Raw genomic sequence first — 288,358 nt, forward strand, 5'->3', positions numbered from 1 at the left:
ATTCTAGTTTGTGTTGACACTTTCACTAAACTTACACATTTTATGGCTTTGAAGGGCGTACCTACAGCTAAGGAGTTAACACATCAATTTAACCTCTTCGAGGCTCATGACGAGCTAAGCTCGTCATGAGCCACGGCACTCCGGTGCTCATGACGAGCTCGTCATGAGCCGTGGAACACTCGCTTGCGGGGATAATTACCCTGCTGTGCTGAGCGTTCCACGGCAGGTAATGCACCTGTGACGAGCTGAGCTCATCATGAACACAGGAGCGCCGTGCCTCATGACGAGCTCAGCTCATCATGAGCATGCGGGCGCGGTGCGTGCCCCCCTCCCCCCCAGCAAAGCGGGGGAATAACCCCCGCAGCGAAGGGGTTAATCAACATATGATTTGACTTCAAGGTTTACCTAAAATTATTGTCACAGACAGTGGAACCCACTTTTTATCTAAATTCTGGTGGGCTTTTACAAGTGGGTTACATATTGAGTACCAATACAGAAGGGCAAAGGGAGAGAAGTAATCAAGAAGAGCTAGAACAATACCTTAGGCTACTTTTGTTAGATCAGGAAGGAGACTTACCAGAATATCTGTAGACAACAGAAGATGCTCACAATAATGCAAACAATTATTCCACTGGTTGCTCACCTTTCTACATGAACCATAGCCTAATACCTTATTTGAATTTGTAAATATTGAGGTACCAGCAGTGAAAGATTTAGCCTACCATTTAGCCCAAGTTCATCAATCAGCGGTACAAAACTTGACACAAGCAAAAGATAGCTATATATTTTTTGTGGATAAGAAAAGGAAACAAGAACCTACTTGAGAGATTCAACACAAAAAACCTAAAGCTATAAGGTGATCAAAAATGTCAATCAAACTTTGGAGAAAAATATCAATCCAGTGACATACCATTTAACGCTTCCAGAAAAACACTAAAATTCACCCAGATTGTCATGTCTCCTTCCTTATTATCCCTGAACCATTGATGTTAGAAGGTGGTCTGGAATATGAGGTGAAGAGAGTTCTTGATTCTAAGAAAACTAAAGGTGCACTTTACTATTTAGTAGATTGGAAGTGCTTTGGGCCAGATTAAAGAGACAGTGATGTTTGTGCTCTACATTTGGTTAAAGCCTTTCACAACAAGTTTCCAACCAAACCATGATTGGAGGAAACCTCTTTGAGAGGGGTTACTGTCAGGATCCTTAGGAGGATTCCTGCTAGTGTTGCTGTATTTGCCAGTACAGTTGAGCATAAATCAACGGGTCGGCGGTAGAGTAGAGTCGTACTCAAGACTGGAGACTCTCCTCACTGCACACTAGTGGTTTGCTTTTCCAACAGCAATTGGAATGTGAAGCGCGTGCTGAGAATGAAATGTGCACCTCACCTTAGACTCCGGAGAAGAAGGATCCCTGCATATTCCTGCCATCGCGAAAGTCAGTCAGGGTAGAGTCATCGTGGACCGTCGTATAGTTTATCAGCAGCTCAGTTGGAAAAGAGCAGTGTCTTAGTTAAAATACGCCCTTTTGAGGATTAACGTCTCACTTCGTAGGCAGTCAGTTCCCAATAACTCGTGCTGACGAGGAGCATTCATAGACGCTATTGAGAATAACATTTGTGAGTCCGTAATTTTGTTCATAGTTTTGAATTCAACATTAAGCATTTTTTAAAGCAAATATAAGAATAACAATTATAGGAAATAAAAAAAAGAAAGAGAAAATACTTACATGGAGATTTTGTAGAGTTGAGAATTACATGATAGATGACCAGAAATAAAAAGAGAAAACTGCCAACCAAGCGGAAAGAAAGAAAGGAAATATTGTGGTTATCTGCAGAAGTATTCCTCTCCTTCCTCCACACAGACTGGACTCCTGGATCACACAAGTATTTCCTCTGGAAGGAAAAGACATTTTGAAATTAATACCTGTTAAATAAAAGGTCATTGAAATGCAGCATAAGAGCAAACTGTAATCATTGTGCTATGTAGGACAAGGAACAAAGAAGTTAATAGGAGTACAGTCACACATATAGAAGAAGTGCACTAGCTGGAACCGTCTAGGTAGATTTCTCAAATGTTAGTAATAATAGTAATTAAAGTTATTTAAAGTAGGATAATATAGAACTCTGTTGTATTCTCTTACAGTTCGATGACTTCAAGGAAGGACACCAATACTATTGGGTGCTGAAGCACAGAGAGCCTTCCAAGTAGGAACCACTGTAGCTGGCTGTCTCTTCTTTTCTCCTCATCCCCTTTGCCCCCTTGGAGCACCTCTCTACTTATTGTACTTGAGAGCAGTTGGTGTTCTGGGAGGGGCATTGGGAAAGGTCATCATTCTGTGCCTGTGCAAATCTACCATCTGTGGAAAGAAATATTCCTGACAGTTCCTGACAGGTGGTGTGCGGTGGGTTTGGTGATGGAAAAGTGGACGCAGCTGTTGTCGGTCCACTGGAACTCGGTGGTGTGCCTGAAGGAGGTGATGTTGTTGCCGGCATAGAAGATGGGGTCGAGCATGTGTCATACTAAGTGGGTTGGTGAGGTGTCCCGTTGTTTGAGTCCGACAGTGAGGAGGTTCTCCAACAGGGCCGAATGTTTTTGTCGTTGGAGTTGTAAACGTGAAAGTTGAGGTCGCCAAGGACGATGTAGCCTCTGGAGGTGAGAATGTGGGGTGCAATGAAGTGTATAATGGAATCTCTGAAGGGTGGGTGGGATCCTGGGGGTCTTTCAATGAGGGTGCCTCAAAAGGTGGTGTTCAGGATGGTCTGCGCCTGGAAGTGGAGGTGGAGGTGCTCCATGTTGGTTGAGAGGATGTACTCTGGTGAGGCAGAGGGTGTTTTTGTGCATTATGGCCATGCCTCCCCCCGGTTTGTTATTAATTAGAACTGGGAGACCCCTTCTTGTAAATAATTTGAGGCCAGGGAGTAAAGGGGAAGAAACACTACAAGAAACCAGAATGCTCCCTCATGACCTATAAATGCTTTTAACACGGCTGATACCTCAAAAAAACAGGGCATATACAAAGTGCAATTGTATGTAAATTTTGAGTTATTTTATTTCATTTTTTCATATCAAAACTTTTTTATCTCTTTTTTTGTTTTTTTGTGTATAAAAACAGTGATTGTAAAATTCATCATTATTCACAAAAGGATTTCTTTCAATATAATCAATCCGTAGTTGTTTGTCATTAATTGTACAATTTCACACAATATACAGAAATTCAAAAGACCAGGTAGAGAACCAACCACACAACCACTTACGTACACACTCAACATGCATTCCTTTTCACAACAACCATAGACATCCTATAGTACTGTAACTGTTGTCCAAACTCATTAGTTCTAAACAATGAAGGGTATTGATCACAGATTGGTCGACGCGTTTCGGTGGGAAACCGTTGTAGGGACCACCTTCCTCAGGACCACACAGAGACAATTCAATAGAGGATCTCTATACCTGGAGTTCAAATCTGAAAAAATATACATAACAGAAAAAGTTTTTTTACTCAAATTGCCCTGTGACACATTTATTTAAATACATTGCATTTGAAACAACAATTGTGGACCAACACACTCATGTACATTCACACAATTTCACATCCCAAGGTGCTACCTTATATCCCAGAAACAGAGTGTATTGTACCCATTACCACAGAAAGGAGGTAGCATGTGTGCACAGAGTGAAACTCTACTGCACTCTAAAGCTAAATCGCTTTTAAGTACCTTATTAGTGATCTTTGTTTATAAAAATCTTCATGGTATCCCTAAGTTGAGACCTCAGCGTTGTCTACTGTGGAGGAGACATATGCAACTATTTATATCCACTGCATATGGTTTTTACAAAAAAAAGAGAGAGAATTTCTTTCCATTTATAATTACCTGAAGGTTTCTACTCAATATGGCATACATCTACTATTTTTCTCTATACTTCTTCAAAGTGCTACGTGGAATTTTTTTCTCCTGAAAGGAACAACAAGAGCAGAAATGGTTCAGCCCTAGTTGCTTTTAGATGCACATATTCTGCGATATAGCAAGGAGAGATTGTTACCTGTCATAATTTATACAGAACGTAGAGCGGGAACACGTGACCGACTCATCTAGAAGCTCTTTGCTTGGTCTGATTTTCCAAAAAACATGTGGAGGGGACACCACATCTAGAAAGAAGAGTTTTTTGGATGTATGAGTATATACTACTTTTGTACTACTAAAGTAATACTAGATAATCATAAAGCTGTACTTACTTTAAAAATGATCTTTTCTTAGTACGTAAGGAATGTACATCACATCATATTATTCTTGGATCACATTAGAAATGTCGGAATCTGGTGAAAGAAGGAAGGTATATTTATGCCCGATGAGGGAGAACTAGTGGTTTCAAATTACCTGACGCCTCTTGAGCAACCCTGTCTGGACCCGTTAAAAGGACTAGTGTATGAATATATCAATTTCAGAGAATATTGTTACCCTACTGAGGCCGGACATATACCGAAAGGATCAGCCTGCACAAGTTTGTAGGGAAAACAAGCTAACATGCCAAAACCCGGCGCAGTCACTATTAAGCCCTCCCGGTGACTAGAGACTAACTAAGCCCTTTCCTTTTTGTTCCCCCATCCAAAACCGCAGTCGTGGGTGCCCTCCATAGAGGTGTGTCGCCCGTAAGGACAACAATACGTCACAACATGGATTTCTTTTCCCCACTTACGTGTCTCTTAAAGATGATGTTCCTCGTCCCCTTCTCGAGTCGCCTCCGCCTACGCCCGCAGTCGAATCCACGATGACAAGTGGGCGGAATTATCTCTCCTTAAATACATGTTGCAATTAATCCTAACCAGGCACACCTGTATCCGTGAGGTGCCGAGGTTCACACATGACCGGAGCTATCATTACGTCAAGAGAATAAGCATAGACGGCGGACTATTACATCAGCCGCCATCTTGGAATTGTTTTTCCTACATAGCGTACTTGCTACGTAAATTTACGGCAGATAATCGACCACAATACCGAGTCGATGTCAAAAAACTCTGGCATGGGGACACACTATCAACTACAACAATTAATATGCTGTTGATACTTGTACATTGGAGACGATTAAAACCTGATAAAAAATCCGAGCAGGAAGCATAAAGGGCGGACTAAGCCACCCGTCGCCATCTTAGAGTGGTGTTTTAAGTGAAATACATATTACCCGTTTTTTAGCAGTCAGTTTATACAGACGTGATGATGCCCCACAATCGGTTAATATATACCGAAATCAGAGTAACTTAAGGAATATTCACAAAATGTGAAAAATATATAACAACTTTTTTTCGTATTATATAGGCTTAAGCTGTGAGGGGAAAATATATACTCTCCACCAACTCACAGTCTAATGACATTTACAGGCCAGAAAAAGACTTGTATTCTCTTTAATGGTCATAGATCTAAAAGATGGATCATAATAATCCAGCGACCATACTGAGTACCAGGAAACATAAATTATTATGTTTAACCATAAATACAAGTTAAATCATTTCTTAATTGTATACTTGCCTATAACAGAATTGGACCGTTGTCATCAACACCATGCCAATACTGTAACATAGAACCATGTCACAATGTATTACCAAGGAGTAGTGATGAACCATTGTATCTCCTCGTTGAGTCCCTGTCGGACCGAATCAAGGAAGAATATCCAAAAACACTCACGTCGTTTTCGTGAAATGTCCATAGGAGTGCCAACACCACCCTTCACTTTTTCCCCCCGGTTTGTTGACACGTTCCTTGTGGAGGATCTTGTAGCCATCCATGATGGTGGTAGCGATCTCCAGGGTGGAGGTGGAGCTCAGTCCGGTTTCTGTGAGGAAGGCGATGGGGTCACGGTGTCTAGCAGGTCCCAGACCACCATAATATGTTTGTGGAGGGAGCGTGTGTTGAGCAGGATGCAGTTGAGGCAGTCGGGTCTGGTGTTTTTCAGTTGTGCAATGGGTGGGGCTGGTGTGCAGTGGCATGCAAAGATGCAGCTGCAGTTCAGGCAGAAAAAGGGCTTGGGTGTCCATCGATGATGTCTGGTGGCAGGCGGTGTGGTGTCCAGTGTTGGGGGCGTAGAGGGTGCTAGCATTGTAGTGGTGGATGGTCTGAGGACCAGGGTCTGTGGTGCTGGGCATGGTCCAAGCCCAGATGGGCTTTCCTTTGGCTCACGAGTGTCATGGTTGCCATAAGTAGTGTGAGGGGGAGGGCTTGACAGCTGGGAGGTTGGAAAGCTGGAAGCAATGCTGGAGCGGGCCGGGGCTGCGGGGGACAAACAGTAGCAGGGACACAGAGGGAAAAGGCACAAAAAGAGGCAAGAGGGAAAAAAAGAAAAAAGTGAAACAAGCAGAGAAAAGCAAAGTTAAAATGAGGGGAAAAGTCACAGAGCAGAGAGACAGAGAGTAGAGCCGTGACAGAGCAGAGAAACTCTACTACTGGACCACCAGGGATGAGGCGCAGGTTGAGAGCCTGCAGGTGGAGGAGGGACTTGAACCACTGAGTAGAGGGTCCGTAGCAGCTATGAGGGCTGCATCTACCAGGCAGAGCTAAGCAGGAAAGGAAGCAGTCCACTGACAAGATGAGTGGTTTGCACCTTCACCGCGCAGCAGCCGCCATAAGTAGCCCCAAACCCTAACCTTTTTGGGGTTTACAAACCTCAACAAACACCCTTGCATCGCCCGCAGTGCGGGCCCCAGTCTTCAGTACGTGAAGGTTGAGATAGTGTCGTATGCAGACGATACGCAACCGATTGTGACTCTAACGCAACCAGAGGAGAAATGCTTCGCATCTTGCATGCAGAAGGTGGCACTTTGAATGGCGGACAACTGCCTCCGCCTTAATGGAAATAAGACGGAGGTACTGATTGTAGGTAAATCCCCATCAGTGTGGACCTCAGCCTGGTGGCCGGAAGAACTGGGGGAACTACCCACACCGAGCAATCTAGTAAAGAACCTAGGGGTCTGGCTAGACAAGAATCTATCGTTCGACCACCAAACCAAACAAGTGGCAGGCACCTGTTTTGGGATACTGCGGGTCCTTAGGAAAACGCTGGTCCTTATGCCCATACCAGTACGCCAGACCCTGGTCCATACCCTTATAACATCTAGGCTGGACTATGGAAATGTACTGTATCTAGGGGCCAGCGTAAAAAGCCTCTCAAGACTACAACGAATACAAAGTGCAGCGGCCCGCCTGATCCTACAACTACCCAGAAGAGCATCCTCAAAAAAAGCACTGAAAACCCTTCACTGGCTCCCGATTAGGGAACGGGTGACTTTCAAAGCCCTATGTGTAGGACATCGCATCCTTCATGGTAAAGGCCCAAGGTATCTATATGGGCTTTTGAAACGTTACGAGCCCATCCGCCAGCTTAGATCATGCAGCACTGGGCAAGTACAGGTCCCGAAGGTCAAAACAGCCAGAATCGGTGGAAAATCTTTTAGAGTTATGACAGGTAGGATATGGAACCAGCTGCCAGAAAAACTGCCTCTGGAGCCCTCCGAGTCTAATTTTCGAAGAGACCTGAAAACAGTCCTCTTCCCTAAAGACTAAGACCGGTTTAACGACCCTTCACGCAATCATGCCATGACCTCTCGGAAACAACTGTTGCGATCAGCGCGGGGACACACTTGCTAGTGTAACCATGCGCTTTCCAAAATACAAATAAATAAAATAAATAAATAAGGGGGGCTGCCTCAGCTCATCTGTACAGAGCTGTGTGTGTTTTTCTCTAAAGCAGCTGCAGTGTGCAGCCTGCTCTGAGCTCCTCGCGCTGACCCAGCACTGAAGAGAAACAAAGTAACAACTTACACTGTTGCTCTTCAGTCAGAGTCAGGCCGGAAAAAGGATGGGGTGGGGCCCCTCAGAGAGAGCATTCTCCATAGGGCACTGCTCATATGAGAAGGGACGAGGCAGCACAGAGCTGACTGGGGCAGGAGAATGTTTGCAGCTCCACGAACAGGAGAGAGTGGAGGGAAGAGCCTGGGTGGCAGAAGAGCAGAAGAGTTGTGAATCCCAAGGGTCACCGGGGACACTGGAACACGCAGGCTGCGCATTCATCCTTTTGCCTGCTGCAAGGCCGGACCTGCCAGTCTGTCAGAAATGTCCTGCCAAAGGACTGCCTTCCTGCTGCTGCTCTGGGCAGGGGTGGTGCGGGGCCAGAAGCAAAGAGGTAAGAGTGGACAGGAGCAGATGAGATGGGTGCCTGCCAACCCACTCTATTTTTTGTGAGGAATAACGAAGTTTCTACAACTTTGCTTACAATTCATTGTTTTTTGTTGTTATATAATATGACGCAAAACATTAATCAAGGTGTGCGGTCCATGTGTGGGTCACCAGTCAATCATCTGTGTGACCAGTCCATGCATAAGGGAAGCGCCTGGCAGTTGCACTGTGCAGAGCAATGCTTCTCTTAAATACCGTTTTCATTTTAAGGTGTTCCATTTGAAAATGTAATAGATTTGACAAGGTACGTTAATAAGCCGTTCTTTCTGCGTAATTTGGGAATCCACACAGTGCTCTTAGGGGCTGTCCTTGTGCAGTCCAGGACTGTAAATGCACTTTTTACGGTTGCACAAAGTGCAGAAGGTTCAAGCAGTATGAGGGCCCCCTCTACCACAGTTAAAGCGGTGTTTTACCCCATGCCAGATGGTGGGGGCAATCCTTGCTTGCATTAAGGCACATGGAACCCTTGCTGTTCTACTGCAAATGCAAATAGAGTGACTTGAAACTTTTCAACGCATAACATTGTGAATCCATGAACGGTATAGTTATTATTTAAACATTTACATCTTCTGAAGAGTGGTGGTAAGGGGACTATACGGAGCTCTGCCTAGGATCACACCGTGTTTTCCAAGTAGGGGATGGGTGTCTCTAGTGGACAAGGGTCCGCTTTGTTGAACATTTTGCAGATGTTTCTCTGCTGAACAGGGACTACTGCTGTTGGTACATTGTGGTGCAGATGCGCCCTTTCCAATTTCCCCAACCACCCTTGCAGTTTCCTATGAATGAGAAGGACCCAGCTGGTGTGCTGAGGAATGGAATGTGTTCACAGGAATCCGCTACAACTCCACAAGGTGCATGCAGCCTGCATAACGCGTCTCTAGTACTGCTTCTTTTACCCACGTACAGCCGTGTAAAATTCACTTATTTTCACAGACGTTACATGGGAGTTTCACGGACAGAATTTAGGGGCATATTACCAACCAATAGAGATAATTTTTGTCTCTAACTTGTTTAGAGACAAAAATTATCGCCGCACATCGGCGATTTTTATCGCAGATAAACCTTGCTATTAGCAAGGTTTATCGCAAATGCGATAAAAAACGGCCGCAATGCATGAATATCGCTGAAAAGTCAGCGATATTCATGCATTATCGAGCAAATGCTCTTAGCCATGTTATCCACCTCCCATTGGATAACATTGCTAAGAACTGCTCCTGGGCAAGTGTTAGCCTTTGGAGATATTCGCGCTTAGCGCGAATATCTCCAAAAGTTGGTAATAGGAGATAGCGATGTTAGCGACTGTTTTCAGTCGCTAACATCTTGGCACGCCCACTTTGCATGTCATTAGTGATAAATATCACTGACATGCAAAGCGGGGCCCAAGATGGTCACTATCTCCTATTAGCTGTCGCTAACTGGTGTTAGCGACAGCTTGGTAATAGGGAGATAATTTTATCTCTGCTTTCTTGGCTTTTAAAGCCAAAAAAACGGAGATAAAGCCCCTTGATAATATGCCCCTTAATTCTGTTGAATTACGACTAAATTTCAATTTAAAAACACATATCTGCAGAGAATTGCAAAAAAACGAAGTATCCCAAATTGTGTACGCTCGATTGCTATAGTGGCCCTAAAAAGTGCACCCTGAGGATTTGTGTTGTGTAAGGTGAGTGAGCACATTTATACAGCACACCTTACGAGCTGCATCGAGACACAGTTTGAGCTTGAAGAAGTCCCATTGTAGCTTTTTCCGAGTAGTGCACCCCATGAAGAGCCCATACAGATAGCCGTTGAGGTATTCATTCCCCGAGAGTTTTGGTATTAGCTGCCTGTCTGCAAAGAGGCAGAAAAGTCATTCACATTGTGAACCGTAGCAGGGCATGCGTTTCTTTCTCACAGTAGAGTTGCCACAAGGGGGGGCATGATGCTGCCCACCACACATGGTTATCAAAGCGGAATTGCTGGAATTCTCGGGCCAGGCGTGCAGGATTCAATGTGCTTTGGAAGATAAAAGAAGCATGCAGGTAGGAGTTGGAAAATCTGTACCCCAACGCACTTGGAAAAGACACTTTAACGTAAGGTAACTAACCGTCTGTAAATTTCACGGACCGTCTGTAATTTGGATCTCACATCCATTGTCCGTAATGATTCCTGTTACCGATGCCTTTTGTCCGTAATTTTAGGCATTGCAGGGAACAGAGTTGTTCCCTGTGAGAGGCCTCTGCTCCCTGATGGGGTCACCTCGCACTTCTACTCGGAACACAAGAGCAGCCCCACCCTGCCCATTGTCATTCTGTATGTGGCTGATGATTGCCACATACAGAATGACAATGGGCCAGTCTGGGCTGCAAAGTATGTGGTGGCCTCCTCCAGCCTCTGTCTATGGCAGAACATTCTGTCAGATGGAATACGGTGAAACAAGTTAAAAAGAAGGGGCTAGAGTTTTTTCACAGTCTCATAATTTTAGAACTGATGCATTGGCAATATTATATTCAATGAAGCAATGGTTACTGCTTTTTTATTTTATGCAACTAACAAATACTGACTAACAAATAATGGCTTGTTGTAGGTGTACCGTTACTTGTTGTGTCATGTATCTGGAAGGGACCCAGAAATTTACCAAAATACCGCTAAACTTGGGAATTTTTTTGAAATATGGGATAAAAGGGCTACAGATTAAAGTGTCTGTTTTTTCCTCTGTAAATGGTATCCAAAAAGGGGTTGTGGTGCTGAAATCACCATATTCCCAGCTTTCAGGTACAAGCAGACTTTTGTCAGAAAACCAACATTTTTTAAACAGTTTTGGCATTTTTCTGGGACATAGCCTATTTTTGCTATTTTTGTGCTTTCAACCTCTTTCCAGTTAATGGTATAAATGGGTATGAAAGCAATAATGGATCCTGGAAGGCTATACATTTTAGAAATGTAGACAACATTCTGAATTCAGCAATAGGTTGTTTGTGTAGATCCTTCAAGGTTTCTTTATCGAAACTAACCGTTGAATAGAGGAAACATTTTAAAATTAGTTTAAAAAAACAGCAATTCCACCTGTAACTTCTACTAATTATGACAGCTGTTTGAAAGCAATATACCGTTACATCCGCCTGACCTTTCTGGTTGTGGGGATATATAGGACGCGTAGGTTCACCAAGAATCTGACGAACCAAGAGTCAATAACTGAGCAGCGTCTTGCAATATTTTCTTATTATGTACCGGGTATATAGCAATTCATTTGGGAACATATATACATGGAAAAATCGATATGAAAGACACCTATGTATTTCTGAAATTGGAACAAAATATAGAGTTTAGAAATAGTAGATATTTGCACATTTCCCAAATTGTGATATAGGTCATTTTTCAAAATGACTTATTTTTTACACATTGCTTTTCATTTGAAAGGCAGAAATGCTTCAAAAGTCAATAGGTAATAACAGTTGCATTACAATTCTAGGTTACCCTAAATCTCCCGATATAAATGGCACCTCACTTGTATGTGTAGGCCTAGTGCCCGCGACAGGAGAGGGCTCAAAGCCCAACGTGCACACACTTTATTTTTACAGTGAGAACTGACCTTTATTTGTAAAATGCCTAACTGTAGATTTTGAACCCTAGCTCTGCCGGCACCTAGGGAAACCTAGCAAAGCTATACATTTTGTAAAACTAGACACCCAGGGAAATCTAGGATGGGGTGACATGACTGGCTCTCACCAGGTTCTATTACCCAGAATCCCTTACAAACCTAAACATTTGTTTTAAAAAACACATTTTCATCACACTTCTATGGTGGAAAGTTCTAGAAACTACGTGGATCGACAAAATTCCCTTCACCCTGACTTCCCCAAAGTCTTCTGAGAATAATGGCACCCAATTTGTGCTGTTAGGCCTAGTGCCCGCGACAGGTAACGGCCCAAAATACAACGTGGACGTACCACATTTTAACAGTGAAAACTGACCCTTTTTTGCAAAGTGCCCAGCTGTAGATTTTGAACCATAGCTCTGCCCGCAACTTGGGAAATCTAAAAACCTATACATTTCTTAAGACTAGACACCCAGGGGAATCCAGGATGGGGTGACTTGACTGGGTCACACCAGGTTCTGCTACCCATAATCCCTTGCAAACCTAAAAAAGTGTCCATAAAACACATTTTCATCACATTTCTGTAGTGTAAAGTTCTGGAATCTGTGTGAATCCACAAGATTCTACCCACCCCACGTTCCCCAAAGTCGCCTGAGAAAAATGGTACCTCACTGGTGTGGGTAGGCGTAGGGCCCACGTCAGGAAATGGCACAAAACGCAACGTGAACACACCACATTTTCACTGTGAAAACTGACCCTTTTTTAGCAAAGTACCCAACTCTAGATTTTGAACCCTAACTCAGCCAACACCTAGGGAAACCTAGCAAACCTATACATTTTTTTAAACTAGACACCCATGGAAATCCAGGATGGGGTGACTTGACTGGCTCTCACCAGGTTCTGTTACCCAGAATCCCTTGCAAACTTCAAACTTTGTAAAAAAAACAAATTTTCATCACAATTCTGTGGTGGAAAGTTCTGGAATCTGCATTGATCAACAACATTCAACCTACCCCGTGTTCCCAACATCCTTCCGAGAAAAATGGTACTTCACTTGTGTGGGTAGGCATAGTGCCATTGACAGGAATTGGCCTAAAACGCAACATGGACACGCCACATTTTCAAATTGAAAACTGACCCTTTTTTTGCAAAGTGCCTAGCTCTAGATTTTGAACCCTAACTCCACTAGCACCTAGGGAAACCTAGCAAACCTATACATGTTTGAAACTAGACACCCCGGGGTATCCAGGATGGGGTGACTAGACTGAGTTTCACCAGGTTCTGTTACCCAGAATCCCTTGCAAACTGAAAATGTATCCAAAAAAACAAATTTTCCTAACATTTTTGTGGTAGAAAGTTCTGGAATCTGCCTGGATCCACAACATTCTACATAGTCCTCATTGCCCAAAGTCTTCAGAGAAAAATGGTACTTCACTTATGTGGGTAGACCTAGTGCACGCGAAAAGAAATGGCCCAAAACGCAACGTGGATACCACATTTTCACAGTGAAAACTGTCCCTTTATTTGCAAAGTGCCTAGCTGTGGATTTTGAACCCTAGTTCTGCCGGCACCTAGGGAAATCAAGGTTCTGTTACACAAAATCACTTGCAAACCTCACACTTTGTAAAAAATAAAACACATTTTCATCATAATTCTGTGGTGGAAAGTTTTGGAATCTTTGTGGATCCACAAAATTCCACCCACCCCGTGTTTCCAAAAGTCTTCCAAGAAATGTGGTACCTCACTTATGTGAGTAGGCATAGTGCCCGCAACAGGAAACGGCCCAAAACGCAACGTGGACACAGCACATTTTCGCAGTGAAAACTGACCCTTTTTTTGCAAAGTGGCTTGCTGTAGATTTTGAACCCTAGCTCTGCCGGCACCTAGAGAAACCTAGCAAACATATTTACATTGAGGCGACATCAAAATGACCTATCACAAAACAACCTGGTTTTGCAAGGGGTGTCCCATGAGATCTTGGCCAGGGGCTCGGCAGCCAGCTAGGGAATCCTACCAAACCTACACATTACTGAAAACTAAACACCTGGGGGAGTCCAGCAAGGTATGGCTTGCATGGGTCCCCCAACATTTTCCTATCCAGAATCCCCTGCAAACCTCACATTTTGTTGAAAAAATCTATTTTTTCTCATATTTCTGTGTGGGAAAGTTGTAGGATCACTGGGCTGACACAAATTCCCTACCACCCAGCATTCCGCCAGGTCTCCTGATAAAAATGGTACCTCACTTGTGTGGGTAGGCATAGTGGCTGCAACAGGAAATGTGGAAAATATGTGGAAAATGTGTTTTTTGGTTAAATTTGAGGTTTGTAAGGCATTCTGGGGAGGAAAACATTGAGGGATCCACGCAAGCCATACCTCGCTGGACTCCGCCGGGTGTCTAGTGTTCAGAAATGTGTGAGTTTGGTAGTTTTCCAAGATGGCCACCGAGCCCAGGGCCGAATACCCAGGTTACGCCTCTTGCAAAACTAGGTAGTTTTGTTATAGGTAATTTTGATGTCTTTACAGTACGATTTGAGTAATTTCCTGTTGCAGCCACTATGCCTACCCACACAAGTGAGGTATAATTTTTATCGGGAGACCTGGGGGAACGCTGGGTGGTAGGAAATTTGTGTCAGCCCAGTAATCCTACAACTTTCCCACATAGAACTGTGAAAAAAATAGATTTTTTCAACAGAATTTGAGGTTTGCAGAGGATTCTGGGTAGGGAAATGTTGGAGGACCCACACAAGCCATACCTTGCTGGACTTATGCGGGTGTCTAGATTTAGGAAATGTGTGAGTTTGGTAGGTTTCCCTAGGTGGCCGCAGAGCCCGGGGCCAAAAACTAATGGGACCCCCCTTGCAAAACCAGGTTTTTTGTGATAGGTAATTTTGATGTCGCCTCAATAGGTTTGGGGCCCTTGCCTGTCGCGGGTACCTGATCCACCCACGTGAGTGAGGTACCAATTTTATAGGGATGCCTGGGGAATGCGGTGTAGAAGGAAATTTGTGGATCCACATAGATTCCAGACCTTTTCCACACAGAAAATTGAGAAAAATGTGATTTTTTCACCTAAATTTGGGGTTTGCAGGGGATTCTCGGTAAGGAAATTTTGGGGAACCCACGCAAGCCATACCTTGCTGGAATCCCCAGGGTGTCTAGTTTTCAGAAATATGTGGGTTTGGTAGGTCTCCCTAGATGGCCGCCGAGCCTGGGGCTAAAAAATCATGGAACGCCCCTTGAAAAACCTGGTTGCTTTGTGAAAGGTAATTTTGAAGTGGCCTCAATAGGTTTTGGGCCCTTGCCTGTCACTGGTACTTGACCCACCCATGCAAGTGAGGTATCATTTTTCTCTGAAGACTTTGGGGAATGCGGGCTGGGTGGAATTTTGTGGGTCCACGCAGAGTCCAGAACTTTCCAACACAGAATTGTGAGTAAAATGTGTTTTTTTTAAATAAAGTTTGAGGTTTGCAAGGGATTCTGGGTAACAGAACCAGGTGAGAGCCAGACAAGTCACCCCATCCTTAATTCCCCTGGGTGTCTAGTTTTCAAAAACTGTACAGGTTTGCTAAGTTTCCTTATGTGTTGACTGCACTAGGGCCCAAAATCCACAAGTAGGCACATTGCTAAAAACAAGGCAGTGCCAAGTGGGCTTTCTACCACCCTGGGGGGTTGTCCCGATATGCCCCCAAGGAGGGCAGAAAAACTGTGGTTATTAGTTTGGAGGGGGGCATTGGTATGCCCATTCTGGGCCACCACCACCCCATGCATAAAAAAAGCCAGCGTAATCGCTGGCACCTAGTGTGCTCTCTGATGTCCCCTGGGGGCAGATCAGGGGCTACTGCCCAAATCTGTCTCCTGCGGGAGGCAGAAAGACCGTGGCATTTTTTGAGGCATGGTGGGGGCATTGGCATGCCCATTCTGGGCAGCCCACACCCCTGAATAAAGAAAATATATATCCCCTGATTCCTATTGGTCTTTCTTCGCCCCCACCCCCCGGAGGCAGATAAGGAGCTTGTGCCCCTTGCTGCCTCCGGGTAGGCAGAAAGACTGTGGCAATTTTTGGGGAGGTGGGGGCATTGGCCTACCCATTCTGGGCACCCCCCACCCCTACGTACAATTAAAAAAGAAAAAATCCCTGATGCCTTCTGGGCTTTCTGCTAATGCCCCCATCTGCCCCTTGGGGGGGCAGAAAGACTGGCATTTGTTTAGGGGGCGGTGGGGGCATTGGCTTGCCCATTCTAGGAAGCCCCCACCCCGAACTTTGAAAAATAAATCCCTAGTGCCTAGTGTGCTTTCTGCCCCCCTGGGGGCAGATAAGGGGCCATTGCCCCATATGCCTTCCAGGGGGGGGCAGAAAGACTTACCATTTGAGTGGGAGCATAGGCATGCCCATTCTGGGCAGCCCCCACCACAACAAATATTAAAAAAAATCCTTGGGGCCTAGTGGGCTTTCTGCCCTCCCCCCCCCAGGGGCAGATCAGGGGCTTTCCCCCATCTGCCTCCTTGGGGGGGGGGGGCAGAAAGTCATGTGCCTTCTTTGGGGGTTAGGGTGGGGCATTGCCATGCCCATTCTGGGCAGCCCCCACCCTTAGCATATAAAAAGAATATCCCTGGTGCCTAGGGTGCTCTCTGCCCTCCCGGGGGGCGGGGGTGGGAGATTGGGGCTGCTGCCCCCATCTGCTTGAACAGAAAGATTATTTGACATAATTGCATAGGGAGAGCAAAGGCCCTTGCCCAAGGGGCCCCTACCCCATCCGTGGTGGCTAGTGGGTGGATCCCTGCTTGGGAATCGCCCTCCTGGGGTGATCCCCAAGAATGGGTCCTCTAGAAAAGGGTACCATTGGATAGGAGAGATGCTGCCCTTTCCAACGATACCTCTCCCATGTTTTTCGATGCTCGGGGCGGAGATAGCCCCACAAGCACTGAAACTGTAAAACTGAAACTTGTTTCAGTTTCGTTTTCATTGTAATGAAGACAGCGCACCGTGCGCGCAATCATCATTACAATGAAAACCCCTAGTATGCTTTGGGAGGTTGGGGAAGCTCTTCCCCATCTCCCAAAGCAAAAAAAAAAAAGGGAAATCGCTCTGCTGTTTACAACAGAGGATTTTTTTTCATATGTGCTCATGACGGAATGGTTCCGTCATGAGCATAGAAGGGGTTAAAAAGACCTTTAACTTAACAAGGCTTTGATGTCTTTTCACCCCTTCTTAGAGCTCCTGCAGCTCCCCTCTGCCAATTTGGACTCTAGTTGCGCCTCCAGGAGCACTGTAATCTGTGCTGGTGGGGGCTCTGTCTGTGAGGGAGTGCTTGGTGGCAAGAGTGAGAGTCTGGTGGAGCTGGGCCCGTAGATGAAAGAGGTGTCTCTTTTACTAGGAATGTATCCTTATCAGTTGTAGTTCTGAAGAAATGACTAATGTTATTTTATGGTCATGGCAGTTCTAACTTTCATATCCGGTTCCTTAACACATTACGTGGGAACGGCATAATTACACTCCACTTGGAGTTTAATGATGTAAGGGGTATCACTGCATTATATTTGAGAACTACCTTTGCCTCCATTCCTGACCGTGTGTAAACATTTCTTTAGAAATGCTGAAGATTGTACAGATTACTGGAAGCAACAATGCAAAAAAACAACACATCTCCTAGGACTGTTGTACTCATAGCACGGCCCACGTACCGCCAGCGGCCCGGAAGGCCTTTATTAGGTGCCCACGGACCTTGCCTAGCAGTTTACATGGACGGCAGACAGTAAACGCAGAAGATGATGCAAGAGCATACCTAGTGAATATATATTAAATAGGTATTCACTACTATGCTCCTGTAGCCATCTTCTGTGTTTACTGCCAGTCTATGTGATGTCAGGGCACTGTTGGAAAACTTCCCAAAAGGCCCTTTAAAAGTCAGAAGTAGGGGCTTTCACAGCTGACTTTTAAAAGGGCCTTTTGGGAGATAGAGACAGCGATGCATAGAGACAGAGACAGATAGAGACAGGGACGGAGAGAACTAGAGACAGATCGAGACAGAGCCAGATAGAGACAGAGATAGATGGAGACAAAGACAGATATAGATGGAGACATACACAGATAGAGACAGAGATAGAAACAGAGAGAGACAGGGGCATACATAGAGAGACAGGGGCATACAGAAAGAGACTGGGACTGACAGAGACAGAGACAGAGACAAATACAGATAGAGACAGATAGAGACAGAGGTAGAGATAGATGGAGTTAGAGACAGATGGAGATAGAGACAGGTAGATCAGGACAGAGACAGGTAGGACAGATAGAGACCAAGGCAGACACAGGTAGAGATAGCTAGAGACAGATAGAGACAGATAGAGACATAGATAGATGGAGACATAGAGATAGATGGAGACATTGACAGATAGAGACATATAGAGACAGATAGATACACAGACAGATAGAGAGAGAGGAATATAGAGAGAGATAGAGAGAGAGATAGAGATAGATAGAGATGAGTGACTGGGTGGATGAATGAGTAAGTGAAAGGATGGTTGGATGGGTGAAAGGGTAAATTGATGGATGTGTAGAAGAGTGGGTGGATAGGGTAAAAGGGTGGATGGATGGATGAGTGAAAGGGTGGATGGAGGTATGGATAAGTGGAATGATGGATGGAAGGATACATGATAGATAGGTTTGCAAATGCTTGAATATGTTTGGATATGGATGGGCTTACATATATACTATTACGCGACCTCCTCAGATGTGTCTGTAAAACTTACCTTTTGTCCTGAATTTTTACCTACTGTCCTGAATTTCTGTCCTAAATTTTGATGCTTTTTCCTGAATTTTCACTCACCGTCCTGAAGTTTCACCCATACCAGTTGGTCACCCTACTTTAAAGGGGCCATCTGATGTATGATGTCACAAAACATCTTAAAACCCCAGCTGATGTCATCAAACATAGCAACATTCTGAGATGCTTTTAGGTGATGAATGTTATTGATGCTGGATTGGGTAAAGTGAACTGTGTTGGTTACTTAATTGGATGTCCCTTCAAAGAAATCCGTTGAATTGGAAATAAGGAGCAGACCGGCGAGTTAAGTGATGTAGGAAGTTTGTGGTGCATGCAGGGAAGTTAAGCCCCTGAAAAGCAGAACAGGAATTATTTTAGGAATGTGAAATGTAGAGCAGGACTTCTTGTTCAGAGAGGTTTGCCATTCCAGCAGGTTACTCCTTAATTCATGCTCATCTTCTCTAACATAAGCTAGTCGGTGCAGCATTATACTACTGCCACTGAAATTATGAGGCAAAGGAGGACCATGTTATAAGGCAGGGTTAAATCCATTTTGTGCAAGAAGTAGCAAATCATTTGGAAATATGGGGCACAGTCTTTGGCAGGGCTTTCTTGCCAGGAATCCTATCGGTATGCAAAATGCAAAGCTTTGTATCAGACGAAAATGTATACACATTGACTTGATCCTGATAAAGAATGTATTAACCAACACACGCTGATTTAGTCTTAATTGAAGCACTAATCTACATTTTATTAACACTCATAGAGTAAAGTAGTTTGTGTAAAGCTACTAGGGAGAGAATGAGACCTAAAGGCTAGGGCGTCTAACATGGAGAGTAGACCCAAAGGTACTGGGACCTGGGTATTCAATAGTACAGAGAAAAATGGTCCCAGTGCACAATCTTTAAGGAACATAAATGATTCCACACAGTAACACAATAAAATTCTTACACTGAATTACTGAGAGATGTTATTTAATCACATCCTCGTTCCAGCAGAAATATGAAGAAACACTTTTAGTATTGCATAAATATTGTGCCCGGAAAAAAGGAGGGGGGTAGTGGGGAAGGTTAGTGATTTAGTGAAGGATAGAGTGGTGTAAACAGTTCAAAAGATTGGTGCAGTCACACAATTGACAGTTGACGTCCAAAAAGCATATTATTTAGCAACATCGAAAGTTGAAGAGTTGTAAACCTCGCCCATACAATGAAACACAGTAACAATAGTCTGTTGTTTGTGGGCTGGTATAAGTAAAAAAGTCAACGTTTCGACCCCCGTACAGTGTAGGTCGATTTCCACCTTACTATGGGGTCTTCCTCAGGACTCAGACATGGGAGGGGAGTGTGGTGGGGCACCTAAGGTAAATGAAATAAAAATATGTGGGCGAAGTTGCAAAAGGTAAAGCAAAAGCTATGAGCCAAAGCTCCAAATAATTACCAAAAGGGAAGCCCTACACAAAGGGCTGATATATAGGAAGGTCAGGCACATGGGCTCCGGGAAGCAGAGAGCGCGATAACAGCACCTGCAAGAATAAGGTGTTGTATGAGTGACCAATATGTCCAAAAGTGCCACATGGAAAGCCAGCCCTCAACTGTGGCCAGCAGTAGAGCATGGTCTAAACCGTTAAATAAACAAATCAAATTACTTACAACGAAGAGGAACTGGTGGTTCCCTCTAGAGAGGCCGTATAATTTTAAAGCCTGGCCATTGATTTAAGGAATCTAAAAAACGGAGATGAGCGTATACTAATTCGGGCTGAGAGTGTATTAATTATAGCAGATACAGCAGCCAGTGCTAATACAGAACATGAGGTATAATGTCAATCAGCATATGTTGCGGGGCAATATAAGGCCGGGAGACAAGATTGTGCTTTAAGTACCAAGTGTTTATTGTGGTACAAGGTATTTGGGGAGAAAAGCTAGAAAAAAATTATGGAACAAGTAGCGGAAGTCTTTTCCGGTCCCGTAACTTCTCTCTCTAGGGAATCAGCCTCTCGCAGGGTCGGGGTCGCGTTTGTGTCACGGACTCCTCCTCACAGTCGGGCATGAAAAAAAGAAGAAAAACAAACAAAGCCTTACTGGCAGGCCACCATCTTTTAAGTGCCTTGGAGGGGCGTGAGGGATCACCGCTATCAGAGGGTTGTGGGGGCATGGGATACCAAAACTGGGAATGGAATTAGGTGCAGAGCCCGTTGCTCTACGGAGAGAAATCAACCCTGCTCAGTTACCACCCAGCGGGGACCTCTCCACCCTACCCCCGGAGCCCCGGAGCCGGTCATACACCTGTCTGAGCCATGAACCTCCTGGTACGTGGCTGGGCGCTGCATGGGGAAAGCCTCCTGGCTCCTGGGTCGTCCTCCTCAGGTCGAAAGCAGCAGCAGCCTAATGGGAAGAGCCTCCGGGCTCCTGGGTCGTCCTCTTCAAGTCGGGAGTAGCAGCGGCAGCGTGGGAGGTTCTCTCCGGAGTTTCTTCCTGCCAACCTCGGTCACCGGCTTCTTCCTGATCCTTGTCGACTTCCTGGTGGGGTGGCCACCTGCTTAAATTGGACGAATCCTCCGCCCTGACGTCTAAGGGGGTGGGGCTTTGTAGTGGGCCGACCTCAGGGTTAAAGGGCCAGAAGCCGGGGATGTTGCTGGTTCCGGGTTCATCACTGTCTCTCTCCGTGAGCTCTGGACAAGCAGAGGGATTTAACGCAGGCAAGTCTTATGTACATTCCACGGGGCCAGATGGGGTTAAATCCTGACAGCATAGTACCTGATCTGTTGTGAAACACTGTTTAAGCATGAGGGCACACAATCTAAGGAAGAAAGACAAGGAAGCATCACTCTTCCATCCATAAACTCAGCAGGGCAAAGTATGGACACTGGAAGACCCATGCCTGAATCTAAAATAGTACTATTAAAACAAAAAGAGGTGTGTTAACTAAGTGTCATCACGAACGTGGTTACACTATTAAACAGTAAACAAATGCAAAGCCTAACATGCGCTTTAAAAGAGCTTACCGCAGAGAACTGCTGCCAGTCACTGAAAATCAATCATTTGAAACGCCGCTGGCCCCGAAACTCTGCTTATGAGCGCGTGCGTGTGCCGCGCGCGAACTTGCAGCCGCTAGATGCTGGTGAAAAGCTGCATCACGGCGGCCCGGTACTAATAGACAGTGACAATAGACTGGGGTTCATTGTCTACGAACCGCTCCAACTCAAATGGGTCAATGGGCACCTACTGGCACCATGGAAATTGGAAAACATTGTTTTGAAAAGGCAAAAAGAGTATTCCTGAAGTAGTTGAATTACATCATACCATTTATAGTTTCGTACCATGTGCGAGGAAGCAGAGTCATTGGAACTAAACATTGCAGACAAGGGTCATAAGATACGTAGAGTACTAATTATTACTCATATGAATTGCTTTAGCTTTTTAAAAAACGCCGTCCCAATTTATCTTCAGTGAGCACAAAAACCCTCGAAATTGTACTGCTTATGCCATATTGAGTACCTTGACGGATGCACATATAAAGTCATATTAACATTTAAAAGACTGTGTCTGTGAGCTCCATACAAGTTCATGTTTGCGTAGATCAAAAGGAGTCTAATCTAGGAATACACAGATGTACATAACACATGTCATTATCAGAGTAGTACAGTATGTGAGGTGGCAGAGTCAGTGAGGCTGCACATTAGAAAAAAGAATTAACATGTAAAATCCTCAGTGTTATTTCATATGAACGGAGTAAGCGTACTAAAAAGCACAGTGCCGCTTATGCGTCAATAGGCACCAAACACTGGATTTGAACAAGCTTACGTCATTATGTAAATAACAGATGCAAGTATACATTTATATGGACATTTTTAGAAGACCATGTCTGTAGGGCATATAATAGTTCATATTTCCGTTGTAAACCTGCAGGGGACAAAGACATTGGAAAAACACACAAAGACATTGTGCCTAACTCACATATTTGTTCTACAGTACATAGAATAAATAAGGTCATGAAGGAAAATGATCAGTTATAGGATTCTAACTGGGAGATTACATGACAGCCGCCATGTGACCATTATTTTTAGGTAAGACATGCTAACTGGGCATAACTGGTATCTTGTTCGCTTAGCCCATTGCTAATAGAGTCAAGGCGTGTTATCCATTTGCTTTCTCTGAGACTCAAGATAGATCCCATGTTTCCTCCTCTCGGGCCCAGGGTCACCTTCTCCAGGACGATCCATTGAAGATCCTCTGGGCCATGGCTTGCAGCTTTGAAATGTTCAACCAGCGCTGCTCCCTGGACTTCACATCTTGTTCTACTGCAGTGTTGCAAGACTGGTGCCTTAATCTTTTGCTGGGTCTGACCTACAGAGATGAGCCCACAGGGGCATGTAATGCAGTAGATCACGTTATTGGTGTTGCAGTTTGTCAATGACTTAAGATCAATACAGTGTTGTTTGTATACGAATCGCTTGGTCTGTACAGTAATCTTACAGGTTTTGCATTGTCCGCATCTGAAGTGTCCCAGTGAGTCTGGTAAGTTCCACAGAGTTTGTAGAGTAGGTGGTTCAGGACTATCTAGGAAAGAGCGTACTACATGGTCCCTGATGGTCTTTGCCTTCTTGAACAAATGCATCAGAGGAGTGGGTTGTTCAGTGTCGTCCGAAATCAGACCCCAATGTTTGTTTACAATCTTCCTGATGGCATTGCTGTGGGTACAATACGTCGTCACACAAATCATCCTCTGCAGGCTGTCATTGCTCTTATCCTGCATAGTAGTAGTATTTCCTGAGGACTCTACCAGGCCCTTTTCTGCGCTTTCTTAACACCTTGGCTGCTTGAGTTATTTTCCTCCTGTGCTGGGCCATAATGATAATGGGTGTGGTCATGACGAGCTCAGCTCGTCATGAGCACCCTAGAGGTATACGTCATGACGAACTGAGCTCGTCATGAGCATCGAAGGGGTTAATCAAACTTTTCGGGTAGCCCCTCTCCAAAAGTCTGGTACTTAAATCTTCTGATTCCTTCAGGTAATCCTCTTTCCTGGTACAATTCCTGCGGATCCCAAGAATTGACCTACCGGCAGATTGTCTCTTAATCCACGGGGATGATGACTGTTATAGCGTAGGAGGGAATTCCGCTTCACTGGTTTACGATATAGAGTAGTGGATAGTTTCTTGTCTTCGTTGAAGATGGTGATGTCAAGGAAGTCGGCTCGATTATTATTGGACTGCATTGTAAATTGGATATCTCGGCTTTGCTGGTTGAGCCAAACATGACAAGAGTCCAATTCCTCTTTTGTGCCTGTCCAGAGCATCAGCACATCATCGATATAGCGCCTCCACAACGTGACTTGGTTATAGTATGAATTGGTCACATTCAGAACATACTTATGTTCAAAATCATCCATAAAAATGTTGGCTAGGTCCAGCGATAAGGCTGCCCCCATCCCGACGCCCTTGGTCTGAAGGTAAAAGCTGCCTTGAAAACAGAAAAAATTCTTCATAATGGCAATGGAGAGTAGAGCAATGATGAAATTGGTTGGTACGGCCATCGGAGCTGGGCGTTGGTCTAAGGCTTGCTGAATCACATCAAGGGCTGCAACCTGCGGAATGCTAGTTTAATGTGATATGATATCGCATGTCACTATTAGTTGTTTATCAAGATCAAAGGGATGTTGGTCAACCAGGTTAGTGGTCTGGAGTGTGTCTCTCAGGTATGTTTCAGTTGTTTCGGCAATTGGTTTCAAGAAAATGTCAATGTATCTGCAGAGTGGCTCCAACATTGAGCCACATTCAGACACAATCGGTCTCCCTGTCGGGTTGTGCATGTTTTTGTGTATCTTGGGTAGCGTATATATTGTGGGCAGCTGAGGGTCCCTCTGGTTCAGATACTGAAACTCAGGCTCACTCAGGAATCCTTGTTCTTTACCTTCCTTCATCAGGGTCAGGATCTCCAATGCCAGATCTTTGGAGGGATCAGTCTGTAGTTTCTGGTAACTCACTCTGTCTCCCAGTTGGTTAAGGATCTCCAATTTATACTTCTCAGTATCTTGCACCACAATCTCTCAGCCCTTATCTGCGGGCTTAATCAGAATATCTTTGTTGTTTTTCAATGTCGTGAGGGCTTCACTTTCTCTACTGGTTACATTAATCGTAGTGTGTTTATACACCTCAAGTGTTTTGGACACATCTTTGAGCACAGTATGTTCATTTGCCAGAATCTGATTGGTCATTGAATTGGATGGAGGGACGAAGGTAGAGGGTACTCCTAGTCCTGTTTGTGATGTGGTTATGGATGGAGGGCTATTCCTGAAGAAATATCTTAGTTGAATCTTGCGAAAGAACTTCAATAGTTCAGTCTTGATAGCAAAGTTATTAGGTTGTGCTATGGGCACAAAAGACAGGCCCTGCTAAGAACATTAACCTCGTCTTCTTTCAGGACATACGAGAAGATGTTGACCACTGGGTTAGACTGTCTCTTTACCACCTGTAGACGTTCTGGCGCGTGGCTATTTCCCGTGGCTCTCTGGTGGGAAATGTACTTGCTTCTGGGTCTTGCCTCATCCCCTCTCCTAGCTCGTATTGGATGGGTGCTGTCCTTGTGGTGGTGGTCCTCTCGACCAATTGCCCCCTCGGCCTCTCGGTGGTCGCCATTGTCCTTCCATGATTTGTGTGATTTGTACCCAGAGCAATACCATCAGGAAGATTGTAAACAAACATTGGGGTCTGATTTCGGACGACATCGAACAACCCACTCCTCTGATGCATACGTTCAAGAAGGCAAAGAGCATCAGGGACCACGTAGTACACTCTTTCCTAGATAGTCCTGAACCACCTTCTCTACGAACTCTGTGGAACTTATCAGTCACACCGGGACACTTCAGATGCGGACAATGCAAAGCCTGTAAGATGACTGTACAGACCAAGCGATTCATATACAAACAACACAGCATTGATCTTAAGTCACTGACAAATTGCAACACCAATAACGTGATCTACTGCATTACATGCCTTTGTGGCAGCATCTATGTAGGTCAGACCCAGGAAAAAATTAAGGCATAAGTCTTGCAACACTGCAGTAGAATAAGATGTGAAGTCCAGGGAGCACCGCTGGTTGAACATTTGCAAGCCGCAAGGCATGGACCAGAGGATCTTCAATGGATCGTCCTGGAGAATGTGACCATGGGCCCGAGAGGAGGAAACATAGGCTCTAGCTTGAGTCTCAGAGAAAGCAAATGGATGACAGCCTTGACTCCATTAGCAATGGACTAAGCGAACAAGATACAAGTTATGCCCAGTTAACATGTCTCACCTAAAAATAATGGTAACATGGCGGCTGTCATGTAATCCCCGGGTAAGAATCCTATAACTGATCATTTTTCTTCATGACCTTATTTATTCTATGTACCGTTGAACAAATATGTGAGTTAGGCACAATGTCTTTGTGTTTTTTCTAATGTCTTTGTCCCCTGCAGGTTTACAACGGAAATATGAACTATTATGTGGCCTACAGACACAGTCTTCTAAAAATGTCCATATGAATGTATACTTGCGTCTGTTATTTACATAATATGACGTAAGCTTGTTCAACTGCAGTGTTTGGTGCCTATTGACGCAACAGGCACTGCGCTTTCTAGTGCGCTTACTCCGTTCATATGAAATAACACTGAGGATTCTACATGTTTAACGATTCTTTTTTGTAATATGCAGCCTCACTGACTCTGCCATCTCACATACTGTACTACTCTGATAATGACATGTGTTATGTACATCTGTGTGTTCCTAGATTAGACTCCTTTTGTTCTACGCAAACATGAACTTGTATGTGGCTCACAGACACGGTCTTTTAAATGTTAATATGACTTTACATGTGCATCCGTCAAGGTACTCAATATGGCATAAGCAGTACAATTTCGAGGGTTTTTGGGCTCACTGAAGATAAATTGGGACGGCGTTTGTTAAAACGCTAACGCAGTTCATATGAGTAATAATTAGTACTCTACGTATCTTATGACCGTCGTCTGCAATGTTTAGTTCCAATGAATCCGCTTCCTCACACATTGTACAAAACTATAAATGATATGGTGTAATTCAACTAGTTCAGGAATACTCTTTTTTGCCTTTTCAAAACAATGTTTTCTAATTTCCGTGGTGCCAGTAGGTGCCCATTGACCCTTTGAGTTGGAACCCCAGTCTATTGTAACTGTCTATTAGTACCGGGCCGCCGTGATGCGTTTTTTCACCAGTATCTAGCGGCTGCAAGCAAGCGCGTGGCCAACACACGCGCTTATAAGCTGAGTTTCGGGACCGGCAGTGTTTCCCATGATTGATTTTCAGTGAGTGGCAGCATTTACCCGCGGTAAGCTCTTTTGAAGCGCACGGGGCTGCCAGCGTTAACGTAACAGGACCGCCGAGGAGCGGTGAGTCTTGATTAATTTACAATCGTCTATACTTTGCCCTGCGGAGTTTATGGACGGAAGAGTGATGCTTCCTTGTCTTTCTTCCTCCGATCGTGCGCCCTCTTGCGTAAACAGTGTTTCCCATCAGATCAGGTACCATGCTGATTGACATTATATCTCATGCTCTGTATTAGCGCTGGCCACAGTATCTGCTATAATTAACACACTCTCTGTCTGAATTAATATACTCTCATCTCAGGTTTTTAGATTCCTTAAATCAATGGCCAGGCTTTAAAATATATGGCCTCTCTAGAGGGAACCACCAGTTCCTCTTTGTTGTAAGTAATTTGATTTGTTTATTTAATGGTTTAGACCACGCTCTACTGCTGGCCACAGTTGTGTGTAGGACTTCCCTTTTGGTAATTATTTGGAGCTTTGCCCCATAGCTTTTGCGTTACCTTTTGCAACTTTGCCACTTATTTTAATTTCATTTACCCTAGGTGCCCCCACCACACTCCCCTCCCACGTCTGAGTCCTGAGGAAGACCCCATAGAAAGGTGGAAATCGACCTACGCTGTACAGGGGTCGAAACGTCGACTTTTGTTACTGTGTTTCATTGTATAAGCGAGGTTTACAACTGTTTAACTTTTGATGAGGCTAAATAATATGCTTTTTGGACGTCAACTGTAAATTGTGCGACTGCACCAATCTTTTGAACTGTTTACACCACTCTATCCTTCAATAAATCACTTACCTTCCCCACTACCCCCTCCTCTTTTCCGGGCACGATTTTTTATGCAATACTAAAAGTGTTTCTTCACATTTCTGCTGGAACGAGGATGTGATTAAATAACATCTCTCAGTAATTCAGTGTAAAAATTTCTTTGTGTTACTGTGTGGAATCGTTTATGTTCCTTACAGATTGTGCACTGGCACCATGTTTTACTGTGCTAAAGGCTAGGAGCTGGGGAACCTGGTTCGAGTCTCGGCAAGGACGCTCAACATTCCGTGATTCTAGGCAAATCACTTCATCTCCCCGTGGCTAACAAAAAAAAAAATGAATTTGTCAATTGTAACTAACTGGTGCTCATGTAAAGCACTCTGATACCTTCGGGTATAGTTTGCGCTATTGAAACCTTCACAAAAAAAGAACAACAGGATCTGCTGGGATGCATTGGAAAAAATTCAGGGGTTGAGCTATCCGTGGTCCAGCCAGTGCAGTGGTGCTCATCTTGCTTGCCCTTGGAGACTGCATTTATTTTACTCGTTGGCTGCTTAGATCAGTGTTTTTCCTCGTATCTGCCCTGCACTAACCTCTCTGTTTCCATTCACTGGAAGGAAAGGAACTGGGAGGGCAGGTAGAAAAAAAACAGACTGGCAGCATATAGGCATCAGAGATGAGCAGTGGTTTAATTTGCAGATTATTTCTTAGAGGCTGTATCGCGATGGTGCTCTGGCTGCTTGTCAGGAGTTGTGATGCTTTATAAGTGAGTGGCGCAGCATCAGCCATCCAATGACAAAGCAGTTCATAATCAAGACACTTTAGATGAAGTGCTGAGAAGGGAGGGTAAGAACTTTAGGCACATGCACTGGTTTCAGTTTGTCACTCACCACCAGGGCCAGTTCTAGCTCTGGTGGTGCCCAGTGCTACAGTCTTTTGTGGCGCCACTCCTCCAATGACCTTCTCCTTGGATTCCCTAACTAGCCTCTGGCAAAAGTGCTACTCATCTCTCCACAGCCCCTCCCTCACATACATTTTATTTGTTTGAAAGCACTGTTAAAGGCTGGTTTTACTAACCCCCTCACCTAGCCTAATAAAATACAGATCTGTTCATTGCGGCAGGCATGTTAACGCTCTGTGCTAGTCTAAGGCGAGTCAAAACTGCCAATAGACACAACTCTGATCTATTTCTCTAGCAGGAACATTAATTACAAGAGTTATCTTGAAATTTGTATTGCTGCCCGAATTCTGCAGCAGGCGTTTTTAATCATAAGAAGCTGCTATGCATAGCACCCCTCCTGAGTACAGTGCCCCTCTCCAGGTCAGCGCCTAGTGCGGCCGCACCAGTCACACTGCCCCAAAGCCAGCCCTGCTCACCACTCCCAAGCGCAATTGCTATATGCATATTTTCCCTTAAAAGCTAGAAGAACTTAATGAACCACTAGTGGAAAGTTGAAATAAACACATCTAAGGAACACAACGTGATTTTCCAGGGTGAATTACGGTGAGTGCTTCTGTTCTAGTTCAAGAAACGTAGACACTTACTTGGCATTAAACTAAAGTTTGTTGTCTGTACAGACAGACCCTCCTGGGGTGCAAAGTCTTTCCCATTTTTTGGGGGATGCCAGAGCTCATTAACACAATGTTATACATGCGCTTAGTTTCAAAGCAGTCCGTTTTGGGCCAGCACTTGTGCTGGAGAAAGGTTCCTTGACCTGAAACCCAAGGTAAACACTGCAGAGGGCCCAAGAACACGAAGCACCGGCCACTGCATTTTTGAACGCTGGGGCAAAAATGCTGCAATTTGTATTTTTCAGATGGCATTATGTTGTTCAAACCTATATGCAGAGTTATATTAGAATGCTGCCTATCCATGAGGTGATGCCGCCCTTAGAGTTAATTAACATATCACTCCGGTATGGGATTCTAAACGTATTTTACAGTTTCATTCTCAAGTGCCAAGTGAGACGTCTACACCTAAAAAAGTCTGAACTCTCAGAGAGAAATATAAGGGTCAGAGTGGAAGATAAAATTAGAGCTGAGAGTGTGTCCTTCAAAGCAAGAAAATGAGAGAAGGTAAGCATGTGATTGAGAAGTGTAACAAAATGAGGGGAAACAAATGTGAGAAGACAGGGAAAAAATTAGGTGACAGAATAAGCCGAACATAAGGGGTGAAGAACAAGAGAGGGATGAAAAACAGACCATAGCACAGAGGAGGAGCAAGATAATGAGGAGATAAATGGAAAAAAGAGAAAGAGAGAGAGAGCGAAAGAGAGAATTAAGAAGAGAAGAAGACTTTGAGAGAGGTAAAAGTGAGAGACTAGATACAGTGAGATCAAAAGAGAATACATGTTTTGTGATCTGTTGTTCATGAATTTTAATCTCAACTGGGCCAAGTCATAGTTTCATCTTTTTAAGGTTGGTAAATGTATACCTTAATGCCTTTGAGACTGTCGAAATATAGAACACAGAAACACTTTATTATAAGAGGTGCCTTGAGGTGAAGAGGGTTATCAGAGTGTTCTGCAGACCAAAGGAGAGTGAAATACATTTACAGTGTTTGAGAGTAACAGCAAAAATATAAGACCACTAATCTGAGAAACCTTAAAGCACCCTAAGATGTGAATATATAAACAGAGAGAAAAAATGTATCTATAAAGAGCACAAATGTGTGCATGTGAGAAAGAAATCAAGATTAGAGCTATGGAAAATGTATTAATTTGCACTTAGGAAAGAATACAAGCTTAAAAGGTGAAAGAAAGCCCCAAAGAGAAAGTATAAAAGGAGCCTGAGAAACCCAGAGAGCCACATTAAGAATGAAAGAGACCCACAAGAGCAAACAAGGCACCCTCGAGAATGAGGGAAAATGAGGGAGAAGGGCAGCTAAGCCATGAGAGAGAGAGCCTATGAATTTTTAGTTTTGTAAGGATCACTGAAGAACAATACGTTCTCTTTCGGTTGAACATCATCAAAATAGGTTGTGCAGAGAAAATTAAAGAAGCCAGAGATGGTAGATTGTGCTGCGTGGACTGGTGTCAGCGGATAGGGGGGATGGATGAGCAAAGAGAGAAAGGTAATGTTATACAACCTAGGAGAGTGAAAGAAATCCCTTGAAATAGATCGAGTGATAGGGCGAAGATGGATGAAGTAGGGCCTCAGGGAGCAATAGTATGGGCCCCAGGGAGGCAGAAAGGGTGAAAGAAATAAGCCCAGAGAGAGGTGATAAAAAATGTTGAAAAAGAGAAAGAAAGAAAGTAAGAGCTCCATATATGTAGGGTAAAAGGATCCCAAATAGGAAAATAGGTGGAAGAGACCGTAACCCACAAAGAGTGGAAAAGTAAAAGAGAGACCCAATGAATAACAAAGGGAAAAGGGAGAAGGCTTCTGAAAATTATTAAGAGTTTCCAAAAGAGTGAGAAAATATGCAGAAGGAGAAATCCACTGAAACAATGGTTAGAGGAGACACACTGGAAGAAAATTAGATAAAGGAAACACCGGAGGGTGAGGAGAACAGTATTCCCTTCACATGAGTTGGTTGTTCGTGTTCAGTGAATGTGTGTTGTGCTGGATTGTGAGTGCAGAGTTTGAAACTCTCTAGTTAAATGTTAATAGCTCAGACTGGTCTGATCAGCCACTGCCGTATCCCCCAAAGGTGGTTTCTTCTCAGACTGCTCAGTGGGATCGAGATTCATTTATTAAGGCTCATTGACCACTTCTGCATATTTCATAATTAAATTCCAACTTTGTGTCAGGGATTAAACTTCCCAAGATGATAACGCTTAATACATTGATGATTTGACATTTAAAGCTCACATTTACCATCACACTAATCAACGTGAATGTACTTTTTAAAATAATCTTGGTGCAGTTAGAATATGTTTGTTTATAAAATATCTACGTATTTGGATCTACGTATTTGGTGGCATATTCTATTCTGCTTGATATAATGGGGTCTTGGCTTTTTCCCTAAAAAGTTTTAATTTGCTTTATTCTCCTTATAAATAGTGCTTCTTATTGACGTACACCACTTTGAATTTTACTTGTGTTTATGGAATATATATTAACAATGTTAACATTTAAATGTTTTTCAGACCCATTGATCTTTTATGGTTCAGATCTTTTTATCAATTTATCCAGGAAAAAATACTCTTACCTAAATCCAAAGGCCAATTAAGTAGAACAATAGGACATAACAGTGGGAGAACAGAAGAAGGAGATAGACAGCGTGGAAGGGAGGATACCAGGGGGAACTGGGAAAGGCGGGATGGGAGGGATAAAATATAAGGGGTAGTCACCCAGGAGGGAGCATAGCCTCTCTCACCAGAAATAGCTCTATCGCAACGTATTCAATGTCAGCAGGCTGGGCTTTTTAGTGCATCGTACCCACTGCTGTCAATCTTTGTCTTGCTGATCAGGCGTGCCTCCTCGTCCTGTAAGCTGGTGTACTCATTAGTAAAGAGGACTTGTAAATTCCCAAAAGTCCTGTCCCATAGATTGGATGCATGGGCCCCTCATTTTGTCAAAGTGCAGCAACTTGTTCTGCAGGGAACCATCACTGTAAGGTCCCAAAGATTATGTAGCCAGTCAAAGTGAGACGACAATGTATCTGTGCCCCATTTGGCTTTGATTACATGTTTAGCCCTACACAAAGGCAAACGCCATTATTATTGACATCCCTTTTTTAGAGTGTAGAGACTGTGTCCGGCATTGGGGAGTCCCAGTAGGACCTAGCTTGGAAGATCTGTTGAAAACATTTCATTCATATCTTACAGCACGGCCTACCAGTAATGTTTGAGTTTGGGACAGAGCCAGAAGAGATGAGTCAGTGTGTCTGGGTGGCCAAATTTAACCTTCTGGCTGGGGTGTAGTACCAATAGTGTGTTACCGTAAGCATTGCTTCTTTTTCTGGGGCACAGAATGAGGAGGTGTACACTTTGTGGAGGATGTCAGTACATTTCTTTTGGATGAAGTGAAAGTCCAGCTCAGCTTCCGAGCTGCGGGGCTAGAATAGGTACACGATTCCCATGTTTTGAATCGTGTACCCAGACGCGCCTTATCCAGTATTTCCCACAGAAAAAGGCCAGTGCACTCTATCAAATGCCTTGTCTCTTTCAATTGACAAGAGAAGTGCTCAGACTCACTCTACAGTGAACTAGTGTCTCTCTGTCTGTCTCTCAAACACCCTTGAAGAGAAAGCTGCACAGTGTGAAAGGTTATGTTTGTGACTGGTTGTCTTTGTCTTTATCGATTTAGAGTCATTTGGGGAAGACACCTTGGAATGTTTTTGCAGGGCAGTAGGTTGGAGAAAGGTGTTGGTCTTAGTTGTGGGCTGATGATCAATAAGTTAGGAGTTGGGGAATCTAGTGAGTCTTGAGCAGCAGTGTCACATGTTGGTAGGTTGGGTGTTGGCAGGGGATCCTTGAGTTGTTCTCTGAACAGTAGCTGGTTGGATGGGTTGTGATGCACTACAGGAAGTCTGTTTCAAGGGCTGTTATCAAACATTAACTGGATCAGCCCTCTGTGGAGTATTTCAAAGTGAGTTATTGGGAAGATGGTGTGTGCAGTTGGAACACAGCTTATTTTTGGGGTGATTTTGTCCTTGCTCGATAGTGGTGTTTATCAGTAAATGGCTTTGTAAGGTAGTGGCATGAAAGTTGAAAAAGAAGCAAGAGCGGGTTGTTAGCATCCAGGAAATACAACAATGGACTGTTTAAATACATCTGTCCAGGAATGGTAACAGACATTTCTACATGTTAAAACCCTTAGTCCTGCCTCGTCTTTACAATGTATTATCGATGTGTGGACGCCAATGAATTAGCCAAATTAAAAGACAGCAGGGAGAGATTCCAAGACCAGGTTTACTAATGTCACAGCTGATGGAAAATGTTGATAAATTTACTCTGACCACAAGAAAAGTGTACATACTCTTTAGCCAATGTACTGACCTAAATGATGGATCTCATGCATTATACTCTTTTTTGACGTATTCCTATATTGGAATATGCCTGGGTTTCTTGGCAGTTGTGCCAATGTGGATGTCTCTGTATATGAGGTATTGACCTGCTGGGAGCTTTTTTTTGTTTGCAAAAGAGTCCACAACAACATTGCTATGTCCCCATACAGAATACAAGTAGAATTCTGTATGCGTGATAAGGGAAGTGAAGGGGTTTGAACAAGACTATTATACATGGTTCATAGCAAAAAGTTATTGTGGTGGGTCAGCTATAAGGATGTGTTCCCCATTCCAGCAAAATCCTCTTCTCCATCAGTGGCCTTTTTGTATGTGTGTAAGTATGTGTGCGTGTGTGTATAGATGTAGAGGGAGAGAGAGCGAGAGAGATTCAAACATTTTAATCAAACAACACTGATTTGCTACAAAAGGTATTTGGACAATTTAATGTGTGTGGCAAGGTGCAGTCTCTGTTTTTTCTGTGCCGTCACTAAATACATTGAGCAGCTGAGGTGGTGGGCACTACGGGAGCCAGGAAAAATAGCACTATGGAACAGGCACCATCTGGACTCTCTAGAGACACCAGTAAAGACTCTGGAGTAAATAAATATAACCTTTGAGGCTAGGGGTTCTGGGAGAGTATGAGGAAAAAGAATGGCAATAAGAGCTCAATACAAGAGATCCAGAGTACAGGTCTGTACAGGATTGATGAAGAGGATGGTGATAGATAAGAATGCACTGGAAGCGCTAGTCAAGGGACACAGAGAGAAAGTATGCAGAAAGTATGCAGAAAAGAAATCATGAGGTGTTATAAGGGCAAGGATGAGACGGTGGGGTATGAAAGAGGAAAGGAGAAAAGAGAAGTAGGGAATGGAGAGGATGTGAAAATGGTTGAAGGAAATACAAAGAAGATAGCACAAAAAGAGCAGAGAAAGGGAGAGAAATACTGCACAGGAGATAGGAAAAGCATAGTGGCATGATTTCAACCGGATGGAGAGAAAGTTGGAGATAAACGTGACAGAAAATAGAAAGAAAAAGGCTGGGATGAGAATGAAGAAAAGATAGGATGCTCAGAAATGATAGAAAGGAAGAGATAGAAAGCAAGAGGAAGGAGGTGTGAAAGTGAAGGAGCAGTTGATTCACTTTTGTCGAAACTGAACAATGAGTGGGCCAGATGTTGTATATCATGACAGAAGTTTGATCAGGAAACCCATCTAAAATAGGGCAAACTTCCCCGGCTTACTGATGGCAGGGACCCTGTAGTGGACAGACCACCACCTATGACAGACTGCTGACAGACTAAGCCCAACCATTAACTCCACCATCCAGGGTTACTTATAACGGCTGTATTGGTAACAGTGGCGTAACAATAGCCCCGCAGCCCCTGCAGTATGGCAGGTCGCTGACCTGAGAGCTCTTGACTGGCATGGAGAATGGGGGGGCTCTATGTACTTTGCAGGGGAGCCCCCTCAACTTTCGTTATGCCACTGCTAATTGTTATTATCGTTAGTTTGTATGTACAGGTAACGGAAAGCAGCGTGAAACATTGCTCTGCATTACTTTGCATCTAGTGGGTGTAACATTGGTAGTACATGTGTGTTCCCATGCAACCACCCATGTTTTTTTATACCAAACCCTGTTCAATAACATTGGTAGAAAGGGTTTAGCTCTAAAAATTAATGCTGCTGAAAAGCTGGTGTTAAAAGGAGAAATGTTTTAATTATTAGTATTATAACATTTGTTGAGCGCTACGGTTACCCGTAGGTGTCCTGGCACTATGTAAAATCTTGTCTGAGGATCAAACCGGTGACATGCTAATCAGTAAACAGCCAGGTTTTTAAAGCTTTTCGAAAGGCCATAAGGCTCAATATACCTCTAAGATTTAGGGGAAGCTTATTCCAATCTTTGGCTGCATTGGCTACAAAGCTTTTTCCACCCCAGGTGGCCTTTTTAACAAATGGCACACAAACCAATTTAGCATCAGATGAGCGTAGTAATCTGTTTTGCATGTACCAGTACAGTCATTCTTTTAAATAGGCCGACCCTGCTCCATAAAGTGCCTTGTGAACCAGACACATCGTCTTGAACATGGTACGCTTCCTAACTGGTAGGAAATGGAGTTTCCGAATCTCTTTCGCTATTGGAGTGTATTTTAGGATGCCAGACACCAGTCTAGCTGCCGCATTCTGCAAGAGTTGCAACTTCTGCATTAAACCTTCCTGGATATTGAAGCACAGGCTATTACAGTAGTCCAGCCTCGACATAGTGAGGGCTGTGATCACTGTTTTACGACATTCTATAGGTAATATTCATGCTTTTCAAACTTAGCATGCATGCTGCACTGTACAACACACTGCAAAGTAGGAACAGCTTTTAAACTTGTCTAGGCATAGTATTTTGTACGAGAAGGCTACCCTTCCTGTACAAAACCTATGCTAGACTCAGGCACACACACTAGCTCTAAGGTGTGTGCCTGGCGCAAGGCAGCTGAAATCAGTGCCAGGGGAGGAGAGTGCCAGATCGCTGTGAATATTGTGTTCTCCTGCTCTCTCAAGTGTCTTGTAAATGTAAATGTACAGGAATTTATATAGCGCAAATCACTGAGCGGTTTCTAAGCACTTGCTTAGGGAACCCGTCCTGGTATTCCCCTGTGAGATAACCCCGGCAGGGTATCCACAAGGTGAAAGCCAGGCATCCCGCCGCGAGGGGCCGTTGTGGAGATTAAGCAAGCTATTGCCCAGAGTTGCAGAGTGTGAACCCGTGAATCGAGTAGGCACTGGAGCGAGAATTGTCGAGTCCATGGACATTTTAGGACTCAAGACCCCGCCGAGCCGGGAATTGAACCCTGGTCCAGGGCTGACCTCTGCTTCCAGGTCTGCCTCCTCTAACCAGTGAGCCACACTTCTCCACAAGTGTCTTATAAGACTAGATAATGGTTTCCAGGCACGTTAGTCTCTCAACTACTGAAGGAACAGTTTTTAAGCAGGAAATTAGAGACTTTATCTCACTTGCACCAAGAGTAAGACATTTGGAGGTGCAAACCGCATCCTACGGCCAGAGCCACCCATTAAGCTTTCTGTAGAGTACCTTCTTGTTGCACTTCCATCTTCTGCTGTTCTAAGATTCTGAACTAAGATGCTATTATTTGCAAACAGATTTTGAGGTTGGAGTCTGGGTACCTGAACTGAGTGACCATTCTTGGTGTTCCTCATTCCCAAGGCTGACAAAACATTATTTTTTTCTTCTGAATCAAAAATATATTGCATACAGGCCACTTATGTAGCAGACCAGACTCTTGCTTCCTTCTGGAGCAAATCCTGCATCTCTAGTGAAACTAAGGCCAAGATTCATAAAGGTTTATCATCGGGTGAGAATTACTTTTTTAATGCTAAACCTTTTTGGCGATTAACAAACCAATTCAAATTTGTATGTTCTTTTGATATGCATGAAATAGTCATGTAAAGCAGCGCAAAACACTATTTTGTATTACTTTACATCAAGGGACAGTTACATGAGTGGTACATTGGCACTCCCGTGTAACCACCCATGCTTTTTGATGCTAAACCCTATATCAAAAATTAACATCACTGAAAAGCAGGTGTTAAAAGGAGAAATGTTTGAATTTCTTCTTGCTTTTCCAACTTTGCATTGGTGCTGCACTATACAGCGCACATACAAAGTAGAAAAAGATTTTAAACTTGTCTAGCCATAGTATTTTGTACAGGAAGGATGCCCTTCCCATACAAAACCTATGATAGACACGCTAATGTGTGCCTGGCGCAGGAGGAGAGAGGCATATCTCTGTAGAAATTGTGCTCTTCTGCTCCCTCCCTGTCATGCAATGCAGCACATCATTTTTGACTGCTGGGCTGCATTCTGTGATTTGTTTGAAAATCTGAGCCGTAATCTTCTCCCTCCGTAAAAAACACAAGAACGTAGTAGGGCACCTGGTCTGTCCTGGTGTGTCATAAAAATCAATTTGAAACCCTGGACTGGAAGGGCTGTTTAAAAATGAACTCCCATTCTTGGGCCTAAAGGGATAATCGCCCCAACCCTGTCAAAATTGTGAAGGAGACCATTCTTACAATGTACTCCACCCTCCTCTTGTTTAATCTTCTGTCAATGGTACAGTGTCCTTCCCTCCTCCTCTGAGGAAAGAGCATTGGCTGGGAGAAGCTGTAATGCTGGAGGTTGAAGTAAGTTGAGTGGCAAACAAAGTAACCCCTGTTTCTGTCAGCTCTGGCAGAGACCCTGTCAATACAAACTTATCAATGAGAAGCCGGTTTTACCCAGATAAGCAAAGCTTAAACATAATGGCCAATCTCTCCAATAAAGTCTTCGCCATAGATCCATGGCCAATCCAACTTTAGAGACAGCAAGCATCCCAAGTTTTGGGTTTACCCTCAGTAACAGACTTTCATGCCTTTCATATGGTATTCTGTTGTTCGCATTATTCAAAAAGCATATGACCCTTTGAGCCTACCGAATGGTAACGTTGTAAATAAATTGGTGCCAGCGCTCTTGTTAGGAGGCAGCTCACACCAGCCCATTTCACCGGTTAGAGCAGCTTGAAACAGAACCAACCACTTACAATGAAACCCGACAAGTGAGGAGAGGATGTGGCATAATGGCTAGAGCTGTTGATTATGGTGCTGTGGAACCAGGTTCGAGTATCGGCGTGGCTCAACATCCTGTGATTCTGGGAAAGTCACTTAATCTTCCTGTGTGTATCCTTTACTGGTGCTATAAGTGCCGGAGCTGAGCACCTGAAACCACTGGCTCAAATTGAGTTCTGAGCCCACCTAGACACCACCTCTGAATCAAGAGGTTTGCCTGCACTCTTCACCTTATCAGCCAGGCAAAAAAAAAAATTCAGTAGATCGAAGAAGTACAATATCGTGTCCGGCAAGATGCCCAGGGTCTAGCAACAGACCTTCTGAGATCTTTACTTCTTCTACCTAGAAAAGAAAACATTTTTGTACCTACAACTGGGGTTCAAGCAGTTTTTTCCATAATCGTTTGTTTAGTGCAATCTGCCCTCATTTTAGATCTGGTTGATTTGTCAATAAGATTCCTAACCCCGGATTTGATACAATCGCCCCAAAGGTGAAGGGAACAACTTTGCAAAGTTCAGGTGTTGCAACAGACCTGGATCAAACATGGGATTGCCTTCCACATCTAGAATCAGTTTGTTGAGTCTCAGTAGTTTCTAAATTTTCAGAATTATTAGTGGCATTATAGTTATGCAATGCATCATCACAGAAGTCTTCTGATTACTGATGAAATAGCAGGCCTTCTGATTGGGCCACCAACTGTATTCTTATCTATAGGGACCGCATGTCCTTTACAATTGTGGAATTGAACAACCACAACCTCCTGTTTGCTCCTTCCCCTGAGCATTGTCCATGCTTAATGTAGGTTAATTTTCCATTAACTTCTTGCCCCCAATGAGAGCAGATAAAGTATTTGATACTGCTGGCACCACCGAGGTACTGCTGTCGGTAGCCACATTTTTAAAATATGAGGAGGTCTCTTTATAAATCAAAATAGATACAGAAGTATTAAAAAATGGAGATTCCTTTTAATTAATTTGTCATCCTTTGTTTATTATTAGCATTATGGTTATCAGTATTATTCATGACGTAAAACCATACCTGACATGCAACTCAACCCCGCAGACTGTACATTTTAGACGCACATCCTCTTTTGTAAAATAAAACAGTTATTTAAACATAAATAGTAATCCTTGATTGGTACGAAACCTGAATCATGAACCCTTCCCTTTCCTTCCTACTTTTTAAGTCTCTTCTGAGAGAGTGTATGTCATGCCACTTGTGAGACATGTTTTACCTTACAGTGGAGTTGCAATCCTGCCCATTGCTTGTCATTAGCTGACGTCATTACCACTCTCATTTCTTGCTTCCGATTTTTTTATTTTTGACTTTTTTCCCCATGTTGCACCAACATGATTTTCTTGGGGTACTCTGCCAGTGTGTGTGTGTGTGTGTGTGTGTGTGCTCACATGCTTTCTTTGTTAGAGCGAACAGGGAGAATTTGGGTGCTGCGTAAAGTGAACTTACAAACACACAGTACATTTGTAAACCTCGCTTTCCATGTCGGGGGAAATCATTGTTTTTTTGTGTGAATGTGTCGCACATTGCGCTCCTTAATGTGATATCTTCAAGCAAATGCAATGTGTGAAGTCCTGCTGCTTTTCAACTGGTCCAAACATATGTAATAGGTGTCTGTGATTGAGGTTCCATACGTTGTGATGCATCTAACCAAAACACTTAGAGTTGTGGTAATTGTTGTACTTTGTGGAGCCCACCGTGTCAAAGGAGGGAATGCAGATAGGGATTGCATAAGGAAAGGTAAGAGTAAAATGTGTCGGGCCAACTCAACCATTGATCTTCACAAGACTGATAATCTATGTAGCTTGTTGGAAATATCACTTAGTAATGGGAGGCGTTTTTGTTGTTGATGCTAATAAATTGTGTGCTTCAAACTTTACCCAGAGTGCTGTAAACCAGAGATGCCTGGTGGACCCCTTCCCACCAAAGCAGCCCCCAATAAGGAGCGTAGGCCATGACCATTGCATTGCATGCTGGGAGAGAAACTTCTTAGTTCCTCTCCAAAGGAGGGATCTAAGGCCCTGCTATATTGGATGGACCATGTCAATCTGCAGGACACCAACTTTGAGTCCCACTAGGCCTCACAAAACTGCTTAAACTGGGACCTATGAGTTTAGGCTTCCTTTCAACTTATTAAATAACTTTGGACCTGGGCCCTGCTGCTGAGGTTCTGTTAAAATGTAGACTGTGGCTATTTCTTCCTGTCTGTCAACAAGCCTGAAGCTCTCTGCTAGCATGGCCTGCAGGCCTTACTGATGGTACTTGCACCACCTGCATGGAGGCGCCAAGTCAGCCCATGGAGCCCAAAGATGCAAGCACAGCACTGTGAACCTCGAAGTAGAAGCCGGAGGGCGGCTGCTCAGGAAACATACTGTTGTAGGTGCTGGCACGTTAAGTGGTGACTGTCTGGAGAGCACACGCCATCACTTGACAGTCAACAATGCCTGTTGTTGTGGTCCAGTGCATAGTTGGCATACTATCTGGCCAGATCGTGAGAAGCCCTTTGTGCCATTGAGCTTGCAACCACTTCTAATGCTCAGACAGTAGTACCCAACCTCCCCTGCCCAAGTGTGGGAGGACGGACCTGAAACCTCTAAACCCATAGGTCGCGAGATGTTCTCAATGTCACGAAAATACACTATTAACTCATTTGCTATCCTGGGCTCCCTCCTTCAGCTCCCTAGGGAGCCTTTCCCTATGGACCCCTCCAGTTACCTCAGCTCAGGTAACCTTGAAGGTGTCTCTGTAAGTGTCCCCTCCAAGGTGTCTTTACCCTGTGCCCTTAGACCTGGCATTTTATGAGCACCCGTACCCTGTCCAGTACTCGCTCCTCTCAGGGCCTTACACATGTCAAATACTCCTAACACACAGCCTGTGAGAACAGTCATGTTCATTCTCTCTCTCTGCCTCCACTAGTTCTGCTCCATTTATTCCCTCACCCCACCACCCCTGTTATCCATCTTTGGTGCCGCACAGATGCCCCCTTTGAGCAGAGCTAGCAGGTTTCCCAGTTCCATATGCCAGTTGCTGACTTAGTCCCAGTTTTTGTTTGTATTATGCTGCTTGTAGTCCATATTTTATTGAGTCCAAGAATGCAAAGAAAAAATACAAAAAGTAGATGACCTACACATGGCCCCATGACCAGTGAAACTTGAAAGCTCTGCTTCAGTTCTTCTCAGAGACCTCCCAGTGTGCTCCAGTCTCTCTCCCGGTAGTGCTACCATGATAAACTGGTGGTTGGCACCCAAAATGGCACCCCCTATATATGTTGGGCTACAAAAATAGCCCAAGATCCCTGTTCTTTGAACTGCACCCTCCCTATAGTCGGCTGCCCCCCAATGCCCCTTTGTTGCTCCTTGTTTGGCCACACTCAGGGTACAATTTAGAGGTGTATGCGGGTACACAGCATCCACCCACTATTTTCACTGGGTGGACGCCGTCCAGCTTGACGACAAGTTTGGCCCACAGAAATATGCTGATCAGGGTGTAACTTTCCGACACCGGGACATGTTCAGCAGCACCCGCATGTTGTCTGCTTTTTATTCTCAGCAGCAACTTGCAGACAGAGAGGGAGCTATTTTATTTTCACCTTCCGCTTGGCCAAATATAAAGGATGCAGTTAAGAGGCCATCAGGCCTGACTGAACGCAGTGGTATGTATCTGGGGTGGTGGGCAAGTGGGTAAGGGGGTGTAACAAAAAGGCACTTACCTCCCCGCAGCTCTATCTGATGTCATCTCTCCTCTCTGTTAGCCGAACGGGAAGCAGCCAGGCTCCCCTGAGCCAGTCACAATGCTGCAATGCAGCATTATGATTAGTCTGATCTTCATAGTTCGGCCCTCAGACGGGGACCTGGGCATGTTCTCCACCCAGGATATGAAGCAGCCTGGGTGGAGAACATGGTAAAGGCACATGACAGTTTGTCCGGCCCGAGACGGCCAGCCAAAGCATCATGCATGCCTTAGTGTGTCCACCACTCCCCTGCTCTGTGAGCAGAGCAGCCCCACCCCAATGCTGCCACAGCAGGAAAAAGTAAAATGATAATAACATCAAGTTATTAAAATTGTATGTTTCCTTTCTTTCACTGCTGCAAAGTAGTGAGGCGAAGCTCCTACGCCTTAGCGGAGGATCCGCCATTGACTGGAACCTCATACTTAAATGCAAATGTAATGGAGGGGAATCAAAAGCACACTGCTTCTTATAACTTCACAGGTGTTTACGAGCGGCATTCCTTTAACTTAGTCCAGTCCCTGTATGTAAGAGTATGCACTGTAAGAATGTCAGATGTGTTGGTCGGTCCTAGTATTTACATAAATAACAATTTAAATACCACTATTTTATTTCTTTTACAGCGCTACTCATCCCAATGATGGGTGTCAGAGTGCTTTAAGTAACATACACATTATTCATTGACAATACATCATGTGTGTAAATCAATGCAAGATGTGTTACATGAGACAGTGAGGGTTACAAGGAGTCACATGTCCCTATATCACTGTGCTATATTAGAAGAATTACAGTTTTGAATTGCAAGTAATTGAAGGATCGCTGTGTTGAAAGTAGTAAACCACTTACATGTCTACATAAAATAAAAACCTGTCATATGCATGTTACATGGTGTGCTTTGCAGGTGACACAGTAATCTTCAATGCTACTTTGATTTAAATCTTAGATTATACAAAACACAGATCTCTTCAGCAAAAGTATTAATCTCTGCAGAAGGTGCCTTTACCCCAGAACATATTTTAAAATGCAGACTTTGCAACTAATTAAGCATAACAGATCTACTGTTATACTTCTCCTTGTTGCCAATTTCTTTGTGGTAGTGTTTTAAAAAACATATATGTATAAGTTGGGGCCCAGATTTTGAGTTGGGGTAGTGCCTTGATGCAAAATCTAACTTGAAAGATCTCATAATGTGCTTAAATGCACTCATATATACCTGATAAACATATGTGTACGGTCATATTATCTAGTGTCACTTCTTTTGATGTCACTTCCAGTGATGCTGTGTGTGATGTTACATGTCGTGACCTCAGATGCTGTGATGGCCTGCACCATGATGTCACCTGCATACTGTGTCAACAATGGAGGGAACTAAAAGGGCAATTTTTAATGGGGTCCAGTGAATACGCCCATGAACTATAGCAACAAAAAGGAAATACACTGGGCCCGATTCACAGAACTAACTTAAGACAAAATCCTAAACTTACTACTTTTGGTATTCACAGAAGTTAGGATTTTGTCTTAAGTTTGTTTTGAGACAGATTTAAGACAGACTAAAGGCAAAATCCTAACTTAAGTCTGTCTTAAGTCTGTCTTAAGTTTGTCTTAAAACAAACTTAAGACAAAATCCTAACTTCTGTGAATACCAAAAGTAGTAAGTTTAGGATTTTGTCTTAAGTTAGTTCTGTGAATCAGGCCCTAAGTTCCCCAAAAGGAACTGATAAACGGAGTAACCAAGCGGAGAAAGCAGCAAGGAGGGGAAATTCCGGTGACGCCCTTCTTGGTCCTAGTAGGGTGAGATTGTCAAGTAACAGTTTAACATTTTTTAATTGATGTCACCAGTTCTCAGTAATCAGTAGTTAGTCGCACCAAGCTATGCTTACCTTTTAAATTTTAATTAATTTTTCATCATTGATTTTGCACTTTCTATTCTACTGAACAGAGTGGGTACCTCCCTGCCCCCTGCTCATTGTTTTAAACACTGTAACCAAGCTGTGGTGACCTTCTCAAAGCAGACTGAGGGATAACTCTCATCCCTTCATGTCGCCCTCTCTTAGGTCCCACGCAGACAGAGCAGGACCTCCCCGCCTGCGCTCCCACTTCAAGAGGAAGGTAGTATTCGCCCCATCCTCATTGTGTAGCACTATTTCATTTTTAGGTCCTGACGAATTGCTCTCAAAGCATGAAACATGTTGACCTTCGGGTAGAAAACACACTGCTGGATCTTTGCACCAGCGTGTATCTTCACCTCACTGTTTTAGCAAGGTGGTGAACCACACCAATAAAGGTTGCCGTGGATTCACTAACCTTTTTTAATCTTCACCACTTTCACACACATCTACACTTCCCCTGAAGCCCTTATACCCAAATGCACCAACTGGCAGGAACAAAAAATCTCAGATAAAGAGCCCCTCTATGGGTGCCCGTTAGACATTGCAGCGCCAGTCTAACGAGGAGCAAAACCCATATGATGAAGCATGACACCTAGCTTGCTGGGTGTGTGAGGGTTTCAGTTCCGAAAGGGGAATTTCCCCTCCTTGCTGCTTTCTCCGCTTGGTTACTCCGTTTATCACTTCCGTTTGGGGAACAGTGTATTTCCTTTTTGTTGCTATAGTCACTTGCATACTGCCTGACTTGGTTAGTCCCCCCACTTCTCTTTTAGGTCTCGGCTTGGCAGCGCATGCGCTGCATGCGCTGTCTCAGCGAGATATAAAGTGAACTATATGTTGGCTCAAAGTCTGTGGAATTTCTCCTGCCACTTGCGATTTGTCTAAGTCTGGCATTGCTGTTGTTATCTTTGTTTCTGTTGGCTGTTGATCAGATGCGTCACTTCCATTTTTATCGGAAGCAGCACCGTTTTATTATGCTGTCTGGCTTTGTTAGCTTTGTTTAGGGACTACTTGATTTTTAAATTACTTGCTAGGGCGCCCGCTTGACGTACAGCATGCGTTTATTTAAATTACTTGCTGGGACGCCCGCTTCACGTACATCATGTGTTTACACAATGCTTTTTTTTCTTTAGATGTCCCGCGTCCGCTTTACTGAGCCGCGTTTTACGAGCATGTTGTTTTCATGGACTGGATTTTGCACTCGCAGGCTCGTTGCTCGGTAATGTTTACCAGACAATTGGTACGCATTCTGTGTATTTCATCCCGCTTTTATTTTCCCAAAACGGTGCGCTTTGGTTTGTGTTGTAACTCTTCCAAACTTGCGCGAAACAATAAAATAAAGTGAAAAGAGGAGGAAAAGCAGCATGCATTACCAGGAAAACAATGTACAGCTGCACTTTGCATAAATCTTGAGATACTCCAGGATGTTTGTTATATGGTTTGGTTTATGTTTCTGGCTTCTTAATGGCTTCTATAAACGAGTTGCTACTTTGTTATGCCGCATTTACTTTTGCAAACTGCTTCGCTGTGTTACTTATATAGGAGTACTTAATTTAGGGGGTGCTTTTTTATTATTAAGCCGTAGGGCTTCATAGCACAAACCTTGGGATTTATTTTTAAACATGTGTGGCGTTTAAGGAGTAGTATGCGATTTTGCGATAAAGCCGAAAGCTATTATACACCCTTAATGCACCTTCAGAACGTTTGTTATAACAAACCCACCACAGAACGATTTTTTTATGAATAAGATACTTTGTCGCATTTACTTTCCTGGAGAGTGGCGTGTTGGTCTGTGTTTCTGGCTTCTAACTTGAGTTGCTACTTTGATTTGCTGCATTTACTTTTAGCGGACTGCACCGCTGCGTTTCCCATATGGTAGTTCTTAACCTTTTTAAACACTACTGTACTAATGCCCGTGCACAACTATACCTACAATAAAAGCACAATAGATGTTAATGTGCTATTGCTTGTGCCAAATTATTACCGTAAACAGAAAAGAAAACCGTTGCGCACCAATGAAAAAACAAAGTACATCAGCGCCTCCCAAAAACACAGCAATAGTCACCTAAAAAGCGTGAGTCACTCAAAATGCATTATTTATTTTCAGCACACTTGGCATTTTGCTACAATCTAGATATAAAGTGAGGGACAAGAAACAGCAGCGCGCAACCCAAGGCACTTTCATTGCTGTTCAAAATAAAGTGCTGGTTACATGTTACAAAATGCCAAAAATACATCTAGGGGGCGAGGGAGCAGCATGCACACATGTGAGATTTTAACATGGTAGCGTCTACAAACAACACAGCTACCGTCATATACTAAGTCTTTAGAGAGCGGTTTGCAATTTTAAATGTATGCAGGAATTGTAATTCAGTCTTCAGGCACCTCCAGGATGTTTGTTATATCAAACCCACCACAGAACAGTTTTTTATGAATAAGATACTTTGTCGCATTTACTTTCCCGGAGCATGGCGCCTTGGTCTCTGTTTCTGGTTTCTAACGTGAGTTGCTACTTCACGGTCTCGTTGCTCAGTAATGTTTACGAGACAATTGCATCCACCCATTTTGTTTTCTTTTGGGCGTTGAATTTATTTAACAGTGAGCATACACACTGTGCAAATCTAAAGGCTGCATTGTTTGGAAGCCAAAACTGCAAATGCTATTGTTCCAGAGTCCTTTTAGTGCAGTGATAGCTTAATTCTATTTTCCCGGGTCTGGACACTTCGCTAAATTTAGGAACTATTTATAGTTAACAAAAATTGTCTAATTAGCTGTGCACTTTTTTAAAACAGTGAACTTAAACAGTACTCATATGTATAGCACTGCTTTGCCTTGAAAGTTTGACACAAAGCTCTTTTTACAGTACTAAGGGGCCTATTATGATTGCGGTTTTTCCGCATCCTCCGGGCCGGCGGAAGCCACCGCCGGCCCAGAGGATGCGGAAAAACCGCAGCGGACCCACCAAAGACCCACCGCCACATTAGGATGGCTGGTGGGTCCTGGTTTCCGTCCGCAGCTTTTCCGCTGCAGTTGGCTTACAACTGCGGCGGAAAAGCTCTAATATGGTGGCGGTGTCTCTCAGACACCGTCCACCATATTAGGAAGTTCTTGCAAAGATGCTTTTCCGCTGCGGATTTTCCGCCATGGAAAAGCATGTCGAACTTCACTGCGGGGGCCCGTTGCAGGCCCCCTAGGTGAAGGGGGGTGCACATGGGGGGTACCTGTGGTACCCCCCTGCATTTGTATGCAGAGATCGGCAGGCACCGCGCGGTACCTGCCGCTTTCTGCATACAAATGCAATGTATGCATTTTTAACATTGCGGCGGGTGCAGCTTGAAGCTGCACCCGCCGCAATGTTAAGGATAGAGGATGTGACCGCCACCCCGGCGGTCACATCCTAATCTTCACGGGGGGGAACGCCGCTGCCCATGCGGACGTTCCCCCCTACTCTATGGTGGCGGACGGACTCAGGTCCGTCCGCCATCATAATCGGCCCCTTAATTTGTATCTTTACTGCTGCCAGGGCTCTTATTAAAATGTGCATCACAATGTCACTACAGATCATATTAACTCTGCTATATGGATAAGTAAAACAAGCATTGGTATAGTCAATAGGTCTCGCCTTCGGGACCTTATAAGTATTTAGTTATCCAGCACAATATCCTTGGTGCAACAACATTTATTTATTTATTTATTTAGTGTGTTTTAAATAGCGCACAGCTACCCCAACGGGCTGTCCTGGCGCTTCCTGTGCGATCTTAAGCTGAACTAGGTGTTTGAAGGGGGGTATTAACAGAAAAGGAAAGTTTTTAAGGCTTTTCGAAAGGGGAGTTCTTCCTGGAACGTCCGGATGGAAATTGGTAGCTTATTCCAGAGGGCAGAGGCACCTACTTGAAAGGTTTTTCCGCCTGAGCGGGTTTTTTTAAATCTGGGTGTAGTAAGAAGGTTTTTTGAGGAAGAGCGAAGAAGCATGGTGTTACTGTAGGGGGAGAGGCATGTGGAAAGGTAGGCAGAGCCCTTTCCCCTCACTGCACGATGGGCCAGTACTAATGCTTTAAATTCTGCCCTTTTTTGTATGGGCAGCCAGTGTAGTCTGCGGCGATGGGGCGAGATGTGCTCATGTAGGGGTATACCACCCACCAGCCGTATTGCAGCATTCTGGACTGTCTGGAGTCGATGGCAAAGACCTGCAGACAGTCCAATGTAGAGGCCATTGGCGTAGTCCAGATGGGAGGTAATTAGCGCCTGGACTATAATCTTCCTGGTGTTGTTTGGTAAGAAGTTGATGAACTTTTCAACCATCCTAATTTTGGCAAAGCATTCTGCAGAGAAGGTATGTAATTGTTGTTGGCAAGAGAGGTTAGTGTCCCATCTGACCCCTAGATTTTTCACCGACTCTTTAGGCTGGGGAGGGGCACTCAGATCAAGGGGCCACCAGATGTCGGGATCCAATGGAGACGGCTGGTGAAAGAATAGTACCTCCGTTTTCCCGGCGTTAAGGTGAAGGAAATTGTGGTCCATCCATGGCGCAATGGTACGCAGGCAGTTTTTCAGTGGGTCAAAGGTAGATTGAGTGATACTGTTAAAAGTGAATAAAAGGGGGACTTGTTTTTGCAGACTTACCGGGCTGAGGAGGGGAGCAGGCGGACACACCTTCACTCGCCTGCTGCTGGGGCCCTGACGCTGCTTGTTCCCCCTGCCGCCGTTGTTTCCAGCTCACGGCCGCAGTTGGGGGGAACTACAGCTCCCAGCAAGCCCTGGGTCAACATCCGGTTTCCGCCCCGCATCCTGAGGAATAGCGCGCCCGGAGGCGCTTAAAGTGAGGAAGCTCCCTCCGCCGCGCGGACGCGCGCGGACGCCGGGCAAAGCCCGGGCTAAGGGCGGGCCGTCTGTGGCCGTCCGGGGACGACGAGGGACGGGTCGGGCCACCCCCCTTATCAGCGATATTCCAGTCCACAAGGTCTCGGCATCTACTACAAAGGTACTGTTATTTGGAGCACTTTTGCCTCCTAGCTATTGCTCACTGATCCACCGGGATAACACTGGACAGAGAGTACATTATTTGATTTTTGCAGGACTTGCAACTTTATAGCTGTTAGCTGAGCCATCATTCCTTAGCAAAATGAGCACTCTGGGCAGGAAGTCTAGATTACCTGCATCTCGCCCAAACACTAGACTCCAGGCAACATTACCACAGCTCCTGCCCACATTGACGGCTATTGACAAAATGCTACAACAAACTATAGGGGTGGTGGCCGATGCAATTGAACACACAGAAAGAAGATTATCCTTCTCACCCACAGCATATTCCAAAGACCGTGGTGAGGATTGCTCAGTTATTGCGATCGATCCCACGATCTTGGACTCTTATTTAACATCTACTTACGCTGAGCTGCCTTGTGCACAGTTGCCAGCTGAGACTTCAGTAGACGTTGAATTAGCACAGGTCTTAGTAGGGTCCCCTACAAACAACGACGACCAACTCTGCACCCTGACTTCTCCCCCCCCTGCGGTAATTCTAAAATCTGGTAGAGTAGGCCCCAAGACGAAAAAGGATAGTTTCCCTAAAAATATGGGTAAAAAGAAGCAGGCCAATCATAACTTGGTGACCCCGTCTGATAACACCCTGCATCCATCTACAGGGATACCATGTTGGGTCACCAACATGGTGGCCGATCTACAGGCAAGTTTGGAGCAAACTATTGCCTCCCATATTAAACCTCTGGGGTCAAAACTGGACAGACTAACCTCCATCTTAAATAATAGAACTGTAGGGACAACGAAGTTACTAAATCCCCAAGGCAATTTGGCACCCCCTACATCTGCAGGTGCTTCTACAAAAACACCATGTCCTGAAGTAGCAAAGTCCACTGTCCCAGTAATATTGAACCAAAATTTAGGGTTAGCATCAACTACCGCCAAGCCCTCAAACCCTGTACCTCCCCCCACATTAACTACCATCATACCAGGACATACCATTCTCCCCGTAGGGGATCCAACTGGCAAATCTAGACGACATCACAAAGAGGGTAAAAATGTGGTAACAAACAGCACAGCACCATTACCGAGACCTCCTGTGCCTAAGGCAGTCTCCAGCCAATTGCCGTCAATAAACCTGCCCCCGGAAGCACAACCATACGTGGTTGCCTTAGTGGGTGTCCCGGCCCTTAGTGAGGGGAAAAGAGAACACGAGGAAGACTTATTCAATAAGTGTGTTCAGTGGTTGAACCTAAATAGACCTTTGCCTCCAAACATCTCGGGGGAAATACTGGCAGTGAGAAGAATAGATTGGATTGGAAGGGGTCCTAAAACAGTGGCAGGGGATGTCGTTACAATCAATTTCCGGGACCCCTCCGCTTTGGATCACATCTGTAAAGCCCCTTCCCACAGAGATTCCCAAATATTTTCTCTGCACTTATCCTATTTTTATCCTACCCTTACTCACAAATTGACTTCCCATAGGAGGCCTCAACTTATTAGAAATCGCCACTCTCCTCCTAATAGGATTCACCACTGGCAGCCATTTGGGGAGGGTATCTTTCCATCTATTCCTACCTACCCACTGCAAGCCCACTGGAACAGGTTTAGTGTCCTCGAGGAGGTTGATTGACTCACCCCGAAAGGTACCCCCCCACTACAATTTAACAACGGTAACCTATTGGAGGGCCCTGGAACAAAGGAGAAGATTTTACCCACGGTTACTGGTGAGAATTCCTTTCCTAATGCAGTAATAAAGGTGGGGACTAGTGCAGAGCAGAGATTGGGCCAGGGACTCCCTTTAGAACAAGGGGATGTGCAAGGTATAAAAAAGGTCATGGAAGGAAGCATTAAAATCCTTTCATGGAATGTAGCCGGGCTAAAGAGTAAGCTACTTGCACCAGGGTGGTCTTCTTTTATGGCCACACATGATATTTGTCTGATGCAAGAAACTTGGTCCCTAGAGGAGAGTGCTAGCCCCGGTTTTGCCACCTATGACATTTATGCAGTTTCTGGGGGGAAGGGCCGTCCTTCAGGTGGTCTATCAATATGGGTAGGCGCACACTTAGGTGCACAGGCTACCCATGTGGATACAAAATCACCCGATATACAATGTGTCTTACTAAAGACCATTGATAAATCCCGTGTAGCTATTATAAATATCTACTCAAGGCCCACCGCGAATGGAAAGGAATCGAGCACTATTAAAGCGCTCGATCTTTTTCTCCAAACACTTGACCCCACAACTTCGATAATCCTTGGCGGCGATTTTAATTGCCAGTTCGAGCCCCTGGGTGGATCCGAGTTGTGTGATGAGGACGAGGTTGATCTGCTCTGGCATATCCCTGCCCCAAGGATTGCCCTGGTAAGGGCCTGGACCTCGTTAGTACTACAAATCAAGTCCCTGACCCTTGCAATGTCTCTGCGGGCATGTAACGGAAGGGCCAATAACGACAGTTCCGGCCTACCTACATATAATCAGACTAATCGTACTTCCACCATTGACTATCTCATGTTGGAAGCCAAACATTGGGACAGGTTTAAAGATTTTAGGGTCATTCCAAGGCATGACAGCGACCATAACGCGCTGGTCCTGACGCTTAAGCCTGGCTCATTTGGACTAACTAACCCTGACTCTAGCCCTAATTTGGTAGTGCCACCCTATATTATATCTAACAACAGGAGAAGGGTTAAATGGCCTTCTTGTGTGGACTCTCCAAGCTGTCTTGCAGAAATTTACCAGATTGCTACCCCACTAATAAGTGACATGGGGAGCTCTACTTCCCATGGGCAGATTATTGAGACCCACAGAAAGTTAGTTGTGAGTCTAGGGGATGTATTCTACCCAGTTAGTGGGACGAAGTCGCGTAGGATTAAAACACACCCTTGGCATGACCATGCCTGTAAAAAATCAAAGAAAGATCTTCTTACAGCAATTAAATCTAAAGACACCTTAAAAATTCAAGCATCAAGATTGCTGTATAAGAAGGAACTCATCAGGGGCAAGAGTGAGTGGGAGTAATCCAGATGGGTTAAGATGAGACAGGCACTCCTCCTAAAAGATTCTAAGACCTTCTGGGCCATTGCTACCTCCTCGGCGGGAGGTGAACGAGACGCTGGGGTCTCGAACATCGCTCCCATAGTTTGGGAGACGCACTTTAAGTCACTTTACACAAGTCCTGAGCTTGGGGCACTTGTGCACCAAGGTCGGGACAACTTGTCTAGAGTAATTCTGCCCCCTCGGACCTGTATGGCCCGGGACCTCCGGCACGAGCATCGACTGCCGGGGGTCCCGGGGCCCGGGGCTTCCTCCCGTAATAATCAGGATACTATGTTTGCTCCCGGGACTCCGACGGTCCCAGACCCCCGCACGAGCATCAACTGCCGAGTGTCTGGGGCCCGAGGTTTCCTTTTGTAAAAGTCAGGACACCCTGCCAGTCCCTGGGGTTTCCACAGCCCCAGACCCCCCGCACGAGCATAGACTGCCGGGGGTCGGGGGGCCCGGGGTTTCCCTCTGTAAAAGCCAGGACACCCAGCCAGTCCATGGGGTTTCCACGGCCCCAGACCCCCCGCACGAGCATAGACTGCCGGGGGCCTTGGGCCCTGGAAACCGGATAGGGCAATTGGGTGCCCATGAGAGGATTGCCACTATTAATCTTGATTCTATCTCCCTCAAGGAAGTTGAATCGGCAATCGAGAGATTGCTTCCGAAAAAAAGCTCCCGGCCTTGACAGGCTTCCAGGAGATCTTTTTCGTTCTCAACCAAAAATCTGGGCTCCATTCCTGATGGTCTTGTTTAATGCGGTCCTACAGGGTTCCGCATTGCCTGAGACCTGGCTTAGAGCCGAGATTGTTCCGATTTTTAAAAAGGGTTGCCCGCTCGCCCCATCTAACTACAGACCAATCAGCATAATCGACACCACCCAGAAGCTGATGGGCCGAATCCTACTCGATAGATAATTGGGCTGGATGGAGGAGAATAAAACCCTGACCACCCTCCAAGCCGGATTTAGATCAGGGGTCTCGACCATGGACCAGATCTTCCGGCTCCAGGTCCTATACTGGAAAACTGCAAGAGTAGAGGGTGGCAGCCTCTACCTTGTCTTTGTGGACCTGCGGGCTGCATTTGATCTGGTTCCCAGGGAGAGGCTCTGGACGGTCTTGGAGGAGCTTGGTCTCCCTCCCTACTTACTAGATGCCCTTATTAGACTCCACACTGAGAATTATGCACAGGTGAGGTGTGGGAGGAACGGAGAATTATCAGCTCGCTTCCCCGTTACCCGGGGTGTACGCCAGGGCTGCGTACTGGCCCCCACTCTCTTTAGCCTGTATGTCAATGGTCTGATAGATGTACTCAATGCCGTTAGGGATAACGATGCTCCTCGCCTGGCCACTGGTAGGGTGCCCGCTCTGATGTGTTCGCAGACGACACCTTGTTGTTATCGCGAACATCAACGGGCATCCAGCGGGTCATGGACGGGTTTGTGTCATTTTGTGCCTCACGGGGATTGGAGGTCAACTTGTAGAAAACCAAGTTCATGATCTTCAATCCCCCGAGGCACACCCGCCCAAATCCCACACTGAACGGAACTCCCCTGGAGCGAGTCAAGACTTTTGTATACCTGGGGGTCACAATGACTGAGCACTTTACATGGGACCACCAAATCTCTAAATCTTCCCTGAGACTGGCCCAGATCATGGGAGGTATAGGCAGATTTCATAGAGCCTCAACTTTTAAATCTGTTACCCCTGGCCTTGAGATATATAAAACACAGGTCAGGGCAGCAGCCATGTATGCTGCAGAACTCTGGGGACACACGAACGTATACAACTTATTGAAGGTTGAACAGGCCTTCATGCGACACCTGGTTGCCCTTCCCCAAAGCACCCCCCTCATACCACTACGCTTGGACCTGGGCCTGGATCCCATTGACGAATTGGCAGCTGCACGACCTCTGCTCTATTGGAGAAGGCTCTGGTCTGTGCCGGAGCTTGTATCCTTTAGAGCAGAGTTCATTGCAATTTGGGGACAGCTAAAAAATAAGAATATACCCTGGTTGGTTCATGTTAAGGATTTCTTCCACCAAATTGGTATGCCCCAACTTTGGGATGCACCAGAGGACAGCTGCGTGAGGACGCAAAGGTCTCAAATAGTGGCGGCTGTAAGGTCATACAACCTTAAATCATTACATTGCTCGACCTCCCTGGGCAGGCTGTCTACAGAGTTCTTATTGATGAAAGTTGAATCCAGGACGAAGGTGTTCTTGGACTTGGTGCAGCCTCCACTTGCAAGAAAATTATACATCCAACTGAGGCATGGCTCCATACCGATAGGGGCACTAACATCCAGATGGGCAAATTCGACGGAGGCCAACTGCCCTGCTTGTAACTACTGGAGGGAAGACACTGTACATATCTTCTTTTTCTGTCCGGCATACAGTGAAATTCGGAAATGCTGGATCCTTCCACTGTGTAAAAATCTGGGTGTTAGACAATGTGCACAAGCTTCCAGAGTTTTAACCTATGACACTGCCCCTCCCATTGTTTTTGCTGTCTCCCGTTTTTTACACGGCATGTGGCGGAGAAGAACTCTTTTTATCAATATGAAATAATGGCCCATTACTATCCATTTTTCACTCTTTGATAACTCACGTTTAATAACTTTTTAACTTGACTGTATTTATGGTTTTACGGTTGTGCCTGTACATATCTTATTGCACTTTTATGGTCTTTGACCGAAATAAAGTTATCAAATGAAATGAATGAATGAATAAAAGTTGAATAGCATCTGCATAGGAAGTGGCCTTGATTCCAGTTTGGGCGATGATTTCAGCAAGGGGTGAAAAATAAACATTAAATAAGAGGGGATTCAGAGAGAAGCCCTGGGGGACTCCCCACCGAAGCGGACGGCTGTCCGAGGTGTAAGGGGGGTAAATACTGCTTGCGTCCGGTTGGACAGGAAAGATGCAATCCATTTTAAGGTCGTGCCCTGGATGCCTTTTGACTGTAGGCGGTCCAGGAGGAGGGGGTGGGTGACGGTGTCGAATGCTGCCGACAAGTCAAGCAGCACCAACACCGCTCTTGATCCCTCGTCCATCCTCCAGCGTACGGCATTGGCCATCTCTATTAGTGCGGACTCAGTGCTATACCCTGGTCTAAAGCCGTGCTGTGTGTCATGGAAAGCACCAGGTGTTTCTAAAAAAAACTTGCTAGTTGTTGCTGTACAAGTTTTTCGAGCACTTTGGCAGGAGCTGGTAAAAGAGAGATAGGCCTATAGTTGGCGGGTTCACCAGGGTCGGCATTGGCTTTCTTCAATATGGGAACTAACCGAGCATGCTTCCACGAGTCTGGGAAGATACCGGTATGCAGGGAATCATTCCATATCCCATTCAAGATGGGATTAAGAAGGGGTGCCAGGGATTTGTATTGCTTGGCAGGCCAGGGATCAAGAGGGGAGCCAGATTTACATTTTAAGAGTTCTTTTAAAGATTGATCCAGGGTAATCTCTCTAAAATTAGAGAAAGTGCAGTCTAGTCCCAAAGTGACAGTACTGGTTACACGATTGTCTGAATTCGTATTGCTAGGGAAGGAGTCCTATATAGTAGCAATTTTGTTAAAGAAAAAATCAGAGAGACTGTTACATAGTGTCTGAGATACCAAAGGGGGTTGTTTGAGAGCTGAGAGGTCAGTAAAGGTTCTGACTGTATTAAATATTTCCCTGGATGATCCCTGTGCACAGTTAATTTTTTCTTCCAAGAAAATCCTTTTGTGCTCAGTTATTTTTTTCCTATACTCTTTGAGGGCAGATTTGTATAGGAACTTACGGTCGGGAGAATAAGTTAATCTCCAGCGTCTCTCAAGGAGCTTACATGCCTATTTACATTTTCGAAGCGCATCAGAGTACCAGGGGGCAGAGGGGGCAGCACGATAGGTTTTAATGGGTCTGATTGGGGCAAGATGATCAATGGCGGAAGAAATCCAGCCATTGAAATTAGTCAGCCTGGCATCTAAGTCAGAAACTGTATCAGAGGGATGGATGGGGGAAAGATGAGCAGCTAGGCTATCAAGGGAGATCTTACTCCAGTTTCTACCTTGTAGTTTAGCCGGGCGCCTAAGGCGATCTTGGTGGTGCAGAAAAAAAGAGAATGGAATAAAAAAGTGATCAGACCAAATCACCGGGAGGGGTTCATTTATGGATAGTCCATCCAAGTTGGTACAAATCAGGTCAAGAATATGTCCGGCCTTATGTGTAGGACTGCTGATAAGTTGGTTTAGCCCTCCATCTGATAATGTGGAAAGGAAGTTAATAATAATAGAATCCGAAGGATTATCAACATGAAGGTTGAAGTCTCCAAGGAGAGTAAAGTTCGCATAACGCAATGCTGCTTGCAAGACAAAGTCTAAGAAGGCTGGTAGATGCGTTGTTTTAGAGTTAGGGGGACGATAGACCAGAAGGCCAGAAAAGGTCAAATTGGCCGCCATTGTAATACAAAAGGGAGGTGCTTCAATGCGTCCTACTTGTATGTAAGGGAAGGAGGAGATAGTCCACTGGGATTTATATATTATGGCAACTCCTCCTCCAGGACGAGTGCCCTGTATGTTAGCACAAAGTATGCTATAGCCAGAAGGTATGGCTAGGCATATTGCGGGATTAGTTTCGTCCCCTAGCCAGGTCTCGGTTAAAAAGAGGAGATCCCACTTATCATCTTCCAGAGTTTGGGCAATGTCAAGAGAGTGTTTTGCTAAAGAACGGCAGTTGATCATGCCAGATTTTATGGATACAGAGTTTGTAGTTGGAGAGGGAGAAGCCGAGGTTCGTGAAACAGAACATTTATACCTTATATCGTTATTAGGCTGTCCAGGGCTGCAAGATGTAAAAGGCAGATGAGGAGTGAGATCTTGAGGGGAAATTAGTGCCGAGGTACATTGATTGGGCTTAAGGTTCATAAGCATAGCCCTGTCATAAGAGATGATGGATGAAGAGTTGCAAAATGCTACAGTACTTACGTCTGCGGCCGCTTCCTGGTCGCGGACGGGCGCAGACGGGCAGGACTCTGGCACGACTCCGGCGCAGGTCCGGAGTCGTGAAGTGTTGCATGGCTAAACACTTATAATGTCCCAAAGGCGAGACCTATTGGCTATGCCAATTCTTGTTTTTTAATGCATTATTACCAGTGCTTGAAATGGGGAAAAAAAGTGCAGGTACTCATCAAATTGAGCTGGGGACATGGCAAGAAGGCGGGGCTAGAAGGCGGGACAATGGGCAGGGCTGAAACTTTAAAGGGCGTAAGAATTTTTGGGGGAGCGAATAATGACAAATTGCATCAATCTGTAATATATTTTTGATACCCTTGCATGTATTAAAGATACTTTTAAAACATTCTCTTTCAAATGTTGCATATGAAATTGCTGGTGCACAAATGGCACATGAATCACATTTATTATGCACAGATTCAGCGACAATCACCATTGAGTACCCGACTAAAAAGGAGAGGGGGTGGACAAAGGTATTAATTTAAAGGGCATACCATTGAAACCGGGGTGGTGTGGGGCATGGCGAAATGGTTGAAGATGCGAATCCCAAGCCAAGAAACCCCATTCCTTGCACTATAGTAAATGGACCCTTACGTAGTAGCAAAGGAAGTGGAGGAGGTCTGAATTAAAGAAAGGGGTTCCAATACGATCAGTGGCAATTGGCAGTAGAACCACACACACACACAAAAGGAGAAAATGTTGGATCAGAACTAATTAGTAAATTGTACATTTATCCCTCGAGGTATTTTGGTGCTTTCTGAAAGATGTATATAAACTAAGTCAATGTTACTCATTTTATCGACCTCAGAAGGATGAAAGGCTGAGTGAACCTCCTATGATTTAAAGCTGAGACCAAGAGGTCTAACACACATTTTTTAAGCGGATGCATTAGGCCACTGAGTAATCACAACACTAACCCCCACCCTACTTCTTGAACATCTACTAAGTACCCACTAAACCTGGGGCAGGCCTGCTTTCATTGCTCTGCCTTGCTTCTAACAGCGCTGCTCTAATAGCCACAGTTGCCCATTCGGGTGGTGTGGGCGGGTAGTAGAACCTAACTGGTTTGACCCTGATTATCTCTGCCTGCATCAGTGTCTTTCCTGAGTCCCGACACGAGAAGCACCACTGTGAAAAGAGTCTTCTACCTGCACAGCTCTAACAGTGTGAGGAGAGGCAAGGGCCTACGGCACATGACTGACCCACAAAAGAGTTTGCTATAGGCTAAACATTCCATGTTTAGGGCCACCAGTATCACCATCTTTAGTATGCTTTATCTTTCTGGTTATGGACTAACAGAATGCTATACAGCACTGACCTTGACATGCGGCCCCAGATAAACAGGAGCACTAGGCTGCACCCTACTCGACTAAGAACTGACATCAAAAAAGGAGAGGGGGTGGACAAAGGTATTAATTTAAAGGGCATACCATTGAAACCGGGGTGGTGTGGGGCATGGCGAAATGGTTGAAGATGCGAATCCCAAGCCAAGAAACCCCATTCCTTGCACTATAGTAAATGGACCCTTACGTAGTAGCAAAGGAAGTGGAGGAGGTCTGAATTAAAGAAAGGGGTTCCAATACGATCAGTGGCAATTGGCAGTAGAACCACACACACACACAAAAGGAGAAAATGTTGGATCAGAACTAATTAGTAAATTGTACATTTATCCCTCGAGGTATTTTGGTGCTTTCTGAAAGATGTATATTAACTAAGTCAATGTTACTCATTTTATCGACCTCAGAAGGATGAAAGGCTGAGTGAACCTCCTATGATTTAAAGCTGAGACCAAGAGGTCTAACACACATTTTTTAAGCGGATGCATTAGGCCACTGAGTAATCACAACACTAACCCCCACCCTACTTCTTGAACATCTACTAAGTACCCACTAAACCTGGGGCAGGCCTGCTTTCATTGCTCTGCCTTGCTTCTAACAGCGCTGCTCTAATAGCCACAGTTGCCCATTCGGGTGGTGTGGGCGGGTAGTAGAACCTAACTGGTTTGACCCTGATTATCTCTGCCTGCATCAGTGTCTTTCCTGGGTCCCGACACGAGAAGCACCACTGTGATAAGAGTCTTCTACCTGCACAGCTCTAACAGTGTGAGGAGAGGCAAGGGCCTACGGCACATGACTGACCCACAAAAGAGTTTGCTATAGGCTAAACATTCCATGTTTAGGGCCACCAGTATCACCATCTTTAGTATGCTTTATCTTTCTGGTTATGGACTAACAGAATGCTATACAGCACTGACCTTGACATGCGGCCCCAGATCAACAGGAGCACTAAGCTGCACCCTACTCGACTAAGAACTGACATCAAAAAAGGAGAGGGGGTGGACAAAGGTATTAATTTAAAGGGCATACCATTGAAACCGGGGTGGTGTGGGGCATGGCGAAATGGTTGAAGATGCGAATCCCAAGCCAAGAAACCCCATTCCTTGCACTATAGTAAATGGACCCTTACGTAGTAGCAAAGGAAGTGGAGGAGGTCTGAATTAAAGAAAGGGGTTCCAATACGATCAGTGGCAATTGGCAGTAGAACCACACACACACACAAAAGGAGAAAATGTTGGATCAGAACTAATTAGTAAATTGTACATTTATCCCTCGAGGTATTTTGGTGCTTTCTGAAAGATGTATATTAACTAAGTCAATGTTACTCAATTTATCGACCTCAGAAGGATGAAAGGCTGAGTGAACCTCCTATGATTTAAAGCTGAGACCAAGAGGTCTAACACACATTTTTTAAGCGGATGCATTAGGCCACTGAGTAATCACAACACTAACCCCCACCCTACTTCTTGAACATCTACTAAGTACCCACTAAACCTGGGGCAGGCCTGCTTTCATTGCTCTGCCTTGCTTCTAACAGCGCTGCTCTAATAGCCACAGTTGCCCATTCGGGTGGTGTGGGCGGGTAGTAGAACCTAACTGGTTTGACCCTGATTATCTCTGCCTGCATCAGTGTCTTTCCTGAGTCCCGACACGAGAAGCACCACTGTGAAAAGAGTCTTTTACCGGCACAGCTCTAACAGTGTGAGGAGAGGCAAGGGCCTACGGCACATGACTGACCCACAAAAGAGTTTGCTATAGGCTAAACATTCCATGTTTAGGGCCACCAGTATCACCATCTTTAGTATGCTTTATCTTTCTGGTTATGGACTAACAGAATGCTATACAGCACTGACCTTGACATGCGGCCCCAGATCAACAGGAGCACTAGGCTGCACCCTACTCGACTAAGAACTGACATCAAAAAGATGTTAAATAATCATGCAAGCATTTATTTAAAGGTTAAGTGAAGTTAAATAAAGAAAGTAACTAGGGTGTCTTGAACCTCTTAAATTTACCAACACTCATTTTTAAACACATCTTGCAGCAAGAGTGTAAATAATATATAAAGTCTCTCCCCAATGAAAAAATGTTTATTTTATCAACATGCAGAACCAATTATCCTTATAACAACAGATTATACCAGTGCATCAATAAGCATTTTTTGTTTCAAGTGATAGTTTTCAAACGTGAATTTAAAAACATTAATTCTTCCCTCCACCCTGACAACAATGCCAATATTGAACTTATGTCTATCCTCTTGAGAAGCCTGGGTTCCTATTATACATGATCACAATAATTTATCAATCAAACACAGGGGAGGATTTTGTAAAGCACATATCCTAAAGTAATATTGCGAGGTTCTCCTATATGTGATAATGAAGTAAAAGGAGGAAAAGTATAAACAATTGCGTAGGATCACACAATTTGTTAACGTGGGGAAGTCAGGATTAAGCCCAGATTTTCTGATTTATGGTCAACTGCACAATGTGACACCAGAAAACCTGGGTTTCAGCCTGGCTTCCTCACTTTACCAAATTGTGTGATCCTAGGCAAACAAAAATGTTGGTGAGAACCCATGATATTCACTAAACCACTTGTTTGGTACAAATCTAAACACCACTTCTGGTGTAAATTGTAGAGTTGTATAGAGGACAACAGCCATAAAAACGGCAATATACTGAAGACAAAACAGTGTATAGCACTCCAGGGGCCATCAAAAAGGAAAACTCCACGTCTGAGATTTTTTAAAGGCCTGCTAGCCTAGATACTAGTTGCTGCTGTCCAAACATTTTAATTATACCAACTAACTGGCCTAAATAAATGCCGTAGAACCGGACCTAATACAAAGTATAATTGGGTTGGGGGGGGTTCACCACAAACAAACCCACCTGCAGATCTGCCCTTGGAGAGAGGAGCCGGGTCAGCAGCGAGGAATGGAGCGAAACACAGCAGCAGAAGCAGAAACAGCAGGAAAATAATGTATTAGATTCCTTTCGTTTTGTTCCTGCCTCTGCTGCAGGGCACAAGTCCTAAAAAAGAAGTGGGGGGACGCTGACGTCACAACAGGAAGTGACGTCACGAAAGGTGGGTTGCATCGGAGAAGCCAGCGCATGAGCAGCGTTCTGAATGAGAGAGGATGAAGTGGTAAAGCTTCGATTATTGTCAGTTATAATTAACCTGAATAATTTTCCTACTCTGCATAGAGCTCCTGGTAAAATAAGTGGGGGGACGCCGTCTACCAGCGTGGTACCCCGACTCGAGCCCTGCTCTGCTGGAATGCAGGATTTGATGGGCCCCTTGGAGATATGTAATGCAGAGCACCAGTGTGAAGCGCTGCAGCCGCCCCTGCATTACACAAGCACACTTTAGTGCTTGTGTTCTGTGTGTCTCTTGCCACGTTCTTACTTGCTCTAAGTTTACTTGCTCTTCCCATTGTTTTGCATTTGTTTGTGTTCTAGTCCTCTCACACCAGCAGCAATTGGACGAATAAATAAATAAATAGAAAATTGTTATAACCTAACTTTTAAATTGAGCAGTGTAATCAGTCCGCTCTATAATCTGAAATAAACCATTTTCTGTTAAAAGAGGTACTCTTTTCCCTCCCTATCAGCATACCTGAATCTGTTAAGAACAGCCGGCTCCAGGAGATGACCCACTACACCCCCACTGTCTTGAGTTAAACCCGGGAGCAGGATGTTTAGACTAAGTATGGGCGAATTTTGCGGATCTGCGATACGCAAATTCGTGCAAAATCGGCAACAAAAATCCACGAGTTCACGAAAAAATTCGCAAACTCACGAATTTGCCCAAAAAGACTGTTTCGTACTGGGTACGTGGGGCCCGGGGCAGCATGATACTGAGACGGGGGCTCCTGCCTCCTTGCGGCTGACTGCGGCCTCTCCGGCACGATCTGGGCCCCGTGACAGAGGTGCTGCACCGCCCTTGCTTCTCCTCCTCAACTCGCCCCCACTGGGCAGCTGCTCTCACGGCATGCCTGCCAGGCGAGCCTGGGCCCTGAGCATCGGCTGCTGTGGTGGAGGGGTGGCATCCCCTGAAAATATGCAGAGTGAGTGGGGCAGACACTGCAGGAGGCAACCGGTGGCAGAGTTGAGGGTGGGAGTCGTACCGGAGTAGCGCGATACTGTGAAGGGGACTCCTGCCTCCTTGCATCTGGCTGCAGCCTTTCCTGGCACGCTCAGGGCCCCATGCCCCCCTCACTTCTCCACCTCGCCTCACCCCGCTAAACGGCTGCTCTTGCGGCTTAAAATCCAAGGCCTGCCTGTTGGCTTCCAAGCACCGGACGAGAGAAGGGGATTGCGGTGGCACAGCGTGGCTGGCGCAGGAGCGCAGGGCCACGAGGCCTGGGATGGTCATCGATTTTGGGGGAGCAGCGGCAAAAAAAAATCCGCCCGCTCGCGAATTTGCGGATTTTTGGCAATTTCACGAGATTCGCGGATTGCGAAATTGCCGAAAATCCGCAAGTTTCACAAGCGTAACGGATTTTTGGCCCATACTTAATTTAGACCCACCCGACCATCATCCTCCGGCCGAGGCAAGAGTGGGCAGATGAGAGCGCCATTATCAGCATGTGCAGTGTCAAGTCAAAAACAAAGACTTACGCCCTCCGCTCCCTTTCCGGGGGTGGGTCTGAGAGCAGCCATTCACTCCCTGTTAGACCTGGCATCTTTGGCGTGGTTTCCCCAGTCTTTTTGCCTCTGCCTTCTGTATTTTTGACGCTGTGCTGGATTTCATTTTTGCTGGTTTAGATGCTTTGGGCACTTTGCCACTGCTGATCAGTGTCAAAGTGCAAGTGCTCCCTGTGTAAATTGTGATTGTAATTGGTTATCCATGATTGGCATATTTGTATCACCAAGAAGTCCCTAGTAATGTGCACTGAGTATGCCAGGGTTGGTGATCCAAATGCTACTAGTGGACCTGCAGCACTGATTGTGTCTCCCACATGAGTAGCCCTAAAATGGTGTTACAGGCCTGCCACCGCAGTGCCTGGGTGCAGTCTGTGAACTGCCATGTACTCCTGGTCAGTGTCCCCACTGATCAGGCCTAACCCTTCCCTTTCTGTGCACATTAGTCACCCCTATGGAAGGCCCAAGGTATCCCCTTGTGCAGGGTGCAGTGTATGTGAAAGGTAGGGCATGTACTAGTGCAGGTGACATGCTCTGGTAGTCAAAGACAGCCGTTTTCGTTTTTCACTTTTGTATGGCTACCTTGCCCATAGGCTATCATGGTGAATGCTGGCTGCAGTGGCTACCAGCATATCTTCCCATAGGAGCAAGGTAGGAGATAAAGGGCCCGATGTAGGTAATCCCAGATTACCGATTCTTAAATATTTATTTATTTTATTTATTTTATTAAACTTATAATGCGCGCAGCTACCCACAATGGGTTTCCCGGCGCTAGGGACAGACTAGAGAAGAACTAGCAGAGTGAAATTGCAATTAGAGGAACCTCCGACATTACTGCTGAAAGAGCCAGGTTTTAAGACCCTTACGAAAACGGAGAAGATTACATTCCGACTTCAGGGTCACGGGTAGGGCATTCCACATCTTAAGCCCCAAATGGGAGAAAGAGCGACCTCCCATTTTAGCCAGCCTAAATCTGGGAACGGCTAAATCTCCGTTTCCAGAAGATCGTAATTTTCGGCTGGGCTTATAAGCCTGAACTAAGCCCTGTAGATATTTGGGAGCTAAGCCTTGTTTAATTTTAAATAGGTGACACAGGGCTTTAAATTTAATTCGGCTAGGGACTTTAAGCCAATGAAGGTCGTGAAGTGCTGATAAAGCGGAAGCTCTCCTCGGAACATTTCGGAGAAGCCGGGCAGCCGCGTTCTGAACAACTTGGAGTTTTTTCGTTGTCTTCTGGTCGGTTCCAAGATAGAGAACGTTACCGTAGTCCAGGCGTGAGATCACAAGTGCCTGGACCACGGTTCTCTGTGTCGAAGAAGGTAACATCCACAAAATGTTCTGAAACCATTTCAAGATGACAAAACACATTGAGGCCACCTTCACGGCCTGCTGTCTCATAGTAAGATTCTCATCAATGAGAAACCCGAGGTTGCGTGCCACGGGCAGAGGGACGGAACCCATGTCAGTAGGCCAATGATGGGGGGCCCCATAGGTCCTTGCCCTTGCCCAATATCACCACCTCGGTCTTGTCACCGTTAAGCTTCAAAAAATTTCTCTTCATCCATTCAGAGACACGAGTCAGACCCACTCTCAGTGCTGAAATGTCATTGCCCTCCTTGTTGGAGAGAGAGAAAATAATTTGGGTATCGTCGGCGTAGGAATATAAAATGAGACCAGCTTCTTCAATGATGGTTGCTAAAGGTCTGACATAGATATTGAATAATAGGGGACTGAGTATTGACCCCTGAGGAACTCCATACGTCGATGAACAAATTTTAGAGGAGGCAGAGACAGAAAAGACCTGGAAAGCGCGGCCACTTAGGAAGGAGGCTAGCCAGGCAAGAGCAGAGCCCTCCACTCCCAGGGACCATAGAGTTTCAATGAGGATGGAATGCGACACAGTGTCAAACGCCGCACTCAGATCAAGTAAAATGAGGGCAGATGTTTCACCATGGTCGACACTGTGTCGCAAACTCTCGGTCACACCCAGTAGTGTGGTTTCGGTAGAATGATGTGCTCTAAAACCTGACTGGGATGGATGTAAAAATCCTGAGCTCTCCACCAAATGGGTTAGTTGTGTGTTAATATGCCTCTCCAGGATCTTAGAAAGAATAGGAAGCAATGATATGGGCCTGAAATTTGAAAAATTGGCTACATCCGCTCCAGCTTTCTTCAACAAAGGTACAATCATGGCGTGCTTCCATTCCTGCGGAACAGTGGATTCCAGTAGCGACAGGTTAAGAATTTGCATTAACACGCGGCGTGGGCCGAGGTCCAATTGTTTTAGGAGTTTGGCCGGTAACGGGTCGTGTGGAGAGCCAGACTTAATGCTATTAAGGCAGGAAGAGAAGGAGGTGTCTTCAAACAACAGCCAGTCAGTAAGTTTGGTCGAGGAAGAAGGCAGAATCACAGGAGTCAATACAGATCCAGATGACAACGTATCATCAGAATCAAAACAATTAAGTGATTTGTAAATGCGTTCAACTTTCTCTATAAAAAATTCTGCAATAGAATTGCACTGAGCCTTGTCTAGGACGGGAGGAGCAGGTGCCTGGTCCACACCTGTTAGTTTTTTCACCACCGAAAAAAGGGTGCGGGGGCAATACTGGGCACATACCGAAACATACCGATTCGGTATTTAAGAACAGGCAAATGGGATGTAGGTAATTTTTCTTTAAAAATTACCGAATCGGTAAATTTCGGTAATTACCGAATCGTTATTTACCAATTCGGTAATTGACATTCATTCCTATGGGCCTGGAGGCCCATAGGAATGAATGTCAATTACCGAATCGGTAAATACCGATTCGGTAATTGGGGGAAACATTGAAGGGTGGCAGGGTGTCACTTTGACACCCTGTTGCACCCCTCAATTGTGTATAGGTGCACATGTTGCAGACATACATGCCCTAAGGGCATGTATGTCTGCAACATGGCACTGTTGGAAAAGCAAAAAAAATGCTTTTTCAAAGGTTTGAGTGCTCCCTACATTTCATATTCGGTAATTTACCGATTCGGTATTTTTAAGAATCGGTAATTTACCGAATCCTTGAATACAGATTCGGTAAATTACCGAATCTGAAATCTACCACCTACATATGAAAAACCTAATTCCGGTCGGTAACGGCCGAAATTCGGTAATTTCAGCCGTTACCAACCGGAATTAGGCTTCCTCCATCTGGCCCCAAGTCTGGTATCCCTGAACTCAGAATTTAATAACACATCTTTTAGGAAAGGTGGTTTTTAAATCCTGTGTTTGAGAACAACACTTATAGAACGTTGATGTTCTCTTGTCTGACCTTTCTGTGTGCCTTGGCCTGTTTGTGAATTGACTGTCTGGTTTGTGAGTGGCAGGGGATGGGTGGCTCCCAGAGGCTGAGTGGGCCATCCCTGGGCTGAATAGCTCCATCTGCATCTAGAGTGTTGGTACAAATACTTTACACATTGCCTTCGATAAGCCTTGACTGCTCGTGCCAAGCTACCCAGAGGGTGAGCAGAGGTTATCTAAGAGTGTTTCCTCCTTACCCTGACTAGAAGCAAGGGTCCCTATTTGAACAGTGTTACCTACCTCTGCCAACTAGAGCCAACTTGGCCGCTGAAGATGGCCGCTGAAGAGGAGCCCTAACGAGGAGCTCCGGGGCTAGGGATCTCCAAGCCTGGATTATATCCCTGTATAACCCTAATCTCGACCCAGGACCAAGCGGAACCATCACCTGATGGTTTGAGTGATCTGACAATAAAATCGATCACAGAAGACGCAAGACGCTGGAGGGAAGCCGGGACCCGGTCAGCGGATAAGGCTGACCACCCACCAAGACGACGGACGCTGACCATCAGCTGCACCCACCACGGACATTCCCTCGGATACAAGCGGACCTGACCTGACCTGAGATCCCCGAAGAACTATCGGCGGAGGTTCCGGTACCGGGGAACTCAGACGGACCATCGGAAGGCGGAGCCGGGAGACCTCGGAGCCGACCAGGAGAGGTAGGAGCGTCCGAATCCAAGACTCCAAATTCGAGAATCCAAGACTTCTCAGCCGCATCCCCAGCGCGACCCTACCTGCTGGTAACCCCACGAGATCACACCGTCCCGAAGTACAATTACAAGCAGAGGAGGAACGAAACGCGGCCCGCCTGTCTTTAAAATGGCGGCCGCATAGGACTAACAAACTCAACCTACCTAACAGAACCAGGAGTCATAGACACTGAAGTAGGACTAGCGGCGGGAGCCAGGGAAGGAAAAATAGCCCTGACATAAACACTATAAGAGGACTAACGAACTGCCAAGAAAAGGGTCCAAACACACAATAAGTGTATCGGAAATAGAGAAAGGAGCAATTAACAGGAACAGTGAAATTATACAAGAGAAAGAAGACTCCCTAGAACCCTCCCCAATCGGTTAAAGAAAACTGATAAAGGCAAAACAAGGTTAGAAGGGGATCGGAAATAGAGAAAGGAGCAATTAACAGGAACAGTGAAATTATACAAGAGAAAGAAGACTCCCTAGAACCCTCCCCAATCGGTTAAAGAAAACTGATAAAGGCAAAACAAGGTTAGAAGGGGAAAGAGAGAAAAGACCAAGAAAAGTGGAAAGAGAAAAAGGACCTAGGAAAACACAAAGGGGATAACAACTTCAAGAAAAAGTGCACAGGTCACACATCATTATTAATCTATGACTATTGATGGCACCATATTAATCACAAAGTATTGATTAAAACTAAGTAACACAACTGACCGAAGGATTAATTAACCCAATTTATACAGTACTCTGGAAGTCAAAAGCTCAATACAAAGAGCATACTAGTCCACAAGGGAATCTATACCTCCACCTGAAACCATAGTACGGAGGTATCTGATCTCTATTTCCTCCAGGGTTCACTAAGTGGGATCGTAACAGTACAGAACAGATCTTTAATACGAATCAAAATGGATGGAAGACACCAAGGATCGACTGGGTCTAGTGCAAAGAGCATAGAATACCCCTCAACTCTATCCAAAAATGCTGCCAAAAAATTCAAACACAATACTTTGAGAAAAAATCCGAACATACTGTTCTATGACCCATATTTTGACAGAGTCAAAGGCATCAAGTTGAACGATCTTATATTCTACACAGACAAAATAGCGAAATGGCGCAACACCCTTACAAAAATGCTGTTCACTAAAAATATAAAAAACATACCATATGGCACTAAGATAACGACCACTTTAACTAAAAGAAGTAAGACAGAATTATGCATCACTATATATAAAACGGGAATAGTGCTGATTCAAGCAACCAACAGAGAACTCGAGAAATTTGAGTCAACTTTTCAAAACTTAAAGGAATACATAGAAGGACCAATCCTCCAACAAAACTTGACACTACCAGATATCACACCTGAAAACATCGACCCCAGGACTAGAGACACCAATCAATCGGACGGCCAGAATAACCAAACCTCTAACACCGCAGATTTAACCGAAAACGCAATGTTAACCTCAGAGACTGAAGGAGAAAGGATTGAAATGTCCACCAACCTAGGAAACAAAGAGAAGAATCAGGTCCCAAGGAAAGAACCGTGGCCGATAATGCACAACGTCATTGCACCAGAAGAATGTACCCCAGCTCCTATCGAATCCCTCTATGAAGCTAATGAAACGAGCAAGGTAGATCACAACGACCTTCCCTACCCTCCCCCGAACTCGAGACCGGAATCCTACAGATCCCTATCCACAAAAAGACCCCGTACCAAGAAAAGATGGGTGGTAACGAGATCGGTTCAGGCGCAGAGAAGAGCAAACTGCAACACTCAGCCAGCCAGCACTACCTCACACAAGAATTCACCCCGAACACAGAGAGAAGTCAAGGAGCTCCAGAAACTCGTAGGTAATCTGGTGCAAATGTCGATGAAAGCCTCACAGACAATTGGAAAAATCTGGGAGATGACGATAAGCACACACACCAAGGTTTCTCACATCCAGAATCTGGTACTTAGACCCAACAGACCTAATAGGACCAAGCCCTTGTCAAATGAAGAAACTCTAGCCTTACTCAGGTCTTATGAACAACCTGCCCATAATAAAGAGGAGAATATCAAAACAGTACCTATCGACTCTGGTAGAACGTCCAGAAAGAACGATAGGAAAGCAATACACCATAATCTACAACATATTCAGTTAATTGCATCCAAATCGGATAATGGAAAACTTGTTAAATCACAGAAACCCCTGAACTGCCTTCTACTTAACTGTCGTTCGGCAAATAAACATGCAGCAGACATAGCCGCCCTCATCATCAATAAGGAAATTGACCTAGCCATCCTCACGGAAACATGGCTCAATGATTCTTCATCTCCGACCATGGATCTCTTAGTACCTCCACAATATAACATCGTCAGGCTAGACAGACCAAGGAATGCGGGAGGAGGCATAGCTTGCATTCACCGGTCAGATATCGAGGTCTGCCAATTCCAATCTGACCCATTAGAATCCTGTGAATACCTTGGTATTAATGTGAGAACACCAAAGAATCAAAGCTGCAAACTGCATGCATTCTACCACCCACCAGGAGAGAACGCAAAGTTCACAGAACAATTGATGGAGATCATAACGACCAACTCTAACCCGAACGCCAATAATATATTCCTAGGCGATTTTAACCTCCATTGGAATGATGACAGTGATAAACTGGTAAACTCGCTTAAAGACTTCCTCAGTGAGCTAAAACTGGTACAAACTTGCAACCAACCCACTCACTCACAAGGAGCGACCTTAGACTGGATTATCTCAAGAGAGAATGAGACATCTATCCTTGCCATAGACCCATGTGACTGGTCTGACCATCACATCATTACATTCACGATACCGACAATGACAAAGGGCAGGACCGTGCAACCACTCAAGCTCAAGAAGCTGATCCGAGACACAAAAGAGGCTAATACTGAACTACTGGTTGAAAGGTGTGAGAAGGACCTGAAACCACCCAACAATAAGCGAAATGTTAATGAGCTGACTGACCACTACATAACCTCGATCGGCAATATCGTCGATGATACCATGCCCCTAAAACTGAAAAAAGTATCAGAGAAACCAAAAAATCCTTGGTTTAATGAATCATTGAACGATGACAGGCGCAAACTGAGAATGGCCGAAAGGAGGTGGAGACAACATCCCTCCTCACCGGAGCTGAAAACACTCAGGAAAACAAGAAAAGAATACAACAAAAAAATAATCAACACCAAAAAAGAATTTTTCAGAGCTGAATTGGACAGTGCCATAAACAGACCACGAAAACTCTTTGAGATGTTAAAACAGCAGTCAAATAAAATAGCCAAAACGGTTCTAGAGAATACAAAAACCCCCATAAGCTGCGAGGAATTCTCCGCATTTTTCACGGAAAAATCTAAATTGCTTGAAGTTGAACTCACAACTGCAGCAACTAACCTTAGGGCACTGCCTCCACCTAAAAATGAAACCAATATCTCACCAGAGAATCTCCAAACTAAAAACAAGGCAAAATGGGACACATTTGAATTATACGACCAAGAAAAGATCGCCAGAACGCTGGCGGAGATTAGACCGAACAACCACTATCAAGACCCTCTACCAGGAAAGTGGGTAAGAGAAATCAGCCACACTCTAGTGCCAATCTGGACCGAGATAATAAACGCCTCACTTGCACAAGGAACCCTCCCTGACTGCCTAAAAACAGGGCAGGTGATGCCCATCCTCAAAAAACCGACAGCTGATGCATCAGATCCGAACAACTATCGACCAGTGACCAACATCCCTCTACTGGCTAAACTCATTGAGAAATGCGTGCAGGGACAACTAAGTCAACACATCACTAAATTCTCGCTACTGGACGATTGCCAATCAGGATTCAGAGCAGGGCACAGTACTGAAACTGCGATCCTGCATATTGTTGATGACGCCCTACAAGCCCTAGACCGAAATCAAACTTGCCTACTGATCCTACTAGACCTATCATCAGCATTTGACACGGTAAAGCACGAAGTGCTTATGACCAGACTACAAGACAGGATGGGTTTGTCTGGAAACGTGCTGAAATGGTTTAACTCTTTCCTACAAAACAGGACTCAGCGTTTCCTGGTTAACCAAGCAATCTCTTCCTCGAGCCCCAACGCAATCGGGGTCCCACAAGGCTCAACGCTATCGCCAGATCTATTCAACTTATATGTAGAACCTCTCACGGAGATCCTTCAAGAATCTCAGGTATCCTATCATATGTATGCAGACGACACGCAACTATACATAAAGATCGCCTCCCTTGAGGACATTGACTTAATGAACAAGACACTAAGGAGAGCTTTGCAATGGTTAACAATGAACCATCTGAAGCTAAACGCCCAGAAAACAGAATTCCTGCTAATTTCACCGACAAGGAGCCAATCTGAAGTTAAAGAATGGATTAAACTGGTGACAGCGCTAAACTGCACCCCGACTCTAGTTAACTCAGCCAAATCGCTAGGAATTACACTAGATGAAAACCTCGACATGAAAAACCATATTAGCTCAATGGCCAAGAGCGCCCGCTTCCACCTGAATTACTTAAGAAAACTGAAACCCTTTATCTCTGAAACAGATCTAAAACTGGCTATCCAATCACTAGTCATCTCGAGGATCGAATACGGCTGCACCACATTAGCGGGCCTACCGAAAACCTCCACAGCACCACTAAAAGCCTGCCTCAACGCAGCGGCGAGACTCATTACGGGAACGAAGAAATTTGACCACATATCTCCTCACCTGAAAGCACTAAACTGGCTACCTTACGAGGCGAGAATCCAAATGAAGATGGCCTGTATTACGCACAAAGCGGTTCACTACAACACGCCTAGATACCTAGCCAAGAAACTTAAGCTCTCAGGAGGTAACAGAACAACTCGAAGCGCTAAAGATCTACTATTACGACCAGCCTTTTTCCACAAGAGAAAGACCTACAACCGAGCATTCTCCGGAGCTGCCCCCAGAATCTGGAACTCACTACCTCCTAACATCAGGAAGATTCAAAATACAGTAACATTCAAACGAGAACTGAAGAGCCACTTGATGAGTAAATTCCCTACTTAGAGAAACCTTCGGATCACTGGGATGATCACTTTCACTAACTGAGGGCTGTCCTCTCCATGGATAATTGGAGATCTGTATCTGAGAAGGAGCTGATGCCGGGCTCAAACCGAGACCGGACACATTACTGCTACCTCATACACGTGTGAACTTTTAAATATATCTCACGGTCAGACTATATAACTTCTACCTCACTTGATCTATTTATACATATATGTGTGAATTTATAACTATAGTTCTTAGTCACTCTATATAACCTCTATCTACCTCACTTGATTTATTTATACATATTATCTTTTGGTATGCACTGGAACGCCTTATAACCCTACCTCAATGATCATGGTTTGTTAGCACGATACAAGTCAAGCCGTGCTCGCCATATAACGCTAATTGCACAGTCTCTATGAATATATATATCTAATTTCCCCCATGCAGTATACTGCCTCTACCTCATTATTCTTCTGTGATTAATACTGCTACTATAATGTCTATATGCAATTCTATTCTGTTAAGCGCTCTGATACCCACGGGTCTTGTTCGCGCTATACAAAACAATATAAATAAATAAATAAATAAATAAATAAATAAAATCCCCAGATCTAACATTGGAGGCAACGGTGGGATTTGAACTTGTATTTGTACTAGACCCACAGTGACTGGTGTACATCACTAGTGAATGCAGACCACTACGCCACCGCATACTAAGGTTGAGTTTTTTTTGGTTGGTTCTATTTTTGAGTAACCCTTCAAAGCATCATGTCTCTGAATGGAAAGGCACCCAGTATGGAAGCATCAGAATTGGAGTTTGTCATTGAGGAATTGTGTTCCTACAAAGTTGCAGAGCTTCAGCAATTCTGTCACAAGTTTGAGTGCCCCATTAAAAGCAGCTTCTGGAAGGATGAGCTGCAGAGAATCTTGAAGGCCTGGTGGGAGGCCCAAGAAGGAAATAATGCAAATGGAGGGGAGGGGTGTCAGCCCCATGAATTGCCATTGGGCAGTCCAAATTCAAGGGCTGGCAGCAACCACTCCAGCCGGGGTCTGACCCCAGAAGAGTTAGAGAAAAATCAAAAAGTGAGAGACCATGAAATTAAAATCATGAGGATGAAAATGAAGCAATTGGAGGTAGAAAAAGAAAGGGTGGCGAAGGAGAGCAAAAATGCCCGTGCCCTGGAGGAGAAGAAATTGCTTTTGGCTCACGAGTAGAGCATGAGGGAACTGGATATCAAGGCCAAACAGGTAGATTCCAGTTCAAATGGTGGCAGTGCACAGCCAGTGCAGGGGGGTAAAGTATATATTCCCAAGGATCTGATACAGAATTACCACAGGAGTGAGGATATTTATGCCTGGTTTACTTCTTATGAAATTGCATTGAGAATGAATGGTGTGCCTGAACAGCATTGGGGGGCGGGCCTGTGGAAACATTTTGAGGCTTCTGGGAGGAGTGCTCTAGAGCCCTTCGAGTTAGCAGGTACCATGACCTACCCCAATATGAAAGAGGCTCTATGTCTCAGGTGTGGAATTACTCCAGAACAGTACAGACTGCAGTTTAGGAACTCTAAGAAGAGAGAGTCTGAGACTTGGATGGAGTGTGTGAATTTGTACTCGCGTGCACTGGAAGGTTGGATGAAGGGCAGCAAAGTAACTGATTTTAAGGGGTTGTTGCATTTAATTAGTTGGGAGCACTTGAGTAGTCTTTGTGTTATAGAGCTGCGCCAGCATCTTTTAGACAGCAAGCTGACAGACCCTATTGAGCTTGCTAAGGAGGTTGACCACTGGACCAGTACCAGGGTCCACAAAGGAGTTGTGGATACCACAGCCAAAGGTGGGCAGGGTCCCCAGCAGAAGAGTGGGGGGGACAAGGGTAACCAAAAGGAGTTCTCTCAAGGGCCCCAAAATAGTTCCCTGGGAAAGGAGTCCCAACCCCCCAAACCCAAACAGCCATGGCCCCCTGGGGTCCGAAAGGATAACAGAGGTCCCCCAACCTGCTATCACTGCAATGAGGTGGGACATGTTATCAATAGGTGCCCTAAGAAATCCCCAGCACCCAGTTGTGCTCCAGCCCCAGGGTTAGCAAGTGTAGCTTATGACCCTTGTCTCTTTAGGAGTCCAGGAAATGTTCCAGGAAACCTTCCTGCCCCCTAACACTAAGAAATACGGGCAGAAGGTGATCATCAATGGGAGGGAGATAGAGGCTCTGAGAGACACAGGAGCCAGCGTGACATCCGTGAGGTGTCAGTGGGTGTCTGAAGAGCAGGTCATTCCCATTGTACTCCGCCCAGTAGTTGCAGCTGACAGCTCAGTGCGCCTCTGCAAAGTGGTGTGTGTTCCCTTTGAGTGGAGGGGGGGGTCTCAGGTCTCTTGGAAGTTGTTGTAAGTGAAGCCTTGCCTGTAGACTGTCTGCTAGGTAATGACCTGAAGAGTTCTCCATGGAAGGATGTGGAGAACCAAGCTCATCTGGAGATGTTGGGTCTGCCTGCGTGGATCTGCGTGACCACGCGGGCTATGGCAGACAGAAAGGGTGATTCAGCAGTCCTGGAGCCTGAAACAGTGGCCCAGAGACCTGTCAGGAGAGGAAGAGGCAGGGGGCGTGGGAAACCCGCCCCGGCTGTTCCCATGGCCCAGGAAGGAGCAGAACCTGACGGGGATGCCCTGGAGCCTAACGCGGAACAGGTGGCCGAACTGGGGGAGCTACCTGAACTGACCCATTGGCAGCAAGAAGGTGGGCCCTCCAGGGAGGAATTCTGCAAGGCGCAGAAAGAGTGCCCTTCCCTCATGGGTGTGCAGCAGAAGGCTGCAGACCAGGCAGCAGGTGGAGCGTCCAAGGATCATCTCATTTACTGGGAAGATGAGTTGTTGTATAGTGAGCCTAAGTTCGCTGAACCCGGTGCAACCCGTGTGCTGGTGGTACCCGAGTGCTTCAGGAACTTCATAATGGGTCTGGCTCATGACGTGCCTCTCGCAGGACATCTGGGGCAAGACAAGACCTTCCAAAGGCTTGTAACCCACTTCTACTGGCCCCAGATGAAGAAGCACGTTGGTATCTTTTGTAGATCTTGCCAAACATATCAGGCGGGTGGCAAGAGCGGAGGGAAGTGCAAGGCACCCCTCCAACCCTTTCCTGTGGTGAGCACCCCTTTTGAGCGGGTGGGCATCGACATTGTGGGGCCCCTGGACCCCAAGACATCCTTAGGCAACAGGTTCACCCTGGTCTTGGTGGACCATGCCACCCAGTACCCGGAAGCTGTCCCTCTCAGCACAATCACTGCCTCCATGGTGGGCGGTGCATTGATGGGGATCTTTTCCCGTGTGGGGTTCCCCAGAGAGGTGGTCTCTGACCGGGGTACAAACTTCATCTCTAGGTACATGAAGTCTCTGTGGGAGGAGTGTGGGGTAACTTATAAGTTCACCACTCCTTACCACCCTCAAGGAAATGGGTTGGTTGAAAGGTTCAACCGCACCCTGAAAGGTATGATTATGGGCCTAACGGAGCCCATGAGATGAAAGTGGGACGACTTTTTACCATGCCTGATGTTTGCCTACAGGGAGGTGCCTCAGAAGTCCTTAGGGTTCAGTCCCTTTGAACTCCTGTATTGCCACCCTGTTAGAGGACCTCTCACACTGGTGAAGGAGGGGTGGGAAAAATCCCGTGGGAAAACCCCCCAGGATGTGTTCAGCTATGTGCTGACCTTCCGCAACCAGACATAACGCTTTAGGAAGCTCGCACAGGAGAACCTAGAAGCTAGCCAGGAAGAAATGAAAAGATGGTACGACCAGAATACCACTCTGGTCGAATTTCGACCTGGGCAGAAAGTGTGGGTGATGGCGCCAGTGGAGCCTTGTGCGCTCAAAGACAAGTGGACTGGGCCATATGAGGTGGTGGAGCGCAAGAGCGAAGTAACCTACCTGGTTAACTTGAAGACTCCCAGGCAGCCCCTAAGAGTCTTGCATGTGAACCGCCTCAAACCCCACTTTGAGAGGTCTTAAGTGACAATGCTCCTGGCTACAGATGCTGAAATGGAAGAGGAAAGTGACCTCTTCCTGACCTCCTGGCAGCCAAGGAGCAAGACGGGTCAGTGGATGGTGTGGTCCTCTCGCCCACCATGACCCCAGAGCAGCAAAGAGACTGTGACAAGTGTTGGGTCAGTTCGCCTCCCTGTTCTCCCTGACCCCAGGTGTCACCAATGATGTGGACACTGGAGATAGTTTACCTGTGAAACAGAAATTTTACAGGGTAGCTGACAAGGTCAGGGCCAGCATCAAGGAAGAGGTTTCCAAGATGTTGGCGCTAGGGGCGGTTGAGCCCTCCAGCAGCCCCTGGGCTAGCCCAGTTGTCTTAGTGCCAAAAGCTGCTGCGCCCGGTGCCACTCTAGAACTCCGGTTTTGTGTGGACTACCGTGGGCTCAATGCGGTCACGAAGACTGAAGCACACCCCCATCCCCAGAGCTGATGAGCTTGTGGATCAGTTGGGAGCTGCCCAGTACCTCAGTACATTTGTTTAACTTCTGGGTACTGGCAGATTGCCTTAACTGAAAGGGCCAAAGAGAGGTCTGCATTCTCAACGCCAGAGGGGCACTTCCAGTTCCGAGTCATGCCCTTTGGGTTGAAGAATGACTCTGCCACATTCAAGAGACTGGTTAACCTAGTACTGACCGGGCTGGAATAATTCAGCGCCGCATACCTGGATGACATTGCTGTGTAAAGCTCCACCTGGGAGGAACACTTGCAACACCTCTGTGAAGCGTTGAAGGCTCTGCAAAGGGCAGGCCTCACTATCAAGGCCAGCAAGTGTCAGATAGGGCAGGGATCTGTGGTGTATTTGGGACACCAGGTGGGGAGCGAACAGGTGACGCCCCTACAGGCAAAGATTGATGCCATTCTGGTTTGGGAGCTCCCCAAGACACAGACAGCAGTGAGAGCCGTCTTAGGTCTCACCGGGTTTTACAGGCGATTTGTCAAGGGGTATGGCACCATCATTGCCCCCTTGACAGAGCTGACTTCGAAGAAGCAGCCCAAGAGAGTGAATTAGACCGAAGCCTGTCAAACTGCTTTTGATGCCCTGAAAACTGCCATGTGTACAGCACCGGTGCTCAAGGCACCTGACTTCTCCAGTGAATTTATAGTGCAGACAGACGCTTCAGAGCATGATGTGGGAGCAGTACTCTCACAGATCAACGGCGAGGGCTGGGACCAACCTGGGCCTTCATTAGTAGGAGGCTACTACCCAGGGAACAGAGGTGGAGTGCAATTGAAAGGGAAGCTTTTGCTGTGGTCTGGGCTCTGAAGAAGCTGAGGCCCTACCTGTTTGGAACTCACTTCCGGGTTGAGACAGACCACAGGACCCTCAGATGGTTAATGCAGATGAGGGGTGAGAAACCAAAACTGTTGAGGTGGTCCATCTCCCTACAGGGAATGTACTTTACAGTGGAACACCGCCCTGGTACAGAACACACCAATGCTGATGGTCTGTCCAGATTCTTCCACCTTAGTGAAAAGAAATCCCAAGAGGGTGGGCAGTTCTCCCCACTTTCAGCTGGAGGGAACACGTGTTAGACCTGGCTTCTTTGGAGTGGTTTCCCCAGTCTTTTTGCCTCTGCCTCCTGTATTTTTGACGCTGTGCTGGATTTAGTTTTGGTGGTTTAGATGCTTTGGGCACTTTGCCACTGCTGATCAGTGTCAAAGTGCAAGTGCTCCCTGTGTAAATTGTGATTGTAACTGGTTATCCATGATTGGCATATTTGTATCATCAAGAAGTCCCTAGTAAAGTGCACTGAGTATGCCAGGGCTGGTGATCCAAATGCTACTAGTGGACCTGCAGCACTGATTTTGCCACCCACATGAGCAGCCCTAAAATGGTGTTACAGGCCTGCCACTGCAGTGCCTGGGTGCAGTCTGTGAACTGCCATGTCCTCCTGGTCAGTGTCCTCACTGATCAGGCCTAACCCTTCCCTTTCTGTGCACATTAGTCACCCCTATGGTAGGCCCAAGGTATCCCCTTGGGCAGGGTGCAGTGTATGTGAAAGGTAGAGCATGTACTAGTGCAGGTGACATGCTCTGGTAGTGAATGACAGCCATTTTTGTTTTTCACTATTGTAAGGCTACCTTGCCCATAGGCTATCATGGGGAATGCTGGCTGCAGTGGCTACCAGCATATCTTCCCACAGGAGCAAGGTAGGACATAAAAGTCTGGTATCCCTGAACTCAGAATTTACTAACACATCTTTTAGGAAAGGTGTTTTTTAAATCCTGTGTTTAAGAACAGAACTTTTAGAAAGTTGATGTTCTCTTGTCTGACCTTTCTGTGTGCCTTGGCCTGTTTGTGAATTGACTGTTTGGTTTGTGAGTGGCAGGGGCTGGGTGGCTCCCAGAGGCTGAGTGGGCCGTCCCTGGGCTGAATAGCTCCATCTGCATCTAGAGTCGTGGGAGGGGGTAGCAACTGGGCCTGAATAGGGCTGTGCCTGCCTTCCACAATGATGGCTCCACCTCCTGCTGGGCGGCTGACGACCCTGCCCCTCTCTCTGAAAGGAAAGGAGAGGCCAGGAAAACAAAGTGCTCAAGTAACACCCAGAACTTGTTCAGACCGGGCTCAGAGCCCTCCTGCACAAAGTAACAAAGACTTTTAGGGGTATAAGTACAGGACCCCTGACTACAGAAAATTAGATCATCCTGAAATCAAGAAGGAACCTCTGCCAAGGAGAAAGCTGAAACTGAAGAAGGACGCCTGTCCTGCTGTTGTTCTGCTGGACTGACCTGCTGTCGCTTTGCTGCCAAGGAGAGGGGAAGGACTTTGCTTTGTGCTGTGTCCCCTTGCTTGAAGGAATCTCCAAAGGACTGAGAAGAGCTGGTTCCCTGTTAAGAAGTCCCAGGAACAAAAGGACTTTACCCCCAGCTTCCCTGAACTCTACTGAGAGAGTTCTGTCCTTCCTAGAGTGCTTGGGCCAGTTGTGGTGCCTCTGGAAGCTGTACCTGTGTTGGGAAGCTGGAAACCAAGATTTTAAAGACTTTCTGCAAGTTTTATCGCATCGCTCACTTGCGGAGGGCATCCCCGTCAGTGCGAGGAAATTCCCGCTGCTATGAAGGCCGAGATCGTTGCAGCGCCAGAGTCGTCGCATCCGTCGTTTGCGGGCACCAGGCCGGTGCGGAAGATTACCATCGCTGCGAGTATCGTTGCAGAGCCTGTCGTCACTGGGTGAGATCGTCGCACCGCTTGCTTGCGGACCGCATCACGTCACTGCGAGAGTCGTCGCAGAGACATCGCATTGAGGGGCCGCGAGAGGAGAAGATCGCTGCTGAGCCACGCATCGTCGTCGCAATGGAGATCGACGCCGCCCCGAAGATTGTCGCATCGTACCTGTTGCGAGCCGCTTCCACCGAAGCCTGTGCACCAGAATCCACGCAAGGTATTGCATCCCTCCCCATACAGACCGGAGTCATCGCAACACACCCGCTACATCGAGCGGGGTTGTTGCATCGCCTCCCCAGGGTTTCAGGAGTGACACATCTAAAGGTACTGTTGGCTAAAACGTGACGCAACTGTGGATTATTTTAACGCAACCTTAAGAACTTTTTTGAAACCATATTCTTGAACTGTGTATGTTGGATTTTTGTTGTTTTGTTCTTGTGTAGTTTAGATTAAATATCTTTTTTTTCTAAACTGTTGTGGAGTCAGTTTGTGGTGTTTTCACTGTGTTACTGTGAGTGTTGGTACACATATTTTACACATTGCCTTCGATAAGCCTTGACTGCTCATACTAAGCTACCTAGAGGGTGAGCAGAGGTTATTCCTCCTTACCCTGACTAGAAGTAAGGGTCCTTATTTGGACAGTGGTATCTACCTCTGCCAACTAGAGACCCCCAGATTTAACACTCCCCCCAAACAATGCTCCCCACACAATACCCCCAGGCCGACACACGGCCATTTTTAAATAACTTTAAGAAGAAGCAGGTTGGGTTGTGTGCCCCCCGTGGCTGCCCCCTGCCACCCCCATCTGGGACCCTTTTAAATTCACTTCCAAAGCTGCAGGGCCACCACCTGCCGAGTAGCAGAACACAGCCCAGCACACAGGGCGCAGCTGAGGCGAGCCAGTATGACAATGGGCAGATCTGTGCAGCACAATCGGGCCACACGATAGGCTTTCCAGCTCTCAGGAGAGGAGGAGCTCTGACTTTAGTGTGCTTGTGTAATGCAGGGTGTGAAATGGCCAACGTGTGAGCATGTGTCACAGTATAAAAATGTGACGCGTGCTTACTAGACCTAAAATGCTGACCTGCTTGAATGAGTAAAAACAACAAGTGATGGACTGAATGTGGATCAATGTCACACACTCCCCCAGTCAAAAGATCTGGGCCCAAATCCATCGTTTTTTTGCACTCCACACCACCCTGGGTTAGAGAATGGCGATATGCAAATCAGCTCTGACCCTGTTGCCCCATGGGAACAGTCCAGTCCGAACTACAAAAGCCATGTCCTTCCCAGAACGGAATCAAGCATCCGAGGACCGGACCGGTTTCGAGGTAACACCTCTCTTCAGCCCGGCTAGCTTGACTCCAAGTGGTGTGGAGTGCCTGGGACCCACGTCTGGGCATCCCCAGCGCACTTAGGGCGGCAATTGCAAAAACAACAAGTGATGGACTGAATGTGGATCAATGTCACACACTCCCCCAGTCAAAAGATCTGGGCCCAAATCCATCGTTTTTTTGCACTCCACACCACCCTGGGTTAGACAATGGCGATATGCAAATCAGCTCTGACCCTGTTGCCCCATGGGAACAGTCCAGTCCGAACTACAAAAGCCATGTCCTTCCCAGAACGGAATCAAGCATCCGAGGACCGGACCGGTTTCGAGGTAACACCTCTCTTCAGCCCGGCTAGCTTGACTCCAAGTGGTGTGGAGTGCCTGGGACCCACGTCTGGGCATCCCCAGCGCACTTAGGGCGGCAATTGCAAAAATTGCTTGAATGAGTGCCGGTACTCTCCTTTGTAAGGAAATAGTGCTGGTACTCTTGGAGGGAAAAAAAACAAGTGCTGGTACTCAGTACCGGTGAGTACCGGCCCATTTTAAGCACTTATTATTACAATCTCATCTGTGTTATTCTATGACATACTCTTACCGTTTCATAACAGCCCTATATTCATTTGGCACAGAACGCCTACCAAACCCTTGACCTTCAAGCTGAAAGCCCACAAGAGAGGTCTGAGTAAGTCAGCATTTTGTTGGGTCCGTTTTGAGCAGTGCTGGTCTGACATGAAGGAGGGGGTTGCTCCAAGCTTGTGAAAAACTTGTTGCCAGCACGAATGCAACAAGCGTGGGTCAGTGAAAAGGTGGTGTTGTTTCTTACAGGACGCGAGATGGTTAGCTGCCAATATAGGACACAACCTGCCTACGGTGCTTTGATGGAAGGGCCACATGAAATGACCGGAAGGGTTGGGACACTAGGCGTACACTAGTGAATAGCTTGCTCTCTACTCAGTTCATACCATTTGCCCAAGCTTTCCGAGTCCCTGGGATACCTTGGTCTCCTACGAGCAACCAGGACAATCACCTACCAACTTTGTCACCCGGTAGGGTCCCGGTGTCACGATTCGGCTCTCCGTGACAGCGTGGACCCCTGACACTGCGATCCCTGCCCTAGGTCTCAGCGCACCGACCCACGAGTCGCCGCGGTAGCGTCTCCTTCCTGCCAGCGTTGATTTTGTTTGAATGTTCGAACCATGCAGGATGCTCGCCCCTGATTGGAGAAGAGTGTCTAACGTGACTGAAACAGGAGCTTGAACAAGAGAAGACTGTTTATTGTCTCAGCTGGAGGGTTCGGTGGCTGAAACGTTCATAGAACCGAACGTGGTGTACTTTCTTGTCATGCATGCGTATAGAAACAGTATGTCACATAAAACTGACATGGTGTGCCGCTTCTCAGCTGCTTCTCGGATACGAATGACAGGTTTCTGATGCTCACAATACGTTTTTTTTCTAGTGTTTTCTTGGATATATGATATATGAGTTCTCTTGCTCTTTTTCCGTTCTGTTGTTCTTTATGTTACATATATGAAAAAAGCAAATGTATTTATGTAAAATAAACAAGTCAATAACTCTGGCTTTTTGTTAGAGAAATATTCTGATAATATTTGAACAACTTTGTGTTTCTTTCTCCACAGCTGACATAGAAGAAATGTAGGAAAGCCAGATATGGGCTAAGTGCATAGGAAAAAAAACAAGCGCGCACCTCGGCAGCAAGGGAGGGGGCCTGCGCGATTCCCTTGCGGAAGCGTGCGACAATATGGCGACACCATATGGCGCTGCTCGCTCCCGCAAGGAAATCGCCAGACGTGCACGCATTGCCATTGCAAGCAATGCAACGCGTGCACGTTTTTGCCCCCAAAGCTGTGCCGATGGCATTAGGTCTCTCTCCTATGAGGCGCATGCGCGCTGCGTAGGTGAGACCTAAAAACATGGCATTTATAATGCCAATAACTCCAACTCTAACAAATGTGAGACCTATTGCATTTTTGATGCTTGTTTAGGACTTGTGCCCTGGCCAGACTGTACCCCGCTCACAGGCTGCAAGCCAAAAGTAAGTCCATCACAGATTTAGGCGCCTCTCCCTCTGAGCGCCCCTCTGCTGCACTCACAGCCCTCCTTCCACGCTCCTCAGCCCGCCACTTACCAGATGGCTCCGCTGGTTTCGACGGGAAACTCTCCGAACCAGCTGCCTGGGCAGCCGGGCGCTGGTCACGTGACGGCAGCGAAGTCACCTGATTACTGAAGGCGGCTACCTTATAGGAACTGGGCGCTACCCCTGGACCACCAGTGGGGAAAAAACGCTCCAGGGCCATCCGGGAGGAATTGAATAGTGGTGCGACATAGTTTAGTTTAAATGTGGAGTAAATTCGCCTCCGCTAAAAGATAAGACAAGCATTAAAAGAAGCACAGTACTACAAGCTACACATTTATAGAACAAATAAGCAGCCACATCTCCAGCCACCTGAGGAAGCTGCACTGGCTCCCCGTCGACAAGAGGATCACGTTCCGGTTTCTCACCCACGCACACAAGTCTCTCCACGACCTGGGTCCCAAGTACCTCAACGACCGCCTGACCTTCTACACGCCCACCCGCCAGCTACGGTCCACCAGCCTCGCCCTCGCAGCCGTACCACGCATCCGAAGAGCCACCACCGGAGGAAGATCCTTCTCTTACCTGGCTGCCAAGACTTGGAACTCCCTCCCCATCCACCTTCGGCTGACCCAGGACCATCTCGCCTTCAGGAAACAACTCAAGACCTGGCTGTTCGAGCGGTAGCATACCCCTCCCCCTAAGCGCCTTGAGACCCTCCCGGGTGAGTAGTGCGCTATACAAATGGCATGATTGATTGATTGATTGAAGCCAGGGACAGAGTAGGCGACTTCCCTCCTCTCCTTCGAAGGCAATATGTTTTTGAGGTTGGACAGATCCCCTGATGACATGAAATTCACGCGGGGGAAGAAATGTTCTGAAATCCAGATGAAGACGCACTGGACGGAACAGCAACAAGATAGCTGATGGCTTAAAAAAGATGACACCCCGAAATGTAACTGCGTCGTTCGTTGAGAATAAATGTGCCATCGGAATGAGGGAGTTTACTTCTTTGAAGAGCAATATGTTTTAAATATTCATACGGTAGAAACGAGGCCTATAAAAGAGAAACAAAAAAAACATCTGTAACTTGTCAAATGGAATTCGCGCCGGGGCTTAAATCGCAGCGGCAGTAAAATTCTTTGTAATCTATAACTTCCACCACGGACCTAAAATACACCACGATTCCTTTCCTGCGCGTTCCTAAAACAAACAAGAGTATCCTGTAATTTATACGGTCTTGGGAAACACGACATCAAAGCGGTAGAAACTATCCCCTTTGTAAGCCTGTGCCTGACCGCTGGTGACCTGTCAAAAGTTTAGCCGAGCTTCGCGTTTTTGCCAATAATAATATGTATTCCATAACTTGTAGTTTTACTGCCCCGGGCGGCCTCCTTGCCTCGTGTTATCACATACACTGTTTCCTGTTCAGAGCTTTTAATGTACACGTCATTGCTACACGCTGCATTATACGAATTAGATCAGTGATAGCAGATCCACGACTACAGTACCCAGAATGCACGAGGCTGTCAAATGAACGTCCAGGACTGGAAACAGTGTTCATGATAACATGCTTTCAGTGAAGTTGAACTTTTTTTTATTCATGACTACAACTAAAGAAATACATAATATCACAAAGTTCATGCAAAAATACCATTTCAAATTAACTTATTTATTTGAAAAGATTTTAAAAAGGTAAAAACACAGTGACAGTCTGCATTTGGGCGATATGCAACAAAAATTAAAGCGAACACTTAGTAAAAAAGCTTTTCGATAAAAAGCAAGGGCTGTTTGAATATTCAATTCAATATAACTTTATTCGGTCTAAAAAACAATAGGCCATAAAAGTACATGGAAATATTGCACATACCTATAAGCACACATAACATTTTTTAAATGATCGTACATTAAACACAGTTATAAAATAGGTACATGAAGGACTTTAAGGGTTCAAAAACACATCAAATAATATGTTAAATAACCATGCTTGAAATGAGCAGAAAAGTGCAAGCCGAAGTCTGGTTTCAGTGCTCCATTGCAGTATTATAGGCAGTAGATGCAGCTAAAAGAGCACGAGGAGGAGATAGAGAGAAAATAAAACCTCTAGTAGGGTCAGCCATGTGCTTCTACTATCCCCAGGAGTAAACCCAACATCTCTGCCAACTCTATATACTGAACCATACAGCAGGTAAAATTCTGACAGACTAGTCCATCATGGTGTGTCTAACCCCAAATGCTGCTTTCAAAAACGGCACAGGATGTGTAAACAATTTTGGGTGAACTCAGGGATTGTAAGTGAAAGAGAGCTCGCCTATAGCAGCGGAGGCCTAGCCTCCGTAACAAGGGTCGTAGAAAGTGCTTTCGTGCTAGGCTGTGCAATTTACAGAAGAGCATGAAGTGCAATAGCGATTGTGCAGAATAATTATCACGAGGCAGGAGGACACTATGTTACCCTCTGGGTCTAAGAAGTGTTTAAAAAATAAAGACCAATAAATAGTCCCTGCTCTGAAGCAGAAAAGAAGTGACCGCTCACATCTTGGCAGGTCGAGCGAGAGATACAAAGGGGGGACATCTGTGTGTAAAAGACTATAGTAATACAACACAGAGGGTTTGTATAACTTGTGTTTCAGCCGATATTTACAAGGTAGTAGTTAAATAAAGTTTTCACCTCAAACTTGGCATTTTGGGGGATACGACTGGATTCGGTAAACCACCATTCCGAGGATACCGAGGGGGATATGTACAAGGAAGTGGTGGAGAGAGGTGTTAGCCTTCTTGGCTTAACGCCTCTCTCCTCCACTTCTGAAACGCAGGGCGGCACCATATTTACACCATAGTGCGAGGGTGTCTGCGTGCAGGGGAGGATTTTTTATGTGTAGGAAGCTGTCCCTTCCTGCACATAAACGATCCTAAAATGCCAGTCTGTCACTTTCATGTGTGCTGTTTCATGCAGCACACATAAAAGTGACAAAATGGCATTCTTTTTGAAGATTGTTTATGTACAGGAAGGGACACCTTCCTGTACATAAACACACCATGGCATTTTGTTCTTTCCATTTGTGCTGCACAAGTCAGCACATGGAAAAAGCAAAAACGAGGAGAAATAATGCATTTCTCCTCATTTCGCCATCTGAAGACCAGGATTTACCTGGTCTTAATTTTGGCGCTGCCTCCTACGTACACCACCCTTGTACATAGGGGACAGCGTCAAAAACAATGGGTGTTGTGGTGGAACGCCCAACGGAACACCCACTGCCCACCCCTTTCACGCAAACCATAACCTGAAAGGAGGCCTTATGTACAAGGCAGCGTTAAGCCACATAAAGCTGCCTTGTACATAAGGCGCAGCCCCTATCTTCACCACAACAAAGGTAAAAGTGACGTTGTGCTGGCGATAGGGACTTGTACATATGACCCGAGAGTATCTCCTATATAACTCAGCCAGTGTATGGAGTGAGCCTTGTCCAACGTCAAGCAGTCAGATATAATGTTCTTAAAGAGTTTAGGTGCTGGGTTCAACCAAATACTAACCCATAATAAAAGTGGTGCCAACTGAATCTTATCCTCGAAAAACCCCTGGTTTAACACAAAGTGGGAAATGAGACGGAGTGGACGGCAGTGTACATAGCAACCGCCGCAAAAGGCGGTTTTCTTCTGCCTGAAGAGAACAGCATTTACTGAAACCCCATACTCCAGCTCCCTGGGTGGCTACACTGAAGCATTGTGAGTTGTAAACTTTCAGTGGTGGAAACACAGTCCCCCTAATTTGTGGTCTCATGAGGTTGCAGACTGTACCCGCGGTTTTATTTAATTTAACACAGACCTGAGCAAGATGGGGAGTCTGTGATCCCATTGAACTGAAATGTAATACTAGATAACAAAAATTCTGAACAGTCATCAAAACATGCCCCTTAATACTAATTTTATTTAGCCTTAATTTGCCCGGGTCACAGGACATAATGTGCGACTTTGAATAATTAGTATTTATATTCAGGTTCTGCATAAAGGAAGCTAAACAGTCCACCTGATGTCTCAGTGCTTTTGGAGTAAGGGCTAAAAATACTGCTTCATCAGCATACAGGAAAGCGGGGACTAGGGAGCCTGTAATTCTGGGTATATCTGTGTGGGAACAGATCAATGGGATGTTAATCCATTGATATATAAAATAAATAAGAAAGATGCCAATATACAACCCTGCCTCACTCCACTCTTCAGGGGGAATTCAGAAGGGAATGTAAACGAAACCGAGCTGAAAGATTTGAGTGCAGGCAGTACAAGAAATTCACCAGAGGGTGGTCCACGCCTTGATCCAGCAACGTTGACCAGAGTTTGGTTGTGTTCACTGGTTGAATATGTCACTCATGAATGTTAGAAACCTTACGGTAATGCCAGCTGCAGACGTCTGTTTTTAAGGTTATCAGATGGTTCTGTCTGTCTGGAACTTTATATTTTCAGTACTGTTGTTTTATTTAAGCGACACATGCTATTACTGTAGTCTTGTTTTGCTTTAATTTAACTAAATGGACTAACCTTGAATTTTTAAATCAAAGCCCAGAAATGGAAATTTGATGCTGTTTGAGTACGACCAGATGGCACACCTGGTTGCCTTGCCATCCTACATGGAAGGATTAAAGGAAAAATTGCTATTATCTATAGCAGTGATTCTTAGCCTGTAGTTGGGGGACACCTGAGGGTCTGCAAAGCCTATTCAGGGGGTCCACGACTGCTTAGAAAATGCAATAATATTAACAGAGTCATAAAATGTATAGAACTAAAGACTAAAATTGAAAATTGAAATTTTTAAAACGTTCTGTAAATGTGAATGAATTTGAAATTGAAGGCTAAAAATTAAGTTAGAGTCCTCAGATTGATTTGTGGGAGCAGTGCAAGTGAATCACACAGAACATAGTTTGGACGATGAGTGGTCTTAATTGAATTTAGAAAAACTCTAACCTTCCCATTAAAATTAAAATGTAGAGTTTTGTACTTATTTGTGAATTAAATAAAATATTTCATTATTTCTGTATTTGTTTGATGAATGCTTGCTTCTGTATTTTTTGTGTATTGTTTAGCGTTTCAAATCATCATAAATGCTTAGCCTCGGGTCACCGGCTTCCAATAATGACTCAGTGGGGGTTTCCGGATTCCTTTATCGATTCAGTGGAGGTCTCATGGTTCCAGTAATGATTAGGTGGGGGGGTCCACAGAAGTCAAAATGTTAATAATCACAGATCTATAGCAATAACAATTTTAGATGATCCCTAACCCCATTTAAAATATGGATACAGAGAAGGTATCATATATAAGAATTAAAGCTTTGCAAGGATGCTTTTAATTAGAACATACAGATTAATGGAAATGTATTATCACCAGAAGGAACCATTGAATACACTGTTGAACCACCCTTTCTATGCAATCTGTTTGGACCTTGAACAAGAGAATGACTTGTATATGTCCTGAGGAAGGAGGATGTACGTAACCTGTTTCCCACCGAAACACTGCCTCTATATTTCTAAAGTCTACTTCATCATAGTATTGTTGTCATGAGAGATGAAAAATATGTTGTCCAATGGGATTCAGATGTGAGTTGTATATATGGTATGAATAATATGTGAATGGTGTATATGAAGACTAGGACCATGGGTGGATGCTTTTTCCAGAATGTAATTCCAAAAAGTGGAAGGCAATACAAGTGAAAGGTAATAAGAATAGATACAAAACCAGTAATCACACTTTTGGTGATCACGATTTACTGGTTTTACCGTTGGTTACGGATAAGAGGCCTCACCTCAGCCTGGCAACAGTTCAGGGGAGAGGCCGTGCCTCTACCCTGAGCTGTTGCAGCCTGAGGTGAGGCCTCTTATCCTTAACCTATGGGTAAAACAGTAAATTGTGTGCACCAAAAGTGCGATTACTGGTTTTGTATCTATTTTTTTTACCTTTCACTTTCATTACTTTCCACTTTTCACATAGTCCAATGCAGTAGCAGAAGAAGAAGAAGTGTGGAGAAGTGTGGCTCACTGGTTAGAGGAGGCAGACCCTGAAGCAGAGGTCAGACCGGGGACCAGGGTTCAATTCCCGACGCGGGGTCTTGAGCCCAAATGTCCACAGACTCGATAATTCTCGCTTCGGTGCCTACTCGAATCACGGGTTCACACTCTGCAACTCTGGGCAATAGCTTGCTTAATCTCCACTACGGCCCCCTGTGGCGGGATGCCTGGCTTTCACCTAGGGGATGCCCAGTACGGGTTATCTCACAGGGAAAAAGCCAGGACGGGTTCCCAAAGCAAGCACCTTGAGACCTTGCAGTGATAAGGCGCTATATAAGGACATTTGACATGACAGTAGCACATTGTTTGAAGCTCCTGAAGAAGGCAGTGAACCTCTATGAGTCGATTAGGCCGAAACATGTAGACCTGGTTCATCTGTCAAATGCAGTAACTAACTTTCCCATACTGCAGGTGCACTGTTTTTAATCCTGACACTAGGATTGAGCCAATAATGTTTTTTTTGCTCCTAGTTGTTAGTATTAGCATCACTTACCTCACATTTTGAGTTCCTTTTTTCTGCACTGCGCCCACTACCCAACCATTTTAAAGCTTCACATCTCTAGGATTTAGAATATCCTTCGTAGAGTAGGAATCTAAAAACATCCCTGAGCTCCTCCCTCGCAGTGAGGGGCATGTAGCGCTTGGCAGAGCTAGGAGTCTCCGCCAAGAGGAGAATCCCAGATGATGAAGCATGCCACCTTGGTGGGTGATGGGTTTTTGTTGTAAATGGATAGTAATGATAATCACAGGTAGCCAGGAGGTATTTTCCATGTAAGAGTTGTATTGGTAAATTGTTACAGGTTCCATAGAAGTCTTAGTAGGTGTTGAAGTAATCCTATGAAGGTCCCACCAGGAGCTGCATGGTTGCTGGTCAGCCCACTCTCTTCAATTGTCATTCTCCACACACAACCAGGCACACTCACATTCTACTCTCTCTGTCATCAAGCATTCCAACATTCCACGCATACATAACATTCATTCTGGCTGAGCAGCTAAGGGGAAGATGAATCAAGGTACAACATATCCCCTTTCCTTCGACAGCAAAAAAACACAATAATTTACAACATTGCAACTTGAAAATAAAAATGATGATACTTGCAATATTGCACACAGTTCATATAGGAAAAATCATAAAAGTACAGTGATAAGGAAGAAAGAAATGAATAGGTAGTAGAGAGTGACTAGAATGGAGGGAGGAAGAAACAGTGCAAACATTCACAGGATAGCACATACCCTTCCCTCGGAAAAAAAAACTATAGGCAATAATAGAAACATTGCATGAAAAACGATGCTTGTAACACATTCAAGTATAGCATCATGAGAGTGAAGAAAGAAAAGAAATAGGAAATATATGTAAATAAAAAAAAATAGTAGCATGACTAAAGCTGAGATGGTAAAACACCCAACTATATGGGATAGACAACCCAATGTAAGGCAAATCGCCCATCGCACCGGGCACAAAAGCATAATATATAATTGATAATGGCACAAAGGCTCAAAGGTATGAATACATAACTTATAACTCATAGCTCAAGAACAGGAATGAAACGGGATACACACATCCTCATCGCCAAAATGTTGTAAATGGATAGTAATGATAATCACAGGTAGCCAAGAGGTATTTTCCATGTAAGAGGTTTATTGGTAAATTGTTACAGGTTCCATAGAAGTCTTAGTAGGTGTTGAAGTAATCTTGTGAAGGTCCCACCAGGAGCTGCATGGTTGCTACTCAGCCCACTCTCTTCAACTGTCATTCTCCACACACAACCAGGCACACTCACATTCTATTCTCTCTGTCATCAAGCATTCCAACATTCCACGTATACATCACATTCATTCTGGCTGAGCAGCTAAGGGGAAGATGAATCAAGGTACAACAGTTTTCATCCTAATATGAAAGACTCCCCCATTAGCGACAAGATATCTCTGCTGTTGTCTCTTCTCTTCATTTCATGACAGGCGCAAGGTTTTTCTAGCCTCTAAGAATGTTTATAGAAAAAAATGGAAAGTAATGAGTAGACAACATACTGTTGTGAAATCAGAGCTCAATTTGAGCCAGTGTTTTTGGTGCTGGCACCAGCACTTAATTGTCAACACCATTACCATTACAGCACTGTTGGTCTTACTTAGAGATAAGTACAATATCAGTTGTTTATTAATGCAATACACATTTACAATGACTAATATCTACCAACGGCTGAACGCATGCTAGTATGTATTAGGAGTGTAGCTCTCAGTGTCTCCCGATGCACAGGTGGACACGAGTTATATTGAACCTATTCTTAATTGAAGGTAGAGGTGCCCCTTTTACTTTTGCGCTAAGGGGAGGAATTCCTAGCAGGCCCTTTTTTGAGGTTTTTGTTCCCTATTTTTTCTGGCTTGGATTGAATGATTCACGACTGTCAGGGGGCCTTGGACACTTGAATATGTACTGTATCCCTGAATGTCCATTAACCTGGTTATTTACTGACTTAAGTAGTTTTAAAAGTATGCTTGAGCTTTTTATATAATTTCGACATTCATTTATTAGTTGTAACTATTATTCATTATGAATGTGTACTGTCTTTTATGTAATTTTATGGTCCATTTCAAATTTTACCGAATAAAGATGTTGATTTGATTTGAGTAATACCTGCCTCCCAAGCCATTCTTATAGCTTTGAAGGGCCTGGAATTGTATAAATTGTCGTACCTGTAGGAGTTAGATGATTAGTAGTTGAGTTTTTACTGTCATTGGCAAATCTAGCAGGGGCAATGTGTGATGCAAGCTGCAGTAGGGTGACCAACCATCAGTAAATTTCACGGACTGTCTGTAATTTTGACCTCACGTCCGTTGCCCGTGAAGATCCCTTTTACGGACGCCTTTTGTCTGTAATTTTGTGCCTTGCAAGTCTACCTGAGCAGATCTTCCTGACCACTTCTCTTACCAAACATGCCTACCCAGGACCATGAGTTGTAAGCAAAATATCAGACTGGAAAATCCAGTGCAGTAACCATATAAATAGACTATTATCATATGAAATACCACAATAAGACCTGCACAGTTGCTCAAAGCTGCACACATACCGAAAAAGTATTGTCTCAACCTAATATAAAACGTATTTTGACTTGCACTTAAGTGGTTGTCTATTGCTTACTTTTATACTATCTCGCAACTTCCTCTGATGTGTCTGTAAAACGTACCTGTTGTCCCGAAGTTTGTCCTGAATTTTGATCTACTGTCCTGAATTTGTGTCCTGAATTTCGACGCTCTGTCCTGAATTTTTACACTTACCGTCCTGAATTTGCAGCAATGTCAGTTAGTCACGCTAAGCTGCAGTGGCTTCTTGAAGTGTGCCCTGGTACTTAGTTTGATACAAATTAAGCACTGTAAATGCAATCAACAATGGCACATTGAAAATTGAAAAGTAGTGTCAATAGTCGGTACCCTTGTGTCAAACGTTAACCCTAGGTTGACCCCGTGGATTAGCTTGTGGCAGCTAATAACGACCCTGGCTGTTGACTTCGCAGAAGGGTATTGGTTTTGCATACAGTCGCGTGCTTGTGACTTCACTTGCACCACTGCACTAAAGTCCATTTTTCCCCTTAACTGAGAAATTGAATCTCGGACTGTGTTCCGTCAGATTTTTTTCACTGGGGCAATCCAGGACCACAACTCCCAGAAACCATTATGGTGTTAAATTAAAATGCAGGTCTGGAACATAATCAGAACTTCCGAACACGGCTGGATGAAAGTCTCGCGGCTGACCTGGTGCACCACGGGTCACGCGCCGCGGCTACTGGAGACAGTAATCCCTGTTTTTGGCTGAGCGCGCGGTTGTTCCTTCCTTTACTTATCCAGCTGATTTGAGTTTTCCGCTAACTTTGCACGGGTGTTACCAGGGGGGCGCGCCGCGCACGTGCGCGCTGTGGCTGATAAAGGGGCGCGCGAGCAGAGTTAGATGTAGATGTAGCTGTAGGGAGTGGAGTTTGGTCCGGCGAGCGCTCTGTGGTGTCCGGTCCGGGGAGCGCTCTGTGGTGTCCCGGTGATAAGCAGAGGCGGCAGCCCGTCCCCTGCCCGGTGCTCACAGGGGCAGCAGCAACAGTAGCGGCTCCCGAGGCTGCTGGAAAAACACAATAACTCCGAGAAACTTGGCAGATAGTCAAGGACAGGGGGTGGGCAGAGGCGGCTCACGGGCACCCTCTCTGAGCCCAGGCTCGGTGGCGGAGGGGTGGGGCCGCAGGACACGCACAGGGTTACCGCCTGGCCGGGCTGGCGCTATAAAAGCTATTTCTGAGCCACGCGGATTACCGCTAGCACTATTCGTGCGTTACTGTGCCAGTGCAAGTGACCGCTAGTTGACAGGATTCATATTGAGCCTCAAATGGTAAGATCAAAACTCTTCTTACAACCTAGCTATTTCTACCTAATATTTTTTCTCCGTGTATGTTAGATAAGACAAAAAGTTTTACTTTGATTTCTTGCGTTCTATTAAATGAACCCTATTGTATCATATACTTTAAAATGTATTGTAAATTGTGCCTACATATACATACAAGTCATAAGTGTAGCTGTCTGTGTTTAGAGGTGAGGCCGCCCCATCCAAAAACCACATGCATTTTCTTCTGCTGAATGGTTGTACTGCGTGTCTGCAGTTTTGCACGGTTCTGCTTGTTTAGTCCACATCCATCACCCGCCGCCCCCCCCCTGATGGGAGTAGACCCCCATATTGTAGTTTTCTGTATGTGACGCCTGCAGTAACGCGAGGCAGGTGCCACTTTTCACTGTTTACAGTGATGTGGGAAACGGGTCCGCTATGCAGCCTGGCGGGGGAGGTGTCTGACGACCTCAGTGTGGCAGCTCCAGAACTGTGCGCAGTGTCATAAAAAAAGATAAAAGCAGCTTGTTTATCAGCATAAAGCGTGACTCGTGGGTTTTAGCTCAGAAGGCGCCCAGACGCAGGGAAAGCTCCACGTGTCCGCTATCCCTCGCGCTGCGCCCCGAGGCGGAACGCGTTCTTTTTTGCGCGTGGTCTATGTAGGAACGAATTGCGTCCCCATGAACTGTAACACCAGGGTTTCTGCTGTAATCGGCATGGAATGTCGCAGCAGCAGGCGCAATGACCCTGGAGTTATACGGTCTATGGAAACACGCTGCTTTTTTTTAAAGTATTCGGCGCAGTGACAGTCTTGGCTGCTCCAGCACGAGCCTCAGCCCCAGTGTTGTACAGCATCCTGTGGGCAAGGGAAGTCTGTCTGTGACGTGCTGTGAATAAACGGGGCTCACTGGGAAACCGCCTTATAGAAACCGAGTGCATGACATTAAATCGCCTAACAAAGTCTTGCAAGAACCAGCGGCTCAACGAGGCCCCCGCCAAGCGGGGGAAAGCGAGGTTCCTTGTTTTGGAAGGGCCCCTCTCCCACCCCCAGCCATGGCTTGCAGAATGCGTGCGATGGCATGGACTAAGAAATAGATAAACTCTCGGGAAAGTCACTCTGCTTTCCCAATCAGGACACCTGCAGCTTGCCTGAGGGGGTAACACTTCATTCAGTAGGACCCATTGAGCCCAAAACCAATCCATATCGGTGCTACCCGAGAGATGACGGGACCCCTCATCACATTTTCCGGGGTTGTTCCTCTATCACTTTGTGTGATGCCAACAGCAAGAGCCCAGCTGCAGGCGGTATATTTACCAGCAGGCAAGAATGTATTTTTCATAAATAATTTCTCATGTGTGTTTCATTTTAAATGGCAGAGCATCTTTGGTGATGTTGGTGGCAAGGAGGTCTTGTCAGCACAATGAGGGCCAGGGGAGGTGTATAGACCTGCAGGTGCTCCCTCCCAAATATTATCACTAGCACACAGAAAACAGCTGGGTCTTACAGAGGTAAAGAGAGAGTAGCCTACCTGAATGGGGATGTTCCCTTTTAAGGATTGTGAGATTGTCTCAAACTTGAGCACCTCGGGGAAATCCCTTGGCTTCGATATGTCAGAGATACCTTTGATAAGATCGGGTTAGACATTATGTTTAAAAACCCTGATACTTTGAAAAAGGACTCTAAGGCTATCATTAAAAAAGCATATAGCCAAAAATTGGGATCCTTGAGTGGTAATGAACAGGTACTACGTGTACAGGGAAAATTAGTGCGCCCATTTTATCTAACATATATCTTGAAAATGCAAGGACGTTTCTATCTAACTAGGTTTCGTCTTGGAACCTTACACTTCCTTTTTGCTTTTCCAAAGCAGGGGGGTTGGAAGGCGACATTACCCTGTTGTCCCTGTAATAATAAAGTGTCACAAAATACCCTACATCTTATTTTATTCTGTACTTTGTACAAAGATCCAAGAAATTCCTTCATCAGACCACTATTAGTATCCCTTGGAACGCCATATTACAAAGAAGGTTATGAATATTTGTTATCACTGTCAACGGACAAGATTTGTAATGCTGTATTAAGTTTCATTCGATCGGCTCTTGCAATCAGAAATCGTTATTGATTTATCTTGTGTAAATCAGAATTGTGTAATGTATTATGAGGTTTCCTTTTTTTCTTCTTCTTTTATTCATCAGAGAAATCGTTACTGATTTTATTTTTATTTAGTTTTTTATAGAAATGTGCAATAATGCATTATGATGTTGCCTTTTCTCGGATTATTTGGAAATGTATTGTGATTATTGTTGGTATATTTTTAAATAATTGTATACTTTTATGATTTCCTCTGAGAAATCGAAATAAAGTTATTTGAACGAACGAACGGGATGTTCCCTTTTAAGGAAAAAGTTCTCTTCCACCAGAGGTGGCATGCTCTATCATTCGGAAACTCCTCGAACTGTGACCGCTGATCATGGTGTGGGCTACAACTCCCTCACTTAGGAGTTCTTTGGATGTTTTCAGAGAGTTTGTAGAAACCCTGTAATGAACTAAAGGGTGGCGAGGTATGCAGAGTGTGAAGGGGTGATTAAAACGAACTCTAGCACAAGCGTACAACTTTATTTATGCATGCCTGAGTGGAGGGAGGAGGGGGTGAAAAGACATTGCAGAGGTGTCACTGGTGTAGGTCAACATGTTTCTGCCTTTTTTACTCTATTTGAAGTGTGGCATTGGCCTTCGTAAGGACCTGTGAGAATTGCTTCTGCTCTACAAATGTACGTATAGAATGAAATACAAAACTACTCAGTGGTCTGTTGTAAGTTTCAAAGCGGATCTACTGTCAATTTACCTGTGGAAGAATACAATAAACAGCTACGTTACGGTTTAAAACAAAATGTGTTATATATCGCGTTGTGCCACAAAGTACCCGAATTAGTGCTGCGTATTGAATATTTCAATGTGAACAAAGTTGAAAGACCTTGTGATCCTACAAGATTCACCTGGAACAAGGTGAATATTGAACACCATGATAATATGTACATAATACGGTTAAGCATGGCGTTCATGCATGGTACAGCAATCGCCTGGTATTTTGCTTAAGCTCGAGGGACCCTTGTTTGGCGCTCGGGGCACGCTCTGTTCCATAGTCAAAATATAGGGGAGAGGGGGAATGTACGGTGGCTGAGTACGAAAACACTCAAAAGGTACTGTTGCGTAAGACGAAGTAAGAGAACAAATGTGTCCCTGTTGGAGGCAGAGAATATTAACCCTAGTAGGATTCTGTTCATCGTAGTGATAGTGCTCACCAAAGATATGATTGAAAGCCTATGTATGTGGCATGTGAGTACGTGCACCAAAGGCATGGAGCTGGTGTGCGAAAGTGTAACCTGTCAAGGCATTCAGAGTAAATGATCTACTTCTTTTAAGTCTCGAGAACCTGTTGAACTTCTTTGAAAAGGCTCAAGAAGCAGTCTAAGAAACTGAGATCTGCTGAAAAATATACGAAAACTGGTGGGTTTCAGTAACTTGGGTAGAGATTCTACAAAAATGTTCTATGAACAAAAATAGAGCCAGCCTCCTCCTTCCTCTGTGTGCTTTGATATGTGCCCCTCCTTACACACCTGTCCATTCATGCTTGGCTCTCATCGCCCACTCACATGCTGCTTGTCCACCCTCCCTATAGATGCACCCCTGAGAGTGCACATGACAGTTGCATGTTGAGTGGGGGTTGATGGACAGCAAGAGTGACCCAAGGTGGCATTACAACAGGTTAACGTCCCAACATTGTTCCCTATGGCTAAGTGGACAGCTGCTGCCTTGGCCATTCATTCCTTCTCGCTTTCTGACCAATCTGTAGGATTTTACTTGGCCTGGAAACTTTGACCCAGGCATAACAGGAATATTTTTTTGAAAATGTTTATTTTGAATAATCCAGTCCCCATGCTTGGCACCCTTACTTACATGTGACATTTCACCAAATCTAGTTTAGAAGTAGTGACCGGTTTAGAGTAGGAAAAGCCCAAATACCACAGCTAGCCTCATCACAAAAATGGGTTTATTTGCATGGTCAAAAGTTTGACTCCCCATTGTGTTTTAGGACCTATTGTTTCCTGGGGACGGTCCAGCAGTGGTATACCCTTTTTAATGAGAAATGTGGAATAGTAGAATATTTGTTATGATAGACTGAGTTTCTCACTTTTTCGGGCTTCTATATGTAAGTTAGCATGCAAGGAAACACATTTTTGCAAAATAAGTTTCAGAATCAGATGGTATTATGGGTAACCACAAGTTCAGATTTGTACAGATAACCACTTTTCCTACACTCAGTTTCTTGGGCACACTTCAAGAACGCATGTTTCCATCATACTCCTTTTTCATAAATTAGATTTTACCAAATGTATTGTTGCACGGTCAGTATATAATGAAAAATCATTCTAAGCACTTCTTGGCTCTTTATATCGCATGTTTTTGGAGAATATATGACGATATTCCGCAATGCAACATCCCGCATACCATCACCCTGCAATTTTTATAACGCGGGACTATTACTCCGCAAAGCCATCATTCCCTAAACTTTTACAACGCATATGACTTTATCACGCATGCCAATATAACACAAATACATGTGTGGTAAAGTCATATACATTGTAAAAGTACATTATTAAAAAATTATATATATATATGTGTGTGTATGTATGTATGTATGTGTATATATATATATATATATATATATATATATATATATAATACACATACACTATTTTTTTTTATTTAATTAAAACATTTATTCTTTTAAATTGCATTATTTAATTATTTTTTTTTATTACTACCCTTTACACCCTAAAAACTAATCCCACCCTGGTCCCTGTAAATACCCCTGCACCCCATAATCATAACCCACCCTTACTCCTTAAAATACCCCAACACCCTTAAACACTAACCCATCTTAACCCTATAAATATACCCTGCACAGAAAAACCCAAACCTATCCCTGAACCCTAAAAATACCCCTGTACCCCAAAATCCAAACATGCCCCTGAAATACCCCTTTACCCCAAAACTCAAACCTAGCCCTTAACCCTAAAAATACCCCTGCACCCCAAAATCCAAACATACCCCTGACCCTAAAATACCCCTGTACCCCAACCTACCCCTGAACCCTAAAAATACCCCTTTACCCCAAAACTCAAACCTAGCCCTTAACCCTAAAAATACCCCCGTACCCCAAAACCAAACCTAGCCATGAACCCTAAAAATACCCCTAAAAATACCACTGTCCCCTAAAACTCGTACCTAACCATGAACCCTAAAATACCCCTGTACCCCAAAACCCAAACCTACCCCTGAACACTAAAAATACCCCAAAACCCAAACCTAGCCCTGAACCCTAAAAATACCCTGTACCCCAAAACTCAAACCTAGCCCTGAAGCCTAAAAATACCCCTGTACCCCAAAACCCAAACCTAGCCATGAAGCCTAAAAATACCCCTGTACCCCAATACCTAAACCTATCCCTTAAATACCCCTGTACCCCATAACCCAAACCCACCCTTAAAATACCCCTGAACCCCTCAAACATATACCCCAACACCCTCAAACTAAAACCATATACTTACCTTAAACTTACATTTAAAAAACATATCCTTTTACCATTCATGCATTTACAACGAATTTCGTTGTAAAAGCATGCGTGGTAAAAGCATATAAAATGTAATGGTATGTGTTATAATAGTATTGCGGAGTAATGGTACTTGCGTTGTAATGGTATGAGGAGTGAAGGTATGCGGAGTGAAAGTTGTGGAGTGAAGGTGTTTTACTGTTTTTCGACAACCATCAAACACTATATATCTCTGCGACCAGAAGGCTATGACTGACATAATGGTATATTACATTTGTAAATCAGCCATTAGGGCAAAAAAGCAGAGCAAAACAGTATTGATGACATCGGCACATATTTCTACATCTTATTGTATATTGGTTTTACTCTATTTCTGATTTCAACAATTAGTTTCTTTGATAAAACCATGATGGATCTACATAAATGACCTGTTGCTGACTTCAGGATTTAGTGTTCTTTTCAGAAACGTATAGGTTTCAGCCACAAACTGCAATTTGGGAGAAAACACAAAAAATGGAAGAAATCAGCTACTACTTAGAAAAACACAAGATCTGTGCTAAATATTTCTTTTTTTAAACAACTCTGCTTGTTGCTGAATGAATTATTCTCTTAGCCAGCAAACTTTTAATAGATGCTGTTTTTAGAAATAAATGTATGCTTTCTTGTACTGCATCTTATCCCAATAAAAACAGAGAGAATTTCATGTTGCTATATTTTGGTTATTTTCCCGGTTCCCTTCAGGAGGAAATAAAGGACAAATTTGGCCTGGATACCTTTGTGGAAACATGTCATGAAGGCTTAAGCTCCCCAAACAGCAGAAAAGGCTCTGTACTGTGGGTGGGCGAGGGAACTAGCAACTAAAAGATTATGCATTGTCTTACACCCTTCTGGTGCATATATGTATTTTGTTTGTACAATTCATGAACATTTCCCATACATTTACTTCCCTAAAGTCTTGCCTTTCCCTGATCAGTCAACTTGGGAGGAAAAATGTGTTTTGTGCAGCTTCTCCGCTTCATATTTGCATTGGTCATTGAAATGAATTTTGTCTCCAAAAATCTTAAATTGTTAGATTTTGTTAGCATGCAATCGGCCGACGTGTTAATCATGACAAAGGAATGTACTTAGCAACTGTACTATGTACATTTAGACTAATCCCACCTGCAATATTGAGCTCTGGATAGAGCGAAAAATCATGCTTCTTGGTTTCAGTGAGAAGCTGGATTCAGATTTTTATTAGTTTTGGAACTCTAATGAGGTCCACTTATAAAGATACATACCAATTAATACATAAAATACAATAAAACCATATAAGAATACAAAATGATAAGGTGGTCCGAGAACAACATTTTTCAACATAGCAGTATCAAAGCATACCATTTAGAATTTTAGCAGCCAACATTGAAAACGCAGATCATGTCATGAATTGTGGAAGTAACAAATAGGTAGCGGCCAGGACACCATAGAGCTTCTTCATGGATCAAAGTTTACATTTAGCAGCAGAAAATGAGAGAACAGGACACATCCGGAAATATGCAAAAGACATGTGGAAAGCAACCGGTTCATGTGCAAATTTACAAATTAAAAATTATATGAACACAGAGCCTTTAGAGTAAAAGACACAATAGTGTGAAATACCTTCAACATTAGGAGAAGATAAAACATTTACATAGAAGGTCCACGATTCAGAAACTAAATCCCACTTGGGAAATATACAGTTACAAAAAATATACATAAATTCCTTAAAGTTAACCAATTTTTCGCATACTACTTCATTTTTGGGATTAAAAAGAAAATTGCGAGCAGAAACTACATCCTTAACACCATTTTGTAAAAACATTGGCCTAAGCCAGCGACGGTGATGTAAGGTTAGTGCCGGACAAACAAAACATGATCCAAGTTCTGGATACTCAGTTCACAAAAATTACAGAAGCTGGATCTTCTGACCAGCTTGCTATTGGACAGTGGGTTGTTCATGATCGGTATTTCATGGTAAAACAGTTTTGGACATGGAGGGGTTCAGCATGGTTTTTAAGGTGGCGCAATGGCTCACTGATTGCTATGGCGACAGAATTCCATGCGAGCAAATGATGGCAACTGGCCAAATCTGCCACACTGCTACTCCTATCCCCCATGAGCTCTTCACAAGTTCTCTTTGCGTTATGGCTCGTTTTCTGGTAGTGCCCTCCTCATTTACATATATTTTCTGTTGAAAGTATTTGCAATCACTCAGTTTAAAATGTAAATCAATGGAAAGCAATGGCCGCTGGAAGCAATGGAGGAGCCAGAAAGTTAAAATAGCCCCCACTTTGAACTAAAGCCTTGAGTCCAACAAGCAAGTGAAGCTAATGATGAGCTGCACTCTCGCTAGAGCAGCTTCCTTGTCTTTTTTTTTTTTTTTTTTTATCAATGCATGAATTCTTTAAATCTTTTACCCTTCTGTCCACCTTCCACTCATCTTTACATTCATTCTTTGATCCATCATTTAAAGTTTCACCATTCCATTCATCCATCAAATCTGCCATCCATCCACTCTGCAATCCATCCATCTAAACACTCTGCCATCCATCAACTCTGCCATCCATTCATCCACCCTGCAATTCATCAATCCACTCTGCTATTCATCCCTCAACTCTGCCATCCATTCATCCACCCTGCAATTCATCAATCCACTCTTCCATTCGTCCATCCGCTCTGTCATCTCTCCACTCAACTACTCTGCCATCAATCTATCCACTCTTCCATCCATTCACTCTGCCAGCCCCATGTCAATCCATTCTTCCACTCTGGCATCCATCCTTAAATCCATTCATCAACCCCTCTATCCTCTCTGCCATTTATCCACACATCCACTCTCCCACCCACCCATTCTACCATCCATCCTTTCTGCCAACCGTTCATCCACTCAGCCATCCATTCACACAGCTATCCATCAGTTCACTCTGCCATTTATTCATCTACTCTTCAGTCCATCCATTTACCCTGCCATCCACTAATCATCCATTCATCCACCCAACTATCCACTGCCACCCATCCACTCTACCATTCATCCATCCATTCTGCCATTTATCCACCTATCTATCCACTCTGACATCCATTCATCCAACCAGCCATCCTTTCACTCACTTTGCCATCCTGCCATTTATCCACTTTGTCAAGTTGGAAGTTTTTGTTCACTCTGTCATTTATACATTCACTCTGCCATCCATCCTGTCATCCATCTACGCTGCAATTCATCCACTCATTCACCCTGCCTTCCAGCCACCCATCCACTCACTCTGCCATTCATTCGTCAATCTGTCCACTCTGCCATCCATCCACTCTGCCATGCATCAATCTCCCATTCTGCCATCCATTCATCAACTCTGCCTATATCCATCCACTCTGCCATTCATCCACCTATTCATCCACCTACACATTCACTCATCCATCCGTCAGCTGACTCTGCCATCCTTTCACCTGTGTATGGACTCATCAATCCACCCCTTTACTTTCCCATCCTTCAACCTCTTCATCCACCTATCATTCACTCACTCGTTCATCCACCCACTCATTCATCCATACTTCCAATATTCCTTCTTTCTTTCCCTGTTCTATTTACCCATCTTTTGTTTGTCCTTGCTTCTGCTGATCTTCTTCCATTGATGGTGTATTTCAGCTTCAATCATTAACTTCTTTCTGCCGTATTGCAGACTCAAGAGGCCCATAAAGAACCCCACCCTCGCTGTAGCTGCTAAAGCGGGGGCTCCACGACGCCCATAGCTGGACGTGGTAGGAATTAACACCGGCATCCAACTTTGGTGGGCGTGCAAGGTGGCCAAGCAGAACCTCGAGCTGATGGTGTGTTTTACAGTACAAGTCATACTTATTGTTGTTTAAGAAGCCAGTGGTTATTAAGGATCACTTGTTAATGGCCCGGAACTTCTGATTCTCCCCTATATTTTGGCAGGTTTGACTGCAGAAAGAAATTTGAGTACACTCGTTTTCTAAACAATTTCCAAAGCATCACTAAAGCATTGGTATTGCAGTTGTTAAAAAAAAAATGTATTTTCAGAATATCTATCAGTTTTTCGTAGCCTCTATCCACACCTCTACACTTCTTTCATTTTTCCATCCACCCCTTCAATGTAGATTCTTAATGTTGTAACTAAATCCCATGGGAACAGACTGATTGTGAAAGTACAACAAAATGCATGCTAATACATCTCAATCCAGGCAGAGTTTACATACTCCTGCAGCTTTGCTATCACTCGGGTTGAGAGCACCTTTCAGGGTCATGGCAGCAGACAAATTACATTACTTTTGCAAAGCTGGGATAGCAGTGACCATTGCACTAAAGCTGGTCAAAGTATATATTTAAACATGTCCTATTTTTGTTCCAAACACCTGCTTCTACGAAAACTCTCCCATTTTGCTGTCAAGTACAAGCTTTTCATTTCTGAAAAAATAAGCCGAATTGCCATGAAAAGTGTATTTTTATGAAAAGCAGAGCTATAAGCTTTTCACACTATAACTAATGTGTGTTGGACAAACAGTTTTCCAGTTCAAGTAAGTGCCTGTTGCTGCTATACATGGCTGAATTCTACCTTTCATGCTCCCCTCTCACCAGCTCATGCTATGAATATCCAAAACGTGAAAAAAGTGGTACCCTAATTCAAGGGCCAACATTAAGCCAAGGTTAGCCAGTAAAGCCTGGCATGCCAGTTATGTCACTTAAAGGCCAATACGTGTCGCGGATTAGCGCATTCATGACTTGGCTGCCCACAGCATGTCAAGAGTTTGCACATGGATGGAAAAGTTATTGCCTGTACAAATCAATTTGGGAAGCACCAGAGGGTTCTATTCATGAATCATAGGGCAACACCGCAACTGCGGACTAACCACAGGGGATGTCTGCACCTGGCTCAGGGGGTATGGTTCGCAAACTGCGTCTGCAGTCTTTATTTTATTTTTTTACATTTGCACACTTTCCAGAATACCCAGGAAAGTGTAGTTGGCGCCTGCATGTTGGCAAAGTTACCTAGTCAGGCGGAAGGGGCCCTCTTGACCCCACACCACTCCCAAACGATTGACGGAGACCTGGCCAGTCGGTCAACCACCCAGGCCTGTGGTGGATGTGGAGTAGTGTTTGGCCACAAAGCAGGCAGACACCTTGGCATCTGGAACTAGTGCAGGCTAATTCTTAATACATTTGTCATTAAACTGTGGCTCAAAGTCAGGGCAGTGGTACTATGGTCTGTAGGGGAGGACTAGGAGTGTGGCTATTGCCCTCTGGGGTGCTCCAGTTGCACTGCCCTGGGATTTGATGCTTTAACTAAGGTATGTGCCTGGTTGACCAGGCCCATCTCCCGAAGGTTGCCAGAAGTCTGGGGGTTGAACCCTCATCTGCGTTGACTCTGGCATGGTTGCTTAAGGGTTCAGCATACATGTAGGCCCTTGGTCAATTCCCTGTGAGGGAGCGGATGAGTTTTCCTTGTGACTGCTGCATCTGGTGGGCCCAGAAAGTTTCGCTCTGGTGCAAGGCACTGAACTGGTGCTGTAAGGTCCAGCGGGGGTCAAAAATGTTTAAGAGGTTGCAATGTTTAGTTGTTCCTTAATTAGTCGTATTAAATGTAAACACGAATTATTGTACACTATGTAAAAACGTGTGGAATCGCATTACTACTGCACGTAATGAAAATAGGTAATAATACGACCTGAGGTTTGTTTTCTCAAACTCAAAAGTGAGGGGCTCGGGTCAACTCTTGCATGCCTTCAGTTGCTATAGAATGGATGGTCCTTAATTGGCTTCTAATTAGGGTCGGCTAATGTGAACTCATATGGGCATCGGGGCACCCCCATCATTACCTGTGCCAGGGCCAGTATTATAGTCTGAGAGGGCACAAGTATCCAACTAACACATTTAGGCTCAGACTATCCCACAGCATCAGCATCGGGTGTATTTTGTTTAATACGTCACAGGGTGGCTGCACGTGGTCACCATCTGGCTCACGTCTTTCTCTGCCTCTGATGCTCTTGTCCGTCAGTGGTGCATTTCCCATGAAATGGTGGCCACTTTGCGTGAAGTTTGATTGGTCTAATAGGTCCTTCTTGTGACGTGCATGGCCAATCCCAGTATTGATGTGATGCCAGGATTGCCATTGGTTTTGGAGTGCTGACATGCAGTGCTCTGCTGGAGACGAATGGGTCGTGTTTTCAGACCCTCCTCAAGAGTAGCAAGCATCAGCCCTCTAAGCCATACAAATGATGGGCCGAACATGGGCTATCAGCCCATTGGTCCTTCAGTTTGTATTTTTCAATATCGCTGTAGGGTCTTGAACTGTGTGTCTGAGGTAATTCTGCACTCTTCCCCTTTTGAGTGATTTGAGGGGAGTCGAGGAATTTGTTTGCTGTGTAATTACAGCTATTGGCGATTCAACCCTATAAACAGTGCCACTTGAATTATGCAATGGTGGCAACCAAATTAGACCCATAGTTGGTTAAATTATGTGGCAAGGAAAGGCAACTTATGAGATGTACTGTGGAACATTCTGTAATGGTATTACTTAAGTATTGTCATCTTCACACATTTTAACACTGCCCGGGCAAAGGTTTTACCTCATTAGCACCAGTTAAACACCAAAAGACCGCAATAAGCAACTGAAAGGAGAACAGTCATCCTTTCGAAACGCCCTTTCTTGAGTGGCAACACCTGTTGTTTTTAGAAACACTTGTTCTGCTCGAGAGAGAGAGAGAGACGATTTTTAAATCAAAATCTGCAAACTATCCAGTATTTGGCTAATTATGTGGTGAGCGCTGGCACCGCAGCTCACAATTCCAGAGTCCCGGTCTATAAGAAGTGAGCATTGGTTTGCAGATGTGGAGGAAGTTAAAAATGAGGGGTTTTATGTGGGTGTGTTTTTTATTTTATTTTTTACTTTTTGGGGAGGGGTGGGGTTGGGTTGGCACTGGGGTGGTTAGAGTTCAGAATCCGGAGGGAACGCTTTGCGTGCATCTCGAGAACATAAGCAAATAATAATTTAAAAAAAAACAGGAATCTGTAATGAGCCAGCGTTCGTTACACGAACAGTAAACGCGCCTATCACCGTGAGTCTCAGTCGAATGAATAGCCTGTGTTTGAAGCGCGCAGCCAGCCTGCGCGTTCGAAGTATACTTTTTTTTCTTCCTTCTACTGATTCTGCATGTTTTTGCACTTTACACAATCGAGGTTGGAACAAGGATGAATGGATGCGCCCTCAACGAGTCCCTCCTGGCATCCACTTCCCCTCGTGGATGTGAGCGCTCCGAATCCGAGACTAAGGACTCTGGCTCGCCCCTGTCTGATGCCGACGCGCTTCCAGGCGCCCCTCTTTTGGATAAACTGCAATGCCAGGTACGCGGACCCCTCCTGCAGGCTCCGAGCCACGGTGGCTGCCGAGCTGGCATGTCAGATGCGATGTGGGCTCGACGGTTCCTCCCTGTGGTGCAGCTCGCTTTCTGTCTGGTGCGCTGACTGTGGGTCGCCGATGCTTTCTGGCAGCCTTCTGGTGGTTTTTAACGCGCCTTGCATGAACCGTGGCCTTTCGAAGCACAAACCTCCTGGTCTGAAACTTCGCAGCAGTCTCCTGCAGGTTTGTGTCTGTCTGCTTTCTTTCTGCAGTGAAACTGACGAATTCCACCCTTGCTAGCTAGGATCATAAGGTCAGCTGTTGCACCAGTACTGAGTACTTGATGTTGTTTAATTGTGCAAGTTGCAACCCTTGTACCCACCGCCCCCTCCCTTAATTTAACTGATTAGACTGCATATCGAGAAGAAATGGTTTGGCAGTGTACCCGCTGCTGGGGCCCAAGTGCAAGGAAGGAAAGGGGTTTCTGATCTTTGACTTCTCAAATACACGTGGAATCTGTGTTCAGTCACAGTGGGGCCCTTCCGGTTTCTGGCCCTTGGTGCTACTGCACCTGCTGAACCAATGGAAGCTGGGCTACGTTTGTTGAAGGAAAGACTAGAATGAGATCTCTGAAGACATGGACCTCTCTGGTTATCTTCGTTGAGGGCTGAAGTGGATTGAGGCTTTGGGTCTCCTCCATTTGATAACCTACATATATCCCCAGGCAGTCTGTGCATCTTCCTCGAAAACCTTAAAAGATGCACGTGGCCTTGGAACCTACTACAGTTTGCTTGTGGATCTGGGCTAAAGTTAAAGCTGCGTTCACTGGTTGTTTGACAATCATCTGATTTTGTGGCTAATGTAAACCGTGATATGTTTGGCACTTTCTTACACCTTTTTTTTGCATGCAGCACAACCCGAGCGACATCGTGCCCAGTCACGTATACTGTCCTAGAGATCTGTAAATGCTATGTTGAATGTAAGATGAGGCTTTACTGTCCCACTAGTCATCAAATTAACGTAGAGGTTCCAGACCTTTCCTTAGTGGTCTTCTGCCACACAGTAACCATTAGGAATTTGACTTTTTGCAAACCTGTGTAGGATACACCAAGACACCACCTTGGCTTGAGCCACTAAATGGAATGGGCAAATCAATATTTTAGGTCTGCATTGACAGCAAAGCACTATGCAAGACCTATTAACCTGTCAAAAAAAACCTTGTACCAACAGAGTTTTAAAATAAAGATGTGTGGTGGTTTCTGTGGCCCAGTCCTTACCACAAAGTCTGTCAACTCTCACTAAGCTTGGTTCAGTGTGCATATTACAAAAGTTGGATGGACTACAGCGAGCCAAGCTACAGAGCTGTTTAACTGCACTGTATGAATATAATCAAATTACTTGGTAGTTAATGCAGCCAAGTTGGCAATCATGGCTCTAGTCTCTTGATAATTGTAGATGGAACGTGGTAGACCTGGATATATTGATAGCATCCTCGTATAACGATCTGACCTTTCATGTTGTAGAACGAGGGAGCTTTATGACTCCCTTGAATACTTTGAAGGTAAAACTTCATTCACTACTATATGCTATTATATTCTTCTTTTTATTCTCCATCTTTAACCACCATATTGTCCGTGAAGTGTTTCCTTCACTGTTTGGTGACCCAGCTTTTCCCTGCGAGCTGTTCACTTGGATCACCTTGCTCAATGCTTTGTCTAGTTCTTTATTAATTTTACCACAATCTTCTAGCCAAGCTCAACTCGGAGTGGAGTTTTAACTTGTCAAAGAAATTTACATAGTAATGTAGTGGCATTTTATTGGTTTGCTTTCACTCGAGGCTGTCTTCACTCCCTACTTCACCACCCCCCAAATCCTTGATTCATTGAAAAAACTAATTTAGTCGGAAACCGTGGGAGACTGTTTTTAAAACGGAGTTGGTCATCCCCTCAACTGAAAGCATATTGGGCACATGAGAGGTCCCGTGCTTTCGTTTCCCCAAATTTACAATTGGGCTAGGAGATAAATGTTGGTGAAAGTAAAATTAAACATTTCTAAAGATGGGTATGAATGAAGGCATGTTTGCCTCATTATCGAATGAATCCACTTGGCCATAGAATAAGAAAGTTGTGGTGATGGTTTCTGTTTAACTCCAATTCATACAATGAAATCAGACTCTGCCACATGTAGATGTAAGCAGAATATGTATTATGTCAAAATAACACCTATTACGTGTTACCTGTAATTCCCCAAAACATTTCACATAGTGGGAACAGTGGCTAAAAGCAAGTTGGTTCCGTTCAACAGAAGAGCTTGCAATGAAGCCATATTTTTCACTCTGAGTAGTGAAAATCTAATAATAGTAGGCTAGTGGTATAGTTCATGGGCATTGTTTCAAAAGATGTTAATGCTTAATTGATTTTTAACATCAAATGCTTTTTGTATCATTGTATTGACTTTTTCTAAACATTGTAGTTGGCATCAAATGTAACCTGACCATTGTTGGCAATTCTTTTAAAATAGACATGCTGGGCTTTGGTGTCACCCAAAGTTCTTATCACATGCATTGTATAACAAAAGAAGTCCTTGTGTTTTTTTTTCTTTCATTGTAACGACGTTGCACTCTGTAATCCTGTAGGAGTGAAATACACATGTTTATGCACGCATGGACGCAAGGGTAGACAATTCAGAGCCTCAAAACAAACGATGGCAAAGCCAACAGTTCGGAATTTAAAGTGCAGTTTGTAAGAATCAGCACACTAAAGCCAGGCATATTAATTTTGTTAATGTTTGTTGGGTATTGTAGTAATATATGGAAAGTTCTGCAAGCGCTCCTAATCTGCCATGGATGCATAGTTATCGGACCACGTTAAGGTAGTTCATATGACTCTTTTACCAAAGATAACTGCATAGTACGAGTCCCTGAACTGCAAACCTCTTTGCTAACCATAGTGGAGTCTAGATGTGCATCCAAATGTAATCTCAATATTGAAACTCAAAATGTTATTCATATCGTAAATTGGCTAAACGAAACAGGGCATTGGAATAGGGAGGGCAATCAAAACTCCTTTACAATATGGTTCATGGGTATTTACAAATATTTAGACCGTTTCCCACTTTAGGAACTTTTTTGGCTACACAACTACTCTTGGAATGTTCCCATCCCATGAATACTTATGAAGCCTAAGAATGTGATAACCTTGTTTTCTAAAACAACTTTTGCAAAAACCTCCTTTTTAATAACCTTTTCCCAAAAAATCTTCGACCAAATTGCATTCTATAGCACATTAAAACATTTTTTTTGTTACAAACCTGTTATTGTTGATTTGCAAACACACCTCTGTCTCGTCTACTTGCATCCAATGTGATGCTTTTCCTCCCTATTCTTGTTTGTTTCTCTACTTGCATATAACATCTTACCATCCTTTAGTTGGATGGGGTGTGTCCTTTTACAGCCCACACCTGGGAACTACCAGCGGCAGCTCCTTCGTTAAGGCGGAGGAGCCTCTCCCAGCAGTGCAAATAGGAAACAAAATGATAAAATGTTTCATTTTTCAGCACTGAGCTAGTCTAGGGAGGGGTACTTCTATCCTGACAGACAGTAGCAGGGGGGAGGAGTGGTGGGCACCATTAAGTGCGCATGTTGGTTTAACTGGCTGTCTTAGGACGGCCAAACGACATGCGCACTTAGTATTTCTCAGACTTGTGCTGTGTTACACAGCCGGGTGGAGAACAGCCACAGATTCCCAGGCCCTGTCTGAGCACCAAACCAGGCCACTCAGACAAATTCCGGGATTTCTCTCAAGCTGGGTATTCCCAACATGAGAGCAGCAACTGGATTGGAGAAGGGGGAGTTGGGGAGTCTGGGAGCCTGTGCACTGCTAGGTGTCGACAGGAGCAGAAGAGTGCCGCGGCAGTGGGCGATCAGCTGGTAAGTAATGTGTTTTTTGTGGGGTTCCCCTTTTTTTTTTTTTTTTTAAACCGCTTTTTTTCTTCAAACTTTTTTTTTTTCTCCCCCACGTTGCCCACCCCTTTTGTCCAAGCGCACAGCCGCCACTGGAAACTAAATTATTTGTCTTTACACTCCCTGGGAGTGCACATGTTCTTGCTTTCTTTGCAATGTACAGCCTCCCCCTCAAATTCTCACTCTCCCACACAGGCACCAGCTCCTCAATTATTCACCATTTTTCACCCATCACTTTTTAGTTGTTTTTTTTTTAGATCTCTGCAGTTTGCTGCCATACTGTGCTTATATCTATGTGCTTTTGTGCCTCTTTTATTTGCCTCTTGACTGGCATCCCCCATGTCTGAACAGTAAGTTGGGTTAAAAAGAAATACACATGTGCACACATGTTATTAACACAGAGTTGGCTTGTTTTGTTTTTAACAGGCTGTTAATTGACATGCCAGCTGTGGTTTTGTTTCTCAAAATACATATATTTTTTATGCATGGCAAAGAAACATTGACAATCAGAAATTCAGGTAACACTGTTGAAAGGCGACAGCTCTGCTGATTTTGGCGGTGCTTCTTGTATTACAGGAGATGGCCTCAACCAATTTCATTCCCATCTTTAGTCTGTCATCAGTTTCAATGCTATCATTCATTGAATCTTTCCCTTACCTTGATTTTCACCTCATTTCAACCAGTCTTTACTCCCCTCACTTCCACCCCCATTCTTCCTCCCCTCTTAATTGTTTTTTCTTATTCGTACTGATCCACATTTTTCTCTCCTCCCACCTCATCCCTAGTGAACTTTTTGTTCTGACACAGTAACTTGAAGGCCACCATATCCATATTTCAGCTCCTGAAACACTCTTGCTGGTATTTCTTTATAACCTTTTTTTTTTTTAATTCAACTTTTATTTTGACATTGCTCGAATTTAGATTTTCTTATATTGTACAAAGAAAGCAATCCAGGGTCCAGAGTTTTTTTGCCACCGAGTTGGTGCTCAAATACAGCAGTTATGCTAGTACTCAAAAGCACCATTTGAGAAATCATTAGAAGGAAGATGGTGATCCAACTTTCACAGCCTACAATAGGTGTTGCAGATGAATACACATCTCAACTTATATTTTTAAAAAGAAATTGACAAAAGGTCACACCCAAAAAAAACATAAACCACTATACCCTCCTGGTAAGTAGAACTGATACCTCTTGGTACACCATAGGCGTATCTTGTAGGCCTTCTCTAAAATAATAAATGAGCTCTACTTCACCAAAACAGACTAAAGCCCATGTTCCAAGAGCAGTGAGAGTACCCTTGCGGCTTCCAACTCCTGGTAGGGAAATGAGAGTACCCTTGAGCTTTACATCTCCTGTGAATAAGGACTGCACTGGAAATTCCAGGATGTGGCAAATACCATGGTGTTTAGAGTTGCACCCTATGGATGCTATAAGAACTGAGGATTGCTGCCCCATCAGAATCCTGAAGTAATTTAGCATTTTTCTGGTCTTTACCCAAATAGAAATTTCCCCTGCTTCTTTTAGCTAAATAACAAGAACACAGCATTCCTTGTAATTGCCAACTCACTTTGAAAACCTTTTTGGAGTGATCAGGAATTGCACAACTTGGAATGGGGACCAAGTGGTTGATGTGTTGACCTCTTGAGTAGTCCCAGCCACAAACCTAACTTTCTTGACTAAGGACCTGATTCACAAAGGTTCTACATACTCATGGTGGCGAGTGTGAAGGCCCCGGAGTTGTGGGGAAGTCCCTGCTCCTGTGGCAGAATCGTTGCAGAGATTCTGCCCCAAGTGTAGCGACTCTGCCACGAGTGCGGAGGCCCGTTGTGAATCAGGCCCCAAGTTACTTTCTCTTTGTAGATGTGTCATGTTTTGCTAGTATATCCAGAGCATGTGGCATGGGTACCAGCAGAGTAGATGCCCCAGGGTCCGGACGTGTGTGGGTTCCTCTCAACTCTACGTATGGCTGTATTTTACTACCTATCTCAGCTATGGGCAGTTTCCTTGTTTTCATTAGGGTCCGTAGCTCCCAGCGTACCCCACCCAAGGACACAATTGCTGGCTCAACTGCAGTGCCAACTACTTGGTCACTGATGGCTGCTGTATAGATCAGAAGTAGTGCATTACAACCAATTGAAATGTAGATGTACTGTCAAAACTAGCAAAAGCAGTTGTCTCAACATGTGCATATGTAAAGCATTCTGTAGGGTATCTTGGCTGCTGATATAGTTAATACCCAAATCAACATACTGACCTTGGAAGGATGAAAGGCTGAGAGGACCCTCGAGTTTTGAACCTGTAACAATGAGGTCAAACACTAATTCCTGTAGTGGAGACATCTGCCAACTGTGCTACCAGACTCAGCCTTGTGCTTGCATAGCAAAAGGAAGTGTTGATGTACAAAAATTGCGAATCCTTCCACTTGGTTATCAGATTTCTTTTTTAACTTCCTGCTTATTTGGCTATAGGCTATTTCTTTTACCGCCTCCTAACTTGGGGGTTACTGGTGCAGTGTGCGCAAAGGCCTTTTCTTGCTGACTTAATGTGTTGCTAATTTGCCCAATCCCCTAAGACTGGTACCACCGCTTTTTGCTTCTGTTAATGTCGGGTAAGCCGTCATACACTCATGTCAGTGATTGCCACAAGATATAAAACCTGCTCATACAGTATAGTGTGCAAAAATAGGTTTCAAACCATATTTTCCCCTTTGCATGGTGTTTCAAGTAACCTCCTTTATGGGACACTATATAATCACCTTCATGTCTCATGAAAGGAGTGACAATATGAACATTGATACTGTGAATTTGGGGCAATTAAACCCCTACACATGTGATTGATGAAGCCCATGTACCGAGGTGTGAGTGGACCCCTTCAAGAGATCTGTGTAACCTGCAGGTCTTTGGCTAAAACCCTTCCTTACTGGGCCGGCTCCTAGGTTGTGGGTCATCCTCAAGCATGTAATGTTTTTTTAAATTGCTAAATAAACATAACTTTGTTAGTTATCAATGGGTGCTAAACTGTATTAGAATGGTGGAATGTTGAGCGCTCCATTGAAAACAATGGAGTGCTCAGGGCTTCTAAAGGCCAGTGGAAGCCTGGCTCATCAACATTCCAATGTTTATTCACAGCTGTTGCTGTGTACAAAGACCTCATGGAGTCAGAGGGGATTTCAACCCCCTCTGGCTCCGTGAAGCTTTTGTTTACAAATTGGAACATTCTGTCCTCTAGGCGAGTACTGTTCTAAGAGCCTTAGAGCCCTCTGTAGCAGGCTCTACCGTCCATTAAAGGCCCGCTCCCTGGTTAAAGGCCTTCCCCTTTGACCCAAGCCTTAAACAGTGGTGCATGCCTTTAATGCCAGTAGTATAATAGTAAAAGTAATGGGGCGACCCTGTGTGCCATTAATGGCAGTAAAGCCCACTACAGAGGGCTCTAAGGCTATATAATCCATAGCTTAATTGATTCCTGCATCTGGTAAAAGACCTAAAGTGTTTGCTGTGCGGCGTTGCATGAGTGATTTATAGAAGATTTGTATTTATTCGGGTACATGGACCCTTGAATCTGACTTATCTGCTCTTCTCTTCCCCATAAGGAACGGAAGGATATGGAACACCAAGTCACAATGCCTCCGCTCGATGACATGAAGAAGCAGCCCCCTGAGACCGCCGGTACCACTAATGTGTGTGTGAGCGGCATTACTAATGCAATCAACTATATCACTGGAGACATGAGTGCCTTTGGGGACTGGCTGAAAGGTAAGTGAATCCTCACTCTTAATTCAAGTTAGGCAAAAATGTGTAGTAATGCAATTCGAAAGTATTTCTTAAGCACATGGCTAACCGACAAGCTTCCCAGCACCAAAAGGTTAGCCAGACTCCTGGGAAATCATGATTACACAAGTATTTTTTAAGCGGTTTCCTGAAACTGAATAAATTGCCATTCTGCTTGAGCACCAGAGGAAGGAATTCCATAACTTGGGATCCAAGTGTCGAGATGAGTGTCACCCACGCCTGGCCTTATTTGCTGTTTAGGCTCCTGGATCTTAAATCTCTTGTGGGATTAACCAAATGACGTAGATTTGCAGCCTCTTCCTATATAGAGCACGGTGAGCCAGGCACAAAGCTTTAAACTGAATCCTTTATTGCATTGGCAGCCAATGTAGCAAGGCTAATGCAGGCAAAGCTATCTGATGCTTTCGAATTCCTAAGAGAATCAGGGCTGAAGTATTTTGGATCACTTGGAGTTTCTTAATCACTGATTTCGGACAACCTAAATATAGGGAGTTTCCATAGCCCAACCGTGATGGCATTAAGCACTGAACAAACACTCTTCGTACTGGACTTGTCAACCACCTCAGCAGCTTCCTGAGGGTTCTCCGAAGACCAAAATAGGTAGATGACTGCTTTCTAGCCTGGGCTTCCATTGTAAGTTTGCGGTCAGTGATGCTATATAGACTTTTTCCTTCGGATATGGAAGATGTCCTAGGGACTTGGGCCAACTGAGATCACCCCATAAGGAGAGATTATTCCCAACTATTAGTACCTCTCCATCGCCATAAATCTTTAGGCAGCAAACCACCATAGCCACAGACCATTGGAAGTCTCCATAATGTAATGTCCCAGAATGCTTTAGAGCATGGCAGGGACAGTGGTGGAATGATAATGTGCTACTTTAGAGAGCATGAGTGCCTGGCTTCTACAACTTTCCGCCCCCACTTAAAAGCCTTATGTGCAAAGGAGATACTGAGAAGTCACTGGCCCTGGGAGCGACAACAGTAACTGAATGTTCAGCAGGAAGGAAAAGCCACCTATTGCCACTACAAGAATCGGCTGAAGGAGTTTAACCTCCCCATCCCCATGCTGGGTCTCTCCAAGGCCAATGGTGCTGGCCCCCTATGCCCACATAAGGAAGAGTGGGGGGAATGGACCTGCTAGGGGACCCTGGAGAGTTCCCCTGAGACTACTGTAAACTGGTCCTGAAACTGGGTGACTCCCATAATGAAGGTTACCCCAGATTCTACTGACCCGCTGGTGCCATGCAAGATGGCCAAAACCATGGGGCCTGGCGAGGTCCGAATGGAGGATGTTCCGCTTCATAGCTGGGGGTGACTGTGCAAGGTGCCCCTGCACGCAGGAGAGCATTGGGAAGCTGCAAAGGACTTGTATTGGGCAGGAAGCCATCAGACCATGCGTCCCACAGAAACCTCCTTTGAGGCCAAAAGTGTGGCAGAAAGGGCTCCTCTGGGCTAGATCTGATTCCCCAGGATCAAAACTAGCCCAAGAACAACACAATTGCCCATGCATGGTTGGAGCTGAAATGTTTGCCTCCAGGGGAAGCAGGCAATAGTACAAAGTGCCTTAGAAGATATTCCCCAGGTGAGGGCAGAGGAGTCTGGGTGTGCATGAGTCCCTCTCTCCAATGCAACATTGGCCAGGGAATACCATCCCCAGGGTCCAGGCATCCCAGATTTTCCCAGGAGGATCCTATTTTCACCCCCCCATTGGGTCTTAATGAGATGACTGGTTGGTGGGTTGCCTGCCAGTGCCTGTGGGCTGGGGCAGGGCACACTGGAGCATTGCCTTCTCCCACCTGTGGGCGGGAGCTAAAAGGAGTGCGGTGAGGCCAAATAAGGAGAAATAGCCCTTCAGAAAAGATGCTGATATAATATGCCAACCCTTGGGGCCTAAGAGCGCACCCAAAAGCCCCTGGAGCCGGCTTCAGAATTTGCATATTTGCCTATATTATGCCCCAAGCATGTCAGTGGCACCACCATTATTACTGGAAGTGTTGTGGGGGCTGTCAGAGGACCAGTACCTCCCCAGAAATGTTTTAAAAAGTCACCTTTGTCAATGGCACATGACCGGGGTTGGTTGTCCAGTTTCCTAATCTGTAATTTTGCACGCTGGCTTGTGTATGCAAGGAATCCTGATGGCTGGTCTTAAAGCAGCTTAGTAAAAGTAGAAGTAATAAGACTTTACTGATAATGTTGCACGGTTACAAAATGTAATCACTATTGTCATTGGAACTCATTCCTGCCCCCCCGACACCCAATCAACTTCAATGGTGTGTTACAACCTGTATTGCTTATTGACACTGTTCCCATCGATTTTTAAGTGGTGTCTTGGTGAAATATAATCTTTTTCTGATTTTAGTATGTGGTGACACTTTGACAAAGACAGTAGTCCTGTCTTTTTAATACCGTCACCCCCATATATTGTGATTTTGCTTCTTGTATACAAGTTGAGTATTGTGGTTTGTTTGTTTAGGACCCGTTAAGGGTGTAACCTGATAGTATCACTAAATATATTACCATCTACTTGATTGTACACATTTGTAATTTTAATGCATGATATTTAGTGTATGCATGTAGTTCAAGTACTTCCCTTTTCTTAAGAAAATCCCTGACTTTACAATGATTGGAGTGTTGCTGCGGACCAGCAGACTGGGGTTACTGGCCCACACCACCTCACCAGAGCAGGCCCTGGAATGCTCTGCTCCACAACCCTCCGAGTTAAATGCTACAATCAGATACTTGGTTCCCTGTAAAGAGAAACTTGTGGACTTGAGGAGAATTTGCATCTTTCACAGCGAGAAACCCAATTCCAAAAGCAGCCTGAAAAAGGGTGTTACATAGGATGCTTGTTTCCTGACCAGGGAGGACCTGGCTTGGCAGTTTGGGCTGGACTGCTCCCATGAGGCACAGGGTCAGGACTGATTTGCATATGGCTGGGTTCAAACTAAGGCGGTGTGGTGAGCAAAAGAACGATGGATTAAACCCAGATCTTTGTGACTGGGGGTGAATGTTTGCATTGTTCGGCATTCCATCCGTCAATTGTTCCTTTCGCTTTTGAGTAGGAAACTAGTCCAGCTTCTTCTGTCTTGCTGGTGATAATGCATGTTTCTGGGACAGTGAAGGATTCTGACTCTGGTTTGGGCCATTGAACAGTGATATCTTACTTCAATGCAATGCACTGCACCGCTTTTCAAATTCATATTTGGACAAGAGCAGTCTTCTCACGGTCTCCTTAGTGTTTCCTACTGTAGATTTGTTACTGTGGCAATTGTTCTTAGGACCTCTGCTGTGCAGTTATTCACCAGCCTATAATTTTTCACAGCTTCTTTGGTATAGGAAGCCGGCTATCATGCCACCAATGAAGAGTAATATTTCCCCCTCCCCCTGCCACCCAAATTTGGTCAGACATTCATTTGAATTTCATACTCTTTAGAGAGCTCTAGAAGGCATCTCAAAGCCATTTTCTTGTCAGCAGCGCCTAATTTCTAATTTGGCCATCTGGATTTACTTCTTAAAATGATGAAGTGTTAAATTTACAATATGATGATGGGGCTCTGTAGAAGTGTGTGGGGAAGATATTGCTCGCTCTTAATCCTACGGTTTCTCTTGACATCTGCTCTCGAAGGGGGTTCTATAAAATATTGTGAGAAAATAATTTCAAAACTCAAGGGATTTATTTTTAACCAATCTTAAATATTTTAATGGCTCACATTCTAATAGATTGGTATAAATGTACATGTGATGGCTGCATTTCTGTAAAAAAAAAAAAGTTTATTTTGAATATTTAAAGTTTCCCTTTTTCTTCCGGTATGTTTTAAAAAAAAATATATATATTTTTTGTTAATTTCCTTTTAGAAAAACCTTTTATTTTCCAATTCATTGATTGGGTCCTACGTGGGACGTCGCAGGTGATGTTTGTCAGTAACCCCATCAGTGGACTTCTAATCATTATCGGGCTGTTTATCCAGAATCCGTGGTGGGCCATTGCTGGCTGCTTGGGAACGGTGGTCAACACAGTGGCGGCTCTTATCCTGAGCCAAGACCGGTAAGGGACGCAATCTTGTGTGATCTGTGCCCTAGCTCAAGTATTTTGTTTGGAAAACTGAATATCTGGGTAAGAATGCTTAAACTAGTCAAGAACTAACAAGAACATTCCTGGATAATATTTGTGTGCACCTCCGTGTATTATGTACAGGTTTTAACATTTAGTGTATGCTTTAAAACATTCAATGTATTTCGCTCTAGTATCTCGAAGCAGCCTTTCTGTACCATTTTCAGACCACAATCTTATCTGTAGGGAGGGAAAGCAACTTTGTATCGATCAACATAGCCTATTCATACAAAACACAGTTAATACTACGGCTTGCATTGCTGCAGCGCATTTAGGGATGTATGTTCTAATTGGCGAATTTAAGATACTGCTCTTTTATGTACACATTCACACGCCGGGTATACAGTGTGGTGGAGCTCCCTATAAAACCACTTTTTTTTCCTCCTTGGGGGCTCACTTATAGTGCTGAAATAGTTTTTCACTGGCTTCAAAAGTGCTGATTTGAAACATCCTTCTGTGACCTTTAAAATGTCCTTTGCAGAATGCTTAGCAAAAGTGTACTGATTTGTGAAGTGCTAAAGTAAAAAGATCCACACTTCTTACCGAAGTCTGCATTTATGTGAGCGATTACATTACCCACCTCCCCAAGCAATTGATAATTTAAAACTTTGCATTTTTGACCCCATCCATCGAAATTCTTTAAAAAAACAAAAAACTGAATTTTCTGTTAAATCTTTTCTCATCCCATTTTTATTTAACACAAAGTGTTTTTTACTTTATAGAACTATTTAGCTATTGACTCAGTCTTTTTCCATTGTTGAGCCTTGACTATTAAGAGTCACTGATAAACTGTGTAAAACCATGTTGACGGTAATATCGCTCTACCAAAAGCTTTTCCCAAAACAATCTGAAAGCAAACGCATTTAGTGACGTAAGATTTGCCTCTATTTTCTTACAAATATAGTAACGTCTCTCTGCATTATTGACCGCCGTAAATTTGCCACAATTTGTCAAATCCTGATAGGCCTCCATGATTATAGTGACTTTTCTTTCTGCAAAGTTTCTTCCTTGAAGTTCTAATCATGGTGTTCACTGTATGAATCCACGTCAGTAAAGGCTAGAGTGTGGCTCTAACTCTATGTCCTAACGGACAGTCTGGTCTGGTGTCTTAGTGGACTAATGTGTACACTGTAGAGGGCTTTGTTTGACCTATCACGGGTTCAAATCCCAGCGGGGTCCACTCAGCCTTTCAAAATTCTGAGGTCTATAAAATGAGTACCATTGAGTTGAGTAACAATAAACATCTATTCTTCAGCCTCAAGATACCCTTCGGTAAACGTGTGCTTTACAAATACACGCTATGTTATAACAGATGCCTTTCCTTCAACAGATCCGCAATTGCAGCAGGACTCCACGGTTATAACGGAATCCTAGTTGGCTTACTTATGGCAGTGTTCTCTGACAAGGGCAACTGGTACTGGTGGCTTCTACTGCCCGTCACCGTCATGTCTATGATCTGGTATGTTACACATCCTAGCACGTCCACTAGATTCTAAATGATAATGCCAGCTGACAAAACCTTTGATGCTCTAGTTTAGTCTCTAAAAACCATGAATTTGGTGATCAATGATAATTTTGAGGCAACGTTTGCAGTAAGGCACGAGTGTGCCCTTTTTAAACTTTCCTGGAATGAGAACATCGTCTTTGAGTAAGGGGGACATGCTTGAATGTGCCGTTAGTCTGTGAGACTTGCATTTCAGCTTAGACTGTGCCTACAGTGCAAGACAATGGTAGTATTTTCTGAACTGTAATCATCACAAAATGGCGGAGTGAAGAAGCACCCAAACAACTAATCACTTTCGCTTTCAACTAATTCACTATCTTTCAATTTTAAATGACTAAAATGGCATGTCTTCAGAAAATTATTAATGTGTGCTTGCCAACTACATACTTTTCTGGTCCTGCTTCAAAGGACCACATGCAAGTAGCTATCCTAGTGCTTGTATTCTACACTTAAACATCAATATGGTTGGAAAAGATCAGTAATGCATCATATTTGAGATGTGGTAATTACTGGAGTTAGAATATTGTGTCCCTAGTAGATCTCGCACCTCCTCACGGTCCTCATCTAACTGATGCATCTGCCTGGCATCTGCACACCGGCACCATTATTGCAGAGGAGATCCACTTGTACTGTATTATAATTAATTGGGAATTTAAAAAGAAATGCCCCTTTCTTTTTGGTTGAAGTGTAGAATCTTCAATAAGCGGAGAATAACCACAAATGTAGGCAGCATGCTTGGGTCCTCCTATTGCATATTTCCTTTCAGGAAGTAGTTGACCTGACTTGATGGCACTGATTTGGGGCATCCTGGGGTATGGTCAGGAGAAGGCGCTTGAAGGCCCTTGAAATGACTGGTTTATCTCTGTTAAGCCCTCTCTCAACAGAGTGGAGACTCTTCTACAGCTCATAACCTGGTGTAGCCTCTTTATTGTAGACTGCCATTGAATTTTTCCCTGTGTACATTCTGGGTGTTTAGATTTTGCAATAGGTAAAATAAACCACTTTGACTATGGACTAAAGAACACTGACACAGTAACAAATGTTGTAAAAGGAAACCTTCCTGTTTGTGCTTTGTCTGATTTGGAGTCATCTGGTATGCCTATGAGGAAAATAGATGTTTACTATCTGTTTTACATGCAAAAAATTGTATGCACATAAATTAGCATGTTATAAAATGATGTATTTTTTTCTCACCTTTTCAGTCCCATTCTGTCAAGTGCATTGGCGTCCATCTTCAGTAAATGGGACCTCCCTGTGTTCACGCTGCCTTTCAACATTGCAGTGTGCCTGCACATGGCTGCCACTGGGCATTACAATGTGTTCTTCCCAACTGTATTGTTCGAGCCCATCTCAGCTGTGCCAAATATCACTTGGTCTAACGTGGAAGTTCCTCTGGTGAGTGACAAGTTATTTGTTGACTTGGAGCATCGGCTTAAGTTTAGCTGTGCCGATGCCTCACTGGTCATGGATACATAGAGGAACCTAGGGATACCTTCACTTTGTTACTTCTGTCCTGCCTGAGAAAAGGAAGAGCTAAAGGTGTGCCAAAGACTTGCTGTGAGTTTTTTGTTGTTGTTGTTTTTAGGTTTCGCCTGGGCCGGAGCTCCTAGCTCCGCCCAGGAGAAATCTCATGTTCTTACAGCGTGGAGCTTAGTCCCGCCTTGTCTTTCATTGGCTAGCTCCATAAATGGAGGCTAGCCATTGGAAGACATCTGCGTCAATCACTTTCTCCCCGTGAAAACGCGATTCGGGGGCGTTTCCGTGTCTTTTTTTTAAGTCACGCCCTCTCCTCTTCCCATTGGCTGGAATTTTACCTTCCAGCCAATGGGAAGGGGAGAGCACGCCCCCGAATCCCTACAGGACGCTGTGCTTTCTGACCAGCGTCTACCGAGGCTTTTAGGTAAGCCTCTGCCCCCCTTTTGTGCCGTTGTTTCTTGTTTTACTTGCGCTACCCTTCACCAATTACCTACACTGTGTGTACCACTACCAGCGTGCAGTTGCAACACTTCCCGTATGGGCGTGCTTAAGAAGGCACCGCCTGTTCGTCGGCCCCACCTTCATCCAATGAATAACCTGCGTGGTTCGAAATCGCATCCGGCGGCATCCAATGCCGTCAAAGCGCTCCAAAGCATTCCACCAGCCTCACTTCACCTCCTTCCCGAAGCCACGCCCCTATGCGTTCTCGTTCGCCGCCCATTTGTGATTCTGACGTGAAAATGGAACTTGTATAGGTAAATTTCCACTCCTAGGCCTGCTTAGATACAGGTTCATATAGAAGACACGGATTACAGAAAAGCGAAAAAATTGACACACTCAATTTAGTGTGCTTTCATCCCGATGGTTTTAATGCGTGTCAAACCTCGCTTTGGCGGTGGAAAAAAATAGGCGGAGCAAATACAGTTTGGCCCAATTGGTGTCTGAGAGAAGTTTGAAAAAGCCTCCTATCGGTGGGCGTACTCGCGCGCCTAGCTCCCCCTTTGACCTGTGAACGCGGCTCCGAGGGTTGCCGTTGGTCACGCGCGGAGGGGGCGTGCACTATGGGCCCACGGTCCGCCCTCTGGAGACTAGAGCCGCTGTATCTTACCGGTGTCTGGAGGCGGTTGTCCCTGCGAGCGCTAGCCGCCGCGGCCCCTACGGTTCATTGAGCACTACGTTTATTTACCGGTGGAGCCTACTCCAGTACGAGTGACCCCCATCATGAAATCAGGCGGTGAGTCTAGACAGCGCGTGTCCTTTAACTTACTATGTCCATGGCACTGTCACAAAGTTCCAACTTCTTCCCAAAAAAAAACCATTATCCTTTTTACATATTTTATGTAATTGGTATTTTTTTCGTCCATCTACACACACCTACAAATACTTGTTTTGCTTAAATCGGATCGTGTCAAAGTGTAAATCTAAAATTATTGTACACTAATGTGGACTACTGTCGTTTTAACAGAAGCTGTACTTACGTGGTCCCCCGCCGTACACAATGGCTCTCATTTAAATGGCTTATTGAAAAGTTTTCCAACAGCCCTGGTTTTCCACCTGTGAATATTGATCACTTGACTGATCAACTGTAAGGGGTAAACGTCTCCAACTTTACGTCCAATAGAAAAAACTGAACCCGCTGAACATCCCTTTTCTCCCACTACATTCTAAACACCATGTGCTTCATTGGTTTAAATCCCACCGGCTCTTCTGACTACTTCCTGTATGTAGTTTAAAGCGCTCAGCGGTCTTTCTCTCACGCTCCATACTAGTGCTACTGTCCGTCTGCAGCACGCTTTATTCCCGATCTACAGACGTTTCTGATAACTAGGCGGGGAAAATCACAGGCTCTCTTGCGTACAAAGTTGCCAATTGATTAAGTTAATTTCACACCTCCAGCCCCGTGAAACTTGAAAACAGCATATTTTCAATGGATTTTTACAGGCTTGATTTGTGGGATATATGATCGTTTTGAAAGTAAACAGGCAGCTACAATGTTATGTCCCGCCCTGTGAGTACAACATTTGCATGTTATTCGGCATGCCCTTTACTCTAGAAAATATTGCGTTCAGCAGTTAGAGCCACGCCTACTCCCGGATGGGTGTAAGTGGGTATTCAAAAGATAGTGGACCGTTGTGCATGTCTCCCTCACCTTATCTTCAAACTGGTTAATATTTGTATCCATTTAAAGTAAACCTTTTATTAGACTGAAAAATATTCTTGGGTAGTGGTCTACTACCTAGCATTTCCGTAGACTATGCACTGAAACTTTGGAAGCCTAATGCTACAATTTGCTACAATTTGAGAACTCGCTTACTGTCCCCAATCCTTATTTGATCAGTAATATCAACATATTACATCTACATATTACTACAGTTAATTTATCATTAACTTCAAGTACCTGTTCGTAACCAACTCTTTATTCTTTTTGTTGGGTACATTTTTCAATAGGTCTTGATACGATATATAAATATATTTATATATAATTTATTATTATTTATATATGTATGTATATGTGTGTGTGTGTGTGTATATATATATATATATATATATATATATATATATTAACCCTGGGTGTAGTGGAGCTACGCGGAGTGGGCGAGAAGCTACGCCCACTCCCGCACTCCGCGTAGCCCCACTACGCACCTCCCTCCCGCTCTCCCCTACATACATTATTTAAGCAACTACCCTGAATAAAACAATTTTAAAGCACTTACCTTGTCCGGGGCTCCCTCTTTGAATAGCGTCCTTTCCTGGATACCAATGCGCATGCGCGGGCGGCCGCGCATGCGCATTTCTCCTGAGAAATGCGCGGGCGCATGCGCATTTGTTTCCAGGAAAGGACGCTATTCAAAGAGGGAGCCCCGGACGAGCCCCGGACAAGGTAAGTGCTTTAAAATTGTTTTATTCAGGGTAGTTGCTTAAATAATGTATCCAGGGGAGGGCGGGAGGGAGGCGGGTGGCGGCCGACTCGGCTACGCACACGGAGTGGGCGTAGTGTTGCCGGCTACGCTGTCTACGCAAAATGCGTAGAAGGCAACACTTCGCCTACTCCGTGGGCGTAGCCGAATCGGACGCCCAGGGTTTAATAATATATATATATATATATATATATATATATATATATATATATATATATATATATACATATACATACACATACCCGGGGGGTTTGAATATGGATTTAGAACCATGTTATATGTTGGACTCGTAAACCTGACATCTGAACTTTGACAAGATAAGATTCGACTCTTGATAATAGTGTTGTGGTCATTATCGGTTAGTTAGCTGTCACCTTCACTAAACTAAGTTTGGATTTTGGTGAATGTACATTAATTCTTCGGAGCGTGTATGGCTCATGGAGTAAGTGCTATTTTGAGCATAGTGATATCTGAATATATGATGTGCACAAGCTGTTTGTGTCCGTGTTGTCTTAAGTGTGTGTGTTTTTGTGGTTATTGCTGTTGTAAGCCACATGGCAATCCTGAGTTAAAAGCAAGAGTGGAGACTAACCTTTTTTCTGATTTTATTTCTTACTGGAAGTACTATTGGGCTACGTGATAGCCTGTTATACCCAAATCGGTGTAACATATTTGCTCCATAATATGCAGGTCAACTTGAAGTGTTTTCCATCATAATTATGGGTTACAACAATTTGCGTCATCATTTGCAGATTTTAATATAATAGTTTCTGGCACAAACTGATCATTGGCTACAGGTTGTAGCCACATAGTGCCTTTTGCAAATGTTGACTACTCAAATTTCAATTGTTTATTGCTGCATTTTGGTGTTAAACTCGTACTAATGAGCAGAAACCTTTTTCCAGACTGTTACTATCACAAAATGTGCTACTTTATTTGCCTTTTATTGCCACATGTTTTTAGGCAACCTTGGTGCATAATTTGGTCTTCCTCTGCCACATAAATCCAGTGGCCCTAATATTAGAGCGCTCAACAGCTGTATGGCAATTCTTCGAAAGACTTAGTTTAGCTTTCCAAAACAAGCATTTACAATGCAACGGTTTCGCCTTTGGAAAAGTTTGAGCTATTGGCATTGTAAATGACAAAATTTGTGTTGGTTTTGAAAACAGATAAATAAATGGCATTGTCATTTACATTGCCAATAGCTCTAACTTTTCCAAAGGCGAAACCGTTGCATTGTAAATGCTTGTTTTATGTGAAAGTAAATTGTGCTGAGCTCTCCCAAAGAACTGGTCTTATTAGGGACTTAATTCATACATCCTGCAGCTCTAAAACTGCCTTAATATGAGCTAATTAGTAAACCATGTTTGGGGGCGGGGAGGGGTTACAGATAATTTATCCTGGCTCTCAAGTGGTTGAGGATTACTGACTAAGCAAATGGGAACCCTCTGTACAGAAACTTTATGGACAAACATGAACCCATTTGGAATGAATTTGAGGAACCTAACTTTTTATATTGATGCGAGAGGAATGGATTTAGCTTTACTTGGCAAATCACCTTGACTTCATCACCACTACATTGCAATTTGAAGAGCTCCTCCTTTTCCCTCAATTTTTTGTATTCCTGCATTTAGATAGTATGGTTGAACAAGTCACAAAATATGGTTTCTGTCAATGACATTGTGACTAAACATGTTCTCTTTTGTTCAGTCTCATAGAAAGTGTGTATTTGAAGGGAATGTCATTCGCACAGAGGTTATGTCCACTAATTTATCTGTAAAGGTTTTACATGCACACGGTATAATTTAAACTGCATGTATAAAACAGATCTATTGAAGTAGGTGAGATCGTTTTATAATACTGAATTTGGAGTTTTCAATTGAATAGGCCTCTTTGATCCAAGCTGATATGGTTCTTTTAGAGGAAACATTTAAAGATTTATTTTTTTTATTTTTTTTTTTTACTTTTGTTGAATCTTTTTTTTTTGTCTAGTTTTGATTAAGCCAAATCCCACTGCTCTGTCCATTTCATCATGATGTAAAATCTCCCCAATACTTGTTGTTTAACTGTTGAAAATGGATCTTTACTATCTTCATAGAAACTCTGATTAGTTTAACAGTTTCAAGGAGTGAGAGATTACCCCAGCAGCTTAGTGCCTGGAACAAAAGGCGCTAAACCCTTTTTATATTGGCAGGCTAGACTGTTATCCTGTGGCCAATAGTGTTGAAGCTTTTGGAAGGAGGCCCGACCTACAAGGGGAAATTCAGTCAATGTCTCAAAAGCCTACAGAAGAAATAAAATGCATCTTCAACTGCCTGAATGAGTTCCATTGCAAGGGCATGGGGTTTCAAATTCGGAAGTGGTGTTGAGGAAAACCTATTCATCGGTACTGACCACCCAGAATTTGAAACTGCCTCTTTCAAGGTGCTTTAAAAATGATTTCTATGTTGTCCACCAGAGCCAAGGGACCCCAGGTGTGTGGCAACAAGGTTTCTCCTTTATTGTTCAGGGTACCACTGATCCCAAACAAGCTTGCAGTAAACTCAGTCCTGTTTCTTGAATCACTGGCAATTCGAATACTTCCAATCCCAACAATGGCTCCAGTATTGCGGGGGGAGGGAGTAGGGAAAGAGGGTCGATGAGGGCTGGACATTATACACAGACCCTCCATAACACTGCTGCCACACTCATCCTGATGTCCCCAGGAGTGCTTGCATGACTCCCTAACCCACTCATATACACTGGATACCCATCCATATATGTTAACAATTCAAGCTGTTCACTCATGCATACTAAGCCATCCACAACACCAGACCAGCATACCTTAATTACTAACTTCAACTCTATCAACCATCAAGAGAGCTGCAATCTACCTCTCACCCTTGCATGGGTCACCCTCAAAAGCAAGTCAGGAGGGCACACCTTGTCCTTCATCACTGGAATGAACTTCCTCAACACTTCAGGACAGCCCTTTCACTTCTCCACTTCCGCAAGAAACTGAAGACCTGGCTGTTCAACTAGGAGCTTCATCTGACCTACTCCAGTGCTTGGATACCCTCAGGGGTGATAAGTGGAGCCATACAAATCAACGTAACATGTTGCCCAATCCATCACACTTTCGGCATTTTTTTTTAATCCACCTCACTGCTCGCAAGAGGAACGTTTCACTGCCCAAAAGAGCCTAGAGCTTTTACATTGATCAAACTGAGTATATATATATTACCTACTGGCGGTCGCCAGTAGGTGTATATAGTTAGGATTTTTTCTCTATGGGTTTTTTGAAAATTCTATGTCTAATAACTTTGGCGTTTGTGGACGGAATCGGCTGAAATTTTCAGGAAAATGGCACATTTTGTTTCTGAGCAGCCCTTGAAAATTTGGGGGGGGTTCGTCCAGTGGGGGCCGAGAAAAAAGGGGGGTCCCAAAACGTGTTTTTAACATTGAGTTTTCCATAGGGCGGTTGGCCTCACTTTTAGCCCGAACGGCTGAATGGATTTGCACGAAACTTGGCAAAATTGTAGGGACTGGTAGCCCGATGTGCCTTTTGTAGGTCTCAATATATGTGCTCCAGTGGATTTTGAGAAATTAACGTTTAAAAAAAGATATATATATCTGTAACAGCGGACCGGTTAGCGCTCTGGTTCGCGGACTTTTCGCGCAACGGAGCTTTGTGAAGCGAAGCTGATTGGTTCTCCGGCGTCTGTCAACATTCCAAACAGTCCGTAGCGGCCGCCATCTTGTCTCTCGGTAGGATCGAGAGACAAGAGGAGGTCAAAACAAAGGGGGAAATAACTATAAGGGGGCATAGTAGATCCTCGCTGACCCCCTAGGTTTGATGTGGAGGTTTTAAAAGGGCCCCGCGGGGCAAAAAAAAATAATAAAAATAATAATTGAACGGCTGAATGGATTTGCACGAAACTTGGCAAAATATTAGGGACTGGTAGCCCGATGTGCCTTTGCTAGGTCTCAATATATGTGCTCCAGTGGATTTTGAGAAATTAACGTTCAAAAAAAGATATATATCTGTAACAGCGCTCCGCTTCGCGTAACGGAGGTTTGCGAAGCTGATTGGTCATTCTGTCACTGGGCTATAGTTGGGCTACATCTGGCTGATATTTGGGCTACATTTGTTTTTTTGTGTGTCTGGCGGCCATCTTTGGGCTACATTGGGCTACATTGGGCTTCATTGGGCTACATTCGGCTAATTAGCAAATAGCTCATCGCAAACTAGGAATGGTAAAGAATCGCTATTTATTCCTTAAAGTTCGCTATTTAGGAAATGCAAATAACTTTTATGATACATATGGCGGTTCATCTCTAACAAGATAAGAAGCATAGGGATAGATTTATGATGACTGGCGCATCACCAGGGATGTGTTAGTCATTCTGTGCCGCTGTTCCGTCACCTATGGTGTGCTGCATTTACAATGCGGCGCATCATGGGGCAAAAACAGCACAGATGCGTGATGTATCTGTGCCGTAAAGGTGGCGCATTGCTGGAGTTGTATCGCAAGTGTGATGAAGCTCCAGCAAGGGTCGGGGGTGCCCCTGTCGCAGGGTTTCTGTTCTCACACAGAACTGTGGACAGAGGATTGGAACCTCGGCGAATTAGGGTGTCCCAAAACTCACGTTAGTAATCAAAAACTATTTAGCAAGCTAGGTACAGTGTCACATTGGATATAACAAACTCTCAATGTTTAGACAATCCAGAATATGAACTTATAATACCTCAGGATACGTGGAACTCATGAACAGTCGGTCGTTATATATTTCTTAGAAACCAGAACATGGAGTTAAGAAGAACACATGTGTATTTGAAATGTTTATTTACTAATGCCGTCTTCTCAGGCGTAGTACCTTAGATAATAAAAGTACACATTATCAGTAGCAAAATTACCAGCATAGTTACTAGTACATAAAAAGTGAATGGTGATAGTATGTTAACATGCTGTAAATGAATAAGAGTTAGCAACACTTATAAGCAGCCGCGGGCCGTGGAGGGAGTTACGGTGAGGCAGGGAGGCGGGGAGGGGGAGAAGCAGGGTGGAGAATACAAGTACACATATTATCAGTAGCAAAATTACCAGCATAGTTACTAGTACATAAAAAGCGAATGGTGACAGTATGTTAACATGCTGTAAATGAATAAGAGTTAGCAACACTTATAAGCAGCCGCGGGCCGTGGAGGGAGTTACGGTGGGGCAGGGAGGCGGGGAGGGGGAGGGGCAAGGTAGAGAGGGCTCCACCCTGCTTCTCCCCCTCCCCGCCTCCCTGCCCCATCGTAACTCCCTCCACGGCCCGCGGCTGCTTATATCTCACCCTCCCTAATACACATATTATATTATTTGCTAAGAAGGTCTCTTTGTGTTGGTTTAGGGCGTGTCCATACTTTAGTGTCTTAGATTTGAAGGAATCACATCAGCATACACCAGCTCTCTCTTCATGTGAACCGCATCAACTGTTGTGTATGTGTGTTCGGCAAAGCAATATAAAACCCGCCTCATGCCCAGAATTGGCAGAAGTTGCACTTATGTTATGAGTATGAAGTCGTGGAGATCAGACCTCATAACAATTCTGTATCGTGTTGTTCTTGAAACTTTAGCACTCGCTGTACAGATATAGTTTAACAAGTAAAGCAGATAGTAGACCAATAACATATTATTCTCATGTAAACCACGATGAACTACTAGGTGGAAAGCTAAAGCAACAACTAAGTGTCGTGTGCAGAAGTTGCAAAAAAGGAAAAATGGCGTTTAAACCGGTAATGAGCCCATGCTAACTTAACACGGTGTAAAGATATCCAGGACCTAGATGACACCTCCTCATGATCCGGAAACGAACTGAATAAGATAATAGAAGTGCCATCTCATGAGAGCAGATTGCAAGTTTATATGTGGACGGTCCGCAAGGTAAAGCATTAAAAACTAGGAAAATTCAATGCTAAAGAAAAATAAAACAGCCAAGTACTTTATCGAGTCTTAAGCCAATAGGCAAGGTAAATAATAAAAACTTGACAAATAAGTCAATGAATTGTCAATGAAATGCTAGTACTCAGCATATCAAACATGAAAAAGGTCTATGACATAACTGTGTATGCAAAATAAGCTGCAACAGCCTCCAATAGGAAGTCACCGTCTTCATCCGAAAACAGTTCAGCCATCCAATTTAAAAGCGGAAAAGAACATACGTGCTCTCCCAGCACCGGATCCTCTATCACCATCAGAGGACAGCTCGGTGGGTTTTCAAGAAAGCTGTGTTCCAAGAAAGACTGTGCTGCCGCCAGTAAATTCCAGGGACCAAGTAGTCCATGCATCAATGCCACAGCCATAATCCTTTCGCCAGGACAAATCAACTCGTGAGTAATGATAGGAGTCATCAGCTGATTAAAGTCGACGTCAGGAGAAACCGGTCCGCAGAGACACAAATCAATGGCCCAATCGAAATCACAGGTCAGGCAGTGAAATACAGGCTGGACACAGGTGAAGTAGGAGAACCGAAAAGATAATCCATATGCCGTGCTTAATATCGCCAACGGCATTGTGCCATAATATTCTAGCATGCGATTGCGGAACAGTGTCAGCAGCTGCAGGGTCGGAGGTTGCATAGGAGGGACATCCATATTTAAAAATGTAAAAAAGCACAAGAGCGTCCGCTGGTAATGCAAGTAAAAATGCAATCCACGAACCAGAGTGGAGAAAATGGAATGAAAGGGAGCAGGGATGACTCCAAAGATTTTCTCAAATGAAGTCACGAGACCACTGGTAACAACTTTAAAAAAGTGTGCCAGGGATTTTGTGGAGGATGCGTTAAAGATAGTCGGAAACATGTTGCTGAAATTGAAAGGCAAACCTGTGTACGGGTGTTCGCTATGTGAAGTACGAAAGTTTCACGGGCCGAACTCAAGGCCACCTCTCTCTGAGACAAAAGAGCTCTTATTCTTGTCATGCCGTTGAAACGTGTCCCAAGGTTGGTATTTGTGGCCAGATTGAAAACTCCCTATGTTCATGTGTGGGAGGAAATAGAACATTTCTGCAGCAAATAACCCGTTCACTTACTGTTACGATAAAAGGAATACTTTTTAATTAACTCAGAACAATCTTCATTATTGAGCATCAAATAACTACCATTTTCCAACAACTTGAACGTGGGGATGATAGCAGGAACTGGCGTGCCTTGCAACACGCAAGCCATATTTGGTCGGTGTTTGTTGCATGAATCGTGTAACTGTATGTGCCTACACATTAGTGAATGATCTGGCGTCTCAGTGCATTCCTCTCCATTCAGATAAACTTCTTGATCATCTTTGAAACATCTGTATGTGTATGGAAGCGACCAGACCTCATGAACAAAAGCACTACCTAAAGGTTCATAAAGACCTATTGGTATATATTTCATACAATTTGAAAACTTATATAAAGCAAAAGGCAGCGTTATTAAACCGTGGATAAGGCATGTTGCCAAAAAACCCGCAATCCTCTGCTGATGATGTCACTGAGCATGTCATGAATGATGTAATATGTGACATCATCAGTAGTGGATTATGGGTAATAGTATCTCTAGTTTACTCCCCTATAGCTGTCTTTCTTTTAACATAAGTGTGTGTTTCCTTCCCTTATACTTACTGTTTTTGGTTCGCTTCCAGTTCGCGTACCAGCGAGCGAACTAGGAAGCGAACTAAGAGAAATAGAGGTTGGCACAGTTCCAAATATTGTACCAATTTTTTAATAACGGGGAGGTAGTTCTGAAAAGAACTTTTTTTTTATTTTTCTGAACCTTTTTTTACTGTTTTTGAATTTTTCGGAACAGTTTTATATTTTTTTGGGTTTTTCTTGGAGGGGGCAATGAAAACGATTCATTGTAAAGGGCTCAACAGGAGCAACAAAACAAAAAAAAGAAGTATTTATTATTTTGGGCGTTTCGGACAAACTTGCATATGATAGTCAATAGCTCTGTTGATCAGAGTGATGCTTCTTTCTCCGTAGGAAATGAATCCATCGCAAAATACGCAGGTGTGTTTTACTTCACCAAATCTCATTTGTATATTTGGCACCATCTCCCTGCCCTCTGGTCCCGTTACTTCCGGTACAACAGATCTTCTGGCCATAATAGGGAGATTATCTAGGTCGTTCCGAAACTGTGCAGCACTGTAGTTGTTAGGATGCCACCTAGTCATATGGCGATGCATTGTGTAGTTTCCGAAACTGTATTTTTTGTCGGTCCCTCTGGACAGTCTATCTTGACATATAAGGCAAGTTACGTATCTTGCATTTACTTTTTTCTGACCTTTGGGAATTTTAAAAAATTGCCAAATGAAGTTTTCTTTCCGGTGAGACGTCTTGGGCTGCTCAGGCAAAAACTGCCTCTCTTCGTGCTCGTCCTCCTGTTCCTCTTCTTCTTCTTCTTGTTGAATTACAACTTGAGCAGGTGGTCCACTCTTCCTTGGATGTGGTGGAGGTGGTGGGGAAGCACCAGCTGAAGCTACTAAAGAAGCCATTGCTCAGTGATCACAAAGGGTCTTTCTCTCACAATGATGAAAGTCAGAGTGAGGAAAGAAGGAGGGATTTTCATCATTTGGGAAAAACAAGAGTTCTCAACCAATCAAAAGTGTTCATTTTAGATTATATGACCTAGTCTTACATCATTAGGAAACCAAAAGTGAAATGAACCAATGAAAAGTGTTATTACCAAGTCACATGACTTGCTGTGTTTACGTTAAGCGCTTTGCAGGGCCTCCCGGTTTGCTTCCAGAAACCTGCGCTTTGGCACTCGCTTCGCGTACCAGTTTGCTAACGTAGCACGTCATATGACGTATCAAGCGACAACGTGGAACGTCATGCGGACGGGAGGCGTCACGATGTTTTCTAACGCGGCACTTGCGGTAAAGAAACGTTTACCGGCTCGCGGTCTATTTCGCGGCATCAAGGTCAGCTAACGGGAAGCTTCCCGATTCGCGAAGCGGGAACGAAGAAAAAAAAATATTTTAAAAAAAAAATTATTCATAAACATATAAAATATATTTTTGGATTTAAAGAAGAATACATTTTACAGCTACAGATATTAGCTGTTAAAAAACCAATGAAATTCACAGAAAAAACCATAGGTTATAGACCATATATAGTTAGGAATTAGCATTTACAAAACCTTGAAAATTCACTGAAAAAACCATAGGTTATAGACCATATATAGTTAGGAAATAGCATTTAGAAAACCTTATTTTACTCACACAAAACCATTGAAATTCCATATATAGTTAGTTGCACTAACTATATATCGCGCACCTGCAATCCACTGCTGATGATGTCACATATTACATCATTCATGACATGGTCAGTGACATCACTGATGACATCACTGATGACATCTCAAATGACATCACTGATGACATCACTGATGACAACATCCAGTGACTGTATGCTTCTGTAAAGTTAAAATATGTCTTACATATTGAAGAATGAGTGGATGTATAAGTGTCTGGATGAAGGATTTAGTAGGTGCATGACTGACTGTATAAGTGAGTGATTAAATGTGTCTCACTGAGTGCATGGGTTAGTGACTAAACTGTTTTAAATTGTGCATCATTGTGTCTGTTGTTTTGTAATCTGATGCATGTGTTGATCATTAGCTATATGACTAACTATATGGGTTATTGATTAGTTGCCCAAGTATTTGTATGGGAGACTGAGTGTGTGTGTGGGTGTCTGGGAGGTGTATGACTCTGTGCATAGATGTGTGAGCAGTTGATTCACTAGATGTATGGGTTCAAAAGTGCATGTGGAAACATCTGTATGGGCGGTTGACTGTGTGCATGAGTGTATTGGTGAGTGAATGGATATCTCAGTGCTACATGTCAAAGTAAGTACATATGTAAAACACAGTACATGTGATAGTTGACATATATAAATAACTGTGCATAAGAGCCAGTGAATGTGTGAGTGGCTGTATGGATTATTGTGAACTTGTATCAGGGATTGTATAACAGAGTAAATATGTGTTATTATATGTTCCAATAAGTAAGGTGTGTATAACTATATAGTTGAGGAAATCGAGGTGTGATTGATTCTTTGCAAGACTGACTAGGTGTGTGAGTAACTCCATGGATGAGTGACAGTCTGTGAGTGTCTGTTTACACTGAGTGTATCTAAGGTTATATTAGAGTCTGAAGAGGTTCATTGTATCATCACATGAATGATGTCATCAGTGATGTGATCAGTAATGTCAAATGAGATGTCATCAGTGATGTCATCAGTGATGTCATTTGAGATGTCATCAGTGATGTCATCAGTGATGTCACTGACCATGTCATGAATGATGTAATATGTGACATCATCAGCAGTGGATTGCAGGTGCGCGATATATAGTTAGTGCAACTAACTATATATGGAATTTCAATGGTTTTGTGTGAGTAAAATAAGGTTTTCTAAATGCTATTTCCTAACTATATATGGTCTATAACCTATGGTTTTTTCAGTGAATTTTCAAGGTTTTGTAAATGCTAATTCCTAACTATATATGGTCTATAACCTATGGTTTTTTCTGTGAATATATATATATATATATATATATATATATATATATATATATATATATATATATATATATATATAATTTTTTTCTTTGAGCATAAATTACGTTTTTATACATTTAGATTATCTTGCAATTGAGAAATACTATTGCTAGTTGAGGGTATCCTTTTGGGTAATACAGTGTATATAATTAATATTTTTTTCACAAGTTATGTAACTAGTAATTATTCATTGTATTCTTTATTACTAATTCACTTTATTATAATTGTCGTGAACACCTGCCATTGTTGATGCACTTTACTGTTGCGGTCTCTATATTTGAGAAAACAATGTCCTAATGTTGTTGGCAAATAGAGAGATCTGAATGAGCTTGTGGTATACAACTTTTAACATGTTTGTATGTTTTGAAATGTATTATGATGAAGTTTTTATCTCGGAAATAAATGTAAAAAAATTATAATTTATGAAATAAAGCAAGCTCAAATGCCTCTATTTGTTCTTTTAGCTGCTGAAAGCTATTCCGGTCGGAATTGGGCAGGTATATGGGTGTGACAATGCATGGACTGGTGGAATCTTCCTGGTTGCTCTCTTCATATCTTCTCCAATGATCTGTTTGCATGCAGCTATTGGATCAACAGTTGGAATGTTAGCAGGTACAACATTTTAAGGCAATGGTAAAGTGGGCAATTGCCCAGGGCTCCTACCTTCCAAGGGTCAACTTGGGAAAGTGAAACTTCTCTCCATTTGATCTGTCTGTTTGTTTTCTGTTTCTAAACTGCTCTCCCTCTCTGCCAACCTCTAACTCTGTCCATCTACTGCTTTATCATCCTTAAGATTTTTGGAGTCCCAGACATTACCTATTTCAATTGTTTTTGTCGGACTCTATTAAAGTTTAATATATACTTTTGTATGAAATGATTTGGGATGATTTATACCCCGGATCGAGATGGCGCTCACCAGTTAGTCAATATTATATGTATTAATATCGTTCAATTATGGGTGCTTAGGGTAGAGGCAATCGTCCAACACCTCCACATTAAGATCAGCCGATCCTTACAACTTTGTCTCAGGCCCTAGCACACCAACATACAGATTTTGACAAGTTAATGACTTAAAGTTCACAACAAATACATTAACATCATGTATGTTTTAAAGTTTCTTTCTGATTCCAGCCAATACGTGCTTCGTCGTTCGGGACAAGACACCCGCAACTTCCTCAGGGCTTTCAGTTTTCCAATCAGTATTGAACGCCTTCTGGCTGGTTATACTTCCGTCCCAGCCTAAATATGGCTGGGCAAGTTGCTAGTAATTCTCGAGCGAATCTTGTTAGAGAGATAATATATTTACTTAGCAAAGTCCGATACATGTTCGTGCTCCAAACGGACTCGTATCATGTCCGCCTCATGTGCGCTGTATCTAGCAGCAATCCACTGCGAGAGCGTTCGTCGGCACCTCCGTATGGCCTTAGTGTTGGAAAACTAAAAGCCCTGAGCAAGTCGTGGTGTCTTGTCCCGAATGACGAAACACGTGTTGGCAGAGTTGTAAGGATCGGCTATACTTTTGTATTGTTTGGCATTATGTGGGTTTGAATTAGTAGGAATTGGGTAATGAGATTCAAATTTGTTCAGTCCAGGGCCCTCTACATTATGCCCTGGTTCTGCAGAATACTTAAGGTGATATTGGGCAGATACTGAAGCAATATGCTTAACCTAGATGAAGAAATGGTGTAAACATTGCCCGATTTGGAGAATATTTGCTGGTACTTTTATGATTTGTAAAGCTATATGTATGCACGGCTGTTATGACCTATGGACCTTCATATATTTCCTTACTGTAAATGGGACATGGATATTTTAAACACTAATGACTGGGGTCTTAATTAAGGAAAGCTTAATAATTTGGAATGGGCTTAGACCTATGGATTTAGGAGGACAGACTAGGGTGTTCTAGTCTATTCCGCCTTCCGTGGTTGAGTCTGTCCGCAACGATTTCAGGTGTCTGGAAAAATTTATGTAATTCTAGACTGTTCATTATCTGTCATTTAAGAGTAAAGATGAGCAATCCCTTGGGAGCTGAAATATTCAATCCAAATAATCCCTTCTAAGCCACTCCTCAATATTATTTTAACAATGTCGTAAAGCTTGTGGGGAGTATGGTACACTGGCCAGGTAAAGAAATGCTGGAAGTGAGGCTGTATTTGGAGAGGTTTGGAGGGTTCCTTTAGGTGGCTAGTTAGTTTCATGTAACGTAAACTGTTTTGATATTAAACAAACTTTCATTGAACCAAGAGTGACAAATAATGTAAACAATAGAATTAGCAAAATGACGGATGACCTTATTTGTAAAGACCTACTTGTTGTGCATTTACTTTGTAAGCAAAAAAAAAATGGCAAAAATGTATCTGAAATGTTCCCCCTTATTTTTACATGACTAAAGGATTTGTAAAAAAAAAAAGCTTGTAAGCCATTTCGCTCACCACTAATAAATATAGGGACTGTTTTAGAAAAAGCATCTGATACACCTTGTTCGGTGTATACCCAATATATTCTGGGACACGTAGTTTCTATTGGTGCATGAAGTTTTTTAAATAACTACTTTTTCCAATGTTTATATAGTTTAAACTCCCTTACTAAATAACCTGTATGTCATAGTGGTACACAAATAGAACCATCAATATGAGCAGTTCTTGTAGCATATACAAAATAAAGCCTCAATGTGCATACTGATGTATATGATTGTATAAGAGTCTTCTCATTAAGAAATCATATAATGGGAGTTGGGGCTGTAATCACGTAAAATAATTTGATTATCCAATCCAGTGAATACCATTACTAAATCTCATCATTTGAGAGGAGCATAAAAAAAGTTAATCATAAAATGCAGAGCTCGATATCAGTGTCCCATATCTCCTTGCTTAGTGTCCTTGTTAGAAAATGGAAAACTGTTTATCCAGTATTATGGGTGTCTTTCATAGATTCACATGCCTGATTCATTCCCCGTCGTCGAGATGGGAGCCCCCGGTACATAGAAAAGTAATGTCCTATAGACATACATAGAGAAAAGTAGGCCTAAGGGCCTTGCCTTAGTAGCCTATTTATGTCCTTTTGTAGAAAGGACTAAAATCCTGAAGGTAGCCAATCAGCTACCACCTCCCTCTAGAACCTTCCTGCCAGGAGCCTCAGTCTCTCAGATTTTCTACCGCACGTTGTGCTAGGGAGTCTCCACCTGAGCTCTCCTCGGGTTTCTTGGATTTATCTCTTTTTCATAAAACTTGGATTATTTGCTTTATCAAACAACAATGGCTGATCAACAGAAGAAAGGACTGTTTAGAGCCTGTTCATCTTGTGGTAAGAAGAGACTGCACGTCGATGACAAACATTAAACTTGCCTACTGTCTTTACCCTGATCATTCTCCTAAAGAATGTAGGATTTGTAGAACATTCTCTACTAAGACTCTTAAAGACAGAGAAGGAAGACTGCTCCTCTGGTTGAACAGACTTAAAACCAGAGAGGATGATGTCCTTTCCTCGGAGGGCAGTGAAATGGCTTCAGTTTCATCCAAACTGTCCTTGAAGAGGCCAAGGGATGCTTCCCCTGGCCCTACAGACGTCCCTCATAAAAAAACTAACACAAAGTCTTCTGAGGTAAGCTCTGACACGTCTGTGAAGGATGCTACTACCTTCAGAAAGCCGACGCAGTCATCGTCGACGAGTTCGTCGACGTTTTCTTCAAGAAAAACCACCTATGTCTACACGTCGACGACAACAGTATCGACGACGATGGCGTCGTCTGCCTCTTCATCGACGACGACGACCACCCAATCGTCGACGATGGGTAAGCCACTGTCATCGATTGTACTGATAAAAAAGCAGTCGACTTTCATCAAGGCTCCGTCGACAACATTGTCGACGCAGACGACGACGAGACAAAAAACGGCGACGCCTACACCGTCGACGAAGACACCATCGACATCGGTAAGAGCACCGTCGACGCCAAAGTCACCGTCGACGCCAAAGTCACCGTCGACGCCAAAGTCACCGTCGACGCCAAAGTCACCGTCGACGCCAAAGTCACCGTCGACGCCAAAGTCACCGTCGACGACGAAAGCACCGTCGACGACGAAAGCACCGTCGACGACGAAAGCACCGTCGACGACGAAAGCACCGTCGACGGCGAAAGCACCGTCGACGGCGAAAGCACCGTTGACGGCGAAAGCACCGTCGACGACAAAAGCACGTCGTCAACGACAGCACCGTCGACGAAGGAGCCGTCGACGACCTCATCGTCGACGCTTGAGAAACGATCGACGTCAACACCGACGACGACGAGCTATGACTGTCAAAGTGGCCAACGCCATTGCGCTACTAGGCAGATACAATAGACAATTATGGGAAGACATTGTTCCGTATCTAGCGGATGTACCCGAAGATTTGAAGGATGAGGTTCAATCACTCCTCAAAGAAGGACAAATGTCAGCATCGGAAATCATTGATTCCGCTGTAGATGTCGCCATGACTGGCTTCAGACAGTTGGCAGGCGCAGCAGTTTTGCGCAGACAAGGATGGCTCAAAGCAACATCCTTCCGACAAGAGGTCCAAACCAAAGTTTTGGACATGCCCTATGACGGACAACACCTATTTGGGGAAAAAATAGATGAGGCCTTGCAGACAATCAAAAAAGACACTGACACTGCAAGAGCTCTCAGCACTTTACAATTTAAGAACCAGTCCTTTCGAGGGCACAGAGGAAGGGGTCAACCCTCATACAGAGGATCATATCAAGGAAAATCCTCTTATTCCTACAATCAAAATCGCTCACAATATCAGCAGCGACAGCAGCAACAAGGTCGTCAGACCTCCTACGGGAGATCGAACTTTAGGGGAAAATCCCAGAGGAAACCAGCCGGTGGACGACAATGACCATTTCCAGCAGCCAGTCCCGCCACCGTCTTGTCCATTCAAAATTGGAGGAAAATTGACACACTTCCTCCGCAATTGGAGATCGATAACAGATCGGTGGGTACTCCAACTAATCCAGCACGGTCACTCATTGGAATTCAACTCAATCCCACCGTTAACTCCTCCTCGCAAAATTCAACACAGGCACCTTCATTTACTTCTGCAAGAAATCTCTTCAATGTTGAAGAAAGGAGCAATAGAGAGAGTCCCATCAGCTCAAAAAGGGAAGGGATTTTATTCCCGCTTCTTTTTAATTCAACAGAAGAAGAAGAAATGGAGGCCCATTCTAGATCTCAGGGCACTCAATACCTTCTTGAAGAGCCAATCGTTTCGAATGGTGACTATCCAGGAAATCCTAGGATCCCTAGAGGAAGGAGACTTTATGACGTCTTTAGACCTGCAAGACGCATATTACCATATCCCGATACACAAACGCCACAAAAAATTCCTACGATTCGAAGTAGCAGGTCAGCACTACCAATTCTGTGTCCTCCCATTCGGCCTCAAATCAGCGCCATGCATTTTCACAAAGTGCCTGGCTCCTGTGGCAGCTTTCCTGAGACAGCAAAATCACCAGGTCTTCCCCTACCTGGACGACTGGCTGGTGAAGGCACCATCTATGACAGACGCGCAAATGTCTTCCAACGCCTGTCTCGCTATTTTCCGGCGCCTAGGTCTGACTCTCAACTACGAGAAATTGACCATACAGCCCACCAAAGTTATAACTTTCCTGGGGGCAACTCTAAATACAATTTCTTCCAAAGCCTTCCCATCTCAAGAAAGAAAACACAAACTGATGGCTCTGGCTACCGCAGTGTCTTCAAAACACACCATCAAAGTCCGTACTTTCAAATCCCTTCTAGGGATGTCGTCTTCTTGCATACTACTCATCCCTCACTGTCGGCTCAGAATGCGCCCCCTTCAGGAGGCCTTGACCAAGCAGTGGACCCAATGTACAGGTTCTTTCGAGGATCACATCGTCATCACTCGACAAATAACCAAGGCTTTACTTTGGTGGACAACAGACAAGAACTTGTCGAAAGGTCTGACGTTCTTGATACCAGCAACTCCACATGTCATAACGACAGACGCTTCTTTAGAAGGATGGGGTGCAGTCCTTCAAGAATTGCAAATCAGTGGCAAGTGGACGGAACAAGAGAAGACTCTACATATCAACCTCCTAGAACTGAGAGCAGTTCTACACTCTCTACAAGCATTCCTCCCTCGCATCAAAACCTCAGCAGTGCTTGTGAGAACGGACAACACAACCACAATGCACTACTTGAACAAGCAGGGAGGGACACGTTCGCTGACACTGTCTCGCGAATAGGAAAAAATTTGGAACTGGCTACTACACAACAACATCAAATTAACAGCAGAGTATGTCCCAGGAAAAGACAACGTCATAGCGGACGCTCTAAGCAGACAGAGGTCACTGTCCCACGAATGGGAACTGGACCAAAGAGTTCTAAACGACATCTTCTCGGAATGGGGGAGACCGCAAATAGACCTCTTTGCCACCAGGGAGAACACCAAATGCCACAGCTTCGCAAGCTGGCATCCCCAACCGAGGTCACTAGGAAATGCATTTTCCATCGCATGGCGCAACGTGTTTGCGTACGCATTTCCGCCATTTCCCCTAATAACCAGAGTCATTCGGGAAATGAAAATGGAACACTGCACCTTGATTCTCATTGCCCCATACTGGCCGAGACAGCATTGGTTCACGGACCTCCGTCGCCTTTCAGTCCAACCATCAATCCATCTGCATCAACATCCCTCTACTCTCGATGTCCAAAGGCCAAGTAAATGCTAATCAAATGGATGGGGGAGAAGGAAAGTACTGATCCCTCAGTTTCCTTGGGTAATTACAAATAATCAGAAGGGAGGGATCACTTGTCCTGCGTGAACCAGGGTATGCAGGAGATCGAACAACGGTGTCTCCAAATAAAACCCTCATGCACGTGTGGGGTAGCGTGGTAAGCGGTATATCTTGATTCTCCGCTCTTCAGACACGTGTGTGCATAATCATCGGGTTTGTTTTCGGTATGCAGCCTCCACCAGGAGGATCTTACCCTCGGTAAAAACAGTAGTGACCCAGTGATGTGGAGGGAGTGTGGGAAAGTAAAAATCCCCCGGAGACCCAGTTATAGGAATTTTATTAGGTCTGGGTTCGGGTGGATCCCATTAGGGGAATGCTCCAGTGGCGTGCGCTCTATTGAAAATATTAAGTTCTCAGGACGCACTAGCATTCAAAATGATTTAAAATGGCCAACATGTTTCAGCCCTCTATGCCGTGAATCGGACTTTAGGGCTTTCTTCAGGACCCGTGGTGAAAGGTGAAAGTGATACTAGATTACTATATTTATAGCAAGCAGGTGTGTAGAAAAGGGAAATTTTCAACCTGTTTCTTTTTCTCGAGGTCACGATGTACCTATAGTTCAAACATAATAATAAAAGACATACACAAAGGGAAAACAAGGGTAAGGGAGACACATAATGTAGTGAATTCACTACTAGACAATACTGATTGTAGCAACTTAAAATGGCAATACTTCATAACCCCCAGTAATTGGCAGTGTCAACTCTCTCTTTCTGCAACAGGCTATTTCATGCAAAAAGTGGTTCATAGATGAAGAATCATACTTATATGCAAATGTGTAGGGTTCAGATAATACCCCACCACTCAGATGACTATCGTGGTGAGTCAAATATGTGGCAATCGTTTATCACGTGACATGCAAAACTCGTTCATAAATATGTGCAGTTTCTACTGTCTTGAGCATGATAATGGTTGCCCAGCGTAGTGAAAATCTTTCATACCGATGTGCTCTGTGCGTCAAAATCATACCTGAAATGTACATTAGTTACACCTCCTTCGGGTGTGACAAGGGCTTCGAGGGGGCTAGATAGAAGGAATAACTGCGTATTAGCGTGAGGCGGTTCTCTGTATACTTGCGGTTTTGTTGCAGAAGGGTCTCGTGGCGGTACCTAACGCTCCTGTCCTCGCGCTTCGCGTTGCGCTGCTGCTGCCTCTTGCGACCCGGAAGTAACAGGACTGGGCTTCCGGGTCGGTATTTTTAGGTTTCCATTCATGGCAACAGAAAGAGGACTGAGCAGTCCTTCGTGTTTACACTGTTATGAAGTTGAGAATGTGGGGAATCGTATTCCTGAAGAGATAATATTGGTGCTTCATTTAGAAGCGCAGTAGATATTCCAAGAGTAAGGATAATGTTAAAGATGAAAAATAAAAATAAAAAAAAAATAAAAAGGGATCGGATTGAAATTTAGAATTATCCAAATTATGGTAATCAGTTGCGATGTCTTGCAATGTAATTTGTAAGTTCGATGGCAAGCAGTTTATTGACATTAGGCACTAAGTTAATCCCTGGTGCTTCTCACAATGCAACTTGGGGATATCTTTTGTTAGGTCTTTTGGAATTCGCCTCATTCTAAGGTGAAGCCTATAGGGAATCTATGAGTTCTGCTGATGTTTATGGAAAACAGTCTTATTTCAACACGCTCAGCCACGGAATATTGTCATTCAGCCCCCTTATATCGGTCCCCAGACGGTGGACCCAACGTTGCTCTTTTTCAAAGAGGATTCTCTCTGCGTTGCTGTCCTTTATGTCCAGAGTTTCAAGGATGACCCAATTAAGGTCATCCACTGTGTGGTTTTTCTCCAGAAAATGACTGGCCATCTTGGTTGTGATTTTTTTACATTTGACGTTGCTCCTGTGCTCAACGATCCTTTGTTTGGCTTTCCTGCAGGTCATGCCAATGTAGTGCAGTTGGCAGGGGCAGGTGATCATGTAAACTACATGGCTTGTGTTACAGTTGGTATGCTTGAGCATTCTCCATTTGAGATTTGGAAGTAGTTGTAACTCTTTAGTTGGTTGAGTCAATTTACAAACTGAACAAGAGCCACAGGGATAGTGTCCAGTAATGGGGGGATTCCCCCATAAATTGGTTTGTTGTCCTCGTTTAGTTACAGGTCTCGTGTGCACCAGGATGTCTTTTAGGTTCCTACATCGCCTGTTCGCAAATCTCGGTTTGGGCCAAGAAAGTGCGCCAGATGTGAGGATCCTCCAATTCTTATTCACAATTTTTTTGACTTTGTCAGTTACCGGACTGAAGGTGGTGACACAGGTAGTGAGATCTTCAGGTTCTGTTTTTGTAAAGGTTTCCAAAAGGCCTTCTCTGTTTTGGTGTTGGGCTCTTTTTTTACATTTATTTACCACTCGTCTTGGGTAGTCTCGATGTTGGAGTTTGGTGCAAAGGTCTTGTGCTTGTGCCCGGTACTCGGTGTTCTTGCTGCAGTTCCTCCGCAGCCTGAGGAACTGACTGTAGGGAAGATTTTCCCTCAAAGGGCGGGGATGGAAGCTCTTGAAAGAGAGGAGACTGTTCTTAGCTGTTTCTTTGAAGAAAGTGCGTGTTTGTAGATGCCCGTCTTCTGCATATATTGTAATATCCAGGAAGTCTAAGCTTCTTCTATCTGCACTGTAAGTAAACTTCAGGCAGTTGTCTTTTGTGTTCAGCCATGCGTGGAAATCTTTTAGATCTTCCTCGTTGCCCGCCCAGATTAGCAGGATGCCCATCGAGGTCCAATGGCATTGTAAGTAAAGTGTCTCTTTGTATAGAAAATGATTCTCTGTCAAAGCCATGCGGCAACATTCCAAAACAAAGTGTCTAGGGGTTTTGTATGTCCAGTCCTTTTCAAAAAGAATTTGCTCAAGCATATCCAGGGTCTCTTGTTGTGGTAGGCTCGTGTAGAGACTTTCCACATCAAGTCCTACAAGCATCATGGTATTCAACATCTTTGAGTAAGTTCAGAAGGTGTCGCGTGTCTTTTTAAGTAGGTGGGTGTACTCTGAACCAATGGTTTGAGATAATAATCAGCAAACTGAGAGAGAGGCTCTAAGACCGACCCGATGCCTGACACTATCGGTCGTCCTGGAGGTGGTATTCGGGCCTTATGAATTTTAGGCAATGAGTAGAAATATGGAGTTTTGGGGTTCTTTGCTACCAGAAAGTCAGCTTCTTTTTTGGAAAGCCAATTGTGAGCTTCCGCCTCTTCAATCATCATTTGTATTTCTCTCTGTAACCTCGTGGTGGGATCAATGGATAATTTTTTGTAGAACTTGTCATCTGAAAGGAGATCAAGGCACTGCTTGTCATAACCCGCTGCAGACAAGATAACCACCCCCCCTCCTTTGTCGGCTGGTTTTATAATGATTTGGCCGTCGTTCTTCAATTCATCCAACGCTGTCTGTTCAGCTCTCGTTACGTTGTGAAACGGTTTACGTTGGTCAGATGATAGTTCGTCTACTTCTCTCATAATGGCTTGCTCAAAGGTTGCGATTTCAATCGGAACTTGAGAGGGCAATGGGCAAAAAGTGGACTTGTTACTCAATGAGGTGTCTCCCTCTGGGATGTATTTTGGTTGGTCCTTAAAGGCTTTCAATTTGAGGGTTCGGCAGAATTCGGCCAATTCACATTTTATTCTGAAGACGTCTGTTTTGGGGGTAGGGACGAATCCCAGGCCTTTATTAAGGACATCCTCTTGTTCCTTGGTTAGGACCTTATCGGTCAAATTCACGATGAGGGAACAGTGTTGGCTTTTGTCACACTCCTCGTTTGGACCTGTCGGGTTTGGTCTGACCAAGTTACTCCTCGATTCTTTCCTCGTTGTTGAGGTTGGCCCCTCCCTAAAAAAGGAACCCTGGGTGGGAAGTTTTGTCCTTGTTGTTGGGGTCCTTGAGGGTTCATGGGCGGAGGTCCCGAGAAGAAGGGGTTCATCCAGCCTTGAAAATGTGGGTTGAAGGGTTGGAATGGAATTCCTTGGTGGTCTACCTGGAAGAATGGAGGACGCCATGTGCTCCTGCCTCGTCGGTTGTTCCTCCTGTTTTGTGGTCTTCCTCTATTATAATTGGGGAATTCATCTCCACTTTGGTCCGATCCATCAACTGAGGACCCACTGGTTGACCCATAGTTTGATGCATTGTCATTAAATTTGTGGTCCTTATTGCTATAAGGATGTATACGTTCAAGGGAAAACCTCTTCAGTTCTTTTGCCAGTTTTTGTAACTTGGTCTGGGTGAGATATTCTTGAGTGTCGTCCATTTCCTTATTGATTTCTTCAAGCCTTTTCTTATAAATGGTTACATTCACCGTGTTGTTCAGTTTTGTTTCAAGGATTTGGATTTTAACAGTGAGTTCGTCTGTTAGTCTAGATGCTGTCTTTATTATTAGGACTTGAGCAAATTCTTTTTGAAAAGGACTGGACATACAAAACCCCTAGACACTTCGTTATGGAATGTTGCCGCATGGCTTTGACAGAGAATCATTTTCTATACAAAGAGACACTATACTTACAATGCCATGGGACCTCGATGGGCAGTACATTTGCCCCGAGTGTGGCTGGGTTATATGTAAGCACCTTTGAGGGCACTCATATACACACAGAAACCAACCCCTATATTCGTCATATACTGCTTTGGAAGCGGTATATTGACGACATCCTGCTAATCTGGGCGGGCAACGAGGAAGATCTAAAAGATTTCCACGCATGGCTGAACACAAAAGACAACTGCCTGAAGTTTACTTACAGTGCAGATAGAAGAAGCTTAGACTTCCTGGATATTACAATATATGCAGAAGACGGGCATCTACAAACACGCACTTTCTTCAAAGAAACAGCTAAGAACAGTCTCCTCTCTTTCAAGAGCTTCCATCCCCGCCCTTTGAGGGAAAATCTTCCCTACAGTCAGTTCCTCAGGCTGCGGAGGAACTGCAGCAAGAACACCGAGTACCGGGCACAAGCACAAGACCTTTGCACCAAACTCCAACATCGAGACTACCCAAGACGAGTGGTAAATAAATGTAAAAAAAGAGCCCAACACCAAAACAGAGAAGGCCTTTTGGAAACCTTTACAAAAACAGAACCTGAAGATCTCACTACCTGTGTCACCACCTTCAGTCCGGTAACTGACAAAGTCAAAAAAATTGTGAATAAGAATTGGAGGATCCTCACATCTGGCGCACTTTCTTGGCCCAAACCGAGATTTGCGAACAGGCGATGTAGGAACCTAAAAGACATCCTGGTGCACACGAGACCACCTGTAACTAAACTAGGACAACAAACCAATTTATGGGGGAATCCCCCCATTACTGGACACTATCCCTGTGGCTCTTGTTCAGTTTGTAAATTGACTCAACCAACTAAAGAGTTACAACTACTTCCAAATCTCAAATGGAGAATGCTCAAGCATACCAACTGTAACACAAGCCATGTAGTTTACATGATCACCTGCCCCTGCCAACTGCACTACATTGGCATGACCTGCAGGAAAGCCAAACAAAGGATCGTTGAGCACAGGAGCAACGTCAAATGTAAAAAAATCACAACCAAGATGGCCAGTCATTTTCTGGAGAAAAACCACACAGTGGATGACCTTAATTGGGTCATCCTTGAAACTCTGGACATAAAGGACAGCAACGCAGAGAGAATCCTCTTTGAAAAAGAGCAACGTTGGGTCCACCGTCTGGGGACCGATATAAGGGGGCTGAATGACAATATTCCGTGGCTGAGCGTGTTGAAATAAGACTGTTTTCCATAAACATCAGCAGAACTCATAGATTCCCTATAGGCTTCACCTTAGAATGAGGCGAATTCCAAAAGACCTAACAAAAGATATCCCCAAGTTGCATTGTGAGAAGCACCAGGGATTAACTTAGTGCCTAATGTCAATAAACTGCTTGCCATCGAACTTACAAATTACATTGCAAGACATCGCAACTGATTACCATAATTTGGATAATTCTAAATTTCAATCCGATCCCTTTTTATTTTTTTTTTATTTTTATCTTTAACATTATCCTTACTCTTGGAATATCTACTGCGCTTCTAAATGAAGCACCAATATTATCTCTTCAGGAATACGATTCCCCACATTCTCAACTTCATAACAGTGTAAACACGAAGGACTGCTCAGTCCTCTTTCTGTTGCCATGAATGGAAACCTAAAAATACCGACCCGGAAGCCCAGTCCTGTTACTTCCGGGTCGCAAGAGGCAGCAGCAGCGCAACGCGAAGCGCGAGGACAGGAGCGTTAGGTACCGCCACGAGACCCTTCTGCAACAAAACCGCAAGTATACAGAGAACCGCCTCACGCTAATACGCAGTTATTCCTTCTATCTAGCCCCCTCGAAGCCCTTGTCACACCCGAAGGAGGTGTAACTAATGTACATTTCAGGTATGATTTTGACGCACAGAGCACATCGGTATGAAAGATTTTCACTACGCTGGGCAACCATTATCATGCTCAAGACAGTAGAAACTGCACATATTTATGAACGAGTTTTGCATGTCACGTGATAAACGATTGCCACATATTTGACTCACCACGATAGTCATCTGAGTGGTGGGGTATTATCTGAACCCTACACATTTGCATATAAGTATGATTCTTCATCTATGAACCACTTTTTGCATGAAATAGCCTGTTGCAGAAAGAGAGAGTTGACACTGCCAATTACTGGGGGTTATGAAGTATTGCCATTTTAAGTTGCTACAATCAGTATTGTCTAGTAGTGAATTCACTACATTATGTGTCTCCCTTACCCTTGTTTTCCCTTTGTGTATGTCTTTTATTATGTTTGAACTATAGGTACATCGTGACCTCGAGAAAAAGAAACAGGTTGAAAATTTCCCTTTTCTACACACCTGCTTGCTATAAATATAGTAATCTAGTATCACTTTCACCTTTCACCACGGGTCCTGAAGAAAGCCCTAAAGTCCGATTCACGGCATAGAGGGCTGAAACATGTTGGCCATTTTAAATCATTTTGAATGCTAGTGCGTCCTGAGAACTTAATATTTTCAATAGAGCGCACGCCACTGGAGCATTCCCCTAATGGGATCCACCCGAACCCAGACCTAATAAAATTCCTATAACTGGGTCTCCGGGGGATTTTTACTTTCCCACACTCCCTCCACATCACTGGGTCACTACTATTTTTACCGAGGGTAAGATCCTCCTGGTGGAGGCTGCATACCGAAAACAAACCCGATGATTATGCACACACGTGTCTGAAGAGCGGAGAATCAAGATATACCGCTTACCACGCTACCCCACACGTGCATGAGGGTTTTATTTGGAGACACCGTTGTTCGATCTCCTGCATACCCTGGTTCACGCAGGACAAGTGATCCCTCCCTTCTGATTATTTGCAAAGGCCAAGTACTCCACCCGAATCTGAAATCTCTCAGATTATCGACATGGCTCCTGAGTACCGAGAGTTCTGCCACCTGAACATCCCGCAGGAGTGCAAGGAAGTCCTAGCTAAGGCAAGAGCAGTTAGCACAAACAAAACTTATTCCTTGAAATGGAAACGCTTTTGTGTTTGGTGTAAGGACAACAATCTCCATCCTTTCAAGATCACTCCAGAGCAGTTACTGCCATATTTACTACATCTGGCACAATCAGGACTTGCACATGCCTCTATTAGAGTTCATCTGGCAGCAATCTCCCGCTTTACAAGAACTTCAAAAGGACCTTCCCTATGGTCCAACAGATTAATAAAGCAATTCCTTAAAGGGCTCTATAGATCATTTCCAAGGCCAAGACGAGTTCCACCAACATGGCACCTTAATGTGGTACTCAACCAATTAATGAAACACCCATTTGAGCCCATCCATAGGGCTGATATCAAGTGCATTTCATGGAAAACAGCACTTCTTTTGGCTTTAACATCAGCGAGAAGGGTCAGTGAGTTACAAGCTCTTTCAATACAAGATCCTTTCATGCAGTTCAGAGAGGACAGAGTGATTTTAAGAACTAATCCTCGCTTCATTCCTAAAGTCCCCTCGGTCTTCCATTTAAATGAACCACTTGTACTTCGCTCATTCTTCCCAAACCCCAGTACTGTAGCTGAAAGATCCCTTCACTCTTTGGACCTAAAAAGATGTCTAAAATTTTACCAAAACAAAACATTTCAGAAAAACAAATCAGCTTTTCATCACCTTCAGCAGACCTAGAAAAGGCATGCCACTCTCCAAACAAAGCATTTCACAATGGATATCAGTGGCAATTGCCTTTTGCCATGACAAAGCCGGACGTCCATTACATTCCAAAGTCCGAGCGCATTCCACAAGGGCCGTGTCCACATCGGCGGCACTATTCGCTGGAGTACCGATTCTGGACATCTGCAGGGCTGCGACCTGGAAATCGCCGCATACATTTACCAGGCACTACTGCCTGGCTACGGAACTGATGCAGGATGCAGCTGTGGGCTGGGCTGTACTTCGCCATCTATTCCAGTAAGATGAGCCTTCCTCCTTCCCACCTTCCTGCAATGGTATGCACATTTATTTACTTTATTATTTGTATTGCTGATGGTTACTAGTCGCATGATATGTATTATCTCAGACTATTGGTTATGTTCCATCGCCAATGTGCATAATGTATTGCTTGCTACTCTGATTCAGGCATGTGAATCTATGAAAGACACCCATAATACTGGATAAGAAATGCGTTACTTACCTCTAACTGCAGTTATCCAGTATTGGTGTCTTTCATAGATTCACATGCAACCCTCCCGCCTCCCCAGGAAGGTCTCATCTCTCACTCTATACCATATGTTACGTCTACCTAGCTTGGTGCGTACGAAAATCTGAGAGACTGAGGCTCCTGGCAGGAAGGTTCTAGAGGGAGGCGGTAGCTGATTGGCTACCTTCAGGATTTTAGTCCTTTTTACATAAGGACATAGGCTACTAAGGCAAGGCCCTTAGGCCTACTTTTCTCTATGTCTATAGGACATTACTTTTCTATGTACCGGGGGCTCCCATCTCGACGACGGGGAATGATTCAGGCATGTGAATCTATGAAAGACACCAATACTAGATAACTGCAGTTACAGGTAAGTAACGCATTTCTTCTGGACCTTAGGGGAGTGTATTTCTTATGTTATTCATTTGTAACTTGAGACAGTTCTTATGAACAATTGATAAAACCCAATATTCTCCTTTAATTTCCTATATGTCATCAACAGACAAGATAAATAATGCTGGAAACCAATTATGTAAACCCAATTGTGGAATTGAAGAATCTCTTCTGAGAGCAGCATGGATTCACTTATGCTCTTAAACCTAAGAATGAAAACAAAATGAGTGTTTGCTAAATACTCTATAATGAATCTTTAGAGAACTCGGCGATGGAACCAAAGCCTTTGTAAATGCTGTACCCAGGTCTGTTTTTCTTCCATGACGCCGGAATTCAAGAGAAGGCCCTGGCCTGGACTACATCCTTCCTCTCCAGCAGAACCCAGAGCGCCCGCCTCCCACCCTTCCGCTCAAAATCCACAGAGATCATCTGTGGCGTCCCACAGGGATCCTCCCTTAGCCTGACGCTTTGCAACATCTACATGGCACCTCTCGCCCATGTCCCACGACAACACAACCTCAACATCATCTCCTACGCCGATGACACCCAGCTGATCATATCCCTCACCAAAGACCCTTCACCACCAAAGCCAACCTCCACAGAGGAATGAAGGCCGTCGCCCACTGGATGAAGGACAGAAGACTGAAGCGGAATTCAGACAAGACCCACCCCATCAACCTGGGACGACTCCTGGTGGCCCACATCGCAAGGCACAGCCCCGGAACCCACGGACCACGCACGCAACCTGGGGTTCATCCTAGACTCCACCCTCTCCATGACCAAACAAGTCCACGCTGTCTCCACGACCTGCTTCAACACCCTCCTCATGCTCCACAGGATCTTCAAATGGATCCCTCTTGACACGAGGAAAACCGTCACTCAGGCCCTCATCACCAGCAGACTCGACTACGGGAACGCCCTCTACTCAGGAACAACAATCAAGCTCCTGAGACGACTACAACGAATCCAGAACGCCTCGGCACTACTAATCCTCGATGTCCCCCGACTCAGCCACATCACACTCCTCCTGAGAGGCCTGCACTGGCTCCCCGTCAACAAGAGAATCACTTTCAAACTCCTCACCCACGCACACAAAGCGTTACACAACACCAGACCAACATACCTCAACAACCGACTCGGCTTCCACATCCCCACCCCCACCCGCAACCTACGCTCTGCCACACTCGCCCTCGCCACAGTTCCCCGTATCCGGAAAACCACCGCCCGGCAGGAGATTCTTCTCCTACCTCGCCGCCAAGACCTGGAACGCTCTCCCCACCAGCCTACGACAGACCCTCGACCTGCTGGCCTTCAGAAGACTTCTCAAGACCTGGCTCTTCTATCAGCAGCAGCCCCTCCCCCCAGCGCCTTGAGACCCTCACGGGTATGTAGCACGCTCTGCAAATGCTCTGATTGATTGATTTTTCCAATCCAAAGGCGTGGAAACAACTAAACGTGCACCTCCAGACTGATCGTAACCGAAAATTCTGAATCCTTTCAAAAGTCAAATGTTTAATTGCCTTGGACTAATTCCTGGCTTTCATGGCAGTATCAGTTTGCTAGCCACAAAAGATCTATTGGACACTTGTACAGTGCACGCCTTCTCTTAATTTACCAGCATAAAATGTTGCTTTCGAGAATTACTTATATTGGTGTATCAGGCAAGTAACTTTCTGTAAGTGTACCTGCAGAGCTCGACATGTTCTAAGATTTTAATGGGCCAACTATGCACAGTTACTGCTTGGTGCTTTCAGTGACATGAAATTTTGAGGACTTTGTTTGATTTGAGCTACCTTCTTTCTTTTCAGGTTTAAGTCTCGCAGCTCCTTTCAAGAATCTATACTCTGGCTTGTGGGGCTACAATCCTGTCCTGGCATGCATTGCAGTTGGAGGAATGTTTTATGCTCTTACCTGGCAGACTCATTTGCTGGCAGTTCTCTGTGGTATGTGGCATTTTAGTAATAATGTTCTGATTTAGCCTTGAGGCTTTAAAGTCTAGTGCTTGTTGCCCAAAGTTGGAGTGCAGGGATATTTTGAGTAGGGATCTTTAACCAGAGTTGGATGAGTGGAGGACATCAGCAATCTATGTACATTTTATTGGGCCTCATCAGTGAAGTGCAACTTGTATTCTTAGGTGAACAAGCATTGCCTTGAGCATTTTCATACCATAATTCTAGGCTTTGGGCCTGTATTTTTTCCTTTTAGGGTTTGCAGATCTAAATCTGTAAGAAATATCTATCCCAAACAACGGGATAGCTTCCATGATCAGTAACTCCCTAAATTTCTTTTGGTGGTTAACACCACCCACCCCTCCATTATTTTATTTTCCATGCCTTTTCTTATAAATTACAATTCATAAGATGGGAAGTATCATGCTTTTAAACATCAGTTCTGTGTTGGATAAATGTTTCTAGAAAAGGTACTTTTGTATAAAGCACTAGAATTATCATCTCATCTTGGAGATCAACTTCCAGAGATCTATTTGAGTTCAAGTAAGTAGTAATGGTAAAGATTGTGGCAGTGGATTTTGAAATTGGTGGGGTGTAAATTACTGCCTACATTGTTCACAAACAATAGTGCAGTGAGAACTTTTCACCCCTATAAAGAGGGTTCCTAAACCCTGTGACATTTTGTGAAGTAGAAAATATGGCCATTCCAGACATTAGATAGTATATTTGCAAGGGAATTGCCTAAACGGGTCTCTGCCTTACAATACTGAAAAGCAACCTGTGCACAATTCCATTATTATATAAAATTTGTATCGCGTGCAGTTACCCAGGGGCATCCCGGCGCAGTGAACACAGGAAAGGAAGGCTATCATTACACACGTAGATGGGAAACGATAGGCAGCACACAGGGCCAGTTCGGCTCTCCATGTTTCTGGGGGCACGCTCAATGCGCCGCCACCGGTTCACCTTCCTGCTCTGTGTTGGCAGGGGTGCCCTTGACACGGGCTATGCTCTTCCCCCTTATCCAACCACAAGGCGGCAGCACATGCGGGTCCAAAATGCTCATCGCCAATGTAAAGTGTTGGGGCCCTAGGACCCAACACGCTTATAAGAATGACACAGACACAGTTACATTGTCACAAGAACTGGCCTAGGGCATGTGCTCCTGGCCCCTTTATTATCAGGGTCACATGTCCTGTGATGCATGTGTTCGAAGGGTGTGGGGTGGAGTGTAAGCCAGCCCTCGGGCAGTGGCTGGCACAGCTAACACTAGACCAGTGACCAGCCGGTCACTACATCGCTCCCAAACTTTATTAAAACTGGAACAACAAAGTCCAACCTAGGGAGAGAATAAATCTGAAAACTCCACTGAGTACATTCAGCTGCTTTCAGAACAGGACAGTGGTAGAACGGCAGCTAGGATCATTCGTTCTACTTGGCACAGTTCAGTGGTGCTCTTCATATCATGTCCCCCCTGGACTCAGTGTGGAAGTTTACAGCCAAACTCTATATGCACAGTTTACTGTGACTGTACAGGTGGAGTGATCGTGAATCCGGCAGATGTTACGTTTTCACCAATACGTCCTGGCTCCATCAACATCAATCCTCTGATGATGGATGACATCCTGGTTGTTGTTGCAGAGTCTTCTGCAGAGGTAGCAGTGCTTCCAGCTGCAGGATGCTGGAGTAATTAGAGACCTCCTTCCCTCGCCAGGATGCCCCTCTCATGGTTATTCCCCTCTCATGGGATGCAACTGATGTCCTCTTCACCAGGCTTCCACTGGACTGGGTGCACTTCGCCGTGTCACTCCAATGCCACAGAGGAAGCACTAGAGTCCCACCTACAAGTCCCTCATTTTGCCTGGAGGGTAGTTTTTTCCGGATCAGATTACTCCGATCATCCAGACTCTAGTGCATCGGTGTTGACAGGATATTCTTTGAAGACATCGGCTTGCGGCAAGGTCTTTGTGATTCCTGTGACCTGCAGGGGAGCTGCTGTAGACACTTTTCTCTTTTGTTGGGATCCCGCTCTCACCAGTAATCCCTAAGGCCCTTGCCCCTGAATCACCATGGTCTGGTGTGGAGTGGTAAGATCCTCTTCTCAACCCCGCGTCCTAAGTCACTCAGGACGTCCAACGGTTTGCTTGGTGTAACCAGGCACCCACACATGGACAGTTCGCCCTTCCTAGTTTCTGGGGGCACGCTCTATACGCTGCCACCGGCTCACCTTCCACCTCTGTGTTGGCAGGTGTGCAATCGACACAGGCTGTGATTTCCCCCCCCCCCCCCCCCTTATATACCCACAAGGTGGCATCACACATGGGTCCAACCTGCTCGTCACCAATGTAAAGGGTTGGGGCCCTGGACCCCGAAGCACTCATAAGAGATGAGACAGAAAAATTGTCACTAGAACTGGCCTAGACCAGAGTGGCCTAGGGCATGTGCGCCTGGCCCCTTTATTATCAAGGTCACATGTCCAGTGACTCCCGTGTTGGATGGGTGTAGGGTGGAGTGTAAGCTAACCCTTGGGGAGTGGCTGGCCCAGCAAACTCTGGACCAGTGACCAGTCGGTCACTACACAATCAAGTCAGCTGTTGTGCAACCTTCCTCAAACATACAAGCAGCAGGGGTGAAAAGGAAGCAGTAACGCATGCTTCTGCATAATACATAGAACTGTTGCTGCTAGGGCACCAGGACAGCAAGCTGACAATGCCCATAGACAACGTGCCTCATAGGAAGAGCATGCACGTGATACAGCAAATACAATATTATTTTCAAGGGGCACTAACTAATTTTCAGCAAAATATAATCCTAGTGTCCATTTTTTTTTCCCCCCAGAGCCCTTCATTGCTTTTTTGTTAAGTCCCTAGTCCATTGCCTGCGGGCCTCAAACCTTGAGCCCATACTTAGATCAAAAGCACTTAATTTGAGTTGGTGGCTGCAGGTGGGGTCCACTAGCACTTGCTTTTCTTTGATACTTTTTGATTAAGAGCAAGAGAAAACTAAACACAATGGTGGGGAGAAGAAGGAATTACAAATAGAAAAGCGATGACAAAGTGAAAGCAGGGATGACAATCTGCAAGAATTAAATAAAGAGCCAGGGAGTGTATGGTGTGGTAGAAAGAGGTGTTGAGTGTATTGAAGTCACTGCCTTGGCATTCAGCAACCCTGACATCCGGGCCGGACTGGCCATAGAGGGCACGGGGCGTTTCCCCGGTAGGCCGCTAGGGTGGGGCCGGTTTTGGGCCCTCAGGGGGCCATTTTTGTTACTGGGGTGGGCAATTTAGGCCCCCTGTAACAAAATCGGTCAAAACCGGCACTCGCAAACTGCTCAGCTGCACTCCCCCCTCACCCCAGGTTTGTCAAACCTCTTATGAGCTCTGAAAAATACACATTTTTGTCTCAAATACAGACTTTCATAAAATTCTGGTACACACAGGAGAGCTACTTACAGGTTGTTGGAGAACTACCAGTAGCTCACAAGCTGCTAGTTGGTAAAGCCTGGTTTAGAGAGCCTTGCTGCCCCTGCCCCACACTCTATGATATAAGGGCAGGATCAGAAATTAGCAGCCCCTCCTGCTTCTAGTTGTGTAACCCAGTGCCTGAAGCTAGACTGAAATGTGCAGTAGGCCACGGCATCCTCCTTTGGACACAGGGGGCATGTTGAAGCTCTGAACATGCGCAATGCCATCCTTCTGTCATACGTAAAATACAAAATATAAATACATTTTTAAATAGCATTGGCATAGCCAATAGACCCGACTGTTTCTTTTTTTAAGTTGTACGTGAATGTGAAGCATTACAAGTGATTAGCATGGGATTTAATATGTAAGCGTGTGGAATTGAATATGTAATTGTGTGGAAGCAAATAACTGAAGAATACTATTGGTGTAGGTTAAAAGGTCAGGTGACAGTCTCACTGTCAAGACAGATCTAAAAATCCATGTAGGTTGAATGCCCTCCTCCCATCTGTGCTGCTGTCAGAGAAACCCAACATAAGTGTTCTAAGACACTTTAATTGCATTACAGTGTCATTTGGCTGGCCCTGAAAGTTCAAGTTCGGGGACCTGGCTAAACAAAATTATCACTGTTTTGTGGAAGTCAAGCTCTCTTGTAAACTCACTTCTGCCCAATCAAAGCATGTACTCTCCTGACTCTAAACATGTGGGGAGAGCCAAAGTCCCTCTCTAGCAATCTGATTTAATTAAAATTACTCGCATGAGTTTGAAATATTACTATGCAACTTGTGATCTCATAAGGACCACCTTAACGTATGTAAAATGTGGTGCAAATAAGTTGCAGATTTACATGTTGACATAAGCATACTTTTAACATGCGTATTGTATATGCTAGTGCTCCATGTGTGTGGACTGTGCTAGAGTATATGGGCTGCCTTTCGTCTGTATTTTTTTGGTAAAATACATTTTAAGAACATAATGCTTCTATTTTTAACATTCTGTTTGTTGTCATGCTCTTCTTTCATTAGAGGGCAAGTGGCATTGCCATGAACATGTTTATCCACTAAAATGATCAATTGCAAACACACATTAATGACTTGAGTTTATGGTTTGCTATAGCAATATTAAGTTACTAACCTCATTTTCTTATTGGCTTTAACAGCGTTATATTGTGCTTACCTTGGAGCAGCTCTCGCCAATATGATGGCAGTGGTGAGTTTTTTACGGTTATGGTCAAAATGGTTCTGTGAACATCCTCCCGCTTGTAAATTCATTACGTGAATGTTTATACTCTTTCCAGTGATTGAGAGTGGGCTACGATGTTAAAAAAAAGCCTATTTTCAATTGCAATACTTTGGGAGAGTGATGTTTTAGAGGCAGGGTGTCTAACGTTGGTCCTGGAAATCGAAATCCATCATCCTTTCTCCGGAATCAGTCTTAAAAGATCGAGTTTAAAAATCCATTTTAATATTGCTACTGTTAAATCCACCATTCTGCTTAGGCGTGGCATGCTGACAAATCAGCTTTAGGTCTGATGTGCACACTACTTCATTTGAACAGAGGAAATACAGTTTACTAGATCACCTCGGGCTGCCACTAGAGGTTGCTTTATGTTCTACTGGGGACGTAATCGAGTCCATGGTAGCCCATCTCCATGACTATGCAAACAAATTAAAGTTTGGTTAATCATCCAAGAGCTTTGTCTTGTTATAGCAATTTTGTTGTTGTAACTTCTTAAACTTATTTTGCTCCTTCTGCATGAACAAAATATCATTAAAATGGATGATTGACATTATTAGAAAATGGCCCTCCCTGAAGGGTAACCCCAAAGTTGTTTCCTACACCCTACTCTTTTTGCTGTATTGTTTTTGTTGGGCTTAGGACTATGTGCACTTTCCTAGTGCTAAAGTGCATGTTCTTCTTCCCTAAACATGTGTGCAATTGGTGTATATCTGATTGGCCTACTTAATTTACTTGTAAGTCCCTGGTAAGGTGATATACCGTATACCCATGACCTGTAAGTTAAATGCTACTAATGGGCTGCAGCACTGATTCTACCACAAACAGAAGTAGCCTTCTATATCTGTCTCAGTCCTGCCGTTGCAGTGCCTGTGTGTGAAGTTTACTGTCACTTCGACTTGACATTTAGCACTACTTGCCAAACCTTAAACTCCCCTTTGATTACATATGTCACCCCTAAGGTAGGCCCTAGGTAGCCCTAAGGAGAGGGTGCTATGTAAGAAAAAGGTAGAACATGTACTTTTATCTTTGCATGTCGTGGTAGTGGCAAACAGCCTATTTTGTTTTTCCCTACTGTGAAACAACTCCTCGCATTGGTTAACACTGGAAATTCCATAAAGCACTTTAAAGCTGTAATTCCTGATCAAAGCAGAGTAGCTTTTTCATGTTTCATATGTTCGAAAGGGTATTGATAAATCCTCCTAACTTGTAAAGTTGAATTTAACTTTACTGTTTTATAAATGCCACTTTTAGAAAGTGGACTTTTCTCTGTGCTTACTGCTCTGCGTGCCTTGCAGCCTGTCTCCAATACACGTCTGGACTGGTTGACAGCTACATTCTGTACATTTCCTCTAGACCACCAAAACACAGAAGGCTAGGTGTGTCGGAGTACCTATCTGCATTCTGGTGGCCTTGCCTGGGCAGGATGGAAGGGAGGCATTAACACTTTACTTGAATAGGCTGTGTCTTATTTCCACACAAGACAGAATACCCCCACAGACAGCCTGGCAGACGGAACTTAAAAGGGTTCTTTGAGCATTTCAGAATAGCTTTGAAGTATTCTCCGGAATGACCTGCTTGTTTCAATTCCAATTGTCTGATACATAATCAGCCGGTCTGATTTGAAACTGATGATGGGGGTCGGAAATCCTCCGACCAAAGGTCCGAGTCTTGCCGACCTTCATCGTAATCGCCCCTGTGTGTGTGTAATACTTTACATATTGCCTCTTTAGATGAGTCGGACTGCTCTGTGCCAAGCAACCAGAGGGTGAGCACAGGCTATCTTTTAGTATGTACTTGGCTTACCCTGACTAGAGTAGTGATTACTGCCTGGACTGAGTGCATACCTCAGCCAACCAGAAATTCCAGTTCTAACACACATAAATTAGTTTTTTTCTGTAAAGTCGAATTTGTAGGTGGATTTATGTAACATCATTTGTAACTACTCATAGAAGTTACTTCGTAAATAATTGTACTAAATTTTATTTCTTTTAGGTTGGGTTGGCTTCTTGCACCTGGCCATTCTGCCTATCTGCACTTACCTTCCTGTTACTTACTACAAACAACTCTGATATTTACAAGTTGCCCCTCAGCAAGGTCTCTTACCCGGAAGCAAATCGGCATTATTACTTAATGATGAGGAAAAAAGAAAAGAAAGAGAAAGATATGAGCAACTTGTGAAAGTAAAACGTCTTTGCGGTGTCATGGAGCAACTTTTGGATTGTGAATTAATGTGAAATTAACATGATCTATTGAAGCGCCTTATTTATCAGCAATAACCTATTTCATCATTACGCTGGGTGTTCTATATTTCTGCATTTTAAAATGATCAATAGTTATTCTTCCTTCCAATAATCATTGGTTTCTGTGTTGTTCCACAAATTCCACAGCTGTATGAACAGTCAGTCTCTGACTCTGGCACTTAATTGGCTTTTCTGCACTTGACTATAATGTATAATATGCCCTAATTTTGTCTTTTCCAGGCAACTTTTGTTTTAACAGTCTGAAGAGTAATTGATGTTTCTCAAAAAATCCTCTTTCCACTTGTGTATATAATTATTTTAAATAATTTTCCCAAATAACTGCTCTTTGGCCTTGATTGAAGGAGATCAAGGTCTTAAATTTAATGTGATCTCCATCCAGTATTATAGCTCATTAAATTAAAAGGATCTTATAAAGGTCTTAAACCTTCCACAGTATCCTGTGAGCTAACATGTAACTTGTCACGTGGTGCATTTCACATTTCTCTTTTGTTGGTGCTGACTGGCTGAGTTATATTCACTCTGGTTGGTATCCTCCTTTCATTTCTAAATTTTGAAGTTCATACTGTGGCTGTGTGAAGACTACATACATCTCTAAACGAAACATACTGTACTACCACTCGGCCCCTCAGACTCTTTATTGATCATTGTATATCTTCTGTTGCATATTGTCAACGTCTTCCAGAGGCAACACATTCCTAACTCTGGTGTCTCCTCATTCCTGTAGGGAATTACCCATCACATGAACTCGCTCCTAACTGTAGATGTTCATGTCTTCTCAACATGCACCCACAGGATTGCCCATGTTGGGCTGCATTATTGTATCTGACTCCTAAAGTTAAGACTGACTAATAATTCCTGAATGCTCAATTCTTTTCTAAACTTAACCTTTGTGGACAATTGACTTGCACCCCTATTTAGTAATGTACTTTGCTTGCCAATATATTGTTACAGTAGACGTGCGTTATTTAACCTATAAAAGAACATGTCTATGTAAAATGTTACATATGTCTGTGAAACTTATTTATTTACTATGCTTCATTTTTATGTGTTTTTGTAACTATATGTAGTGTTTTATTAGAGGTTAATAATATGATTTTGCAAGATTGTCAAAACGAGTTTGCATTTTACATAAAATAAACCCGAAGTCTTAAATTTGTTTTGTGTATTTGTCTTGTTAACATTACACAGCAGGGCGAGTCTGTGCTCCAGAGTCGGCCAATAGTTGACCCGTTGATTATCTTTTATCGTGTCGAAGCACTTTGTCACTTTGGCTTCCTTCTCTGACTATGCTACATGCCAGGATGCACTTTGACCTGATGTGTGTTGTATCAAACCCAGTGCTTTAAATGGGCCGGTACTCACCGGTACTGAGTACCGGCACTTTCCATATTTATCGAGCTGAGTACCGGCACTTATCCGCTGCTAAGGAGAGTACCGGTACTCATGAAATCTAAGCTCATTGCTGCTGGTGCTGCTGAGCTCGAGGCTGTCAGAGTGGACCCTATCTGTACGGCACTGTGACAGCCAAAGCGCCTCTCTGACCCTTAGCTGAGCCACTACTGAACCATTCAGCAGCAGCTCATTTGCATTATGCAAGGGATGTCCGGGTGTTCGGAATGTCACCGTCCTGCTGTGTGTGACAGCGTGGGTCCCATACAGGCCCTGCTCTGTCAATCACATTTGCACTGTAGCTGCTCAGTAACTCAGGAATAATCCAAAGTGATCCTTTTGTGTGAGTATTTGTCTACTTGTGTGTGCGTGCATGTGTGTATGTTTGGGTTCGAGAGAGAAACCAGATCAGAGAGATAGGGAATCTGAACACTCAGGGGATATTTGAAAAGAAATTTGTGAAATCCTTGTTTCTGTTTGTTTGTGTGTGCACTCTAAAAGATATAGGGATTTCACTTAAGGCAAGCAAGTAAGAAGAGTATGACCTTAAGATGCTGCAAATATTACAAAACAAAGAAACATTAACGTTTCGTGTTTGCCCTTCATTTTATACACGGAGTTAACACGTTTTGTTTATATTGTTTGTTATGTCCAGCAACTGGTGTAAAACTCAGTTCAAAATACTCATTATTAATAATGCTGCGCTAGACTCTCTTTCGTTCTGGGGCACACTGATTTTTAGCCTGCAAGTGCTTAGAGTACTGTAGATGGCTTAGCTGCACTCAGAGTTTAGAAACTCCTTCCATTATGATTTAGGGCTTGCTCCCAGCAAGTCTTACCGCCAACCTTTATTAGCATATGTAGCTGGTAATCTGCACACATGGAATGTTTGAGACCACTATCAAGGGCAGTTCCAGGTCAAAATAAATGCTCAATAGAAGTGTCTTCATATCTTCATGTCTCGCCCCGCCTCTAACCCCGCCCACTAGCCACACCCCTAGCCCAATTTAATGAGTACCAGCACTTATATTTTTCCATTTAAAGCACTGATCAAACCACAACCATTAATCCAATTGTATTCTAGAAAATGACCCTTTGAGCCCTGCCAATCCCTCACTCAACTTGTGCTTCAGGTCTGCTGCTTTGCTGGCTCCTCTCAACCTAGCCACGGAGTCTTTTCCAGGCTGGTCTGGTGCCCCTGTGCATGCTGTTAGAGTTGGGCTGCTATTAAGTTTGGTATGTGTAAGAAATCGGGTTATTGGTGGGGGTGAAAGCCCAACTCTGGCAACCACTATAATGCCCGTCAGGGTGAACCACAAAAGTCACTAAATCTGTGCTTAATCCTCTGGAAGCTTGGCAAAAAGCAGTCCGGCTTTACTTGGAGGCAAAGTTTAAAGGATTTATGTAGCACACCAATAGTGAAAACACAACTAAAGAAAAATCCCAACTCAACTTAAAGAAATTGATATTTTAATAAATAAATACCAGACCATCAAAAATCAATTAAGTAGAACGGAGTTCATTAAAAAAAATGTAAATATAAATTGTTCCAGTCCAGCACAACAAGATACTCTCAGGTGCTTCTTGGCACAAAGTCACAAGTTCAGGCCGACCGCGATGTAGAACAGGCTGGGCACATAACCAAATTTGGTCTGTTGGGAGTTGTGCCTCATGTCCTTGGTGCAAGGCCTGCGTGGTGCTGTTTTGCCGGGCTTCAAGTCACTCTATCTGTTCCAATGAAGCTTACAGCTGTGCAGAGATGCTTCTCAGGGCTTTGCGTCTGATTTGATGGAACCTTCAGTTAGGTAAGTAGGAGTTCTCTCTGATGCCAGCCAAGCGTACTGGACTTGGCTGAGTGAAGGGGATGACCTCTTGGGGATCAGGGTTTCACTCCAGCAAATGCTAGCAGGGCTCAGGCAGGTTCAGTTGAGTAGGTAAGCTGGAAAGTTGCAAGGAGGCCTCTGGCACAGTGTCTCTGTAGGTTAGACAGGAAGTCAGCCAACTGACCTTGAAGTTGCTCAGGGTGAAGAGAGCAGGTCCAGCTTTCCTTCTGAGAAAACAAGGTAGTCCTCTGGTAGTAGTAGTGCTGTCCTTCTCTTGTAATGTCCACAGGTCCAGGAATGGCTTAAGAGGCCCAATACGTGTACCAGCCTCTGTGTGTGGGGTGAGTACTCTGTTATACCACCACATCTGGTTCTGCAAGGTTCTTCCCTCTCCCTGTAAGGGCTCCAAGAAGTCTGCATGACAAATGGCTGGTGTCTGGGTCCTTTGGGTGTGCTGGAGGCCAGCCTTTGAAGTGTAAGTGGGGCAAGGCACAGCTCTGCCCCAGGATGGTCCATCTTGGTCACACCTAAGTCCCATTTGTGTCCTTGTCTGGCAGGAATAAAAAAACCTCTACATCAGAGGCAGTCAGTCATGTGATCCAGGAGACTGTCAGAAGGCACAAATGGTTAAAAGGAGCAAATGCCAACTTTGTAAAAGTGGCTTTTCCAGAATTGTGAATTAAAATCCGACTTTACCATTTAATAGGATTTTAAATTATAATTCATTTGAGTCTGACAGGCATATCTTTCTACTCCCAATCCAAAGGCAGCACACATTAAATATAAGAAAGTAACCCCGTCTTAGTCAATGGGAGAGGAAGGCCTTGCAGCAGGGAAAAACAACTTAAAGTTCCACACGTCCTAGCAGTCAAAAACTCCTAAAGACACATATCCAGCTTTTTAAGTACAATGCACCCTACGAGCCTTTAGAGCCTTCCTTAGGGGTGACATGTGTTTTTATAAAAAAAAAATATTTTTATTAAGCACGATGAATAACAAAACTAAATCTCATAAAGAATCTGTTCCATAATGAACATACAACCATCATCACCAGCATTGCTTAACATTATCAGAATTAAATGAATACTACCTTCCCCGTAAATAATAGCAGCAATACCTAGTATATAAGTGCAGATCAGAACTAAATGAAGTAGATTTGCTAGTTCATGTGTTAAAATCAAGCCACAAAAATGTTCAAGAATTCAAATTGCAATAAACAATAGCAGCAACACCTGGTATTAAAGTGCGAAAGTGTAAATCAGAGCTGAATTAAGTGCATTTCCTAGTTCATATATCAATATCAAGCCCCAATAATGATTTAAAAGTTAACAAAAACTGACCGTGCAAAAGTAGTCTATAACCACACTGAAGAGATTACGCATTAACTCAAAGTTTAAATAGCCACAATTCGCAGTTGAGTAGTAATACCGTTTGAGAAAAGTGAACTATAAGACCTCCTGAAAGTGCATTAGTGATGAGCAGTGCAATGAATAACTTTTATTCTTGGTATATGGAAATAACTGCTGAAAAGCCTAGAAACACGGAAACCATTCTCCTTGACCAGTGCTAAAAAAATTCTTTAAAAAAAATGTGCATTTTATCAAGAATTTACACCAGGCTCTAACTCAGAGCAGTCATGGAAAACCCTGGTCTCACATAGATTAATAAATAATGCAGGCTCGTGGTACAAGCTGATACAAACTAAGATGAAGTTAAATACGCCCAAATTGCCTTAAGTCTCTTAAGAACCCCTACCTGCTTGGCGAAGGCCTCTTCAAAAGGTTGGTTCCTGGTCCTTTTACTAAACCAGTGATGGTACGATGGAACCATAGCTGTTTTCCAACACTGCAAGATCCGCAAACGAGCCATCGCGATACCGATCAAAATAAGGTACTGCTTATATTTACACCGGTGGAGTAATTCATGTAATGAGCCAAACAGGGCCAACATTGGTGTCAGGGAGATCCTAGTTTGGGTGCTACGACTAATTGCATGAAATAACTTGCTCCAAAATATCTGTAGCGTGGGGCAGTCAGTGTGTACCCATTTGCCCCTACTGACTGCATTACATCAAAAGCACTGGTCAAGAAGAGCTGGAAACCTCCTATGCAACCAGTGTGGTGTGTAATATGCTATGCATCATAAGAATGCCATTCTTTTAATATTCATAACCCAAACTCATTAAAACTGCCATTTTTTACTATTAAACCATGCAATTAGTTTCCTGGAAAACTTTTTGCAACAGTTCTAGTAGTAGTTTCTTATTGGTGTGCTTGCATAACAAATGGTACCAGTTCCCCACTCCCGATAGCTTGGTTTCATTTATACTATGGACTAATAAGCAAGTTGCCTCATTCATTGACACATAGATATTTTTAAGAAAACTACAAATTTGATTAAATCTAAAACAAAGTGAAGAATTCTGGCTACCAAACTGTTGACTTATAGAATCCCATGAAATCAGATTTGCACCATTGTACAAATCCCCCAATTTCTTGAACACCAAGTCTTTTCATAACTAGATTCTTTTTAGATGGTGCCAACCCACAAATCTCGCAGTCTTGTACTGGGGTACTGTCATGGGAAACTGAAACACACCATGGCTTACAAAATACCTGAATATGTGATGATGGAGCAAGCACTACCTTGTTTTCTTGATAGTTTTGCAGTTCACAATAGGACCGGTAGTCTAATTTCACTTCATTCGATCCAATAAAACAATATTTTAAACTGGGGATGCTGGTACTAATAGAGCTATAGAATCAACTAAAGCAGCCTGATAGTGTGTCTGCAGGTGTTGTAGACCTTTTACTCTGAGACGTTTATTAGACCATACAAAACATCACTTGATGGTATTTATTTCATCAAAATAAGCACTGGAAATTTTAAGAGGGAAGATTGAAAAAAAGAAATAAAAACAAAGGGAGGATAGACATTATAATTAAAGTAACCCTTCCAATTACAGACTTATTTACTATTCGGGCAGGTGGGTGGATGATGCCGGGTTTCACACGCACTTGAGACAGGACGCAATTCTATGTTTGGGATGTACTTGTCAAGTGGCAGCAGCCAAGAGCCTCTGCATTAAGGGCAATTATTTTAGGCTTGAAACAAGTTTGTGACCAATATATACATATAGTGATAACTGGTGTAAGGTATCCCAAAATTCGATTTACTTTTTAAAGCAAAATATGCTGCATTTATATATGCCAGAGGTAGTGGTATCCAAAGAAGAGCCGACTTGTTTCGCCCATACGGCCAGCAGGCCAAGAGCTTTTTCAAGGCTGGTTTTAAAACGGTGGGCATAAAATTATATGAAACAAAAGGTGTAATCACATAGATTCAGGATCCACATGAGGATCCACACATTAATGTTAATATGAAGGGTAAGGTGAGATATTGGAAAAACAAAAGATCAATGACAGAGCTAACCGTGTGAGAGGAGTGGAAAGACAGCAGGGAAAAACACAAAAGTGAAAAAGAAGCAATAAATTATTACCATAAGTGATGAAGTGGAAGAGAGGGGGAAACACAACGTGTATTTGTAAAGCGCACGTTCACTTGAGACATCTTGGCGCTGAATAACAGATGTTTACTGTTACCCAACTCACTGGTACACATTTTATTGACCTCGGATGGACAAAAGGCTGAGTGGGCCTGCTGGGATTCGAACCTGTGACTGTGAGGTCAAACACAGGCCCCTTGCAGTGGATGCATTAGTCCACAGATCCACCAGACCCGTCAAGAGAAATTGTATCCGAAATATGTAGAAAAAACAATGAGGAAATTCTTTTAGTAATCCAAGCCAAAATGTACCATTCTATGCATCTAATAAATCAAATGAAGCATTAAAGATTCATAATCGTCAGAACGAGATGCATACAGTTCATCAGTCATACTGCACTTGTAATTGGCATGAGAGAAGTTGAAGAGCTCAATAATCCTATGTAGCGGCAATATTTCTATAACTATATCTGAGAAGATACAATTCATCACAATCATGACTCGTTACAAACTAAGCAATACAGGGTCAAATAAATTAACATGGAAATTAAAAGGTTCCTCGTAGTCCATAAACGCACACAGTTCATCATAGTAATAGTGTGCTTAGACCAGGCTTGATCACATACTGATATTATCTGAGCTCACCATCATTCTTGTACTGACTTTATCGGTTGAAAAAGGCATGGAAAAAACCAAAATAGTTTTTTTGCCGTAGAGGAGACTTACCAAAGTGTCTTGTAAGTAGTAATATAGTCTGAAGAAGAAACCAGAGCAAAGTAAAGAGTAAGAAAATTGTTATGGTCTTTGCACAATAATTGCAGTAAATAATTATACAGATATGCTGTGCCCTGTGGCTATCTACCCATAGGTTAAATGACGCAAACAGTCAAGGCGTAGTGAGCTTGAGAGAGTTGTGGAGAGTGCAGACACAAAAATAAACGTCAAATGCGGTTCAAGAAAAAAGGAAGTGGCTGAAGTATCCTGCCCGCGTAAGTGCTTTCATTGGAAAATGCATGTAAATGTCCTGAGACTGGTTACGAACTCCTTAAAGATAATATCATTATCAACTGTGAAAATCTTAATGGGGACAGGAAAAACACTGCTCGGGAGGCTCTGCTGTAAGGGCGGTATTTAGTGCCTGATGATGATTTGATTTAAACGTTTCGTGCCTAATACCATTGACCCAAAGTGGGCCTGAAAAGTGTACCTTCGTGTTCTATATCTGTCCGTGATGCAGCAACATAGTGTCAATATCGGTAACTCACCCAACCCGCAAAACATAGCAGTCTCATAATAAAGAAACACAAAAGCCACAGTAATTGTTGGAGAAAACATTGCTACAGGTTTATTTCATACAAAAAATAGGCCAACATGGGCAATTCAAGGGCAGGCAGCAGTGACTCCCCTAAGCTGCCCTGCCCACCTGATAAACCAGCTGCACTGTGGCCAAACCAATCGGTGTTAACCATTTTGGGGAGTCTCCCCGTCCATCACCTCCACTGACTACATCCTACTCGGAGACCTGAACTTCCATGTCGAACAGCCAGGACCCCGACTCCACCGCTCTCCTCGAGAACCTCGCCAATCTGGGACTGAAACAGCCTGTGAGCACCCCCACTCACAGAGCAGGACACACCCTGGACCCCATCTTAGCTGAAGGATCAAACATCTGCTTTAGCCACACCACCCGGCCCTCCTAGACAGACCACCACTGCGTCCATTTCACTTTCAACTCCAGCACCGCACCCAAACCCGCCTCATGCCCGCCTCAACGGAACTGGAGTAAAGTCACAGAGGAACTCCACCCTCCTCCAAATCCCCCACAAGGCCACCACCGACACCAATCCTGCAGCCAGGGAATTCCACCACTGAGTCACCAGCTGCGCCAACAAGCTGGCACCCCTCCGACAGACCGCCAACCAACGCCCTCCCAAGGCTGCCTGGTTCACAACTGAACTCCAAGAAGCCAGACACACCTGCAGATGTCTAAAAAAAACTGGCGGAACTAGAATAGCACGGAAGCCCACAACAACCACAAGATCGCCATAAAGGACTACCACCAGCTTATAAGGGACACCAAAAGAACCTTCCTCATTGAAAAAGACCAACGTATCCAACACAAGGGAACTGTTCAACATCATTCAGCAGTTCGCTAAACCCTCCTGCAAAGCCACCGACATCGCACCCTCACAGGAACTCTGCAACAAACTCCGCTCCTATTTCCACCTGAAGATCATGGCCCTCTCTGACAATTTCAGCGAGCCAACAGAAAACAGCATCACTCTACCCACAACCGCTGATAAGCCTACTGTTAGATCTGGGGGTCTCTAGTTGGCAGAGGTAGGTACCACTGTCCAAATAGGGACCCTTGCTTCTAGTAAGGGCAAGGAGATAACCTTCTGAGATAACCCCTGCTCACCCTCTAGTTAGCTTGGCACGAGCAGTCTAGGCTAACCAGAGGCAATGCGTAAAGTATTTGTACCAACACTCACAGTAACACAGTGAAAACACCACAAACTGACTCCACAACAGTTTAGAAAAATAAAGGTATTTTAATCTAAACTACACAAGACCAAAACGACAAAAATCCAACATACACAGTTCAAGAATATGGTTTCAAAAAGAGTTCTTATGGTTGCGTTAGAATTCTCTACGTTGCGATAGAATTCTCTACTGATGCGTGAAAAGTTCAGTTGTGTCACGTTTACTCACAGTACCTTTTAGTTGCAACAAAGTTCCAAAAGCAGAAGCTGGTGCGGTGGAAAACAAGCGATGCGTTGCTCCTGAGACCCTGGGGAGGCGATGCGACAGCCCCGCTGCAGCAGCGGGCGTGTTGTGACGAATCCGGTCTGTATGGGGAGGAAGGCCACTTGTATGGATTCCGGTGCGTAGGTTCCGTAGGAAGTCTGTTCTCGCAAAGGCACGATGCGACGATCTCGAAGGGGCTGTGACGATCTCCGGGGCGACGATGCGCGGTCCAGCGGGGATCCTCTCTCTCGCAGCTCCTCGATGCGTTGATTCTGCGACGATGCTCGCAGCGACGTGATGCGGTCCGCAAGCAAGCGGTGCGGCGTTCTCACCCAGCGACGACAGGCTCTGTGACGATACTCGCAGCGATGTTCGATTCTCCCGCACCGGTCTGGTGCGTCCCGCAAACGAAAGATGCGATGTCACTGGCAGCGGCGTCAGGCGCTGCGACGATCTCGACCTCCGTAGCGGCAGGAAACTTCTCGCACTGTCGGATGCGCTCCGCAAGAGAGTGATGCGACACTTTTCAGGTTCAAAAAGTCAATCAAGCTTAGTTTCAAGCTTCCCAGCACAGGTACAACCTCCAGAGGCCCCACAACTGGATCAAGCACTCTAGGAGGGACAGAACTCTCTCAGCAGAGTTCAGGGAAGCTGGGGGGTGAATTCCTTTTGTTCCTGGGACTTCAAAACAGGGAGCCAGCTCTTCTCAGGCCCTTGGAGATTCCTTCAAGACAGGGGACACAGCTCAGCAGCAAAATCCTTCCCCTCTCCTTGGCAGCAAAGCAACAGGTCAGTCCAGCAGAGCAACAGCAGGACAATCTTCCTTCTTCATTTTCTGCTTTCTCCTTGGCAGAGGTTCCTTCTTTATTTCCAGGATGATCTAATTTTCTGTTGTCAGGGGTCCTGTACTTATACCCCTAAAGTCTTTGTTCTACCTGTGCATGTGGGCCCTGAGCCCGGTCTGAACCAGTTCTGGGTGTTTCCTGAGTACTTTGTTTTGCTGGCTTCTGACTTCCTTTCAGAGTGAGGGGCAGGGTCCTCAGCCACCCAGCAGGTGGCTGGAGCCAGCATTGTGGGAGGCAGGCACAGCCCTATTCAGCCCAGGTGCTAACTCCTCCCACTACTCCAGTTGCAAATGTAGTCATTCAGCCTAGTGCTGACTCATCCAGGGGAATTCCCCAGCCCCTGTCACTCTCAAACCAGACAGTCAATACACAAACAGGCCCAGGCACACAGAAGGGTCAGACAAGAGAACAGCAACTTTCTAAAAGTGCTGTTCTCAAATACAGGATTTAAAAACAACCTTTCCCAAAAGATGTTATTAAATTCTGAGTTCAGGATACTTATGTCCTATCTTGTTCCTATGGGAAGAAATGCTGTTAACCACTGTAGCCAGCATCCCCCATGTTAACCTATGGAGCAAGATAGCCTTACAGTAGTGAAAAACGAAAATGGCTGCCATTCACTACCAGAGCATGTCACCTGCACTAGTACATGCTCTACCTTTTACATACACTGCACCCTGCCCAGGGGGGTACCTTGGGCCTTCCATAGGGGTGACTGATGTGCACAAAAAGGGAAGGGTTAGGCCTGGTCAGTGGGGACACTGACCAGGAGGACATGGCAGTTCTAAACTGCCCATAGGCACTGCAGTGGCAGGCCTGAGACACCATTTTAGAGCTACTCCTGTGGGTGGCACAATCAGTGCTGCAGGCCCACTAGTAGCATTTGTCATCACCAGCCCTGGCACACCCAGTGCACTCTACTAGGGACTTCATGGTGATACAAATATGCCAAACATGTATATCCAATCAGAATAACAATTTAAACAGAGAGCATATGCACTTTAGCACTGATCAGCAGTGGTAAAGTGCGCAGAGTCCTATTGCCAACAGCCACGGGTCAGGAAAAATAAGGGAGGAAGAAGCAAAAAGTTTGAGGACGACCCTGCAAGAAGGGCCAGTTCCAACACAACCCCCTTCCAGCCTAAAGCCAGGGTAGACCAAACGATACCTCGATGGGATTCCCTGCTTAAGGCGATAGAACACGGAAACTGGCCCACACAGCAGGGCAGTCCTGTTCTACGCCATCCTAAACCCAGTTGGGTCACTCTATCCATACTCTCAGAGTCCACCATGCCAATCCATGTGGAAACCTTCTCTTCACCTGTGGACACCACCTGCGCAGCACCTAACCTTAATTTACTCACAGGTGTGTCCCAACAGACCGACAGCAAGCCACAGTGACCACCAACAGTGATCAGGGATGAGACCCAGGCCTCATGCCTTTCATGGCTCTCAAACCCCTGTGGCATCAGACGGTGGGGGGCAGTAGCCCCAGGTGCTTGGCACCCTTTGTCCACTCCCTCTCTTGTCAGGTCAGGTCTGACACTCTGGCACTGACCCACCAGTCCTGGACCTGTATCCAGCGGCTGGAGAGGAGGCTGTGGTGGGCTTCCCCACACCCGGTCCTCCTCTTCCTTGGGGCTCTGTACCCTCCCACCTGGAGCGGTACCCCCTTCTAGAATAGCCAGGGCACCTGTGGCAGGTGTCCCGCACCATTCATCCACCAGTTCAGGGGTGCTATCCTGCAACTGGTTTTCCAGGTCAGGGGGGACACCCCAGACCTGGCCCTCAAACCTAGGCTCCAAAGCCTCCAGGTCAGGCAGCACCTGAACCTGGCTTCCCCACCCAGGGACTAACCCCTGCAGTGGAACACTTGCCTGGCGCACCAGGACTTTACTCACTGAGGTGCCTCTACTGGTAGACAGTACCCACCTGGCCAACACAACAGTGTGGCCCAGTCCACCCCCAGGGTGAGACTCCTGCCCTCCTTCCAGGGGCAACCCTGTCCACCAAGACAACCAAGAACGCAACTTTCCTACCAGTTCAGGACCTCCCTCCAGCAACTGGTCTCCCAACCTAGGGTTTAACCCCTCAGGTTGTACCGGGGTCAGGGGCGAGGACCTCTGCACCCCCTTCCAGAGCGCTGCACCCTCCCTACTGGAGGGGTACCCCTGGGAACCATATTGGTCAGGACACTGGTTACAGATGTCCTTCCTTCCAGGTCAGGCAAATCCTGAACCTGGTCTCCCAACCCAGGGACCAATACCTGCGGTTGTGCACTAGCCTGGCACGCCAGGACTTCTGGGGACTCACATAGTACCCCCTTGAGGGTGACACACAACTCATGTGTCCTGTGACAGTCCGCCTGGCGCAGATCTCCCGACCCCTGTCCACCTGACAGTGCGGGAAGATCCCCCAGGACAGAAGTGAGGTCACCATGGTCACTCACTGGGGACTCAGCCCTTCCGACTGGTCCCTGACCCACTGGTTCTCCCACTGGGAACTCCTTCCCCCTCTCACCCCTCAGTCTGGACTTCTGCACCCTCCCAACTGGAGTGGCACTGCCAGACACCAGAACTGATGGAGGCCTGGTTACAGGCACTCCCCGTTCAACAGACACTAGGAGATCATCCTCAAATGGCCTACAAGTACAGTCTAGGTCCCCAACCTGGTGTTCCCTTAAGGAACCCTCCAGGCCCTGAGACTGGGTTTCGGGCACCGTGAGACACACCGTCCCACACTCATTCCTTTTCCACTGAGACCGGACATGAGCCCCTACACCCCTCCCACTACTCTGGGACCTAACTAGGCTACCCTGAACCTCTTCCACCTCACAGGTCTGGAAGACATCTAAGCCACTCCTCTTGGGATCACTCCCCAATGCCTCCTCAGACTCTCTGGAATCCACCAAGAGGTCTGCCTCCAACGCAAGCTCTCTGGGATCAGAGAACTCACACTCCACCGGGTGTTGGCATAGCTCTGGAAAACAGGGACTTAAAATATGCTCTCCAACAAATGAATCACACAGCCCCCCACAGTTGTTAACCAAGCTACCCTTTGCCTCACCCTCCAGTGCCTCACACAAGTACCCCACACCACTCTCCTGAGACTGGCAAGACAGTATCTGACTGTCTCTGTCACACAACCCACACTCTTCTGGCTGGTCTTCACACACACACACACACACACCAAGGTTTCTACCACGGGGAACCCCTCTCCCTGTACCTCTCATCTAGAGTCAGTAGAGTGTCCCTCCCACCACTAGGAATATGGTCCCCTGTGCCAGTCCCCCAATCTACTTCAGGGACACTGCACTCCACTGGAACTACATCATAAACCTGAACCCCCTTGTGTATGTCGACCCCCTCCCTCAAGTCAGGCACCACATCTCTGGGTGCTTGTACCTTTCTCTCAGCACTAGATATCATAAACATGCTGCCACCATCTGAGCTGAACTCCACCTCCAACTCAGCAAAGCTCCTTCCTTGAGCATCCCATTTTTCTTTCTGGGCTAAGGCCCACCGGATCATACCTTCCTTGTTTAGCCGGTCTAATTCTCTGCACCTTTGCTCAGCAGCAAGGAGCCACTCATCTTTCTCTTCCTCACTGTCAGAGAAGTCCTCCTCCTCAGAATCATCTGCTAATGTTGCTTCCCAAATTCTGGCCTCATGGGAATACAGGCATGCCTCAAGATCCCTCCTTGTGGAACCTTTCTCCACGGGCAGCCCCCTCTTCTTGCAAAAGGCTTTTATCTCCTCTTCTGAGTAGATGCACAGGTGGAAAAAGTTGACTTCCATTTTGGCAGGATTTTACAGGTGCAACACTAGCCAGAGTCTCAATATCCAAAAATACTTCCAGGAGGACACCGGAAAACAAACAAACAGTATGTGGTGGCGTAGTGGTCTGCACTCACTAGTGATGTACACCAATTACTGTGGGTCAATTACAAATACAAGTTCAAATCCCACCGCCTGACCACCAATGTTAGATCTGGGGGTCTCTAGTTGGCAGAGGTAGGTACCACTGTCCAAATAGGGACCCTTGCTTCTAGTCAGGGCAAGGAGATAACCTTCTGAGATAACCCCTGCTCACCCTCTAGGTAGCTTGGCACGAGCAGTCTAGGCTAACCAGAGGCAATGCGTAAAGTATTTGTACCAACACTCACAGTAACACAGTGAAAACACCACAAACTGACTCCACAACAGTTTAGAAAAATAAAGGTATTTTAATCTAAACTACACAAGACCAAAACGACAAAAATCCAACATACACAGTTCAAGGATATGGTTTCAAAAAGAGTTCTTAAGGTTGCGTTAGAATTCTCTACGTTGCGATAGAATTCTCTACTGATGCGTGAAAAGTTCACAGTTGCGTCACGTTTACTCACAGTACCTTTTAGTTGCAACAAAGTTCCAAAAGCAGAAGCTGGTGCGGTGGAAAACAAGCGATGCGTTGCTCCTGAGACCCTGGGGAGGCGATGCGACAGCCCCGCTGCAGCAGCGGGCGTGTTGCGACGAATCCGGTCTGTATGGGGAGGAAGGCCACTTGTATGGATTCCGGTGCGTAGGTTCCGTAGGAAGTCTGTTCTCGCAAAGGCACGATGCGACGATCTCGAAGGGGCTGCGACGATCTCCGGGGCGACGATGCGCGGTCCAGCGGGGATCCTCTCTCTCGCAGCTCCTCGATGCGTTGATTCTGCGACGATGCTCGCAGCGACGTGATGCGGTCCGCAAGCAAGCGGTGCGGCGTTCTCACCCAGCGACGACAGGCTCTGCGACGATACTCGCAGCGATGTTCGATTCTCCCGCACCGGTCTGGTGCGTCCCGCAAACGAAGGATGCGATGTCACTGGCAGCGGCGTCAGGCGCTGCGACGATCTCGACCTCCGTAGCGGCAGGAAAATTCTCGCACTGTCGGGGATGCGCTGCGCAAGCGAGCGATGCGACACTTTTCAGGTTCAAAAAGTCAATCAAGCTTAGTTTCAAGCTTCCCAGCACAGGTACAACCTCCAGAGGCCCCACAACTGGATCATGCACTCTAGGAGGGACAGAACTCTCTCAGCAGAGTTCAGGGAAGCTGGGGGGTGAAGTCCTTTTGTTCCTGGGACTTCAAAACAGGGAGCCAGCTCTTCTCAGGCCCTTGGAGATTCCTTCAAGACAGGGGACACAGCTCAGCAGCAAAGTCCTTCCCCTCTCCTTGGCAGCAAAGCAACAGGTCAGTCCAGCAGAGCAACAGCAGGACAATCTTCCTTCTTCAGTTTCAGCTTTCTCCTTGGCAGAGGTTCCTTCTTGATTTCCAGGATGATCTAATTTTCTGTTGTCAGGGGTCCTGTAATTATACCCCTAAAGTCTTTGTTCTACCTGTGCATGTGGGCCCTGAGCCCGGTCTGAACCAGTTCTGGGTGTTTCCTGAGTACTTTGTTTTGCTGGCTTCTGACTTCCTTTCAGAGTGAGGGGCAGGGTCCTCAGCCGCCCAGCAGGGGGGTGGAGCCAGCATTGTGGAAGGCAGGCACAGCCCTATTCAGCCCAGGTGCTAACTCCTCCCACTACTCCAGTTGCAAATGCAGTCATTCAGCCTAGTGCTGACTCATCCAGGGGAATTCCCTCCTGGGGAATTCCCCAGCCCCTGTCACTCTCAAACCAGACAGTCAATACACAAACAGGCCCAGGCACACAGAAGGGTCAGACAAGAGAACAGCAACTTTCTAAAAGTGCTGTTCTCAAATACAGGATTTAAAAACAACCTTTCCCAAAAGATGTTATTAAATTCTGAGTTCAGGATACTTATGTCCTATCTTGTTCCTATGGGAAGAAATACTGTTAACCACTGTAGCCAGCATCCCCCATGTTAACCTATGGAGCAAGATAGCCTTACAATAGTGAAAAACGAAAATGGCTGCCATTCACTACCAGAGCATGTCACCTGCACTAGTACATGCTCTACCTTTTACATACACTGCACCCTGCCCAGGGGGGTACCTTGGGCCTTCCATAGGGGTCACTGATGTGCACAAAAAGGGAAGGGTTAGGCCTGGTCAGTGGGGACACTGACCAGGAGGACATGGCAGTTCTAAACTGCCCATAGGCACTGCAGTGGCAGGCCTGAGACACCATTTTAGAGCTACTCCTGTGGGTGGCACAATCAGTGCTGCAGGCCCACTAGTAGCATTTGTCATCACCAGCCCTGGCACACCCAGTGCACTCTACTAGGGACTTAATGGTGATACAAATATGCCAAACATGTATATCCAATCAGAATAACAATTTAAACAGAGAGCATATGCACTTTAGCACTGATCAGCAGTGGTAAAGTGCGCAGAGTCCTATTGCCAACAGCCACGGGTCAGGAAAAATAAGGGAGGAAGAAGCAAAAAGTTTGAGGATGACCCTGCAAGAAGGGCCAGTTCCAACACCTACCATCACCACCTGGGACACTGCTTCCATCGAGCTCATCTCCTCAACCATTAAGAAAACTCACTCAGAAGCCCCAACGGACCCTTGCCTCCCGCATATCTTCCACAGAGACGCTACTGCCATCGCTCCCAAACTAGCCCATCCCATCAACTCTTCCCTTGCATCCGGCACCTGCCCTATCGACTGGAAACACGCTGAGGTGAAATCCCTCCTCACGAAATCATCAGCCAACCCTACGGTCCTGAAGAACTACCGGCCTATCTCTCTCCTCCCTTTTGCAGCCAAAGTCACCGAAAGGCTCGTAAACGCCCAACTGACCACTCTCATTGAAGAAAACTGCATCCTGGACACCTCCCAGTCCCGCTTCCACAGGAACCACAGCACCAAGACCGCCCTCCTCGCCGCTACCGACAACATCCGCATGTTGCTCGACCAGGGACACATCGCAGCCCTCCTCCTCATCGACCTCTCCGCAGCATTCAACACCGTCTCACACCGCACACTAGCCACCAGGCTCTACAACCCAGGAATACAGGGGGATGCCCTCGACTGGATCCGATCCTTCCTCTCTGCCAGAACCCAGAGGGTCAGGCTCCCCCCTTCCTCTCTGACCCCACTGACATCTGTGGAGTGCCCCAAGGATCTTCACTAACCCGACTCTCTTGAACATCTACATGGCCCCCATCGCAGCCATCGTCAGACAGCACGGACTCAGCATCCTATCCTATGCTGACAGCACCCAGTTCATCTTCTCCCTCACCAAGAGCCCAGAAGACACCAGACTCCGCTTTCAGGAAGGAATGAGAAATGTGGCGACCTGGATGAAGGACAGCTGCCTTAAGCTCAACTCTGAGAAGACCGAGGTCCTCATCCTTGGACCCTGCCCCGATGCCTGGGACAACTCCTGGATCTGGGCCTACTCCCCTCGGGGTCCCACCCTCCCCGACAGACCACACTCGGAACCTCGGCATAATCCTCAACTCCTCCCTCCCCATGAACCGCCAGATCAACGCTATCTCCTCCGCTAGTTTCACTGCTTCCGGATCCTCTGAAAGACATTCAAATGGATCCCCCGGACTGTAGAAAGGCCGTCACCCACGCACTCATCACCAGCAGACTTGACTACGGCAATGCCCTCTACGCCGGAATCTACAAAACCCTCCTACGCAAGCTCCAAATCATTCAAAACGTGACCGCCAGGCTCATTCTAGGGTCACCGCGCCGCGAACATATGACCCAATACCTGTGAGAACTCTACTGGCTCCCCATCAAGAAGAGGGTCACCTACAAACTCCTCACCCCTGCCTACAAATCCCTCAATGACATCGGACCCTAATACCTCAACAACCGAATAGGTTTCCACGCCCAAGAGGAACTTCCGCTCCGCTGACCTCGCACTGGCAGAGGTCCCCTGTATTCACAGAAGCAGAGCGGGCGGGAGGGCCTTTTCCAACACTGCAGCCATAACACGGAACACGCTCCCGGTAAACATCAGACGCTCTCCAACCCTGCACTTCTTCAGGTGGGCCCTCAAAACCTGGCTCTTCGACTGACCAGAGCGGCCTTTCCCTCCCCCCAGCGCCTTGAGACCCTTGCAGGTGAGTAGCGCGTGTTACCAACCACTGATTGATTGATTGATTTACATAATGTGGACCACCAGTCCACCCTTTTACTCACGCCCATTTAGGGGCAGAGCGTGTCCAGGCAAGCCCCCGGTTGCTCAGGTTTACAACCGCCCAAAGGACTAATAGGGCACAGTCTTTCCTCCAGGGTCCTGCAGGAAAGACTCCTGGGGTTCTTTGGCATTTGCACCCTTCTTGTGCTCCTGAAAAGGGTACCCCTATGTCCCATTCAGCCTCTGGATCACCCTGTAACTCCGCCTGCAGCACAAAATAACAAGTCAACAGCCTTATTACCCTAGCTACCCATCCTAGCCGACAAGCCAGGAATGCAGTAGGGAGGGTGACGGCATGGAGAACTTGGCGCAAAAGGAACGCCAGATGGGTGGGGGAAGTATAAATACCTCGCCCTGCCCACTTGGTGCACCGGAAGTGACACAAGCAATGCGCCGGACCTCGGTGACCCCGGAGGTCTGACCTCTAGACCGGCTAGGGCTGTGCCAAATGTGGCACTAAGGGGGCCACTCTCTGAGTGGGGCCCCCTGCATGGGTAGCCTCCTAGTGCCAATAGCTGCAACTCGCCCAACCCACAAAACATAGCAATCTCATAGTAAAGAAACACACAAGACACAGTAATTGTTGGAGAAAACATTGCTGCAGGTTTATTTCCTGCAAGAAATATGCCAACGTGGGGGTCAACTTACGAGCGGCAGGCAGCAGTGACTCCCCTAAGCTGCCCTGCCTACCTGATGAGCCAACTGCACCGTGGCCAAACCAATCGGTGGTAACCATTTTGGAGAATCTCCTCCTTACATACTGTGGACCACCAGTCCACCCTTTTACACACGCCCTTTTAGGGGCAGAGCGTGTCTAGGCAAGCCCTCAGTTACTCAGGTTTACAACCGCCCAAAGGACTAACATGGTGCAGTTGTTCCTCTAGGGTCCTGCCATAAAGACTCCTGGGGTTGTTTGGCATTTTCACCCTTCTTGTGCTCCTGAAGAGGGTACCCCTATGTACCATTCAGCTTCTGGATCGCCCTGTAACTCACTATAGCTCTGTATGTGGCACCCGTCACACCCAGAGCCCCCCACCAAGGCAGGTAGCTTTCTTACTTGTGCCCTGTTGACTCTAGGGCCTCTCCCAGGTCTGACAGGAACAGGTCCATGCCAAATGTAGACAGGTGGACCCCATCCTCATCAAAACACCCTGTGCTCTTGGCATATAAGAGTCCATTTTTTAATCAACAAAAATGGACACTTGTAACACTGCTCAACCTTTGGTTCAGTGTAGATAAGGAAACCCTCAGAGAAGTCAATGTTTAGATGGAATTGCGGTATATTTGTTTCATCCGCCCCACATTGACATTCACGCAGTTATCATAGGGTTATTCCTATTTGTGTGTACTGCTTGCCTCATCCAGAGGCACCTCCAGTCTCGAGTGCAGTGTCCAGAGACAAAAAGGATTTTCCCACAAAAAAAAAGGAGAAGAAAATTGCAAACAGTTGCTTAAAAAACGAAAAAGATGCCAGATAAATTTATTGCAGGGCAAATTTCCATTGGTTAAAAGGTTTATATATACTAGATTATGGCCGAGTTACTGGGCCATGCAGTATTGTAAAGAAAAAGTTGTCGACATGTTTCAGCTCTTTGGGCCAGAAGGTCTGTAGAGCTTTCGTCAGGACTTACAAACAAAAATAGACACCGGGGGCAGAGTCAGCACAAGGCTAGAACGTAGCCTCCACGCGGCTCTGCATTTTTAAGAAGTGGTCCCCCGTTGGAAGCAGGGTACTCTTACACGGCAGATTATGAAGAGCACACTTCTCATATAATTACTATGAGAAAGGGATTACCGCACAAGATGTGTGAGTAGTATCACATGTGTATAAATTTATGTCTATTTTTGTTTGTAAGTCCTGACGAAAGCTCTACAGACCTTCTGGCCCAAAGAGCTGAAACATGTCGACAACTTTTTCTTTACAATACTGCATGGCCCAGTAACTCGGCCATAATCTAGTATATATAAACATTTTAACCAATGGAAATTTGCCCTGCAATAAATTTATCTGGCATCTTTTTCGTTTTTTAAGCAACTGTTTGCAATTTTCTTCTCCTTTTTTTTTTTGTTGGAAAATCCTTTTTGTCTCTGGACACTGCACTCGAGACTGGAGGTGCCTCTGGATGAGGCAAGCAGTACACACAAATAGGAATAACCCTATGATAACTGCGTGAATGTCAATGTGGGGCGGATGAAACAAATATACCGCAATTCCATCTAAACATTGACTTCTCTGAGGGTTTCCTTATCTACACTGAACCAAAGGTTGAGCAGTGTTACAAGTGTCCATTTTTGTTGATTAAAAAATACATTACTTTGGGGAAAGAAACGGACACACAAAATCCTCATCCCTCCCTGTTGATTAACCGTCATATAAGAGTCCATGTCTGATAAAGCTCAAACTCCTCTGATCTGTGAATTTGCGCATGGTGCGGTTTACTCTCCTGACCTGTCCCATGCCAGACTATTTGTGGCGTGTTAACGGACCACCATAACTCACATGGGCCCATCTGATTACTTACCTCACTCATTGTGGCTTTCATAGCCTGTAGCAGAGCCTTTTTACCCATGAAAGACCGCTCATTGCCTCCCAGGTGGATGACCAAATTGTTGGGAGAGGTCCGCCTCCTGCTAGTCTGTGCCACAGCTTCTTCAGCAAGCTGTGCCATTGCATGCCTGGGAACCCCAACCAGACTATCTCCGAGAGGGAAAACCCATTCTTCACTCCTGCTTTATGCCCATTGTGCCACCCTTGGAATTCCTGAATGGCTGATCACCCACACCTTTGATCCTGGCAAAATAAAAACTTTTTGGAATGGCAAAATTACGCAACTCCTTTCTACAAACCCACTCTATTTGCATGTTCCTGGCACTCTACCCATCTGCCCATGAATGGCCCAAATAACGCCTATAGCATCGCGCCTCCCCCCTGTATTCTGCTTCATTACAAAACCATATTGCATGCCAGCCCCTCACCTTCAGACTGCGCTATTTAGCTGCTGTTGCACCATGCTGATGTCCCCTCCCAGCGCAAGTTGTGCACTTCCCCAACTTATGCTGATGAGTACCATGGGGCAGACAAATGGGTGGAAACGGGGGGTACAATAAGTAGATACCTTCCTTTACCTGAATAATGGACATGCCAAATGTTCCTCATACACTGTAGCCTTTTGTGCTTTAACACCTGTCACCCAACATTTTGGAGTGCAGCACACTTGCTAGATGACAGATTCCAAAGCCAGCCTAACTACTATGGATATCAAGGGGGGATTTATTGCTTAACTAAGGGGAACCTGCAACATACCCTCGGTTCCAGAGTGCACATACCTTGCTGAATTTGACCAGACAATAGCACAGAACGTTCTGATTGCTAAAGCATGTGAGCACCTAATGGTGTCAAATTTTGTTTGAGGGGAGGCCAGGAACGGCTTACCTTCTAGTCACCATGTAATTCTTGTTGTAACATTTGTATCCTGCATAGCCAGAGAGTCTTGCTTATATATTACTTCAATGATCATGCCGGAATCTAAGATTCCCAGTTTCATGTTTTGCTGCAACCCACCTATTGTGGATCCGCTGGGACCCCTCAGCCACACTTCAAGTAACTTCGCTACTTAATACCGCTCCCTTAGTGCACTTGCTTGTCACTCAAAGACACCTGGCTACAAGATGCACACTGCAGCTTGGTGAAACAGGTTTTTGAGCCAAACGTACCCCTGTCCATGTTTTCAGTATTTATCTTTTATAGAGGCTCCAGTTTATATGAAGTGTGTGTCAATGTCCCGGCATGGCATTCCCAATAGCCTGTTCCTACTAGGATGTCTAGAGGCTTAACTAGCAGATGAGCAAGAAATATGTGACATTTAAGCAAAGGTGTCCTCATGTACTTGCCATGTATCCCTCGTTTCTTGCAGGAATTTTGCCTGTTCTTCAACTTTGTGGTGTTTGCCCCCAGACTTCCAAGGCTGCTTAACTGCTAGCAATGTGAGCAGTTGCTGATATTAAAGGGAGAATCTCCCAGTTGCAACTTGAAATTTTACACAACCCAATGTGCGCGGTTGCTGGCATTACAGGGAGCATCTCCCAGTTTCAATTTGAACTTTTACACCACCCACCTCTGTGCTACATTGTAAGTGATTAGGTACCTAACTCTTCCCCTACCGATCTCTGATTCTAGTCCCTTGAAGCATAAACTTGTAGCATATGTCTGCAGAAACCTACAGGTTTAAAGCATCAAGCCGTCTGGCACCTTTACAGGAACCTAGAAGAGTAAGACATTGAGGACCTGTGTGCCTCTATTATGCCGGTAGGGACATTTGCATTCTAGGCCAACGTAATACATCCTGATTATGGAGCTCCCCAAAAGAACCATCAGCTGTAGCTCAACAGACCGGTGAAAGTGTATCCCAAGCCTGCTTCATGGAATTTGGGTGATTGTGCTGCGGTCAGGTGATCAATGGGCCCTTGCCCATACCTGTGGGTCTTGAACCCTTGACATGAACAGGGCCCCTGACACCAGGTGCATAAGCCCTTGCCTCTGAGCTGCAGGTCCTAGATGCAGTACAGTTACTACCCATGCTAGAGGCAAACTAGTGGATTGCTGTGGACCTACTGCCAACATATAATCACACATGCTCCCTCTAGGTTACCTAAGCATCAGTTTCACACGCCATTTACTACCCCCATGAATTTAACCAAATTGACCTTTATCCCTATAGCCCCAGCCTCCTTAGTGTTAATGATGATCTTGGTCTCTGCTCCACTCTGGATCTCCTCAAGCAAATTTGTAATCTGGGACATAAATCTCAATGTTTCCAAAATAAAACCAGTGCTTTCCAGTTAACAAGTTCAAACTCCTTTTTTGCATCCATCATTAATACTCCAACCTTCTCCTTGTTAACTGTAAAATAATCAATATCTTGGGTCAAAAAAATAGATATTGTCAGCAATCAATCTGATGGATCATCCGTTAAGCACACTGTGTAACCAGTTCCACCCAAACTTTCATAAATAATGTATAATCAACATTTAGGAAACTTGCAGGGTGGTAAGAATTGGGATCTGTACGGTCCTTTCTTTTTTGAGGAAGCTCACCATCACCAACTCTTTGAAATTCTTTGGAATTGTTACCCCATCCTTGATTTGACTAAAAAGAATGGTTAAGAAAGAAATCAGCTCCACTTCAAAAACATTATAAACTTTAGTGTTAATGCCGTCGCTCACACTGGCTTTGGCATTAGCCATGTTTTTGAGGACAGCAGCTACTTCACAGTGCTCTATTTTCCTAATGTGTTTTTTTGAGTTCTGGAAACTTGTAGTAGCCTCACTGAAGCGAAATACTGCACTAACTCTTGTGCCATGACCATCTTAGTCTCTTCAGAAATCCACCTATAGTGGCGGAGAAATAACTCCGCTAGCCTCCTCACTATCAACCTCTATGAAACCTGTGGCAGGATCTTTAACTTGGGTGATTAATTGCCTACTCTTCTGAATTTGTCAAACATGCCAAGTATTTCTCTACATGCTGGCTCTCCTCATAAAGCTTCTGCTGAAAGGCTTTAATTCATGCACATAAGGTATCCATGTCAAATTTGCGTCCTTTTTTTCCAACACACTGAGGATTCTTTAGGTACCCAGGGTTTGTGGATTGCCCTGGGGGCACCCAGAAACTAGCCAAAATACAGTGATTTTTTAAAAACTTTATTTAAATGGGGAAAAGATGCTGTAGAAGAAAGCATTCAGCTTTTTCCCTGCAAATGGCACCAACAAAAGGTTTGTGTTGCTGAAATCACCATCTTCTCAGCTTTCAGTAACATGCAGACATTTATTAGAAAATCAACATTTTCTACACAGTTTTGGCATTTTACTGGGATAAAGCTTATTTTTGCAATTTTTTGTGTGCTTTTAACCTCCTTACAGTTAGTGGTAGAAATGGGTGTGAAGGCACTAATGGATCCAGGAAACCTGCACATTTCTGTAAAGTAGGCAATATTCTGAATTCAGCAAGGGGTCATTTGTGAAGATCCTTCAAGGTTTTTTTTTATAGATACTAATAGTGAAAACAAATATTGAAATTGAGTTGAAAAAAACAGACATTTGTGCCAACGCTTTTACCTGTAATGTCTTCTAAATATGACAGATTTTTTAAAGCAATATACTGTTACATCCACTAGACCTTTCTGGTTGTGGGATATTTAGGACTTGTAGGTTCACCAAGAACTCGAGGAACTCAGAGCCACAACTGAGCTGTGTCTTGCAATGTTTTTTCATTTTGTACCAAGTATATAGCAATTCACTTGGTAAATTATAGACAGTGAAAAATAGGTACCAAGGAAACCTATATATATCTGAAATAGGAACAAAATATAGAGTTTAGAAGCAGTGGTTATTTGCACATCTCCAAAATACAAGCATCTGAATTAGAGTTCATTTTTTAATATTACTTCTTTTTTTACAAATTGTCTTATATATGGAAGGCAGAAAAGCAAAGAAAGTCAATTGGTAATAACACTTGTCCTACTATTTTGTGTTCCCCTAAGTCTAACAATAAAAATGCTACCTCACTTGTGTGGGTAGGCCTAGTGCCCGCGACAGGAAACGGCCCGCTACGCAACATGGGCACATTACATTTTTCCAGTGAAAATTGACCCTTTTTTTGCAATGTGCCTAGCTGTGGATTTTGAACCCTAGCTCAGCCGGCACCTAGGGAAAACTAACAAACTTATATATTTTTTAAACTAGACACTCAGGTACATCCAGGATGGGGTGACTTGTGTGGCTCTCACCAGGTTCTGTTACCCAGAATCTCTTGCAAACTTTGTAAAAAGAAAACACATTTTATTCACATTTCAGTGATGGAAAGTTCTGGAATCTGCGTGGATCCTCAAACTTCCACCCATCCTGCATTCCCCAAATTCTCCCAATCAAAATGGCACCTCACTTGTGTGGGTAGGTCAAGTGCCCATGACAGGAAACGTCCCAAAATACAATGTGGACGCCTCATATTTTTCCAGTGAAAACTGTCCCTTTTTTTGCAAATTGACTAGCTGTGGATTTTGAACCTTAGCTCAGCCGGCACCTAGAGAAACCTAGCAAACCTATAATTTTTTTTAAACTAGACACCCAGGAGAATACAGGATGTGGTTCTCACGGTGTTCTAATACCTAGAATCCCTTGCAAACCTCAAACGTTGTTAAAAAATCACATTTTCCTCACATTTCTGTGACGGAAAGTTCTGGGATCTGTGTGAATCCAAAAACATCCACCCACCCAGCATCCCCCAAATTTCCTGATAAAAATGGTACCTCACTTGTGTGGGTGGGCCAAGTGCTCGCAGCAGGGAAGGGCCCAAAACATATTGTGGAGGCATCAAAATTATCAATCACTAACAACCTCGCTTTGCAAGGGCTGACACAAATTTCCCACCACCCAGCGTTCTCCAGGTCTCCAAATAAAAATAGTACTTCACTTGTGTGGGTGGGCCTAGTACCTGCGTCTGGGAAGGGCCCAAAATGTATTGTGGAGACATAAAAAGGACCAATCACAAAACGACCTGGTTTTGCAAGGCGGGTGACCTGGCCATCTAGGAAAACCTACCAAACTCGGACATTTTTAAAAACAATACACCACGGAAGTCCAGCGAGGTAGGGCTTGAGTGGATCAATCAAAGTTTTACTACCCAGAATAACCCTGAAAATCTCAAATTTAGCTGAAAAAAATCTAATTTTACTCATGTTTCTGTGTGGGAAAATTGTGGGATCACTGGGCTGACACAAATTTCCCACCACCCAGCATTTCCTCAGGTCTTCCGATAAAAATGGTGCTTCACTTGTGTGGGTGGGCCAAGTACCTGTGGCAGAGAAGGGCCCAAAATGTATTGTGGAGACATAAAATTACCAATCACAAAAGGGCTATGTCTTACAAGGAGGGTCACCTAGGTTTTTGGCCCTGGGCTCGGCGGCTATCTAGTGAAACGTACCAAGCCCAGACATTTTTTAAAACTAGACACTCGGGGTGTCCATGGAGGTAAGGCTTGTGTGGATCTGTGGAAAAGTAAATTTTGCCATGTTGTATGTGCCTACGTGTTCCTCATATTATGCTATATGTGCATGATCGATATGCATGTATTCCCCTCTGATCGATTAAAGACGCAATTACAGTTGTGTCCATCTCTAGTATGCCAGTTTCCAGTTCCCGTGAAAGCAACGAATATTAGGCCTATGTAAACCTACGTTGCTACATTTTACAGTGTGCACGTTAATTCATTGAATTGTCCCCGTTTCTAGGCCTCAAAAGGGCCCGGACCAGATTCAGCTCCTGTCTCCTGAACCCTCTCTGAGGAGCGATACAGCCCCCACCTGCATCCCTGACCCTTCACTTACTTTCTGCCTCACAGTGCCTGGCTCGGCCTGGCTCTGCCTGCCAGTCTGCCAAGAGTATGTTATGATTCTAGTTATCAGTCCAGCCCTCCTTCTCTGCATTCCTGAGCTACTGCATCGCATCAATAGTTTCCGTCATGGTCTAGCCTTTATGTCTCCATGTAAGAGAAATACTGTATTAATATTCATAGAATATTCCTCGCACACGCAATACATGTAGAATTATGCATGCACCAGTCCTAATGTCTAGTAGTCTTTGCCCTGATAACTTTTGGATTCTATCAACATGTACTCCAAACACCAGATACCAGATATGCCTTGGGTACATGTCGCTCTGACACTCCAGACTTTAGTCTCCTCTTCTAGCGCAGAAAGTCATAGCCCCCAGTTCTCCCTGGTAACACGTCATTGCCCGTTTGCGCGCATCACTAGGTTAAAGGTCCCAGCTGCTCAGGTAGCCCCCTCCATGTTTCCGCCCCATTTATGACACTTCTGTTACGTTTACATCACATGTCTATGTATACGCCCTGTACACGCCTTCTTGTTACATCATTTTGCCCTTATCTTTCGCGACTGCCACGAGTCACACCTACTGCTACGCCTACTGTAATGAATGTAATGTATTTGTTTAAGTATATATACTGTGCACCCATATTAAAAGTTGCCAATAGCCGATGCCAATCCCCGATTCCCATTTCCCCGGCAGCTGCCTTCATCCTATTCCCGTACAGGCTGTCCTGTTCCTGTCCTTTATGCCTGATTAAAGAGTGTCGACTCAAGATACCTCGAATCCTGACTCTTATTTATTGAGCTATCTGTTTTATTGATTGTATTAAAAAATAGTACCGGTAATTAATTATTTATTTACCACATAATGGCGCCCGAATAGGGACTTGCCCTTTCCCCACGCGCCGGTGAAGCCACGCAGGCCCCCTGATCCTCTGCAGCCGTGACGGAACCATACCGTGCACGTGCAGATATTTCTGCTTCAAGTATCCCTCAGGCCCACGGAGGAGACGGAGGTTGCGGTCCAGCATCCAGACGAGGCGGTGAGGAACGCGGCGAGTCCCGACCAGAGCCCAAGCCGAGAGTCCAAGGTCCGAGGTATCCGGAGGCCCACCCGTAACTGAAGTCCGAAGTTCGTAGTCCGTCGTCGTAGCAGTCCAGTCCAGTCCGAGGCCTTCTGTTCTTGCTGCCCGGTGAGTACCGTTGCTGGGGTAGTATCTAGACAGGGTCAATTAATTTGTCTCTGGTCTGTGGGTTTGGGTACACAGATCCAACACGAAGTGTTCACCTAGGTGGACGCGGATCCTGACGTGTCTCTTTATGGGACCGGTAAGTTTCGTGCTGTTTTAGCAGTGCATCTAGTAATTCTAGTAAGTTCCGTTCTCGAGAAATTCATGTGTTCTGTTCTCAGTATATCAGGTAATATTCTGTCCGAACTGTTATTTTAAATGTTATTCCATGTGTTCTCAATGTCGTGGTATGAGTGATTTGTTTTCCCAGTTATTATTGTGTTTATCGTGTATTGTATTGTGTCCAGACTCCAGCCTAAACTATGCCTCTATTCTCGAAGTTATGTCAGTTAAAAACCAGAAAAGGGTTATTAGAGGAAGCAGTTCCTGTCCCGCCTAGGGACAGTCCAGGTCATTTTATGTATCATAAGCATGGCTTAAGTGCCATATTATATCTAGACTTATGGGTGGAGTACACCAAGGAATTAGAAGAGAAATATAGATGGCCCACATCAGGTACGTGGGATGCCGAGTGCATCATGCGAGTAGAAGAAGCATTATGGAAAAAGAAATCCAGACTGTCCCAGAAAGATGCCATCGAGTTATGGCGCAAAGAATCTCATAGAAGAACGGAAAAAGAAATCAGAAAAACAGAATTAAGTAGAGAATCCTCGGAAAGAGCCCAAGAAAGGGAATTAATCGAGTTAGGTGAACGAGTTAAAGCAGAACAGTCAGACAGACAGAGAAATGCCCTTATTAAGGGTATGTATCCTCTTCTGGCCGAGGGCTTGCCGAGAGCAACCCCGGAAGCACCATGTAATTTTCCGCCGCCATTAGTTCCGATTAAGCTACGTCACAAACCGACCGCAGCTGATATTTTTCTCTCGTCCTATTTGGACGACACAGTCCCAGCGTATGCAAATCCTGTTCCGCCAGCTCCCGTAAATAATGTAATACCTGTTCCTCCAGCCACCGGGGCACCCGTTACAGCACCTGTTACGGTACCCCCGGTCCAGCCTACAGTACATGTACCCGCTACATCAGTCACTCTACCAGCACGTACAATACCCGTCGACGATTCTAGTCTAGAGGCCACGGGGGGTAGTCCTCCTGGAACCCCGCCTCAACACAGACGTGTAACATTACTCGAGCTACATGCACGAGCGTTACAGCGTTCGCCCAAACTTCAGTTAGTCGCAGATATCAAGCGAGCACTTACCGAATGCCGTTATGATCCGGTCCCAGGCGATGATGATATGGTCCTGTATTCATTGCGTGTAAGACGGGTGACCGAATATTTGGACACCCTACCGAATATGAAAGGTTATCTAGACAGAATATATCGTTTCATCCGTACAGGAGTAGATCCAGGAAGTATTGGCGATGCCATGGTTCAAAGAAAAGTCGAGATTCAGCTCATGCTTTTAAAGTTTCTAATTAATTGTTTAATAAGGGAACAAGATTATCCAGATAAAGATCCGGAAGAAATGAAAGTCCTGACCAGGTGGAGTGACCATATAGCCGAGGGAAGACACAAGACACAGAACTGTATAGAGAGTATGTACAAGAAAATCCGTAAGGAAATAATAAAGATACACGAGAAACGAGAAGCAGCACAAGTAACCGAGAAAGAAGACAACTCTTCTACTGAAGAGGTAGACGATGAGAATCCCTCCAGAATAGCGTATGTAGGTAGAACTAGACTTCCCGACCGACATTCATGCCTAGATCACAAGAAAGTTTTCCCTCCTCCAGCACCAGAACAAGGTTCTCTTGAACAAGTATTTCAAGCTACCGATCATATTCTGAAATCGCGAATCGGTTATAGTGAACTTAGTACCATGCATGAACAAGAACTAGCCCGATCAGCAGTCCGATGGACTACTGATTCTACCACTTTTCCAGACGAAATAGTGGCACAAATGTTTCTGAAACTGCCCCCAGCCGAGCAGCGACTGGTGGGTATGTATATGATCCAGCCCCTCATTACACTGTATGAGGGACAGAATTCTGATCCAGGTCCGTTACATGATGTTCTGAACGAGTTACTCCAGTATAGATGGAGAGGTCTAGGTACCGATTTAATTAGTATCATTCTAGAACAGCGCCACAAATATCGAACGTTTTTAAATCCACATTTTGTTCATGTCTCACCTCCAGAAAGTAAATCATTTTGCATAGATAGACAGCATCCGTTACGAGAAGTACACCCAGTTAGGACAGCGGGTGGTGAACTAGAACGAGTATTTGTCTACACCCCTATCACAAAGATGGAACTCTTAGAGATGAAAAAGTTAATTCCCTGTCACGACAAAGATCCAGCAGGGTTCCATCGAGAATTAAAAGACATGCTCCGTATGGGAGAATACACTTATCCTGATATCATTAAAATGTTAAAGGTCCTGTTGCCCGCAGGGGTATATGAAAAACTCAAGGAAAAAGAATGGGAGGTGGGAGAGAAAAAGATAGATTGGACAGCTCTAGAAGCTGAAGATAATTCACGAGTACCAGGTACCGGTCTAGGGGGTAAAGTTAAAGAATTGCCCGAGTTATTGATACAAGTTTTGCCAAGATTACTAGCCACGAAAAAGGAAGACTGGGATGCAATCTCAGCTTGTAAACAGAAACAGGATGAAGACACTAGTGATTTTTATTCTAGATTTGAAAAATGTTTTATTATTAACAGTGGTCTGAAAACAAGTAGTGAATCGTACCCTCATCTTTTTGTTACCAAACTAGTCGAGAATTCAAGTCCACAAGTTAAAAATCGAGTATTGAAAGTCGAAAGTAGTTGGCAAGCTAATACTCCGTCACAAATGTTACAAATGCTCCAGTATCACCAGAATAGAATCAGGGAAGAGCAAGAACACGAAAGGAGACGTATGAAAGACACGAAAATGAAAGTATTAGTTGCACAATCTGTTCCACAAGACAGTCAGAAGAGGGGTCCGAATCAAGCCAGTCATCCTACAGCTCCCGTTAAAGGGACCTGCAATTATTGTAAACAGCCAGGTCATTTTATAAACGAGTGTGCAGTTCTGAAACACAACATAGCTACTGGTAAGACTAAAGAGAGACCACGTCCGCCTAGACAAGAACAAGTTTCACAGACTTCTCAGCCACCACAGAATGCACAACAGACAGTTCCAGCACCGCAGCCTATAGCTGCAACACAACACGTTACACAGCAGATGTACCAGTATGCTCAGACAGAGTATCCAGATTATCAGCCGTATTCATGAAACAGCCTAGAGAGGGAGGTAGGCTTGCCTCTCATCGAGATACCTGTAGATCAAGAGGGTCCCTATGTTCACAGTCAAGTATTAGGGAAAGACAGAAAGTTTTTGATTGATACAGGGGCAAGTAGGACTACTATCAGTCATGACGAGGTTCCAGGGGCTCCGCTCTCAGGCTCTAAAAATGTTTCCCTTGGATTTTCAGGAAAGCCGATTGTTAATGAAATTTCGAAACCAGTTACTCTAGAAGTTGGTCCATTGTCCCGAACTACTGATTTATTACTCACGAAATCATGTCCAGAAAATTTGTTAGGCATCAAGACATTAAAAGAATTAGGTGCAGTAATTTGCTGTTCCCCAGAAGGAGTCCGATTGTTTCTGAGAGACTTTAAAGGTCATTATGTATTACGTGATTTTGATCCGAGATTATTGAATGTACCACAGCATTTATGGGCGCAAGGTCCAACTGATGTAGGTTGTATGCATATCACACCCCATCGTGTGACTCTCAAACAAGGTGTAGTTTTGCCACGAATCAGACAGTACAGATTGCCACCTGAGGCTGTAGCAGCCTTATCCAGAATTATTGATGAACTTATTGCTCAAGGAGTGGTTGTAGAAACTGACTCCAATGTATGTAATTCTCCTATCATTCCAGTCCTGAAACGTACTGATCCAAATGCACCCCCAGTATATCGATTAGTGATTGACCTTCGAGAGCTTAATAAATGTATCATTCCTCAGTATCCAGTAGTCCCAGATATTTCATCCCTTTTGACAGTCATTGATTCTGAAGCTACATTTTTCACAGTTATCGATCTCAAGAATGCATTTTTCAGTGTCCCCATTCATCCAGACAGCCAGTACCTTTTCGGTTTTTGTTTAAATGGAAGGAGCTATACATTCACACGAGCTCCTCAAGGTTTCACAGAAAGCCCTAGTATTTACAGTCAAGCACTTAAGAGACAACTAGACAATATTCACATGCCAACTGACACTGCCCTGCTCCAGTATGTCGATGATCTACTGATCACAGCCCGTTCTGAACGTGACTGCGAGCGTGTGTCACTTACAGTTCTGTATTTTCTGGCCGAGCAGGGGCACAAGGTGTCCCCTTCCAAATTACAATTCTGCGTCCAGCAAGTGGTCTACTTGGGACACTTACTGTCCAAGTGGGGTAGGCAGTTGACACCAGACCGTATCCAGTTAATAGCGAGTCTTCCACAGCCCAAGACACAGGAGGAGGTACGAGCTTTTATTGGCCTCACTTCTTACTGCAGACAATGGATTCCACAGTATGCATTTCTAGCCAAGCCACTGATACAGTTAACGACACAGGAGGCAGCCGTATCGACTGTCCTCCCTTGGACCCAGGAACATACACTTGTTTTCAATGAATTAAAGAAAGCCTTATGTCAAGCACCTGTTCTAGCGACACCGAACTACAGTAAGCCTTTTACACTTTTTGTCACAGAACGTGATGGTACTGCATTATCTGTTCTCACACAAAATCAAGCAGGACAATACAAGCCCTGTGCTTATTTTTCGAGCACATTAGATCCAGTAGCCCAGGCTCTGCCTGCGTGCCTCAAGTCAGTTGCAGCCACAGCTCTAGCTATCAGACAAAGTGATTCCATAGTGTTAGGACATTCCCTGACAGTACAAGTTCCACACTCCGTGGAAGTTCTTTTAAACCGAACACAGACTCAGCACTTGACAATTGCACGTTTAACAGGTTATGAACTTACACTGTTCCAGCCACACATAGAAATCAGACGCTGCAACATTCTAAATCCTGCTACACTGTTACCGTCAGTTACTTCAAATCCTGCCACACATGACTGTGTGGAAGTTGTTAACACTATGACAAAGCCAAGACAAGACCTGACAGACATTGCATTACCTAATCCCGACCTGACACTTTATGTGGATGGTTCATGTATGAGAACAAGTACAGGAGAACTAGTAGCCGCGTATGCAGTGACTACTGAAACCGAAGTTATAGAAACACATCGTATTGGCACCTTGTCTGCTCAAGCAGCAGAGCTAGTAGCTCTGACCCAAGCCTGCATACGTGCCAAGGACCTGAAAGTAAACATATATACAGATTCACGTTACGCATTCGGAGTCGTACACGACTTTGGAGTGCTCTGGCAGGAGAGAGGTTTCATGACTTCTCATGGAACCAAGATTCAGCATGGTCTCCTCATTCAAGCTCTGTTAGATGCAATACATTTACCGACAGCTATCGCTATCATGAAGTGCAAGGCACATACGAAAGTTACTGACATCATTTCCCAAGGTAACGATCTAGCAGATTGAACAGCCAAGCTTACGGCTCAGACTCCAGACATTCCAGTTAACACAACACAGACACTCACTCCAGATCAGACTACTTGTATGACAGTCAAGGACCCTACACAAGATGTCATAGACATACAGTCACATGCTACTCCTGAAGAAATCAAGAAATGGTCCGAACAAGGAGGGGTCCAGACAGATCAAGGATGGTTGACGAAGGGAAAAGCCACATGGTTTCTCCCCGACTCTATGGTTCAAGTTATTATTAATACCGCACATAGTCCAGCACATCTAGGAGAAAAAGCTATGTTAGACAGTATTCAGAACCTTTGGTTCAACAAGCATTTACGAGCTGCAGCCAAGCAGAAAGTCCGTACCTGTATGATATGTTGTCAGTTCAACCCAGGTAAAAGTGTCCCGGTGGAACAAGGGGGATTCCAACCTCCTGACCACCCTTTTGAAGTCCTCCAGATGGATTATATTCAGATGGAGCGATGTCGAGGTTTCAAGTATGTCCTCGTAGTTGTATGTGCTTTGTCCAGGTGGACAGAAGCATATCCAGTTCCAGATTATACAGCCGCGACCACTGCCAGGCAGTTGGTTCGTGAGTTCTTTCCCCGCTATGGACTCCCTAGGGTCGTGTATTCAGATAACGGCCAGCCATTCTCATCCGAGCTTATGAAACATGTTTCCCTTCTGTTAGGGTACCAGTGGAAGTTCCATTGTGTACGCCATCCTGAAGCAGCCGGTCTCGTAGAGAGACATAATCAGACTCTGAAAATACGCATTGCAAAAGTATGTAAAGAGAAAGGTGTAGACTGGCTAGTAGCTCTGCCAGTTGCTTTGTTCTATATGAGGATGGTTGCACATTCTAGATCAGGTCTGTCCCCGTATGAGGTCGTATTCGGCCGCCCCCCAAACATGTGGGGTACACCTAGACCCCGCAGTATTACAGATGTTTCCAGTAATATGCTGACAGATTACCTAGCTTCCTTGATGTCTGCCCTACACTCTTGTCGTTCACAGGTTGCCGCCGCATTTCCAGACCACACCGAGGTGAAACCGCATGAAGTCGTTCCCGGTGATCTTGTATTCGTTCGAAATTTTGATCGTTCAAGTCCGCTGGAGCCCCGCTGGAAGGAGCCTCGCATGATCCTGTTAGCAACAAGGACCGCCGTGAAGCTCGAGGGCAGGAAGGGGTGGGTCCACCTGAGCCATATTAAAAAGTTCCATGGATTACGAGAAAAGACTTTTGCTAAGGACTGCCTTATTCCTAAGGACTGCCTAAAAACAGACTCTGAACTCAAAGTTCCCCTGTTAGAGAAAACTCCGCAGCAGGAGTATAAAGAGAAACTCCGGTCTAGTAAAATAAGTCAGCCAGTTTAATTGTCTAAGTCCCTCTCGGGTGAAACGGTTAGACAGGTTCCTGACATGTATGAGATAGACCCCCACAGTGAGAAAGTTAGTCAAAACTCTAAAAGATGTATTATTGTTCTATGTTTTCTATTATTTTTGAGTCTTACGGTTACCTGCACAAGTTATGCATTACATTTATGTTTTCCAATTTCACATGTACATATGTTTTCTAATACTACAGTAGAGCACACATTTAGTGATCTGCCTCCTCACGAGCTATCCTATCGTCTTGCTATGCGAAATAACACATTCATTCGAATGTTGCATTATTCACACCAGACCAGCAATGCCACCAATTGTTGGGTGTGTGGTCGACTCCCCCCTTTCCAGACACCGAAGGGAGTTCTGCCGCTCTTTCCTTATCCGTTTTCACATAATGGTTCATGTGGAGCATGGTCCACGTTAACGTCATCCTCAACTGATATGTCCCTTCTGAATAGAACATGTTTTTCAGACAGGCAGGGTCTCTCCCATAGAACAGGGTTAGATCTAGAAAATGAAGTGTATGATTTAGGTAATTATTCCTCAAATTTGATGGTCCTGAATGTTCAGTCAGATACTACTCCAGATTTACCTGCTATTTCAGTACTACTAGTCAAAGGCGAATTATGTGTCAGAAAGAATGGTTCCGCACATGTAGGACATAGTGATTGTACTACTATTGTCGAGTATAGTGACAGTGGGAAATCTATTTTCAAAGCCTCACGTCATTCTTATTTTGTTTGTGGTCAGACCGCATATGTTCGTCTGCCCCTTGATTGGGATGGAACATGTTATATTGCCTTCCTACTGCCACCAGTTTTTCTAGCCCCATCCGATTATCACAGAAACACACATCTAGTGCACACCAGACATAGAAGGGAGATCGAGTCCCCGATTGTCGATCAAACTGAAACTACTCTAGAACAGTATCAAGACTTCAACAAAGGTTTCTTCTTTTTTATAGGACCTATCCAGAATAGTAAGTTAATACGTAGGTTAACCAGAACCCTTGAAGCTGTAGTGAATGAGACTACTTCTGCTCTAGGTAACTTAACTGAAGAGCAATCTGCTATGAGATTTGTCGTGCTCCAAAATCGTCTCGTTCTTGACGTCATACTGGCAGATAGAGGAGGAGCATGTAGAGTCATCGGATCTAGTTGCTGCATTTTCATTCCTAATAACGCGCCGTCTGTTTATTCAGCTATAACCAGACTTCATAAAATTGCCCATCAGTTACACCAGAATCCAGGCACCTGGACATGGTCCGGTTGGCTCTGGAGTATCATATCTGCCTGGGGATGGAAAGTATTGTCATTCCTAGGTATTGCAGTAATGATCATATTCAGTTGCTGCCTCTGTATACAATGTGGCCCTGCGATTTGCGGCATGTGTGCTACCTCTTGTATTCCTAGTCCTAAATCTCGTTCCAAGACAATTCGAGACGAGCAGATGATGCTATATGAAATGATAGATGGTATCATGAATATTGATGTTTCCTGATGGAAACGTAGGGCACAAGGAGGGAATGTGGAATAGTAAATTTTGCCATGTTGTATGTGCCTACGTGTTCCCCATATTATGCTATATGTGCCTGATCGATATGCATGTATTCCCCTCTGACCGATTAAAGACGCAATTACAGTTGTGTCCATCTCTAGTATGCCAGTTTCCAGTTCCCGTGAAAGCAACGAATATTAGGCCTATGTAAACCTACGTTGCTACATTTTACAGTGTGCACGTTAATTCATTAAATTGTCCCCGTTTCTAGGCCTCAAAAGGGCCCGGACCAGATTCAGCTCCTGTCTCCTGAACCCTCTCTGAGGAGCGATACAGCCCCCACCTGCATCCCTGACCCTTCACTTACTTTCTGCCTCACAGTGCCTGGCTCGGCCTGGCTCTGCCTGCCAGTCTGCCAAGAGTATGTTATGATTCTAGTTATCAGTCCAGCCCTCCTTCTCTGCATTCCTGAGCTACTGCATCGCATCAATAGTTTCCGTCATGGTCTAGCCTTTATGTCTCCATGTAAGAGAAATACTGTATTAATATTCATAGAATATTCCTCGCACACGCAATACATGTAGAATTATGCATGCACCAGTCCTAATGTCTAGTAGTCTTTGCCCTGATAACTTTTGGATTCTATCAACATGTACTCCAAACACCAGATACCAGATATGCCTTGGGTACATGTCGCTCTGACACTCCAGACTTTAGTCTCCTCTTCTAGCGCAGAAAGTCATAGCCCCCAGTTCTCCCTGGTAACACGTCATTGCCCGTTTGCGCGCATCACTAGGTTAAAGGTCCCAGCTGCTCAGGTAGCCCCCTCCATGTTTCCTCCCCATTTATGACACTTCTGTTACGTTTACATCACATGTCTATGTATACGCCCTGTACACGCCTTCTTGTTACATCATTTTGCCCTTATCTTTCGCGACTGCCACGAGTCACGCCTACTGCTACGCCTACTGTAATGAATGTAATGTATTTGTTTAAGTATATATACTGTGCACCCATATTAAAAGTTGCCAATAGCCGATGCCAATCCCCGATTCCCATTTCCCCGGCAGCTGCCTTCATCCTATTCCCGTACAGGCTGTCCTGTTCCTGTCCTTTATGCCTGATTAAAGCCTGTCGACTCAAGATACCTCGAATCCTGACTCTTATTTATTGAGCTATCTGTTTTATTGATTGTATTAAAAAATAGTACCGGTAATTAATTATTTATTTACCACAGATCCCTGAAGGTTTCCTACGCAAAATCCCCTGCAAACCACAAACTTAGCTGAAAGAAATCAAAATGTTCTCATGTTTCTTCGTGGGAAGTTGTGGGATCACCGGGCTGACTCAAATTTCCCACCACCCAGCATTTCCCCACGTCTCATGAATGGTACCTCACTTGTGTGGGTGGGCCAAGTACCTCATTTGTGTGGATGGGCCAAGTCCCCGCGGCAGGGAAGGGCTCAAAACGTACAGTGAAGACATCAAAATGGCCTGTTTTGCTTGTGGGGTCACCTGGTGTTTTGGCCCTGGGCTCTGCAGCTATTTAGAAAAACTTCCTAAACTTCGGCATTTCGGAAAATTAGACACCCTGGGAAGTCCAGGGAGATATAGCTTGTGTGGATCCCTCAACGTTTTCCTACCCAGAATCCCCTGCAAACCTCAAATTTAGCAGAAAAAAAATAATGTTCTCATGTTTCTGTGTGGTAACAGGGTGAAATCTAAATATCACACGTGACCCAATCCTTGATGGGTCAGAAGGAGTGGGAGCAATTTTTGCCTTCTGAGGGACAAGGGATCAATGTCTGTACCCTCCCTTTACAATAACGTTTCCACCAAAACACAAAGGACTCTTCAGTCATCAAGTCTACTTCTTGTGGCTTCATCATCAGCCATCCCACATTCACCGAAGAATCCTCTAATGGCAACCAAGCCCGTATTATAGGCTATAGGGCCACTATTAGTAGGAAACTAAGGTGAAAAATCCCTACCATCTGCTGGTTATTTCTACAATCTTTATTCGTTGGTGACGGAAAGATAATAAAAGCACCAGATATAGGACAAATATAGCCCGGTTATGGTGCTCATTGTTTATTGGGTCGACATGTTTCAGCCCAATCACAGCCCCAACTGAGGTCCTGTGCTTTCTTCAGGAATGTACTGACCCCAACAATGCCCCTATTACACTTCCTTCTATGCACTGTACAAGTAACACGCATACGATACCTGATTGACACTTTATCCACATCAGGTTTCTTCTATATCTGTAGGAACCATATCCTCACTGTTTAGTAATAATACCTCATGGAGGGGTAGGGGAGAGAGTCCTATAGTCACACCTACTCACTCTCTGGGAACCTAATGTGTATCCCTGTTCTCCCGAAGTGAGGTACCATTTTTATCAAGAGACCTGTGGGAATGCTGGGTGGTGGGAAATATTTTGTCAGTCTGGTGATCACACAACATTACCACCAGAAATGTGAGAACAATGTGATTTTTTCCAGCTAAGTTTGAGGTTTACAGGAGATTCTGGGTAGGAAAACTTTGGGGGGGTTCACGCAAGCCATACCTCCTTGGACTCTTCCGGGTGTCTAGTTTTCAGAAATGACTGGGTTTGGTAGGTTTCCCTAGATGGCCAGCGAGCCGGGGCCAAAAACTCAGATGACCCTCCTTGCAAAACATAGCCCTTTTGTGATTGGTAATTTTTAAGTCTCCACAATACGTTATGGGCCCTTGCCTGTCGTGGGTACTTGGCCCGCTCACACAAGTGAGGTACCCATTTTTCTCGGGAGACCTAGGGAAGGCTGGGTGGTAGGACATTTCTGTCAGCCCAGTAATCCTTCAACTTTTCTTCACAGAAACGCCAGAAAAATGTATTTATTTTCCAGCTAAATGTGAGGTTTACAGGGGGTTTTGGATAGGAAAACGTTGAGGGGTCCACACAAGCCATACCTCCTTTGACTTGCCCAGGTGACTAGTTTTCAGAAATGTCTGGGTTTGGTAGGTTTCCGTAGATGGCCACCGAGCCCGGGGCCAAAAACCCAAATGACCCCCCCCTTGCAAAATCGGGTAGTTTTATGATAGATAGTTGGACGCCTGTGTTTTTTGTCCTTGGCTTAAAGACATCTGGGGGAACCTAAAAAAAAAAAACATGTCTGAAAACTAGACAGCCGTGGGAGTCCATGGAGGTGTGACTTGAGTTGGTGCCCCAAGATTTTCTTTCCTACAATCCACTGCAAACCTCCAATTTAGAAACAATTCACATTATTCTTTAATATCTGTGTAGGAAAGTTGTGGGATCACTGTATGGAATAAATGTCCAACCACTCAGTGTTCACCTCAGTCTCCAGATAAAAATGATGCTTTACTTGTGTTGATGGGTCAAGTGCAGATAAGGGACTATTGCACTCATCTGCCTCCCGGGGGGCAGAAAGACTGTGTTACATTTTTTTGGGAGGGGGGCATTGGCATGCCCATTCTGTTCAGACCCCACCCCTACGCATAAAAAAAAACATAATCCATGGTGCCTAGTGAGCTTTCTGCGCCGAGGGGGCAGATCAGCGGCTTTCTGCGCCGGGGGAGGCAGAAAGACTTTGGCAATTGTTTTTAGGGGGGTGTGGAGGCATTTGCATGCCAATTTTGGGCAGTTCCCTCCCCTACATATAAAAAAATTCCTGGTGCCTAGTGAGCATTCTGTTCCCTCCGGGGGGGGGGGGGCAGAAAGACTGTGGAATGTTTTGGGGGTTGGGGCCATTGGGATAGCCATTTAGGACAGCCCCCACCCCTAAATACAATTAAAAATATTCCCTGGTATCAAGTGTTCTTTCTGCCCCCGCGGGGGTCAGAATGACTGAACCAAATATCTTTGGGTGAGGGCATTGTTTTGCCCTTTGTGGGCAGCCCCCACCCCACTTTTATAAATAAAAAGAAATACTGGTGTCTAGTGGGCTATCTGCCCCCCAGGGGGCAGATACGGGCTAATATCACTCATTTGCCTCCTATGGGGGCAGAAAGTCTGTGGAGGTTGTTTGGGTGTGGGGGCAGTGGCATGCCACTTTAGGACAGCTACCACCCCTAAATACTATAAAACAAATCCCTGGAATCTAGAGTGCTTTTTGCCCACCCGGGGGGCAGAAAGATTGTTCCCAAATATATTTGGGTGGGTGCATGGTCTTGCCCTTTTTGGGCAGCCCCTGATCCCTCTTTTATATATATAAAAAAAATCATTGGTGTCTAGTGGGCTTTCTGCCCCCGGGCGGCAGATTGGGGGTAATACCCCTCATTTGCCCCCTGGGGGGGCAGAAAGTCTCTTGCGGTTGTTTGGGAGGGGCATTGGCATGCCAATGTAGGACATTCCCCACCCCTAAATACAATTAGAAAAATAATTAACCCTGGGTGGAGTTCGTGGATTACCGCTACGCAAAAATCCGCAAAGTGGAAAAAACACTCCGCCCTGCTACGCAGAGCTCCGCATGCGACGGAGTGCGATTAAAAAATTGTGATTTTCAATGCCGGATGCTTGTCCGCACTGTGCAATCACCGCAAACTTTCCTTTCTGCTGCTCGTGTAGATTTCTACTCGAGCAGTAGCTTTCTCAATGTGAACGGGCAGTTTCTCAACGCGAGCGGTCGCGAGCATACGCGACCACTCGCAATGAGAACCCTGACCCCGCTGCATTGAGAAATCTCACTGGGAGGTTTATTATCCACGCTCGTGCTCGCCAACTTGATGTCTCGCTGGGAGGTGGATTTTCCTCGCGCGCACTTGCCAACTTGAGATTGACTAACGCGAGCGAGGAAAAAAGAAATGAGTTTTTCAGAACTTTGCAAGCTCCACGTAATGTGGAGTGCAGAAAACTCTGCAAACTCTGCAGGCGGAGGGGAGTTCCCCACTCAGGCTTAAAAATAATCCCTGGTATCTGTGGCTACTGCCCCCATCTGCCCCTCCAGCGGGGGGGGGGGGGGCAAAAAGACTGAATTTGCCCAAAATATTTGGGGGGTGCAAACGCCCTTGCCCAAGGGGCTCCTCCCCCCGCCCTGGTGTCTAGTGGTGGATCCCTGCTTGTGAAGATTTTCCCCTTTCCAATGATACCCCACCTGTCTTTGTACGATCTCTTGTGGGGGGCTGAGATAGCCCCATTACCATGTAGAAAGTAAAACTAAAACGAGCCGATCGGCTCATTTCAGTTTTTGTTTCACTGAAATGACATCAGCGCGAAGTGGGAGCTTATCATCATTTAAGTGAAAAAAACTAAACAGCCGCAGGAGGTGAGAAAACTCTTTAGGGAGAACGGAAATCCCTCTGGTGCTCGCACCAAAGGGATTTCTAGTGCCATGGGCTCAAACGGCCGGGAGTGGTCCGACGCACACAAGCACTGTGGCATCAGACGGCTCCTGGCTGTCCGAAGTATGGAAGGGGTTAAGAGGGCAATCTGGGAGAGTACATGAAGTGGTGACATAGTAACATTTTTATTAGCCTTAATTTAGATGAGGTTATCTCGAAAACCTGGCTTATTAGTGACAGATTGGAAGTATTTTAGGATTTAATGAAGTGGTCTATTGCATAGGAGAAAGAAAGATGTTTTTAAAGCTTTTGTGTTTTTTGTGTGGACTGTGACAAGGTAATTGAAGGAGAAGAGTGCAAATGGGTGTTTTGGTGCTGCTGTAGCCTTAAAGGGCCAGTGCACTGTGTTCATTCCATAATAAAGCTTGCATTAAAGCAGTGAGGCTAAGATTCTCAAAAGTTTAGCATCAGGTTACCATTAATTTTTCAACGCAACCTTGACCCTAAACCTGTTTTGGGATTTACAAACCAATGTTAATTGGTATTATCATTGGTTTGTTTGTAAAAGTAACGTTAAGCATTGTGAAACGTTGCTTTGCAATACTTTGCATAAAGGGGGTGCTACGTGGGTTGGACATGGGCATTTTCATGCAACCACCCATGCTTTTTGACTCTAAACTCTGTTCACTAACATTGGTGGAAAGGGTTTCGCACCAAAAATTAACGCCACTGAAAATCAGGCGTTAAAAGGTGAAATTTTTAATTCTTCTTGCTTTGCCAACTTTGCATGTGTGCTAAACTGTACAGCGCACATACAAAGTAGGAAAAAGTTTTAAGCTTGCCTAGTCATAGTATTGTGTAAAGGAAGGATGCCATTCCTGTACAAAACCTATGGTAGATTCAGTCACTATGGTGCTAAGTTGTGTGCCTGGTGCACAGCAGCTAAAAGCACCCCCAGCGCTAGGGAGAGGGGAGGAGAGAGCCATATCTCTGTGGAAATGGTGCTCTTTTGCTCCCGTCCTGTCACGCAATGCAGCACAGCATTTTTGGCTGCTGCGCTGCATTCCGTGATTTGTTTGAGAATCTGAGCCGTAATCTTCTCACTCTGTAAAAAACAAGACCGGAGTAGGAAACCTGGTCCGTCCTGGTGTGGCTTAAAAATCGATCTGAAACCCTGGACTGGAAGGGTTGTTTAAAATTAACTTCCATTCTTGGGCACAAAGGGATAATCTCTCCACCCTCTCAAAAAGGGGAAGAAGACCATTCTTACAGTGTATTCCACCCTCCCCTTGTTTAATCTTCTGTCAATGGCTAAGTGTCCTCCCCTCCTCCTCTTAAGGAAGAGCATTGGCTGGGAGAAGCTGTACTGCTGGAGGTTGAAGTAGATTTAGTAGCCAGCAAAGTAACCCCTGGTTCTGTCAGCTCTGACAGAGACCCCGGCAATACACACTTATGAATGAGGAGTGGGCTTTATCCAGAGAAGCAAAAGCATACACATACGTCCAATTTCTCTAATAAAGTCCTCGCCAAAGATCCCTGACCAATCTAACTATAGAGACAGCAAGCATCCCAAGTTTTGGGTCTATCCTCAGTAACAGACTTTCATGACTTTCATATGGTAGTCTTGTGTTCGCATTCCCCAAAAAGTATACAACCCTTTGAGCCCACACAGTGGTTTTTGCAAATAAATTGGTGCCGGGGCTCTCATCAAGAGGCAGCTAGCACCAGCCCCTTTCTCCTGTAAGAGCAGCTTGAAACAGAACCAACCATAAACCATGAAACCCAACAAGTGGGGAGAGGATGTGGCATGATGGCCAGAGCTGCCGACTTCAGTACTGGGCAACCAGGTTCGAGTCACGGCGTGGACCAACTTCCTGTGATTCTGGGCAAATCACCTAATCTCCCTGTGTGTGTCCTTAAATTGGTTCTATAAGTGGCGGTATTGATGAATAAGTGCGGGTGCTGAGCACCAGAAACCACCATCTCAAATTAAACACTGAGCCAATCTAGACACCAGCTCTGAATCAAGAGGCTCGCCTGCACTCTTCACCTCGTCAGCCAGGCAAAACATTCTTGTCAGTGGATCTAAAGAGTTGTCTGGCAAGATGCCCAGGCTCTAGCAACAAACCTTTAGGGATCTTTACTCCCTCTACTTAGAAAAGTGATATTTTTTCTATCTAGCACTGGGGTTAAAGCTGCTTTTTTCATAATAGTTTAATCGCCCCAAAGGTGAAGGGAAAAACTTTGCAGAGTTCAGGTGTTGCAACAGACCTGGATCAAACATGGGATTGCCTTCCACATCCAGAATCAGTTTGTTGAGTCTCGATAGTTCTGAATTTTTCAGAATTATTAGTGGCATCATCGGTATACAATGCATCATCACAAAAGTCATCTGAATACTGATGAAATAACTCACCTACAGGCCTTTTGATTGGGCTACCAACTGTACTCTTATCCATAGGGACCGCATGTCCTTTTCACATTGTGGAATTGAACAGCCACAACCTCCAGTCTCCTTCCCCTGAGCATTGTCCATGCTTAATGCAGGTTTATTTTCCATTAACTTCTTGCCCCCAATGAGAGCAGATAAAGTATTTGATACTGCTGGCACCACTGAGGTACTGCCGTCGGTAGCCACATTTTTAAAAGATGAGGAGGTCTCTTTATGAATCAAACTAGATACAGAAGCATTTAATAGATGGAGATTCCTTTTAATTATTTTGTCATCCTTTGTTTATTATTAGCATTATGGTTATCAGTATTACTCATGACGTAAAACCATACCTGACATGAAACACAAACCCGCAGGCTGTACATTTTAGACGCACATCGTCTTTTGTAAAATAAAACAGTTATTTAAACATAAATAGTAATCCTTGATTGGTACGAAACCTGAATCATGAACCCTTCCCTTTTCTTCCTACTTTTTAAGTCTCGTCTGAGAGAGTGTATGCCATGTTTTACCTTACAGTGGACTTGGACTCCGCCCATTGCTTGTCATTAGCTGACATCATTATCACTCTTATTTGATTGTTTCTGATTTTTTTTTCTTTCTAAATTTATTTCCCATGTTGCACCCACATGATGTTTTTTGGGGGACTTTGTCAGTGTGTCTGAGGTCACATGCATTCTTTGTAAGGGCGAGCAGAGAGTAATTGGGGGCTGCGTAAAGAGAACTTACAAACACACAGTACATTTGCAAACCTCGCTTTCCATGTCAGGAGAAATCATTGTTTTTCTTTGTGAATTTGACGCAAATTGCACTCCTTAATGTGATATCTTCAAGCAAATGCAATGTGTGAAGTCCTGCTGCTTTTCATCCGGTCCAAACATGTGTAATGGATATCTGTGATTGAGGTTTGCTAAGTTGGGATGCCTCTAACCAAAACACAGAGAGATGTGGAACTTGTTGTACTCTGTGGAGCCCACCGTGTCAAAGGAGGGAATGCAGATAGGGATTGCACGAGGAAGCTAATAGTAAAATGTGTCGGGCCAATTCAGCCATTGATCTTCACAAGGCTGATAATATATTTAGCTTGTTGGAAAAATCACTTAGTACTGGGAGACGTTTTTGTTGTTGAAATACATTTTGTGTTAAAAACTTTATCCATAGTGCTGGAAACCAGAGAAGCTGTGGTGAACCTCTTACCCCGCCAAACAAAAAAAGTTCTATGTCGGGGCCAGCACTTTAAAAAAATAAAAATAAACTTTTGTCTGTTGTTCAGCACAGGTCCTACCGTTGTTGTTGCCTCCTACCCTGCCCTTTCGCCCTGCCAGCAATAGAAACACAATGCTATGACACGACCAGGGTTTGCTATCCCATAGACCTCTCCTTTGTTCCCCTTTTCTGACAACCATGGGTAAAACAACATTGACAAAGCCAATAGCTCTCGCAGGTGTGAATTCTTGGTTTTTCCTATGCTTCTTCCATATTGAGCTTTATCAGCAAAACAGGGTTCAAAACAAGATTTCATGAATATACTAATTCCCATTAGAACATTGGAATGTTGGGAGCTCATTCAAAACAATGGAGTGCTCTGAGCTTATAATGGCTGGTATAAGCCTGGAGCTCCAACATTCCAATGTTTCTTTGTTCACAAGTATGGCTGTGAACAAAGGCTTCAGGGAGCCTGAGGGGATTCCAATCCCCTCACGCTCCCAAAAGGCTTTGTTTTTTTTGTTAGAACATTCTGTCCTCTAGTGACAGAATGTTCTAATAGCCTTATAGCCCTTCGTAGATGGGCTATATCGCTATTAAAGTCCCTCTCCCTTGTTAAAGGCCCTCGCCTTTGGCTTGGGGCCTTTAACGCTGGAGAGGGCCTTTAATAGCTGGTATAGCCCCCTATGCACACTATAGGACACTGTTTTTTCAGTTTGTAAGCTGTCTGCTGTCAAACGCTTTTACTGGATTTTTTACTTAATTGGAAATGCATTCACATGCACACAGCCATAGAAGCTGCCCATGGGAATAAGCAAATGACCTTATAAAATAAACAGGCATTACCCCCACATACACCTTGTCCCCATCCCATTCATTTCAAAGTGAAAAAGTCTATCTCACAGATAGAAAAAAAGAACAGAGGACTACTGGAATATACTACACCACCCTCTTGGCGTACTTAAGCAGTAATACTCAGCATTCAGCCTGTTCTTTTTTTCTGTCTGCGACAGACGATGAGACAAGGATGTGGGTGGTTTCGGTGGGCAGAGGAGTGCTAATTATAGGGACTTCACCGGCAGACATGTCAACGTGTTACAATTCATTCATTATATTTAATGTGTACATGCTAATGTATTGTATTTAGTCCTTTTGCTTTAACAGCATGTGACTTGTGTATTTTCTATGTATGTTCTAAATTCCTTATGGAATTCTCTTAATAGATGGTTCCACTTGGTTGAGTCAGTTGCATCTGATCTTCAACTAGCCTGGATGCCTTCTGTCGTGTTGAGAATAAATCTTACATTTTATAATCTTCTGACACAAGAGCAATATTTGATCTTAATATTGGTGAAGAGCTGGTTTCGTTGAACTCCTGCCTTTTGACAGCACGGGAGCCGAGTGTCATTTAACCCACGGAATTAATCTTGGGTTCAGCGGAAATTTTAAGTAAGTGTGCCTGCACTGCTGATTTGGATTGCGACTTCGCATCTGCGCTGGATGTGTGTGTTTTTCAGCGAGGCAGCGACGGAGATCCATAGTGGAGTATTTTAATTTTGAGGTGAGACTTTTATTGCTTGTTTGTGCATCGTTTAAGTTCAAACTGCAAGCTTCTTACCTCATGTAAGATCTGTACAGCATCATCATTGTTTAAGCCATCGTTCTTTTCCTGGAGCCCCACCAAATAAGGATTCTTTGAACACGCAGTCGGACCAGCGTTTGACATCATCACGCTGATCCCTGCGTGCAACGTAATAGTGGCCATTTTGATTGGTACCTAGCAACCACTACCACGCAATGGAAGAAGTGCAAAACAACCATACTTACACATTAACATGCACGTTTATGGTCATAACGCATTTAGGGCCAGATGTAGGTCACCAAATACTGGTCGGTAACGGCCAAAATTACCGAATTACGGCCGTTACAGACCGGTATTGGGCTTTTTAGATGTAGGTGGCATTTTTTTGGATTCGGTATTTTACCGAATCGGTAATTTAAGGATTTGGGAAAATACCGAATTCTTAACATACCGATTCGGTAAATTACCGAATCCAGGATGTAGAGAGCACTCAAGTTAGTGCATTCCTCAGTTAAGGATTCGTTATTTGGTAAATAATGAAAACCTTTGAAAAAGCATTTTTTTTGCTTTTCCAACTGTGCGATGTGGCAGACATACATGCCCTTAGGGCATGTATCTGTCCACATGTGCACCCTTACACAATTGAGGGGTGCAACAGGGTGTCAAAGTGACACCCTGCCACCCTTCAATGTTTTTTCCCCTTTTATCGAATCGGTATTTACCGATTCGGTAATTGCCATTCATTCCTATGGGCCTCCAGGCCCATAGAAATGAATGGCAATTACCAAATCGGTAAATACCGATTCGGTAATTACCGAAACTTACCGATTCGGTAATTTTTAATGGAAAATTACCTACATCCCATTTACCTATTCTTAAATTATTTAAGAATAGGTAAATGGAGATTACCTACATCTGGCCCCAAGTGTGTTTACCTCAAAACTGTCATATTAATAACATCTGTGGTGCATATTCCAGTCCAAAAGGAGTTTTAATATCGCAATTGGACCTCTACTGAGCTTCCTCTTTCATGTGAGCTTGGATTCTCTTTCAATGTTTATGTAACTTATACATCTATGTACTGCCATATTTTATTGAACATATTAACAACCAACTAGTCTTTTAAATAAAATTCACTCCTACATTTTTCTTCTTTTTTCAAAATTGTATTATACATTGTTATTGACTGTCAGTTTATTATAAAATGCAGTTTGAAGCACCTGCAAAATTTCTGCAAAATGAGGGTGACCCACCTATACCATGACCAAGATGGAAAGAGGAATTTATTACATATATGAAGGCCATTGATGGTGAGCGCATGGGCACAGAAAGGGAAAACAAATATTCTTCACTGTCTTGACTCTCAAGGACAGGTTATTTTTAGAGCGTTACCCCAGATTACACCACAAGGCGGTGAAGGTGACAACATGAATGTATATGTAGAAGCATTAACCAGATTGGAAAAGAGATTAAAACCCACATCCAATATCGCATTAAATAGATTTAAATTCTAAACCAGGACACAAAAGGATGATGAGTCTTCTGATGATTTTTTAACAGCTTTAAGATCTTTAAGTCTACATTGTAATTTTAGCAACATTACAGACGAAATGATATGTGACCAAATTATTGTACATGTCAAAAACAAAAATATTCAAGAAAAGTTATGTGTCAGGGGTATCCTAAGTTAGAAGAAGCAATTGCCACAGCAAAATCTACAGAACTTTCAGAAAAATGGATGGACATTGTCAAACAAAATTCCAATAAATCTACAACTGAGGAAGAAATTTGTGTTGTCAAATCAAAAAGTGAAGTGAAAAATGTTGCTTTACAGGGAATATTTCAGTCTAAATGTAATTACAACAGATTTTCTGGCAAAAGACATGATTACTCAAATAACTTTATCTCGTGTTACAAATGTGGAATCAGGTCCCATGTGGCATCTTTCCAAGGATGTCCTGCAATTAATAAACAGTGCAGAGTTTGTGGCAGAATGGGCCATTTCAGCAATGTTTGCAGAGATAAAGGCTACAACAACCTGTCACGAAGCACTATTTCTAGTAAAGCTGATGAAAACAAAGTCACCAGTATCAGCGAGATTCAGGACCATAACAATGGTTTTGTTGTTTCTATCAGGCACAATGATCCACAGAAGGAAAATTGCATGAAATCTCCCAAATGTGTATTTCAAGTTTTAGGTATTGATTTTGAACTTATGGTGGATTCCGGATCACCATGGACAATCACCACTACACAATATTTTATAGAAAAAGTTACAGAGTTTATGCAATTACAATGATTTACAACAGTCTGATAATAATGCTGAAAGATTTGATGGATCAAAAATTAAAATGGAGGGTTTTTTCCATGTACCATTGTACTTCAAAGGGAGATGTGCTCACATAAAGCTGTACATTGCTATAAAGGAAGTAAATGTTCTAGGCTGGCGTGACCAGTAGGTATTGGGTATAATTCTAAATCCATGAGCGCAGGATCCTGTTTCTCTTTGTGATGAACAAAATATGTATAAAATGTCTTTCTTTGTTGGTAAACACGTATAACAAAGTGTTTTGTGAAAAATTGGAGAGATTGAAAAACTTCTCACATAAAATTATTTTGAAAGAAAATACCAGTCCAATTAAACAGAAATTAAGGGGAGTTTCTATCAACATTACAGATGAGTTAAAGGATTTTGCTTAAAGATTTGTCGGATGAGGGTATCATTGAACCCATTGAGTCATCTGAATGGGTTTCACCCATTGTTTTGGTACGCAAAACTGACCAAAAACTTCAGGTGTGTGTGAATTTGAGAGGGTTAAACTCTAATATTGTGATAGATTGCCACCCACTCCCTAACATCAATGAGGTTGTTCCATTATTTGAAGGTGCGCAAATATTTTCCACACTTGACCTAAGGTCGACGTATTACTAGATTGACCTTACAGACAAGTTAAAGAAATATACTACTTTTATCACGCCACTAGGTCTTTTACAATACACTAGGATGCCATTTGGACTGGCATCAGTGGCGTCAATGTTTCAAAGAGTTTTTCAAAGAGTAATGTTCCACATGTTTAGAGATATTGACACCTATGTCAAATGCTTTCAGTATGATATTTTAATTTTCTCAAAAAATGAAGTAGAACATGAATCACACCTTAATGAAGTATGTAAGAGACCTGAGAATAGTGGTCTTACCCTTAAGGATCACAAGTGTAAACTGTTTGAACACTCTGTTGAATATTTGGGACATACCCTTTCTGGTGAAGGCCTTATTCCAAAAAAATCTAATGTTGAGGCTATCCAAAAAGCCCCGGCTCCCATAAACAAAGAGCAATTATTGTAATTCTCTGGCATGTTGTGAGTATTACAGTAAATTCGTTGAAAATTGTGCCACCAAGATGGAGCCCTTTAGAAAATTGATAAGGCAAAACGTTACGTATGAGTGGAATGAAGAACAACAAAAAGCTTTTGAAGCTATAAAAAGTATATTATTAATGCCCCCACTTTGAAACCATTTAATATGAAAAAAGAATGTATTATAACTGTTGATGCTAGCTTATATAGGCTTAGAAGTGTGGGGTGGTGGAATGGATGGGATGTTCCCTTTTCCTCAAGGACTCTCAATGACACTGAGCGCAAGTTGCTTGCATGTGTATGGGCAGTTGAACATTATAGGATTTACGTGTGGGGTAGCACATTTTTACTCAGGACGGATCACAAACCACTAGTACATATTCTGTCCACGGGAGGAGGATGGAACTCCACTGCTAGAATTGCCCACCTTGCTTCAAGACTTCAGGAGTATAATTTTAAAGTGGAATACATACCGGGTAAGACAAATGTAACTGCTGATTGCTTGTCACGCCTATCTTGCGCTGAGAATGACAATAATGTAAATGTTGTCAAAGAAGTAGATTTTGTGTTGGGAATTACTGATGTTATTCCTTTACAGTATCAGGAAAGCACAGAACAGCACTGGAGAGTGAGTCAAGAGAATGTTGACAGATGGTGTGATCTCAAGAGGTTTGTGATGGAAGGTTGGCCAAGGAAGAATGATATGAGGTCAGACTTATTGTCTTTTTACAATGTTGCAGATGAACTATTTTGTGAGGGTGAGTTAATTTTTAAAGCTGGTAAGTCCATTCCTCCTATAGGTATTCAAGATATTATACTTAAGTTAGCACACAAGACACATCCTGGTATATCTGCAATGAAGCAATTAATTAGATATTACTTCTGGTGGCCTGGTATGGACAGGTTCATCGACCATACAGTTAGAGAATGTCATGAGTATTTTTCCAGTGATAAAATGTTAAAGGTACTCATTCCTCCTCTTAAGACAGTTACAGGGCCAGAGGAGCCATGGCGAAAAGTTGCTTTTGAAATTTCAGGTGTTTTCAGTATGTTACCTGAATGTTCACGCTTCGCTTTGGTCATGATCGATTACCATTCTAAATGGCCCGAAGTAAAGTTTGTGCCAAAGGCAACCGCTAGTGCTGTTATAAAGTTCCTTAAAGAGGTATTTGCACATGAAGGATATCCTTCTACCTTTGTTTCCGACAATGGGGTACAACTTACTTTGGCTGAAATGGAGAATTTTCTCAAACGCTGTAGCATTAAACACATTTTTACTTCACTTTATGAACCACACGAGGATGGTCAAGTTGAGTGTTTTACCCGTGTGCTCAAGAGTTTTGTCATTGAATCTCTAAAACAAGGGCGGAGTTGGTTGCGTGCTCTTAGAAAACATTTGTGGGTGTATCGTATTACCCCACATTCTACTACTGAGATCAGTCCTTTTAAGTTACTCAATGGTAGAGATCCAGCGTCCGTTGTTTGTCCCTGGTGGTTCAGAGAAAAATGTAAAAATGTATGGTAAGATAAAGAGTGTGTACATGATACTGCTAGCAGGGTGTAAAGTAAATAAAACAAACCAAAGTATGGTATAACAATAAATGGAGAACAAAGGAACATGATTTCAATATTGGTGATTGGGTAAAGAATTTTAAAACCTGGATTTCTTAATAAATGTGCAAATAAATATGAAAAACCCATACAAGTCAAGAAAGTTTTTAATAACAACGTAATCACCCAAGATTGTGTGGTATGGAATTCTAGGAAAGTTGCAAAATGTCCTGTTCAAGGTTTTACATGTAATTCTGAACATCAAGATGTTGACAACCAAAATGTTAATCAATGTAATAGGCAAACCTTTGAATCTGTTGCGTCAAGAGTTAACACTAATACTCGCATTAGAAGTGTTCCTAAATTGTTTGATGATTTTGTTAAATCTTCTTGTTTATTTCTCCCTCTCTCATGTTTTGTTTAATGAGGGGGATGTGTTAAATTTCATTCATTATATTTCATGTGTACATGCTAATGTATTGTATTCAGTCCTGTTGCTTTAACAGCATGCGACTTGTGTATTTTCTATGTATGTTCTAAATTCCTTATGGAATTCTCTTAATAGATGATTCCACTTGGTTGAGTCAGTTGCATCTGTTCTTCAACTTAAGCGGATGCCTTTTGCCGTGCTGAGAATAAAGCTTAAATTTTATAATCTATTGACACAAGAGCAATATTTGATCTTAATACAGGGTTGTCGGCCAACCAGAATGTGCGTCTCCCAGCCTGCTGAGATTGCAGGTAAATGTGCTGGATGTTTCGCAATTTTTGTTCTGAAATAGAAGGAAACTTGAATACGTACGGCGGTGGACCACCATGCTCCGGTGTGATTACAAGAATGTCAGACTTCCTGGTTTTCCTGATGTTTCTGCACATGCAAGAGCCGGCATCAGCTTTTCCGAGGCAATTTTTTACGGAAAGAAAAATCCTTAAATGCTAGCTGCAGAGGTGAGTATCGCATAGCGTTTTAAAAAATATTTGCGTTGAATTATTGTTATTGGCGATATTCTGATGCGTATTCTTCGTGTTTGTGGCAAGATGGGGAAGCATGCAAGGAAACTAAGACATGTGGAGCCATCCTCCTCTTTCTCAAACTCTTCCTCCTCTCCCTCCTGGACAAAGAAATGCAGAGAGAGTGATGATGCACACATTACATTTTTTACTAAGGAGATTTTGTGAGGGATGGGTTATGACAAGCCTAAAGAAGCTCTGCCTTTGGAGTCATCTCAGTCCATAGGGCCGGGGGATAAAATCCCAGGATCGAAAGATAATAATGGTAAGTACCTTACTAGGGATATGATGCCTGACTTGATTAGACATGTTAAATCTGACATGGGTTTTCCTGATGAGGAAGTTCCCAGAGACATTGATGTAGTCTCTCCTCCCTCAATTTCAAAGCACTGCTCCCCTTGATGCACCTGTGCATCCGTACATTATTAACATCCTTTAAAGGGAATGGAAGGGCCCGGATAAGATTATACTCCTTAGGTTATCGACCCAATTGTTTCCATTACAAGATATACAGAGGGATTTTTCAGATAGTCTCACTATTGATTCTTTTGTGGTCAGTTTGGTGTGAATATATTTGACTGAGGATGCACTAATTAAAGATTCAGTGGATAAGAAAGCTGATGATTCACTCTGTAAAGTATATTCAGACTCTCATCTGGCTCTGCAGGCTGGCATATATGGTACTTATGTGTCCCAGTCTCTGATCTTTGACATTAAGACATTGTACAGGTTTATATGTCGCAACAACAAATTCCTCTACGTCACCTACCTTTTCAATGCAGTCTCTACGACGACTGGGTCTTAACAAATTGCTTTACCACGTATTCCTTTACCAAACATTTTCGTGGTAAAGGCATGCATGGTAAACCCCTATCCATGGCTAAGGTTATCATCCCCCTCCCTCTCCCTCTCCCCCTCCCCCTGAGCTCTAAATATACCCCAAACCCCTAACAACTACCCCCAACCCCTGAAAACTACCCCAACCCCTCCCACCCCTAAAAACTACCCGAACCCCCACCCCTATAAACTACCCCAAACCCCCACCCCTATAAACTACCCCAAACCCCCACCCCATAAAACGATCCCATCCCCCTCCCGCTATAAACTACCCGAGCCCCCCTAAAAACTACCCCAAACCCCTCTACCCCCTAAAAACTACCCCAAACCCCCACCCCCTTAAAACAACCCCAAACTCCCCATCCCCTAAAAACTACTCCGAACCCCTCTTACCTGTCCTGACTTTCCAACGCTGCTTCCTCCCTGCCCATCCTGAACACTAGACCGACTTGCATGGTTAAGGCAAAGTCATTGTTCGGTTTTCGGGCTTCCGGAACTCGTGGCTCCGGCCTTGTTGTTTCAGAGGTTTCCCATTCTACAGATCTATGGACGATGCATCTGATTGTTCAGGTTTGTTGGAATAAATCAAACATCTGGTGTAATACTTATCTGATGTCTCTTTTGATGTGGTGAGGGCATCGGCCTTGTCTGGAGGGATGTATGTAGCGGGCCGCCCGTACTTGGTAACTAGCATACTTTCTTGCTTCATGGTAATCAGCTGTCTGGGGCAGAGTTGGAAGATAAACTCCACACGTTGTTTAAAGAGAGGAATCATTCCTCCTCTTTAAAACCTGCTTCTTTTGAGAAGTAGCCTGTGAAGCCTAAGTCCCCCTTCTGTCCGCCTTCTTGAAGGCAATATCCATGTTGTTAAAGGAGGTTTCAGGCTGGTAAGGGTCAAGATAATAAAGCCAAGTGTCCTCCAAAACCGCATTCCTGACTGTATGGTAGAGAGTCAGATGTGTGTGGTCAGAGGTTAGATCCAGTGGTTTCTCTAGACCTGGAAGGCATCTACCTCAAACACCTGGGACATCCTGAGAGAGGTTTACAATATTGTTTGTAGAGATAACTGATTCTTCAGGAGTCTGTATGACTCTGTGGCCTTCCCAGAAGGAAAAGTGGTTGGCTCAGGGCATCTCTTCACTTCTTCAGAAGTAAGCAATCCTGGAAATCCCTCCAAAGTAGAGGGGCAAGGGTTTCTATTCAATCATCTTTCTTGTGGAAAAGTCCCTGGGTGGTTTCAGAATTGTGTTGGACTTGAAGGCGCTCAACAAGTTTATTCAGTCCATGCCCTCCAAGATGGAAACTGTAGAGAGAGCGATTCCATCGGTGATCAAGGGTCATCTAATGTGCACCCTGGATCTTCAGGATGCATACTACCATATTCTGATTCACCCTCAGTTCCAGCTGTATTTTGTATGCAGGAGACACATCATCAGTTCAGGTGGCTACCGTTCAGCCAAACATTCAGCTCCATAGGTTTTCACAAAGGTGGTGGCCCCCTTGGTGGCATCAATTCATCAGCTAGGTATCCCCCTATATCCATCCCTGACAATTGACTTCTTCATGCCCTCCAGAGAAGGATCTCCTGCATGAATTTGCATTGATTTGCTCTGTGAACCAGGTTTCTGCTCAATTAAGGGAAATGTCAATTGGTTTAAACCAGGTATCTGATGTTTATAGGGGCCAGGTTCCATACATATCTGAACAGGGTATTTCTTCTTGTTCACAGAGCTACTCACATGAGAACTGTGGCTTTGAGGGCCTATGGTTGCAACTGTTAGGTCTTATGGCAGCTGCTATGTTTACGGTTGCCGTGGGCCCGGTTTACACTTCGAGCTCTATGGGTGCATCTTCATTCTTTTTGGCATCCGAAGTCAGGAGACTTCGACTGTGTGGTTCTAGTGACTGCAGGGTTCATCATGGACTCAAGATGATGAAATGTGCAGGACAATCTCTCCAAAGGCATACCATTGCAGCCAGATCCTCCATTGGTTCTCCCGACAGATGTCAGCGCCTTGGAGTGTGGGGGAGGGCCACCCCAGGGGAGAGGTCTCTGTAGGCACAGTGGTTTCTGCAGGATGGCTGGCGCTCTTCCAATTGACAAGAACTGATGGCTGTGTACAGGTTGGTAATGGGGTTCAGTCACCTCCTCGTGGGTCACAATGTGGTGGTATGGTCAGACAACCAAGTGGTAGTGGCCTATCTGAATCATTAGGAGGCCGTCCTTGATCAACTTGTCTGCATAGACAGTGGTCCAAAAAGAAATAAAATATTTCAATGACAATCGACACAGAGATCATTTATACAACTCGTGGGAGATAACACGCTTGGAGCGATTGACCCGAATTAATTCAGATAACAACAATCAACAAGACTGCTGACTGAAAAGTTTACCAATGGGTCTGTGTTCTTCATATGAATTTCAATGTCCTGAAGATGGTCTTATAAATGGATCACACAAAAGACCAAAACGTTGACACACCCACCCATCGATCAACATACCAAAGAACCTATATGTTCTTGAAAATTATGTCTAATGTATAGGCCGTTTTCATCAGGATTACATTTGAAATGGGGTTTATGACATCAGTGATGAGGATAAATCAGTTCATATGACTTCTGTCTCTATCACTTCTGAATCTATGAGATAATTATGTACCCTTCGATTCTTACTATAAGAATAAGCATTTAAACAAAACAAGAAATACGCTCTACTTTGTTTCTTTTGTTCTGAGTGATTAATTCACTACTAAGTTCCTGTATTTAAGTTGGAAATGTATTTGCTAGGATGCTAATACCAGGGCATTCATAAACATTGTATAAAAAGAAATCTAATTGATGTTAAATAAAACCCCTTGTAGGCACTTTTACTTGATAAAAGCATGAGTAGTCATTGGCATCTGTCATGTCCGATTCAGCTGAGGTCAAATAGATCTCTTTGCTTGTCCAATTTCTGGGATGAACATGGAAGAGAGATTTGACTTCGGCATGATATTAGATTTTATCTGTGGCTTCGCACTCTGCATTTAAGATGGATGGTTGTCGAATTTAAAGTTGGCTCAGGGACTCGCTGACATGAGAAGTGCAGCAAAAGTAAATCCGAAAAGGTCATTCAATATTGAAGTATGCCTATTTAAATGCCCACAAATACCCACACGTCCCCTACCTGCACTCCTCTATGCAGATGATGCAGATTTAATGTCACACACCCAAATAGGCTTACAGAGGGTTTTAAATAGTTTCACTCAGAAAAGATCCTTTGAAGGAGTCACCTTCTTCGCCAGGCCAGACTTTTGCCACATAACGGTGGAGAGAAGATGGAGACTTAGGCAGCTTATCAAACCATTCCAGGCCTTGGGCTCCGAGGCGTTTCTGTTATTTCCAGCAAGACTGAAAGTGGTTACAAGGGGCAGAACAAACATATTCCTGTCCGAGATAAAGGCCCAACAATTCTTGGAGGAGATTAAGTCACAGAAAGGGGGCTGAGCAGTATAAAGAGGAAGATGCTAGACCTTGACCTACCGCTGTTTTGAAGGATGGCTAAAGTTAAGGGACAGCGCACGCAAATAGAGAAATACAAAAGTGGAGTACACAGAGGGGGGTATATACTATTCAGGGTGTTGGGTGTAGGGGGGGGAGAGGAGAGATCCCCACAGGCTACTGCGGCTACACATAGGTCTTATGGACCTATTTGCCTGTAAGGGGGGGAGGGGGGTGGGAACCAGAGGGGGGTAGGGTGGGAGCAGGGGGAGAGGGGGGTAAAGAGAGGGTTAAAAATGCAAAAAAAAGGGTGAAAGTACGCAAGAATCAGCACAAGAAAGCACAATTCAGAGCACAGGGAAGGTACATCTATTGGTATGTAACAGTTAAAAGGATGAGGATACACAATACATATCAGGTTTATTATGAGAGCAAAGTGTTAGATCAGGGATGGCACACAGAGTTGGACAAAACCTATGATACATTTTAATGACTTGTAGGATTGCTACAATTAATATCTGTGGTCTAAATGATTCGGGTAAAAGATTAAGAGTGGCGGCACTGCTTAGGACACTTAAGTTGGACTTGGTTTGCCTCCAAGAAACGCATGTTGAAGCTTCTAAGAGTTATATTATGGACCATCTAGGGTTTTCGGTACTGGCAAATACTAAGCAAGGGACGAAGCATAGAGGAGTGGCGGTACTAGGAAGACCCACTGACGTAGAAGTAATAAGGAAATCAGAGGATAAATGGGGAAGGTGGGTAATAATCGAAATAAAATTTAAGGGAGAAAAATGCACCATAGTTTCTGTGTATGGTTCGACAGAAGATGATCCAGATCTTTTCCAATTTTTAGATACAGAGTTGGCATTATGGCCTGAGCCAATTGTATGCTGTGGAGACCTTAATATTCACGATCCTACTAGCTCATTTGTACAAACGGGGAGTATATATATAGGGAGGAAAAAGAGAACCCACAGGGCACTGTCAGATATGGTAGCAAATAATTCCTTAGTGGACCCATGGATAAAACTGAATCCAGGTACCGATGGTAGTACATTCTATTCGGCCCCACATAAGGTACTTGTTAGACTGGATTATTTCTTGATTTCATCTTCCTTGTTATCAGAGGCACAAATAGATAAACAGCCTCGAATTGTTCCGGATCACAGTCCTCTGATTTTAACTATTAGATTGGGCCAGGCGCAAAGGAAAGATATGCAGTGGACATTCGATAGAGCCCTGTTGAAGGATGAAGGTTATAGGTCTTACATGACAGAATGGATCAGAGCCTACTGGGAAATTAATAGAGGTACGGCCCCAGTGGGAGTGGTGTGGGACGCTTTTAAGGCAGGAGTACGGGGAGAAACAATGAGTTATGTGTTCTCAGCACAGAAAAGGACAAACTTAAAATTAGCGAAGTCTTTCAAAAACTGATAAGGGTGGAGGAGGAATTGGCGCAGGATTTAAGAAACAGGGCATCAATAGAAGAACACCTGTTAAAAATAGTGGCGCTTAGGGTGGAGGCGACGGAAAGTATCTCTAAAAAAGCAGTAGAGAATTATCTAACTAAGAGGGAAGCTGCTTACGAGTTAAGCGAGAAGGTAGGCCACTTATTAGCAGTACGCACCAGACAGAGACTAGCGGCATCAGACATCGTTGAGATTATGAACGAGAATGGAATCTTGGTCACCGAAATAGATAGAGTGAGAGAAGTATTTAGGCAGTTCTATGAAAAATTATATACTAGAGACAGTGTAGGAACAGTGAGTGAGATGGAAAGCTATTTAAGGGACGGTATTTCACCAGGTGTAACAGAAGAAGAAAAAGATAGGTTGGACTTCCCTTTTACTTTAGAGGAATTTATCATGGCATTAAGTGCGCTTCCTTCAGGTAAAGCTGCTGGACCGGACCAGCTACCGGTAGAGTTCTACAAAGTATTTTATCAAACTGTGGGAATCGAAATGTTCAATGTTATGGTGGAGGCACAGAAAGGGGATAAAGTACCTGAGTCATGGGGGGAAGCAGACATTATTGTTATTTTAAAAAAAGGGAAAAACTCGACACTCCCAGGCTCATATAGGCCTATTACATTGATGAATGCAGACACTAAGGTGTATTCCAAGGTTTTAGCAACAAGACTGGCAGTGGTAATAGAGGGATTGGTAAGTCACACCCAGCATGGCTTTATTCCTGGAAAAGGTACCACACAACACATCAGGCAGGTGATTACAACGTTTGACGCAGCGAATGTCCTGGGGGACTCTATTGCGGCACTATTCTTGGATGCCGAAAAGGCGTTCGATAGAGTCTCCTGGGAATATCTATGGCAAACATTAAAATGGAATGGATTAGGGAACAGTTTTATAACAGCAATGCAGACTCTCTATAAAAACCCGACAGGCAGGATTAGAGTAAATAGAGGTAAATCGGCAGCAGTTAGGATCGGGAGAGGGACTAGACAGGGCTGCCCATCATCCCCACTACTATTCGCTCTTTATCTGGACCCATTGATAAGGAAAATTTAAATCAATGCAAGGATTCCTCAAGTAAGGTTGAATGGATGTGAGATAAAGACACTCGCCTACGCCGACGATATTGCTATCTTAACACCTAATCCCAGTATGGCTATAGTGGAAATTGAGGCCAAAGCACAAAGATTTGGGCAAATATCTGGGTACAGCCTAAACAGTTCCAAAACTCAAATAGTATGCAATCAACATATGGTGTTTAATGATCAAAGAGTCGTGGGTTCAGCTGTATATCTGGGGGTTGCAATCACAGCTGACTTAGACGTGCTGGTACAGACTAATCTTGCGCCACTGATGTCAAAGGTTAAGTCCGACCTAGACCGCATGAACAACCTGCATTTGTCGTTAGTAGGCTGCACTAATGTCATAAAAATGTTAATATTGCCGAAATTTCTGTACTTCTATAGGACAATACCGTTATTTTTTGAGATAAAATGGTTTAATGATCTGGAAAAAATCCTGAACAGATTCATTTGGGCCCATGGTAAGACCCGTAGGGCATATCGCTTTATGTCTTTGCCTAGAGAAAAGGGTGGTTGGGGGGTGCCCGACTTTAGATTATACTATTGGGCATCTGCACTCCAATATATGCGGGGATTGATAGGTGGGGGTGGTATAGACGTTAGAACAGCGAATGACTCATCCAGGATATACTCCATTGTGTTGGGACCGGAGGTAGAGAATTCCTTTCTCAAATGTATTGATTTCGCATATTTTAAAAGAACTAGATTCAAGACGGTCCAAGCTGCAATTAAGATTTGGAATGCAGTGATGAAGAGAATTGGTCTGGGCCGATATAACTGGTATACAAGGTTGTATAAAAACATGTCCCTCCCAATGCAGATTTTTGGTGATCGTACAATGGCGGGTTGGTTGGAGAAGGGGATAGTACAGCTTGGGGATGTGAGGAATATGGAGGGGATGCTCCAATTCACAGATCTAATGACCAAATTCGGATTAGATAGGAGGGATCTTTTCAAATTTTTTCAGCTAAGAAGCTTTTTGGGGAATAAGCAGTGTGGAAGTATAGGGTTTGCTAAGGTAGAAATACTCGAGAAAATGAGATTAGGGGGAGATTGTTCTATACGTTGCTTTTATGCAAACTTGTTAGCAGGGAAACCAGACGACATAGACAAGCATAGTGAAAAGTGGGCAGACAAGCTGGAAGGGGAGTCCTGCTGGTTTAAAGAGTCACTGGACTTAGGACGAACTCTCCTGTGCTCAGCACCATTGCAATCGCAGCAGTATAAAACCCTCTACTCGCTATACTTCACCCCTGCAAAAATAGCAAAATGGGGGGGTAGCACAGGCATCACATGCCCAAGATGTAGTTCCCTTGATGCAGACTTAATACACTTATTTGCTGTATGCCCGCAAATACAAACAGTGATAAAGGATATAGAGAAGTTTCTGGATGCCACTCTGAATATCCAGATTACCCTAAATCCCCCAGAAATACTGCTTGGGATAGTTACAGACATTAATGTTATTCAGAGGGAGTTCATCTTTGTCGCAATGGCAGATTTTAGGCTTTGCATAGCCAGGGCTTGGTTGGACAAAAACCCCCCAGCAATGCAAGTCTGGCTGTCTAACCTTTTATCAACCTACAATTTGGAAAAAAATATCTACGCCCGGAAAGGTAGGAAAGGGAGGAGACTGGGTTTAAGGATATGGGATCCCATTATAAGATGGAAAGAGGGTTTGGGTTTGTGGGATTAGGCTAGGACATGTGATATCGGTTGTAATAATTTGAGTAGATATTTATATGTTGCTTTGATGAATTCTTAATTTTCTTTTTGTGTATGATGTAATACGGTATATGAATTCAATGTATTGTTGGAGAATATGCAATGAATTGTGCGAATTGTGCAATGGTGTAAATAAAAATATTTAACAAAAAAAAAAAAAATAGTTTCACTCAGTTTATGGGCCAACTGAATCTCAAGGTCAATACCTCTAAGACATATATTATGAGATGTGGACCAGGGAGCCAAAAATGTAGGGATATGTTCCTGGAGGGCAGAAAATAGAACATACCTCTAACTTTGCATACCTGGGAATACTGTTTGACCGCTGTGATCGCTGGTCTCGCACGATCCTGGCAAAAAAACTCACTCTGGCAAGATCAACAATGGATAGAAAACAAAAATGTGAGGGAGGGTCTAAGGGGAAAGAGATTTTAAAGACCAGCTTGCATCCTGTCCCTCAAACTTACAAATAACAACACACAGGGGATGCTAAGGGTCTAGAAAGAGACTACAATGTGCTAAACACTCGAATGTAGTGTGAAGAAGTAGTAGTCACTCTAAGGAGAGAAAAGGACAGCAATGTGAAAAGATGAGATATAGAATGAAGTGAATACCCATCAGCCCACCCATTGGCGGAGTCTCATCATCTGGGTTTTGGTTGAAAACTGGTATCTACTAGACACCTCACAAGGCCTGTGTCGAGGAATACTAGTATTAGATCCACCAGTGAGAGAGACATCCAGCAGGATATATTGGTAGGCTGAAGGAGAAAGGTGCAGTGCTCAAGAAAGTGTGTGATTGTGAGAGAAAATGTGATATTTAAAATTGCCTGTTATGATGCCAAGGTACAACTTTATTAGGAGGGGTCAGCATAACGGCAAAATTAAAAGCAGAGTGATGATAGTGTGTCAAAAGAATATATATACTACTATCAATTATAGATGATAAATGGTCAACATGTTTCAGCCTGGCAAGGCTTTCGTCAGGACCTATAATTGTACACTACTGCAACGGTGAACAAAGAAAAAATAATGTAGACCTACCGGTAAAGAATTACTATATGGTAGTCTCATATCATTGTGACAAGAACTCTCCTATAAAAGAAAACAAACACAGCAAACCAGATGTAATCATATGAAAGCATCAGTGCATGTGTAAATCAGCATACAACATTCTGGTTGAAGCAACTCACCCATAATTGATATGGAGATGGCCTCACCTCGTCTGGCGCTCGCTCAGGTCAAAGAGGCCCCGCTCTAAAAAAGTGGGGAGGGAAGAATAGATTATATTTGTAAATCTAGCCAACAAACATGTATTAGAATTCCTTTGGTCGTACTATTTCTAAATTTAAAAACCCATTGGGTTAAGTAGGCAGTAACACATGGCAATTATAACAAGCCAAGCATCAATTGTAAATACAGGGCACCTCTAACTTATATGTATGCAAAAGTGGTGCACTAGTTGGTAAAATTGTATCTCTATACCTCTCTCTAGTGATGTTTCAATATAGAGCTGCAGTCATAGAAAAAAGAGAGTGTGAAAAAAATGGCTATTCATCAATCTTTAGTACACATCTCTTTCAGTTTTGAGTAAATAACAAAGAATTCCGTATAGTGAGCCCCAATAATCAAAATGTGAATGTAAATGTGGGTGTCCTGGTTTTCCCTGTGAAATTGGCCCTTTTTTTTTTGGGTATCTCCAAGGTGAAACCAGGCATCCCCGGTGTCTGTGGGGGGCCGTTGTAGAGATGAGGCAACCTTAATGCCCAGAGTTGCCGAGTGTGTTCCCTGGTTAGAGTAGGCACCGAGGCGAGAATTATCGAGTCCGTTTTGACCCTGGTTCACAACCCTGTCGAGTCGGGAATTGACCAGTATTTAAGCAAGATTCTCGGAGAGAAATGGTGCAGTAAAGTCTGCAGCTACGGTCACCCACCTGTCCGTCATTGCCTCGGTCTGCCATCTGAGCCGAGGGGAAGGTGGCGGACATAGCGGCCTAGTCAGGTTAAATGGAAAACTTGCGGACCAGAATGGAACAGCATTATAAAACTTAGCCACTTATACTGTGTGGTGATTGGTTCGTTGTAAAAACCGGAAACCGGAAGATAAATTACACACCGGAAACCGGAAGATATGGTTGAGCAATCGGCTATCCGGACTGTAGAAATGTATTCAACACCCGCCTGTTCAAGTTAAATTCAAAACATGCAGACCAGGGAGGGAACAACTGAGTCACCCAGAGCCTCGTCTTCTATGAGATGATTGGTTCGTTTCTTAGATCGGGAAACCGGAAAAGAACCATGGCCCGGAAACTAAGAATGGCAGAAGTGCAGGTTCTAAAGAGTGCAGTAAACATACAAACAGCTCTATTGTGATCAATAAGGGAGCGCGAGCCCTTATAAAAGGAGCCGCGAAGCTTTTTCTCGCTAAGAGTGGCACAGACAGAAATGTGATACTGTAATCGGAGGCACAAATAGAAAACCGTTATGAAACGCAAAACCACAGCCAATATTAGAAAAAATCGGTTGTCCAAACACTAAGGGTACGCGTCACATGCGTGCACTAGTAGGCTGGTAGCTTAGTTTATACAGATTCACGTTACACCTAGTCTGATGGCAAATGTGTGACAGGAAAAACTACAAGACACATGATGCTTTCATGGATAGATGTTTCCAAAAGCTTCATCCTTGGTACAGAAAATTATCCGACAAAATTGGCGGATATTGAATACCGCTGGCGACAAAATTCCATTACCACTCTTTTCCTTCAAGAGGAGTTCGAACTTGAAAGATGATTTTGTACACAACAGACCTCGGTCCACTTCACACGAATCCATAGCGACATTGTGGAATCTTCCTCCCGTTCAAGGCCACCATCCATGCGGCAACTGTTCAGTATGCCCCCAAACCCGGAAAGTGCTAACAGTAGACATTGGCACGCCACGCCCTTGGGTGTTAAAACGGCATACTAACTGCAATAGTGAAAGGGTCATCTATCAAATCACCTGCCCTTGTGCCCTTCGCTATGTAGGCATGACGACCAGAAGGGTCAAACTAAGAATACAAGAACACAAAAGCACCATCAGGCGCAACAAACAGGCCACTCGTCTCACTAACCATTTTCTAACAATGAAACATTCTGCTGATTACATGGAATGGCTAGTGCTTGAACAGCCATTCATTCCTCTACATGTCAGTGATATTTCTCACTACCTGTTCGTCAAGGAACAGAAATGGATTTTTAAATTAAAATGCGACATTGTAGGGTTGAATGATGAAATACCATGGATCCAGCTCTGATAATATTCTAACCACATGACTTGGCTATCTGTGGAGTACAAGTGTTTACATCTATGAATGTTAATACACACCCTACAATTCATATACACTTGCCATGTAGTCGGTTCATTTTTGTTATGTGTCTTGTAATTTTTCCAGTCACACATTTGCCATCAGACTAGATGTAACGTGGATCTGTATAAACTAAGCTACCAGCCTACTAGTGCACGCATGTGATGCGTACCCTTAGTGTTTGGACAACCGATTTATTCTAATATTGGCTGTGGTTTTGTGTTTCATAACGGTTTTCTATTTGTGCCTCCGATTACAGTGTCGCATTTCTGTCTGTGCCACTCTTAGCGAGACAAAGATTCACGGCTCCTTTTATAAGGGCTCGCGCTCCCTTATTGATCACAATAGAGCTGTTTGCATGTTTACTGCACTCTTTAGGACCTGCACGTCTGCCGTTCTTAGTTTCCAGGCCACGGTTCTTTTCCGGTTTCCCGATCTAAGAAACGAACCAATCATCTCATAGAAGACGAGGCTCTGGGTGACTCAGTTGTTCCCTCCCTGGTCCGCATGTTTTGAATTTAACTTGAACAGGCGGGTGTTGAATACATTTCTACAGTCCGGATCGCCGATTGCTCAACCATATCTTCCGGTTTCCGGTGTGTAATTTATCTTCCGGTTTCCGGTTTTTACAACGAACCAATCACCACATAGTATAAGCGGCTACGTTTTATAATGCTGTCCCATTATGGTCCGCAAGTTTTCCATTTTACTTGACTAGGCCGCTATGTCCGCCACCTTCCCCTCGGCTCAGATGCCAGACCGAGGCAACGACGGACAGGTGGGTGACCGTAGCTGCAGACTTTACTGCACCATTTCTCGCCGAGAATCTTGCTTGAATACTGGTCTCTGTGTAGCCTCCTCAGATAAGGGCTCTATAGCGATGCCTCCTAGTCTTTTTCCGTTTGATTATTGGGGCTCACTATACGGAATTCGTTGTTATTTACTCAAAACTGAAAGAGATGTGTACTAAAGATTGATGAATAGACATTTTTTTTACACTCTCTTTTTTCTATGACTGCAGCTCTATATTGAAACATCACTAGAGAGAGGTATAGAGATAACATTTTACCAACTAGTGCACCAATTATGTATACATATAAGTTAGAGGTTCCCTGTATTTACAATCGATGCTTGGCTTGTTATAATTGCCATGTGTTACTGCCTACTTAACCCAATGTGTTTTTAAGTTTAGAAATAGTACGACCAAAGGAATTCTAATACATGTTTGTTGGCTAGATTTACAAATATAATCTATTCTTCCCTCCCCATTTTTTAGAGCGGGGCCTCTTTGACCTGAGCGAGTGCCAGGCGAGGTGAGGCCATCTCCATATCAAGTATGGATGAGTTGCTTCAACCAGAATGTTGTATGCTGATTTACACATGTACTGATGCTTTCATATGATTACATCTGGTTTGCTGTGTTTGGTTTCTTTTATAGGAGAGTTCTTGTCACAATGATATGACTACCATATAGTAATTCTTTACCGGTAGGTCTACATTATTTTTTCTTTGTTCACCGTTGCAGTAGTGTACAATTATAGGTCCTGACGAAAGCCTTGCCAGGCTGAAACATGTTGACCATTTATCATCTATAATTGATAGTAGTATATATATTCTTTTGACACACTATCATCACTCTGCTTTTAATTTTTCCGTTATGCTGACCCCCCCTAATAAAGTCGTATCTTGGCATCATAACAGGCAATTTTGAAATATCACATTTTCTCTCACAATCACACACTTTCTTGAGCACTGCAACTTTCTCCTTCAGCCTACCAATATATCCTGCTGGCTGTCTCTCTCACTGGTGGATCTAATACTAGTATTCCTAGACACAGGCCTTGTGAGGTGTCTAGTAGATACCAGTTTTCAACCAAAACCCAGATGATGAGACTCCGCCAATGGGTGGGCTGATGGGTATTCACTTCAGTCTATATCTCATCTTTTCACATTGCTGTCCTTTTCTCTCCTTAGAGTGACTACTACTTCTTCACACTACATTCGAGTGTTTAGCACATTGAAGTCTCTTTCTAGACCCTTAGCATCCCCTGTGTGTTGTTAGTTTTAAGATCAACAATGGCTCTTGACAGTTTTGCAAAGAAATTGGGAAGGAGACCACCACGGGAGTAACTGCAGATTTACAAAGCAAAGCGTGTTTCTGCAGCCATGTATGGAGCGGCGGCCGGGGGTTTTGTGGATACGCAGTCACTCCAGACAGTGGAAAATATTTTTCTGAGATATATTTTAGCCGGCCCCAATAGTACATCGGCTTATGTTTGCCACGCAGAGCTGGGTCTCCCTTTTATTTCAGACCTGATAAAAATGGAGCCTATCCTGCTCTGGCACAGAATATAGTCTAAACCGGAGACTAAGCTAAATCAGGATATTTTAATTGACAGTATGAAACTTGAAGGAGCGCGGCTGATACCGTGGCTGAGATATATTAAAAATGTTCTGAACTTGACCACCCGGAGTACTATAAATCCCCGGGTATGATGCAATCGATCCCTAGAAAGGAACTAAAAAAACAGGGATTGATTTATTAGACACTATAAGACTGGTTACTGAGAGTACAAAACCTTCTGTTCAGAACAACCAATGGATTTTATCTTCTTTTAGTATTCAGTCATACTTATTGTTTGTACCTGGTGGCTTTGACAGATTACTACTAACTTGTTTTAGATGTAATATCTATCACATGCTTGTGAGTTTTCCTTGTATGAATGATTGGTCACGAACTCTAGGCCCATGGCCATGTGATAACTGTTCACATCAATCGACCATACATGTCTTTTTATTCTGCAAATTTTATATCAGTTTGAGGAAAGTCTGTCTTGTCCCGATTGTGAGGGAGTTGGGTCTGAGACAATGCCGCCCAGCCTTTCTCGTGCTACAGTTACTGGACGATATCCACAGGGGCTGGAGGATATGTATGTTTTTAAAGAAAGTATTTAGTCTCAGGAAAACAATTGTTCTGTAATCATTGACTGTAATATGCTCTTTTTTGTATGACGATTTTTAATTATGTACATATTTTAATTTTGTATAATCCTCAATGTTTTTATATTATTAATATGTACTTTTATGATTGTCTTGCAAAGCAATCGAATAAAGTCAATTCTGATCTGATGTCCTTTGTTTTGGTGACATGACTAAATGTATTTTGGCACCCTTTCTAGCAGATGTCCTCTGATGATGCAGTTTTACTAGCATATACTTTTCCTGCATAGTGTGCTGGAGTAGGTATTGAACTAATGAGAAATTCTACAATTTTCTGTCCTGCACCCATGATTGTGGCAGGTTTTTTACACACAAATTGTTTCAAGAACTGGATGGGCGTTGGTTAGCAGAATAATTAATCTTTCTCCGTGTTGTTTCTGACACGTGATATTCCCCTACTGCGCGTTCATGGTGATGTCTTTCATTAAGCAATCCCCCCAACATATTCTCTGTCTGTGAAGGCATGCAGGTTGTTAGATTTGCTTTCTATCGTGTGCTGGGTTCAGCAGGATTTTCACGTGGTACATTACATCAGTCAGAAGAAAACTGTTTGCCTTTTTATTGCACTATCCATTTTTTGTGTTTTTTATGCGCTATCTCCTGTTTACACTTAATTGGTGAAGTAGAAATGTTGCTTCAATTCTGATGAAAAGCTTATGGATTATTTATTCGCATTATTTTAGGTGATTCATTCTTATGTCATTACCCCCTTTGTCTTAGGACAGTGGTGATGCGGTGTTATCTCAAAAGATGAAAGTATTCCTGAATTCTGTGTAACTTTGATTTGCATTTCTGCAAGCAGGGCCAGACAGGCCTTTTATCCCACCAGGCTTAGCCCTTCGTGCCTCTGTCACGTTAACCTGCCCCTGAGGATAATTGCAGCAAGCATGTGGGGTCTTGAAGAGAGGGAGAGTAAGGATAGAGAGAAGGGGTGGGTGCATTTTTGCCAGGGCTGCTTATGGTTGTCCACTCCAGCCCTGTCTGCAGGTGAACAAGATTTCTCACTTGCTCTAAATGTATGGCCTTATTCTTTTTGTTCCAGGAATTCCAGTGCCATCTTCCCATTGCATGCTTACTCTTCAGGTCTACACCTGTAATCCCTTATTAGGCTAATGTTCACGCCAAGTTTCATGCCTCACGTATCAACGCCTATGGTAAAACAGTCCATAATCTGGTTTAATTTATTACCAGACAGATGGCTTTCTTTTCTTCAGTTTAGTTGAACTATTACATTTAAAGCACGGTACGTTCCCACAATCATGCACCCTATTTCAGGAAATAACAAAGAAAAATACACCCAACACTGTAATTATAGTCAGTCCATGATTAAGTTCCTCATCTTACCGCTAAAGTTAAGTACTTGTCCAGCCTTGTACTAAAAGGCTGGGATTTGGTGCCCTTTTTGGGCAGCCTACACACTTTGATTTGCCTGTGTTGTTGCTAGTCAACTCCTGTGCAGGCAGGCCGAGTTGCAGGCATTAATGTCCTATTACTTACCAGTAATCTTCCTTACTCCTGGTCCTGTTGTCCGCGTCCCATTCATTACGAAGAGAGAAAGTTTATCTCACAGACAGAAAAAAGAACAGAGGAATATTGGAATGCACTGCCCCACCTGCTCCCACTGGGGGTGCTTAAGCAGTACACACCTAACTTCCTCCTGAACTACCAAGCGCCACAATCTGAAGGCTGGCCATCTGGGAAGGAGGCGTGTAATGAATGGGAAGAGGAGACCAGGAGTAATGAAGATTACCCGTAAGTAATAGGACATTTCCCTTATGTCTCCCTTGTCTTCGTCCCATTCATTACAGAGTCAGAATACCCAAGTTCAGCAGCCCAGCATTCATAAGAGAAAAATATACCACACAAGGATACCAACAAAATATTTAAAGCACTCCAGAGTGATCTATTTTCACAGGCAACTGGGCAAATTATGACACAACAGAATGTAAAACGCCCAAACCAAAATTGTTATCACACAACATATTCTACAGCCTGTAATGCTTCACAAAGGTATTGGAGGATGCTCATTGAGCTGCCCTGCAAATCTCAAAGATGGACACACCCTTCAATTATGACCAGGTAGAACCGACCCCTCTGGTGGACCTCCCCTGAACTCCAGCAGGAGGAGGAAACCCTGACAAAGAGTAAGCAAGAGAAATTAACTGCTTGATCCACATACTGATGGACCAAGATGAAGCTTTCTCTCCATGGGAAGAAGCCCCAAAAGAAACAAACAATCTGTCTGTCTTTCTGAAAGACTTTGTCCATTCAGATAGACCAACAATGCCCATTTCACATTCAGCAGTGACCACTGGTCTCACTCAGAAGAACAGGACACAGGCCCAAAGCAAGAATTACCTCCTAATTTATATGAAACTTAGAGGCCGAGTCTGGCACAAAAGACGAATCCAAACGAAAAATAATCCCATCATCTGAAAGGGACAAAAAGGGTTCCCGGGCACACAATACCCCAATATGCTTAGCAGAGGAAAATGCCACCAGAAGCACCCCTTTGAAAGTGACAAAATTGATATCGACCAGCTCTACAGCCTCAAGGGAGCAAAAATCAGGGCTACTGACCTCAATAACTATCGCCCCATCTCCAATATCCCTACCTTAGCCAAACTGTTAGAGAAATGTGTCCACACCCAACTGACAAAACACATCGATCATTTTGACCTCCTTGACCGACACCTATCCGGCTTCCGTGCAGGCCACAACACTGAATCAGCCATCACACACATAATTGATGACGCACTCCAAATTCTGGACCAAAACGGTACCTGCCTCCTCATCCTACTCGACCTATCATCTGCGTTCGACACGGTCAAACACGAGAACTTACTCGATCTGCTGAAACTCAGAATGGGTATCTCTGGGACAGTACTCAAATGGTTCCCTTCCTTCCTCCACAACCGGACCCAGAAATTCAAAACTAACAACACCATGTCCACACTAAGCATGAGCGCAAAATCCGCTACGCTCGCGGATTTTGCGAATTTTCGGTAAATCCGCGATACCGAAAATTCGCAATCCGCGAGCGGTGGATTCCGAGGCCAAAAGTTCAAGCCTTGCTGGCCTGTTGTAACTCATTTACGATGGCGCCGGCAAGCTGCCAGCGCCATCGTAAAATAGTTACTAAATTAGCTTCAACAGGAAGCACTAATAGATAAAATCAAGCAGGCGCTCGTGCATCTGCTTTATTTTATCTATTCGAGCTTCCTGTTGAAGCTAATTTAGTAACTATTTTAGGATGGCGCTGGCAGCTTGCCGGCGCCATCCTAAAATAGTTAACAGGCCAGGCAGCTGTGCCCTCTTCCCAAATATGCCATTTTTTCACAATAGAGAAGATAATAGAGCTGACGAACCCTCTAACCTATCAAATAAATCCACATTTGTTCCTCCTACATACACAACCCCTAAGGAAATAATAGCCTTTGAACAGGTCATTCTATCCTCCATCACGCAATTAAGCAAACAAAAAATGTTCCTCAAGAGGAACATTAGTAGAGATCAACAAATGGCTCTAAACAACTTATGCAAAGATGATTCCATAGTGTTAAAACCCGCTGACAAAGGGGGTGCACTGGTGGTCTGGGATAGACAAAAATATATTGACGAGGCCAACAGCCAGATTAAAAACACGGAACGGTACAGAGAAGTCAAAGAGGATCCAACTCCACAGATAAAAGCTGAGATTCAGACAAAACTCGCGGAGGGTCGCGACATGGGGATATTAGGAACAAAAGAGTTCCAATATTTAGACAAAAAGAGTCCACGCATCCCAGTGATTTATTTTCTACCGAAAATTCATAAAAGCTTGACTGAACCCCCCGGAAGACCCATAGTCTCCGGGTGTGATTCACTGTTGGAACCACTAGCGAAGTATGTGGACGTGTTCCTAAAACCTTTTCTACCTGAAGTAACATCATACCTCAAAGACACAAGGGATTTTATAAACAAAATCGAAGGAATCCCATTTGATGGAGAACAAGAGTTGATGGTATCCTTTGATGTCACATCTCTATACACCCAAATTCCTCAACAGGAGGGTTTAGAAGCAATGGAATATTACCTCAATACACGACCCAGACCACACAGAGTCCCCACAGACTTTATCATTGACTTGGCGAGAATAGCACTCAAAAGGAACTATTTTCGGTTCATGGACACCTTCTACGTGCAGGTGAAGGGCACCGCCATGGGGTGTCCTTTTGCCCCAGAAATGGCGGTGCTCTTCATGGTCCTGTACGAGGAGCGTTTCATCTACCACAACAATCCATTTTTGCAGAACATTACAAAATGGTATCGTTTCATTGATGATATCTGGTGTCAATGGAAAGGGTCTGAAGAAATGCTTGCCCAATTCCACCAGTGGCTCAACACCAGACATCCAGATATAAAATTCACAATAACATCTAGTAGAATATCTCTCACTTTTCTTGATGTGGTGGTTTTTCCCTATGAAAACAAACTAACAACCACTTTACACCGTAAAGATACAGACAAGAACACGATCTTGCACTACGCAAGTTATCACCCCAAAAGCTTAAAATCTAACTTGCCGTACGGACAAATGCTGAGAATCAGACGGAATTGCTCCAGGAAGGAAGACTTTTTGATCCATTCTCAAATACTAAGTGACCAATTGCAACAGAGAGGAAACCCTCATAAATTACTAAAACACTCTACCATACGGGCATGGCACACCCCAAGAGAGGAACTGTTGGCCTCGATAAAAGAAACTAAACCCCTCGAAAGGCCGGTATGTGTCACCACATTCGGGCCATACACGAATAACTTGAAAGCTATCATTCGAAAGAACTGGCATTTGATTAAGAACTCAGGTGTTTCAATGGAGGAGCCATTGTTTGCCCTTAAGAAAAATAGAAGCATAGCACAGCAGATAGTAAGAGCTGATCTGGGTATCAGCCAAGCAAGAACTGATTTACGCACATTATGGAAATTACCACCCATAACAGGCCATCATAAATGTGGCACGTGTGTTTCCTGTCCAAATACAATAGAAGGTGATGAATTTGTATTCAATACCGTGAGATGGACGCACAAAGGATTCTCAAATTGTAAAACGACTAACGTCATATATGCAATTATGTGCCCTTGTCCCAAGCTGTACATAGGGAAAACCACACAAAGAGCTAATCAACGAATAGCTCAACACAGATCCAGGATCAAAAACAAAGTGCTGTCTGCGCCCATGGTACAGCACTTTGTTGAACACAATCATAATGAGACAGATTTCATGTGGACGATATTACAAGCCATGAAAGTTCCCCCTAGAGGAGGAAACATCGATGCCATGCTACTTCAAAAAGAATCTTATTTAATTCTTAAATTCAATTGCGTGATGGACGGCCTGAACGAAATGTCCGAATTACAAAGATTGAACTATTGAGCCCCCTGTGACCCCCACCACTGTTGCAGAACATACATACTAAGGATATGTGAACCATAGCGCTGCACTTAATACCACAAATTTTTCAGATATGTTTTGGCCAAGCGCGAATTATGCGCCAAACTACAAATCCCACAATGCTGAGCAACATATTTAAATAGGAGATCGTGCTCCGCTGGTGTAGAAACCCGCCCTGAACATTGCCAAACGGAGTGAGAGTCATGCGGCAGACAGACCCCCGAGCACGGCCTCTGAAGTAACAGAGCAAGGTAAGGTTGGGCCCTGGAAATGAACCTAAGCGCCAGGCAAAGAGAGAACATGACCAATCGGTAACGGAATTTTCCGTTGTGATTCTTTCCATACAGAATATTAATTCATCCTTGAATTCCCGTCTGCACAATTGGAAACAATGTGGCAGTTGAAATAATTGTAGCATCACCCGGGTCCCCCGCCGCACCTCGCACAAGTAAGCATTTTATAATCTTTACGCACATAAAACTTGAGCAAGAACACTGCACACGAACTGACATTACGTTTTCAATTGCTTAGAACAACAACCACCGCGGAACACGCTACAGTTTTCTAACCAAGATCGCACTGATGCAGTGGAGAACCAGATGAAAATAACACATAAGTAAGTGTCAGCGCCCCTTAATACACGGAATTTAATAATAAGCACACATCGATGCCGAAATATTTAAACAATCGTTATCCTTCACCCCCATGTAGATAGTGGTGAAAACTCAAGTTTACTCGATGCCCCGCTCTGAAAACAGCGTCCTGCATTAACGAGAAACAAGGTAAAACTTTCTAGAGGTTTAGCCTGCACACCACTTTTAACAAAGTATAGGGAAAAGGAGATACTAAATGTCCCTTAATTTTGCACCATAGGTACACAGCCCAGCCCTGATGAAGAACCCCATTGATTAAGAGAAGGGTTTAGAAACGCGTCGGCTATTTGGCTGTTGGAAAGAGACGCATAATAGCATAGGGCAATGTATTTAAGAACATATGTACCTGAACAAGTTTAGGTGTACATAACTCACAGATGTTTTTTTACATTTGAAAGTCAAAGTATAACTGTTTGTGAATTCTTTCTATTTGTTTTTTCGTTTTAAATGCTTTGAAAACATTGTAATGTATGTAAAAAGCCCTTAAACTGCATCCACAGCTTAAGGAAGGTTTCTTCCTATGAGGATTGAATGAAAATGTAAATATGCTTTGAAATGTTGAAATATGACAAATGCATACCTTCTTGAATCATTGAAAGGAAGGCCTACACCAGCTGAATAAACAAGCTTTGGTGGTTCAAACCCGAGCCCTGGCACCTCATTTTTTCATTAATACAGTTGTCCTGCCAGGACCCGTAGGACAAAACCCCCCCCTATTTACACTCTTCCCAAATATGCCATCGAAAATCGGCTGTGATGCTGGACAGAGGCCTTTGCATCCTTGACTTTCACGAGCGCAATCCTCGTGCTGTTCCTGTGGCCAGGAGCTTTTATAGCTCACTCAAGGGACCCCTGTGCCCTTCGGCGCTATTGCATAGTAACACACACCTGGTCGCTGTAGACAACTCTCTGGCACTTTAGGCAGCTGTAGTGTAGTGTAATGAAAGCACTATACATTTAGCCAACGAGGTATGGCACAAAACGGTGGCGTCTTCTTGAATAAATATGAAGGGCAGGGTTCATTCTGGCACGATGGTCCTGGCACAAAAATTAAACCTCATCCGGAAGCACTTACAGATATCATTTAAGCATGTGCCCTAGTTGAAGCTTAAATTCAGTGACTCATTCATCGGCCCAAAAAACAATCGTGAGCGTTGTCAAGGCTGGGCAGCTGTGCCCTCTTCCCAAATGTACCATCGCTAATCAGCTGTGATGCTGGACAGAGGCCTTTGCATCCTTGACTTTCACGAGCGCAATCCTCGTGCTGTTCCTGTGGCCAGGAGCTTCTGTATCTTCTTCATCCGCTGCTCTGATCTGTCTCTGACCTTTTATACACACAAGAGGCATGTGCACTCGCATAGAAGCCCCGCCCCAAATCCGCAAATCCGCTAATCCGCAAATACGCGGATTTTGCGGATCCACGATCCGTGAATACGCAAATCCGTGAATCGTGGATCCGCAAAATCCGCCCATGCTTAGTCCACACCCGTGCCTGTAACTCTTGGTGTCCCGCAAGGATCCTCCTTATCCCCAACCCTATTCAACCTAGTCATGGAGCCACTCACCACACTGCCTCATGCATCTAATGTGCAATTCCACATGTATGCGGATGATACACAACTCTACCTCCAACTACAATCCCCTGAAGACCTCACTCTACTCAACTCTACACTTAAGGACACACAGACCTGGCTGGCTGAGAACCATCTCAATCTTAATGCTCTAAAAACAGAATTCCTCCTAATTGCACCCCCTCCAAAATCCCATCGCCAAGGATTGGCTGAAACACCTCTCTGCATTCAATGTCAAACCTATCATTGTAGACTCAGCAAAATCCTTAGGTATCACACTCGACTCCAATCTGAATATGCAACGACAGATCAGTAATGCAACCAAGGGAGCTAATTTCCAAATCAATACCCTTAGGAAACTGAAACCCTTCCTCCCAGCCAACGATTTCAGAACTGCTGTCCAAGCGCTAGTAATCCCCCGGATTGACTACGGAAGCGCCGCCCTCTGTGGCCTCCCCCTTTCAACAACTGCACCATTAAGAGCCTCTATCAATGCTGCAGCAAGGCTCATAACTGGCTCAAAAAACGCTCACACATCTATCCTGATTTAAAATCGCTGAACTGGCTACCGTTTGAAGATAGAATACATCTGAAAATCGCCTGCATCACGCACAAGGCCTTACATCCCAGCTCGCCCAGTTACATTGCTCAGAAACTGACAATCTCCGTAGGCTCAAGAGCCACAAGAAGCGCAGAAACTCTCCTTTTGAAACCGCAAAGATTCCACAAGAAAAAAAGATACAAACGCTCCTTCTCAGGGATGGCCCCCAGGATCTGGAACGCCCTCCCCCCAGAAACCAGACTTATCTCATCCACAGCATCCTTCAAAAAAGAAGCCAAAGCGATCCTCCTGGCTAAATTCACTTGAACATAAACTCTGAAAATTCCGTTGGCCTGTTTTTCCCTCCCTTGTTTTACTCTGTTTGTATTGTTCTACTTTGCACAAATTGCCTTATGAAGTTTTCTCTCCTTTGGTCCTCTTTGCTTATGTATGTGAAGCGCTCTGATATCTGTTAAGGATCTTGTTCGCGCTATACAAAACCCTGAAAATAAATAAATAAAATAAATAAAGGCAAATGCCACAAAGAAAACAAAGGCTTCGCCAAAGGGCGAAAAATAGAAAAACTATGCAACAACCGAATCACCAAAATCCTCCACATCAGCCAAATATCCCCAAAAGGAGCTGAACAGCTGCCCACTGGGCTCGCAGAGTAGAAGCAACAACATGCTTCTCAAACCCCTCCATTAAAAATGCAGAACCTCATTGAGATTGCAGTCAAGGGGGGACAACTGGAGAGGGCTACGCCAATGTTGAAAACCACCCCAATTCCTCTTGTATGACTTCAAAGTATAAGGCCCGCAGATTTGCTGTATAGCACAACAAAACTCAAGAATACTCCCTTATTCTGCAATCCCTTCCTCTCAACTTCCAAACAGAGAGATGCAGTCTCGAAAGAGACAGGAACGGAGCTGACAGGAGGGGTGGTGCACAGAATCATCCAAGGACCCTGAAGTGCCAAACATTTAAACCTAGGGAATCAAGAGCACCCAGCCAAAATGGAGCCACCATCACCACAACACGTGATTCCCCAACATTCAAGCCAGAAACTTGGGATGAGAGGAATCTTAAGGATAAGCTAGCAGATTGATATGGGAACACCAAATTAGAAGTGTGCAGCAGACGGAAGGGCTGGTGGCATTTAGAAGGAACTGCTGCGGGACCGAGCAGGGCATGGCAGTCAGTAAATGGGATGATCTAGCAAAGGAATGACAGATATAGGGTGAGCAGAAGCAGTTCAGCTCACACTGTGGGAGGAGTGTGGCAAGCACACATTGGTGGAAGGTTGGCAGAAAGGGAAGGACACAGAAGCAGGCATGAAATTATCCACCATGAGCATAGCGGCGCCACAGGTGGACACTTGATAATGAGTACTAAAGAGAAGATATAGGCTAGCGCAGATGTTCACATTCTACAAATACTTCCCAGGGATACATCATGCGAAGAGCGTTCAAAATTGGAGGAAGGGGATTTGACAAAGTGGCTAAGTGTGCCCACCAAAATAGATTCTTGGAGAGTGGCTATCATTAGCATTTTCAGCAAAAAAATATCCATACAATAGCATAGGTCTATTGAAATACCTATCAAAAACAACAAAATCCTGTCTTATGGGCGTAAATACTGTCAGTATGCCTTGCAACATAACCGTCTCATGTCAGTGATCACTGTTGCACTACCCTTTGTACTATCATTTTTTTAAGGGTATCTTACTGCACTACGTCCAATACTTTAATGATTTTTATAAAAAACCACACAAGGGAAGTGTGGTGTATTGGCCAACAACTCTTGACAGTCACACAGAACAACACAGGATGTCTGAAAACTCAATCTTTACAGTGCATCCACCAAATAACATTGGAATTATGCAAAAGAGGTTTATGCAAAACTTGTATCTGCCAGAAAAATGTGTTTCACAGCAGGCAAGAAAGACAGGGGCCAGCGGCTTTAAAGTGCCCTCCGCATCCTCCTTCCCCACCTGAATTCCTGCACCATGGTCTAGGTTTTCATTGCTCTGACATCAGTGCAGTCAAAAGTAAAACCTATATTTCACTGCTCCAGCATCAGAGCTATGATAAATCAGGTTTCAAAACAGATGTACCCGATAAGAGGCATAAACAACATATATATCTTGGATGGCAGGTGAACCTTACCTTATAATTACCGTGACAAGGAAGAGACACAGTAAGCTCATGGATGTAGGCGGACATGACCCATAAACTGTATTGCTAGTTCCATGTCTTACAAATACACTTTGAAGTGAACCATGTTTACAGCTTAAAATGCAGCTTTGCTCTTCGGGTATACGACCCCCTGCTGCGATACTGAATTTTAATTGGGTGAGGAATCTGTGAAGCTGAAAATGTAATTTAGAGTGAAAGGTTAGGTGCTTTGACCGCTCAGGAATGCACTAGCTGAAACTCTGTGACAAATGGCAAGCAAAACATTGGTCAAGGATTTTACTTTAATGAACCAATATAGTAATATTTTGATCAGTGATATTTTCATCACGGTAAATCGTGCCATATTAACAGGGTGTGATTATTGGTGAGCATATGTTAAACGTATTACTAGCACTGCTTTATGATTATTTGTTTATAGTGCAGCAAAGATTTCGCAAAAATGTGCACCGGAGGACAAAAGAGGCACCTGGCCAGATGTACTACTCTCTGGTTTTAAAATGCACCTTGTATAAATTACGCCACCAAATCTGCAGTCACTGGGGGTGCAGAGTTGGCAGCCCAAAGAATATTAATTAGGGTGCTTGCTACTTGTGAACCCTGTGGTTGGATACCAAGGGAAGGATGGTGGCCTACAAGGCACAGCAGACTATCATCACTGGATCTGCATTTCCAAATGGGAACTTTAACGAGCAAACAAAGCAAATGTATTCGGCGGCAGCCACCTACCTTTTTCTGAATTCTTGTTTTGTCATGATTTTTGCAAACCATTTTTGTGAGGGAAGCTGCCGGGCCCTCATCAATCTAAACGAAAACATTAGCTAAAGGCAAAAATGTTGTTTTGTTCTAAAAAAAAAGCGCACATTTCCATTGTTCTCTCTAGCACTGAATGTAACTACTTTTTGTGTTGATGTGTTCTGTGTGAAGGGGCAGCAAGTGAAATTCACCAGTGGCTGAAGTGGACTGACACATTGCACCTCAATGCATGCTGGCCTGAGTGGTGTGGTGGTGTGGAGTGCAAAAAAACGATGGATTTAGGCCCAGATCTCTGTACTGGGGTGAATGTATGACATTGTTCTGCATTCTGTCCATCAACTGTTGTTTTGCGACTGAGTGGAAGAGCACAGTGAATGACAGAACCACAGATTATTGGATGGAGTCTGGCTGAAATCCCCTATAACTAAGATCAAAAGGTCTTGGCTAACACTGACTTAAAAAGGCAATTGGTCTGGAATTTTTTTTTTTTGGCAGCTTTATATAGCGCAAACTCAACTCAAAGGTATTAGAGAGTTTACATGAGCACCAGGTCGTTACACAAGGACACATTTATTTTTGGTAGGCACAGGCAGATTAAAGAGATTTGCCAGGATCATAGGATGTTGAGCCAATGCCGAGACTTGAAACTGGTTCCCCAGCTCCAAAGTTGGCAACTCTTGCTGTTAGGCCACATCCTCTCATTTGCTGCCAAGAAAAAAAGTAAAGATAGAAGTGATACAACAAGGAAAATATGAAATAAGAAGTAAAGAACATTAGGATGAAGGAAAGAAAGAAAATAACAATGAAAGAAAGAAAAAGAAAGAAAGAAAGGAAGAAAAAAAGAGAAAGAAAGAAGAGGGAAGGAATAAAGTATGGAAGATAAAATAAGGAAAAAAGAAGAAAGAAGGGAACAAAGAAGGAACAAAGAAAGAAGAAACGAAGGAAAAAGAAAGAAAGAACAAGAATGAAGGAAAGGAAAAATAGAGACGGAAGGAAGTAAAGACGGAAAGAAAAGAAGAAAGAAGGAACAATGGAAAGAAGAAAGTGGGAAAAGGAAGGAAAAGAAAAGAAAGAAAGAAAGTGAAAGAAAAAAGAAAGGAAAAGAAAAGAAAAGAAAAAAGGAAAGAGACTGATAGGAGGAAGGAAAAATACATGATGGAAGGAAACCCTGAGTGAACAAAGGAAAGAAAGGAAGAAAGAAAGAAGAAAAGAAAGAATGAGCAACGAAAAGAAAAAAGGAAAGAAGAAAGGAAGAAAAAAGGAAAAAAACAAAGAAAGTAACAAAGAAAGAAAGAAAAAAGAAGGAAAGAAAGAAAAAGTAAAGATCGAAGGAATGACAGGCAGGTTTGCAAATTTGTGGTTCATCATAAGTAGGGCTCCCGGTTTTATGGTATTTTTTGTTGTTGCTATTTCCGTCTGTATGTATCCATATTTATTTTTGGGCATTTTTTCTGTATTTATCCACATTTATTTTTGCCACAAGCAAAAGACGACGCTACAGCTAGTATTTTTCCACATTTATTTAAATTGACAATTTTATTAGTTTCTAGTACAATATAGTATATATTGTACTAGAAAACAAATAACATGCATTGGCATAGCCTATAGGTCTCGCCTTTGGGAACTTATAAGTATTTAGTTATCCAGCACAATATTCTTGGTGCAACAACATCAACTGTTGCATGGATAAACACTTATAAGGTCCCAAAGGCGAGACCTATCGGCTATGCCAATGCTTGTTAAGGATTATGGTTCGATAATGGGGCCACTTTTATGTTGGTGCCAAGATAGGAAGGAAGTGCACGTGAAAGCAGCCCATACATGAATAAATGGGACTGTGCCAGCGCTGGCATCAGGCTACCGTGCTGTGCCAAGCCTCGCTGCCACTTACTAATTGTAACCGCTACAGCCTGTGATGCCCACAATGCTAAAGACCTAGAGTACCAGCAGGATAAGGGTCCCTGCTCTCAGCAGCAGCGGTCCCTCCATTTAGTTAGTGCAGGCTGTGATGCCAACTTAAAAGGGGCTCCCAATCCGAGACAAAAATAAAATTAAAACAAATACAAAGTGGTCGGGTACCTAATGCATGGACTGGGCAGTCAGGTAGGCAGTGTAATCAGGTCCACTATAGACATTCGGGTACTTCAGAGGGAACCAGGGAACCAGGCAGCCAGGGGCTCCTCTGGAGAGTTCAGTTACTGGAATGGTACGGGTGCCTATGAGATGGTAGGGTGGCCAGACCCAGTGCAGTGTAGGACTGTGAGACAGCCAGTAGTGTCAGGTGGCAGTCATGTGGATAGTACATAAAAGCTACAGTGGACGAGACATCGCTTCAGTCCTTGAGATGTCTGTCTTCCTGACAGACTCGAGGTTCTGACGGTGCCCAAAAGGAGCGCCAGGCAGCTCCCACACAGTAAAGAAACCTGCTGCCTCTCCCTGGAGTTTAGTCCCTTCTCTCTGTCTATTCTCATGGGTCCCTGTCTCGCCTATTGAATGTATGAAGGATAATTTCAAATAATAAAGCGCCATTATGCTGGTGTGCCAATTCTCAATGCAGCATGGCAATTGTGTTCATCAAATAGCAATGTTTTCCCCAAAAACCCTGAACGCAGACATGCCCCAGAGCAAACATAAATAAATTGTGTTTTCTATCAAACTGTTTCAAAGATTGAGAGAAAAACTGATTCCGAAGACATTTTTTTGTGTTGCGGGTCTCTCTATTAGAATATCAAAACCACAAAGGCAGTCACTATGGAAATTGCTGAGAAACAATTGATCTAAAGGGCATTTGCAATTTAGCTGTACCTGGCGGGTCTGATATCTGCATATGCGAGAAGGGAGAGTGTCGAGGTGAGATTTAATAGTCCTTAGTCTTGAAAGAAAGCCATCATTGTAGCTGTAGCAATTTTTGTATATTACAAAAAGGTTTTTATAGTTGTCAGTGCGAAGGAACAGCCTTGAAAAGGGAGCAATTTTAGGTTGCTGCAAAACAAAAAATCTTTAAGCTGCTGTTTGCCTATGGAAGGAGAAATTTGGTCTAAAGACGAAAAATTATGGCATTGGACCATCGGAAAGTATGTTCAAATCTCGGCCTTGACCCAACATCATGTGATTCTGGGCAAATCATTTAATCTCCTTGTGACAAAAAAGTGACATAGTCTGGTTCTTTTGTAAAGCTGTCTTATACCTGTGGGCCAGGTTTGCCCTATAAAGAAACTACATGTTAAGAATAGTTGCCAAATGCTTTCTGGTAGATGCAGTTTGGGTTCATCCTAGTGCTCTTGTTGGACTACAGTGGTGCGAGAGTACGGCAGGAGGCAGGGTGTCTTTAAACCCTCCCCCTCCCGCTACCAGTCTAGGGGGCGCAGGTCCTTCAGCAGCTCGGAGGGGCTGCTCTAATTGTTATTCACCAGTCTGTGAAGGTAGCCTGAAAATGTGACCTCTGCTTGGTGCATTTCCAGCCTGCCTTTCACACCTCATTTACGGTGATGGGAGGGGAGGGGCAGGAGCAAATCACAAGCCCTGCAGCCAGCTGCGCAACTACAGCCAAGTTTAGTGGGGGCTGGGAAAACATTTTGGGGGGGAAGTGGTGGGGAGCCGACTCTTCCAGCAATAGTTGGATTGGAGATACAGAGGCTCTAGAAGTGGTGACAAAACAACAAAGCCTCATTAACAAGTTAGAGGTCTTTTAAAGACCTGTGAAGTACTCGGTGCGGCTGTGCCCGGAAAGCTGACTCAGCCCAGGCAACCACACACGAGGCAGCTGAGGCACGTGGCAAGTCACCTCGGCTGAAGCCCGGCAGGACGCACAATTTACTAGTATTTAACCGCATCTACATATAAATACAGACAAAGGAAAAATAGTTTTCCGTCTGTATTTATGTGTAATGTGTAAATATCCGTTTAAACGGAAAACCGGGAGCCCTAATCATAAGATTATATTCAGAGTACACGTGAACTGCTAGAGTAGTGTAAAAAAGCAACAGTCAGATAAACAAAGGAATTTCCAACAGCATTGGCAGTAGACATGAACTGATAAAGCTAGAATGTGCCCAGTGCTCTGATTTGGTGGAAAGCCTCCTGCTATCACATCAGGATCCAAAAAAAAGGCTACACTAAAGTCAAAGTAATAATGTAAAAACAGAAACACTGGCACTGAAGAGCACTACCGTGTGTGCAGATGTGCTCCTTGGGAAAGGGCTAAATGTAGCCCCTCAAATTGAAGTTCATTAGTGGATGAAGTAAACTGACCCATTGCCTCACGCTGTATCCTGTTGTGACCAGAAGCAAAATGTGACTAACATAAGAACCGGCCCATGGATAAATAGAGGTGGCTGAAAGCCTCATTATGTAAGTACTTTTTGGTAAAATAAATAAATCTTGGCTAACACCAGACCTAGAGCGTAGCTGTGGTTCCCTAAAAAATCTGTTACTGCTTTAAAAAATGCTGTTTGTGAACACATCTCGGGGAGCAGGCTCCTCTGGACCACTGTCTACTCACCCAGAGACCACCCAAAACAATTTCCAAAGTAGAACGGGCATCCCTTCCTCTTTCCAACTCTCTTATCACCTCCTTGAAGGAACTGGCACCCATTGAATGGTTTACAGCCACAAATGAAGTAGCAAACCATTGACTCATTGTGAATCGAAAATAGAAGGCAATTCCATGTTCATGTCTCATCCTGTTTACAATGTGGAATGGAGCATTATACCCATTTAACAAGTCAGCTTCACCAAATTGTAAAATGGATTTAAAATATGGTCAAATACCTTTTCGCTGTTGTAAACCACATGATTTTGTGAACCGAAGGGTTTGCCTGTGCAAAATGGTTTTAAACCTCTGACCCGCATTGCCAGTAAAACCAGGAAATTGAATGTATTTACAAAATATATCGGTTGACCATAATCTCACCTTAGGCCATATGTACCAAGCAGTTTAACTGTCAAAAAAGCTTCAATTCGGAATTTGCGAGCCCTAAAACACGTTTTCCTTTTTTACTAATCCCTTTTTAGGAGATGGAGAAGTGTTTCTGACTACTAAAATGGGATTGCAAATGGATATCGATTCTATATCTGAAAGGGGCCTATTGTAAGAATCCCTTCCAAATACCAAATAAGTCTCGAATTAATCTATGTTTTAGAACCAACGTTCTCTGGTCTCAAAATATTAATATCTTCCTCATACCTCAAAGGAGGTGGTAAAGCAAAGGGGTCCCTGGAACCACTTCCAACTCTTAAACAAATATAAGAAAGTAAAAATGTCTCTTTAAACGCAGTTCCATGTCATTATATAAAAATGGGTTGCATTTAAAAACAAAAATGTACGAGGCAATCACAGACATGGTTATCTGCTATCTCCAGCTGGCCACCGTCCCCTAAGTGGCATCTGTCGTGTCGTGACAAGAATAACTACACACAAATGAGATCTTTAAAGGAGCTTTATTATATGCTTCCTTACTTGTTCCTGTCCCTGCTCTAACTGCCCCTTTCCTGTATCCGCTCCTCCTCTTCCTCTGGCCACCTAGCTCCGCCCACTCCCAACTACTAGAATGCATCACAACATGACATCTCCCCCCTTGTTAACGAAATGAAATTAGCGTCCAACATATTTAGAGTTCCTATATCAGCCACAAGAGTCCTCGGGCTGTTCGTTTGAGCTATGGAGACGCATCTCAGCTTGAGTTGTGTGGCTTTCTGTTACCTTGATGAGAGCATCCCTATTATTACAAGAGTGCATCTTTGCACTTGCATGAATTCTCGTGTGATGTGCGTAAGCTCAGATTCATGGTGGTTTTCACTCAACTTCTGGGTGATCCACTCACTTTCAGTGTCTGAGGTGTCTGTGAAGGGCTCAGCTTGATATCCGCAGTCTGTCCTCCTTTGTGACTCTTGTTCAAGTGACGCTCTACCTCTTTTCTGAGGGGATGTTGTTCTGGTTCTCTTCCGAGCGCCCGTATGTATTTTTACTTCTTTTTGTCTTGTCCGGTCGAAAACAACACTGTCTTCCTGTTCCGAGTCCTGGATACCAGACGGTAGGGTAATATCTGAAGAGATCATCTTGGTATGGCTTGGGGACTGATTTGCTGTCTCTGGTTGTCTCATCCACTCCCGCTCGGGACTGGTGAACCCTGGGACCGGCTGGGTATTTGTATGTTTCGTTCTCATCCGATGATGACCTGTCTCTATTGACGCGTCTGGCTTCCCTTGCAGATCAACTGACTGGTCGGTTTCCATCTGGTTGATAATGGCCACTATATCTGTTTTCCTTTTGTAGGACCTTTGAATCAGCCTCGCTGCCCCCATCTGGGGTGACGGTGTAGTATTTATGTCTTGATACACCTGTGACTGACATGACAGGTTGTCTGGTGGAGTGATTGAGTGTTCATGGAGATTGGTGTGAGACGTGTTGCTCTTGACAGGAAGAATGTCCCTTGGTTCTCTGGTGAGTTTGGGTGATTGACGCCATGGCCGTTGTCGGGACCACGACTCTGTCGACTCGAAAGATAAGTCCGACATGCTTTCGGAATCAGAGGACTTCTCTGTCAATTTCCTTTGAGAACGTTCCTTTGAGAATGTCTTAACGGGTGGACTTCTGAAATGGGTAGTTCGTGACGAGTTGCTTTTCACGTCAGAGTTGTCTTTGAGGTGTTTCTCCGGGTATCTTTCTCGAGGTGTCTTCGTTGTCAATTCACTGGAGAGGTTGTTCGATAACCACGTACTTGTGTCTTGAGTTTGATCCCAAGGTATTTCATTTCTGCCTCTTTCGCATGATGATAATGACCTCCTCTCCGTTTCTTCATTATTTTGGATGTCATGAATGTGTTTGTCTTCGCCCTTTTGTTGTCTGGGTGAATCAGTCCATCTTATGCAGTTCACTTCCTCTTCACACTTGTTTGGTGTACTGACATCTGTGTTACCGGTGTGGTGTGTTCTCCTGTTTGATGTCTCCTCGGACTCGTCCAGTGTTGACTTGATTGGTCCAGTCTTCTATATTTTGCCTTTCTTGCGCGTTTGTTGGGCAGACTGTCATCTGGTCCATTGGTGCGATCTGTCCCACTTGACACTTCATCTGCTTCAGAACCGTTTGCTCCATCTGTTGACTGACTCCTTGAGGTTGAATAACTCCTTAAGGTTGTATCAGTGCCGCTATCGCAATCCTGACTCATCCTGGGCTTTTGTGGTGGTCTCTTGTTTTGTCTTGGCTCTGGTCTGCCTTCACCCTCCCTCTTTCTGGTTTTGTTTGTTTCCTGGGCCTTGCCCCCATACATGAGGGATGTCTCTTTCCAGACATCCTTGTGTCTTGCATTCGAGTGCACGTCTTTTGATATGTCTCTTGCTTTGACCCGCACTCCAACCTCGCCTCCTCTGATGATTCTCTTTAGCAACCACTGCCCCTGAAGAATCTTGCGCTTCGTGTCTGCATTTGAACAGCCTTCAATTATCCGGAGCCGAACTGCTTCTTCATTTGTAAATGTATTGAAGTAGCAGCATGGTACCAAACTTTGCAACCGGGCAATGAATTTTGGCAATGGTTCTCCTGGTTCCTGCCGTGCTGTGGTGAAGGCGATGCGAGCATGATCCACGTCTACCTGTGCATGGAAATGGGCACGTAGCTTCTCTTGGAGTCTTTCATAGGTCTCTGTGTCCTTTTCGGGAAATGTTCTGATTAAGCGTCGGCCCTCATGACCTACTAGCTGGAGGAGTAGTATCAGACATTTTCTATCTCTTCGGTTACCGATTGCGTCAAGAAAATCGTCCAGTGATTCCAGCCACCGGTTCCACTTGGGACCCAAACTCTGACTGTCAGTCTGTGTCACTGGGGGTGGTACTTCAATGCAGGGATTGGACCGATGGGTTGCTTTTACCACCGCCATGAGGGAGGAAAGTTTCCGTCTGCTACCGTCGCATGATTGTTCACTTTGCTTCCCGTCTTATTTGCTGACCACCTTCGGCCGAGATCCTGTGTCTAGTCGTCTCCTTTGATTTTGGGAAGGTTCGCCACTTCTGGGTGACTACTGTATTCTGTCCGCCCTTAGCACGACTGTCTCGGTAGGCTTCAATGAGTTAGGGTTGGATTTCCTGATTTCGAAATGGCCACCACTCAGCTGCTCCATACGGGATGCGTGGCTCAGCAACTTCCCGCTTTCTTTGGTGTTGCATGCTAACTGCAGGTGGTCGGTGGCGCTTCCGCAATGATACATGGCAACGTCGACATCTTCTTCTTACGTTTCGTTCCAGACTAGTGCAGGTTGTTCAGCCACTGGGTTGATGAGAGAAGGATTCTTTGATATATGTTTACTCTTACTTCTGGATCATTTGTTTCTTAGCTTCTTCCACTTTTAATTATTTGTCTTCACGTGATGCTGAAGTTTACTTTGGTACTTGCCTTTGCTCGTGCTTGTTACGTTCTAGACCTGCATTTGCTTGTGTTTGTTTACATGTGAAACTTGCATTTACTTGTGCTTATTTAGTTCGGTCTTGTCTTGGCTCTTGCTTGTTGCCTTTCTGATTGTCTTTGTTGGTGTCTATCTTTAATTTCTCATGTGTCGGTATTGGGTGCGTGTTACCGTTGCTTTGGCTCTTGCTTGATGTCAAGATACATTTGATTCACTGCATCTTATGTTACTTGCGCTCATGCTTGTTTGTCTTTAATGCTATCTTTGCTTATTTCTTGTGTTTGCTTGTGCTTGTTTTAGGTTCAGCTCTTGCATTTGTTGTGTTTGCTGTCGATTTGCACTTGTCAGTGTTTGTCAGTCACTTATCTCTTGTGTTTGCCTGTGCTTGGTTACTTATTTCAACTCTCGCATTCGCTTATGCTTATTCTTTCATTCCACTCCTTGCATTTGCTCATGCTTGATTATTTGTTTCACCCTTTGCATTCTTATGCTTGTTAGGCCTCTTACGTTGGCTCGTGCTCGTTTCTTTATCTCCCTTGTGCATATACTTGTGCTTATTTCTTGTGAAGTATTGCACTTGCTTGTGCTTGATGGCACAACTGGGAGTTGCCTGACTTCAAAATGGCCTCTTCAAAATTGCACAGGGATGTCCTTCCCAGCTGCCTGACTCCAAGATGGCCGCCCAATTACCACGAGGCTTGAGTACCTTCAGCTCGTCTCCACATGCAACTCTCCACATGGACTCACCCAGGCCTTCATTCTAGTCCTGCACCTTTCTTCTGGGGTTTTCTTCTCTCCACCACCAGGTAGGCTCGAGGTTTCAGTCCGACTCGATCTACGGATACAGATGTGATAGCTCACGCATCGGGGTGAGGTTTTCCGACGGGGCGGCACAGTTTCTTTCGGCGGGACAGCGTTTCCTTTCACAGCGCTCAGTCAGTCCGGGCATTCATTCATGCAGCATAGCAAGTTCGGGGTTGGGCTCCCGATCCCTCGCTTGCTTTCCTTCGGCCTCACTTCCGCCCGTACTTATGTCGGCGCTGGCAGTCTTTTGCCGCGAACAGCGCTCGATTTGAAAAATCCCTCTCTGACACTCGGGCAGCACTTCACTCAGCTGCGCCAGGGGAGCTCCACGCGGTTTACCAATCACGGAGTGCAGGTCTTGATCGCTGGCCGTTCCGACGGCGATCTTGGTGGGCTCCCGTGTCGCGACAGCGACTTGATCAGCGCGACACCCAGGGACCGGACAGTGCTTGCTTCTGGGGTCTTGGGATAGCGGACTGCTACATCCCACCCTCGTCACCAGTTGTCGTGTCGTGACAAGAATAACTACACACAAATGAGATCTTTAAAGGAGCTTTATTATATGCTTCCTTACTTGTTCCTGTCCCTGCTCTAACTGCCCCTTTCCTGTATCCGCTCCTTCTCTTCCTCTGGCCACCTAGCTCCGCCCACTCCCAACTACTAGAATGCATCACAACATTACAGCATCCAATCACAGTATATCACAATTATTCATCAAGATTCAGTTTCAATCTGTGTACATCTGTTCTGAGGAAACCAAGTTCCTTCATATTCTCAACGTCTGTTACACAATTAATGCCATCGTATGGACAGCCTTTACTAGTATCACACCCCTTACAGTTACCGAACCTACAGTGAGAAATGAAGTGTATAAAACTGGAAAACTGGGTACTGCAAAAGTTTGCTCTATGGAGAAAGTTTGCTTTGTCCCATGCTCTTTGCATACAGTGAAACTATCATGAGAAATACACCACAGAGTAATAAAAAGTATCTACTAACAACAGTGTTCACTCTATGCAAAACAAGCCTTATGAGATACTATTCACATGACTACCCAAGATTTGAAGGTGATAAAGGACATACTCCCTGAAGCCATCATACTGTGGTGACATAAATTACAGATATCCCATTGTCTGAGCCAACCGAGCATAAATGAATAGGTTGTACCTGGTGTACACAGTCTCCTATGGTATGTAGGAATTGTCATGCTGAGTAATTCTGTTTAAAAACAACTCAAGGCTTACAAACTTTGGTCCCTGTTTAAAAACTCAAGGCCGCTTTCAAACTTTGGTCCCTGTCTGTCTCCCAATCCTTTAATCCATGTTCACATTCCTGTAACTTTGCCAGGGCTGGAGTGTCACCAATACACAAAACATCTGATCTGGAGTCTGTGGGTAAAACACCCACAAATTCCGAGTCTCTAGTGGAAAAGAACTAGGTACTCTGAATTTGTGCCATGGGGAGTTGCTTTGTCCCAAGTTATGCCGGCATCTTTATGGGGTGGTGGGAGGCAGTACATGTTTGGACATGTAACAATATTGGTCGGACACAGCATATTGTTTTTGGACACGGTGCATTGATGACCTATATGTCATCTGGAATGGACCACAGCAACACATTGACTCATTTTTAGAATGGATCAATGTTAATGATTTCAATTTAAGGTTCACCTGGAAGGCAAATAGGACACAACTGGAATTCCTGGATAATTTGGTGACAGTGGAGGATGGTGCCATATGCACTAGAACAGAACAGGATGTGTAGTAGGTTTCGGTCAAGGGGGTACACTTTTACAATCATTAAGAGAGTTTGTGAGGGGGTAAAAGAACGGAACAGGGAGAGTCTACTTACTAGTAAACCTAAGCAACAACAGAAGAATGAGGTTAGACTCAACACCACCTTTAGTAAGAATCTCGCTCAGTGAGACGGGTGTTGGTTAGACATTGGAAATTGATCAAATCTGATTTGACGATACGTCATCTGGTAAGTCCACATCCACAGGTCACATATAAAAAAAGCAAGTCCTTGAAGGATGAATTTGTCCACAGATACGCTAAAGGCTATCAGACAAACACTGGAACATGGCTTAGTGAGCAGAAAGGTTTCTTTAAATGTGGTAATTGCACAGCCTGCACATGCAGTAAGAACAGGAGAACATACATATTACCCACAGGCAAGGAAGTCAAAATCAATATGTTCATCAATTGTAATAGTGATTTCACCATTTACGTACTGATTTGTATCTGTGGACTGTGTTACTGTGTTATGTGGGGAGTATCATCTTTCCTGTCAAAAAGCGGGTTCTAGATCACTTGCGTGCAGTCAAAAATAATGATTCAAATTATGCTATTGGGAGACATTGGGATAAACAGCACTCAACGAAACTGATAGAATCTCATATTTTGGCATTGACAGGGTGATATCTAACAAATGAGGTGGAGACAGAGAGCACATTCTAAAAAAGACTAGAATCCAAGAACACACCCACACAATCACTTACATACCCATTTGCACATCCAAAAGGCACTCATACATCTGTTAACTCACCCATACTGCCATTCACACAGATACTCAGTCTCCAATGCAGCCACTCACATACCAACTCACTTTGTCAAACACCCACTCAATAAGCTACTCACTCATCCATACAGTCATTTATACACCCAGTCACTCACTCATAAAGCCACTTACTTACCCATAAGTCACTGCACACAGTTACCCTCTGTAGAGCCACTCACATCCCCACTCACTCACCCGTACAGACACTGACATGACATACCCACTCACTCACCAATACAGCCACTCACACACAATCTCACTCAACCACTTAGCTTCTGACACTGACTTATTCATCCATACAGCAACTCACACACCCATACACACAAGAATACATATAATCACACAGCCACTCACATACTATATCCTAAAATAATATCACTCAGTAGTAGTGCAATTAGAATACTAATTTACCTTTGGTAATAGGTTAGTATAAATGTTAAACACCCATAATCTCTTAAAAACACTTACACTCACTTGATGATGTCATCAGTGATGTAATTTAAGATGTCATCAGTGATGTAACTGACCATGTCATGAGTGATGTAATATGTGAGGTCATAAGCAGTGCATTGTGGGGGTATAAGTTATAGTTAGCTCAGGTGACTTTAACTGATAAATTTCACTAGTTTTGTATGAGTGAAATCTAAGCCTAACTATAATTGTGCCTGGTAACCTTTTTCTTTTCAGTGAATTTCTAAATGTTTTAGATTCTATCTCCTATCTATAATGTCTCTGTAACCTTCAGTTTTTTTCAGTGAATTTCTAAAAAAATGTAATGTTATTTCCTAACTATAACATCCCTGTAATCTTTGTTTTTAAGTGAATTTCTAAGATTTTTTTAAAACTTTATTTCCTAACTTTAGACAGTAACCTTTGACAGTGAGTGTGTGAGTGGGTTCATGGGTCTCAGTAGGTCTGTGAGTGGGTATGAGAGTGTCTGAGTGTGTCTGGGAATGGCTGCATAAGTGTGTCACTGGGTGCGTGAGTGGGTCCATGAGAGTCTGAATGGGTCTGTGAGTAGGTGCGTGATTGTCTGAATGACCGTCACAGTAGGTGTGTAAGGGTCTGAGTGGGTTACCTGATAGGTGGATTAGTGTCTGAATAAGTCCGTGAGTAGGTGTGTGATTTTCTGAGTGGCTGTCAGAGTGGGTGTGTGAGTATCTGAGTAGGTGCATGAGTGTCTGAGTGGGTCAGGAAGTAGGTGTCAGAGTGTCTGCGTTGGTTTGCGTATGCCTCCATAGGTGTGTGAGTCAGTCTGTGAGTGAGTGTATGAGTGTCTGAGTGGATCTGTAAGTGGGTGTGAGAGTCTCAGTTAGTGAGTGGGTATGTGAGTCTGAGAGTGGGTCTGTGAGTGAGTACATACGTCTCTGAGTGAGTCTGTGAGAGCATGAGTCTATGAGTGTGTCTGTGAGTGAATGTGTGAGTCTCTAAGTAGGTCTGTGAATGGATGCATGAGTGTCTGAGTGGGTCTGTGAATGGCAACAAAAAGTTGATTTGTGAGTCTTAGTGTGTTTGTGAATGGGTGCATGTGTTTAGGTGGGTCTCTGAGAGGGTGCATGAGTGCCTCAGTGGGTCTATGATTGGGGCCGTGGGTTTGTGAGTGGGTGCATGACTCTCTCAGTGGTTATGTGAGTGGTGCATGAGTGTCTGAGTGGGTATGTGAGTGGGTGCAGGAGGTTCCAAGTGGTTCTGTGATTGGGTGTGTGAGTCACTAAGGTCTGTGAGTGGGTGTGTGTCTGTGGGTTTACGAGTAGATGGATGGTCTGCTAGATTATCAGCCCTCTGTTTTACCTTCCCTGCTCATTTTTCTGCCCTCTGTTTTGCCCTCTTCTGTTCTGTTTTGCCTTTCCTGCATGGTTTTCTGCCCACTATTGTGCCTTTTCTGTTTATTTTTCTGCCCTCTGTTTTGCCTTTTCTGCTCTTTTGTCTGCTCTCTTTTCTGCTTGTTTTTCTTCCCTCTGTTTTTCACGGGAGAGGTGGGTTGTGCCTCCATTTTGCCCATACTGCTTTTTTTCTGCCGCCTGTTTTGTCTTTTCTGCTTGTTTTCCTGCTCTCTGTTTTGGTTTTCTGCTCATTTTTCTTCCCTCTGTTTTTCACAGGGTAGGAGTCCATGCACCTCCCCTCCCTGGCCTATTTGGCCAAGTGAACCCCTCCCCCAGGGCCTGGCCTTAATTCAGTTGTGGAGAGGGTACTGTGCGGCCTCCTCCTAGGGTCGATTTCAGCCCCGGGAACTCCGTGTCTCCCTGGGTGCCCGGGAGCCTGACCAGGGCACCCAGTGTGCTATTGAACCATGGGTGGAGCCTTAAGGCTCCGGCGGGCCTAGCAGACTCAACGCCTCCTACAGGCACCGGCATTGTTATTGCACACAGGGAGCTGCTGGAAGTGCAAGAGCAAAAGTTTGATCTCTTTTATTGCCCACAAGAGATGAAACCTGCTCTTCCAGCAGCAGGACCACTTTGACAACTCCTGCCCGCTTGAGTCGGAGTATTTGCTTTTGCTTGGTGGGAGCTTTGAGCTCCCGACAAGCAAAAGCAAACACCCATGTCCATGTCCAGGACATAGCAGGAGCAGATCCTGGGGGGTGGCTGACCCCAGGGCCCAAGTTGGCTTCAGGAGGGGGGTTGCACAGCCCCCCTTTTAATGTTAATTTTGGCCCCACAGTGGTAGTGATCCCCAGTGCCGGTGGTCTGCACAGACCCCCTATTTATTGTTAATTGTAGCCCTGGGAAGGTGGTGGTCCCTCGGGCTGGCAGGGGGGTTGCATGGCCTTCTCTGTTCATTTAACTTATAGCCCCAGGGAGGTGGTGGAACCATAGGGGCCCAGGGGGGTCGGCAGCCCCCACAATAGAGTTAACATAAGTCCCAGGGAGGTGGTGGTCCCCGGGGCTCAGGATATCCGTGCAGAAATCCCATTCATTTTATTTCTAGCCTGGGGAGGTGGTGCCTCCTTTACATTAAGAAAGAAAACATGCCCCCGTGACCTGGCCCACCCAGGGGCTTTATTAAACACAAGCGTGAGAGACCAAACATTTTGTTTTAGTTTTGATGGAACTGTGCATATCCACCCACAATTTCACAGCAAAATTGAAAACCCCCATATTTTTAACCACCATCCGGGTCCCTGTGGGATCCCACCACCACATTTGAGGTGTGAGGGTATTCCTACCCTGCCCCCTTTTCTATAATGTTTTGATTTGGTGGGACTCAAGATGGCAGCCAACACTCCCTGGTGTTCGCAGCCAATCAGATTTAAGGCACTTCTCTGGACCAAGATCTATCTTTCTGCCAAATTTGGTGTAATCCGTTTAGTCGTTCGGGTTTTAGTCATGTTAAATAATCCTATGAATTAACATGTGGAGAAAGAGGACATGGCCAACAAAAACCTCTCAACAAACCCACTGTGTGGGACTAATTGGAGGAACAGGAGGCCTAGTTGCCCCCCAAGGACCTTGAATAGCCAAAGGGACTGCATCCACCTACTAGTAGTGCACTATGAGGAGTGTTTGCAGGGTGGTGGAGAAAGGGGGCTTGGCCTCCGACAACCTGTCAGCAATTCTGTGTTTATGAATGTTAAATATGTATATACCAAGGTGTATTGGTGAATCTGTGGGTGTATGAGTGCCTGTATAAATGATTCAATAGGTGTGTGACTGACTGTATAAGTTAGTGATTTGGTGTCTCAGTGAATGTATAGGTGAGTGACTATGTTGTGGGTGTATGAGTGCCTGTATGAATGATTCAGTAGGTGTGTGACTGACTGTATAAGTTAGTGATTTGGTGTCTCAGTGAATGTATGGGTGAGTGACTATGTTGTCTGAATGTCTGTATCAGTCTGGTAGCTGGTGTCCAAGTGGCTGTTTGGGTTGGTGAGTGGGTATGTGAGTTGCTGTATGGGTGATTGGTTGTCTGCGTACCTTCATGAGTGTCTGTGTGGGTGCATGGGTGAGGTAGTGGGTGAGTCAGTGGCTGTATGGGTTAGTGAGTACATCTATGAAGGGCTTTATGTGGGACTGAGTGTGTGTATGGCCTTTGTCAGTGAGTGACTGGATGTGAAAGGCAGTATAAGTGAGTTTTAGAGTATATGAGTGACTGTATGTGTGAGTGAGCAATTGTGAGTGTGGCTGTATGGGTAAGTATGTGCTTGTGTCAGTGACTGTATAAGTGCGTATGTGTTAGTATCTGTATGAATAAGTGAGTGGGTGTGTGTATTGTATAACTGTATGGGTAAGTGAGTGGCTGTGTGCTTTACACTATAGGTGAATCAGTGGGTATTTGAGTAGCTCTATGGGTGGCTGGCAGTGTGTGAGTGGTTGTATGGGTATATGAATGGATATATCAGCTGCTATATTAGTGAGTGAGTTGATGTATGAGTGGCTGTATGAGTGACTGGGTGGATGTATGTATAGATCTTTGAATCAGTGAGACAGTGTGTAGGTACTGGTATGGTGTATCAATGGTTTTGCAAATGATAGTGTGAAAGTTGGAGTGGGTGTATGAAAGGGTATATTGGGGTGTGAGTGGGTACATCAGAGATTCTGTGGATGATTTCATCAGTGAGGCCATCAGTGATGTAATTTTAGATGTCATCAGTGATGTCACAGACCATGTCATGAATGATGTAATATGTGAGGTCATAAGCAAGATAACTATAACTGCTGAATTTCTCTGGTTTTCTGTTAGTGAAACCTGAGCCTGACTATAAAAAACTATTAAAAAAGCTTAGAAATTCACTGAAAAACCCAAAGGTTCCGTAACCTCTGTTTTCTACCGTGAATTTCAAAGGTTTTAAAATAATCCATTTCCTAACTATAATGTCCTTGTGACCTTTGTTTTTTTCAGTGAATTTGTAAGGTTTTGTAAGTGCTAATTCCTAACTAAAATGTCCCTGAAACCTTTGTTTTTTTCTGTGAATTTTCAGTTTTTTAAATTAGTAGTAGCATTTGCAGCAAGCCTGGCCTGTGCAGGTAAGGGGGGTGGGGCGGGGTCAGGAGGAGTCAACAGGTGACAACGAGGGAAACTTTAATAAAAAAAGGAAAACCACTTACCTTGTGCTCGCCCATCGCCGACTCTGCAATACGGCGAGCACAAGGTGAGTTGTTTTCTTTTTCTTTTTTTAAGTTTCTCTCATTGTCGTCTATTGACTCCCCTCACCCTGCTCCCCCACCCCACCACTCTTAGCTTCATAGGCCGTGCCTGGTTTGCAGAGTGGTGGGGGAAGGGGGCTGGGCCTCTGACCAGCTCCCAGGAATAACCATTTGTGAAGGACTTATAGGAGGTATCAGGAGGGTTTTTTGGCCCCCAACGTCCCTCAGGAGTAAAGCAGACTTTATTCCCCAACCAGTAGTGCACCATAAGCTCTGTTTGTAACATGGTGGAGAAAGGGGGATTGGTTTCCGAAGAACTCTTAGCAATCCTGCAGTGTGGAACTGATTGGAGATAACAGGAGGGGTATTTGGCTCCCAAGTAAGTCCTCAGGCGAGTTGCTGCCTTTTTCTTTGTTTTTTTCAAAAAGGGGCCACATGGCCCCCTCCCCAGGCTGATTTTGGCCCAAGGGCCCCCATCCCACTGGGACCGGCCTTTCCATTGGGGACCACAGGGGAGTCTCAAGGCCCCCACGATTCCTGCCAGCTCCCTGCCTGCTGTGGGAGCCGACATTGCTTTGGGACCCAGGGAGCTGCTCCCTGGGTCCCAAAGTAAAGTGATTTTTTTTCCCTGCTCACTTGACAACAGGCAGAGAAACAGACACTTGCTCTGCTTTCAGCAAGCAAGAACATTGAGTGCTCTTACTTTGCTGAAATCAGAGCAGTTGTTTGCTATGGCATAGCAAAGTGCAATGTCCCAGGGTGGGCACCCTAGCATATTGCTGGAGCAACCCCCAGGGCCATCTAGGGCTCCATGAGGGGGGCCATGTGGCCACCCTTCAATGTTAACTAAGCCCCGAAGAGTTAGTGGTCTCGGGGGTCTAAGACTGACCCCCTTCATTATTTCATTGTAGCCCCGTTTGTTTGTTTCCTGGGGAGGTGGCAGTCCCTGGGGCCGTGGGGGGGCCAAGCGGGCCCCCCACATTTGTATGTAACAATGCCCCAGGGAGGCGGCAGTCCCCAGGGCTGCATGAGGGGCTGAAACACCTCCATGCAGTGTTATTTAATTTAGCCCTGGGGACTGCGTGTGAGCTGCGTAGCTTCCCCACATATTCTAACTGCCTGGGGAAGTTGCGACCACTAAAGCTGCTGGGCATTGTTTTTTAAATTAGCTAAGGTTGTGCCCCGGAAGGTGGCCATCCGCAGGGCAGCAGGAGGGCCGAGTGGCCCTCCTGCAATTCTAGTTTTCAATGCCCTGGAGAGGTGGCAATCCCCGAGGCTTAACAAAAACCTGCGAGGGGGCCCCATTAGCCCCCCTCCTTCATTAGATTCATGCCCCGGGACCTGGCCCTCCCTGGGGTTACTCTAAAGCAAGCAGGGGATCCAGCAATTGCTTTTTTTAATACATTTTGCTGCATACTCACCGTCAACATTTTAAATAAATGCTTATTGTCCTTGACAGAGTCCCTGAGGGACCCCCCCACCATATCTGAGGGTTCAGTATTCCTACCATGCCAGCTTTTCTTTATTTTTAACTTTTGCCTGAGACACAGCTTCAAGCCGAGTCCAAGATAGCTGCCAACACTTCCTGGTTGAAGTGATGGAAGCTAATCAACTTTTGGTAGGCTCCGCGAGTCCACTGCAAGGACTCTCATCCCGAGATATCTATGTGTTTTGAAGTTAGATATCCCCAAAACTACTGAATGGATTTATACCAAATCACCAAAAGTGAGCTTTCTGGGCCAACATATAGCTTCCTGCCAAACTTGGTGTCATTTCCTTCAGTAGTTCGGTCTGCAATCATGTTAAAAAATGAAAAATCTTCATAGACTTAACAAGGGGAAAATGCTTGACAGATCACAACAAAACTTTCAACACAGCAGCTTAACCAAAAAGTGGAAGCTTTTTGAAAATTTCATGGAGATTCGTCAAGCGGTGCCAACGTTATTGGCAAAACAAAAAATGCTTCTCTTATGGAAACTTTGGTTCTGACTATAACTCCCTACCGGCAATATATATTATTTGTAAAAACTTTATTTCGGCCGATTAGGCCATAAAAGTTCATAATAAACAGTTCCCACGTATATACACAATTTATACAATAATTAAATTTCATAGTATATGCATGGTTAAAAACACTTACAGATTCAGGGTAGTGGGATGCACACCTTCTCTTAAAAAGTTCCAATGTTCTATATAAATATTGTCCTCTTTGTACTCTTTCAATTAAACGTTGTAGGCGTGCAAGCTTGCTCCGCGCTATGTCTCAATGTGCTGCAATTGAAAACTGAACACGTGGGCACCACATTTCGATCCCCTTGAAGCTGCACAGCCAAAAACGAATCCAAAGAATCAAATTCATGAACCTCTTAATGTTTTCGCAATTTTCCCCAACATATTTCATCTATTTTACTCTTTAATTGTCATCAATTCATTTTACTCATTTTTATTGCCATTCTTTCCTATTCAAAAAAGGCCCAGGAATGTCAGTTGTTTCCACATGTCTCGTTTTATTGGTAACCCAATCCATTTCGGGAAGATTCCCTTCTTCAGGGGTATGCCTATAATACAAAAGAATGAATCAACTGATGTTTGCATATCGTAGTTAAAATGCATAAAACATGCTCTACGCACCACATATACTGCCCTATTATTTGCTTTTTGTACACTCGTATATTACATTCCTGTGCGTGTCCGATGTTATTTTCATGGGTAACCATCCCCCTTGTCTTTATAAATAATGCCCATGTTTACTCAACTAACTCACCCTTTCTTTAATCTAAGCATCAAATGCTAACCAGGAAATTTGTTGTGCTTCTTTAAATAAAACAGCATAATATTCAGTTTTCCATACAAACTCTAAGTTTAGCCAGCTTACCGTGCCAATGAATAAATCTGTCTCTAAATAAACCTCTCATCAACAGCTCCATTTCCATTACATATTGTTAATATCCATTCCACGGTAGACGCCACTGAAATGCTCCTGCTTGTTCTTTCGGAGAATATGGGTTTAACTATTACCGGTTTCTCCTTCCCTATTTCAATTAAACTTCCCTCAGGTGCACGATCACGTGCTATCCAGGCACACGCTGTACTAACACCAATCATCCTATCGAGCTTGTGAGATCATTCTGCTGCTACCAATGTAATAAACTACAATACCCATAACGCATCAACTCTACATTCGCCGAAACGTGCGCTGACACTTCCCTACTATGCTGTTAACCAAGAATAACCAATGTGCATTGAGGAAATTACACACATACGTTATGTTCTTTAAATCTTAATAAAAAAGTTTGTGTTTGGATCAAATTCTTTTGCATCATTGTCTTTAGGCGTGATAGGGAAACAGCACTCCTGCCTAATCATTAGATGGTCATGTCCGTTTATTTCAAGCTTGTTCGTCTAGTCACTTCAATTTTTGGGGTTCAATCTCACAATGGGACAGAAAGTCATTCAAAAACAGATTCAGGTGTGCATCCCACTACCCTGAATCTGGTTTTGAATGCCTTTCTTTACGACGCGGCTGTTACACCGCATGCCGCTACAACGCGGTTTCTTCAACGCAAGTCGTTACCACGACATGAGCTGGAGGGCGCTGCAGGACAAGGAATTTTTTAATTTACTATCCAACACCTTCCCTACTGTACGTAGGCTGGTGTTAGAATAGTAAATAAAAAAATTACTAAGTCCGCACCGCTCCAACGCAAGTCGTGGTAACGACTTGCGTTGAAAAAAACGCGTTGTAACGGCACGCGGTGTAACAGCACGCGTTGTAATGCCGTACATTCGTTCTTGAGACACCCATGCACCCTTGAAAAAATTCCTAATTTGCGATTAGCAAATTGCTAATCGCAAATTGCCCCTTCATTCCTATGGGCCTCCTGGCCCATAGAAATGAATGGGTAATTTGCGATTAGCAATTTGCTAATCGCAAATTAGGAATGGTAAGGAATCGCTATTAAAAAGCGATTTTGTACATGCATACCGTTTTGAGAATTCCAAATAGCGATTCCTTAAAATTCGCTATTTGGAATTCGCAAAACGGAACTATGATACATATGGCCCTATGTCTCAAAAACTAAAAAGACCTATTTCATTTACGGTTATAGATATCTTACTGGGTCCTCAATCATGCGATCAGAATTTTAGAGAGCTTATCAACATTTTAGTGGCATGTGCCAGGCTAACTATAGCTTGAATATGGATCGCACAAGATCCTCCATTGATTGCAGATTGGTGGGCCATAGTTAAGGATACATATAACATGGAATATTCATTAGCCAAAATTCGGGGTGAAAGGGCAATATGCAGATTTGGAAAAATCTGGGGAGAATTTGTATAGGTATTTATATAAACATGGGGGCACGGCCATCTAGACAACGCTACATTTATTATTGGAATGGTTTTTTTTCCCTTTCTTCACTCCTATAATATGTAATAATTAATTTAGCTTGACTTAAGAGTTTGTAAGCTTCCTATGTTATTTTCTCTCAATCTGTATGATGTTTAGGTTCTTATTTAGGTAATGTTGTGCTTCCTTTAATCTTTGTGCTACGCTGACCTCATGTCATGAAATATATATATATATATATTTTTTAAAAAGCATCATGTGCAGAATAGATACATCTATGTTATTTGCATTCTGGGAGTTGTAGTACTTTTAGTCACATTATGAAACCGGAGTAGTGTAGTCACATATAAAAGATAAGAAAATGTTCTGTCCTGTATATGAATTATAAAGTAGTAATACTTGTTAAATATGCATTAGGTAGTGTTTGTCAATGTGGTTTTTAACTTACATGACCCGTTTGCATATTCATAGATGGTGAGAAATGGGTTTTGTGGCTGCAGATAGTGATATGTACGGTAGGGCTCAAATTTATTTACAGATTCAGGGAACTATATCTTTTGGAAAGATCTAACAACAATTGGGATATTTTACAGTTACTCAGAAACTACTTGAGCATTCATCAATCACCCAGCCACTACTCAGGCAGTTATCAAATTACGCGTGCACTATCCATGCACCTATTCAATTACCCAGGTACTACACATGCACTCTCTCAGTCACGCAGGCACTATTTATGTACTCATTGAACTATGAAGGCACTACCCATGCATTCATCCAATCACTCAGACACTAATCATTCACATTTGCAGCAACCAAAGCTATACTTATGCAGTCATCCAAACTCCCAGGCACAACCTGTGCACTGATCCAAACACCCATTTATAACCCATGCATTTATCCAAATACTAGAGCACAGCCCATGCACTCATCTAAACACTCAAGCACTATTCATGTACTCATCCAATTATGCAGGAAGTACTATTGCAGTGTAACTGTCACCCATCTAGCATCTATGCACTCCTCCAATTAATGAGGTAATATTCTTTCACTAATACAATCATCACAGTAGTATACTTGCTTTCATCCAATCACTCAAGCTTTAAGATTGGACTCATGCAATTACTCAGACATTAGTCATGCACTCATGTAATCTGCCAGGCACTACCGATACACTCATTCAGTTATCCTGGCACTACCCATGTAGTTATCTAATCATCCAGGCACTACCTGTTGAATTAACCAAAAACACATGGGCAGCTGTCAGGTACTCATTCAAACACTAAAACACTACTCTTTCACTCATCCAGTTTGCCAGGTGCTATGCACGCACTTAAACAATCACATACACACTTTTCATGCACTCAATAAATCACCTATATACTATGCATGCACTCCTGTTATCAGCCAGGCACCAGGGTTGCATGCATTTAATCATCCAACCACTATATATGCATGTATTGAATCATTGAGGCATTAGTTATGCATTTATCTAATCAATCAGATAGTAGCAATATACTCATTCAAAGACACAGGCAGCAACTATGCAGATGTGAGGCAACCCAAGAAGTTCCCACATACCTAGGAATCATCCAGGCACTACCTGTGTCCTCAGGGAATCAACTAGGAACTACCTATGTACTCATTCAATCATCCAAGGGAGTATTGATGTAGTCAACCACAAACCCATGTATTTACAAGTTTTAGTGAGGAATATGTAGTCTTTTAGAACCATCTGGTGAATTATATATGCAACCTGTCACACACTTTGTGCATGTAGTCATGAAAATAAGTAAGCTATATGCTCTACTGGAGATTAATGTACAGATTTGTATATGCATTATTTCCCAAAATTTGAATCTGATGCATGCAAGTAGAAATGTACTGAGATACTAAATTCACCAGTGACAAAGTGGTAGAAATGCATTTGCTGATCATGGATTCTCCACAGGAAATGCGGCAATATTGTGCAGACATACACGATTAATAAAAATGAAATCAGATATTAATGTACTTTCTTGAATTCCAAATAAACAAGCATTTGAAATGCAATAGGTCTCGCATTAGGAAAGTTTGAGCTATTGGTATTGTAAATGACAAATAATGTATTTGTGTATTGGTTTTGAAAATAGTGAAATTAATAGCTTTGTGATTTACAATGCCAATAGTTATAACTTTTGGAAATGTGACACCTATAGCATTTGTAATGTAATATGTGTTGTATTTACGTGACGAAAATGTATTGATATTACAAATAACAATGGCTTTTATTTTGTTAATAATTAATACTTAAATAAAAGTTATTGTAATTTATAATGGCAATAGCCTAAACTTTTGTAAATAACTGTTGTGAAGATTATGTTCAGTGTATTTTATTGTGACGAAAATCCAAGAACAGAAGTGAAATATTAACATCTTTTTGTGACATTTGTAATAAAGTTTGAAACATTAAGAGAACATATTTGAACCAGTTTTTGTTGAATGGTTGCACAGATTGATACTGTGGTGGCACTGAGTGATGTTGAGGTGGCGACAAGTGATGCTGTGGTGTTCAGTGATGCTGTGGTAGTGCATAGTGATGTTGTGGTGCCCCTGAGTGATGCTGTGGTGGTGCTGAGTAATGCTGTGGTGATGCGATATATAGATAGAGTGAGTGCGATAGATAGATAGAGGGAGGGCGATAGATAGATATAGACAGGGCTATAGTTAGATAGAGGGAGGGCGATCGGTAGAGTGAGGGCGATAGATAGAGTGAGTGCGATAGATCGATAGAGTGAGGGCGATAGATAGATAGATAGATAGATAGATAGATAGATAGATAGATAGATAGATAGATAGATAGATAGATAGATAGATAGATAGATAGATAGATAGATAGATAGATAGATAGATAGATAGATAGATAGATAGATAGATAGATAAAGTGATGGCAATAGATAGATAGATAAATAGATAGAGTGAGGGCCATAAATAGATAGATAGAGGGCGATAGATAGATAGAGTGAGGGAGATAGATAGATAGATAGATAGATAGATAGATAGATAGATAGATAGATAGATAGATAGATAGATAGATAGATAGATAGATAAAGTGATGGCAATAGATAGATAGATAAATAGATAGAGTGAGGGCCATAAATAGATAGATAGAGGGCGATAGATAGATAGAGTGAGGGAGATAGATAGATAGATAGATAGATAGATAGATAGATAGATAGATAGATAGATAGATAGATAGATAGATAGATAGATAGATAGATAGATAGATAGATAGATAGATAGATAGATAGATAGATAGATAGATAGATAGATAGATAGATAGATAGATAGATAGATAGAGTGAGGGCGATAGACCGAGTGTGGGCGATAGATAGAGTGAGGGTGATAGATAGGTAGAGTGAGGGTGATAGATAGAGTGAGGGCGATGGATAGATAGATAGATAGATAGATAGATAGATAGATAGATAGATAGATAGATAGATAGATAGATAGATAGATAGATAGATAGATAGATAGATAGATAGGGTGAGGGCGATAGATAGATAGATTGATAAAGTGAGGGGCGATAGATAGATAGAGTGAGGGTGATAGAGTGAGGGCGATAGATAGATAGATAGATAGATAGATAGATAGATAGATAGATAGATAGATAGATAGATAGATAGATAGATAGATAGATAGATAGATAGATAGATAGATAGATAGAGTGAGGGCGATAGATAGAGTGAGGGCTATAGATAGATAGATTGATAGAGTGAGGGGTGATGGATAGAGTGAGGGCAATAGATAGATAGAGTGAACAATGACACTACACATAAGCTGCAAGGGGCGGGAGATGGTGTGTCGAAACGGTATGGGGAGAATAGATTAACTGGGAGCAGAGCCGTGAGCCAGCAAGGAGAAATCAGAAAGAACAAGCAATGCTCACTCTGTGCTGGGGGAGGGGAGGGCCATTAGCCTGTGAGAACTCACAGCGAGATCAAAGGAAGGGTGGGAGGGACATTGGCGAGCGTGGGGTGAGGGGGGGTGCAGCCTGGTGAGCTGAAGTGGCAGCAGAGGCATAGTATCAATACTTGAATAGCTGAACACAAAGCAATGACTTTGTGTTGAACAGAATAGAGATGGGTGTACTTTTAGAGATTCTGAACTGCACAATATGCTATTCTGGTTGAAAAATCCTGGCTTCCAAACTGTGTGATCCACGGCCCATCACTTTACTTCACTTTAGTTCACTATCATTTTGCTTAGCCATACATATGAGAGCACAATGAAGTAATCCAGTGCAGCACAAAATCCTCACGTACATGGTTAATGTAAACAAAAGTGCTAACATTAAACCCCTTCCGTGCTCCCGTCGGCCGTTGGCACTCCCTTCCCAAGCCAGCCAACGGCCGTCGCAGCCCCACCCACTCAATAGAACGCCCGCACCGCGGCGGAATTGCCGCCACGGTTAAGGCGTTAATAGCAATATAGCCTATAGAAATAAATAACATGACAAACTGACATTTTGAATAACGTGTTAATGTTGTCAGGTCATGGGAATTTTTGTCAACGTTTCAATAAAAAAAAATATATATACTTTCAGTAAATGTCATTTAATTATATGAGTATGTATTTATTTGAGATGCTGAGAAATCTAAATTTTTTCATTTTAGACGATATTTTTTTAATTTGCTACCTCATGTACGTCTTTCGATGGCTTGTGGAGTCAAGCATGTGCATTTCATAAACCTTATAGAAACCCAAAACTATTGGAAAACATGGGTGCAATGACGTGTAGTTTATTTGTCTAGCCTTTGCTGTGATCCCTAATATCAACCAAATTAGTTCCATGTCTGAAGGAAATCGGCCTAGCTTCCTAATGCGAAGTCTACTTTGCTTAATGTGCATTTAAATCTACAGCCACGTATTGGTTTTATTCGACATTAGAGTTTTTTCAAATATATAGTGTTCTTTTAACTAGACTAGGCTTGTGTTTTGTGCACATACACACTGTTTTAACTTGTGAAGATTGTACCCAGACTTTGGCAACAAAATAAGAGGATTTTCACTCGTGATGCGTATGTCGTCACTTCCGGACACATTGTATTCTGTAACAATATTATGCTTTGACTATGCTTTTTAGGCAAGCCTGTATTTTCAGAAGATTTTACTCGCACAGCCCTAGAACCTACCACATCCTTCCTGAAATCTTTAGTAAAATGATGACGCGGGTTTGTTGAGAAGAAAGTTACAAAAAAGTTGAGGGAGAAACTTGCTTAGTTACAGCGAGTCGAAACGCAGACGTCGGTAGGAAGTACGGGAGAAAAATTAATTTCACGCACACACATGCTATTGCACCCACCCAAATACACACTATTGCACACATACAACCATTTCACGCACATACATATTTCACGCAGCCAAATAGAACTGCTTACATCAAATCACAAACTCTGCACAAAGTGCTAGTGCGTCTCTGCAAGATGTCATTAAAAGTTGTTTAAATAGTGAGATGACCACTTTGTGCCCTAGTGCTTGGTTTTGGTGAAAAAGAACCTAAAGTGCTTTCACAACTCCTGGGTCCCACTGTGCAGTCGCAGAGTTGATGTGGAATGAGGACTCGACTGGGCTCTGCCCCAACGGCATCACTCTCAGACCATGAAGAAGAGGGTGAGGGTCAGAGTGAGGGGGAAGGGTAGAGATCTGCAGAGAGGGCTGCAGCCCCCAGCCGGACACATCTACGAACGGCAGGGGGCGGAGGCCGAGGTGGCCACCCCACCGACTAGTCCATTCAAAGCACACAGTCTTAGAGACACACAACGCCGCCAGCACATGAGCGCTCGATCATATACAATGATTTCACGCAGCCTTTAGTGCTTTTTTACACATGCATGATTCCTCACATGTACACACGCACTGTCACGGGACACACACACTATTGTCCAACACACACATACACACACACATCATTGCACGCACACACACACTATTGCACGCGCACACACCATTTCACGCACACACTCATATTGCACGCAGGCAAATAGAACTGCTTACATCAAAGTATGAAAATCGCAAACTCTGCCTGACAATGGGGTACAAAAAGCCACCGTTCACGATCTCGTTTTTTCCCATTTTTGGCAAAATGTCGCACTGTAAAACATTTTAAACAGGTATTAACAAAACCCATGCCACTTGACCTTTTCACTCTTATGTTTATTGGCAGCAGAAAAAGACTGACATTTAACACTGGCCACATCGGTTACTGCGGTCTCTGCCCTGTAATTGATGGCTTCATCTTTCTAATGCCGTCAGTCTCTGCTGCAGAGCCCCTCGTGCATGGGGGTCTGATTCATTTAAATAAGTCTCTGCTTCTCGGATTTTTCTCGTCAGTCTCTATTCTTCACAGAATCTGCTGAGGGATTGTTCGCAGCCGCCGTCATGCCTTGGAAGTGATCTACAGCTAAGATGCAGGGTGCTGGGAGGCACATTTCCTGGGAGCCAGCAAGATAATCATAAAGCTTGAAAACCCCGCATCTCAAGTTTATCGCTCAACACGGTGCACTGTTTCCGGAACAGGAACCCTTTTTAACACAATCTGGAAATTGACAGCTGCGGCAGGGTTATGCTAATGAGCAGCACATAGTAGGGGACTACTACCTCATTCGCTTTCAAGAGGTTGTTACCAGTATGTCGGGCCACATTCATCAACAAGCCTATAGCTTAAGGTAAATCTCGGCCGCGAAATGAAATAAAAAAACGCGAGTGGCTGAAATCTCGGCCACGAAATGAAATAAAAAAAAAACGCAAGTGGTGACGGGCATGGTGTGCACGCGCGTCACAGCAAGTGCTACCTTGCCAGCGATCAGCATGCTAATATGTGCATGAGCGTGCGTTCTGGCAAGCTGATCGCCGGCAAAGTCGCATTTCTGAGAGCCCCAAAATGTCTCGGCCGAGACCAGCGCATGCGCTGGATCAGGCCGAGACCTAAAATTTGGTGATATATAATATATATATACATATATATAATGTACAATATCTAATTATAGAAGGAAAACTCGAAAATCTTAGAAGCTCACAAAAAAATGGACATTACAATCAAGAAATATAATTTTAAAAACTTTAGAAGTTCACTGAAAAAACCAAAGGTTACAGGGACGTTATATTTAGGAATTTGCATTAAAAAAAACCTTAGGAATTCACTGAAAAAAAACAAAGCTTACAAGGACGTTATTGTTAGAAAATAGAATTTTAAAACACTTAGGAATTCACTGAAAAGAAAAAGGTAACAGGAATGGCAAAGATTATAGTGAGGCTGACATTTCAATCGTACAAAACCAGAGAAATTTAGCAGGTATAGTTACCTGAGCTAACTATTACTTGCGCCCCGCAATGCACTGCTTATGACCTCACATATTACATCACTCCTGACATGGTCAGTGACATCACTGATTACATCACTTATGACATCTCAAATCACATTACTGATGATGTCATCAAGTGAGTTTAAGTGTTTTTAAGAGTTTATAGGTGTTAAACGTATATAGTAACCTACTACAAAGGTTAAATTAGTATACTATGTGCACTACTACTGAGTGATACTACTTCTAACATATGTTATGTGAGTGTCTGTGTGACTATATCCTTGTGTGTATGGGCCTGTAAGTGGCTGCATGGGTGTATAAGCGGATGTGTGAGTTGCTGTGTGGGTGAGTGAGTGGGTTACCAAATGTCTTTCTCAAGTGAGTGACTCAGTGTGTTAGTGGCTGTATGGGTGAGTGAGGTGAGTGAGGGGCTGCTTGAGTGGGTCTTTGGTTAAGTGGGTTTGAGTATGAGTGGCTGTATTGGTGAGTGTCTGTGTGAATGGTTGTTTGGGTGAGTAATGAAATGAAATGATATTAGATTTGTAAAGCGCAAGGCTGCCCGGAGGCGTTCCAGCGCTGTAGAACAAGGAGCAAGCTGAGGGGGGCACCGTTAATTAAGAGTCCTGGGGAAAGAGAAATGTTTTTAGGAGCTTTCGAAACTTAAGGTAGCTGGGTTTGGTTCGAATCCTGGCAGGGAGGGCATTCCACAGCATTGCCGCATTCACAGAGAATCGACGGCCCCCAGAACGAGCCCTCCTCACTCTGGCCAAGTTTCCAAGGTCAGAGCGGAGGGCCCGAGTGGCCTTGTAGGGGCAGACCAGACTCCCAAGAATCGGGGGTCCCTTACCCTGTAGAGACTTGTGGGTGATACATAAAGATTTAAATTTTATCCTCTCACGTATTGGCAGCCAGTGAAGGGATCTAAGAGCAGGTCTGGCTGAGGATCTTATTAAGCAGCCAGTAAGCATCCTGGCTGCTGATTTCTGAACAGGTTGGAGGGTGTTAATGGTTGCTTCAGGTGCCGCCAAAAACAGGGCGTTACTGTAGTCCAGTCTAGACAATATTAACCCCTGGATTAGCAATTTCCTAGAGTGAAATGGCAAAAGGGGGAGAATCTTATGGGCAGAGCGAAGAAGGCCATAGCAGATGCCGGCTGTTTTTTTCGCTTGGGTCCTGAAGGACAGGTCCCGGTCAAACCAAACCCCCAAGCTTTTATTTTCGTCTTTTGGGGGGGGGGAGATCCCCCAGACAGGCAGGCCAGATGGAATCGGGTAAAGATGTTAATTGGTGGCCCAAGAGCATGAGCTCTGTCTTGGCTCCGTTCAATTTGAGCAAGGATCTAGTCATCCTTGAATGTATTCCCGAGAGGCAGGCAAAAAGATTTTCAGAGCACTTCTCCTCTTGGGAGAGCGAGACAACTAGTTGGGTGTCATCCGCGTAGGTGACTACTTTAATCCCAAAGGGAGTAACCACATCCTCCAGTGGGGCTATATATACGTTGAACAGGGTAGGGCTCAATGAAGAGCCCTGAGGGACTCCACACTGGAGGGGAGTAGGTTTAGACCGTGCACTGCCTTCCCAGACCTGAAAGGTTTCGTCACTCAAGAAAGATGTGAGCCACAGCAAAGCCGTGCCCGATACGCCCAGCCTGACAAGGCGCTGAATTAAGATTCCATGATCTACCGTATCGAAGGCTGCACCTAGATCCAGGAGGATCACAACAGCCGATCCTCCTGAATCCAAGATGCACCTTGCCTCTTCAGCCACCGCTATCAGGGCGGAGTCAGTGCCCTGGCCTGGGCGGAAGCCCGTCTGGGAATTGCGAAGCAGCTTATTATTTTCTAAAAAGGAAGAAAGCTGCTGGTTGACCATTTTCTCCGCAATCTTGCTGAGACCAGGTAACAGCGATATTGGATGAAAATTGGCCAACTCAGATGGATCCAGCTCCGGTTTCTTTAGGAGGGCTTTTACCATGGCACGCTTCCAGCTGGGGGTAAGAATACCCTGGGTGAAGGAGGCATTTAGTAGATCTGTTGCTAGGGGGGAGATGGTGGCTGAGACACGCTTAAGGATATGCATAGGCGCGGGATCAGAAGGGGATCCACTTTTCATGGAGGTCAAGACTTTACAAAAATCTTCCCTAGATATTAACACAAAGGAGTCCAGATAGGGACCTCATGTAGGGGCCGAATAATCATCAGGATCGGGGGCTAGGTCACTGTGTGGTAAAGTTTTTAGTATAGTTTGGACTTTAGTATCGAAAAAGACCGCTAATTCATTGCATCTTGCTCCTGATACCTCGTGCACTCGGGGGAGATGGTACCTTAAGGAGCTCTTTCACTATCTGGAAAGATTCCCTGGTTGAATTGGAGGATGTTTTAATTTTCTCTTCAAAAAAGACCGCTTGTGCTCTTTTCAGGGATGCTTGATACATCCTAATAGCTGATCAATAGGCAGTTTTATTATGGGAGGCCCAATCTTTCCTCCACGTGCGTTCTAGCTTTTTGCAGGTTTTTCTAAGATCTCTAAGTTCTGTTGTGTACCATGGTGACTTAAAGACACTACTTTTCTTTTTAAGGTTTTTCCTAGGTAGTACCGCATCAGGGGAACTATTCAACCAATTTCGAAAGTTTTTTTCCGCCTCTAGGGGGTTTGGGTCCAACAGACTGTCGGCTGTCTGTTCCAGACTGTCGGCTGTCTGTTCCAGTGTAAGGGTCCAGCTCTCAAAAGATAGCTTAGACCAAGCTCTCTCTAGAGTGCGTGGTGCCGGAACTCGTGATGAGTAAGTACAAGTTTTCCATGCAAACAGGACTAAAAAGTGGTCAGACCAGGGGAGAGGGAGTGGGGGGCTAGAGTCCAGATGTGCAATATTAGAAAATATTGGGTCCAAAAGATGCCCCATGACATGAGTGGCACCTTTATTTTTAAGATTCAGTTCGAAAGATTTAAGGTCAAGCCTGAGATACGCTGCCACCTTATCACCGGGGTCATCAAAGTGGAGATTTAGATCTCCTAATAGGATAAAGTTAGATGTTGTAGCGGCAGCAGCTATAGTGGTATCTAAAAGGGATCCCGCAAATTGTGCTGGGCAGCCCGGAGGGCGATAAATAAGAAGGCCTGATAGGGAATTATTCGGAGTAATTTGTATGATAAAGTAAATGCTTTCAGAGTCAGAGATGCGGCTATCTCTTATTCTGCAGGCGAACCTGTCTCTATACACTATAGCTAGCCCGCCCGCCTTCCCATGCAGCCTATGTTGACATTGAATAAGGAATCCCTTAGGAAGAGCACTAATAATATCAGACTCCGAATTGAGAGACAGCCATGTCTCAGTTAAAAACAATATATCCAGATTACCGTCCTGGATCATTAAGTTAATCTCTAAAGAGTTTTTGGTAGGGACCTACAATTAAGAAGTGCCATGCTAAGTTGGCTCAAGGCCTGTGCTCCTGTTTTTTTACCCTGGGTGAATTCGGGACACCGAGTACATTGCCTAAATGGGCTCTCCGACCTGTTTAACGAACCGCATGATGAGCCTACCTTATGTCTTAATTGTGAGAGCTCCTCCCTGGAATATATCGTACGGCGATTAGGGGTAACGGACAGAGTTTCTGGCCCCAGGCCCAGACCGGCTCGGACGGGCACAGACGGGCTTGCCTCTGGTGAGCCTCCGGCGTGCCATCGGCGCGCCCGCTGCACCCGCCCGCTGCGCGGACGGAAAGTGACATTCATTTTGTAGTGCCTGGGCCCCAATCGCCCGCAGCACTAGTCCGCTAACCTGTGGCTGTCCTAAGATGGCGCCCGAAGTCTGCGCCCGTGGTATTGCTGCCTAAAACCCAACAGAGCCCTAAATCGGCCCCTGGTTACAGCAAAAAGCACTGGGGGGGTACCCACAAAGGTAGGAAATGAGCGAGGTAAGTGAATTTAAAATTAAAACAAAGAAAGCACCAAAATGCGTGATTAAAAATATGAACAGCCTAGGAGCTGGAAAAAGCAGTTTGTGAGTGTGCGTGCCCTGACTCCCGGCTTTTCGCCTCAGGAGCCCTAGTTCTAATGGAGTGCGCCTGGCTTACTTGTCCAATTTGTAGTGCCTGGGCCCCAATCGCCCGCAGCACTAGTCCGCTAACCTGTGGCTGTCCTAAGATGGCGCCCAAAGTCTGCGCCCGTGGTATTGCTGCCTAAAACCCAACAGAGCCCTAAATCGGCCCCTGGTTACAGCAAAAAGCACTGGGGGGGGGTACCCACAAAGGTAGGAAATGAGAGAGGTAAGTGAATTTAAAATTAAAACAAAGAAAGCACCAAAATGCGTGATTAAAAATATGAACAGCCTAGGAGCTGGAAAAAGCAGTTTGTGAGTGTGCGTGCCCTGACTCCCGGCTTTTCGCCTCAGGAGCCCTAGTTCTAATGGAGTGCGCCTGGCTTACTTGTCCAATTTGTAGTGCCTGGGCCCCAATCGCCCGCAGCACTAGTCCGCTAACCTGTGGCTGTCCTAAGATGGCGCCCGAAGTCTGCGCCCGTGGTATTGCTGCCTAAAACCCAACAGAGCCCTAAATCGGCCCCTGGTTACAGCAAAAAGCACTGGGGGTACCCACAAAGGTAGGAAATGAGAGAGGTAAGTGAATTTAAAATTAAAACCAAGAAAGCGAATGTGTGAGTGCTTGAATGGATGTGTGAATGGATATGTAAGCAGATATGTGTGTGAGTGAGTGTATGAGTGCTTGTATGGGTGAGTGATCTACTGTGTTGAAAGGCTGTATGGTTGAGTGAGTAGGTGTGTGAGTGACTATATGTAAGTAAGTGGATTTGTGAGTAGCTGTATGTATGAGTGTGTGGCTTTGAGTTGCTGTGCATTTAAGTGAATGGCTGTGTGAATGGCTGTATGAATGAGGGAATGTTTGTGTGAGTGGCTGTACAAATATGTGGGTGTTTGAGTACCTCTGTGGAGGAATGTGTGGGTATGTGAGTATCAGGTACGCAACGCCCATTGGACTCAAAGGGCTTCAGCCACCCGTCAATCAATCAATCAGTCATAGTATTTGTAAAGCGCACTACATACCGGTGAGGGTCTCAAGGCGCTGTGGGGAGGGGGGTGCTGCTACTGCAGAAGAGCCAGGTCTTGAGAAGTCTTCTGAAGGTGAGCAGGTCCTGGGTCCGCCGCAGGTGGGTAGGGAGGCGGTTCCAGGTCTTTGCGGCGAGGAAGGAGAAGGATCTTCTGCCGACAGTCGTTCATTGGATGCCGGGGACAGCGGTGAGGGCGAGTCTGGCTGAGCGGAGCTGGCGGGTGGGTGTATAGAAGCTGAGTCAGTCGTTGAGGTATGCTCATCCGGTGTTGTGGAGGGCCTTGTGGGCGTGGGTGAGTAGCTTGGCTGCAGCGAGGGACGTTTAGGATCAGTCGAGCTGAGGTGTTTTGGATACTTTGCAGTCGTCGCAGGTGTTTGGTTGGGATACCTGCGTAGAGTGTGTTGCCGTAGTCCAACCTGCTGCTGATGAGGGCCTGGGTAACTGAGGATGAGGACCTCTGTCTTGTCCAAGTTCAGCTTCAGTCGGCTGTTCCTCATCCATTCTGCGACGGCCTTCATTCCCTTGTGGAGGTTGGTTTTGGCGGTGTGTGGGTCCTTGGTGAGGGAGAGGATCAGCTGGGTGTCGTCGGCATAGGAGTTGATGCTGAGGTCGTACTAGCGGGCGACGTGGGCGAGGGGGGCCATGTAGACGTTGAACAGCGACGGGCTGAGGGAGGATCCTTGGGGTACGCCGCAGATGATGACGGTGGCTTTGGAGCGGAAGGGGGGAGGCGTACGCTCTGGGTTCTGCCGGAGAGGAAAGATGTGGTCCATTCCAGGGCCTTCTCTTGGATTCCGGCTTCTTGGAGGCGTTATTTTAGTGTGCGGTGGCAGACCGTGTCGAAGGCGGCTGACAGGTGCAGGAGGATAAGGGCTGATGTTTCCCCGTTGTCCAGTTGAGCCCTCATGCCGTCTGCCGTCTGTGGCGGCGATGAGGGCTGTCTCAGTGCTGTGGTTTCTCCGGAATCCGGACTGGGACGGGTCCCGGATGTTGTTGGCTTCGAGGTATCGGGTCAGTTGCATGTTGATGATTTTCTCGATCACCTTTGCTGGGAACGGGAGCAGAGAGATGGGCCAGAAGTTTTTGAGGTCCTTGGGGTCCGCCTTGGGTTTCTTGAGGAGGGCGTTGATCTTGGCGTGCTTCCAGCCTTTCGGGAATGTGACTGTCTCGAAGGAGGTGTTGATCACTTTCTGAAGTTGCGGTGCGATGGCTGCATCGGCTTTGTTGAATATGTGGTGAGGACAGGGGTCTGATGGTGATCCTGAGTGGATGGAATTCATGGTCGTGCGGGTTTTGCCGTCGTTGACGTTGGTCCAAGAGGTCAGGCTGTGGATTATTATTATTATTAATATTATTATTATTATTAAATTAGTTTTGTAACACGCGCAGCTACCCAAAAAGGGTTTCCCGGCACCTAGCACACAAATTGCTAGAAAAGGAGCAGTCAAGAACCATTTGCTACTAAAAGAGCCAAGTTTTAAGATTTCTTCGAAAGTTGAAATAGGACGGGTCATTCTTCAAGGACACCGGAAGAGAATTCCAGATTTAGGGTCCAAGACAAGAAAAGGAGCGGCCTCCCATTCTTGCAAGTTTAAATCTGGGAATCATGAAGTCTCCGTGGGCTGTAGAGCGCAGGGGAGGAGAAGGAATGTAAGGATGGATGAGCTCTTGCAGATACGCTGGTGCCACACCTTGTTTGATTTTAAAGATGTAACACAGGGTTTTAAATTAAATTCTTTGATCAATTCGAAGCCAGTGAAGGTGACGTAAATACGGCGCGATGGAAGCCTGTCTAGGAACTTGACAAAGAAGGCGTACTGCAGAGTTCTGAACTACCCGTAGCTTTCTCAGTACCGTTTGGCAGCTACCGAGATAGAGAACATTGCCGGAATCGAGGAGAGAGGTGATGAGTGCCTGGACTACCGCGCGTTGGGTTGAGCCAGGAAGCATCCAAATGATCTGACGAAGCCACCTCAAGATCGTGAAACAGATGGCAGCAACACTCGCCACCTGTTGTCTCATAGAGAGACTATCATCAATAGCGATGCTCAGATTACAGACATGGGTGACAGGTAGGGGAAAGGAACGCATTTCCTGAGGCCAATGGTGAGGGCCCCATAGGTCCTTGTTTTTGCCCAGGATAAGGACCTCAGTCTTATCCCCATTTAACTTCAAAAAGTTAAGGCGCATCCACTCTGTCACTTGCCGTAGGCTGCACTGAAGGGCAGATGTTGTAGCGTCTTTAGTGGTGGAAAGCGAAAAGACAATCTGCGTATCATCTGCTTACGAATATAGGGAAAGACCCGCCTCTTCCACAGTCCCTGCCAGAGGTCTGACATAGATGTTGAAGAGCAGAGGGCTTAAAATGGATCCCTGTGGGACTCAATGTGCTGATATGCAGATCTCGGATGATGCCTTAGCAGAAAAAACTTGAAAAGTGCGACCATCAAGGAAAGAAGCAAATCAGGATAGGGCAGTGCCGTCCAGCCCAAGAGACCTAAGGGTGCTAAGCAAGATGTTATGCGACACAGTGTCGAATGCGGCACTCAAATCTAATAGAATGAGTGCCACAGTTTCCCCTTGATCTAAATGCTGGCGCAGTTTCTCAGTAACCCCAAGCAGAGCGGTTTCAGTTGAAAAGTTGGCTCTGAACCCGGATTGCGAATAATGAAGAAAGCCAACTTTATCTATGTGTTGTGTCAGTTGAGTATTGATATCTTTCTCCAAATTTTGGGAGAAAGCCAGAAGCAGAGATATAGGTCTAAAGTTAGATAGTGCAGAAGGATCTGCTCTGGCCTTTTTCAACAAAGGGATGACCATGGCTCGCTTCCACTCGGGGGGTACCACGGCCTCCCGCATAGAGGCGTTAAGAAGATCGCCTTTAGATTTGGCAGAGAGCTGACAAATGATGTTAATAGGCAAAGGATCAAGAGGAGACCCAGATTTTATACTGTTTAAACAATTTTGGAAAGACGCCTCTTCAAATGGGTGACAGGAAGAAATCTTGGCTATCTGGTCACAATTACTGTGATATGTAGGGTCAAATGCAGAAGCCATACTACACAAGGAAGGGGAAGGAGCAGAGAGTGACTTGTAAATAAGTTCAACCTTCTGAATAAAGAAATCAGCAATGTTGTTACATTGATTTTCATCAAGGACAGGAGGGGGAGGGATGGTATCAGAGCCAGCTAACTTCTTCACTACCGAAAATAGAGCCAGAGGACGATTAGATGCCTTAGTTATTGTGTTAGCAACGTAAAAAATGTGTGCCTATTTACACGCTGAATTATAACTTTTAAGAGCAGCTTTGTAAGCATCTTTACAAGTTAAAGAGTATGATCTCCTCCATCTTCTTTCTAGTGCTTTAAATTTAGACTTAATAACTTTAAGATCGTTTGTAAACCATGGGGTAGGGGGGTGATGAGTAAAGCAATGGCATTAGTTAGCCAGTCCGAGACAGCAGTAATTAATGAAAGCAAGGGTAAAGTGACATCAGGTATGCTAGTAGACAGAATAGTATTAAAAGACTCCTTATTCAACTTTCCCCAAGATCTGAGACTGCCTGAACTAGTAGGATGGTACACGGGTGCGGTGGGGTCTGGAGTTGTCGGGGTGGTGGGTGTGTTGAAGCTGCTGTGGATGTCGGTGATCTTGTGGTGGAAGAAGGTAGCCAGTGAGTCGCAGAGTTCTTGTGAGGGCGGGATGTCATTGGCGTTGGCGCTGGGATTGGAGAGTTTTTTCACGATGCTGAAGAGCTCTTTGCTGTCGTGTGCGTTGTTGTCCAGGCGGGTTTTGATGACAGATCTCTTGGCGAGTCTAATGAGGTGATAGTGTCTCCGGGTGGCATACTTGTGGGCTGCGTGGCTGTCTGCTGTTTATTCGTGGATAGACTTTTTCTGCAGTTTCCTTCAGGTGTGTTTGGAGGTATGGAGTTCTTCGGTGAACCAGGTGACTTTCTTGCTGGTTGCGGCTGTTGGAGGGTTTCTTAAGTGGGCTGAGGGTGTTGGTGCAGTCGTTGATCCACTGTCGGAGGTTGCGGGCAGCGGCGTCTGGGTTGGTGGGTTTGGTGGGTGGGTTTTGGGCGAGGGTGGTGGCCAGCTGGCCCTCGGTGACCTTGCTCCAGCAGTGACGGGGCAGCTGTTGATCGTGGTGGTGTGTTGTGGTCTTGTTGTAGGTTTAGTGGATGCAGCGATGATTGGTCCAGAGGAGTTCGGTGATGTGGACGAAGGAGACGTGGTTGCTTGTGGAGAAGATGGGGTCAAGCGTGTTGCCGGTGGCGTGGGTGGGATCGTTGACGAGTTGTATGAAGCCGAGGTTGGCGAGGCTGTCAATCAGGGTGGTGGAGTTGGCGTTCTTGTTGTTCTCGAGGTGGAAGTTCAAGTTCCCAAGGAGGATGTAGTCCGTGGAGGTGAGAGCGTAGGTGCTGACGAGGTCGGCGATGGCGTCGCTGAACTGTGGACGGGATCCGGGGGGTCTGTAGACGAGGGTTCCTCTGAGGGTGGTGTTGGGGTTGGTGTGGATCTGGAAGTGCAGGTGTTCGGCGGTGCTGAAGGTGTCGTCTGAGTGGGTGGGGACCTTGAGGGTGGGCTTGTGGACGACGGCTATTCCTCCTCCGATTCCGTTGGTGCGGTCTCTGCGGGCAATTTTTTAGCCGTCCGGGATGGCGATGGCGACGTCGGGAGCCGAGGCGTCGAGCAGGTCCCATAGTTCGATGGCGTGTTTGCGTGCGGAGCGGGTGTTGAGGAGTATGCAGAGGAGGTAGTTGGGTTCTGTCCTTGAAGATTTGGTGGCTCTGTCACAGGTGAAGCTGCAGGTTCGGCAGGAGAAGAGTCTGTGGGTGCATTTCAGGGCGGCCTGGAAGCAGTTGCGGTATCGGCCGGTATTGAGTGTGTGGAGGGTGCAGGTGTCGTAGCGGAGTCTGGCGTTGTGATGTTCGCGGGGTCCAGGGGTTCTGGCGATTGGCAGACGGGCTTGCCTCTGGCGTGCCAGCGGGCGCCATAAGTAGGGAGGAGGGAGGGAGGAGCAGTTGGGAGGAGGGTACGAAAACAGCGAATGGGAGCGGGGCGGGGCCACAGGGGAGGCAGCGGCGGGAGAAGGGACGGCAAGAACGGAGCGGAGGGAAAGGGCAGTGAAAAACAATACAGTTAGGGTACAATTACATTAAAATGTAACACAGTAAAAAAAAAAATACCAGCAACACAGTCAACAACAAATACCAGCGGCAGCCCAGAGGGGCCTTGAACACTTAAAATACTCTGCAGCAGCGGGCACGGGAGACGGGCGCAGACAGGTGGAGTTGCTCGGACATGGGGAGCAACCTGCCTAAACAAGGGTGAAGGGTTACTCCGGTGTGTGGCAGCCCAGGATGAGACAGCTTCCCAGGCACACACACAGCCACACCCGAGGACTTCACAGGTCTTTTAAAGACCTTTTGCTTGTTAATGAGGCATTGTTGTTGTTTCACCCCTTCTAAGAGCCCCTGCAGCTCCACTCTGCCTGTTGCTTAGCGATTCAGCCCCCTCCAAAAAAAAATCTCAGCCCCCCCCCGAAATGTGGCTCTAGTTGCGTCTCTGGTGAGTACTGGTATACATCTGTGAATGGGTATGTGAGTGGTTGTATGAGTGTGTGAGTGGGCATGTGACAGGTGGTGTATGGGTGTGAATAGCTGTGTGAGTAGTTCAATGGATGATATCATCACAGATGTTATTTGAGATGTCATCAGTAATGTTGCTGATCATGTCATGATTGATGTAATATGTCAAGTCATATGCAGTGCATTTTGGGGGTATAGGTTATAGTTAGCTCAGGTAACTATAATTGCTGAATTTCACTGGTTTTGTATGAGGTAAATCACAGCCTAACTATAAAATCCCTGTAACCTCAGTTTTTTTCCGTAAATATATATATATATATTTAGAAATGCTCTGTCAATGAGGGGTGCGCTGCTAAAAAGTAGCCATGGGGTTGTAGACAAAAGAAGCTTACTACAACCAAGAAATGGCTTCTATAAATCTTCGACATGTATGACCTGTAAATTTGTAAAAAACACCCATGAGTACTCCACACTATTTAATGAAAAACCACTGAAAATCAGAGCCATATTCTGCTGTAAAACGGAATATTCAGTTTATTTTTTAGAATAGGAATGCAAACTGAAATATGGAGGAAGTATCAAACTACAGGCCCACAAGCGAATCTTTCAACAACTTAGTGCGATCATGAATTGGATCAGAATCACTCTGCTGCATGCCATTTTTATGAGAAACAAATTAGGAATTTGAATCATATCAAGTATTTTGTCATTGATGCAATCCCAAAATTAGCAAGGGGTGTTAATCGAGAATGGATGCTGAGGCAGCTGGAGACCAAGTATACCTTAAATCTTCGATTCTAGATCTCCCAAAGGATTAGACAAAGAATATGGCTTCCACAGATTTTTAGGGCTCGCCTGCTGTGCACATGTGCACAGCTGGAAGCTCTATAGGGGCTTATCCAGTGTTTAACCACCACTGGCGATTCCACTGGCGATTCCTTTGAGTGCATGTGCTTTTTAGGTCATTGCGCTTGCGCAAGCCCTAAAAAGCGCGTGCACAATGCCACCAGCCGCCTGCCTGCCTGCCTCGCATTACCACATCAAAGGCAGCCCTCCCAGCGCATTTGTCACCACCTAATTATTCACGGCCGCCCGGCCGTACTTTCAGTTTCACGGCCGGAGGCCGTGTCTCCTTTTAAAACCTGTTTAACTTGTTTTGCTTGTTGTTATTCCAGCCAGCGTGTCACGGTGCCTCCTGTGTTTCCTTGTCCCCGATGCCTTTCCCTCTGTGCGCTTGTGTCCATTAATCCTATGCTTCCGGAAGCATCTGCCTATTTGTAATTGTGCCCTACACCTTAAAGCAGTCGCCGTCCTTCGTCCCTCCGCTGCTTGGGTCCCATGATCTCAGGTCGCCTTTCCTCTTTGTCCTTTTGTTTCCTTCTGCCTATGCGGACTGGCTCCCCTGCCCCACCCTCTGCTCCGATTGTTCCTATGCTGCTTCGCACCTGTGGACCCCACTTTACTTCCTGGTCTTTATAGCGCCTACTCTCCATGCTCCATGACCGCCATTCTCTGTTCCCCTCTGCTATGCTCCCTGGCTCATGTTTTTTTTTTTCTACTTATGTGCCTTATTCTTCTGGTCCGTGTACCCTTTGGACCCCCTGACGCTTTTACCTAAGTAGCACTACGTCACTTTTTGTCACAATTATCCATATTCTGTTTGCTTTTGAAGCCCTATAGCGCCTGGTCCTTGCCCCAAACCATTTTTCCCGCCGTGTGTCGCACTGTGCGCCCCCGAGGATGTCTGCACAGTGGCCGTCCTGGAGTGCCACTCTCTGCACACAGTGGCCTCATTAGCGCCTCGGAACTGGAGCCCCTCGTAGGGTTCGTTAGCAGCTCTGGTGCCCGTGCACACGGGCCCGGTAATTAGAGTGCCCCCGCCCCCGGGATTTCAACTGCACAGTGCACGGCTAATTGTATTCTGCCTGCAGCCACGCAGGCCTATTATAGATGCACAGCTCCCGCGAAGCCTGTATTTTGGGGAAACATGTTTGGTACATCAGGCTCCAAGTCTGGAAATGTGAGCATCCTTTATTTTGAGATATGGCCACAGCGTAGTGCAGAGCAGATGTGGCCATCGTCACTGCAAAGGTACACCAGTGCCCTCATTGCGAAGTATGCTCACATTTCGTTAACATGTGTTTACAGTGAATTGTGAAACTCATTGGAAGCTATGGCACACATCTCCCGCGCTGATCCGGCATCACATACCAGAGAAGGCCTTGCAGTGATCTGTGCGAACTCCATGAGTAGAACATGCTTCATTTAATTACACTGCGGTTTTGGCCGAATATGTGATGCAATGTGAGGCCTGGCACTAGCAGAAACGGCAGGCTGGTCACCCATGCCACAGCCCTTAAAGGGCAATCTCAGAAGCGGGCCTAGAAATGTATGAGGCAGGACAAATAGAATGATAGCAATGAAACTGCTGTAACTTTCAAGGAAGTGACATCATCTTTTGGCAATGTTCCATGAAACATCGCAAGGAATGTAGAACATTCTGGCTTAGTGTATTTTTCCACCAACTAATCTCACACACACACAAATACACATGCTCTCTCTCCCCTCATTTTGGGATTTAAACAAAGAAATAGTTTGGCCTGTTTTTTTGCAGTTTTATGTAAAGCAAATTCGACCCGAAGGTATTCGAGCGCTTCACACAAGCACCAGTTACATGACACAAGGACACATCCTTTTGTTTGAGGCTCGGGCAGTTTAGTGATTTGCCCACAATCAGATGATGATGAGCCGACGCCGAAACTCGAACAGGGTCTCCCAGTTCCAAATTCGGTAGATCTGGCCTTTAACCAATGCTCACATCCTTGCCCCTTGTTCCCTTAATTGTCACAGAACTGTTTGTACGACTTTAAATAGTTTCACTCTCGATTTGCTTTTTATTTGTGTATTTGGAAACGAGATTTGCTCATAGGTTACTCCGGATAATGTGGCTTTTTCTAAGAATGTATTTTCATCTTTCTACAGAACTATCAATTGAGGAATTTGAGCGTGTGAAAGAGTGTAATTAACTCTGCCACACACACACATAACCAAACACACACACACAACCACAAACACACAACCCCACACACACAACCCCCCCACACACAAACCCGCATGCACACACACACACCCACACACAACGTCCCCATACACACAACCCCCCACACACAACCCCCCCCACACAACCCCCCACATGCACAACCCCACACACACACAACCACACACACAGACACAACCCCACACACAACCCCCCCACACAACCCCATACACAACCCCCCCACACACACAACACCCCCACACACACAAACCCCCCAAACACAACCCCACACACAAACCCCCCCACACACACAACCCCAGACACACACACAACCCCACACAACTCTACACACACACACACACAACCCCACACACAACCCCACACACAACCCCCCACACACACAACGCCCCACACACACACCCCCACACACACAACACCACACACACACACACCCCCCACACATACAACCACACACACACAAACCACACACACAAACCACACACACACAACCACAAGCACACACACAAGCAAGCACACAACCACACTCAACCACACAACCACACACACAACCCCACAACCACACACAAAACCCCACAACCACACACACAACCCCAAACACTACACACACACAACCCCAAACACACCACACACACAACCACACACACAACCACACACAACCACAACCACACACACATCTATCTATCTATCTATCTATCTATCTATCGCCCTCACTCTATCTATCGCCCTCACTCTATCTTATCTATCCATCTACCTATCTATCTATCGCCCTCACCCTATCTATCGTCCTCACTCTATCTGTCTATCTATCTGTCTGTCTATCTATCTATCTCCCTCATTTTATCTTTCTATCTTTCTATCTATCTATCTATCTATCTATCTATCTATCTATCTATCTATCTATCTATCTATCTATCTATCTATCTATCTATCTCTCTATCTACCGCCCTCACTCTATCTGTCTATCGCCCTCACTCTATCTAACTATTGCACTCACTCTATCTATCTATCTATCTGTCTATCACCCTCTATCTATCTATCTGTCTATCACCCTCACTCTATCTATCTATCTATCCATCTATCTATCTATCTATCACCCTCACTCTATCTATCGCCCTCGCTCTATCTATCGATTTATCTATCGCTATCTATCTATCTATCGCCCTCACTCTATCTATCTATTTATCTATCACCCTCACTCTATCTATCTATCGCCCTCACTCTCTATCTATGTATCTATAGCCCTCACTATCTATCTATCGCCCTTACTCTATCTATCTATCTATCGCCCTCACTCTAGCTATCTATTGCCCTCACTCTATCTATCGCTCTTACTCTATCTCACTAGCTATCTATCTATCGCCTCACTATATCTATCTATCGCCCTCACTCTATTTATCTATCTATCTATCGCCCTCACTCTATCTATCGCCCTCACTCTATCGCCCTCACTCACTCTATCTGTCTATCTATCGCACTCACTCTATCTATCGCCATCACTCTATCTATCGATCGCCCTCACTCTATTTATCTGTATATCTATCTATCGCCCTCACTCTATCTATCGCATCACCACAGAATCACTCAGCACCACCACAGCATCACTCAGGGGCACCACAACATCACTATGCGTTACCTCAGCATCACTCGTTGCCACCACAACATCACTCAGCGCCACCGCAGCATCAATCTGTGCAACCATTCAACAACAACTAGTTCAAATATGTTCTCTCAATGTTTCAAGCTTTATTACAAATGTCACAAAAAGATGTTAATATTTCACTTCTGTTCTTGGATTTTCGTCACAATAAAATACACTGAACATAATCTTCACAAAAGTTATTTACAAAAGTTTAAGCTATTGCCATTATATATTACAATAACTTTTATTTAAGAATAAAATAAAATAAAAGCCATTGTTATTTGTAATATCATTACATCTAAGTCACGTAAATACAACACATATTGCATTACAAATGCTATAGGTGTCACATTTGCGAAAGTTAAAACTATTGGCATTGTACATGACAAAGCTATTAATTTTGCTATTTTCAAAACCAACACATAAATAAAAAATGTGTCATTTACAATACCAATAGCTCAAACTTTACTAATGCGAGACCTATTGCATTGCAAATGCTTGTTATGATTGCTCTGATATGATACAAAGACGACATAATGTTCACTGGATGAATTTGTCTCTCCCTTAAATATATTCAGCACTTGGTTTCCCCATGCATTTATTATTTTATTAAGCACTTCATTCACATGATGTGAGGTTATCCAGTGTTTTGCATTTAAGATCTTTACATGAGGGTTGTGGTTGAAATAAATACAATTCTAGATGTGATTAGTTTACAGAATCTTAAAATCAACTATGTTTTGAATTGTATGTTATTTATTAGTTTGGGCTCTGGAAGCCATCTTACTGAATTTTGAGTAGTGGATTGAATTGATTTTAAAATTGAATATTGTGTTTATACATAAGTGATAGAGGCTATTTTGTTTATTTGATTGTGACCCTCTAATAATTGAAAATATATGGATTTATCCAATAAGGTTGTAATTACCGTGAGAATGGTTTCAATAATCATGAGGCAGTATTATTTGGAGAAAATGCAATAGCTTTTGATCAACGACAACAATGTTTAAAGTGTATATTCAAAGATCAATGGAAAATCATTACTTCTCTATTGCCATATTGAGATTAAATATTTTTAAATGCTATCATTGTATTTAAACATTTATTTCAAAACAGTAATTTAATAAGAAGTTGCTTTTTTGAGTGATATGTATGTGTATAGATTTAACCTCTAAATATGTTAATAGTGATGTAATATTTATTACTTAAATTTTTATACATATTGAATGTTTTGCACAAAAATGAAGAACAAATAAAAGATTTAGCACTTTTGCGGTGATTTGCACAGTATTTTGTCTATGTTTACACATTATGTGGTGTATTTAAGTCTGTCTTCTAAAAGCGTAGCATGTATGTGATTAATGCCAGGACTGGACAAAACATGTAATAATAGCATTTTTTAATAAATTGATGTGAGCAGTCAAGATGGTGTCCACACCCGATCTTTGGATTCGGAGGACTAGAGGGGATTGTGTTATAAATAATGAGCCACATAAGTCTTCCTGACCAGGACCCAGGATCCGCAACAGTGCGCACCAGGTTCGAGGAGCTCCGTCAAATTGCAATCTCTTCCAATATTGCTGCAGCAACGCTCAGGACGCACACTTGTCTGTCAATTTCAGCTAAGAAACGTCATTAATCCAGTCAGTGTTGCTTTATCATGTTTGTAATCCATATTGCCATACAAACCCACTGTGGTTTAGCGTAGGACACGCCCTGATCACAGGTAGGGCGGGTTTAGGAAAACAAACACTATAAGGATGATTTGCAAACCATAAAAAAGGACAATAAGTCCATTTGGTTACAGAGAAACAGCATTCATCTTAGCCTAAATAAGTTCAAAGCACTTAGTTTTTGAAATACAGAATCTTTGCACACAATGTAAATGAGAAGTCATAATTCAACTAAGTTAATTAAACTGAAAATAAACCAACGACATAATAGCATTGACTATCATATTAACATAATTATGCCAAAACACAGAATGCCTTGAAAATCAACTGGCTATTAAATAAAGAGTATGGCTCTGGGCATATCTTCATGTTCACTGAACATTACCGTTATGCACAAATGTTTGGGAGTACATTCTTGCAATTCTACTAGTGTTAGCATAATACATTAATTCATATTAGACCAAGTGGGCTTATGCGATACTGCTATATGATCAAAGTGACTTAATCACAGAATTGATGGCAGGTGGTAAAAAACAAATTAAGTTGCATATCAATCCCAGTGAATAAATATGTCTACACGCAATTTGTCCCCAGTGGGCAAATGCACATGCAAAACCATCCTAGTTGATAGAGGAACCCCAGATCTTTCTGTCCCAGTGAATTTATATTGGTGAACTTGCAGTGAACAAATGAATAGTAATGACATGTTTAAATTCAAATTAAATCACTCAATATAGTTAATGATAATAAACTGTCCTACTAATAAGCTGAGTGAGGTGACATCCTGCAGCCTTCCAAGAAGTGGGGCAGGGAGATGATCAGCCCTAATCATTACCTGCTGTTTTCACTATTTTGACCACATACTGTCAACTGTTTGACGGTAAGTCCTATGTGAAACGACCAAAACACACAAACCTGTTACAACCACTATTTACAGAGTAAATTGGAAAACTTTCATTGGAGTAAATAGACACATTTCTACTCTCATGTTAACCATACGTACATAATGCAAAGGCAATCCGGATATTAAGAAGGTAGGAGGATGAGAAAAGAAGAAGAAATAACTATACACTGAAAATGAGTAAGTAAAGAAGGAATAAGAATGACCGACAGCAAGGGAGAATAGAAAAGAGAAGTGAAACTGAGACAAAGAAAAGGAAGGAGGAAAAGATTAAGGAAATGTAAAAGAATAAAAACTCCACATAACCCAAAAAATACTCTGTTGATCTTACATCTAGATCACAGAGAAAGAGATTAGAGAAGATATAACCAAACAAAATAGAATGGAGAATGTAGAGAGTGGAAAACTGTATGGGAAGGTCAAATACAGTCAAAGTCATTGTCCTAGATGTATTGACAGTTCTTCGTCTGAATTCAAACCATTAGGAACCTAGGTGTCGAGTTCTAATATGTACCTCAATTCTAATTGGCGTAATTGCTTTACCCTATCCCCACCTCTACTGAGTTTAGGTATACAGTCTATGGCAAAGAAACATAAGAGACATCTGTTACTATCATATTTTTCTTCAAAGTGGCATGCCACCGGATATTGTTTGTCTTTATTTTGAAAAGATCTCATGTGTTCCAGTACTCTCTTTTTCACTGGAAACATGGTGCTTCCCACATAGGAATTTTAACAAGGACATGTACGAAGATAGACATAAAAGTCTGACATGCAAGATAGATGTTTATCTAAAATCATGTGTGTCTTTGCTAATGGTGAAAATGCTTTTTTACATTATTGCTGTACTTACAGGCTTTGCAAGAAGTACACCTTAAAATCCCGTCACATTGTTTGTGGTGGAATTACAATCAGATATTTCACTCTTCCATAGTTTATCTCTGGGAGAGGGATTCTCTTCTATTATATCTTTTAGTTTTGCCTTAGTTCTCAGGGTCTCCCAGTGTTTGCGAAGACTCTTCCTTATTTCCACTGGATTGTTGTATGTGGTGATGACTCTCATGGTAGGAGTTTGAGTGGTATATGGCTTAGTTAAGATTATAAGTGCTGCTTCTCTACTTACTTTCCTTGCTTTCACTAGGGCCATGTTGAAGATAGAATCCCGTTACCCGCTCTCCCTAAAACGTGCTTTCTTCTGAACTGCAGTTCCTACGAGTTCGTAAGATCTCTCCGTAGGGGATGCTGTTAATTAAGTTCCAGGGATGACTACTTTCAGCATGAAGGAGGGTGTGGCCTGCTGTACTCTTTTGGTGTAATGTAGATGTGGGTTTGTTGCCAACCACAGAGATTTGGGTATCCAGGAATTCCTTAATAACAACAAAGAAAAACTTGGAGGTCTATTAGATGAAGGAGAAGTGACCACGAGAAACTGACACACACCTATATCACGACTAACGGTGAGGGTCCATCAGTGATGAAAGAGTCCTATCAGCCCACCCATTTGGCGGAACCTCGTCATCTAGGACCTTATCAGCAGGTGCTCATATGGCCAAGCTCCAATGTACTTGCTTGGTGCCAACAGTTCCCATGCTGAAAGAAGATGAGTCCTCACTGCGAGTGGTACTGATAGGGTGCAGTGCTCAAGAAAAAGTGCGTGGTTAAAATGACGGTCAAGGTAGAAAAAATATTTTTTATTGGTATCTCCCTGGACGTCAGATTTAAAACAGATGTGGCAACAGTGTGACAATATCACTGTCAGGTAAGCATCTAAGAATTAGGCCAACATGTTTCTGCCTTTGGTGTATAGTTTTACAGGCATTCGCCAGGGCCAAGCTGTGAAAACGGCTACTGCAACATCTATCCAGGAATTCCACCTGGATACTGTTAATGTGACCCTCAAATTTGAGGTCATATGTGTTGTTGTTCATTTATGAGATAAAATTCAGTTCCTGATCAAAGGTCTACCTTCCCGACAATAAATAAATCATCAAGGTTTCATAACCACAGCATTGCATGGACACTGTTGTCTTCAAGAACTTTGGATACCTGCTGCTCCCCCCATCCCATCATAAGGAGCCCTGTATTTGTCTGTAGGTTAAAATTATTGAATAGAAAGAAAATGTTCTCCAGGTAAAACTTGATCATTAAGATCAACATTTCAGTGTGATGGAGATACACCAAGGGACGAGAATTAATGACATGCCTGCAAGCCTGCACACAATCATCATGTCAAATGCTGGTGTACAGGCTGCTCACATCCAGTGTGATCAAGAGAAAGTCAGACTCCCACACAATGTTCTGTATCCTAAGCAGAAAGTCTTTGCTATCATGTATGTATGAAGGAAGAGACAATATATACAGACTTATGAAACAATTACCAGATTTAGTGGTATGCTCTAATAGAGAACCTATTGAATACACGATGGGTCTCCCTAGTGGTTTGTCCTGATTCCTTTGCAACTTAGGTCTTAGGTTGAGTACTGCTTTCTTGGGTAAACTATTCAGTAGGAATGCGTAATCCTCCCACTCGATAAGTCCCAGTTTTTGTCATCTGTTCAACATTTCATGGTAGCAATCACTAGATTTCTCAATAGTGTTTTTAGGTACTTTTTCATAGTGCTGTTTACAATTTAGCTGTCTCATACTCTCACTTATGTAGTCTTTATTGTCCTGAATAACCACCTTACTTCCCTTGTCAGATTGTCTTATGACAATGCTCTCATAATCTTGGAGCTTCTTAAGAATAAATCTCTCATTTTTGGACATGTTATCTAATCCCCATCTTGGCTTATTTTGCCAAATGTTTCAAATCCTGAGTGACAAGGTTTTCAAATGTATCAATAGCACATGGGGGAAGTGTGAGATTAAAGGTGGACTTGGGTTTGAAGTTATCAGGACAATTACCACCCAGGTTGGAGCCCAATTATTATAAATCTACTGTTTCCCCACTGAATTTGTCCACCTCCATATTCATCTCAGTAAGAGTGATCAGTGTCTCAATATCACCTACTGTAAGTTCAGTGGTGCTAGGTGTTTTCCTAGGCGGGGGTTGGGCACTCCCTTTGATTTTCAATTTTTGCCATTTATGAAGTTTTACATTTCTTATGAACTAAAACTACTAAAACTCCTACTTTGTAGATAGTTAAATGAGTTCACAAGACAAAAGGGCAGCTCAAATAAATTGTAGAACCTTAACTTCAATGGAGGTAAGAGAATGGGTAGAGAGATTTACCACATTATTTGATGTAATCATCTTCCCTTCTTTTGTCCCCTTGTTTCCATTTCCAGCAGGGTTCCTTTTGATGCTGCTCCATCCTCCTCTCCTGGCTACTTTGATCTTTCTTCATTACTTTCCCTCTTCCTTTGCATCTTTCTCCTCTGCCTCCTCCTTTCCCCCTGCCTCCATCGTTCTGCCAATTCTGTTGTTTCTTCTCTTGATTAATCGAAGAGCCTCCCATAAATTTCCCATTCCTGTAGAATCCTTCTCAAACTGTCCCACAGTGCCATCTTCTGACCCATCACTTTCACTGATGTCACTCCTTGATCATCCTGGCCATTGCCAGTAGGTAGTTATAGTTAGGACCTAGTTTAATAAGAAAAGTGGTTTTTGACTTGCTTATAACTTTAGTGCCATTTTATCGATATTGATGACATTTTCCTAAAAATGTGTCCTTCTGATTCTATTTGTTCATAGAAAGTTTTTGGGTGATCCGGTAAGCAGGGCCAGAGAAAAATGGAGAGTCAAAATGGTGTGTTTCCCATTTTAATTGCTATAGGTATTTTAGACACAACTACAGCCGAGCCGCTGGATGGAATTACACCAAATGTGATGTAATATACTCAGTAGTTTTTGAGATATTTGAAGAAATCAAAATCTGTATAAGTAGAAGCGTGAAACCTCCGTAAATATTGAT

At 44.2% G+C, this 288,358-nt stretch overlaps 1 protein-coding gene across 4 annotated transcripts; it reads left to right on the forward strand.

Moving 5' to 3' along the window:
- The first annotated feature begins 7,906 nt into the window (after positions 1-7,906).
- SLC14A1 (solute carrier family 14 member 1 (Kidd blood group)) lies at positions 7,907-160,161 on the forward strand. 4 transcript variants are annotated; one of them, XM_078674741.1, is made up of 9 exons: positions 7,907-8,168; positions 113,466-113,628; positions 117,522-117,711; positions 119,108-119,236; positions 120,484-120,676; positions 134,704-134,851; positions 151,908-152,042; positions 156,669-156,718; positions 158,741-160,161. In XM_078674741.1, exons 2-9 carry the CDS (start codon positions 113,478-113,480, stop codon positions 158,924-158,926), a joined length of 1,182 nt encoding a protein of 393 aa, XP_078530867.1. In that variant the 5' UTR covers positions 7,907-8,168; positions 113,466-113,477; the 3' UTR covers positions 158,927-160,161. The 4 variants fall into 4 exon arrangements, with proteins under 4 accessions (XP_078530867.1, XP_078530865.1, XP_078530866.1 ...); XM_078674739.1 differs by lacking the exon at positions 7,907-8,168 and adding an exon at positions 92,509-92,941; XM_078674740.1 differs by lacking the exon at positions 7,907-8,168 and adding an exon at positions 102,363-102,387.
- The last annotated feature ends 128,197 nt before the right edge of the window (positions 160,162-288,358 follow it).

This window comes from Lissotriton helveticus, chromosome 2_1, assembly GCF_964261635.1.
Source record: "Lissotriton helveticus chromosome 2_1, aLisHel1.1, whole genome shotgun sequence".
NCBI lineage: Eukaryota > Metazoa > Chordata > Amphibia > Caudata > Salamandridae > Lissotriton > Lissotriton helveticus.

Bases quoted from the DNA above. Each gene is read 5' to 3' on its own strand.
- SLC14A1 (XM_078674738.1), top strand. From the start codon at position 105,767: ATGAATGGATGCGCCCTCAACGAGTCCCTCCTGGCATCCACTTCCCCT. The intron at 105,920-113,465 runs GTACGCGGACCC...CTTCCCCATAAG, and splicing joins TGGATAAACTGCAATGCCAG to GAACGGAAGGATATGGAACA. The intron at 113,629-117,521 runs GTAAGTGAATCC...ATTTCCTTTTAG, and splicing joins CTTTGGGGACTGGCTGAAAG to AAAAACCTTTTATTTTCCAA.